The sequence below is a fragment of the Maylandia zebra genome, linkage group LG11 (genome assembly GCF_041146795.1).
Source record: "Maylandia zebra isolate NMK-2024a linkage group LG11, Mzebra_GT3a, whole genome shotgun sequence".
Taxonomy (NCBI): domain Eukaryota; kingdom Metazoa; phylum Chordata; class Actinopteri; order Cichliformes; family Cichlidae; genus Maylandia; species Maylandia zebra.
Window position 1 is genome coordinate 23,185,117 of NC_135177.1, and position 272,853 is coordinate 23,457,969.

General features: G+C 42.0%; 18 protein-coding genes across 37 annotated transcripts; 11 read left to right on the top strand and 7 right to left on the bottom strand.

Moving 5' to 3' along the window:
• Positions 1 to 24,770: 24,770 nt before the first annotated feature.
• rps9 (ribosomal protein S9) lies at positions 24,771 to 27,162 on the bottom strand. 2 transcript variants are annotated; one of them, XR_013100835.1, is made up of 6 exons: positions 27,017 to 27,162; positions 26,178 to 26,290; positions 25,954 to 26,076; positions 25,580 to 25,766; positions 25,320 to 25,474; positions 24,908 to 25,033 (listed from the first exon to the last, which is right to left on the bottom strand). XR_013100835.1 is itself a non-coding variant. In XM_004541171.3 (5 exons), exons 2-5 carry the CDS (start codon positions 26,272 to 26,274, stop codon positions 24,856 to 24,858), a joined length of 585 nt encoding a protein of 194 aa, XP_004541228.1. In that variant the 5' UTR covers positions 26,275 to 26,290; positions 27,017 to 27,161; the 3' UTR covers positions 24,771 to 24,855. The 2 variants fall into 2 exon arrangements, 1 of the variants encoding a protein (XP_004541228.1); XM_004541171.3 differs by lacking the exon at positions 25,320 to 25,474 and having other exon boundaries at positions 24,771 to 25,033; positions 27,017 to 27,161.
• A 303-nt stretch (positions 27,163 to 27,465) lies between these two features.
• Positions 27,466 to 41,721, top strand: rbfox1l (RNA binding fox-1 homolog 1, like). The gene is made up of 12 exons (XM_004541167.5): positions 27,466 to 27,895; positions 32,445 to 32,681; positions 36,962 to 37,141; positions 37,247 to 37,300; positions 37,386 to 37,478; positions 37,717 to 37,786; positions 37,864 to 37,923; positions 38,029 to 38,164; positions 38,242 to 38,281; positions 38,372 to 38,439; positions 39,347 to 39,419; positions 39,508 to 41,721. The coding sequence occupies exons 1-12, from the start codon at positions 27,809 to 27,811 to the stop codon at positions 39,550 to 39,552; spliced, it is 1,143 nt and encodes a 380-aa protein (XP_004541224.1). The 5' UTR covers positions 27,466 to 27,808; the 3' UTR covers positions 39,553 to 41,721.
• A 161-nt stretch (positions 41,722 to 41,882) lies between these two features.
• On the bottom strand, positions 41,883 to 52,491 carry leng8 (leukocyte receptor cluster (LRC) member 8). Its single transcript, XM_004541679.6, has 15 exons — positions 52,122 to 52,491; positions 51,342 to 51,474; positions 49,345 to 49,479; positions 49,148 to 49,225; positions 48,452 to 48,887; positions 47,957 to 48,122; positions 47,706 to 47,876; positions 47,348 to 47,596; positions 47,097 to 47,258; positions 46,699 to 46,987; positions 46,300 to 46,401; positions 46,130 to 46,198; positions 45,895 to 46,024; positions 45,541 to 45,748; positions 41,883 to 45,445 (listed from the first exon to the last, which is right to left on the bottom strand). Exons 1-15 carry the CDS (start codon positions 52,160 to 52,162, stop codon positions 45,283 to 45,285), a joined length of 2,532 nt encoding a protein of 843 aa, XP_004541736.3. The 5' UTR covers positions 52,163 to 52,491; the 3' UTR covers positions 41,883 to 45,282.
• A 3,795-nt stretch (positions 52,492 to 56,286) lies between these two features.
• Positions 56,287 to 59,285, top strand: cdc42ep5 (CDC42 effector protein (Rho GTPase binding) 5). Its single transcript, XM_004541166.4, has 2 exons — positions 56,287 to 56,506; positions 57,317 to 59,285. The coding sequence occupies exon 2, from the start codon at positions 57,319 to 57,321 to the stop codon at positions 58,204 to 58,206; it is 888 nt and encodes a 295-aa protein (XP_004541223.1). The 5' UTR covers positions 56,287 to 56,506; positions 57,317 to 57,318; the 3' UTR covers positions 58,207 to 59,285.
• Positions 59,286 to 59,513: 228 nt separating this feature from the next.
• On the bottom strand, positions 59,514 to 66,253 carry grwd1 (glutamate-rich WD repeat containing 1). The gene is made up of 7 exons (XM_004541165.4): positions 65,865 to 66,253; positions 65,657 to 65,774; positions 62,510 to 62,672; positions 62,202 to 62,412; positions 61,515 to 61,660; positions 60,675 to 60,866; positions 59,514 to 60,069 (listed from the first exon to the last, which is right to left on the bottom strand). The coding sequence occupies exons 1-7, from the start codon at positions 66,079 to 66,081 to the stop codon at positions 59,761 to 59,763; spliced, it is 1,356 nt and encodes a 451-aa protein (XP_004541222.2). The 5' UTR covers positions 66,082 to 66,253; the 3' UTR covers positions 59,514 to 59,760.
• Positions 66,254 to 67,610: 1,357 nt separating this feature from the next.
• On the bottom strand, positions 67,611 to 70,054 carry zgc:174888 (uncharacterized). Its single transcript, XM_004541164.2, has 5 exons — positions 69,523 to 70,054; positions 69,034 to 69,140; positions 68,846 to 68,917; positions 68,403 to 68,549; positions 67,611 to 68,272 (listed from the first exon to the last, which is right to left on the bottom strand). The coding sequence occupies exons 1-5, from the start codon at positions 69,533 to 69,535 to the stop codon at positions 67,937 to 67,939; spliced, it is 675 nt and encodes a 224-aa protein (XP_004541221.1). The 5' UTR covers positions 69,536 to 70,054; the 3' UTR covers positions 67,611 to 67,936.
• Positions 70,055 to 71,514: 1,460 nt separating this feature from the next.
• flcn (folliculin) lies at positions 71,515 to 79,976 on the bottom strand. Of its 2 annotated transcripts, XM_004541163.6 has the most exons (12): positions 79,603 to 79,976; positions 79,245 to 79,448; positions 78,982 to 79,128; positions 78,664 to 78,885; positions 78,418 to 78,584; positions 78,241 to 78,332; positions 75,280 to 75,443; positions 74,966 to 75,079; positions 74,426 to 74,549; positions 74,189 to 74,314; positions 72,566 to 72,668; positions 71,515 to 72,153 (listed from the first exon to the last, which is right to left on the bottom strand). In XM_004541163.6, the coding sequence occupies exons 2-12, from the start codon at positions 79,446 to 79,448 to the stop codon at positions 71,946 to 71,948; spliced, it is 1,671 nt and encodes a 556-aa protein (XP_004541220.1). In that variant the 5' UTR covers positions 79,603 to 79,976; the 3' UTR covers positions 71,515 to 71,945. The 2 variants fall into 2 exon arrangements, with proteins under 2 accessions (XP_004541220.1, XP_023010265.1); XM_023154497.3 differs by having other exon boundaries at positions 78,664 to 79,128.
• An 87-nt stretch (positions 79,977 to 80,063) lies between these two features.
• On the top strand, positions 80,064 to 86,898 carry leng9 (leukocyte receptor cluster (LRC) member 9). 3 transcript variants are annotated; one of them, XM_004541160.4, is made up of 8 exons: positions 80,064 to 80,158; positions 80,381 to 80,503; positions 82,781 to 82,874; positions 83,226 to 83,353; positions 83,464 to 83,793; positions 83,880 to 84,063; positions 84,827 to 84,950; positions 85,031 to 86,898. In XM_004541160.4, the coding sequence occupies exons 2-8, from the start codon at positions 80,389 to 80,391 to the stop codon at positions 85,691 to 85,693; spliced, it is 1,638 nt and encodes a 545-aa protein (XP_004541217.3). In that variant the 5' UTR covers positions 80,064 to 80,158; positions 80,381 to 80,388; the 3' UTR covers positions 85,694 to 86,898. The 3 variants fall into 3 exon arrangements, with proteins under 3 accessions (XP_004541217.3, XP_004541219.3, XP_004541218.3); XM_004541162.5 differs by having other exon boundaries at positions 83,883 to 84,063; XM_004541161.5 differs by having other exon boundaries at positions 83,467 to 83,793.
• A 542-nt stretch (positions 86,899 to 87,440) lies between these two features.
• Positions 87,441 to 109,489, top strand: ttyh1 (tweety family member 1). Of its 4 annotated transcripts, XM_012915937.5 has the most exons (16): positions 87,441 to 87,713; positions 88,284 to 88,427; positions 92,426 to 92,590; positions 93,925 to 94,154; positions 96,854 to 96,965; positions 98,956 to 99,293; positions 100,910 to 101,005; positions 101,114 to 101,186; positions 102,525 to 102,600; positions 102,794 to 102,849; positions 103,142 to 103,234; positions 103,334 to 103,426; positions 103,514 to 103,653; positions 104,818 to 104,985; positions 106,815 to 106,893; positions 108,426 to 109,489. In XM_012915937.5, exons 3-16 carry the CDS (start codon positions 92,456 to 92,458, stop codon positions 108,507 to 108,509), a joined length of 1,773 nt encoding a protein of 590 aa, XP_012771391.3. In that variant the 5' UTR covers positions 87,441 to 87,713; positions 88,284 to 88,427; positions 92,426 to 92,455; the 3' UTR covers positions 108,510 to 109,489. The 4 variants fall into 4 exon arrangements, with proteins under 4 accessions (XP_012771391.3, XP_076746151.1, XP_076746152.1 ...); XM_076890036.1 differs by lacking the exon at positions 87,441 to 87,713 and having other exon boundaries at positions 87,750 to 88,427; positions 108,421 to 109,489; XM_076890037.1 differs by lacking the exon at positions 87,441 to 87,713 and having other exon boundaries at positions 87,753 to 88,427; positions 104,818 to 104,878; positions 108,421 to 109,489.
• Positions 109,490 to 109,546: 57 nt separating this feature from the next.
• On the bottom strand, positions 109,547 to 118,042 carry josd2 (Josephin domain containing 2). The gene is made up of 5 exons (XM_004541154.6): positions 117,775 to 118,042; positions 117,437 to 117,565; positions 116,509 to 116,634; positions 115,324 to 115,518; positions 109,547 to 115,060 (listed from the first exon to the last, which is right to left on the bottom strand). Exons 2-5 carry the CDS (start codon positions 117,556 to 117,558, stop codon positions 114,952 to 114,954), a joined length of 552 nt encoding a protein of 183 aa, XP_004541211.1. The 5' UTR covers positions 117,559 to 117,565; positions 117,775 to 118,042; the 3' UTR covers positions 109,547 to 114,951.
• A 6,118-nt stretch (positions 118,043 to 124,160) lies between these two features.
• ube2s (ubiquitin-conjugating enzyme E2S) lies at positions 124,161 to 129,997 on the top strand. Its single transcript, XM_004541153.6, has 4 exons — positions 124,161 to 124,370; positions 126,008 to 126,155; positions 128,102 to 128,292; positions 128,379 to 129,997. Exons 1-4 carry the CDS (start codon positions 124,368 to 124,370, stop codon positions 128,736 to 128,738), a joined length of 702 nt encoding a protein of 233 aa, XP_004541210.1. The 5' UTR covers positions 124,161 to 124,367; the 3' UTR covers positions 128,739 to 129,997.
• A 9,768-nt stretch (positions 129,998 to 139,765) lies between these two features.
• shisa7a (shisa family member 7a) lies at positions 139,766 to 151,693 on the top strand. The gene is made up of 6 exons (XM_004541152.5): positions 139,766 to 140,721; positions 142,813 to 145,276; positions 145,930 to 146,084; positions 146,561 to 146,626; positions 146,915 to 147,100; positions 147,306 to 151,693. Exons 2-6 carry the CDS (start codon positions 144,525 to 144,527, stop codon positions 148,292 to 148,294), a joined length of 2,148 nt encoding a protein of 715 aa, XP_004541209.3. The 5' UTR covers positions 139,766 to 140,721; positions 142,813 to 144,524; the 3' UTR covers positions 148,295 to 151,693.
• A 4,525-nt stretch (positions 151,694 to 156,218) lies between these two features.
• On the top strand, positions 156,219 to 166,748 carry si:dkeyp-69b9.6 (uncharacterized). Of its 6 annotated transcripts, none has more exons than XM_076890039.1 (4): positions 156,219 to 156,629; positions 157,060 to 157,174; positions 157,463 to 157,541; positions 159,855 to 166,748. In XM_076890039.1, the coding sequence occupies exon 4, from the start codon at positions 160,782 to 160,784 to the stop codon at positions 165,471 to 165,473; it is 4,692 nt and encodes a 1,563-aa protein (XP_076746154.1). In that variant the 5' UTR covers positions 156,219 to 156,629; positions 157,060 to 157,174; positions 157,463 to 157,541; positions 159,855 to 160,781; the 3' UTR covers positions 165,474 to 166,748. The 6 variants fall into 6 exon arrangements, with proteins under 6 accessions (XP_076746154.1, XP_012780493.1, XP_012780492.1 ...); XM_012925039.5 differs by having other exon boundaries at positions 160,334 to 166,748; XM_012925042.3 differs by lacking the exon at positions 157,463 to 157,541 and having other exon boundaries at positions 156,220 to 156,629; positions 160,334 to 162,810; positions 163,099 to 166,748.
• A 1,181-nt stretch (positions 166,749 to 167,929) lies between these two features.
• dbpb (D site albumin promoter binding protein b) lies at positions 167,930 to 177,532 on the top strand. 2 transcript variants are annotated; one of them, XM_012915854.5, is made up of 5 exons: positions 167,930 to 169,120; positions 169,311 to 169,569; positions 170,272 to 170,727; positions 173,931 to 174,190; positions 175,166 to 177,532. In XM_012915854.5, the coding sequence occupies exons 2-5, from the start codon at positions 169,380 to 169,382 to the stop codon at positions 175,379 to 175,381; spliced, it is 1,122 nt and encodes a 373-aa protein (XP_012771308.1). In that variant the 5' UTR covers positions 167,930 to 169,120; positions 169,311 to 169,379; the 3' UTR covers positions 175,382 to 177,532. The 2 variants fall into 2 exon arrangements, with proteins under 2 accessions (XP_012771308.1, XP_012771304.1); XM_012915850.5 differs by having other exon boundaries at positions 167,932 to 169,120; positions 169,277 to 169,569.
• A 733-nt stretch (positions 177,533 to 178,265) lies between these two features.
• ntd5 (ntl-dependent gene 5) lies at positions 178,266 to 189,086 on the top strand. Its single transcript, XM_004550699.6, has 8 exons — positions 178,266 to 178,417; positions 179,412 to 179,546; positions 179,918 to 180,109; positions 186,542 to 186,659; positions 187,115 to 187,191; positions 187,800 to 187,982; positions 188,169 to 188,366; positions 188,471 to 189,086. The coding sequence occupies exons 1-8, from the start codon at positions 178,351 to 178,353 to the stop codon at positions 188,551 to 188,553; spliced, it is 1,053 nt and encodes a 350-aa protein (XP_004550756.1). The 5' UTR covers positions 178,266 to 178,350; the 3' UTR covers positions 188,554 to 189,086.
• Positions 189,087 to 189,281: 195 nt separating this feature from the next.
• Positions 189,282 to 196,113, top strand: LOC101479716 (uncharacterized). Of its 5 annotated transcripts, XM_012919048.5 has the most exons (4): positions 189,375 to 189,615; positions 190,212 to 190,249; positions 190,345 to 192,771; positions 195,018 to 196,113. In XM_012919048.5, exons 3-4 carry the CDS (start codon positions 190,369 to 190,371, stop codon positions 195,378 to 195,380), a joined length of 2,766 nt encoding a protein of 921 aa, XP_012774502.1. In that variant the 5' UTR covers positions 189,375 to 189,615; positions 190,212 to 190,249; positions 190,345 to 190,368; the 3' UTR covers positions 195,381 to 196,113. The 5 variants fall into 5 exon arrangements, with proteins under 5 accessions (XP_004550758.1, XP_012774502.1, XP_076746156.1 ...); XM_004550701.4 differs by lacking the exons at positions 189,375 to 189,615; positions 190,212 to 190,249 and adding an exon at positions 189,282 to 189,368; XM_076890041.1 differs by lacking the exon at positions 190,212 to 190,249 and having other exon boundaries at positions 189,375 to 189,619.
• Positions 196,114 to 202,153: 6,040 nt separating this feature from the next.
• On the top strand, positions 202,154 to 216,352 carry si:dkeyp-69b9.3 (myocardin). Of its 2 annotated transcripts, none has more exons than XM_004550703.6 (16): positions 202,154 to 202,471; positions 203,406 to 203,577; positions 205,673 to 205,726; positions 207,641 to 207,696; positions 208,058 to 208,124; positions 208,885 to 209,010; positions 209,106 to 209,296; positions 209,476 to 209,616; positions 211,310 to 211,475; positions 211,583 to 211,748; positions 211,848 to 211,989; positions 212,134 to 212,739; positions 212,839 to 212,937; positions 213,097 to 213,234; positions 213,322 to 213,376; positions 213,466 to 216,352. In XM_004550703.6, exons 2-16 carry the CDS (start codon positions 203,523 to 203,525, stop codon positions 213,882 to 213,884), a joined length of 2,481 nt encoding a protein of 826 aa, XP_004550760.2. In that variant the 5' UTR covers positions 202,154 to 202,471; positions 203,406 to 203,522; the 3' UTR covers positions 213,885 to 216,352. The 2 variants fall into 2 exon arrangements, with proteins under 2 accessions (XP_004550760.2, XP_004550761.2); XM_004550704.6 differs by having other exon boundaries at positions 212,839 to 212,922.
• Positions 216,353 to 236,104: 19,752 nt separating this feature from the next.
• Positions 236,105 to 257,686, bottom strand: pitpnc1b (phosphatidylinositol transfer protein cytoplasmic 1b). 2 transcript variants are annotated; one of them, XM_076890043.1, is made up of 10 exons: positions 257,041 to 257,686; positions 251,791 to 251,934; positions 248,347 to 248,435; positions 248,103 to 248,110; positions 247,882 to 247,953; positions 244,340 to 244,432; positions 240,711 to 240,866; positions 239,091 to 239,154; positions 238,816 to 238,902; positions 236,105 to 237,486 (listed from the first exon to the last, which is right to left on the bottom strand). In XM_076890043.1, exons 1-10 carry the CDS (start codon positions 257,043 to 257,045, stop codon positions 237,335 to 237,337), a joined length of 870 nt encoding a protein of 289 aa, XP_076746158.1. In that variant the 5' UTR covers positions 257,046 to 257,686; the 3' UTR covers positions 236,105 to 237,334. The 2 variants fall into 2 exon arrangements, with proteins under 2 accessions (XP_076746158.1, XP_004550762.1); XM_004550705.4 differs by having other exon boundaries at positions 251,791 to 251,939; positions 257,041 to 257,685.
• Between the last annotated feature and the right edge of the window lie 15,167 nt (positions 257,687 to 272,853).

Consider the following 272,853-nt stretch of genomic DNA (forward strand, 5'->3'; position numbering starts at 1 on the left):
CAGGGAGGTCCATGAACCAATGAACATGCTCCGTTTGCTGTGCATGTTGAATAGTCCATTCTTGAATGCTACGAAGCATGTCAAGAGTGATGAAACACAGGAAGCTCTGAAGGCGACTTGAGATACTTCTCCTGGCCTTAGCCGTTGGCTCTCCATCTGCAGCGTACGCTTCTATTGGGGTGAAAGGGAGACAGGTCCCCACCTGTTCTTCGCGCCACACTGTGCCATCTTTCGCTGTCTCAGTCCCCAAACAAGCTCTCTTTTTAGGTGGAGAAGCAGTCTCCTCATCTGCAGTGTGAACAAATTCAAATTGTGAGCAATGGGAAGGTCAAACAAAATCACAAATGCATGCATAGATACTAATTATAATTCCAGTATCTCCTCATCTGTATCAGAATAATGTCTGAAATATCTTACTTACTACATCCATTTACTTGTTTGAAATGAAATAGGAAATGATATGAAATGTCTTCCTAAATAAAAAGAAACAACTAGAGTTAGGGTTACTAGCTAACCCTAATCCTGCTCTGCTTTTTTAGTATTTTTCACTTACTTGTTTGAAATGAAATAGGAAATAATATGAAATGAAACCTAACCTGAAGACTGATCAGACAGCTCCGAGTCCGAATCCGGCTGAAGTTGTAGGTCTTCTCCATCCGAGTCACAAGGGTTGACTTCACTCAGGATCATTTCCAAGGCCTGCTGCATTTTCTTTCCTTGGAGAGGAGGTTCGTACACCACAGGATTCTTCAGGGCAATGAAGGATTAGGCTAAATGCAGTGAGATTATATCCACCTCAACACAAAAGGAAGTCCCCCACCCCCCATACACACACACACACACACACACACACACACACACACACACACACACACAAAGAGGCAGTTGGCAGTTAGACATCAGCAATCATTCACACACACCCACTCCCCTCCAGAATTCTCAGGTAACGACCTAATTTACATATGAATTGATGCTAAAAGACTAGCAAAGTTCGCTTCCACTTGGCTAACAGAGGGTTAGAAAAGTCTGGGACTTCTACTGTTAAAAATCTCAGTTTTCAGTTGATGAAAACGCAGTTTACGTGTGGACAAAAGGTGCAAACGCAAGGTAGGTGAGCGTGCAGCGTAGAGTTTGAATTGAGTGCGAATCGAAGTGGGTGCTCTCCAATCATTAAAAGTAACAAAGTCATTGAACACATTTATACAGTTACTTTTACGTTTATCAATCATATATCACAGATTTACAATTTTTTGTAGTACTATGCTAAAAGCAACTACAGAGCGAAAGTCTGGGTCAAGCGCCGAGGCGACGGCAAGAACAAAGGAACCCTCGAAGCGTTAAAGCTAGCTTTGTAAGGGAATATAACGGAAAAGTATGAAACGAAAATGTTTTCTTTGTTGATAGACTTTGTTTGCAGTGCAATTTATTTGTTGCCGGATTGTAAGATGAAAGTAGACAAAATTTCGGGCTCCCACATTTTATCCGAAACTTTACATTAACAAGTTTTTTTTAGTTTTTTTTTTACTGTTATTCAAATGCAACCATGGAAATAACGAATAGAACAAAAGTCATTCATTCTTACCTTATACTAATCGTGGTGCAGGCCAGTGCAGTGCATGAACTGATGCCTTCTCCGGTCAATTCCGCTGAGAGTAAATCTAATGTCCCGCTCTACTGTACAAGACAATGGTTACCTGGAGGGACGTACCAATGTGATAGGGGTGCTGCGGAATAGTCCAAGTGGTAGCAGTTTTAATTTCCCGCTCAACCATAAATTGATGATTTTTCAACGTGATTGTTGTCACCTTGTCAACTATAACTTGATCAACAATCAACGATGACAGAACAACAGTGAATCAATGTTATTTCAATGTCAGTGTCAGGTTTCATCAGTATTTCAAATCAAATCAAATCACTTTTATTGTCACATCACATGTGCAGGCACACTGGCACAGCACATGCGAGTGAAATTCTTGTGTGCGAGCCCCACAAGCAACAGAGATGTGCAAACACAACAACACAAACGAGCAAAATACAAGAATGGCTAATCTGAAACTAATAAATATATGTACAATATATAATAGTGTATGCATTTCTGGATGTGTATACTAAATATTTTCCTACGTGTGTGTGTGTGTGTGTGTGTGTGTGTGTGTATACACATTTTTACAAATTAAATAGTAAAAAAATATATATATATATATATATATATATATAAAATATACAGAGGTTTGTAGTTGGATATTGTGCAAAACAAGTGGCATTTATATACAGTATGTAGTGCATAATGTTGAAGTTCCAGTAGTGAAGCTGAGGTGTCTATGACGTGTTCAGCAGTCTGATGGCCTGATGGAAGAAGCTGTCTCTCAGTCTGCTGGTACGGGACCGGATGCTGCAGAACCTCCTTCCTGATGGAAGCAGTCTGAACAGTTTATGGCTGGGGTGACTGGAGTCCTTGATGATCTTCCCCGCTTTCCTCAGGCAGCGCTTCCTGTAGATGTCTTGGAGGGAGGGAAGCTCACCTCCAATTATCCGTTCAGAGCACCGCACTACTCGCTGGAGAGCTTTGCAGTTGTAGGCGGTGCTGTTGCCATACCAGGTGGTGATGCATCCAGTGAGGATGCTCTCAATGGCACAGTGATAGAAGGTCCTGAGGATGCGGGGGCTCATGCCAAATCTTTTCAGTCTCCTGAGAAAGAAGAGGCGCTGCTGCGCCTTCTTCACTGTTTTGTTTATGTGTACTGACCACGTAAGATCCTCAGCCAGATGTACTCCAAGGAACCGGAAGCTGCTCACTCTCTCCACAGCAGCTCCGTTGATGGTGATGGGGGTGTGTACTTCTCTGCACCTCCGGAAGTCCACTATCAACTCCTTTGTCTTTGCGACGTTGAGGGTGAGATGGTTGTCTTGACACCAGTGGGTCAGGGCGCTGACCTCCTCCCTGTAAGCCGTCTCATCACCATTGGTGATAAGACCCACAACTGTAGTGTCGTCCGCAAACTTCACAATGATGTTGGAGTTGCTAGTGGCTGTGCAGTCGTAGGTGTAGAGTGAGTACAGGAGAGGGCTCAGTACACACCCCTGTGGAGCACCAGTGTTCAGTGTGATGGGGGATGAGGTGATGCTGCCCAGTCTGACCACCTGGCGTCTGTCAGACAGGAAGTTAAGGATCCAGCTGCAGAGGGAGCTGCTCAGTCCTAGATCCAGCAGTTTCCTGTCCAGCTTCGAGGGAACAATGGTGTTGAATGCTGAGCTGTAATCTACAAACAGCATTCTCACATACGTGTCTCTCTTCTCCCGGTGTGACAGGGCAGTATGTAGTGTCAGGGCTATGGCATCATCAGTGGACCTGTTGTGGCGGTATGCGAACTGTAGAGGGTCCAGTGAGTCTGGTAGTGCAGAGCAGATGAAGTCCCTGACCAGCTTCTCGAAGCATTTGCTCACGATGGGGGTCAGGGCTACAGGTCGCCAGTCGTTCAATGAGGAGATGGTGGAGGATTTGGGTACAGGGACGATGGTGGCCATTTTGAAGCAGGCTGGGACTACAGACAGAGAGAGGGAAAGGTTGAAGATGTGTGTGAACACTCCAGCCAGCTGAGCCGCGCATGACTTGAGGACGCGGCCGGGAATCCCGTCCGGACCAGTAGCTTTGCGCGCGTTCACCTTCCTGAAGCACTTCCGCACATCCTCCTCAGACACAGTGTGCACACTGACGTCATCCGCGGTGCGCACACTGTCCGGTCTCATGGTGTTCGCTGTGTCGAATCTAGCGTAGAATACGTTTTCAATGTTGTTTCAACATTGGTTTTGTGTTGATATTTCAATCCTGACGATTCTGATGGTTCAGATGGAAAATCAACATCTGTTCAATGTCTCCTTGCTATCTGGGTAGTGACTCAGTTTGAAAACGACCACAAACGTCACTATGCACTAATTGCAACTTGCGTTTTGTTCGTATTTCTCCCACTGATTTGTAAGGTTTTCTTGATAATTTGCCCTCAACACAAGCTTCACAAAAAATGTCCTCCTCTTCATTTGTAAGGCTAACTCCTTTTACCAAGTTTTTTACTCTTTTCAGATTTGTAGTGTGACCTAGGCGCTGATGCCACATACTTGCTGGAACTGAAGCAGTTGACGCTCCATGACAGGTTGTGCAGTTTCCCTCAATATCCAGCTGATACAAGCCGTCAGATCTTTGTGTTCCCATTCTATGGAGAGCTCCATTCTTTCCTCTTATGTAGCAATGAGTCCTTTTGAAATTCACTGTGTTTCCCTTCTTGGCAGCAGCTCCCACTGAGAAAAGGTTCATTGATAACTTGGGAACATACAGCACATCATACATTGTGGCATCTTTTCCATTACTAACTCTGAATGACATTTTCATTGTTATGTTGCCCAGACCTAAAGCCTCAACTACTCTGCCATCACTGAGTTTTACTGTTTGTGGTTCTGAAAACTCTTGGTAGTTCTGTAGAGCTTCTTTATTCCATGTCATGTGTTTTGACACTCCTGAATCAATTAACCATTCTTCTTGTTGTGCATCACTTTTACATGACTCATTTACAACAAAAGCTCCCTCAAATGCGTCCTCTTTGTCCTTATACACCACGCTTTTAGCCTTGTGGGCCTTGTATTTCTTTTTAATGCTTGGACAATCACGCTTGATATGTCCTTCCTTCCCATATTTGTAACATCTCCATGAGTCGGAGCTGTTTGCTCCCACTGTTTTTGATCCACTCTGTTCATTTCTATGCATCTGAGATGACATCGCTGATACACTACTGGACACAGTGGTGTTGTCAGTAAGCACTCGCTTTTGTTCCTCATTTATCAAGGCTTGTTGAACAAACTGTAGTGTCAGACTGTCCATCTTTGTCTCCAAAGCAGTAACAACAGTTGCATAGCTGGGTGGCAAACTACCTAGAAGGGTGTAGTGATGGGTCGTTCGCGAACGAAATGGCTCTTAGAGCCGGTTCTTTGACGTGAACGACGCGAGCCGGCTCCTTATCGCGAGCCGTCACGTGGGTTTTTTGTTTTTTTTTCTTTCTCTCAGCCTCTCTCTCGCACTTTTTTCCCGCTTCACTCTGCACGCGGGCCTTGTGCTTTACGCTGGGCAGAGGGGGGAGGGGCGGTAGTTACACTCAGTAGCACAGGAACAGAGCCAGAGAGAGAGAAAGAGAGGCAGGGACAACAACATTAGAAAGGTATAGTAATCATCCACAACTATTTTCGGTTGCAGATGATAAAGGATTGAGAAAGTTTATTCATGCAGGTCCATATGACAGAGAATATGCATGTTCTTTTAGTTTTCATATTATAATTTATATTTAATTGTGTTGTGGTTTGCAGTGTTTTGTGTTCTTTTCACTTTAAATTTGTGAAAGGAAAAAGCTGAAAATTTAAATAGTTAAAACTTGAAATGTGAATAGTTGATTTTTGTACTATATGATTTATTTATTACATTTTATGTGGAGTGAATAAATAAAAGTATATTTACGGTGGCCCCTAGAGACAAAGCACATACAAACTTCAAATCACGTACGAACTCTGAAGCATGTACAAACTCCAAAACACGTAAAAACACGTACAAACTCCAAAACACGTAAAAACTCCAAAACATGTAAAAACACGTACAAACTCCGAAGCACGTAAAAACTCAGAAGCATATAAAAACTCAGAAGCACATAAAAACTCAAAACACGTACAAAAGACAACAGAAGTGCTCCAGGATGCTGGGCGCAGTGTTGAGCCTTTGTTATCTTGTGGCTACACAAGCCAGCAAGTACCAACGACCGGATTTGGTGTGTGGTAATAACAGGTAAATGAACTTTTTTTTAAATTATTTGAATATATATATGAGTGCCTGTGTATAAATACACAAACAATACACACATGCTTTCAATTGTGTAATTTAAGTGATCTAGTAGCTCTGCTTTGGAAGTTCAGTTCATGCTAGAAATGTGTTTTGGAGTTTGTACGTGTTTTGTCTCTAGGGGCCACCGCATATATTTATATATAAACATATATAAATAAAACCACTTGTTTTTACGTTAGTAATTCCTTTTGTGCATAATTTTATATTATTGTTAATAATAAATTAATTAAAGCAACAAAACAACCTGAAGAGCCGGTTTGGAGCCGAAAGAGCCGGCTCTTTTTAGTGAGCCGAACCGAAAGAGCCGGATCTCTAAAAAGAGCCGGAAATCCCATCACTAGAAGGGTGACAATTAGGGCTGGGACAACGCGTCGACGTAATCGATTACGTCGACGCAAAAAATACGTTGACGTAAAAAAATCTGCGTCGATGCGTCGTCACTTTCAAAAAAAGACATGGCGGCAGCGAGTAGCGGAATCATGAGTGAGGCAGTTGCAGTCAACTTAAATCACTCCACCCGAACACGCAGTTCTACAGTATGGGGATATTTTAACAGAAAAGGAAGTGATTCAGTCGTTTGCCGGCTTTGTGAGGTGGAAATGGCCTATCATAAAAGCATGACGGCTATGCACCAGCACCTCGAACGACGGCATCCAGGAGCAGCTTCTGCAAAGGACAAACCACCGTAAGTTTTCAACTTTTTTACTAACGCTAGTTTTTACCCGTTAATTCATCCAGACCGCCCCCCCCCCGTAGACGTACACTCACTCATAGACACAGATAAACACCCAACCTCCGTAAATGCAAAACTCATTTAAGCTGCTGAGCAGTAACATATAGCAGCTGCTGTTGTTATTGTTTGTTTTTTTGTGGCCCATGCTGGCAAAATGAGTCTGAATGCACGCAGGCTGATTATCAGAATCGGCGAAAGACAAAAATGTGAGACAGCGAATTGGCCGCAGGAGAAATGTTAACAAGGATAATGCACCACCTGCTAAACGTAGCCGTCGTGGACACTGTTACAACATTGTTAAAGTGCTTGCAAAAGCAAAATGACAATGAACTCTTGATTTGTCAAATTTAATGTGTTTCATCCTATTTGAATGCTGTTTTTATACATTATGCTTCTCCAGCTTGATCTTATAAGTCAAAGTTATGCCATCTAATGACTAGAAAGCAGTGCACCAGTAAAGGTGCCATCAGCTATGGCTGTTTAAACATTATCTTTTCCAGCCATCATGATTACTGCATATCATATGTTCAACATTGGGGATTATTATTAACCTCTTACTGTTATGCTATGAAAGCACATGGCATAACAGTGTGTGTGTATCTATCTATCTAGCTCAACCAGATCCTTATCAAATTATTTTGATATTATGCTTTCCATATAATTATTTTGTAATTATTTGAATTCATCTGTGCGCTGTGTGTGATTTATGATTTCAGGAATAAACAGAAAAGTCTGGAGGACTACTGTCAGAGAAGAAGTACACCATGCACCCCCCAGGAGGTGGCTGTACTTACTGAGAGCGTCTTAGCTATGATTTTAAAAGACAAGAGACCACTTGCTGTGGGTGAGGGATTCAAAGAAATGCTGACCACTTTCCAACCAGGTTACACTCTGCCGTCTAGGCGTCATTTTACAAGCATGATGGAGAGAAAGTATGAAACTTCAGTGGAGAAACTAAGGAATGAACTAAAAAAAGCCACATCCAAAATCTCCCTTACCACTGATGCTTGGACAAGTCTGGTCACAGAGTCCTACTTAGGGGAAACTTGTCATTTCATTATTTGTTCAAAGACGCCATTGCTGCTGTTTGTATATTATTAATTTTTTGCTATGATTTCCTTTGTTATATTTGTTTTGCAAAACATTTAATTTTTTGTTAAAAACAGAAGATTGTAGTACAATGTTATTGTGGATTTTGTTTTGTGAAGGAAGAGCACTTTTTGGCAGAAAGCAAAGTGAATATTACATTTTGTTTGTTTAAAGACACCATTGTTGCTATTTATTTGAAATGTTTTGTTAACTTTTCCTTAATTTTATATATGTTTGCACATTTCATTTCTTGTTAAATGCTATCTCTATTGTATTGATTGTACGACCTCTACAACTTTATTTTGCAATTTTTTTATTTTTTATTAAAAGGTCTTCAAATGAATAGATTTGTGTTTTTCATTTATATACATAAATTAATAAATGTGAAATTGCTATACAAGTCAAATAATGGGGAAAAAAATCGTTAATCGAATCGAAATCGAATCGGATTGAAAAATGAATCGTTAGATTAATCGATGCATCGAAAAATTAATCGCTAGATTCATCGATTAGGAAAATAATCGTTTTGCCCAGCCCTAGTGACAATTTGATCTTCCTCTTCAATTACAGAACCTATTGCCCCTAGCTGATCAGTAAGTTCCTTCATCCTCTTTAAATGATCATTGAGATGTTCTCCTTCCTTCATTTCACACCGGAAGTACTTCTTCAGAAATAGCTTGTTAGCAACAGTATCTCTTTCAAACTGTGCTTTTAGCATCTCCCATGCTTCTTTGGGGGTCTTACAGTTTGTTATCAAGTACAATTGGGGTGTACTTACATTCAGTACCAGCACTGAAAATGCCTTTTCTTTCTTCCGTTCAAATTCAGCTCGTGCTTGGGCATTAGCATCCGCAGCTAACTGCTCCGTCTCCTGTACCATACCCCACAGTCCTTTTGCCTTCAACAGGTGCTCCAGTTGAAATTTCCACGTTGCCCAATTCTCCGGTCCGCTCAGCTTGTCAATAAACAGTCTATCTTCCATTGTGAATCCCACAATTCTGTTTATGACTCCCAAAAGAAACGTGTTAGCAGCTTCCCTTGGCGACCTCTGGGCCCATAACCTGATGTTTTTAACGAACACCTTTTGAGTGTAATGCACAGACACACCAACAGAGGGCAGTAATATCCCTTCAACATACATTGTAAAATTACTATTACAACACATTTATCTTGTGGTAGATCCTTGGCTTCATCCTTGCTTACGCTAACTTTCTGTCGAGCTGCAGAGGCCCCACTGGTGCTTTGAGAGCAGCCCGGCTGAGGGGGTAAGGCTGCAGGGTTGCCATCTTGCCCAGAAGAAGAATGAGCGGAAGCAGATTCTTTAGCTGCAACAGAAGGGGTAGTTGTAGCAGTAGCTGAGGGTGAAGCGCTAACGGCGGAGGATTCTGTACAGTGAGGCAGGGGTTCAGATGGAGTTTTACCCCTTGTGACAGGAGTGGAGAAATCCTGGCTTTCATTAGCAGCAGGATGAATGCTCTGAGAAGAACTAGCCTGGGATGAGGCATCTTTGCTGGAAAAATAAAATACAAAAGCAATATGAGCAATGCTTTGTCACACTGGCAGAGAGGAAAGTCTGCACAGTTTTAAGATCACTCCTCTAAACTTAAAAATTTAAATGCATAAAATGGACAGCAGAGCAATAATTTTTTTTTAGTTCAGTGTTAAGCTTACTTTGGTTGGCTATGGTCATTGCCTATTCCATTAGCAACAGGAGCCGTAGACGTCAAACTGCCATGATTACTGCCAGAGATCTGATGTGGCCAAAATAAATAAAAGAAATATTAATATAATATAATATTAACCATGACAAAGCATCAACATTATAACATTAGGTTATAATAATACATTTTCTACAAGAAAAGTGGGAATAAACATGTCTACATTATTAAATAATGATGGGAAAAGTTCTACTGAAGGAATAAGCCTAGAATGTTTAAAAATACCGATGTTTACTCACTTGATGTAGAAGAGGACATATGCCTGCTGGTTGAGAACGGTCCTAATGTCACTGACTGACACGGACGAGTCATTCATCTGAAACCACTGCAAATTGCTGGCCTGTGAGACAGAATGAGAGAGATGTGACACAGCAGATTCAGTTTCTGAATTGAATTTGAGCTAAAAAGAAGAATCTTATGGTTATATAGGGGTCTTTTTTTTTTTTCTTTCTTTCAATGCATACAAAGTATTTTTCTCTGTTTGCATTCAGTTTTCTGCTTAAATGTGTTGTTTATGGTGTGTGTTTGTTTGTACTAAGCAACAGCAGCATTCAAACAGATTCGGGCACAGCCAGTACCTTAATATAGCAGAAATAGTGTCCAGCATGACAACTCAATCCAGAGTGAACCAGCACAGCATACAGCCTGTAGAGCTGGGGCTCCCCGTGGGACTGAGACATGAAGGGCCGCAGATCCAGATGCTCCAAATACTTCACATCCTGATGACCACCACACAAAGAATTTCAAACATTACATGCAAATATCCTGTTTTATAATAAAACAAAGCATCTGTCATGTATCTTTATGACTTAAGCAGACACTATTGGCCATTTGACTTTGTGATTTTGCCTCCACTGAAGTCTGCAAAGCGTTTGAGTGAGAGGGTGAGCACATTGGCGCTGCGATGGATTGTGAATCTTTTTGAGTCCGTTACCATTTTTTTGCACCTGAAGGAAACAAACATTCATCATGGTTTGGCATCTCTTTGACTTACTTGGTGCATTTGTAAGCATTTTCGCCATCCAGCTGTTCTGGCTTGACAAACTGCTTCAGAGCTTTGGAGACATTTGGAGCAGTCTATATGAGCAGAGAGAGAGAGGAAAAACCTCACACTCCATAATGCAGAGAATACATAGTAGCAACGTCACTTTGAATGTTGTCCAATTACCTTAATTTCCAGAGTGATATCCAGAAAAGGGTCAAATGTATCTGAGACAGCTTTGCAGTTTAAACGTTTAACAGAAACAGAAATCAGTGCTATGAGTATCACACAAGCTGTAAGACATAAAAAGACAAATAAAAGAAAAATAAATCAAACCTTAAAAAACAGTGACTTACCTCTGGATCTTAGGTACCCGCCAAACACTTGATGGATGAAAGAGGTTGCCTGCGTTTGCCTGTCCAATCTATAATAAAAAGATAAAGCACAAAAGTTAACTAATAAGGACAGTGCAACAATTAACTGATTGACCATTTATTTTTTAGCATTTTGGAACCAGACGATCACTTTACAGTATTCAAGTAGCAGAAAAGACAATAGGAGGAATTGGAGCACGATTAATTACTTAAGAGGCCATCTGCTGCTACACGGGAAGAATTGATTTGATGAGAATTGACACTTTAGGTTCTTAAAAAAATAAATTAATTAATAAATTATTTTTAGGAGTCTAACAAGAAGCACAACACTCAGCCCAGTGCATCTGTTAAACGTGTAGTTTTGGTTAAATGTGCACATAGACTTCGAAGCTCTATCCACAGTATTTCTGATTTCGCGCCATTACCCCGATTCATAGCGGAAGCCGGTTTTTTACTTCCGCTTGCGCTGTTGTTGACAGTTGCGGGGTTACACCTTCACTGTTGATAAAGATTTCTCTCACTGCAGTTTGTTTTACCTGGAGTAAATGGCAACACATCGAAGGTGGATACACAGTAAAGATGTTTTAAAAAGCAGCGAGGACAGTTCAGTTGCAGTGCCTCACCCGTCACTTCTCACGGAGTGGGTAGATGACATGAAACTATGGCCCGATGTTAGCTACATCGACATTATTAATTACCTTGTATTTTCCGAAGGCGTTGATGGCGAGGAATTACGTAATTACAAGAGCACCGAGGCGTATAATTACCTGCACAGCAACAAAATTGATAAAGTACTGCTCAACAAACAAGGCGACTTTATTTTTCTTAAAGCAGCTGTAGAGCCGAGCCAGAGTATTAATCAAGCGAAACACTTAGCATGGGCAATGCTAAGAGAAAGTGGAGTAGTGGAGACAGTCGGCTGTTCCTGTATCGCCGGATTAGGGAGATCATGTAGCCATGCGGCTGCTATTCTGTGGAAGGTATATCACTTATCTGGATATCACAATGTTTAAATCACTGAAACAAACACTGGACTGGTCAAAGGCTGTGATTAAGGAGTCACGCTACTGCCATCTAGCCAAGTATTACGTGGAGCACTGTTTACATGTGAAAGCCACTCGTTAACTTTGTGTGGGCTGTATGCTGTACAATCACATGAAGATAAAATATAAAAAAAATAAAAGACTGAACATTAAGGTCAAATTTACAAGACAAGAAAAACTATAGTTATAAGAAGTGACACAGAGTAGTATAATACATGTTTGTTTATATGTATATTTGTACACACACACTACTTTGAAAAAAATTAGACTGTGGATGTATATTTCTGCATCAAAAAGTAACTGACTATTAATATGAAATGGATAATATGGGTGACTTTGCCAGTGTTTATATCTGTTTTGGATATGATTCAGGTGTATTGACCCAGGGTCATATCTATAACATGCAGGACACCAACCGTGTACTGCTTTTGTTAGTGTAAACTTCCTCGTTATGTTAAATCTTGAGTATTGACAGTGAGAAAAAACTATTAATATTTGTTACAGGTGCAGAATGCTGCGATCAGTGGAAAGACAGGGCTTGCGTGTACAGACGAGCAGCGCAGGTGGAATGCAGGGACAGCAAAGAACCTTGAACCTAAATGTCTAAGCCAGATAAACTTCAGACATCACAGGGCAGAGCAGCAGTACGATGTGAACTCCCGGACTGCAGTGACACAATCTCTCCCTAACACACCATATCACCTTACACATCAAGACTTTATTGACAGTGTTAGCAAAGCACCAGTGAAGCCACTTTTCCTCCTCAAGAACACATTAATTGGAAAGTGTTACAATGCCTCACCATCTGCAGGTCCTCACCGCAACAGTAAAGTTGATGAGCAATTTTTTCAGCCACACCAAGCACACAGTTACAAACTAAGCTGTAATCCATGCAGGGCATTCTACCAGGCATACATTCAAGTTTCTGAAGAGCAAGCAGAACAATTACAAGAAGAAACAAAAGAGCAAAGTGCATCTGATTTGTGGCACAACTGCAGGAAAATCAGACTTACAGCAAGCTCTGCTAAAAAAGTTCCAGTACGTGCCACCACAAAAAATGACAAATTTTTATCTGAGCACATGTACCCTTCCTTTCGTGGGAATTATGAAACAAACTATGGTAAAGAAAATGAAGTTAAAGCTTGTCATCAGCTGAAAGAACAGGGTATGAACATCCTTCACATGGGTAGTGTTATCAGCATCCAGGAGCCATGGCTCTCTGCGAGTCCTGACGGGGTCATTGACTCAGATGTGCTTCTAGAAATAAAATGTCCTGTGCAGACTTATCCTTCACTCACGGAGCAGCTTACCCAGAAATGCAGCGATATCAAACTGGTAGATGGAGAACTGCAGCTGCAGAAAACTGGCAGCAGAGGCTATTACATGCAAGTGCAACTTACAATGTTTTGCACAGGGCTCAAGACTGCCACACTTGTGATCTGGACACCTACTGAGCATGTTTCATTTACAGTGCAATATGATGAAGCATTTGTAAAGGAACAAGTAAAACGCTTGAGAGGGTTTTACTTCTCATATTTCTTACCTCGACTTGTAGAGGAGTATGCAGCAGGACGGTTTCAGTTAAATGAGAGATACTTGAAGATAATGGGCAAGCTTTAATACATGTTACAACTATAAATGGGACAGTCAGACACCAACATGTCTGCAGAGTTTGGTCTCTGTCTTGTGAATGAAAGGAGACATTCAATATGAAATCTGTTAAATATTTCAATACAACTAAAATGTACGTAGTTGTAACATATGGTGGGAAATGAATGACAAACTGACAACATTAAATGTTGTGAATAGTTCTGTATTTCTGTAATCTTCCAACACAAAAAAATGTCAAGAATGCACAACTAATTATTGTAGATTTGAGAAAAACATTTTTTTTTCATTTAAGAAATTTATCACATTGTGGTTGAATAAAAAAGTAATAATTGTTCAATTGATTGATTGCAATTGTTTTATATATACACATACATACATACATACATACATACGCACACACACACTGTATCACATAACCTTTCATCTAGAACACAAGATAAAAAAGTGAGACCTGGAATTATTTACTCTCTACATATATGTACATCAAATTTTAAAATAATTACATTACACTATGCAACTTTATGTCCTGAGTAACCATCTTAATATCCCCGAGTCCACAATTGTTCATAACATACACAATTATTGTGTATCACGAATGAGATCCTCTCTTAAGTTCACTAGAGCAGCACATATTCTCAGTATCTTGTCTACTTTAGGAGCCATGCTTATAGGAACAATTTGTGAAAGTATTTTGTAGACTTTCAAGCGTCTGATTGCTCTTTCAACATGGATTCTTACATTTGCAATCCGACGTGTGTATGTTACCTGTTCCTCAGTTAGCTGTCTACGTTTTTTTGTGAAAGCGGGTATTACTAATCTAACTTTTCTCTCAAAGAGTAAGTCTTTAATTGTAAAACCTCTATCTGCCATGACTTCATCACCAGGTTTTAGGTATGTTAATATTCCAGAGTCCATTGTGATAAATTTGTCACTACATCGGCCGCCATATGCCGCAGACACAAACATGATTAGTCCACATGGTGCAACAGCAACCAAATATTTGACTGTGTTGTGTGAATAATAATGGCTGTATGATTCCCCTCTTGAGCCCAGATTTCTGGGTTTCTGTAAAAGGGTCTCACTGCAGTCTATAATGCATGTACTATTTGGAAAGTTCTTCTTGAAGGCTTCAGGCATAGTTGCTTGAATAGTTTCTTTTGGCAGCCATGGAATTAATGGTCGGAGAACTTCCTCCAGCTTGTCTAACCAGTGTGAGATGATCTTGCTGGCCATGCTTTGTGATATATGAAACTGGCGGCTTAGGTCACCTATTACACGGTTACTCTTTAATTTCATAAGTGTCATGAGGACTTGATCTCGGACAGGCATGGTAAATTCATTGTTGTCATATCCTTCCAGTGTCGACACAAGTGTGTTAAATGTTTCTAAGGCTATCCCAGTGTACAGCAAAGCGTCTGCATCATTTTGAAGAATGAAATATGCAACTTCATCACACTGAGTCATCTTATCCTGCACATCTTTTCTGCGAGACCTGTTGCAGTATTGATGGTCTTGTTGCGAAGGATCCTCCCACTGTGTGTGGACTGAGTGCAGATGTGGCTCAGGGGGTTGTGTGGAGATGCTGGCCTGGTCTAATTCCACTGAACGTAACACTGTGGAGTCTGAATAAGACAAAAATATGATCAGATGTACAGTCAAACTGTTAGCATAAGAGAAACTGTAAAGTGTCACTTAGCTTATTATATTTGAGTGAAATTTCTCATTCTACATTTTTTCACACAAATGCAAAATCATAAATGTCAACATAAAATGTTCCTAAGTCCCCTAAAAATTTGTCACAATTTTATTCAATTAATGTGATTAGATTTTATTTTACATTCTAAAAAAAGTCACAACTGTTGGTATTTTGCAAAGGTTGCCTTTAACTTTTTTACTTGAGTTTTCTCGACTTGAAAAAACATGTTCTTTATAAACACAAACCTAAGACTTTTACAGCCCTTGGAGCTAATCTTTTGGCATTATTATTATTATTATTATTATTATAAACTTTCGTTAAAATTTAGACTTTGCTGCTAATAACCAGCTAGTGCTGATACTAACGCCATTCACCATAGGCTATTATTTAGTAAAAGTAAAGAATTGCGTGTTTAAAATGCGAAACGGTGGCAAACCACATTTACACTTTCACTTACCGGGTACAGATTCTGTGTTTTTGTTCGTATTACTGGAAGCTGTCACACTCAAAGTGGTCCGAGTGAGCCTTCTTCTTTTCTTCGGTGGGGGTCGGTCATAGCCCAGATAAAGCTCCGGGTCGGGGTGTAGCTCTGTGGGCTTTTTATCGATAAAATGAAAGGAGCAAACATAAACTCTCTTTGGAGGGTGTTTGAGTCTTAAAGCTGCCAGCCACGCCAGTTTCCGATCCTCCTTCCGCGGCATAGAGTGCAGTGCGTAGGGCGGTGGGCACGGACAGGCCTTTCTAAGTTGTTGATGCTCAAGACAAAATGTTTCTAATGCGTTTTTCAGTTTTCTTGAATTATTGTGGCAGCCGACGACAGCACACGTTGAACCCGAGCTCATCTTCGAACAGGTAAAGCCACTTATTACCGCACAAAGTAACTGATTTTGTTGTTAGCAACGACTGAACGCTGGGTCTCGCTTTGAGTAACCGGAAGTATAAAACCGGACAACGGAAGTAGTGGTCTGTCATGGCAGCCTACGTACGCTCTTACAGAAACCTGTGGATAGTAACACATAGAAAAACCTGGATTTTCTGAATTTTGCTGCTGCAATAATAGCACGAATGCCATTAGGGTGAATAAGAGATGACCTGAGGGGTTGAGTGCTCCTGCTCAAACTGCTTACCCTGTTGGCTCAGAAGAAATCTATCTGATTGTTAAGTGATGACGTGACGAATCCTACTTCCGGGCCTAAAGTAGTCTGCGTTTAATATGGCTTTTGTGTTGTTAACATGTTTAATGTTTTGTATTTTCTTCTATTTGATCTCAAAAAGCTCCTAAAACAGTCAGTGATCCCCGTTGACCTCCCTCGGCTTTTATTACCGCTAATCATTTATTTAAGCTCAGTTTTTAAAACCTTAGGATGTAACTACAGCCCAGCCCATGCAGCAGTATATGAATGACTAACCTCGTATTGTGGATGGATTATCTCAGTTGTTCTCCTGGCTGAAGTTTGGTCCTTTTACAGCATCCTGCCATGCGATTACATTTGTTCCTGACCACCGAGAAAACTCACGTTAACTTTTATCGAGTGGAAAAAAAGTTAGCTTGTTTATATTATGCTAACATAGCTGTGTCGCTAGCGGTCACGTAGCACATCATTATATACCAGCTAGCCCAACTTCAGTAACCCTACAAACGTCACTGCTGTTTAGTTTTCTGTCTTCATTTATGTTGGAAGTGATAGCAGAGCTGTACGTTTTAATTTGTTTCCAAAACCAAATTTGTGTTTTGGAATTTGCATGTGTTTTTTAGTTTGCAAGTGTTTTGGATTTTGCAAGTGTTTTGGAATTTGTACGTGTTTTGGATTTTGCAAGTGTTTTGGAATTTGTGCGTGTTTTGGATTTTGCAAGTGTTTTGGAATTTGTACGTGTTTTGGAATTTGTACGTGTTTTGGAGTTTGCATGTGTTTTTTAGTTTGCAAGTGTTTTGGAGTTTGCATGTGTTTTGGAATTTGCAAGTGTTTTGGAGTTTGCAAGTGTTTTGGAGTTTGTACGTGCTTTGTCTCTAGGGGCCACCGTACTTTCTAGTATCAGCTGATGTTTGAAACATGAAGATGAAACCAGGAGATGTCCTTACTGAATCATCAGAGCTGAACAGATGATGGAGAAACAGGTTTACCTTTTAGGTGACATGAATGAGTTGAAGGGAAGTTATGAACTGTTTCTGAGAGACAAATAACACCAGGATCCTTTTCTACAGCTGACAGCTGGCAACTGTGCAGGGGCGGGTCTAGCAAAACTTTGTCAGGGGGGCCAGGTAGGGCATTAACAGGGAATCTTACAACCAAAGTTTTCATCTGATGTAAAATGTATAGAAATCATACATATACTAACAAGACAGTGTACATCACTGTTACAACAGCGTTTGTTTTCATTCAAAGGCTTTATGGCTTTTCCTATAATACCTGGCCAATTTTATGTTTCTTTAAGCAAGTTCTTCATGACTGAGCCAAGTGTCCTCTTTTTTGGAAATCAAAATATGGTCACCCTACTTTAGATGCCACTAAAAGCGAAAACATTTAAAGCAGGGGTCCCCAATCCCAGTCCACAAGGGCCGGTGTCCCTGCAGGTTTTAGATCTCACCCTGGGTCAACACACCTGAATCACATTGATTAGTTCATTACCAGGCCTCTGGAGAACTTCAAGAGGTCATTTAGCCATTTACATCAGCTGTGATGGATCAAGCACACATCTAAAACCTGCAGGGACACCGGCCCTTGCGGACTGGGATTGGGGACCCCGATTTAAAGTGTCGGCTTTTTAAAAATGAAACCTTAATAAAATATATGAGAGACATGGTGCCCGAACATATAGTTTCAACCTCGATAAGCCAGTTTTCTTTATCACAATATCATTCTGTGACATTATTGTGGAGAAATTTTGATCCACTCTTCTACACTCCACAATATTGCTTCAGTTCACCAAGGACCTGTACAGTTTGAGATGTAGACATCAGGTGTTTTGCCGTTTTTTCTGAACATTGCACCATTTGGCGTTGGGATAAATTTGCTGGGAAATCCTCTCCTGAGAGGTGTAGCATTTTGTTAACACACACCTGAGTGCTCTATGCTGACGCTCAGTCATATATCAGGCCCGGGATAAAGACAACATATGTTCTGTTTTTAATTATTAGTCTCTTCTAAGTCTAAAAAGGGAAACCCTTCTTAAACAGGAAGAGTAGTGGAGGTACCAAGGAAATATAAAATATAGGGTTCTAAAATATAATTTATTTCACATAAAAACCGTCGAGCTGCTCAGTCCCTCCCGACATAGTCCTTAAGTCTGTGACGTACCGCCGCTGCCACCTGACGTCTCTCCCCAAAGCGTTTCTCCCCATCCACAAATCCACAAATCAGTGGAAGTGTGGAAGGTGTTCTAACAAAAGTTTTCTGAGACGTGACCAGAGGGAAGAAAACTATTTAGAAATTGTGGAAAAGTTTGAAGTCAGTATGTATGTATGTATGACCCATGGCTATTGAGCGCTGAAAATCAGAAGCCTTTGTCACATAAGCAAGAATGAAAAAGAAACACTGAAAGTAGTAAGAAGGGTGAGGAACAAGTCCACTGTATGTGATCTGTTTCAGCGAGGGAGTTCATGTTAACATTTAACATGTGCCCCGTGTGCGGCAGCCTGTTACAGCAGCTCTGCTCAATCTGAGTTTCTTTCTTTCTTATCTTTTCTTCTCGTAATTTTTTATAACTAACGTATCAGTAATTAGACTCTGCAACCATGTTCTACCGTTTTGTGCTAGTTCTGGTCGTTTTTCTTAGTTTATTTCTACTTTTTTCACGCGTGTCTGGGGACCCAGAGCAGGGATCCTTTGTTTACAGTAAGGATCAGCTGTTAGCGCTGCGTCCCGCAGCGGTACTGCCGGCGGACAGACCCGACATTCCCAGCGAGCTGAGGAGGAAAAGACGGGGGTGTCGTGCTGAGAAGGAGCGCCGTCGCCCGAGAAGGAGACGTTATCGACCATCTCTTCCTTCTGTAATCATTGGAAACGTAAGATCTTTGCCCAATAAGATGAATGAGCTCACGTCGCTAACCTGGTCACAGAGGGAGTACCGGCAATGTAGCATCATGATGCTAACGGAGTCGTGGCTAACACCGCTAACTCCGGACACAAGCGTGACACTACCGGGATTTCAGATGCTGCGAGCGGACAGGACGAGAGAGAGCGGTAAGAGGAAAGGAGGGGGACTGGCAGTTTTTGTGAACGACAGATGGTGTAACCCTGGGCACATCACTGTGAAAGAACAACTCTGCAGCAGAGACATTGAGCTGTTAGCCGTTAGCATGCGTCCGTACTATCTGCCCCGGGAATTCTCGCATGTTATCGCAATAACAGCGTATGTCCCCCCCTCGGCCAACGCGGATGCAGCCTGTGACACTCTCCACTCAGTGGTCAGCAGACTGCAAACACAATCTCCGAGAGCCCTTCTCATAATATCAGGGGACTTCAATCATGCCTCTTTGGACTCCACACTGCCCACCTTCACCCAGTATGTGACCTGCTCAACCAGAGACAATAAAACACTGGACTTACTGTATGCCAATGCTGAAGAGGCATACAGTTCATCACCTCTCCCTCCACTGGGCAAATCTGACCACAACCTGGTGCACCTTGTCCCTGTGTATGAGCCCTTAGTGCGCAGGGTGCCACCAGCCACCCGCACAGTGCAGAGATGGTCAGAGGAGAGCGAGGAGGCTCTTAAGGACTGTTTTGAGTCGACTGTGTGGGAGGTGATCTGTGACGACCATGGAGAGGACATCGACAGCCTTACTACATGCATTACTGACTATATTAATTTCTGTGTGGATAACACCGTACCTACCAGGACTGTACGGTGTTTCTCCAACAACAAACCTTGGATTACCCCAGAAATTAAAGCTGTCCTCAAGCAGAAGAGGAGGGCCTTCAAATCCAAAGACAAAGAGGAGTTGAAAAGGGTGCAGAGAGAGTTGAGGGGACTGATAAGGAATGGGAAGGACAGCTACAGGCAGAAGATGGAGAACCAGCTTCAGCAAAACAACGTTGGTGAAGTCTGGAGAGGCCTCAGAACCATCTCAGGCCACAAACAGCAGAACTCTCTGCCTGGGAGGGATGTGAGGTGGGCAAATGAACTGAATCATTTCTTCAACAGATTTGATTCAACCATGAGACAGTCTACAACATCGGCTGCAGACTCACCCACCCCCACTGCTGCTGTTCCACCTCTGACACCTCAGACACTTCACACCTCCTCTATTCACCCTGCTCACTCCCCCCCACCCCCAACAACAGCATCCAATACACACTCAACACAAGGCTCCAGCCTGTCTCTCTCAACCACCCAGGTTAGGAGGGAACTGAGGAGGATTAATGGCAAGAAGGCAGCGGGCCCAGATGGCATCAGCTCGAGGGTCGTCAGGTCCTGCGCGGACCAACTGTGTGGGGTGATGGAGCACCTCTTCAACCTGAGCCTGAGGTTGGGAAGAGTCCCACAGCTCTGGAAAACCTCCTGTGTTGTACCAGTGCCAAAGACTTCACGCCCCAAGGACCTCAACAGCTACAGGCCGGTGGCTCTGACATCCCACCTGATGAAGACCCTGGAGCGGTTGGTCCTGGCTCAGCTTCGGCGCCTAACAAGCTCATCACTGGACCCACTTCAGTTTGCCTACCAGCCTGGCATTGGCGCGGATGATGCCGTCATTCACCTCCTACATCGTTCCCTCGCTCACCTGGAGACCGCTGGAAGCACTGTGAGAATCATGTTCTTTGATTTCTCCAGTGCCTTCAACACTATTCTTCCCTCGGTTCTGAAGGACAAGCTGGAGAACTCTGGAGTGGACCATCACCTCACTACCTGGATTTTGGACTACCTCACCGACCGACCACAGTATGTGAGGACTCAGGGCTGTGTGTCGGACAGGGTCGTCTGCAGTACGGGGGCCCCACAGGGAACGGTTCTGGCTCCGTTCCTCTTCACCATCTACACTGCAGACTTCTCCCACAATTCCACCCAGTGCTTCCTGCAGAAGTTCTCTGATGACTCTGCAATAGTCGGCCTCATCACTGATGGCGACAACAAGGAGTACAGAGGACTGACTCAAGACTTTGTGGACTGGTGCCAGCTGAACTACCTCCAGATCAACGCCAGTAAAACCAAGGAGCTGGTGGTAGACTTCCGCAGGCACAAGCATTCTCCACTGCAACCACTGAACATCCAGGGTATGGACATTGAGGCTGTGGACAGCTACAGGTACCTTGGTGTTCATCTGAACAACAGACTGGACTGGACTCATAACTCAGACGCCCTCTACAGGAAAGGGCAGAGCAGGCTGTACCTGCTGCGGAGACTCAGGTCGTTTGGGGTGGAGGGCCCACTCCTGAAGACCTTCTATGACTCTGTGGTGGCTTCTGCTATCTTTTATGGTGTGGTCTGCTGGGGCGGCAGCATCTCTGCTGGGGACAGGAAGAGACTGAACAGGGTGATCCGAAGGGCCAGCTCTGTTCTAGGATGCCCTCTGGACCCAGTGGAGGTGGTGAGTGACAGGAGAATGGCAGCTAAGCTGTCATCCCTGTTGGACAACGTCTCCCACCCCATGCAGCAGACTGTGACAGCACTGAGCAGCTCCTTCAGTGGGAGACTGCGGCACCCACGGTGTGGGACGGAGAGATTTCACAGGTCTTTCCTCCCCACTGCTGTCAGACTCCACAACAAAGACTTTAACTGAACAAACACACACATCCACACATGTGCAATAACACTAATTGCAATAATCTTTTCTGGCATCGTTGTATTTTTACTCAGTTGTATATAGCATTCGTATTCTATTTTTATCTTATTGTATATTTTTATTCTATTTTATTCTACTGTATATAGTATATTATTTTATTCTATTCTGTACAGCTGTGTACTGTATTTATTCTTATTGTATTCTAATTTTTGCGTCATAACTTTTGCACTGTCCACTTCCTGCTGTGACAAAACAAATTTCCCACGTGTGGGACTAATAAAGGTTATCTTATCTTATCTTATCTTATGCTAACTGAGCAAGAGGAACTGACCTGAAAGATAGGATCATCGCCAACCTGGAAACTTGGACCCTCGGTAGCCGGTTACCAAGATTATGTGAAGTAATCTTGTAGAAGTAACCACCACCCTCTGAGGGTCTACTAGAGGAAGTCAATACAGCACTACAGACAATCGAGGAATCCAGTATGGAGGCACTAATCATGGCAACACAGAAACAAGCTCTAAGGACAAGATCCACAGAGGCTGGGGTCTATCACACCAGGCAAGACCCCAGGTGCAGGCTGTGTTAAGATGCCTCTGAGACAATCCAGCACATAACAGGAGGGTGTAAGATGCTAGCAGGCAGGGCATACATGTAAAGCTATAACCAAGTGGTCAGCGTAGTACACAGGACCATCTGTGGAGTGTATGGCCTGGAAGTCCTGAGGTCAAAATGGTTGGTCAAGAATGACTGAGCTAAGATTCTGTGGGACTCCTAGATACAGACGGACAAAATGTTGGTGGCTAACCAATCGGACATAGTGGTGGTAGACAAGCGAAGAAGAGCCCAGGAACAACACCTGAGATCTCTGTCCAGAAGACTGCAGTCCTAGGAACAGCTAAGATTCTGTGCAGGACCCGTAAGCTCCTGAGCTTGAAGGATAGATCGAATATATATTTAAAACTTGCTATATAAGGCTTTGATAGATGTCTTATTAAGACGTTGGATGTCTACAAGACTGAGTCAACTGCTTTTAAAATAAAGTTGTGTTTTTACTGTATTACCTGTACTGTGTTTCTGAAATCTGGCCCCTGACATATTCCCTTCATGAAATAATAATTAATAAAAACTAAAACTAATAGAAACTGAACTAAAACGAAACATTTTCAAAAAAAAAGAAAAAAGAAGCTAAACTGAAATGAGAAAACTCACTCTAAAAACTAACTGAAACTAAACTCAATAAAAGCGAGTCTAGAGAAAATAAAAACAAATTTATTACAAATACAGACGTCCTGTATAAGAAGGGCCAGAGTCGACCCCACCTGCTGAGGAGACTGAGGTCCTTCGGAGTCTGCTGGACTCTGTTAAGACCATTCTATGATACTCTGGTAGCATCTGCCTTTTTCTTTGCAGTGGCCTGCTGAGGGAGCGGATGCACGGACAGGGACAGGAGCAGGATTGACAAACTGGTGCAGAGGTCTAGCTCTGTGCTGGGATGTGCTCTGGAGTCTGTGGAGGTGGCGAGAGGAGGATGTTAGTAAAGCTGACATCCATCATGAACAACCCACATCACCCTCTGCATGAATCTGTGAGTGTGCTGAGCAGTTCCTTTAGTGAGAGACTGAAATACCCTTGCTGCAGGAAGGAGCGCTTTCACAGATCATTCATCCCAACAGCAACTCCTCAATCACAATGTCATGAGTCACTGGACATTGTTGACATCCACGGTCACACTTCATGCATGTGTATCATCCATATGTATATTTATTGTGTACATGTGTGTGTGCGTGTACATATTTATACTTTTAGATATCTATTACTTACATAGTAATAGTAACAACTCTCTATCCATAATCACGTACAGTGTATGCTACTGTTGGATATAGTGTTTACTTATTTTGTATTTTTTGTACTTTTCTTCTTCCATCTGTACCTGAGCTGAGGTAACACAAATTTCCTCACCGTAGGATCATTAAAGTCTTATGTTAAGATTACAAAACTATAAGACCTAAGACCTTGAGCTTGTCATCCACAGGCCTAGTTTGAGTTTTCAATCCTATGGAGATGACACAAGCTTTACAGCTCTTTAACCTCAGTAACAATCTTAAACTCAACTTCCTGTGTTTCTATGTTGCTAAATATGAATAAGAGTGACGTAATAGTTGTCAGCTTAATCTGGCATCTAGCACACTCACAGCTACATACCTGAGCTCTATGTCTATAAAGCTGTATAGTTTTAAAAACCTCAGTATAAATAAGCATGTCAGTTCAGGTGTCAAGTTTTGTTTCACACAGTTAAAGAGACTTAGTAAAATTAACTCAAACGAAAAGAAATCTAGAGTCAGTACATACTATTGAATCTCATACACCATCTTGATTGAAAAATCCAGCAGCCACACATAGTAACATTGTGTGGTTTTTCTAAAATGTTTTGTTATATTAATTATGTTTCTCTCTAATTATGTTGCCCCTCTTTTAACCACTGGTTAAATAACTTAACATCAAGTTTAGCTCTTGAGAAATTGACCTATATTGTTAGAAAGAAGGCTTCTGAATTTTACATCTGGAAGATATTTTTGGATCTACTGAGGAGTGGGGATGTGGGGGGGGGGGCGGTGGTGAGTGAATAAGACAACTAATTAATGGATAATGTCTGACTTGCTGTTGGGAATATACTATGTAACCTATATTATGATTTTTTTTTTTTTTTAAATTGTATTTATTTGTATGGTTTAATTTATTTAACTATGCATTTATTTGGAACCTTTTAGGATTAACACTTCAATTATCGTTATTACTATTATTATTAGTGTTGTTATTATTATTTTAATGACTGCCATACGTTCATTTTATGTTGGTGTTGATACTGTTGAAAAAACAAATAAACATACGTTTAAAAAAAAAAAAAAAAAACTGCATAGAGTCAGCTACTTTTTTTTTGGATAAACCAAACATTTTATTGAGAATTGTCACAACAGGAAGTATCAAGAAACACTCCTGTACAACATCCTTCTTAATCCTCCTCCTCATCGTCAGCTCCTCCAGCTCCACCCTGGCCCTTCTTGGCGTTCTTTCTCTTGACGCGGCCTGGGCGTCCACCGCCGTACGGAGACCTAAGGGAAAAGTCGATGTGCTTCTGGCTGTCCAGGCGAACCACAAAAGAGGGGATATTCACCACCTGCTTGCGCACACTGCCAAGACAAACAATAAAGGGAGGACTTTAGAAAATGTTGATGCATCTTCCAGCTGCACTTAAGAGTTGTCTTTGCAGTTTAAAAGCTGAAAAAGCTTTCAGGGTGGAAAAAGTGTGAATCTTTAATATTTTACATGTATAATTTACTGCAGGCTTCATTGACGAGGAATTCTTGACACCACAGGAAATCTGAACTTATGACTTAAATCATCAGCCTGAGTACTTCATATCCAATGCTGTAGTGAATACTACAATTGCCCGAGGTGCAATCCCCCATACCTTACCTGACGGCCACAACACCGTGGCACTGTCTGCGCCCTCGGCGGCAGGATTGGCTCTGGGCAATGTCTACTGACAAGGTATACGGTTTTGATACCGAATTGACCTTGATGAAAATCTTAACTGTTGTCAACAGGGTGTGTTACAGGTTGGTGGTCCTCTGATGGAAGAGGAAGCATCGACAGGTTCTCATGAGTCCATCAAAAAAACCAAAACAAAACAAAAAAAACCCCACTGAGCCCGTTATGTGTTGCTTTGAGCTTACCGAATGTGCCTCTGGCGGATAAGGACACGAGCGTGGTGGATGCTCTTGGCAAGTCCAAGCTTGAAGACCTGTGTCTGAAGCCTCCTCTCCAAGAAATCCTCGACCTTCAGGCCCAGGATATAATCGAGCTTCATCTTACCCTCATCGAGCACACCGATTCTCACCAGACGCCTGAGCAAAGCGTTACCTGGAAAACCACACGTATACACAAAACGTCATTTAAACATACAACCACAGAGACGTGCTCAAAAATCTATGCAGAGCAGAAATATTGGCCTCATTGACGAGGAATTCGTGACACCATGGTGAAGTCTGACACTTTATATATTTAAATCATCGGCCAACACAAACCAGCTTCAACTCATCCTACCCACCTTCAAACAGACGCTTTGGGTCCTTCTCATCCAGAGTGAGCAGCTCTCTGGCAGCCTTGCGGATCTTGGCAAGGGTGAACTTGACCCTCCACACCTCACGCTTGTTCCTCAGCCCATACTCACCTTAAAGGGAGATGAAACGCCGTAATCAGTTTAGTATACCTCATTAAAGGGTATGCCTTGAAATATATATATGGACGGAAGTTATGAAAATGAAAACATACCAATGAGTTTCAACTCCTGGTCGAGACGGGACTTCTCGAAGGGGCGGCGGGGGGTGACATATGTCTTACGACAAACCCAGCTTCTGGCAACGGGCATGATGGCTTATAAGTGCCTGCAAAACCAAGAAATTACAATGAGGGGGACGCTACATATAAGATTTATACCATTTTACACTTTTAATAGGTTATTCAAGGTTGACATGTTATTTGAATCTTGTGCACAGAAGACATTTTAAAGGCAAACATTATGCACGTTCAGCAATAACTCATGTTACAATTTACAACTAAGACAATCAAGTCAACCTCAAAAAGTAGAGTCAGTTTAATTAAGCCAAATAGGCTCTCCATCTGTCAGTCTAGTTCCGTTTTTCAAAGCGTTTACTGAATAATATAAAAAAGACATTAACTTTTTACCAGGCTAAAGGGACCTACAACCGTCACTATTACTTCCATGCTTCAACTGTATCGGTCAGATTTGCCACACGATCGTACGGTTTATGAAGACAAGGGTAATGTGTAAGGACCGAATTGACTAGAAACACTGATACATCGGATGCGCTTCATTAAATGTTTCTGAAACTACAATAAATCGCGTATAAACGTTTAACAGACCGGGCATCCGTAAGACTAGGCCGCAGCTACACCGCACCACGTTGTTTAATGTTAGCAGCTAGCATTAGCTTAAGCGCTTTTCGTTTAAAAACGCTTTAAAAAAAACATGCAGGTCTTCAATCGGCACAGGCATAAGTTTAGTTTCATGTCCTATGACTGTTTTTCAACGTGGAAGTCCACATACACTCGGTTTGTATTGCTGGTAAGGATGAGGATGGTAACCGTACCTGTCTCGCTCAGGCTCGCGCAGTAAAGAGGAAGTTAAAGGAAGTCCATAATCATTTATAGGGCCTGCGAGCACACTACATATCCCATGATGCCTCTCACCGCCCAAACGGAAGTCGGGCCCGCTGGGTTTGTCGCTCTCTGTTGGTCAAAGCGAAGAGCACAACCTGAACACATGGAAGAAGTTAAGATGAAGTTTGTTTATGCGCTTGAATCACGAACAGGCCTCATGTTATTACATAGATGGTATAACACGCAGCTTCAATGTGCACAGAGAGGCGGGAAAGGCCTGCTTCTTTCACTCTGCACAGAGGTTTGACTGAGTGGTCACAGATCTCCTCTTACAAAGTGAGAGTGAGGGAGGTAAGGTGGTAAACTCAGAGAGAAGGACATGGGTGACTATTTATATAACTCTGAAATGGGACCCTGACCATGTGTTTCTGTCTGTCAGGCTGCATGATCAACTGATGGACACACAGAAGCTCACTGGCTTTCTCTTTCACTGCTCTAAATCCCATCTTTTCCGGGTGTTTTGGGGGTTTCCCTTGTGTTTTCTTGCTTGACTTCATTTTCGAGGTGAAGCAAAAGTCTTAAGCGTGGTCTTTTTTTCCCACCTCCCTCACTTTCTTGGAGTTTCTGTTTCCTTCATTTGGGATTTTTCCTCCCTTTTTAAAAAAAAATTCCAGCCTGATCGCCTGCTCTTCTGTGTGTACATCAACCCTTCCTTTCCCCCTGCTCTCCTTTTCCTCCCATTTTCCTCCGTTCCTCATCTCCTCGTGTGTCGTTTTTGGGCTATGCTCTCCTCACCCACTGTGATCCTCCAGCCTTATGGACTCCCCGTCTACCCACAGGCAACCACATGCTACCCCAGCATAGTTCAGGTAAACTTCTTGATTTACACTGTGGCCAGACATTATCACATAAATACTGAGATTTTCCCCCCTAGGGAACATCCCTGAAATCATCTACTGGGGAACTATAACTTTATGCAACAAAATAATATTATTTATTATTACAATTCTTAATCTCAATGTCAGTTATTTTGCATTTCTAGAGCTCTGGTTGTTATTTATTCTTTTATTCACCCAAATACTCACATTAAGAAATATAATCAAATAATTGGACATTTAAATCAGCACCTTTGTATGATTTTGCTTAATGATTAAACTAAAAAGATCTTATTCCTATTACCAGACAAAATCCCTGTATTTTGTAAAACTTAAAACATTTTCCAGTGAGCAGAAGAAGCCAAAAGGCCCTAAGTCACAGTTTAATCTAATTCAGTCTATCGATGCATTGCTTAATATGCAACAGGATCTGTGTGAAGTGTGCTAGTTGTGAAATGTCTTATTTATTCACTAGTAAGGACATATTAGTGGTTATCTTTAGTCCACCAGCAAGTGTCCCTGACATGCCACTAATGCCACAGCTCATTTAGTATCTCTCTACCTTGTCTCTGTGCTTCACACCAGCTGTATTTTTAGCCCTCCTCTCCTGAGCAGATAATCACAGGAAGAGGGTCTGTCACCTGTCTTGTGTCCTGTAGTGAGCTGTGCTTAAGATAAATGTGTGAAACCAGCCTGTTGTGCATTTAAATGTTGAATATTAGGCTCCTCCGGGGTAACCTTGACTTATTTCATAAGATTCAGAGAGCTGTTTATGGAAAACAGATGCAGAGAGAATTGTTATTTGAAGGTGACTGGCACTGAAGTAAATAGTCTGAAGCCCCAGCTAGATCTTCCAAGATTCAAGAACTTTATTGTCAGTGCAACAATATACACAGTATACAGCGTACCGAAATGCTCGAATCCTTCACTTCAATCCAGCAATTGTTCCCTTTTTAAAAGTGTCATATTTCCAAGTGCTGGGGAAATTCCTTTATGACTGATGTGGAGCATCTGTTTTAACACAACATTTGGCAGCTTGTAAAACTCCTCTCTCCTCATTATCAGCAATCTTTTCTTCTTTTTTTTTTTTATCAGCAATATAAACAAAAAGCCTGTCGTGTCGCTCAATAGGAGGAACCGGGATGTGCAGAATGTGCAGATGGATGGATGAAAAAAAGGAATATTGTGTTACACTTTAATAAGCTACATGTTGCTAACATTTGTAACTCGGCCAGCACCAAAAGGCCACATCTGCAGTCAGCTTCGTCTTGTGTAAATCCCGTGGCAACTGTCCCAGCAAGCACCTGGCTCCGAGCCGTCGACCTCTGACCGCAAGCCAGCAGCTGCGGAAGGAGACGAGCGAGAGAGGGGGAACAAATGGCAATGATAATAAAAAACAAGCCCGTGAGGAGTCTCGTGTTGAGACTGTGGTGCTGAATCAGGCACAGTGGCTGGTTAGTTAGTTAGTCTGTAAGGTGGGGGGAGAGTTGACAGTGATATCTAACAGATGCATTTTCTTCGCTCAACATCGCTTTTATATCTCGGAGGAGGGTCGGAGCAGCTAGATCGTCGTTTCTTCTGATAAGTAGGACAGAGTGCAGGGGCAAGTTGTGTCAACATATTTGGAAACATGTTCCAGCTCCAGTGCGAGAGTTAAGAACGGCCTCAGAGTTGGACGGCGCCTCAATACCTATCTTTCAGCTCTGGTTCAAACTTAAATATTTCTCTTGAATAACGAGTAAGAGCTGCAGATGAATCATCTCCATCAACTTTTCCTCATTCAGTAATTATCAGGGTGAAGCCTGCTTGAATGTCAAATCTGGTTTGTTGAGAGTGCACACTTTATTAAAAATCCTCCTCCAAACCAACAGAGAGTGGTCAAATGAAATCCTCCAAGCCAACAAGAGTCTGCCTGACAACCATTTCCTTGCTTATACAACCAGTTTAACAGCCAGCAGAGCTATGCCAGCCATTATGAGCTGGCGTGGGATAGAGTTTTTTTTAATCGTGACTCCTTTAAATCCTGAAGGCAGCTGACACACTTGTGGCATTTTGCTTGTAAGGTAACTCAGGGTATCCTCTGATCCAGTGATTAAGTGAAAGTATCAGTGCTCTAATAGAAATATTCCCAGTTACTGTGGGGGAATCCTCACAAATGTGAGGATTTTCCAGGATTGTCTTCCAGAATAAATGTTCTTAGATTTGTGAAGTCGTATCCGGAAGCCAAGACAAAATAATTTCATCTGAACATTGCGCTGCAGCATTATTGTACATCTTTAAATGAGGACTGTCCACCATCAGAATGAACATACGGGCTCTATACATTATCTTCATGATCAGCACAAACCTTCATGTGGTTGAAACATATCATGTCACATGTGTCTGAAGTATTAAGATGGAAAAGTTTAGAGTACGAACAGCTCCAATAGTAAGAATCTGCCACTCAGTGTTACTGTTGCGATGAAGTCCTTGGAAAGTTTTCCCTCCTGTAAGAACTCCCTGTCTCCTGAAAGTCTGAGAAGGCCCGTCACAGATATCTCATCTGTTTATACAAGAACTGTTGTGTTAAATGCTTCAGCTGGAAGTCCTAACACAAGATATAAAGCAATAAATCAGAAAGTTTAAATACACATATAACAGTACAGAAGGCGGCATATATACAACATATATGTAGACAGTCAGTGTGAAGAGGTGAGGCTGCACAGACTGTGTTTCTTAGTCTCCTGGTGTGTGACACGTGGACTCATATCTCCTGCCAGACGTTGTCAGGGAGTGCAGACTGTCATGTTGATGTGGTGGGATCTTTAACACTATTGAATCACTGATGCATCTCGGCCTTCCTGAAGCATGGCTGGGTCCAAAACGAGGCGGCGGTAGGTTTATAGTATAAAGCAAGCTCAACATCAGAAATTCAAGTGTAAGCAGTATAAGTATGCTGTAGTCTGACAGCTGGGTAAATGTGTTCACTTTGTTGTTTTTTCTGTTGTGTGGTCATGTTGTAGTAAGATCAGCGAAGCACTTCACTCGCACCCAACCCAAACATTGATGTCATTATTGTGCTTGTGAAGTCCTCTGTTTCTTAAAAGGCAACTGAGCCACTCCACACAACACAAAGAGAAGTAGATGTTCATGAAAATGTCTCTGAGGTAATAAAACCGTGTCTGTCAGGGCCGATATTCTCTGAGGCGACATTTAGCACGATGCACCCTCAGCAGGAGCACACACATTCATAAATACTTAATCCTGGGGGGGAAGCTCCGTACGCTTTCTGTGCTCATGAGTAGGTTAGAGGGGCCCTCTGGGCTCTTTGTGGGAGCAACAAGGTGACTGAAAGTTACAGATGTCCACAGCTGGTGTGGAACACCTCCCCCACCCACAGCCACCCCCCACCCCCGGTCACTTTTCCTCTAGCAATCATTTGATGATTGGTGGATGGGTAGAACTTATGGTGCGGTGGGCGGGTGGTCAGCTGGCATTAAAAATGCGGCAGTTGTTAGACAATGCATCAGAGATCGAGGAATGCAGTAAGGGGGTAAGACCGCTTTTATTTCTCTGCTTTTTACCTCACTTGAATGGAAACTGCGCAGGAGTTTCCTCCAAACCACTGCTTACACTTGGTTTGGAGGAGGTCCTGTTTTCCTGTTTAATCTTGTTTTTCTCATTAAAGGTAGTTTGTTACGCATTTAAAAAAAAAAAAAAAAGTTTTTAAGTAAACAGTTGTTTAATTAAAATGGATATTAGAGATTCTAAAGTCTATGAGACTTAAAACATACCTGTGGCTGTTGAATCTGATGAGATTCCAATAATTTTACATGACATTGTACTACATAAAGTCAACATTTTGGACATAAATATTGTTTTCAAGTGCCAAATCTGTCATTTGTAATGGGAAAAACAGAAAGAGTTAAATTTAACAATGAGCTCCACGTTTGGCATTAAGAATGAATCAGTTATTACAATTGTGAGAAATGTCTTAATATTAGAGATGTTTTTAATTATATCTATACTTGGATGTTGCTTTGGATAAGCAAAAAGAAATGTAGTGTTTAGGACTGGTCATCAGATGTATTTTTCAAGGATAATTTACTATTTCTTTATTACCACACACAAAAAACAAACTCACAAAAGGCAGTTATTTAAAAAAGAATAGGTAAATATATAAGGTAATTTATAGTGACCTCTTCCAAACACTGCAACCTACCAGTAAGCTTATTTAGCTTTGTATTTTGTCTTACTATTACTGTTAAAAACATCTTTTGCTATGGTTATTATTATCAGATTATTTAAGAGATTTCACAGCATTTTACTCCTTCTGACAGTTAAACTGATGTGTAAAATTGGGTGGAACAATCATTTATTGTGGTATTTGTGTATCTGTCATCTTCATTAAAGATCACAGTGTCACTGCAGCGTGTTTATGCAGTTTGTTTTATTGTAAAAACAGAAGATCAACAACAACATCTTGTGTTTCGTTTGTTTACATCTACGCTGTCATATTCTGGCATGAGTGGCTCATTCGTCTCCCTCTTCCTCTTTTCCTCAGGGGGCCCCCACTCAGGAGGCTGCCCCAGGCAGCGCAGACCCTGCCCTGCCTCAGGTCTATGCCCCGCCTCCCTCTTACCCCCCACCAGGTCAAGGTCCCCCAACATCCGCCAGCAGACTGGCAACTCTCGACTTTAGCTCTGCACATCCGAGCTCAGAGTACCAGGAACATCCCCAGCTCAGAGTCTATCAGGGCCCTCAGCACGATGGGGGCGACTCTCTGACATCTGGCAACACGGTAAGAGCGGTCTGTGACAAATGTTGATGTTCCAGGCCAATAAAACATGATCGTCAGTAAGTCGACAGGTAGCACTTTCACATGTTCTGCAGAGCAACAGGCCCAGATAGGGTTTCCTTCTATATTTAGAGCCCCATGTCCACCGCGGTGTCCTTGTATGGAAATGCCTGTCACCCTCTGTGGAGCAAAATGTCGAGGCAGCTGATAAGGGATTTATTGATGAAAATAAATGCCCACTTTTCCTTTCTCCCTTCCCCAGGTCTCATTTAAGTGTCAATAAAACTGATCACCTTTCCAGATCGCCGCTCGAACTTTGTGCTGATACTTACAGTTTACAGTTTAAGCTATCTGAAGGATGTTTATAAAGTCCATGTCAGGCTTTTGTGATTTGTCTGATGAAATCATTTCTGGTACAGGATAAACAATGATTACATCTTTAAAAATGTATCAACAAATGGTTTTTGAAACTAAAGAGAATTTTTAATAGATAATTTGTGTCTTCATTCTGCTACAGCGATAAGATTATTTCAACCTGTTTACCATCAAATTTGCTTTACATATTCTTTTAAAAACCAAATTAATCTTTTATTAAATCAACGGAAGAAACCTGCATTATAATTTTATCCTCAGTTGAATCTAAAGTCATTGCTCTGCAGCTGTTCCTGGCTGGTTGCGTAGATAACCCTCGTGTTTATTACCTCAAATGTTTCAGTGTAATCTTGCCGGTGGTGTGGCAGCAGTGTCCTTTACTCATACTGGCAGTTACCACACTGATGAATTTCACTGACACCCTGTGGTCTCTGGTTGCTGCTGATCTCTTTCTGTGTGTGGCCTGCACCACTTCAGCATCGGTGCACTGTGGGAGCGTCTTTAATTTCCATTTATATTGTAAGATAAAGACCCTACAATAACAGAGAACACATTAATGCACAAACAGGTCACACTGGCCTCAGTCTTTATGAGCTGCCTGATGTTTCCTCTTGATTTTGAATGAAATAACTTGATAAAACGATGAGGAATTGTTGTTACAACAGGCTACTAATCTGCTGGAATCTTATGGAAATTGTAATAAACTATATTATACAATTACACAGTTCAGAACTTGAGGGACTCTCTAGAATTTCCATCTTGTGCTGCCATCAGGTTAAAATCAAAGTGATTTTTTTGTTAGCCTACTTGCAGAATAATGACCACCAGTAAGCTGTAGGCTACTTGCATTATTCCTAATTAGCAATTTGAATTCAATTTCAAGCTCATTTACAATAACAAATTTACAATAACAGTTGCCTCAAGGGCCTTAATACTGTAAGCTAAAAACCCTGCAATATGAGAGGGAAAAAACCTTTTTAGCAGGAAGAGACAGCCAGCAGAACCAGGCTTTACAGTTTAAAAGCAAAATTTACCATGCCACTCTCACTGAATTGATTAAAAAAACAGCAACACACACGAGAGAAAGTTTGTCTTTTTTAAATAATGTAATATTTTGACTCACACTGCCTGCAGAGACCTATTGTCACTTCCCAGGTCTGTAATTGAAAAAAACGTATTTATTATTTTATTTTGAAAAAACTTATCTTAACCATGTAAAGCCTGAAATAAATATTACCCTTAAAATTAGAAGCCATCTATGTCCACTGTAAGCGACCATCTTTGAACAGGGGCGATGGTTTACGACACCATCTATAATCCAGTTTTGAGTTCCCTCCCCAGAAGCCTTAGCGCCCACTCACACCCTGGGCCATCTGACCTCAGGAAATCGCATGATAAGGTGGGGCCAGGTTTCACAATGAGCTCACCTGAAACTCTGGCTGATTGGGACCCACACCCGTTTTCACACCTTGGCTCATGTGATTAGAGGATCATCAGGGGGTCCTTTTGTCCCTCTTTGGGGGGAAACTCCCACTGGGTTTAAATCTGGGACTCTCCACCATTTGACCTTAGAACTGAAGAAGCTTCTCGGATGAGAGGTGAAACGTCTTCAAGCAACTTAAAGAAGTCCAGACGCTTTTCTTTGCAAGCTCCTTTGACTACCCTTAAAATTCTATTTTCTAAAAACTGGATTGTTTAGTAAACAAAATATTGTTTAGTAGACAAAATATAAAAAATATATTTTATTTTTTTAGTGCATCAGTGTTTGATTCATCGGGCTGTGATTGCAGCCATTCCCCAACTCTGTGAATGGTACTCATGACCATTGATCATTCGTCCTTGATCAGTGGTTGTTGATCAATGACAATTTGCATATTAATGCTCAAGGAACTGACATCACAGCCCACTGTTTATTCAGTGGTGCTAGTTTCAGTCATTATACAAATGTACTGTTTATAAGGTTGAGGAAACCTGCAGTCAGCTGAGACTGAAGAAGTCACCTGGATGAGTGACGAAACGTTTCTCCCACTGAAAACGGTTCATCCAGATGAACAGAACCAACCTTTTGGGACCTTGCAGAAGTGGTTACTTGAAGATGTGATTTCACCTTGGAACAGGTTTAAATATTCTTAACGGATTAGCAGATTTTTTTTTTCTTATTCATGAAGACATGAGTTATGTGGTCAGAGATGTGTGTGACTGTTTTGTTTTTGCAGTGCAGAAGTCTCCTTCAGACATGGAAACATCTACTCTGACACACGCAGAGCCGTCTGATCTGTGTGGCAGGTCAGCTCTGTGTCCTGCTTCTCCCTTCCTCCTCTCATAAATGGTGTTTTATGGCCCCGTTTATATATTTTATCACTAGAGTCCCAGACATACTCGGGTCCGTGATGATTTTCGGGGAAAGTTGAGACGTCGCCACGGAGGGAGGGGGTCAAAAAGGGGGGGGCGGGGTGAGGCTGACCGGATGATTCCCCCCCCTTTCCCCCGTCTGAAATATCGCTCAGGTCCAGAACTCAATCCTGCATCGTGACAATGACACCACCACCCAACTCAACCCTCTGTACCTCTGTCCCCCCCCCCTCCACTCTGGCCTGTATGTGCGTGTGTGTGTGTCTGCTGTCTACAGTTGAAGCCACATCGAGCCAGTGTAGTGTACACCAGTAGTAGCCTGTGTGCATTTATATGTCTGTATGAATGTGTTTCTGTACCTCTCTCTGTCTGTCTCCTTCTTATTAATGATGCCCCCTGACGAACGACTTTAACCTTTGGCAAAAAAGCAGCACCGTGACCCCCCACCCCACCCGTCCCCCACTGACCCTTCAGTTTTAAACTCTGTCCCCTTTCTGTGCACCTTCTTTGCCTTGTTTACTGAAGCCTTTTTCACTCCTTATCTGCCTCGTGGTACTAGACTGCTAATACTCAGGGCTTGGGAGTGTAATCTTATTTCCATTAGAGTAGCACATCTCCCAGTAATTTTTCTTTTTCGCGTTAATTTTTGTGCTCCCTGCTCCTCCTCTTCCTTTTGTTTCTTGCTGCTGAAGCTCACTGGTTTTAGTTTGTTGCCCTTTTTTGCAGATTTTCTTTCAAATCTATATATTTTTAACCACTTTTCTTGCAATGGTTGAACAATGCTGGTTGGCCAACACACCTGCACACACACATATATATATATGCACATACATGCACACACACTAGCATCGTGGTGCATTGTGGGATAGTGAATGTTTTGGTTTTGGCACATTAGTTCTTGAATTTTTCTGCATGGGGCAGTTTATATAAGTTAATCTAGCACAGGTATGTCTTTAATACTAAGGTAAAACAAGTAGTTGTTAGAGCCACTGTGGGAAACTTTGAGTTAGAGTCTGAAAACAGCTTAAAACAACTTCTCACTCTTCACGACGGCTGGAATGAGCAGTTTTAATACCAGACATTTGGCGTTTATTGTTAGCGTCACTGTCCTAATCTCCTACAGGCATGTATTCAACGACGCCTCACTAAACTGGAGCCCCTTCCACGCCTCCTTACATTTGCTTGAGAAGGTTCACTGGTTGCTGAATGCTGGTTGAACTTGGTTTGGTTCACTTGATCTCATGAAAGTGATCTTTGAGCTTTAATGCCATGTGATGCTTACGCAACTGGAGTTTTTACCTAAACATGAAATTCTCTGGAACATGTTGAATTTGTTGAATTTACTTTGTTGTTTGTTTGTTTTTCTCTTTTCCTTCTTTGCTTTTCTACTGATGCCCTCTCCCAATTTTTCTTCACATCTGTCCCACCTCATTCACACCCTCTCCATCTTTTGTTTTCCATCTTTTTTTGTTCTTCCCGTCCATTCTTCCTCTATCCACTTGCTTGCCTCCTCCTCTTCCTCTGCCTCCTTGTCCTGTTTCGTGCTTTCTCACTGTCAGGAGGACTCTTTGGTCCCCGTGACCTCTGACCCCCAGTCTCTCAGTGTGTCCGTGTCATCGGGGGGCGGGGCAGGAAGCGGTAGCGAGGAAGAGGGGTCAGGTAAAACCCAACCGAAACGCCTCCATGTCTCGAACATCCCCTTTCGCTTTAGAGACCCAGACCTCCGCCAGATGTTTGGGGTATGACAGTCACCTCGTTTCTGAGCTTCACACATACACAGAGCCCATGTTTTCATGTTGAATCCAACAATTTCCACTCTGTGAAAATTGCTCTGACACTTTCAGCAATTTGGCAAGATCCTCGATGTAGAGATTATCTTCAATGAGAGGGGGTCAAAGGTGAGCAGCTCAGAAATATGATCAGTGCTTTTAAACCAACGTGGGAATCATTCATCAGTAAACATATAACCGTGCAAACACACAGGGCTTTGGATTCGTCACTTTCGAGAATGCTACCGAGGCTGACAGAGCAAGAGAAAAGCTGAACGGGACAATTGTGGAAGGGAGGAAGATCGAGGTAAAGCGAGATTTCCCCATTTCTTTTTTAAAACTAGAAAACAAACATGCAGTTTTGTTTTACCCAGAGAGAGAAAAAAAATGGCCACCTCACTATGAATGTATTTATGACCCTGTAACTTCCCTTGGACATTATACCTAAGTGATATTTATTGATCACATGGCTGGAAATCACGCAGCTTTTGTGTTGTAGGTTTAACTTTCTGATTCCATGATTATCCTTATTATTTTATCCCCAGGTTAATAATGCCACTGCACGAGTAGTTACCAAGAAACCCCAAGCGCCTCTCGTGAACGGTGAAATCTCAAGTAAGAAACTTCTCATTAATATTTGGGTCCTGACTAATCTTTGGAGCTTGTTTTTAATAGAGGCCTTGTTTTTGCAGCTTCCGGTTGGAAGATCAACCCAGTCATGGGGGCCATGTACGCACCTGAGCTCTATACAGGTAACTAAAGGTTTCCCTCTTTCATGCTGACATATTGCTCTGAAGAGATGATCAGCACTGCCATTTCACTCCTCCTGCTACTTTTTTTCCTCTCCTCTATTTTAGTTGCCAGTTTTCCGTACCCTGTAGCGACTCCTACACTGGCCTACCGCGGTTCAGCGCTGCGTGGTCGGGGTCGAGCTGTCTACAACACAATTCGCTCCACTGCAACCACACCTGCTGCTGTCCCCACCTACCCTGGGTAAGACTCTGAGCACCGGTGTCGGCTTTATATCCAATTACTTTCATTTTGATAATGTTTTATTCTTTTTTTTTCAGGGTTGTGTATCAGGATGGACTGTATGGAGCAGAAGTCTATGTACGCAGCTGAACTCTACTCATATCTTTACTTTTTTAATCAGTCAATCAGTTGCTGCTGCTTTATTGTTGCTTCATCTTTCCCATGCAGGGCGGATACCCTGCAGCATACAGAGTGGCTCAGTCAGCATCTGCTGCCACAGCGACCTACAGTGATGGGTAAACAGACAAACAATGTACACAAAGATGAATGTTCTTGCTCATTCTGATGCTGTGTTTGAGCTTCAGCAGTACCACTGAGCAGCTGTGTGCCTAATAGTATATACCGCTTTTACCTGAGCAGAAACACAAAACCTATTTGGAGCATTTCGGCTATTCCCATGAAAATGTCTTCCTACCTACACAGAGCTCACTCTTTGAACTCAAACTTGGCTTTTGTAACTTTTATCAAGATAAACACAGCTTTTGAAAATATTCTGCCTTGTGCCAGGAAGTAAAGATCTGGATTTTCTCAAACAGTCAGGAATTTATCTTGTAACATTTACTGTGAGTGGACACAGTATGTAAAATAAAAAACCTCATTTTTTTGTTCCTGTGTAGCTCAAAGATCCCACCTGAGATTACGTTCTTGTTTTTATCTCAAGGATTTTATGGGCCTTGTTAAGCAGCTTTAAATTAACCAATAGCACACAAACTGCTAGTAGAAGAAGAAGCTTTCAACTGCTCCCTTAGTCACAAGGGGTCGTCACAGTGGGCAGATCCACATGTTTGTTTTGGCAGATTTTTATGCCGGATGGCCTTCCAAACACAACCTCAAAGGGATGTGTGGCTCTTCCAAGGATAACAATATCATAATAACACCCAAAGTACTGTTTTTGTAAGATACTTCAGATATTATTCAGTACCAAATGTGCTTTTGATTGGTTTCCATCACATAACTTATTACAGTGCTGGATGCTCACATTAATCATGGCAGAATATTCACATAATGTAAAAAAATTCACATATATGCCTGACTTCAGTTGGCTTTCATTAATCATAAAGAATTTGCAGAATTTCATTTGCAGATAAATTAATAAGAAACAAAGTTTAATTGGAGTCGTGATATTATTATTTTTTTAAACAGATATGGACGGGTTTACGCTCCAGAGGCCTATCACCACTCAGTCGGACCAACAACGTATGGGGTCGGTACAATGGTGAGCAGCTATCAGAGTAAACAAAGCTTAATCTGAGAAATACATCACGGTGGTTAACTTGCACCTTTCACCCTACTACTGTCAACAGGCCAGTTTGTACAGAGGAGGATACAACCGCTTCACCCCCTACTGAGGCCCGGTGAAGGGCGGGGTCGTCGGGCATCTCTGTTGAACTTTGGGACACTGCAGGGCAGATTACAATAATCCTTAAAAACAACCTCGGAAATGTGGCACACGTGGTGTCACCTCCTGTCTCCATCACAACCTCTCTTCGGGAGACTAAACAGACTGAAGGTTAAAATACTGTAGGACCCACTTACCATCCGCTCTGCTGGAGAATACGTAGGAGACGCTGTCGCTTGAAACCTTTTAATGCTTTGCTTTTTTTTTTTTTTTTTTGGATAAGTGGTTAAAAAAATACTGTGAGATTCTTGTGTTTAATAATTTGGGATTTTTTTTCAGGGGTCAAACTGTGCAAAAAACATTTTGTACAATTTTAAATGATTTATTTTTGTTGGCATTTATCTACTGAGTGTGTGTGTGTGTGTGTGTGTGTGTGTGTGTGTGTGTGTGTGTGTGTGTGTGTGTGTGTGTGTGTGTGTGCGTGCGTGCGGGAATGTCTGTGAGTTTCAACATCAAGAGAGCGATTTGGCTGCGACACTGATATTGCAACTAAAAGCACAGAAATAATGTTTATCAGCTGGACTTATTTTTATTTCTAACAATCTACCTCTAAATCTACATGTTTAGCTTTTCATACAGCCGTTACATTTAATCCTTGTTTGCAGTTTCTTGAGTCCTTTCCTACCTTTCTGTTCATAAATACTAACACAGTGTAGTTTCTGTTTTCTGGCTTCACTCCTTGCTACCTTGCTTGAGCTTTGATGACCGGAGGGTCACTGTCCTGTATTTTCTCCCTCTTTTCTCCTTCATTACTGCTAAATGACTTCTTTTCTTGTATCAGTTAGTTCTTCTTGGCTTTGTTTTACTCTATTCTGCTTTGTTTGATGTTTACCTCTGAATAAATCAGACTTTTTTCTCCTCTATCTCTTCTGTTCTTTATTCTGCTTCTCCTCACTCCCTGGGTTTCTGGTTTTTCTTCTGTGGCAACGCAACATTACATCGACAAGGCTATAGAAAAAAAAAACCCAAACAAACCCTTCTTTTATTTTCTTTGTGTGATTTCACTGCTTACTGTTTAGTTGCATCATTCTCATATTTTTCCCTCCTCCTTCTAACACTCAGTGCCAGTATTCATGCTCTACATGTATGAAAACCATCCTGGGCCTGTTTTCTATTTTCTGCACATTCTAAACTTCCAGATTATTGGCCTGTGTTTCATTTCCTTTGTAAGTTTCACCTCATGTGATAGATCAGCAATGCATTTTAATCTTTTCTTATTAAGTCTTATAAGTGTTTTATGCAACAACTTCTTTACTCCACGTTTGTTTCCTCGTGTGAATTTCTTCTGTACCGTTTCGCTGCTCTGCTTCTGCCTTTTTTCTTCTTAGTAGTATTTCTTTTAGCGTTTAGTCTTTTTCGTTTGCCAGCTTTCTTGCTATTTTTAAACTGAACTGTCCTTTGCCATTATATGCCTTTTGCTGTTTGCATGACAAAATGATTTTTTTTCCTGCTGCACTTTCTACATCTTTAACCTTCCACACTAACTTTTTTCCAGCTGCTCTCAAGGATTTTTAATCTGTGTTGGTTAAAGTAAAAACTATCACCATATGAAGAACATTAAACCATCGTGCTTCGTCTGCTAGCTGATCTGCTTTATCACAGATGCCATCATTCAACATCTTCATAATAAACTGTTTGCAAGCAACTCTGTGCTCCACTGAACTGCTAGATTTCAATCAACTCCAGCAAAAACAAAAGACAGTATGTGCTCTCTGTACTTTTTTTTTTTTTTATTAGACGTCTTTCCAAAAGATATGTACACAATATTTACAAAATGGCAGTTTATCCTATCAGATCTATGTAGCCATGGGAATGAGGGATAGGGAGGGCGCATTACAGATAGACCTTCAGCTTCAGTTGTTAAAGTGCTGCAACACAAACTATTAAAAGCACTGCAGACAGGATACAATACTTACTAGTGAGAGTTGCACACGGCAGTCACAAACATACCCAACATAAGAGGAAAAAAAAAGGGTAAGAATGACAAAAGAGAAATACTGGTTAGAGAGTCAGGGGAGAGGAGAGAGGTTGAAACATCATGCAGGGAGGAGTGAAGAAGAGAAAGTGAGAAGATTCTACAAAAAACTAGTTAAAAAAAGAAAAAAAAAAGAAAAAGAAATGAACAAAGGTGGAGGGAAAGAGGGAGATGGGAGTTCTTCAAGGGTCAAAAAAAGCAGTTACAAAGACTGATGGAGGTATACACCAACATAGGAGCAAAATACACAAAAATTGGGAGGGGTGGGGTATTAAATGAAAATGTGTACATTAGTTATCTGGATGATGTAAAGACAAACATCCTGGGCTGTTTCAGTGCTGAAAATCTGAGACATCAGATGTATAGAATACAAGCCTGCATTAAATTTAAAAAAAAAAAAAAAAAATTCTTACATCATTTCAGAAGAGTCACTGCTTAGCATGTGAACACAAACCTATAAACTTTATACTTGAAAAAAAAAAGAAAAGGTGTTGGTGAGTTTTAGGTCACTATGTTCTGCATGTCCAGACATATTTTATTCAATGCCAATTCAACTCTCAAGCAGCCTGCCAGTATAACAAACAAAAGCTAAAACATTTCTAATCAGAGGAGAGAAAAAAAATCCAACCTAACTAAATATGAAAAGTCTTATCAGCAAACAACTATGCAAATGCATCTGGACACGCAGAACCCCACAGCACAAGGAAAACACGACTCGAGAGCTTTGTTTTTAAAAACTAGAACAGGTACGATGTTGCACACAAAACCATTTTAAATAAGGGCTAGCAGCAAATCCCATTAGCAGCATTTCAACATTTTCAACTTTTCATTATGCGATGCTCCCCTGTGTTTTATGAGCTGTATGGCTTCAACTCAGGCGGGTCAAACCGAGACAGTGCTCACAATTCACTCTCTCCGGCAGGCATCTGGAGGAGTTTCGCCCACTTATCCCTCCGTGTGCTCCTGCAATGCAGCAGCCTTGCAAGCTGAAGGACGAGAAGTCTGGCGGCATGTGGGAGGAGGGTTTAAGGAGTGAGGGGAGGGGGGGCAGTAAGGAGGATAGGGGAGTAAGGTAAATGAAGGGAGGGGGGGGGGGGGAAGAAAGGAAACATGTTGAGATCTTTGTCATTACAAAACATATGCTGAAATCAAAGGTCAACAACGAACACATCTAAAATATATATATGATCCAGGGTCACACGTGATTCATCGACATGATTGGTCAGGAGGCAAGGTTTTAGCCACATTGGTCTGATTTGTCACTGAATATATACGAAACCAGCAGGAACCAATCAGAGAGCACAAAACAGGAAAATGTGGCACAAAACCTAAAGGGAAAAATTTCAACAACTTATTTTTCCTTCTTTTTTGGACCAATGGAGTCTGAGCATCGAGCCAAAATTGGATTTGACAACCTGTGCAACTGTGTTCAGGCTGCACTCGGAAACAGTGCTAACTGACATTTCTCCGATATAGCCACACTGAGATCACTGCATACAATCAAATTCTACTTTTTTTTTTTTAACATATTCACAAATTTGTTCAATAGTTGTATGAACAAAGAAAAAACAAACAAAAAACATTCACACTTACCCATGTGTGAACAAAAAACAAAAACAAAAAACCTACACGGTGTACTAAAAAGAAATCACATCAATTATCATACAGTATTTACAAAGTATACTCTGTTAATAAGTAAACGTGGAGGTTTTACATTAAGCCTGAATCCATTCCTGTTCTTATCAATCAAAACAGGATTAAATACTCAATGTCAGACTCAATGTTCCTACAGCGGTTAATACTGATATTAATTTAGAAGAAAAAAAAAAGAAAAGAAAAAAAAAAAGGAGGAACAATGTTGACCACCTACACGTTTTCAGCACAACTCAATTAGGACCAGATGCTTTGCTGGTGAAAAGCAACACATGGATTATTTTCCTCACACTTAGGAGCTGATCAATCACCATTTTCAGCGTAACTGAATTTCCCCACTCATTGTCTAAAGGGTTGTTAATATACCATCAATATTACTAAACTGGGTCCTAAAAAGCACAAAGTACAGAGAATCAACTCCACGGCCACTTAGAGAGCTTGTTTTTATCTTGTTTTGTTTTTTTAAATACTAAACTGAGGCTCCCATTTCAAACCTTTTGTTAAAAATTTCATATCTTCTGGGGAAAAAAATGGACATAAAAGCACTTGTCTGGACTCAAACTACTTCTTTATTTCACTGCTGTCTGTACCACTTTAAATTCATGTTTTGATTGCAATACTCAGACAGCAGCTTCCATCTGTGTAGTAAAAATTCTGGGATTTTAGGATATTGTTTAATTTTTTAATGACACGTGGACTGTCCAAAAATCATTACGAAGTATATAATTTAAAAAATAAAATTCTGATTCCACCGCCATAATTTTTTTTCCTTTTGCACAAGAGAATGCCAAATACTGATAAGTGATAAACCCACAAGATGTAAAACAAGTTGGGAAAAAACAAAAAAAACAAACAAAAACTTGAGGCAACATCTCTGTTGTGCGGTCATCCACCTCCTTCCAGAAGAGTCCCTTTCTCTTACCAGCCTTGCGTGTAGTATACAAACCACTTTTTAAGCCTTCCTGAAGAAGCTGCAGGTCTTCCTTTGATGCTCCACCTCAAAAAAAAAAAAAAAAACCCCAACTAACTTTCAGCTACATCCAAGGTGTCAGCTGTGACGTCACCATTATTTTCTGAGGAACAGCTGGTGAGGATACAGAGGTGCACTGCTGCATTTGACAGGGTGAGCTGGACACCAGGTGCTGGTAGGAACTTCTACCTGAGGGTGATGGAAGCAGAACTGCACTCTGCCTGGGGCTACTCTGGAACATGAAGCTCAGCTTCCAGGTCATGGAACTTGATCTTGATGAGGAACACTTATCCGTTACAAAGTCAATGCGTATCCGAGACTTGTTTAAGTGCTGATCGACCAATTCATAAACATGAGCAGTGGATGAATAATACTAAATCAGGAACGGGACTTTAGACTTCAGTTTCTTTCACAGACCTTGTAGAGACAAATGGGAGGAACAGCCAGCTGTAGATTTGAGGAGGAAACTAGATGCGGGAAGGGCATACAAACCACCTCTTCTTTCAGGTAAATTGCTGGCATCTCTGAGTCTGTAAGAATAAAGCTAGACTTGACTTGATTTTGCAGGTCTGACTTCAGACAGTGAAGAGCTGGATGCATGACTTGAAAAGCCGTTTCCCTTTTGGTAAAAGTTGAATCTTCTGGTCTTTGAGCTGCTGACTTGGGAAGGAAAAGACATAACAACACTGTTAGCGTTGAAATCTGAAGGTGGTAACGGAACAGGAACCGTGATCTGGTTCTGTGACTTCTCAGTCACTAAGACTACTTGATCTCAAGTCTAATCTGTTCCCTCACTTATGTGGCATCATAAATGTAATGAGATGGGCTAAACTTAGAATATGTGAGTGACAGTATGTGCAGTTCTGTGCATTTTCAGAACAGTTCTTAGTGTCAGAAAAACAGATCTGCATTTTTTGGCCTGACAGAGTAATACACTAGCCAGCATCTTTCTATATGGGTGTTAGTCTGCCACTGCTCTTATCTGAACTCGCTGTGGTATCTGAAGTGCAGTGCATTGAATATGTAAGGATCCATGATGGTCCCTTAGCCACTCCTTTCACTGTGCTACCCTTCCACCCCTCTCAGGAGGCAGCCAAAGAGGCTGTGCTGGTTTTGCAGTCTATTTTTTGGGGATCAGAAGGCGTGAATGTGACTCCTAGCCCGGTTAAAAAGGCCATACAGGAGTCTAAACAAGAGAAGGCTAAGGTGGACTGCACATACTGCACTGGCAAGTCGGGTCTGAACCTGTGGACAGAGAAAATAGGCAAACGGGTCAGGAAACTGGTCAGCAATGAAGCAGCTAAAATTTACAATTAGCATGTTACTGGAGCATAACTTACGTTTTGACCATGGCCCTAAGTGCTGCCTTTCTTTCACGCTCTACAAACTTGTCAATGAGATATGAAGCCATACGCGGGGCTTCCAGGTAGAGCTTAAAGAACCGGTGATAGTTTCCTAATGCCCAAGCTGCACGAAGTGAGAGGGCATGAGCCACACAATCATCTGCCCGTAGTGCTGGGGTCAAATACACCAACTCAGTGGTTAGATCTGCAGGGGGAAGATGAATAAATGGCCAGTGTCAGAAACTGAGACAGAGAAACTTGTAAATATAGTTAAAACAAAACAACAACAAAAAAAAAAATCCCACAATGTTCAGTGCAGTGGTGAAGACTTCCAAAAAGATCTGAGCATACCTCCAGAGTTTTTAGTAAAGATGTAATACAGCAATCTATATGCTGTAAATTCTCCAATGTTCTCTGAGGGATTGTCCTTATACAGGGCCTTCAGCTGGGTCTGGCACTGGTTGAACTCTTCATGGTCTCCCTAAAATAAATAAATAAACAAACAGATAAGCATTCAACCAGTTTAAAACAAAAACACTTTATTACTTTTAAGTAGTCTGTAATTACTGAGGAACAACAGATTCACCTTTTCTAGAGCTATCCGTGCATGACACTCGTACACTTCCACTGTGAATTCAGTACGAATTCCTTGAACCTAGGTGCAGGTAAGAGGAATAAAATCAATGAATGAACGAATAAAATAACAAAGACATCAATTAACTTTGAAAAAATAAATAGCATTTCAGGACAACCAACCGTTAGGTCCTGTCGTATGGACTTCATCTGCTCACAGGCATATGTATAGTCCTGGTTTGTTTTCCAGTGGGCTTTCACAGCCTGCAAAGATTTTCTCAGCACCTAGAATGACAGTTAAACCATTTAAAGCCTGAATCTTGATGCCCTGTGATGCAGGGATTTAGGAGTATGTACATGTAGTGCACAGATTCAGTTCCCCTTCCTCTGTCCTTGGGAGATTTTCCTTCAATATTGTAAGAAAAAAAATCCTTATTCAAGAATATATTTCAAAAGAATTCCTTGTTCTCTTGACAAAATGATTTTATAATGCAAGTGGACATTGTATCTGAATTTAAAAGCAAAATGCACAAGTAGAATGAGATTTAAAAAAAAAAAAAAAAAAAAAACCTTGACACTTACATGCACTGGGCGCACAGTGGAGGGGTCAGGGGCACAGGTGAGCCTCAGGTAGTGCTTGGTGATGTCCTGACATGTTCCCACAATGGGGCAGTCCTCCCAACTAAGGCCCTCTTGTGTTCCATCAGGCAGGTCCAGGGCATTGATGGAGAGAACCAGAGGCTCTGAGCGAAGCTGTTTTTGGAAACGGGCTGCTCGGCTCTGCTTCTTAGCTTCTCTGTTGGGATCGTGGAAATCCAAACCAGCACTGCCACCTTTCCTCTTCTTTCCAACAGCTGAATCCTCCATGTTTCTGGGGAAAAGGTGGTATACTAACTATCAGCACCATAAAGCAACTTAAAAAGACAAAACAAAAATGTTTTCTTTCTGCTAAACAACGATACAAGACTGTATAAATTTACCGTCTTCCTCTTCCTTTTCCACCTCTTCCTCGTCCTCTCTCCCCACCTCCACGCCCTCTATCCCGATCATTGCCACGACCACGCCCTCCTTTCTGACCTCGCCTTGAAAGCTGAGGTCGGAGGTCACTGCAGATGCTGCTATCTGACTGCGAGTCAGAATCACTGGCAGGAAACAAACAGGAGAACATTTGAGCTGGGAGCATGCAGGAAAACTACAATAACCAAAGAGAGGAGGAGAAATGGTTCCATACCTGCGTCTGTGCCTTTGGTTGCTGCGGTCCCTGTGCCGGCTGTGCGAAGGTGATGGTGAGCGGGAGGAGGAATTGGATGAACTAGAAGTTGGACTCCTTTGAGAAAAGATATTCCTGTAGTTGCCCAATCTGTGTCCAATACCTCTGCCTCTTGAAGCTCCAGCCACTGTGCTTCCACCACAGCCAACTGAGGTATCGGTTGTCCTCTGAGGTGCAATGCTTTCCCAACGAGACTGCTTAACCTTTAACCTAAAAAAGGAGAAGAGAAAGATGAATACAGTTTGAATGCAAAACAAAAAACAAAAGCAGAACTCCAATGCCTAAAGTAGTTACAACCACAACCTACTACTGAACTCACTCTGGCAGTGGCTCACGGGTCCAATCAATGGTGTAAGCAGAGCCATCTTTTAAGCGGTCCTGTAGAACTTCTTTCAGCACCTTCTCCGTACGATCTTTGTCTTCCTCTGTCTCACAAGCTGTGAAACAACGCTGCACATATTCCTTCATGGCTTGCGGCCAGTCCTGCGGTCTGGAGGAGAAGCATTTACATTTAAAGTCATCAAGTCATTCCTACATCAAGAATTACTGTAGACAGAGCAGTTTTCTCACCGTGCCTGAGGACCTCCAGGTGCAGCACTGGCAGTAGCAGGAGATGAAGGTGCTGGATTCAACCCCGGGGGCTGTTCGCCTGGAGGGAAAGCCTGATTGGAAACTGGGGATACCTGATAGGTCCTCTTGGGAATATTGAACTTCACAGAAGTTGTGCCAGGTGCCTCTACAAGATGTAAAAATCATAGAATTGTAACTGAAACTCACTCTCATAATAGCAATAGCAACTTATTCCTTTACATATTTTTGAATTTGGATGAACACTGCTAGACTGATCACCACAAACACTTAGTCTCCTACTCTATTTCTGCATTTAATGGCCTAACAAGTTTTTAACTTGTTTGAATATGGTGCATCTACACACTGCACTTGAATACAATGAAAAGAGGGGGATAGAATGAAAACAAAAGCAGCAACACATCCATTAAACTCTGTAATAAATCAATAAAGTTAACATTAGGAATGTAAGCTTCCCAGCAAGACAATAAACCTTACGTTTCATGCGGTGCCAGAGTTGCTGTCCTTGCTTCTGGTTTTTGTTCTTGTTGGCTTCTCCTCTGCCCAGTCCAGCTGCATACTGAGCAGGCTGTTGTTGCTGCTGGGAATTATTCTGAGATGCCTGATAGGCATTCTGAGCCTGGAAGTTTTGTCCATAGTTAGGCCTTCCCTGTGAATGATTGTAGACTTGCATCTGGTTGGGGTCTCCAGGTGGGTATGTCATACTGTTGTTGGTATTGTAAGAAGTTTGTGATGGGGGAGGGGGGTACTGGGAGTTGGGTGGTGGGGGAATGGGAGGGGGTGGTGGAGGAGGGGGGTTTTCTGAGGTGGTTGGGCTCTGGGGTGGTTGAGGAGTAGCAGGGGGAGGTGGTTGAGGTTGAGTTGGGGAGGTGTAGCTGGGGGACTGATCTTCCATTCCAGGCACTGGGGGAGGCTGCAAAAAGACAGAAAAACCTGTTTCAGCACTACAACAAAAATGAAACTTTGCAAGCATAAGCAAGCTACACATGTATCTGGAGAATAAACGCAATACTTCAAAAAAACCATATAACCTGTAACACTACTACAGCTTCAGTGATGCCTGAATATGTGCTTATTTTTCAGGTTTCTTAATCCCAGATAAGTATCATGAATCATATTAATCATTTCTACATATAAATATTCTGCTTTACTAAGAAAATGTAGATTTTGTACCTGTCCATTAGACGTAGGAGTTCCTGGGTAAGGCCCTGGGGGTACACCATACTGATTTGGAGGATAGGCACCACCATACTGGAAATTCAGAAAAGGACATTTTATAATATTTCTCACTTTAAATTCAGTTTTTGTAAAAAGTGTAACTGTACAAAACTTCTCCAAATGAAAGCAGCAGTGCTCATATCTTTACTTACTGGCCCCATGGGGTAGTAGTAGTTATAAGAGTATGTATATCCAGGATAGTGTTGCTGAGTTTGCTGGTACCACGGATAGTACTGCTGCTGCTGCATAGCAGCAGAGTCAGTTGCTGCTGGTTGGAATTGGCCAGCCTGAAATAACAGACAAACGCAACATAGCTTCAGTGTTACCACCAGGAACTGAGAAAACGTAGTCCAACACAGACAGCAATTATAGTGCAGTGTGAACATAAAACTTCACCTTTGTGAAACCAATAAAACAGTTGATAAGACACTTTAAAAAGGTTAATACCTGGGGTCTGTACTACAAGAAAGCTTCATCATACATAAGACATCTTTATGTTGTCTAGTTTTAATAAGACCATTATTCAAGTAGGATTGTGCTACTGGATGAATACTGTGGCCATTACTGTTTCTAGGGAGCAATATTTTTATTTAATTTTGGGAATTTAACAGCCTGCATCTTTGAGAATTCTTTCTGTAAATAATTAATCCGAAGAGCAATAAAAGAAGGTACTAAAAGGAACTGGCAGCAGGAGTTGAGCCAGCTATGATTTTGTTAGTTGGTGCAGTCAAGCCCCAAGGAAAGCTGTAAAACATCTGCAAATGCAGAAGCCAACAATATATTCTAATATATCATTAACAACACATAAGTCAGACTAGAACTACAATCTAGTATTGCTTATCTCATGTTTTTGCTATGTGTAGAAAGTATTTCTATATATACACACAACATAAACACAAACTCACAGTTAAATCTGATTAGGTCAGTAAGTAGGAGGTTTCAGTGCTTTAACTGCTGTGAACAATATAATTAGGTCATTATCAGTGATCACCACTGTAACCCTAAAAACCTAGGACATCCTTGCTAGTATTCAAGCTAATCCCCCATTCTTCTTCACAGAATCCCCCCCCCTTCAATTGGCACTCTAGACTTACTTTTCAATCATTTTATTTACACAAGGATTGTCCTGCATATGAAGAAAAACCCCCCCAAAAAAAAAAAAAAAAACCATGGAAGGTTTTGGCCTCCCCCCAATGGAGGATCAATAAGACTGACAAAAACTAAAATGCTAAAATGGATTTTACTTTACTCATCCTTACATACATTTCTGGTTTTTGAAACAGCCACAAATTACATGATAATAGTCTCAAGTGACAAACTCATGTTAAGTCTGAATGGTACTTGTGGCCATTGACCAATGATCATGAAACTGAACTCACAGCCTATTGTTAGGCACTAGATTTGGTCATTATGCAAATGTGCTGTTTATAAGGTGGGGGAAACCTGCATTCAGCCGAGACTGAGGAAGTCACTTGGATGAGTGACAAAACATTTGTCCTCATGAAAATGCGACAGAATCAACTTTCCGGATTTTCTTTACATGGATGACTGAGCATGCAACAAGATATAAAATAACTATTAAACACTTTGGTTTAACTAAAATAACAGCCTTGTAACTCTTCAAGAGCTGCACTACACTAAAACTGAAAAATAAAATTGTTTTATTAAGTGAAATCAAGTCACAACAACAGTTGCCTCAAGGCAATTTATATTGCAAGGTGAAGACCATAAAATAATGGGTGTATGGTCCAGCTGCTAGTACATCTTCCTTCGCAGCCTGGTTGAACTCGAACTTGTGATTTTTGTCTAAAGCAATAAAACAAGTTTGTAGCTTTCAAATTCACAAGAAAAAATATCCTTGCATATTTTGCAAATATTAAGCTTGTTGGAGGATGTTCAAGTGGCTCGCTTTGTAGGTGCTAGATCACTGGAGGCTGTCATGCAGCTCAGGCTCTCAAGACGTGCCTGGAGCTTGTCTCACTGATGTTCACTAGGGAATATAACTGCATGAGATTGCTAAGGCAATATCAGAATATGAATATTCTAATATTTTTGTATCATACAGAAATTTATATAGCTATAATGGAGACTATATGATATGGTACAGGTATATTCAGGTGTAACAAACAGACTGCACAAAAAGACAAACCTCTGCAGCGGTCCTGTTAGGTTGTGTAGTCTTAGCAGAGGTCTGACTCTTGCTGATGGATGCTAATGCTTGTCTTGCCTTCTCCCATTCAGGATTTTCATGGACTTGGCCGTCTGCAGCAGCACCATAGGACCTGCCATCAACAAAAGGTCAAGTATCAAGTCTATTCTAGTGATCAGAACACATGATCAAACCCATTTAATCAGCAGAAAAACAGAAGTAAGCCCAATTACCGTCTGCAATAAGATTTATATTCGTTTAGACAACTGCTCGCTTCAGAAAATAGATTGAAGGCCTACTTGACGATTACTATTGTGCTCAAAATGTTGACCATTTAATCATTACCCGTTTACACAACAAGTCTACCCTCCCTCTGTTAACACCGGATATCTATCAGCTAATTAGATCATCTCAAGCAGATGATTAAATCATTACGTTTAAAGCAACAGCTAACAGCCAAAACAGCTGATGAATTAAGGCCTACCCTAAAACTGCAACTGTCGCTTGCTAACATCAACGTACAACATTAGAGTGAGGTGCAACAAACCCTGGCGTTCAATCAAAAATATTACATGTTCACAAATAATGTATAAAAAAACAAGCATCTTAACAAATCACCTTTCTGCTAACTACTCCAACGGCCTGCTAGTACTTGCCAACACCCTGGCCTAAGCTAACATCCTTCCCACGAATTTAAGATTAGGGTATAAATACCTATTTCAGTCATACATTAAAGCAAGTTAACCTAAAATCACAATCTGTTCAAAGAGTGTTGCCTACCAGTTAGTTGTAGGGGCTGCTTGTGTCGTGTTGGCCGCCATTTCGCTATGTTTAGCGTTAGAAAGCTAACGCAGGGAAAGTTGTCTGCCAGCTAAGCTAGCAGGTTGGCTAACGGCGTTAGCGTTAGCTTTTCCGCTGTAGAATGTAAACAAGATGAAGTCCGAGGCGAGGGCCAACGGTCCGGTTAGAAGAAGAACAGCCGGTCGACCTCGAACAACACTGCCTAACTAAATATATCACACTTAAATATACTTCTGCAAGATGTCCCAATTAATAAAATAGCATAAATTTCATCTTATTTCGTCCCTCGTTCGTTGACGACCAACTTCATCTGACCGCACAGTGGAGATACAAAATGGCAGCTAGGCGAAACCTGCCAAGTCACGTGACACCTTGCTGTTTTGTTATTGGTTGAATTTTCCAAGAGTAACGCCTTGCAGTGCTGAGCACACGGAACGTTTTTCTCTATCCTCTATCAACTACACCAATCAAACCTTAAACCGGATTATGGTTAGACTCTCATTTTAATTCTTTACGAAACTGTGAATTTTAGTATCGATCCGCCACCACGTAAATACCAATAACAGATACTTTTAGCCCATAAAGGTAGCTTATGTTGGGACGAGCAGTGTGTCAAATTCTGAATACGTTTTAATAATTCACGTAAGGTAGTTAATGCAGCAAAACATATATTTCAGCTTTTCATGTATTTTAAAACGGTTTGTTTGGGGGGGCTGAAATATAAATGGGCCTATTTTAAAGCACTTTTTATTAACTTCTATTGATTAAATGTATTAGAGGCTATAAATACAATAGATGTAAGCGTCAACACAAGAAGTTGAGACATTTTTCACAGTATCTGTCCATCTCCACTCCACTCCATACACATCAGTCTGTCACCAGAGTCAGTAGGTCTCAGGGGTCCATTACAGTCACTGACTTCAACAATGAGTTATACTTATTCATATAGTTTGGTAATGAAAACATAAACATCCATTTTACCAACTGGATGTTAGTGTGAGCTCAGTATAATTATTCAGTTAACAGTAGTTTAGTCCTTCTGCAACCATCATGCTGAGGGGAAGTACCCCTCGTGTCGCTTTGAAACTATAAATAGGTCATTCATGAGCTTGCACGCAGGTTTTAAAGCATGAGCCTATCGAAAACTGCAAAACAAATGAAATGGAAACCTGTTGAGGACATTGTGGTGACTTCAGTGATCCCACTTTTGCAGAAAAGTCTCTCTTATTTGTCTCTGTAATCTAACAGATATTTCTGCACTACAACTGTGGCAACATTTTTCTGTGAGTGTACTACAGTCAAAGTCGGTTACCCGTCGAGTTCACATGGCCTGCTGCCACCCTGAGTGGGTGAAGTATGTGAGGGTGGTGCAGGGCATGTATGAGGACAGCAGATTACATTTGCTGATTACAACAGGGATCTGCTCCGAGTTATTGTTTGCAGTGGTGATGGTCAAACCTACTGTGATGTGTGGTTTGGAGGTGGTGTCATTAACACAAAGACAGCTGGAGTTGGCAGAGTTAAAGAACAAGCACATCAGAGGGACAGCTCAGGCAAAACTGGACTGGATGTACCGGACAAAGGATGCTGAATACAGAGCTGCCAGGCAGGAGGAAAAGAGGAAGGCCACAGTGAAGACACGTAATGAAGGAGGACATGCAGGGGGTACGTGTGACCGAGGAGGAGGCAGAGGTGGCGACCCCTAAAGGGAGCATCTGAAAGAGCATCTGAAAGAAGTCATCGCTAATATCAATCAACAATTACTTATACAGAGCCCCCAAATTAATCCTATTATCAGCACCAGTGTCAGTTTTTATTCACGACATTCAACAAGTTTCACCACAGTTGAACATGTCTGGCAATGAGTAATGAGGGCAGCTCTTATTTTAATCAATGATGGGCAACAGTAGCTATTTTTTTTTTACAGTTCTCATGATCCATTTTTCCCCTTTGACTTCCCGTGAAGCACACACAGCTGCAGGATGTGTGTTTGTGCTAGTGTGAGTACTACTGAGGGGAGGCGAGTCATTTCCTGCCTTAGTCGTTTCCAGAAATCCCCCCACCACTACACACACACACACACACACACACACACACACACACACACACACACACACACACACACACACACACATTTTTCAGAAATGTTCATTCAAGAGAGTCTTTAGAAGACTCTCTTGAATGAACATTTCTGAAAATCATCATACATGTCAGCATACAATGAAGTCGTGATGTGTGTTAAAGGAGAAATCATGGGGTTAATCTTGGGGGAATGATGCTATCAAACATTAAACTCTGATAAGGAAAGAAAGACATGCTGCTGCGTTGCTTTTATTGTTGACACATTAAGTAAAAAAAACAGAAGTGCTCCTTTTCATCTTAAATGTAAAGTAAAAAGTAGGCCTTCAACGAGTAATCTCATTTTAAGGGTGCAGCTTTTGAAAACAAATACCTCACTTCTCATTTCTCACGGTGAAGGAAAATGTGCCTAAGGCTGAGTGAGCAGCTCGTTGGCTACATCATCACCAAACTATGTTTGGCATTTGTGACGAGAAATCACTCACAATGACTCAGTAACTGGTCCTATTGTATGAATACCTTGCTGTGGTAATGTTTCTGTTTGCTTTTACCCAGGGGAGGAAGTCTGATACTATCCTAAAAAGCATCTCTGCTCTACTCCCGTTGTCGGCCCAAAGTCAGGGTTTGTCTGGCCTTTTTTTTTATTTTAAAAAGATGAATCCTGACTTAGTGCACATGTAAATGATGTGGTTAGCTATGTGAAGTAATTATAAGGTGGAAACCCTTCAAAAATATGAGTGTGTCAACCGGCCTGTGTGACTGCATTCCTTTGGAAACATAATTGCAGGTATTCTGTCCACCCTACATCATTCAGCATGACATCAAAATTGTTTGCTGCTTGTGTAGCTCAACTGAGTTAAAACAGTGTGCAAGATGTCAACACAGCACAGAGAAGGTAAAACTGAGGTGCTGTTTGTCTAGGAATTGAAGCATTTTAGCAATCTTGGACAAGTTTTTTTTGATAAAGTTGTACAATTTTTAATTGGTCAACAGAGCACTACAGCAGCATATGTCACACTTACATTGATAAATAAGAGCTTTTAATCTTAAATCAGGGAATATGAAGACAGCTCTGTCTATTAATTGGATTGTGTTGTGTTCATGAGTAATTTCTGATTTCTCTAGAAAGAACTGCCACATTTTTTATTAATCCTCATCTTAAAATGAAGCCAAACAAGTGCACTACTTAGATGATGCTTTGTTTCTCTGCTTATCAAACCCAATTAATCCCAAATAGCTAGGAGAAATGAAATATGGAAACAACAAATAAGAGCTGGAGTCTGGTGAGGTTGAGATGGTTGGGGTTGAGTGGTAAAGGTTGGAAAGTTGGACAGTAGAGAGTAAGATGAGAAAAGACTTAAGATGTGCCCAAAGTTGGGAAAATACTGTGCTATAACAGCCAAAAATAAAACACAATCCATAACCCAAGAACTGAAATCAGTAAATATAGAGCTAAATTAGAAAAAATTCAATATGACGAAAAGAATCTCAATAAGAGGAAAAAAATAATAAACTGTTAAAAAATAATAAAGAAATAAATAAAACAAATGACCTTAATCAAATAGAAAAAAGTGAAATAAAACAAAATAAACAAGCTAATAACTAAAGATCTTTTGTATACAGTGTATATAGTCTTATATAGCACAAAACACAATAAATGTAAAAAAAAAAAAAAAAGATAAAACGATTATTTCGTTCATATTTTTTATATTATACATTTCTATTTTATTTTAATAGTAAATAAAGCTACAGAAGCAATTTGCTAGCTATTAAAAAGTTAGGTGGTCCTTCAAGTAAAATGAGAAGAAACGAACCCCAATGTGTGGTTAGTGAGCAGGACTCTGTTTTTTTTTTTTTCTTTAGCAGTATTTACATTTTGGCAACATTCCCTTAAAAAGATCAAACACACGCACACCTCGTGACAGGAGCCATTCGTTACATTTGTAACTAAACTCACTCATTCACAGAAACTCTGAATCAGTTTAACTGTGAACACAAACCGGGCAGCAGACAGGTCACGTTCGTGGGTCTGGTTTATATTTAACACTGTGCGATAGAGTCGTCAGCACTTTGATCCAGCTCGCTCCAATAACTGGCGCGTCACTTCCTCAGCCCGTGCCCATCCCTTTGGAGGAAAAAAAAAGAAAAAGAAAACTCACACAGGCGGACGACGGCGAGAAAAAAGAGCGAGGGAAAAGTTGAGAGGGAAGCGAAAGCGAAAAGCCAGATGAAAAAGCTGGAGAGTGGAGAGGGAGCCAACCAAAGACCAGAGTTCACGCTTTAAAGTAAGTTTTTTTCTAAATACTTTACATGTTTTGGTGGCGCCCACACTCAGTTGATAAGCTGAGTTTTACATTGATCCACACGCTTCTCTGATTGGTTTATCAATAGCCGCATCTCCCATTACCAATACTTCTTAGAGCTGTATATTTATCTAAAGAACATTTACTTTGAATTGTTATTGGAAAACTTTGAGGGTTGGGCTTACAGGCCTGCAGCCCCCTCCCCTGCTAAACCCATAACTGCAGCCAAACGTGGAGACTGGCTTCAGTCAGAGTGTATAACATGTTATAAAGGTGACTCGAGAGATTAACAAATATAATGTGCAGTAATGGCTAGCGCTTATTCCATTAATTAGCCCTTCTTTTTAATTAAATAATGTTATAATGATCTCAGCAGGAGCAGGGTTTAATCTAATGTCCACCGGTTGTTTTTAACTTAGAGATCTACTTTTGTAGAAACTGTTTAACCGTGGTTTTGTCTACAAACACCCCTGAGGGCAGAGAAAAGTATGTGCTAACTTTGCATAGTGTTCTTCAAGTACAAGTCTCAGCATGGCCTTCACAGCTGCACCAGTGCCAAAACGCTCACTGGTTTCCCACAATATTGCACAACATGGTGGATTTTCAGACTGGCCTGTCCTATCACTGGAGCCCTCCATTGTACACGTGCTTTTTTAACTTTTTGTTCATTCACTAGTTGTTGTTCTTTTTGTGTCTTCATTCAGGAAGTGCTGTCATAACAAAACAATTGAATAATTCATCCTTCCTTTTAATTTTTGCCTTCTTCCTTCCTTTACCTGCCTTTCTTCACAGTCATGCCACTCCACAAATCATCCCGGGCCTCTCGCCTGGACCCTACCATGATCTCAGCCCCGCTGGGTGATTTTCGTCACACGATGCACATCGGCAGGGGAGGAGACGCCTTTGGCGATACCTCTTTCCTGTCCACTCTTGGCCCGAGTTCACCCAAACCTGACCCGGCGAGTCCTGGGATTGTTTCTTCTTCCTACCACAGTGATCTTAATGCAGATGCACCAGAAAGCCTGCAGAACAATGAGCTTCGGCACTCTGACTCAGTGTCTTCATTAAACCTGGACCTAGACCTGGACCTGGGTCCATCTATGCTTGGAGATGTACTAGGCGTAATGGATGGTTTGGGGCTCCACTCTAATCAGGAGGTAGTGGAAACAAAGCAGGGGAAAGGGGCTGCGGCGATGTCTGTGAACAGGCAGAGAGAGCTGAATGGGAAGAACTTGGCAGAGCATGACGGAATCCAGGTGGAAGACAGCAGGATACCAGATGTGAACGGGATGAAGCTAAAGGGGTTACGACCAAAGGTGAGATTCAGCGATAAACGGGAGGAGATCATTCGTCAGGCATCGGAAGAGGAAGAAAGTCAAGGGTTTGACTTCCAGGAAGAGGATCAGGATCTGGAAGCATGTAATAGCCCAGTGAGGAGTGAGAGCGAGAAAGGCAAAAGTCCAGCTGATGGAGGTGAAATTGAGTTCACCAATCACAATGCAGATTTGCCGCCCAGTCCTGCCTCGTCACAAAGCTCCGAGTATGAAGGGGTCACCCCATTGGACAGGAGGAGGGTTGGCAGCTGCCATTCAGAGACTGATTCAGAGGAGGAGGAGGAGGTGGATGAAGAAGGACGAGGCTACACATTTGAAGATGAGTTTGATGATGAAATCGGTTTATAGGGGATAAACTACACCAACAAATCTTTGCTGTCAAGTAAATCAAATATACTGTATTTTCCTTATTTCATCATTCCTCCACCAAGGACATACCATGTGTGACCAAAGATGTTGATTTGGCCGTGAACCAGATTACGCAAAAAATACAAAGCTGAATGTTATTAAACTTTGCGGAGAGTTGGAACACGAGCAAAGGACATACCAAATGTGGATCCAGATGACCTCGTTTCAAATTACAGAACAGGATGCTGGCCTTGGTGGAGGACTGCGTTCTCAGAGTACCTTTCTTTTTCGGTAGCTTTTGAATGGGAGGTTTAAATACGATATATCTGACTTCAAACTGGATTTTTCAGAACTTAATGAGACGATGTTGCTCAACTGGAAAAGACATTGTTTTTATCTACCAGGGTAACAGATTTGCAGAAGACTTGATATTTGATCAGAAGAAAAAAAAAAAATCAGTGAGCCGTTTTGGTAATGAAAGTGAAAAGTTTGCGACACTTTGATTTCTTTTCATTCTTGGACGTTTTTGCTTTAGAAATCAAAGCTCAGCGGAAAGTTTGATTGAAGCTAAATTAAACTGCATCGTTAATTAATTTCTTTTGTCTTTGATGTCTTTAAAGGGAGCTATACACTTACATTATTGTACCCTGTGATATACGAGTGTCTTACTACATATTCATCATATTGCATGTTTATTAAAGTCTTTGAAAAGGTCTTCAAAGGGTTGCGAGAGACGGCGTCTATAAATAATTACTGTGAATGTGTCACATTCCAAATCTTACAACGGCTCAGACCAAATGCGACTTGATATCAAAGTGCAGTTATTAGCACAGCTGTTCCTTTAAGGCCGTGGGGCTGGGTTAACACTAAAATGCAAAGACAATCATGTGATTTTAAATCAGGAGCAGCAGTGGAATTGCTATTTTTTTGCTTTTTTGTTGTTGTTGTGTTACTTCATAATGCTGTAAAAGGGAAATACCATTCAACTCATGCTGAAAATGCTGGTTAACACATTCGTTAGCCTGTGGTTTCACAAAGATTACAGTGAAAAGAATAAAGCGACTTCAAAAAGATAGAAACCAGCCTCGGCTTTTGTTTCAAGGAAAGTTGCTGAAAAGCTAAATGCCTGAGATCCAACTATACCAGGTAGCTGCTGGTGAGAGTGAAATTTCACACACATTAATACTGAAATAAACCTGTTTCATTTTATCATTTTCATAATGATTCCATTTATATTAAAGGTTAGAGATGTTTGACAGGAAACTCATTTTTTCCTTTAGCAATTCAAAAAGTAAATGACAGAGCAGTCAAGTTATCAAAAATTTATTTTAAGCATGCAAGTGATGCCTTAAAAAGTTCAAAAGTCTGTAAACATACAGGCTGAAAGTTAAACGGGACCATAATGTGGTGCCTTTGTTGGAAAATAAATGTCAAAGAGCTGAATTATTACATACACAGCTTATTTATATACATTACAAGCTTCTTAATGCTTGTTACACATGTATCAGTCATGTAAATGCAAAACTATCCATTTGTCTCTAAAACGCACAAACGCTACACGGATATCGTCCTGAACACGTTGAATCCCGACAGAGCCGTGGAGACCATCATGCCCGGCATCTGCGGGTGCCAGTGGATCTCCTTGATCTCAGACTGACCCTGGTGCAGGAACAGCAGCTGAGGGGGAAGGTCCCTGACCGCCTCCACCCTGGCGCCCACGTCGCACGACTCCACAGACAGATCCCACTGGCTGACGATGTCGTCGGCGCCCGAGGCGGCGAACACGCTCGAGTCCACGGGGTTCCACTCCACCGAGGTGATGGGAGCGCTGTGTTGCTTGAAGTTGGCCACGGGACGCCCGGTCTACAGGAACAGGAGAGCAGTGAGGTGTGACAGCTGTTCATACAGTTTCAGCTCAGTGGGGTTTCACTCTGAAAACATACTAGGAGCAACCACTGAACAGAGCAGTTACTGTCATGCTTCAGGCCTGCTTGAAGAACAAAAGGACTGGGTGTGCATCAGAAGGGTGATCTGTGCTCATGTTTTTACCGATGTACACAGAGGTGTCTAAACTCGTCATTATGGGGGAAAGGGTTAAATATGTCGCTCATACGGTGCAACTAGGACTTTGTGTACTGTGAAAGTCTCATTCAGCTCTCTGTAATAAATCATGTAAATGTTTTTTCACCAAATATATTAAAATAGTTTCCTGATTTAGAAGGGAGGCAACAGCTAAAGCTATTATTGTTACACAACTGTACAACTAATGTTAGGTGGGGCCGGAACACTAAGAGGTGAGACAATCTGACAGCACAAGCCTAAAGATTGTTTTCCATTTAACACTAATCGTGGGTCACAGTGACATGTTGGCACACTGATAATAGCTCTGTTATTGTGAGTGCAATGTGTGTTTAATTAGACTTACATAATTATCTTTAGATGTATTGCCTCCATTTATTCTTTTGTACCTTAAACTGTCGCAGATCCCACACTTTCAGGAGTCCATCGTCCCCTCCTGACAGGAGGAATGGTTCGCTCCTGTTCCAGCTGATTACATTGATGTCCGATGAGTGAGCTTCATTGGCTGAGAGCATTGAATTGGGCGGGGCACGGATGTCCCAGATCCGAATAGACTGATCCACTGAACAAGATGCAAAAACCTGGTGAAAGAGAGTCCAGTTACTTTAAAAGTTTACTTTACAATAACTATTAACACAATAAGATCCAACAGCCTTCACAAACAAGGAACTATTTCCTTTTAAGAATTTACTAGGGGAGGGCTCTGGTGGGCTTTGCATGCTTAATGATCCTTACTGCAGCAAGAAATTTTAGACAAGACTGTACAAGTTGAAAAGCCCTGAGAATCCAAAATAAAAGAATACTTTCATAAATGCAAACACCCAGTCTTATAGGACGAACATCGACATGTCACAAACTGGTTTGGTGACTAACTGCTGCGCTAAGACTCGCGTAATTTACATAGTTTGGGCTGTAATTTGTTATGTCACAACTCTGTGGTGCCACACAGCAAGTGTTACCATATTCTATTTTTACCACGTGCCATTTAACAGCAAGTTTCCATAATTCTGCTCCGTGACCGCACCCAATTTTTTCAACGAATTACCCACACATCACCAGGGACTTAACCTTAGTGGAAGATACCTAGAAATGTATAGACATCACAATTCTTAAGATTCAGAACAGACACTCCTACTAATGTTACCGCTGCGGTTAAGGGTGCAACAAGCCAGCAAGCACAAATCTGCCAAAGTTTGTGCCACTACGTCACCGTTGGTGTACAAACATACTGTAGCTTCTGTAGGCGACCACTGCAGATCTTCCACAGACTTTGTGTGGGAGCTGAAAGGTCGCTGGTCAATCTGCCAGGAAGTCCCCCCCTCCCGCGGCTCCCACACGTGGATGTTTTTCTTGCAGTCCCCGCTGACAAGCCGACCTGTCAACAAAACACAAAACAATTAACATTTTAATCTTTGACAGACATCTATTCAATTCTTTATCTCAGTCAATCGCAGCTTTCAAAGACATTCAAATACATGCAAATAAAAACAACCCGTTTACATGTTTAAGAGGAATTTGTGTTCTTCTTTGTCGGCACTTTAAGGTGGATTTCCTTCCAGCGTTATTCTTATAAAAGCCCACACTGGCATCTTTTCACTAAAACTACTGCACGTTTTTAATCGTAGCTGATCCCTCTCTGACGTATACACCGGTGTCAGCCCTGCAGTGGACAACACTTTTCTGATTCCCGATGACAGGTTTGCACGGGCAGACACAGTTAAGAACATGGGAACAAAAATATCTTGCACAAGGTGGAGACTGTTTTTATCATGTCAATCAGATAACGAAGTAGTCCAGGTGCAATCAGGGACATGGCTGCTTGCACAAAACAATGTTGCCACACAGGGTGAGCTGTTTTGCTTTTCTTTTGTTTTTTCACATCTGTATAGCAGTCTTACAGGATAAGCCTCACATACCAGGTACTTTAGGTGACCAGTCAATTGCAAAGCCTTCAGTCATGTGCCCTGAGAAACTGAAGAGCGCTGCTGCCTCCTTCTGCTGTTTGATGAATGCAGCCATAGCAGCAGAACTGTGGACGGCCTCCAGCTGGGATCGGAGATCAAAGATTTCCACCTGTCCCTTGTCTGACCACACAGCGGCTAATGACTGCTCTCCAACCTGAGTCACCTGGACACCAAGAAGCAAAATTAGTCGAATCATCAGAGAATTAAGAAAAACTGATGCACAAGATACTGATTTTATTTACTTATAAACGTCTACATACCCTGACTCTGTTAATCCCCCCATAGTGGGGCATCATGGCCAGTTCCATCTGTGGTTTCTTTTCTTCATCCTCCTCCTCTTCATCACTTTCGTCATCGCTGCTCTCTTCCTCCTCTTTGTCCTTCTCTGTTCCATGAAGGTTATACATGCGCATGACCAAAAGTCTGCCAAAAAACAAAAAACAATTAATTAACAATTAATTTATTAGCATTGATTTCTGGGACATACCCCAGTCCAAAAAGAAAAATCAAACTATCCTGCATCAGTGTGCTTCATCTTTGAGTGCTTGAGATTTTCCAATAACCTTTAATTGACCACTGAAGTCTCCACCGAAAGGAGACCTTTCAGGGGAACAGTACGAGAGCTGACATCAGAACAAAACTGAAACTGTGCATCACAGGAAAATCCAAACAACAAACAAATAAAAACAACATTGTGGTGTGGTCTATAGTGAAGAGAGTCAATGCTTTAATGTTAGCATCCAAAAGAATCTTCCTTTAGACATTAAAGAGTTTGCTTTTCTCTGCTATAAACGACACATTTGGTAATGATAACAATAAACATGTACAACAGGAAAAATGGGAAAATAAGGGGAATTTAACATTACTACACATGGAAACGTGGCAATAATGCGATGATTTTGGATGAAAGGACACCTCCTGGGGACACCTGCACAAAGCAGCTTTTTAAATAAGGAATGAAGTTGTTGGAGGTCTTAAATTTAAAGAAATTAAAATCATTTTCAAGTTTTAGTCTTGCCCACTACTCCTGCAATACTGGTCTAATGTAAAAACATCCATCCTCTAATCTAATTAGAGGTCTTGAACCTGAACGAATGTGTTTCTCCTCCTGGCATCCAAGCAGGGATCTTTCACAGGTATTACTTATTGTTACTTATTAAGGTTAATTATGGTTATTTTCGTCTTCTTTCAGCTGCTCCCTTTAGGGGTCGCCACAGCACATCTGCCTCCATCTCTGGCTTCCTCCTCTGTCTCATTAGCCGTCTGCATGTCCTCCTTCACTACATCCGTGAACCTTTTTCTGTGGTCTTCCTCTTTTCCTCCTGCCTGGCAGTTTAGCACCCTCGCTTGTACCTTTCCTTCTTTTTCATTGCCTTCAAGCAGACCTTCCTTACTCCTCCTCCTTTTTCTTTGCCCAGCAGTAGCACAATTTCCTCCAGCTGCCTGTCATTAACCCGGACCTTGACCGGGCCAGTACATAAAAAGCTCTCTTGATAATCTGCATATTTGATTTTCTGAATGCCGTTCCTGATGCAACCCTTAGCCTTTATTCGAGCTTGGGATCAGCACTTGCAGTAACCTGGCTTGTGGCCCACCGTGTCTGGCATTGGTATTCTTTTATTGTTGTATGAATGAGAAAGTGTGAGTGAACAGAGTTTCTACAACATCTACACGTTTGTTTTTATCCCACACTGTGATCAAACTATAGTCAGACTATAGATGACCAACTTAATCTGCTACATAAACTCATTGTCTTAGGACAACTTTGCCATGAATTAGGATAAAAATGCAACTACAAATACCTGTGTTCAGCTCTACTGCTCGGCACATGGCTGCAGCAGAGCTGAGCTGCTGTCGCTTCTAAATGTGGTGAAGCTTAATGCCTGCTTTCAGCTTTTTGAACTCTTTAACTCTCCCTACTCAATACTCCAGAGTAAACAGACCAAGTGCTCACTTTGTGCTACTGATTAGCTGCGTTACAGTGATGTGACTTTTAAAATAAGAGTAAGCCAGCCTTTATTCTGTGAACTGTCCTAGTAATAATAGGGAGAAAAATGGAATATTAATTGTGGCCTCACGGCTAGAAGGTTCAGGGATTTGAACTTCCAACAAACTGGGTGGCGCCGCTCTGTGTTTTCTTTTAGCTCACTTTCTCCTACAGTCGAGCGGCTTACAGTTAACTGGTGACTTAAAGCTGGGTGTGAATATGAGCATGAATAGGTGTCTGTCTCTGTAGCTTACACAGCTAAAAAAACAAAACCACGGAAGTGCCAAAAACTACAGGTGCTCAAACAGTCGCTTCAGGCTAGCCAAAGCATTAAAATGCCCAAATCCAGCCATGAAGCTACCGTGGTTACATCCTGGTCTCTGCAGCCAATCTCTCCCATTATAACAGCTGTACAGGAGTGTGTGTTAATTTAATAACTCACCGACTTGGATTTCATTTGGATGTTTTTCATAACTCTGACTCCCAGCTGTGCCAGGATCAAGCAGCTGCAGCCAGCTGCTGTGTGCCAAACTTGTTCGTGCCCTTTGGCATATTTTTAATAGAACAATCCGCTGTGTGGTATTGAGTGTCCAACAACTGTATGCTTCATTTTTAGGGAGAAAAATTCTAGTATTTGGAACAAATTAGTAGTAAACACATTTAAACCCGCAGGTCTCACAATTCCCCAGCTTGGATAAACTGGAAAGTTACCTCAGGACATCCGGGCTAAAAGCTATACCAAATCAGCATGCATACTCAGACCCCTTGGGAAAAAGGGAGCGGCTCAAAGTACCCAATTAGTAATAATATGGAATTATATTTGTCTGGGAGGGTTGCACACAAATGGATGCAGCTTCCTAACCAAGCTTTTTAGAATTAGTGGAAAACAGTCCAGTCCAACCTCTCACGCAAAAATGAATACGTCCCACTGCAAAAGTGCTTCCCTCTGCTTATGGTTTTTGTACTTGCTCTTGTTAAATTTCAAAAATATCCTTTTGTAATCACTTTACTTAATTAGTCTTGCTCTTAAATAATATTTGCAAGCCATTATTTTATCCTCTGGTGCTGTGTTTGCTCATTTTAACTTTGCCTAAATGTTGTTATGCAACTGCCATCTGAATGCGTCTGCTACGAATAAATATGTATTTAAAAACTGGGGGGATGGGGGGAGTTTATGGGTTTAACTTGCCTCTTGCACAATGTCAGCTGGATAAAATTACTCCAGGCCAAACATGACAGATCACTCTAAAATATATTTGTGAAACTAACCACTGACACCAGTTTAAACGACCAAAATAAACACACGGAGGTGCAGGACATCCGGCGTTATTGAGCAGGATCTTTAAAAATGGTGCTTTCGGATTAAATGCTGAGTGCCGACAGTAATGAAGGTGTGGGTTAAAGGTCAGTGGTCCTGTACCTGTTCTTCAGAGCCGTGTCCGCCTGCGTGCCCGCACAGAGCAGCATGGACAGGGGAAACTGCTCCCTGCTGTCTCCATCTCCATCCCTTAAGATGTCGAAGCTCAGGCATGGAGCACCTGAACATAAACAACAAGGTAACTTAAGCCCAGAGATCCCACATGGTGGAAGCGTGAACTTCATTGGGAGTAATGATGACTTTAACTTGCCTGTCTGGCACTCGTGATACATGCGGTACGCGGAGCGGTCCATCTCCAGCTCCTCCCCGGGCTCAAGCGGCTCGATCCCGGGCACGTACACTTTCTTCTCCTCCTCTCCCTCTGCCCCTTCCTCTTCCATTTCCACCCCTTCGTCCTCATCGCTGCCTGCTTCGTCCATCTCCTCCATCTCGTTTTCCTCCACGGCGTGTTCACCGGGCGCAGACATCTTGGCAGAGGCACGGTGTGGCGTACTTCCGGTGCAGGCAGCGGCCACGTGGTTTAAACGCCGCTCACCCTCCTCACCAGCGGCGCCCCTCTCTCCCTGTTTACGGGAATTCAGCTGACCTCTTTGGCAAAAGAGCCCCTGTTGCCAGGAAAGACCAGGCTTGCAATTGTTTGTCTCACACTGTAAGCCCTGAGGATCACGTGAACATTATTAGCGTGGACACTGTTAGCGTTAGCTACATGGCAAATGTTCTGTCTCCTCCCTGGAAGATAATTAGCCTTTTGCTTAAGAACATTTGGGATCGTGTCCATGCACCGATCAGTAAAGAGTCTTCACCTCTGAGTCATGATTGTGTGATTTAATGAGATTTATTTGAATGTGCTGTATTACATCTTACGCAGCACAGCCTGGTACTGGCAGGGGGCTCAGCAGCCCCTGCACCACTAATGGGAAGTCAGGCTTTGACTCACAGCTACTCACTGGCAATAATTTATAGATAGTTTTGCACTGACTGTATCAGGGTGTTGGGAAACTGCCATAAAAGCTGCTATGCTAAATTCATAAGAATACTTGGGCAATTTCTCTTATACACGTTTGTCTAAGCATGTGTTTCTTTCTTTTACATTTGTGTTTGAATTTCATTATTAAAATTGTGCCAGAGATTCTCTTGAAACCTTCTCTGCTCTTTTAACAAACACTCACATTTAAGAGATTGTGAAACTACTCGGGGGGTTCTGTCAGGACGAAGGTGTTTCTTTCACGTGTAGCTGAGTACAAGTAGAGACAAGTGCTCTTTTATCGAGGTCTTTGACAAGAGCCTTAACATCCCGGGCTGTTCTACCACACATTCCTCTGTCATCTGCAACTGATCTCTTAGACTTTTTAGTTATTTAATTTTTTTTTTTAAACTAAAGCTGCAGAATATATTTGAAGAGTTTCCAGACAAAGGCTGCCTCTTTACAAGAGAATCTACGGTTGAGTTCACACGAATGCAGACTCTTGCAGTTGGAATGCAAGATTAAACACAAAACGTAATCTCTTAAAAGCAGCAGGGAGAAAACTGTAAACATATAACTCCGACTGATTAAATACTTTGCTGCTGCAAATAGCAGGACCACACTGCAAAGTTACAAATGCAAATTGGGCAAGACTTGTACCTGTGATTGCTCTGCAACTGTAGTTTTATTAATGTCATAAGTTAGTGCTGATCATAGGCTACAGTATCATTATGCAGGCATTACAGCTGTAATTGGCAGTGCACTGATTTTAACAACTTCATAAACTGTTGAGTTTTTCAGTGTGCCACAGTGCATAATCATTTTTTACAAATGTGGAGAGAAATGACAGTATTTACCTCTAAAATGTGGCGTAAAAGTGTATTTAAATGAAAAAAAAAAGTAAATATGTATATCCCAACACTTAAGCACATTTACTTAAGTAGTCTAACTGTAAATGTACATTCAAAATACTGTAATAAATATAACACAGACTTTGGATACTGGCAAGTTACACCAAAAGCTAACGATGCATATATCTAAATGTCTTTAATTTATTTTTCTGTACAAAAGTAAATACATATACATCCATTTGTAAACAGTGGCAGGCAATGCCCATTAGCAAGAAGAACATAAACCATAGATAGCTTCCTCTAAATAGTGATGCTATTGGATTACATCTGCGATATCACCTCTTACAGAGCGCTGTTGGACGGCGAGACTGGTGGTTTGCTCTAATTTTGTGCATCAGATGTAACACTTGAGTTTCACAAAGCTTACCACACCGAAACACAGAGACAAAAACTTAAGAAAACAGTCATCAGTGCCTATAAAGATATATATAAGACCCTTTTTGACAACTATGGTAGCAAACACCAGTAGAGTCTTAATAATAAGGAGCTCCAAACAAATGCAGAATATGATGGGGGAACCCCACTGGACAGTGGCGGTGTGTCTATAATCCTGCCAGATTTCATATTGTCTACCGCTCTAGTGGTTAAAAGTCTGGCCCTTGATGGGCTGTAGTCCTTCCTTTCAACAGACGGTGGCAAGTTGGGCAGGGTGCATGTTTCAATTGAAGGTGGGCACCCAATTTGAATCCACCGGCTAAAAAGTTCTGATGTTAACTTTAGGAGTTCTTCTGGAGAGGAAGACACCAAGGAGAACTGGGATAAGTCTGTCTCCTCCCGAAACATCTGCAGCAAGGAAACAAGGAAGAGAGATCAGTATTATCAAGACAACAAATCTGACTAACAAAGTCATGTTTGAAACAGCTACTTGATACTGAAGCGAGCAATGTCACGACAAGAAAAAGAGAATACGTACTTCCATGTTTCTGTTCTTGCTAATAATTTTATCCAGTGTCCGTGTAAGTTCCACAACAAGAGAGTGATTTAAGTGTTCCTCCCAGAGGTTTGTCAGGAGCACTTGCCAAGAATCATGGAGGACATACGCAGCAGGGAACACGCAACACTGCGAGGAAAAACAGAGCAACACAATAACCCCAAAATTAGGACTAGCATGTAAAACACATGACAAATCACCGCAAGAACCACACAAGTAACCGTGTTACGAGAGAGGCTGGAGGCCACTTGGGACAACAGACTGTTATTAAACAGAGCATGTGACTTGTTATAGTGGAAGACGACCAAAGAAAAAAAGCAAGTAATTATTCTCTTTAAAAAAAAACCCAAGTGGGCTTCAGGAGAAGGTTAAAATGAACAGGATATATAAGATCTATATGAGCACTTCCTATATAAACAACTCACCGGATCGGTGTCACAGAGCATGTGTCTTGTATATCGATGTACCACATAGTAATCCTTAGGAAACACTGTGCGCTGAAGGAGGGAGAAAAGAGGCAAAGATGAGAAGCCAGATACCCAGAAGGACCACACAGGTCTATATGGACATAGAAGTAAATATTTAGAAACGAAGTAAAGAGAGTTTCACTTACAAAGCCTGCTGAACTCGAATCGATGGTCCCTTTGATATTTTTCACACCTTCCAGGTCAAACTCACATCCACCACATGGGGCAGTTAGTAATGACAGCAACAGTAGAACTGTTGGAGACATGATAAGAGCGAAAGCCACAGAAAACAAGTCACATAATTGCTGGAAACTTTCTGTGGTTTGTAGCTTGTTCAAAGTGCATAGCTACTAAAAAGAACATGACATCATTTCCTGTGTAAATTAGCCATTTCTTTCTTTTTAAAAAAAAAGAAAACAGCAGGAGACACTGGGCTACGATTGCAACATCTCTAATTTAATTAGGGCACCAGAAATGGCTGTGATGTTTCAAAGTGGCGCAAAAAAACCAACTTTGATTCACCATTTAAATCTCACTATGCATTAACCAGGACTGCTGTTTCACTATAATCCCACAGACATTTAAAAAGGGTGAAAAACAGACAAAAATTTAACATGAAAATAATAGTTTCTCACCTCGCAGTGTCATCGTTTTATCTTGACTGCATGTCCATTTCTCTTGTTGACAGCAGTGACTCTGCAGGCAAGCTTCACTGTCACTCTGTAAAAGGCGAAGCTTCCTCCTGTGGTTTTTTTACAGGTCTTTGAAAGAGCAGGCTTCTGTCTCTTCTTCTTCACTGCTTGATATTTAGTCTTCCTGTTCACATCCCTCAGATCATCCCCTTCTCTTTACTTAGGGTCCTTTGGTACTTTCCATGCACATGCCCCACTTGTCACCTCACATCGACATGCTCTCTCACTTTGGGTTTTCCCACTTGAAGCCAGGGTGGCTGCAGCCTTTCACTTTGAAAGCCTTGTTTTTCTATTTCCCTTTCTAAATCTTTTCTCCTTTCCCTTTCTCACTACTGACCTAGAATTTTCCTGGCCACTCTGTCTCTGTCCCTTAAAAGTGGTTAATGAATAAAGTGCCAGAGCTGACCTCTTCCCCTGAATTTCTCCCTATCCCTCTGTATCCTACTCAGACACAGGCACAGCTCAAAGTGAAAGTGCTCCGCTCAATTCTCCCTTTATGCGTCGGCCACTCCCACAGGCACACGTTTTACCTCACTATTGACTGACCCGTCTCCCTCCCTTCTGCTTCCCACATTCCCCAACACCCCCCCACCCCCATCCTCCCGCTCCCACCCCCATCCTCCCGCTCCCAACCAGGGCCGAAGAGGCTTAGTTATGCAGTCAGAGCATATGTTTTTCATTTGGATTCTTCCCCACACCTCTCTGCCTGTTGATTCTATCAGTCGCTGTCCCGTAAGTCAGTGCGCAGTATCATCCCATTAAGTCATTCATTAACAGTCAGTTTCTTTTAGAAATAAGGATCACATTCATTACATTCCTCGAAGAGCTAACGAGAAAGATTGCAACACTGAATTGCCAGAAGATGCAAGTCATCCCAACATGACTGCTTTCTTTAGTCATTAATGTTAAAATTGGCTTTACAGAGTTGTATGGTATGATTGTGATGATAGCTGTGCACAGCTGTCATCATCCTGTCTGTAAAGTGTTGTTTTGTGGCCTCAGGTTACGCAAAGCATCACGTTGGTTTGGGATATCAGTCAGATGTCAACAGGAGTTGATTAATGATGAAAGGAAGGAAGTCGTTATTCTTCATGTTTGTTGGATCATAAGCCAAACGACAGAGGAAAATTTCCCAGAGAGGTATCTCTACTGACAGGAAAAGGAAACCAGACAGCCGCAGCAAGCGAGGGCTCCATATGCCCCAAGGCATGACTAAATCAAAACCTCTTTACTTATGCTACGTTTATAATGATTGATATAAATATCTAGTCAGAGTGCCGTCTTCCTGGTTCATACTGCATTTAAAATTCAGAGGGAAGTAAATACGCAGAAAATTTGTGAAGCTGCTGCAGATGAAATCCACACATGTCGGAGCCTAACTCAACAAATGAAATCCAGATTTAATAAAAACAAAAGAAGTGCATTCCTTTAAATAGGAAAAAAAAACCTAGTCACTCCAATATATGCAAACTCACTTTTTCCTTCATAATTAGGACTAAAACACAAGTTTGAAACTTAAAATTTTGGGGTCATGAAATTTTTTTTCAAAAACATCCTCCAACTTAAATAAAGCCACATTTTACTGAGTAAAGTCTGCGAGCTTCAGCACATCAACAGGCTCATATAACTGGCATGGAAAAAACAAAAGCAGATCAGAGTGACTGGTTCATTAAAAACCCCAAATCCTGCCGATGTGGTCATCTGTCCCGGGTCCTTGTTAGGCAACACTTTTTGTATGTTTCAGGACTTGGGGGAAAATTTTTTCTTTAAAAGTGCTGTCTTACACCACTTAAAGCTTGCTCGCAGGAAGACCTTCAAACGAGTGGGAGGTGATGGAGAAACAAAAGGTCTCCACCTCCGCTTCACTTTCCCTCCCATTTTCTTTCTATTCACCACAAGGTGGAGCCAACCATGGGTCGAGAAAGGATGTCAGGCTCAAAGTTTACATTGGTTTTATTTTATTTTAAAACATCAGCAGGAGTAAACAAAGTGCAAAGTCTTTTTTTGTAATAAGCTAAGCTTTACATATCTGTATAAAAAGGTCTCCTATAAGAGTTCCCTTTGACAAATAAAAGCCCTCATGCATTATCCAAACTGATTCTACTTGTTTAGTGAGCAAGATAATCATCATCGTTAGATACACAACAGTTACTGAAAACAACCATAATTGACGAGCGAAACCCTTTGTGTCATCCGTTCACAGTCCTGTCATTAAATGACAAGAATGTGGGTAAGAAAACCCCCCAAAACTAAACAAATTAATAAAAGAAAACAAAACAAAACAAGGGGAACGTCAAAGAAATGGCATTCCCCCTCATTTCAGCTCCCCTTTCTTTATCCTAATCTCCTCCTCCTCCTCTTCTTTGTCACTGGCTGGGGCTCCTCTCCCCTCCTCGGACAGCTGTCATTAAATGGCTCTTGTATGTTTTGCTAAGTCCAGTCATCCAGTACTTGAGCAGCCTGACGTTGTCCTCTTCCCCGGGCCCCGTAGCACCGAGGAGTGCCAGAACCTTCTGCGTGTCCTCTCTTCCTCGACCGTCCACTTTGGAGAACTTGAACAGCACTTTGACTTTACTGAAAAAACAAATAGATCACACTTAAGACTAATTATGCCTTCCTGAAGAAGACAGAATTCGGAAACACCAAGTTTCCGGTGGGAATCTTTGTGTGGAACGCCCTCTCAATAAGACTTCCCACTTGGAAATATCCTAAGTTAGCAATCCAAGATGGCAGTACTGAATGTAAACAACAGTAAAATTATAAACTTTTAATCTGTACTGCAAATGTTGTGTGTTTTTGACTCATTAAATAGTGAGCAGTGATCGAGCTCTATCCATTAATGTGTTTTTCCCTGTTTCTCCCTGAATGGCTCTACCTTAATGAGAACCTAAACAAATTCTGTTTTTGCTGGCTTTTTGTAAAATGCGCTGTTCCGACATCCGAGTTCTGAAGTATCTGGAACGTGGCATAAAGGAGCTTTACTCACTTCATCCACTCCTCCTTCAAACACAGCAGGCAGTGAGACACAACATCCACCGACAGGTTCTCATTGCACAGAGCGACCTCCAGCTTGTTCAGTAATGCTGGACCTGGAGAAAGAGGACAAAGATTTAGTCAGTGGAAGAACCATGTGGGAAAGTTGAGGGAAAAAAAAAAAAAAAAAAAGAGTCAAGCAAAAAAAATTAAAAACTCTTAGTAGGTGATTGGTTGAACTATTTGTGTATAACCGTCTGCTGTGAGAAAACGTCAACAAATCAGACTGACGAACCACAGGATGCAGAGAGCGCGAAAAGGAAAAACAGGCCGTGGTCTGAGTAGCTTTATGAGCTTGCAAGCAGTCGCTGCAACCAGCTACGCAGCAAATGTTTTGCTGTTTACTCGAACGGTTACTCATTCTCATGTTTTAGGTTTCTGTAGCTTTGAAGTTTATAATTTGGATTTAGTTTTTGACCCTTTCTCAGGTATGCTGGTATGTTTGTTGCTTTTGTGTATTCTGCTGTGTGTGTGTGTGTTCCTATATAGTCAGAACCCTTTAAAGGAGGGGTGTCAAACTCGTTTCACAATGCGGGCGACATACAGCCTACTTTGATCTTAAACTCCCCTCTCTGTCAGCGCGAAGAAGTTTAACTTCACGTTTAATCCTGGTATATGTTGGTATAAGTTTTATGACATGATCAAGTAATGGGGCCCTATTTTTGTAAAGGAATCGAGTGTTAAGAAAAAAAGGCTAGAAATTTCTATAATAGATAGTGATTAATGGGAACTTTTTTCATTTACGTTTTACTGAATTAATAGGAATTTATTAGTAGGAATTGCTGTAAAAAACGATGTTCGGTGCACCTGTAAAACCTAAAACACACCTGTAGCCGTGACCTTCTGACTCTAAGTTCATCACAGAGCTCTGATTTGCCCAGAACCAGTTTGGTTTGTCTGCTGGCACAAAGTCTGAAGACGTGTGAGATGGATTCTCTGATATATATTCTGTGGGAAACAACTAGTTTCTGTTTTCGATGCAAATTCTTCATTTTTTTTAATGGATTCCTTAATGCTCTTGCTGTGCTTGAGCATTTTTCTACTTTCACTTTAACAGCTGCTCTGACTTAAACAAGGGTTAATGAATCAGGAGGGGAAAAAAATCTGTCCTTTTCACTGATACAGAGTCAGATGATGATAAATGTAAATTTGTAATCTCTATAAATAGATTCTACATATAAAGACGTCTATTTGTAATCTGCTTTTAGTCCATGTGGTATCGATCAATTAGGCTAGAGCAGGCTGGGGTTACATGGCTGTAAGCTTTCTGTGTGAAGAGCAAAGGAAGGATGGCATTTGTCAAGATGGAAACCTGAAAACATCGGCTGCCGTAGAAAATGAAGCTTTTTATTATCGGTCTTTTAATTTACCTGACTTTTTGTAAAGAATGAGCAAAAAGCACAGAAAGAAAGCAACGAACAGAAAAACGCCGACTACACAGGAAGCCGTGAAAAAAAACCTTTGGCCTCAGAGGATTAATCAGCAGACAAGCCGATGGGTTCCCAGACTGTAAATTGTGTAACGCTAACAGAGGCAACAAACATGCAGCAAATTAAATCAAGACTGATGTACTCACCCCTGTCTATAGGTTGTGTGTTGGCACTGGTGATGGTGAACTGATAAAGCGAGCTGATGTCGTCTTCTCTTACAGCTGGGATGTGACAGCTTCTCTCTGAGGTGACGTCCACGAGCACTGTAAACTCTGAAGAGAAAATCGAAGCAAAATTATTACAGTTTAATCTGCAAATACACATCTACAGTTTTTGACAGAATCTCACACAGCGATCTACAAATCTCAAAGAGCTTCTTGCACCTGAGGAGCTGACGTGAGCTGGAATAGGCACATCGGGGCAGAGACCCAGAAAGTTGCACTTGTAGGCCTCCTCGTACTGAGAGCTGTATGGCACGGAGCGCACACAGCCTACCGGGAGCAAAGACTAATGGGAAAATAGAGAAGTGAGTTAATGGCCGTGATGATACACTGTTTGATCTGGCTAACATTCACACAGCCTCGCTGTCTCTGCTTACTCATTAATGCTATAAGTGATGCTTTTCTGACAACTACTAAAGAACTGTGGTAAAGTAACACAAACATTACAGTATGAACTTGTCTTAAAATTATATACTGATAACATTAAAAATGTATCTTTCAAGTATTCAAATGAAAAATAACCACAAAGAAAACCCCAGGAGAGCATGTAGTCGCAAAAGAAAAGGTCAAAACTGTGCAATAACAACAGCATTACACCCTCACACAAATAGTAGGTGCGCTCCCCTGCCCCAAAAGTTCATGTTTACCCATATTATAATACAACGCTCTATCTACAAAGGCCACACCACTGGAGCAGAGTACCTTTAGCACTGTAAAAGCTGACTGGATGAGAACTGGATCTGCACCTCTCCATATGACCTGATTTCCCATGAGCACGTGCCAGGCTAGCTGTCGAAAGTCAGGAGCCCCGAGGACCTGCCGAACGAACCACAATGTTTACCAAGCAACAGCTCACAGACATAGTGTATGAGCTATTTTTTTAACCAATATGCATCACTTTACCATATAAATGATTGTAAAAACACGTATTTTTCTTTATTCAATCTCAGTTTTCTATCGCTGTTCATGATTAAGTTGGGTATACATTAGCAAACTACAAATGTGCTTAAGTTCACCTGTCTCAAATGCCTCAGTGACCTAAATTTTGGACCAGGTAATTCATCCAGTTTTGTATCATCGCTCAGGAAGTTGTGGGCCAGCTCGGTCTCTGACAGGTGTCTCTGCGTCTTTGAAGCACCTCCTTCTGCTCCCTCCCAGCAGCTCATTTCCTCCTCTTGCTCTTTAAAACACATGACATTAAAAAACAGAAAAAGCAAATGCTTTCAAGCAAAGGTTCATTACAAATGTGGGGAATTTCCGTAGGAAACTGATAAACGGCGGTTCATACACCACACGAGTCATACCTACACAACTATCATCATAGTGCACACATGAGGATAGCTACCCACTGTTTCCAAAACAAAAAAAACAGACTCTGTTAGTAACACCTATGACCTGCACTGCATAGCGACCACATTACTAAGTACAGTGTTTCAACTACTTGGTAACACAAATATCCGGCCAACTCACATGATAGCAACCCTGTTCATTTATTCATGTAGTCATGGTCAACATGACCTGCTGACGTTTAAAGTGATCATCATAATGGGGAAGAAAGGTGATTTATGAGACTTTCAATGTTGCATGGTGGGCTGTGGCCTGATCTTAGCAGTTCAGAAACTGCTGATGTTCCCACACAACCACACAGAGTTTACAGAGAATGGAAAAAAAAGAAGAAAATACCCAGTAAAGAAAAAAGAAAAAAAAAGAGAAAAGAAAATATACAGTAAGGAGCAGTTCTCTAGGTGAAAATGCCTTGTTGACATCAGAGGAGAATCACCAAAACTGGACAACTTCCAATTGGAAACTTGGAAAAATACTGCCTAGTGATGAGTCTCACTTTCCGCTGCAATATTCAGATAGTAGGGTCAGAATAAATAACATGAACCCATCCTGTCCTTCATCAACAGTTCAGGCAGCTGCTTGTGGTTTGGCCCACATTTTTTGGATTCTTAGTACCAATAAAGAACCATTTAATTGCCACAGCTAAGATCGGTATTGTTTACTTATTGTTATAAATGCATTGTCATAAATCTGAAGATACTGTGTGATGTTGTCATGTCATTATGAACCAAAATCTCTGAGGAATGATTCCAGCACCTTGATGAATCTTTGTCACAAATAATTAAAGCACTTCTAAAGGTAAAACAGGACTCAACCATCTCCTAGCAAAGTCTATGTAATGAGTGTCCATTTGGTGTATAAATGAACAGATTCTTGGTCAAATGACCCAGAATAGGATTTAAAATTACAGAGCTAATACTGTCAGAGAAAGTTTCACTGTAAATGTTGGGTTTCTTTTTTTGTACATGATATTACTGAACACTGACTGGAATTGTGTAAACTCTCTGGAAAGTTGGGATGCTTTAGTGAATCACTGTTTTTCTGGCGTCTCTCCACAGACTTGTCTGGTGATTCACACTTTCACCAGAGCTTTCTCAGTCAGATGATAACAACCATAAGCATGTTGTTCAAACTAATGACATGATGTCATGAGTTTAGGTTAATTTAGGAACAAAATGAACCTTACCACATCTAAAAGAAGTGGTTTTTAAACTTTTTCACACACGTTCCACTTCAGAAGCTGAGTCAAGGTGACACTGCACATTTTTTTAAACCAATCATCAACAAGAAAAAAAGATGCACGTTGAATTTTGTTTAAAAGCTTCAGCAATTTACATCAGAAATCTCCTTTTCGCCTATTTTACTTTTAAATGCATTTTTTTCAACTTCATATTTTTCAACTGGTTTTCTGAGCCCCACCTGTGGGACCTCAGAGAACCACAAGAATTTGCTGGTTAGATTATCCTTCTGCACTGGAACACAGTTCATGTTCCAGGGTAGAATAATTGCACAGCCAACATCTTTAATGACTTTAAAAAATAAGAATTGGGTGCACCAGTTTGGCTATAGCTGGTGCACCCAATTCTTATTTGGCTATTCACTGTTGCGCTGAAGGTTCTACAAAGTCTTTACTTGCCAAGCCCTATTAATTTTCTCTCGTTGCCAGCATAAAGAGATTTGTTTGACAGCACTCATTGGATGAACCACTACTCAGAACAATGGGAAAGTCAAAGGAACTCAGGGAAGATCTAAGAAGAAGAACTGCAGATTTACACAAGCTGGGACGGTCTCTTGGATCCATTCTAACCAACAGATCAGAAAATACACAGATTCGAAGGTTATCAGTTAAAACCATTGTACGCAAGTACAAATTATTCAGATATGTCACCACTTTACCAGGTTCTGTAAGAAGACCCATACTGTCACCGTCAGTTGATACTGGAAGACTTGAGCCAGGAAGCACCAAGGCTCAAGTCTGCCTTGAAATGTCAAGCATTGTGCTGTAAGACCTTTTGACTGACAGTCAAATAATAAGTTGTACAAAGTGGATAGGATAATGAAGAAGGATGACTAACTCCACACAGTTGGTATTCCCACAGGATAAACACATCAAACCTGGTTTTGGAAGGGATAAAGCAGGCTAACACTAAGCATCTGAAATGACCTTCCCAAAGCCCTGACCTCACTCAGAAAATCTGTGGACTATGCTTATAAGCTGAGCTGATTCAACAAACCAACAAATCTAAATGAACTCTGCCAAGAAGATGGGTCAACTACCCAGCCCCCAAAATATGCCAGATACTTATTGAGCAATTAAGGTGCAACTTCCTAAGGAACATTAAACCAAATTTTAGAGGGAGTGTATGTATATATTTGAGTCTGTATGTATACTTTTGACACTGTGTGGATTCGAGAAAATCCCAAATAAATTCAATCTTGTACATTCAGTTCTTGCTTTTTAAAGTCATTAAAGATGTCATTCCACTGTGGAAAAAATAACAGTTCAAACGAATCATTTAAAGCCCAAAATTACTATGAGATTCATGTTCATGATGAGTGTATGCAAACTTCTGATCACAACTGTATATGCATAAATAAATATCACGCCTCTTAATCGAGGTCAATGCATCTACCCGTTTGTCTCTCTATGAGCACCAGAGTGTCCTCGGTGGGGGCTCCTTCCAGGAGCTTCTCCGTCAGACGGCTACCACAAGCTTTAAGTAACCTGGAAGTGAGGTGAGACCACTCATTAGCCGGGTGAGAGACTGACTGGAAAAAGAAGAACAGTTTCTTTGAACCTAATGACTCACCAGCTAAAGGAGGAGTGCAGGCTGGCCCAGAGGTTAGGATGCTGGGTGAGCGAAGTCAGCGATCGGGCTGCATTGCCGCTCCTTTGGTGTGGAAAAACTGCAGGTGAAAATGCACTGTTCATCCTCACAGCTCGCTGGGGACAAACTCCCTGTTCATTGTCAAACACCTAATGGAAAGGACAGTCCAAAGACATCAGAAGCACTAATAAGTCTGCTGAGTTTATTATGTTTATATACGTGCTCTACCTTTAGAGCTGTGCTCTGCAGACTCTGTATAGTAAGCTTCAGGTGACGCAGCAGGAAAGGCCAGGAGTTTATAAGGTAGATTCTGTCCATGGCTACCATAACAATACTGTACCAACGCTGGAAGCCTCTAGCGAGACTGTCTTTGATAAAGAAGGTGTGTGAGAACACAAATCCATGTTGCTCGTCTCCAAAAAAAATGGGCCCTTCACGTCCGGGACACACCTGACACCAAAACAAACAGAAAACACAACGAAGTATATCAGTAATCAGCCGATTAAAGCCCACAGACAACACCCACATAAACATGTCACTAATTACCTCACAGCTGAGACTGCGTACGCAAGCCTGTCGGACCACGCTGAAAAGCTGGGGCTGTCTGGGGTGCTGGTGACTAAGGAAGCGGATGCCTGTTTCATCATCAATGCTAACAAAGCCCGGGTGAGATGCAGGCAAGGATCGGCAACCCTACGAGACAAAGAAAAAAGGAAATCAGTACTTTAAGGCTGAAAATTAATGAAGGAACAAATAAAGCGAGGGATCCAAGCATCTGATAAAGTCACAGTCAGGCCCCTTCTACTCACCTCACACATTTCTTTCTGTGTGGCTGAGCTGTTGGCCTTCATGGTTAGACCTTCACCATCACGGTCACCATCTCGGTCCCCTGGCATTTGGGCACCTACCTGGGATGAAGGGGATGGGGAAGGCGGGTGTAGTGCCTCAGTGCAGAACAGGGTTCGAGGGCCATGGAGCTCACAGAAGTGACAGAGAGCCACCAGAGCATTCATCTGAAAGAACAAGACAAGTTTTCATATGTTTACTGTGCTAAAGATGTCTGATTTAGATCAGGACACCTACATCTAGTTCTGGTTAATCACTGACGTTACCAGATTACACTGGGGTTAAAATACGGGTACAAGTGGCAGTATGAGACGGTCTTACCTTCAGTGCAGAACCACGTTCAACAAATGACTGGTGACACTTCACAAAGAGGTATTCATTGGACGTAGTGTTCAAAAAGCCGTGCCGTTAAAAAAATAACAGCGCCGTGAAACAAAATTAAATCTTCATCGAGCCTGTATTTTAAAAAGCCATCGTTCCTAACATTTTAATTGAGGCTTTCTACACTTTTTTGTCCTTTGTGTAGCTGTCAGCAGGCAACAAAAACAGACCTCGTCACATGATGCAGAGTCACGCGCTCCGGCACAAGTGACGCGTGGCTGCCAACTGCTGCTCATTTTCTCAGTTTTATCCGTCGAATCAAAAACATCTTTAATGCTTTACCAGTGACGCGAAAGCACGCGAACATATTTAAGAGTTTTTCGACTTTTCTGTGTTCCAATATCAGGCTTTATGTACGACAAACGAGCCATTCCTCGGCAAACGAAAAAGTGGAACTACATTACCCATAACCCAATCTGGTATAACAAACATGGGGTTAAAGGGCAATAAAAAAAAAAGTCGGAACTGTTTTCATTGAAGGTTTGTGTACTACAAGGTATGTTCCGGTTGATTTATAAGCGTATATATGGTTTGATTATGCTATCTTAGCAGACTAGCTGGTTTATTAGCTTTTCTTTTAACACTGTACAACGTTAATCCGTCACTTCCGCATTAAAACATGAAATTTTTATAGGTGTGTCACTCTTAAGTAGTCAACAAAGAGATAACTTGCACACAGTGAGTGACACGGCAGATTTTTCTGACTTTTAAATCTCAGATCTTAGGATGGCTTCAGGTGGATCAGGAGTTCCCCCCACCGACCCGACTGACACACCGAGTCCACAGGCAGGGGTCCCCGCTGACTCTCAGAGTGGCAAAGACACCCCAAAAGCCAAAGGAGGTAAATCAGTTTCGCACATTTACTATATGTAATCTAAAGTGAGTCTGTGAAAGCTTCTAAGGTGGTTTGAAACACATCTTGTTATTAGACATGTACAGTAAAACCCTGCTGGTTGACTCATATGATTACACCAGCTTATTATTTTCCTAGTAATCCACTTGTAAATCATATTGTTCAGCCTGTGGTGTGAGTTCTGGCCAGGTCTTAGTTTTGTAATCGCGTGGCCGGATCCTCTTATCATCAGAAGGGGGGCTGAAGGATGGAGTCCAGTACTGTATTGAACTGTTTCCTACATTTTTCACGTCCTGCTGGGCCACTCTGCTTACCTGGAAATGTTTCCGGATTGACTGACTCTGATCTGCCCGCTTCTGCTCCCACTCGGAACTCAGCGGACTAATCTGTGGATTAACTTTATTTATACTAAAGAATTTCAAAGTTGTAATGTTTAATTTTATGCTTAGACATTTACTTATAGGCATTCAATTTAAGAGAGTTGAAAACTCTCCCAAAACTTGTGGCTGATCCAGACAACCATCTCCCTTTCTAATAAATAACTCAGAGCTAATAAGTAAAGTATTTGTGTCATGAGTCACGTCCATTTCTCCTGTCTCTAAATAGTATTGCAGGATGCGTGTTATTTGGGTGTAAAGGCAACTTCGTCATGTACAGCATACTTGGCTGACATTTGAGTCCTCTGAGTTGAGTCACTGCCACCTGTCATATGATAATACTCAGTGGAAGTGGACTGGAGATGGACTGTACACATCATTTTCTCCATGCCTCTTTCTCACTCATTTATTTATGACACAGCATGGTAACGGGAATGATAAGAGGGTTTTCTAATAAATGGACAGACGATAAGGAATCCTTTTTCCAGATGTCTGTGTGAGTGACACAGATTGATGCGGAAGCTCATATAAGGCATCAGCCAAAATGTAAACACACGCAGAAGCAAACGGTGAAAATCTACATGAACAAAAATCAGAAAGAAAAGTACTGCACAGCTCTCATGGCTGATCTGACAGGTGCTCATCGGTGGTAGCAGTAGAAAAAACAAAATCCAAGAGAACTTGCTCAGTATTATGTGGTGCAAGGATAATCATATACAGTAAAAGCCCTGTGGTACTTCATCAGGATCTCAGATTTCTTTCTTCCATTTTACTTTAAGAATGAACTTAAAACTTGTAATTTTACCAGAGGCCAAAGTGGCTCATTTGTTTTCTATGGTTACAATTACACCACATAATTTTACAAATTTTTCATGGATTTTGTTCTAAGTAGAAACATACTACATCTTCTGAAAGTATGGTATAAGTAGCACATGTGTGATCTGATATTGTTCATTTATCAATCATATCGCTTTGCTGAACACTTTAACTTAACAGCGACTACAGTCTAATAGATGAAGATAGTTTCACTGATAGTGAAAACTACTATAAACTAACAGGGTGTAAATTTCCTCTGTTTTACAGCTGGGATCAATGTGAAGAAATACAATCTTAGAACTCGCAGTTTTTGGAAGTTGGACTTTTTGTAGGATTCAGCGTAGCCCATGACCCAGTCACACAGGGTCAGCAAGGAAGTACATTTGGGTAGTGATGTTGTTTCTTATGAAACTCACTTGTTTTAACTTTAAAACACCATCACCTCTGTGGATCGGCTTGTTTTGCAAAGAGAAAGCACAACTGAATCAGGAAGAAACTAAAATGAAAGGTGTCTGTCTAAATTTGGCAGAATTCTTGTGAACTTGCAGACTGACACCAGCCACACTCTTTTTTTTTTTTTAGAGATCTAAAGAGGGGCACAGCATTTTTACAGCTACAATTTAAAAATAACATAAATAAATAAATAAAATAGATTCATAATATAAATCTAAGTCAGTTATGCTAATAAATTATGCAGCAATCTTAGCAGAAGATTACAAGTTTCTCACATTGACTTTTTTGGCCTGTGAAAATGAACAAGGGGCCTGGGTAAAAGTCAGCTCTACGGTTCTAGTGGTCCAATGGCGAAAAACATTATTTTGAGTACTGCCTTATTGTAGCAAAGACGGGTACCTAAAATTACGAGTGACCATAAAAGATGTAACATGCCTTGGGACTGCTTTAAACAAAACCTGTTGATCTCTGCTGCCATTACATTGTTTTTTTCTGACATAGTTTGAATGCAGAAGAAAGGATGAAATGCTGCATGACTTCTGTTCAGTGTTATTAAACGTTGGCTCTTTTTATTTTTAACCTTTTGTTCTGTCTCTCCCTCTGGTGCCCTGTCTTTCAGAGTCAGCAGAATGTTGCAAGGATGGAGCCAAAGTGTGCCAGTTTTTCCGGATAGGAAAATGTCATTTTGGCCTCAGATGCCGTTTAGCTCACAGGTTTGCTCTCCTTACTTTATTCAGAAAAGTCATCAGAAGCATAAATGAGGATTTATAGTTTTTTCCAGATCATTTCTTGGCATCTTGTGGATTTATTTTCAAAATTAACACAAAAGACTTTGGAAATTATTGTAGAATAGCTGCTGTTTATCTTCAGATCACAGATGTTAGAAGCTTGGTTTGGAGACAGAGAGACATGGATGTAAATATCTTTGGAATGACCTTTTGTCTGCATTTTTTTTTTTTTATCTGCAGGACAGTTGGCTAGATATGATGAATACTCTCACTGATGAAATTTCTGTCTCAATCTCCTTGTCTCTGCATTTTTTCCACTGCCGCTCTCTTTCTTAGTGACCCATTACAGGATGATTCAGGGGCTCTGTGTCCTGGTGTGGATGAAAAACAGGAAGAAGAAAAACACAAGAACAAGAAGGGCAGTGTGAATAAAGTGCCAAAGCCAAAACACAACGAGAGAAGAGGTGACTCCGCATTTATTTAACTTTCTGTGAGATCATACTTCCATGAGACCAATTACGCTTTATACTCTTGGAACTTGTCCGTTCACTTTTTTTTAACTGTTTCTCTTCAGCAGAGGTGAACAAAAAGCCTCGTATGCGCACAGCAGATGAAGTGATCTCCCGGATCCTGTGGGACCCATCGGTGGACGCATCAGAATTTGTAGTGGGCTATGTGGATCGATTCCTTGGCGTGCTGGAGCGCCCCTTCTGTGACTTCAACTGGGAGACCAACCCATGTGACTGTGATTACACTGTTGAGCTGGCCCTGCCCAGACACAGGATCCAGTACTTCACTTACAGAGGGCACCGTGTCTGGGACCGCCACACCAGGACTGACCGAGTTTTCGGTTCCACAGGTCAATCTCTGGCTCCCCCCTTTGGAGGGGAAGAGGAAGTAAGAGGTAGGAGAAGCAGCTTTGGTGGTGCCAGACCTTACATGTGACCACATGCATTCTGCAAGATGACTGAATGTTACGTTTTGTTTTAGAAGAAAATACAGCAGCGCTTGAAACAACTAACGAGCAGCCACCTGCAGAGGAAGAGAAGCCGAATGAGACAAATATTCACACCCCTGAGTCTGCACCACCACCACCACCAGAGTGTACAGGAAACACTTCTCAGGAACAACAGGAGTCACGAGGACCATGTGTTGTGGAGGAGGCTGCAGATAGGTCTGGTGTTCGTGTTGCTCGTTTAAATATAACTCAGAACAGATCTTAAGTAAAAGAACCCCCACCCCCACCCCCCAAATCATTGTTAGCATCTACACATTGTTTTCCCAAATCACTTTGTGCTAAATGTTAAAACACTTAAAATGAGAAAGATGCTTGAGGATCTTCAGCATCAGTGATTTGAGGCAGAATATAAGGGTGGGGGTATATTATAGTAAGAAATTTAAATCAGACCGTTTCTGATTGGAGCATTCAAATGGCATGTTACTATCTAGAGGTCTGAGGACCTCCACCCACATCTCTTTCACTCACACCTCTGCATCAGGAAGACGAGAATAAGAGAAAAGCTGTGTGTGTGTGTATGTGTTAGTCCCCATAGGGAAATAGTTCCTCTGCATTTAACCCATTCACCCAGTGAAGCAGTGGGCAGCCACCAGTGTAGCGCCCGGGGAGCAGTGTGTAGGGACGGTACCTTGCTCAGGGGTACCTCAGGGTAGCCGTTCAGTGGAGTCGAACCCCCGACCTTCCGATCATGGGGCCACCACTCTACCTACTGAGCTATCCCTGCTGAGAAATGCACTCCAGTTATAGCTTGCCTTCCTCAAATAACAACCTCATTCAGGCTTTTGTGACACATGTTAGGTATGTAACAAGCTGTAAGAGAATGAAAAGAACTTGCAATTAGAAGTTAGAGAATGGATTTTTCAAAATGTGTGTTTACAGCTGGCTCTTTATTGATTTTGCTCACCTGCTTTGATTCCAGACATCAGGTTTCAGCAGATCAGAGTTCCTCAACCGAAGAGGAGGCACCGGGTGTAAAAGAGGAGGGTGAGGGGGAGATTCTGCCAGAATGGGAGGAAAGCTGGGAAGGCCATGAAGACTGTATAGTGAGTACAGCACATCTCACCGTGAAATCTTGCTTTTACACTGTATGTTATGTTATTTGAATGTTCCCTTTCTGCTACAGAGTTATCCTGCAGCCCAACAAGTTAGCAAGAATCCATCTGTACCTCTGGAGCAGAGAGAAGAGAAGCGTGGTGGTCGCCCCCCTAAGAAGAGACCCACACACTTCATCACCTTCCGGGCCAACACTCCTGCCATCCTCTCCTGTTTCCAGCAGTTGCAGAAGGAGCTCACCTCCCTCATACCTTCCTCTGCTCCTCACTGGCAAACCGCCTCCAGCCTTCACGTCACCCTGTGCCTCCTGGTGCTGCACAGCCCCGCTGAGGTGGCGGCTGCTGGGGAGATCCTCCAACGGTTTGCACAACTGGACCGAAACCCGCCGGTAGCTGTGACCTTTCCTGTGAAGCTGAAACATTTCAATGGGAAGGTGCTGTACGTGAGTCCTCAGCCTCAGCTCCACCTACAGCAGCTCAACAGCGGTCTGCAGGAGGCCTACAGGAAAGAGGGTTTTCTTCACAGGGACTCCTACAACCCACGCTACCACCTCAGCCTGGCCAGGGTACTGGACAGGGAGGCCGAGAGGATATTTGAAGGTGTGGGGGACCTGAGGGTGGGGAAGGGCTTAAACTTTGGGCGTCTGCCAGTTAACACCTTACACCTTTGTGCCATGGGCGGCTCTAAAGTAGACGGTTTTTATGAGAGGGTGTGCACGGTAACACTTCGATGATAAAGAAGTCTGATTTGCAGACATTACTGGGTGCAATAAGCCACGCCTTTAAGGTGTCGCGGATAAATACAACAAAATAAAACTAGTACCGGTACCGAAAAAAAGAAGATTTATTCATAACACACGTGAAAAGACCCAGGAAAACCGAGTTAACGATAAAAACGATAACAAAATAACGCTGAAAACCGATTAAAAACCCTCAAAACCATACATTTCATACCTGAGCCTCAACTCTCGCGGCCCGGTACCAAACGACTCACGGACCGGTACCGGTCCGAGGCCCGGGGGTTGGGGACCGCTGTGTTAAGGTACTAAATCTCATGTTTCATATTTCTAGATGAGATATAGAGGAAAGAAAAGGGCGGGGATGGGCTGTAAACATCACTAAAGCTTAAAACAACATCCTGGCTACAATACAACATATAAATAATTAATCCACAATTTAAAAAAAAAACTGCTTAAGGTGCTGAAGTTTTTAGAGCAGCAGTCCATTTTAAAAATGTTAGCTCCGGTTCTTTTAGCCATGGATCTTTACTGCACAGTTTTCATGTTATAGTGTCCTCAGTGTCATCAGCCTGCTTAAATTCTGGTTCACTGGTGAATTCAGTGGTTGTGATGTTTTATTTGTTACAGCTAATCATATTTGGGGGAAAATCCAGAAACGAATCCATAATTGTTTAATAATCAATAAGCCAAATAATGTTTTGCTTGGAGAGCCTTTTTTATGTAGAGACAGTAAAAACCATGAAGAACTGTTTGTGCAAACATGAGCTGGAGCTCAATAATATTTATGTCTAATTGACTCGGGACCATGAGTTTGATAATATCAATATTGTTTTTATTTCTATGAAGAACTTTAAGAATGTTTTAATTGGTCATCTGTTTTTCTTGGTGCAGAAATGCTTGTTATACTTTATATCTGATGGGCCTAATGATTGGGGTTAACTTTGACCTGTAAGCATGCTTAATTTACACTGTTTTACTACTGCACAGACAATAAATTTGAAGCTGATTATGGACACATAAAGTGTTCTTTTTATAGGCCTGAATAATTGCTGTTCATAATTCAGGGACTTGTACAATGGGTTTTATATGAATGTTGCATGGACTGCGCTCCAACAGAATGATCCCTTTGTACTCTTTTTACAAATGATTATGACCACTAGATTATCATGTGGATTAAATAATGAATTGGTTATTTTAAAGTCGTGTGAGTGGTGATGTGCCAGCGCCGTTATAAATGCCTTCATTGTGGTGCCGAGGATGTGGAAACGCTCCCTGAGCTGAAATCTTACATGCATCCCTTTCTGCTCCCCCTTCTTCTTCCTCCCAGATACATAAACACTATACATAGACTATATGAGTCAGTGAGTATGCTCTCTGGCTCTCAATCGTGTCTGCACTCCCTCCCTTGCATTATCTCCCTTCCCCCACTCTTTTTCAGTGACACAGAAAAACTAACGCCGCCCCCTCCCTCTTTGCTCGCCTGCTTCTGCCCCCCTTACTCCAGTGGCAGACAACACCGTACTCTTTTTTTTTTTTTTTTTTTTTTTTTTTTAAACTCGTTCTCGCTGCAACATTATGTCGTCAATTTGCATTTTCTCAGTCCAATCCCCCCCACCCGCGACCCAACTGAACATCTCTATCCGTGCACTCCCATCACTTGTGTCACGTTGTTGCACATTCTCCGCTGCCTCCCAGTCTCTGAATCACTGTTGATGTTGTCCTGCAGCCTCCGCTGAAAACTGGTTTTGCCTACAAATCCATTGCATGCTGCTTTGCCCCTCTCTGTTCATTGTTCACTCCATCTCTGGCTCCCTCCCTCTTTCTCTCAGCATCACTCCCTGGGAACCCACTTTTTTTTTTTCTTCTACTCAGTATTTCATGTTGCCTTTCTCTGCATCTCCCACTCCCCGTTTTCTTCTCAGTGTGCCTCTCTTCCCCCATTTTTCTGTGCATCTCTTCCTCTCATTAGCCCTCATCAGACTGAGAGAGGAGTTCACTATTGTGTATCCAGCGTGTGAGTGGATTTCTAAAAATCTCTTTTTCCTGATTTGTTTAGTGCACACAGTTGGCCGGCAGCTTTGCATTTTTACTCTTTCTCTTGTTAATCTGGTCAGGGTTCAGTCTGGTGCTCTGGAGAGAGATTGGTCAGGTTGATGTTGGTGGTGGTCGGCATTAGAAGTGCGCCCCAGCTATGAAGTCAGCGAGGGGTTAGACTCCGCTAATCCGCGTTAACAGATTAATTATCTTTGGGTAATATCGTGTCACTGCGGTGTTGTGAAGTCGCTCGGGTGTTAGGCTATGAAGGGCTACAGTGCAACGATAAAGAGTCCCTTAGGGGTGTCTCCTCAATCTTAATCCCCCTTTCTCTCTCTCCCCCTCTCTCTCTCTCTCTCCCTCTTTCTCACTCTCTCCCACTCTCACTCACTCGCGCTCACTCAGAGATCCTCTCCCATCCATCAACACAAGCACCTCTCTACTGTCATCAGACGACCAGACACTTATCGGCCATTTAATATTTAAATAACTACCAGAATTGCCGTCTTCATTTTTGTGCTTTTTGTCATATTTTTGGCATGTCTCCAAGCCATTTTTTCAGGATGATGTTTTCTCAAGAGCATCAGGCGGTGATGGCTGGCAGTATACCTCTCTGAGTGGTTAAATATTTCACGGACGCCGGCAAAGAGAAGAGACCGAAGGAGAGAGAAACCTCCCAACACAACCGACAGAGGTAAGAGACTGACCCCTCTCTTTGCCGATTACTGGCTTAATTGCTGATGTACATGCAGACATTGGCCAATTAAAAATGTACATTATGCCAAATCACAGTGTTTTCCCAATTTGGGCTCACGCTTATCTTGGCAAATATGATTAATGGATGATCATGACACCATTAGACTGTGTTGCCAAAGGAGATCCATGCTTATCTTTTCCAACCATGACACTTAATATGGGTCTGCTGCCTATCAGAGTAATGTGAAAATGCTGTAATGAGTTTTATTGCAGTTTCTCAGGGAAATCCAATGTTTTTTCCACCTAATTGGAGTTTCATATGACTTGGAGCTTATCTTTTTTCATGATTTTCACCATCTGCAGGATGATTTATTGTCATCAGTGGGAACAAACTGTCTCACCCTCAACTTCATGCCATGCTGGACCCCTCGCACACATCACAGCTTTGATTTGCACTGACTTTCTGAGTACGAGCTGCACTCGCTTACCTTCGGTCAGCTGACTTTGAAGGTTCATTGTTGCAGCTGAACATTAATTTTGAACATAGATGTGAGGTAGAAATTTATTTTGAGGTTTGACTGTCCCTCGGCTTTTACATGGGCGAGAGATTCAACTATACAGAGATGTTACTGAATTTCTTCTGGCTGATGAAGTGTCAAGAGGGTTTTTTTTTAATGTTGTCTCATAAATTCTGGTTATCAAGGTTGGTTTTAAGAAGCTCCACGCACAGGCTGTTATGTGAACGATAACAGGTTTTATGAGCCCAGACTGCAAACGAGCATAGTTCCAGCAGCAAGCCAACAGCATTATTTATATCTTGTGATTCAAAGAGATGTAGCCTCATAAAAAAAAGAAAAGGTGCAGAATGATTTTCCTCGTGCTAAAGATGATCCTAAATTCAGCTGACAGAAGATGCTTCAGCCTTATTCCCATTAGCTGCCTCACAAAATGGCCCTTTTTTAAAAAAATTCAGACATCATGGAGTCTTGTATAAACCAACTGACTACATCATCTGTGTTTTCTGAGCTCTGCACAGACAGAAGACAACACATTTGTTCTCCTGCTTTGTTTTCTTTTTATTTATTTATTTATTTAGTTAGTTAGTTAGTTAGTTATCTCTCAGAGCTCAGAGCCATGGTGAGAATCTGTGGTTTTCCTCCATCTCTTTCATTGTCTTTCGTGTTCTTTCCTTCTCCTTTTTTCATCTTTTCTCTCCACCAACTGTGCCTAAAATCACATTTATTTGCCTTCAGTTACGCAATGGTAGCTGGCATAATAACAAGCTGGCAGGAAACATCATGTCAACTTGAGGGTTTTTATCTATGACAACTGCTGAGTAACTGGAGCTCCTCCTGGACTGTAACCACCCCCCACCCCTTCCCGTTAAACTTCCATCAGCGCCTCGTTAGGTGTTCCTCTACTTTTTGGGTTGCAGCAGAATCCTACCTGAACTTTGACCAGACATCTATCATAACTGTGCATTTCCTCTTTCTCTCACCCTGACCGGCTTAATTTTGTGCATGAATTGATCCAGATAGCTGCGCTCTCAGGCTATTGACTCATATCTCTTTACCATTAACTATTCAGCAATGGCATTTATGTGAGGTTTTCTGCTTCTGTTACCACTGATGGGCCTCACAGTGACATTCACTGCATTGTTGTTCGTCAAAGGAAGTGCTTTTCCACGCTGACCCACTTCTCATCAGGTTCTCCTTTGATGTTGAATTAGTCCTTTACTTGTTATGGATCTCAAAGAGCTTTTACCCTCAAAGTCTGATAAATGCATCTCATAGACATGCTTCAATATAGATAACCTAATAAACACACTTAAGATAAATGGTACAGTAGGAAACGTAATACTGGATGACTTACTACAGAAGTCTGTTTACACTGCTGATTTGTGTTGGATGGATGTAGTTCTCACAGTGTGTGAACCATTATGTTCAGCACAGTTTTAATAAGGGAAATGGAGTGTTGGCTGTGATTTGATTTGTGACAGTTGGGCTGCTGGAACCATTAAGGTGAACAGGCTTATTGTAATGGGCTTAGAGAAGCCCTGTCTGCCCCGTGGGTGAGCCGTTAACTCGTTCTGGGCCGCAAAAATCTGAATGGCCAAACTGTTCGGGCTTTGAATGTGACATGTGGCAAAATCCAAACTTTTATCACGCACAGTATTTAGTACAGTTATGTGCAGTGGCTTGTAAGAACCAGAGCCACTGTGTGGGTGACTCAATAGGGAGAGTGAAAAAAGTCTCTCTTAAGTAGAACATTGTGCTAGCTGAAGCTACTGGACAAATCACAGTGGCTTTAAAACATAGAAATCCAACACAGGCCATCAGTTCAGGGTCTCTTTTGTTATTGAATAGTGATTAGAGGCAGAGTTGTATCGGTCTGTGATATCAGCATTGAGCTGCTCTGTATAGCCTCTATATTTAAGTGACAGTGCTGTTGTTGTGAATGGTTGTCTCTCCTGCCGCCTAAAAATGCTCCTTTGTCGAACAGTAAAGCTCTGACGGTCTCTTAATCTGGGCAGCCGGTATCAGAAGCCTACCAGACTCTGTCTTGCCCTCTGTTCCATCTCTGCTCCTTTATTGTAATGAGTATTCCAGTGTGTGTTTTAGCTAACCGGATTTGCCCTTTGTATTTACCCTACTTTCACCCCCTCCCCTTGACCAGCTTTAGTAAGATGCGCTGAACAGTGGGGGAGATGGTCAAGAATTGTGCAGCCTTTTCTCTTTCATAGCCTTCACTGTACCTTGTCTGCGGTTTTTCTTTACTTTGTACTCCAGAAAACACACTTTAGAGACCCCGAACTATACGTTCCCTGCATGCAGAGGCTTGTCACATACTACTATTCATTATATTACAGAAAGGAATGGCATAAATAACAATGTTATCTATATTTCTTTAAGTCAGTGCATTTAAATCTAATTGTATTTGCTTTTTGATCGTATTTTATACTTTATTCAATATTACAAGTGGAGAGAGACAAAATAAATGTGAGGAAAGAGAGTCAGTATGCATGAAAGTCTAGTCTGCCAGATATTGAACCAGGGAGTCAGCGCTGACCGAATTTATGCCCATGTGGTCTGTGGCTAACCAAACAACTGCCAGTTGGCCCTATGAAAGATCTCTTTTTTTGCAACTAGGCAAAAAAATTAAGAAAATTTGATTTCATCTCTAAATATTTTTGTCACAAAACTCCACATATTTTAAGTTTTTTTTTTTTCTTAATTTATTTCGATCATGTAAACAATATTCAAAGTTTATTTAGCAAAGAAAAGAAGAGAAAAAATGCTATACATATTAAAGCTAATGCATTTCAATATTGCTTCAACTGTTACAGATCAAAAAAACTAGTGGGAGGAAGTACACATTTATTTAATCCCACCAGTTTAAGATGTTATAAAACACAAAGATCTCCTGATCATGTATTAATGGAATTATTTAACATTTAATTTGATCAATAGACCAGTGAAACTAACAAAACAATGTTTTAAACTTAAAGATAAAAGGTAAAAAAGGGAAAGTTGCCAACAAAATAGTAACCTTTTAAAAATCTTTAGCAAAGCTTAAAAACTAATCAACAAAATTATAAAAGTGTAATAAAACTGCAACAATTAAAAACCAATAAGAGCAATGGTTAGGAGGTAATTAAGAGCAACACAAACGATGAGGCACCTTAAGCAAAAGCAACACCAGAAACATACGTTTCTTTAAAAAAAGTAGAATATCTCGGATGCTGAGACTGATTGTGTCACAGCTTGGAATCACAGCTGCTTTGGACTGATCGAGTTTTCTACTCATCTCAGGCAATTGTTTGTCATGAAGTCTAGTTATCACCTGCAAATGATGCTTGAAGACATTAATAGTAACCTCTCTTTCCTCTCAGCTTCACCTTGTGCTCAGGAAGACCTTCATCCCTCCTGAACCTCTTTCCTCTCTTCCATTCTTCACATCCTGGTTATTCTGACCCCTCTTTCTTGCCTCCTATAGGGTGGAGGAGGGGACTGGTGGCAGCAGAAAATGGCTACCATGACTACGGTACCCAGCTATAACCCTTCGCTGTGGGTGAGAATATGTCACGCCCTGCCCCGGCTGGACTTCTCCATGCAGATGAGGGACAACGTCTTTGTCCCTGTCAGCTGGGAGTACCAGCAGGTAACCGACACCTGCCACTCGTGCCACACTGTAACCACATGCTGTGCTGTGGCTGTCCAGCCTGAGGTGCCAGATCGCATAATAATTACAGCCCTGTTACTCAATTTGCAGTTGCAGATACAATTGATATTTTACTACAACTTGTGGCACATTGGGCTATAAATTGTTCCACAAATTTCTACATGTCAGAGCAACCTGTAGCAATATGATAATGGCATTTACAGGCCTTTAAAAGCATAATTATTGGTGCAGTATGTCAGATCTTGTCATTCCTCATTTCTATACCTTGATTTTGATGCTTTAATCCTCCTTTTGAACCATACCGATTGGAGCTATTTTATGCAATTTGGTATCAGGTAGTGCAAGATATTCAACATGGCGGGAACCCGCTGGAAGGTTTCCACAGCTGCTATTGTGCTCATGGTCCTGTTTGTGCTGTAAAATGCAAGGTTCATCCCTCTCTTCCAGCAAGCGCTCATGCAAGCGCTCCAGCTAGCCATGTCTCACAGTGTTTGTGACTTCTCTGCGGTACAAAGAGGAGGTGGAGGGGGGGACTCAAATTATCCTGCAGAACAGAAAGACAAAAGAAACTGAAAGTGCTCAGAGAGAGGGAATGAGTAATGCAAGGTTGTTTTCCGAATAGAAAGCCGGGCAGAGAGAGAGAGCGAGAGAGACAGAGAGAGGGAAGGCAAAGTGAGTGAGTGAGAGTGGGAACGAGAGAGACTGGCAGTGAATGTATTTAAGTAGGTCACAGATTATTAATAGAGATTCAGTGGTGTGGATAGAAAGAAAGAGAGGGGGGAGAGAAAGAGAGTGGGAACGAGTGAGAACGTGGGGAAAGAGGGATTGGGGGAGTGGAGCGAAGGGGACGGGCTTCAGAGGACATGAGGTGAGAATGGAGGGAAGGTGGAGGAATGGGGCAGATGGATGGAGGATAATACTGTAGATATGTGGCTGATATGTGGCTTCAGCTGTGTTGATTTCATGACGTGAAGCCTGATGAAAAGCAAAAGGCTGAAATGGCTCAGTGACATTAGAATCCAGCAGGGTGCACAGACTGATGGGCATTCAGGGGTAAAAATCTTTGAAACAAGTTGCATTAATCCTGTGGGGTATGCATTATATGTGTCTGTATCCTTGATTTATATCCTCACACCTTTTTTATAACCATCTCCTGCTGTTAGTGGAGGCAGGACAATCTGACAAGCACTGAAATTTAACAGGATTAGTCAGTATTCTTGTAAAAATGGAATCAAAGTGCCATTTTTCTTTTCTTTTTTTTATATTCACTGACTCATCCTCTGATATTTTCCCCCTCCTCTTCCTTTTTTCAGACTTTGCTGGTTTTGTCCAGTTTATCAGCCATCGCTCTTGTTATCTCCCTATTGGTGGTTCTCTCCTTCCTCATACACTACTGCTGCTGTCACCGTGGTGACCGGAACGAAGGATCAGAAGAAGAGGAGGAGGATGAGGATGGCAGCACGGGTCACGGTTACAGTGGGAAGAAGGGGCGGGGAATCTGCTGTGTCACGTGGGTGGCGGTGGCGGCTGTCACGCTCTGCTGGTGAGAAAGAGTTTTTAGACGTTACTGTACTTCCTGGCAAATGTACACACGACGCCTTTTGGCAGTAGTTGAAGAAGTATTCAGATGTTTTTCTCAAACAGAACCAATCACACTCATTTCTGGCTCATTATTTTTTATCTATAGACTCCTCTAGAGTCAGTTTGCATCAGTCACAGCTCAAACCAATATCTATCAAAAACTGGGCCTTGGTGCAGCCCTCCAGTTCATCCTCTCATTGAAAAAGTAATTTTATCTCAGGGCACCTTCCCTTTAGCTCTTTACCTCCTGAATGCTTCAGAGTAACCCTTGAAGCTCTTTTCGAACTAAACAGTTTCTGTCAGAGTGAGGGTGGTCTCTGCCTTTGCAGCTACCTTTGAAAAACCCAGAAACTATTTTAATGGATATCAAACCACATCTTTATTGATATGGGTTAGTCATCATCCATGCACCTGTCTGCCTATCCCTCTTCTTTCATCGATACCCATCCATCCATCCATCCATCCAATATTTAATTTACATCAAATAATTGCACAGAGCCAAGTTGCATACCTACATAGTCATTCATTCATTTTTGATGCATCATAATTTTTCATTAACTACATTTTAGAGAGAAATAATTCACAACAGTTAACTCTACTTTTTAATTATAATTGGAGATAAAAACACATAACTGCTTTGTACGTTTCATCGATACGTTTATGGAGTCTAAAACATGTTTTTCAACCATCTAAAAATACAGCAGGATGGAAATTATACTTGAAGTTAAATCTGTGTTGATAGTATATAGATCAGCACACTTGGGTCAAACCAGAATTAATCTGTAATATTTCTTTTGGTTTTTAAACCATAATGTTTTAACCATCATGAACCCAAAGCTTTTTAAGACTAAAGAATGCAAAAAACAATTTCACAGCTATTTAATTATAAACACACGCTAGGATATCCTATCAGCCACTCCAACAGTAAACCACTCTCTGATTCATTGCCTATTTAACTGTGAATTTGACCATAATTTGTAATCATGCTCTATTAAAGAAGACTTGAAAATATCTATTGAGACCATAAAGTTGTCAGGAAAGTTCCTGAGGTGTTAAATTAATTTAGAATTAGGGTAATATTCTCACAGTCTTAAATAATATTGGGCTGCTGCCACGTAGATCGCCTCCTGCAGGCCATCAGAAACAATGCAGATTTATAGTGCTTGTGCATTGGCCTCAATTTGTAGGGAAAACATCCACTTCTATGCAGTATATCAAATTGCCTTAAATATGATAAAATAAACTAGAAAACTGCAATGAAGCTCCCCGTGGAATTAAACTTATTGTATTAAATGTACTTTGCTTTCCAACAGCAGTGAAGCTGTGAATCACAAGCTGTCACCTCCATCATCTCCATCGTCATGTGTTCTTTCCGTCTCTCACTCAGTCACTGATGTGTTTATAATAAAGACTGGCCCAGACAGCAGCTGACAGTCATGTGACGTTGCTGTTTCCCAACCACAGGGCAACAATTGCACTGTTAGCTGTGTGTGTTTTGGCATTAAAGTGTGTTTGTGGATGATCTCAGCTCTCCCACCTACGGTACAGCAGTCATTTACCCACCGGTGTTCCCTGCAGCTCCGGTGACCATGCAGTCATCAAGTCAGTACATTGTGTTCACTGTATATTGCACAAAATTGCTGCCTGACATCTGTCCAAAGCACTGCAGTTTAACGGAAGTGTGAGTCACTCAGAGTAAGCTCTGCTCCCCATCAGACATTTTAAGTCTGAAGCTCCATCCCAGCTGCATAAGAAAATTATAGTGCCATTTAAAGCTTCAGCAGCACTTGTTATTATATTCCAGTCCATTGCCTGCCTAGTTATATACACTGAGACTACATCACAGGAAATAATGTGCTGCCGATTTGATTTCGGCTGCTTTAATGATTTCAGCACATGCAGACTGTAGGTGTTTGAGTTGGTTCGTGTCTCCCCCTTATGGAGCATAATGTGATGTCATAGTCATCGTCTCCTCTGATGCTCAATAAGGCTCTCTGTGCTGGACTGAATGAAGAAATTGTGCTGCGGTTTACTGTTAACAAATATTTATTGTCCTCCTGTTTTCTCCAGATGGTAACCTTTAGCCTCCAGTATGAAACAAGCGTGTGTCATTTTTAAAATGCAGCTGCATTAGACAGCATTTAGGTTTGACAGTTTGAAATGCAAAGCACACACAGACGCAGGCGCACATTCCTTCTTCCCCCCCCCCCCCCCCCCCTCCGCTTTCTAATCTGGGTCACATACTTTGTGGGAGATTGGGTCATACCATTCCTCTTGGGTTTGAGGGGATTTGATGAACATCTGGCCTGGGCCTTAATCTGAATATTTGAATAACAGAGAAATGTGTAAACACGTCGCTATGTTTTACATTTTGAATATTTTCCTTGCCGATGCTGTGAGTCATCTTTTTTCTCCCATCAACTGTTTATTCCATCCCCTGCTCACCACTGATGGTATGCTCACCCAGAGCGCACATATGACATCCTCACCAGCTCTATCTCCTCCTGTCACATTCATTTAAAATGTACATCCACGCTGAATTAAACATTACATTTATGCCTCTGCTATCTGTTCTCCTGTCCCCCTCTTTCTCTCTCCCTGTCACCCTCCCACAATGTTTTCATGTTCCCCCCCCCCCCCCCCCCCCCCTCTCTCACGCAGTGTTGCCATAGGCATCGGTTTCTATGGCAACAGTGAGGCTAATGATGGGATGTATCAGTTGACCTCGTCTCTTCTCACAGCCAATTATACGCTAGCTTCCATCGATTTGCTGGTGAGTGGTGCTCTCTGCAAGTAAAATGTCATGCAAAGTATCTACCCTGTATGACTGTGTGTGTGTGTGAGAGAGAGAGACAGAGTGTGAGAGAGAGGAAGACAGATGGGCTGAATTTGTTCATCAGGTCTGCAGAGAGGGAAAGAAAATCAGATACAAACTTCTGCTTCATTGATCTCTGTGGTCAGACAGTGGTTTATGTGTCAAACTACTAAATGGCACAGGCCAGCAAATCTGTGCATATTACACATGAATTAGAGAAGATATACTCTATTCATTGTAAATGTTGGCTCAATTGAAAGCCTATAACAAAATTACTTTAATAAGTACATTAAATTGCATTTTATAGTTCAATACAACACAGCATGGCTAACTGCATAAAAGAAAGAAACTCAACAAAGCTGAAAAAATAAGGTCAATTGAAACAAGGAGTTAAATACTTAAATAAACTATTACATTAAAAAAAGCAATCCATTTAAATGAATAGTGTAGTGCACAGTGCAATAACGTGGTGTGAGAGTGCAGATTTATGTTTACATGAGAGAACAGATTACTCTCTGTAAAGCAGATTTGCTGCATTGCATGAGAAATACCACTGCATGATGCAAAGAATATACATGAAGAGTTACATCAGCTCTTAAACTAACACCTGAGAAACTGTAGGAAGATATGGAAAAAATATACATACAATATGTGGTACAAAAAATGAGACAATCGACCACACTTCTAATAATTACACACTTGAAATTGTTTAGAGAAGTAGTGAAAAAAGTTAAGAGAAAGATACTTTATTCAATCTACTCCTAACCTTCAACGAATTATTCTTTATAAGCAGTGTTTCTAGTGATGATTGATATGATCAGTGGAATAATATTTGGCCATATTTTACTACTGAAAAAAAGAAACCCTGAATTGAACCTCAAAATTAAAACGTTTTGCAAAAGTGAAGCGAAGTTTCAAGGCTTACAAAATCTGTTGATTTTGGTTAAAAAATAAAACTGAGTTTTCCTCAAATTGGAGAATTCAGGTTTGTTTATGAATTCAGGTTTGTTTCCCAAATTACCTCCAGGCTCAGAATCACTGCATGATCAGAGAAACTACAACACCCCCAAAGAGCTATATCTCAGACTCTACAGGCATCAGATAGCATGTTAAATGTTGAAGTTGGTGGTAGTACAATTAGAAAAAGACTGCACAGGTGTGGCTTGTTTGGAGGGTTGCAGTAGAAAGTCTTTTCATGAGGTTAGGTTTGCAAAGTTGAATCTCAACAAACCACAAGACTCGTGGAACAATGTCCTTTGGATGAGACCAAAGTGGGGATGTTAGAGAATACAAAGTAATTGATTCAATAATTAATAAAAAAAAAAAATCAAATTTCTGCAGTAACTTTAAAAACTCTTTTTTGCGAATCACTAATCGTTTTACATGACAGCTTTCCTCCACCACTAGAAACATAATGCAAACTATTCCTACAGTTGCCTCAACCTTTGCACAAAGACTTTTAGGGATAAACTATGTTGATGTGATGTTTCATTCTTTATTAGGGCAGTACTGTACTGCAGGAAGTAGTGCTTTTGTAAAGTAAGGCTGGGGCATCAGTTCACCCTACAGCAAGATGACATCCCAAAAACATTAGGTAAGGATAAGGATGATGAAAGAGCAGCACGGTCTCCAAATTAAACTCCAACTTCTGCAGCGTATCACTGCTAACGGGATGAAAACCACAACCGTCCCGAAAAGACCTTAAAATATGGAGACAGAGACATAAAGATAGCAAACACATATGAGAAGTAGTGAAGTATTCAGAAGTTTGATAAGTGTAAATTTGCATTATAGACTATGAGAGCCATTCTGAGGCGCCGAGGATGTCCAACATCTTTAGCTCTCTGTTTCCTACACCAGGATTTTATGACCCTATGAGCATCATCAAGCTCACTTTGTGGTTTCAGTCCTACTTTACTCCCCTCACATTCCTCCTTCCTCCCTCAAGATTTCAGACACAATTACTGGACTTCAGCTGTCTATCTCTGGACCACTGGCCTCGATGGAGGAGTTATTTACTGGCAGCAAACCCTTCCTGGTTTCGACGCGGAACTGCCGGAGGTTATCTGAGAACGTCATCAACCTCCTCTCCTCCATCTCCCTGGCTCGGTCCAGCATTGACACTGGGCTGGGGAATGACAGCGGTATCAGCGGGGCGTCCATCACGCCTCTGACCCCGGTACCGCCCTCTGTGGCGCCTACAGTGGTGCCTAACAGCGGCTTAATGGCCAGCCCCTTCTCACCTGGCTGGGCGGCCAACACACTGATGGTCAATGAGGACTACAGGTAAGGCTGGACAGTTCAGGATAATATAAATTAATAATACAGTTTATCAGTTTGAATGACTGATCTATTATTCATGCAGCATTTTCACGGGGTGAAAAGAAGCAGTTCTTACACCAGTTCAAATACCAAACTAGTGCTTTTACAGCCTGAGATAATGTGACAATGTGAGCTTTTGGTTTTTTTTTTTTACTTGTTTATGAGAGAATTATTTGTTACAGTTAGAAAAGCCCATGAGATTTATACCCAGTGCTTTAAAAATAGAAATTAACAGCTACCTTTCAGGTTACCTTGTCAGGGTCGGAAGGTGTTTATGTATTTCTGCAAAAACCTCTTTGCCTTACAAACTTCCACATGTACAAGCTGTCTGCAAACACAGCCACACTCTTATTCCTACGATGCTGTGAGAGGCTGCCAGACGTCCTGCCCCAGCCCCTCATAAATGTTGCATGTTTATTAAGATGTGCTTGTTGATGTAATGCCATTTCCCCCCCAGTTATGTTATGTTGACGGGCTGCTTTTATATTCCATATTGGAAACATTTCAGTTGATAAATAAAAGCTAACAAGTATATCCTAGCTTAGATAAATAACGTCAGTCAAGTAATAATAATGTCCTCATAAACAAAGCAGATTGTTCCCTTGTTGCAGGGAGAGGGGAAGGAAAGTTCAAGCTCCTCCTGACTCATTTTACACAGGCAGCAGTTTTGATTCTGGGAACAATTGCTGGTGACTGAATGTTTATCCAAGATCAGGCGGAAGAATCAAAATGTGATCAGATCTGCCCGTTGGTGATTTGGGGAAAAGACACATACATTGGTTAAATTATTATATTTTATTTTTCAAAGAGCATTTTTCTTTCGCCCTCAAAAATTGGTCAAATAAAAGTGAAAATCACTTTTATTTATTTCTTGATCAACTTATAATTCATGTCCCCAGTAAAACCAGGACTTTTAAATTAAAAACTAGATATTAAATGCAACTAGCTCCATCGCAAGTAAACAAGTTCATAAAGCATAATTACTTTACCAGGAAGATAAAAAAACATTTCCACATGGTTTTTTCTAGTTGTAAACACTATTGTAAACACTGCTGCCGCATTTATCCCCCCATTGTTGAGGCAAACTCATCATGGCCAGAGGATTCAAAATCCATAAAAACATTGCAATTGCTACTAAAAAAAAAACCTAAGAAAACAGAAATTTGCTTTCAGAAACTGTGGGATTAATGGGCACAACATAGCAGTTGTGCTATGATAGTAAGATGTGATGTTTTCTATTAAGTAGCTTGTATGCAAGTATGGATTGATGATAAATGGTGATGGATATGTACAGACATGTAGAAAGGTATATAGATGGATAGAAAATAGATGGGTGGATCATGGGTAGATAGGTAGGGTGTGAATCTATGGATGGATGGATGGAAAGATGATAGATTGATATATAAATAGACAGATGTAGGTACATGAATGTATAAATGGGTAGATATGGGTGGATGGATAGATGGATATCCCATATTAGAAAAATGTTGATTGGACTTTAAGTAAAATTTTGGTCAAGTTGCTGTTAAGCAAGGATTGATATTGTAATTAACACACAGTAATATGTGTGTGTGTTGTAGGTGGCTGTCTTATGTGTTGCTGCTGCTCCTTGACCTCATAGTTTGTCTGTTCATCCTGCTGGGACTCGCCAAACAAGCCCGTTGGCTGCTCATCCTGTGAGTACACACACATTTGTATCTTTAGACACATACCACACAAAAACTGGATTGATGGCAATGGGTGTCCTCTTGGTTGAAGAGTTTCTGTCCCCCCCCCATCCACAGGATGACAGTGCTGGCTTGGCTGGCCCTCTTCCTAAGCTGGGGCTCCCTGGGTTTGGAGACAGCCACTGTGGTGGTGAGTAGACTCAGTAAAACTGCGATACAGGCTGGCTATAGCGGAGAGAAGAGAGCTTTAGGAGGCCGACCCCTGATGGCAAGCCAAAGTAATGTGCATATATGTGCTTATGTGTGAATTCTGTGCCTATTGTGCTAAACTGTGAAAAGACCTGCCTCCTAGGGAACGCTGCAGTCATTGCAGAGGACCAAGGAGGCAGGAAAATGGGGCAGAGATTAAAGATTCAATGTGCGTGTGCACAAGTGCGTTTGCGAACAAAGTGTGTTTATGCAGCAAAGTGCGTGTTTTACATGCAAGTGTGTTTGCAAGTGTGTGGGTTGTTGGCTTCAAGAAGTAAAGATAGAGAAGTGCTTTCAACAAGAGTGAGGAGGGGAGAGGAGGAGCAGGAGAGTGCATCTTGAGATCACTTTTAGAGCGAGAGCAAGCCGAAGTAAGTGATAGAGAGAGACAGAGAGTGGGGAAACCGTCAACTTGCGAAGGCATTTGGCTCCACAAGTCTTTACAGTGAGCATACAAAAAAATTTGTACTGTAAAATAAAGTTTTAAATGGACAGTGTTTGCCTGAAGGTCTACTTTCCACTTGTATAGAAAATGCATCAATGTGCCATTTGTTATCATCAGCAGTCGAGCCAGTTTTAGATGGTGACATTTACCAGCAACAAAGAGCATAAAGAGCATTTTTATGTCCAAAACAGAGGGCTGTCCATATGAACTATTTCTCTTTTAAAAGCGCCCATTCTCTTTGAAGAGGAGACTTTGTTGGTGTGCGTGTGAAAAAAGAGTAAAGGGTGGGTGTTTTTCTGCATGGCTGCTCAGTTTAAGAGTCTCAGTGTCATGTGGGGCTGCCGGGAGATGTCCCAAGGCCTGTGGGTCCACACAGGGCTGCTCTGTCCCTGGTCACTGACAGGGAAACAATAGGCCAGCTGTGGGCCTCTCAACCTTATTCTGGCCAACATCGTCGCTTTCTCATTCCGTCAGCAGACTCCCTGTGTGGCTCTTGCACCCTCTTCTGGTCGGGCGATCTCAGGCTGAGAGAGTTTGTGGGAGTACACTCTCTGAACCGAAGTGCGCCAACCTCAAAAACACAGATGATATTAAAAAAGAAGCTAAATGAAAGAGCGATCTAACAGCAGAAGAGGAGCGCGTGGGAGGAGGGGGGTGTCGATATTTGCTGCTGTGTTGTCCAATGCTGTCAGTTATCTGTAGAGACAAGTATGTCAGTTGGTCACTGTGTCTACAAATGTTTTCCTATCTGATCATTTCTCTTCCACCTCACCTCTTCCTCACTCTCGCTATCCTCCTGTCATCCTCTCTCACTCTCCCCGTCACTCTCGCCAGGCTCTCAGTGACTTCTGCTCAGATCCAAACGCGTTTGTCCTTAACTCCACCCACTTCAACAGTGGGACCAGCTCAGGTACAGATTCCCTCTCTGAGCAACACTTTCTGGAAAATCTAGTTGTTTTCCATGCCTGCCATGCACTTGATTTACCCCCTGCCCCAAATGTGCTTTTGCTAGCAGAATCCAATATAATGACAGATGACTGTTTCCGCATTTTTTCCTATTGTGCATTGATCTTTTGTACACTGCTGTTTTGTTGGCCACCCAGACGTGTTGGATTATTACCTGACCTGCAACAGGCGCATGAACAGTCCATTCCAGCAGGTAATGCCACCTCTGCCAGTCAGCGTATTACATTTGCAGGCATTTGCTGATTCTCTTACCCAGAGTGATTCAAAGGGAGTGAGCAGATAGTATGTCAAAGTTTCTGAAGGGCAGTTGGAGGGGAAAAATAAAACTGAGGACAGGATGCACAGCTGTTGCTACGTGTCCTGTCCTTAAATTATTTAGTCCCTCGACAAGTAGCTACACTCTCAGCACATTAATGTTATGTTTGAGAAACAATGCCAAATAAAACCTCTGATTTCCACTGACTATATTGACTTGTTGGCTTTAGCTGCTGACCCAGTCACAGAGGGCACTCTCAAACATTCACACACATCTCTCCAGTCTGGACAGAAATGCTCTCACACAGTTCCCCAAAGCTGAGGTATGTGCACTACTTACTTTTATGAAATACTACATTTTCTGCACGTGGACCGCCTCCTCGGTGGTTTTCTCACATTCTGGAATTTCTATGTCGTTGCAGAAATCACTCAGGGATGTTCAACAGATACTCAACTCAACAGAGGGCAACTTTCATCAGCTGGTGGCACTACTGAACTGCCGGGGTCTGAATAAGGTGATCAGAAGAACTCGGCACTGCTCGCTACTGTGCTGCTCTGTTCTCATTTATTCATTTCTGTATTTTTCTGCCATTTTATTTTAGGACTACATTGACTCACTGAAAGGCCTGTGCTATGATGGGATGGAGGGATTGCTCTACCTCTCCCTTTACTCTTTTCTCTCTGCTCTGGCCTTCACTGCCATCCTCTGCTCTCTACCTGGTGCCTGGAGGAGCTTCCCCAGGTGAGAAAAAAAATCAGTAAAGTGCACGTCTCCAGTGTAACACAATAGAAATGTGGGGTATAAATACTGACACTGAAAGCACAAGTAAAAGTAGGACATTGTTGTTATGTCTTTAAGAACTGGTCTTTAGTAGAAGTTATTTACATTTGTCTGATTCACAGTGTTGTCATTCAGTTTTGCCTATTTTGCCTAGTAATGCATTTCCTCTAGAAGTGTTTCTCTGTAGCAGATATTGCTGTTTAATATTTGAAGCATGAAACATCTTGCAGTTTATTCTCCTGCTAAATAAAACCTGATTTTTATTTATTTACTTTTGTGCAGATAGGTTCAGTTTAGTATTTTTGTGCTTAGCAAGCCTACAGGAGCAGGGGTGGGTGGATGGTGGAAGTGGTAGCTGGTTTTCTCTGAATACATGAAATCCATTTGGAGCATTACCTATTACAATTCCATTCAGTTCAGTTTTATTTATATAGCACCGAATCACAGCATCAGTTGCCTCGAGGTGCTTTATAATGTAAGGTAAAGAACAATGATACAGAGAAAACCCCAGCAGTCACACAACCCCCTGCTAGAAAGGACTTGGCGACAGTGGGAAGGAAAAACTCCCTTTTAAGAACCATAAAAGTAGACAGGGTCTGTCTCCTGAATCCCAACTGGGAGCTGGTTCCACAGAACAAGGGTCTGAAAGCTGAAGGCTCTGCCTCCCATTGAACTTTTAAATACTCCAGGAACCACAAGTAAACCTGCATGCTGAGAGCGAAGTGCTCTAATAGAGTGACACGGTACTATGAAGTCTTTAAGATGAGATGGGGCCTGATTATTCAAGATCTTGTATGTGAGAGAAATATTTTAAATTCCTTTCTAGATTTAACAGAGAGTCAATGAGGAGAAGCCAATATGGGAGAAATATGCTCTCTCTTTCTAGTCCCTGTCAGTACTGTCGCTGCAGCATTTTTGGATCAACTAAAGGCTTTTCAGGGAGTTTGTAGGACATCCTGCTAATAACGAATCACAGTAGTCCAGCCTAGAAGACATAAATGCTTCTAAAGTTCTTCAGGATCGCAAGATGAGAGAATTAGATGTCTTTTTAAATTCAAAACAGAATCCAGTAGCTTGGTATCGTCATATTTTTGCTCTTTTTCTCTCTTTCATGGTCGCCGACAGTGAATCAGAGGAGTACGAAGACTCAGACAGCGAGAGTGAGGACCCCTTCACTTCCCATCAGGCACGTAGACAGACGTCCTCGGGGTCTCAGCGAGGGGCCATGGCCCCCTTCTATAATTACCCAGGGGCAGGGTGGACACCCCCCTTTTCTAGCGCGCCGCCCCTCCCGTGAGTAACACAGACACACAGACACACAGACAGACAGACAGAGAGAACGCACACGCGCACACACACACACCCTAAAATTATTATTTTTTAAATACAAGAGGAGGAAGTTGCTGAAACAGATGTTTCTGTTTCAACATCTGGATCCATGAAAAGCTTTTTACACTGGTGTCTCCCCCCGAGCCCCAGACTGTAAAAGTCCAAGAAAATATAAAACAAAAGAGTAAATTCAGAGACTGGCGGAGCACTGTTTTTGTTTTTGTGCAGACACATAGTCTTTTTGCTGAAGTGTGAAATCCTTCAGAACATTATTACAGCACAGTTATAGCTATACTGATGAGTGCAGGACAGTCAGCCAGGTTCAAACTCTCCTGCCTTACACACATGCACACACAGGATTAGGCTGAATCCACAGAGCTGTCAGGTTAAGCACATGCATTGCAGACAGACACACAGACAGGTCATTATGGACTACAGCGTAGGCAGAGAAACAGACACAACTCCAGAGGTCTGTCTGTCTGTGTGTCTGTCTATTCGTCTGTCGAGTGTTTCGGGACAGACGACGTAGGCCACTCGGTCATTTCACAGATCTCGTCTCAAATGGCGTCCTGTCTCCTAAACAGCAGTGCGCTGCTGCTGTGTTGGGTGGGGGGCAGGGTGTCATTGACGAGGATGCGCTCGTAAAAACTCCGGCGGTGTGAGGCTCAGGTTGACTATAGGTAACCCCTCCCACACACACCCTCCTGCATCACTCTCATCTCTCACCTCATTGTGGTGTCCAAACCCCTCAGATTATTATCTCTCTCTCTCTGTCCTGCTCCTTTTTTTTCTTCATAATTCCTCCTGCTTCCCGATTAGTTCTCTCTATATGGAGGACCAAAGCAGCCAAAATAAAATAAGCATAAAGAAGTAAATAAACTACTCGGAAAATCAATGATTATACAAAAGGAATATTTAAGAGAAATGTAGGCATGAACAAATGTATAAATGCAAGAGAAATTCATGTTTTTTTAAATTGGTTAAATAAATGAAAAGTACATAATAGAAATATGAACATCAATTTGTGTCGCATTTTGTAAATTAATCGGTGTCTACATTTCTTTTTCTTTTTTTTTTATTATTATACTCATATATTTACTTCCTTATTTATATTTGTTTTTGGCTGTTTTAGTCCTCTGCATATCTTCAATTTTCTCATCTTACTTTGTTTTGACCCCCCTCCCTTTACTCCTTTATGCAAAAATCAAAGTATAGTTAGTGCTACTAATTTTACTTACTATCCTAATGCAGTGGATCGTCTTGACTCCATATGTGATATTAACGCACAAATACAAAGATACATAGAAACTCAGAAACTCAGCTAAATACAGTCCACTCCTCTTAAATGGAAGCTCAGGACTGCTTTAAAAGCTTTCTGGGTTTTATCGTGCAGATAAACAAATTCATTAGCAAAGCAACATAACGGCTGAAATGCAGCTGGCGATTCATACCCAGTCCTAAATGCCTGTAATTGCAGATTATTGTGCAAATCCTGTTGTGCACCAGTCATCAGGAGTGGACTGTACAGCTGCTGCTGGTGCTCACAGTGTCCTGCCTGAGTGCCAGTAGTACTAATAGCTCTGCTGAGTGCTGTGTTGTCTGCACTATTTCTCTAATCGTTCTTTCTCCTTTTTTCCTTTTACCTGTCCGTGGGTCTCGTCATCCTGCGGTCCTCTCCCCACCCCCCTTCTGTCTGTCTCAATGTGTCTCACCCCTTCTTTCCCTCTCTTCTTTATCCTCTATTCGTCTTCTCCCGCTCTCTTCTGTCCTTGTCTCTTTCTATCTCTATACAGGACTCCAAACGTTTCCTCCAATGGCAACCCTGGCTATGAGAGCCTACCCTTGACTGACAGGCAGTCCCCACCCCCCTCTGTGAGTTCCTCTGTACCTGTGACACCATCGCACTCTGTGCCATTTTTTTCATTGCTGTTAGTGCTCACGCTCGCTTTGATAACGAGTAGCAAACGGACTAACGTGATTCACTTTTACTTCAACAGTTTAAAACCTTTAAAAAGTGCAAAGCATATCAGGAAGAACATTTGTCCATTTTGACAACAAAAACTATCAACACTGGGAAAGGAAATGAACTAAAACCAATTTACAAGTTTTTTCTGGTTATTTTAAAGCACATAGGAAAGTTTCAGGTTATGATACTGTCAGAGACACTGCATGACTTTAATAGCGTCTCCCCCTCATATGTGACCTCCTGAACACCTTTATCTGTCAAGGAAGACCAGGAGATGCAGATCAAGGTGCCACAAAAATCTACTAAGTGACCTTGATCACGACAAGTTAGTCATGCTCAGCAGTTTTACAATGTTTTAACAAGGTTTCAGCTTAAGTTATAGAGCGCACAGAGTACAGACTTGCAATCTCTACCATCATATAACCTTGCTCTAACAGGTGAACAGACTTTCAATTTTATGACAGCAAAAGTAATTCTTTGAAAATTCAAATCAGACTCCATCTTCCTGGCAAAAGCTGTAAGATAGGGTTGAAAGTCCAGGTGGCATGATACGGGCTTATTTTGCAGCTACAGGACCTGGACACCTTCCAAACACAGAGTCAACCATTGAACTCTGTGTAACAATGTACTCCAGAGTCAAATGTGAGGCCATCTGTCAGGCAGCTAAAGCTTGGCCCAAATTCTGTCATGCAACAGGACAATGATCCCAAGCACAGCAGCACATCTGAATGAACAGAAAAAAACGAAAGAATCTGGGTGGTGCATGGTCAAAATCCAGACCTAGGCCTGACTGAAATTATGTGGAGAAGAGTGGGGCAAAATGGCTCCATAATGATGTGAGGGAACAATAAAGTCATGCAGAAAGAGCTGTTAAAAGTGCTTCTACAAGCTGCTTTATTATTACTTGACTGACGTTTATCATGGTACTTGAACGCTTTCCTTTGTACATGACTGTATGACTCGATTTCAACAAGTGAGCAAGCTTTCACTTTCATAATGACAGCTTGAGCAATTCTTTGATGTTTCGGCAGACTTCAGCTTCTGAGAAATGCTGTAAAATGCACCGGGAACAATGCCAGTCAAGATTTTGCTAAATAAAAAAGAACATATTTGGATTTATAGTCTAGTTTGCTTCTGAGGAAAGAATGAAGTAAAACAGCAACATTTACTTTAGACCATCAGTTTGAGGGCCAGCCAATCTGCCACACGTATATATACCAGAGGACAAAATCAGCTGCCTAAAGGCTAAAAGAGCTGAAAATAAAACGGTGATGCTTTAAATGAGCGTAATAGGTGCCGTGTTCTGCTTTGGATGAGCCAATGTTCACATGAATGAATAACAAACTATTTTTTTTTCTCTTTTACTTTCTCTCCCTGAAACTTCGGACCATCTTGACCTCTCGTCTGTTGAACCCCGTCCTGTTCTCTGGAAGCGCAGTACTCTCCCAGCATGCTGACTGGTTACGGGGGAAATCAATCACACCCCAACCCCGCCCATTCGAGGAACCTGTATTCACGTTGATTATTATTATTTTTTGTTAGGAAATGTATAGAAAAAAAATGTTTAGTTTTCTTATGAATGGACACTTTAATGAAATGAAAAAGAAACTAATCTAAATAAAATGAATGCTAGGTGTCAAAGTGCGTAACGTCAGTACCACTGAGTATTATCATTATTACTAGTATTATTATTATTAAAAGCAAAAGATACAACCGACAGTGATTCTGCTGCTTGGTTATGCTTTAAACCAAGTGTGCTTGGCCTAAATTCCTCCCTCCCTTTTGTCCAAACTGTGTAAACTGTGGTGAGCCAAGTCAGAATGGTATTGACGTTACTACGTTGTAGTTTTATATTCTTAAATGTATCTGTACCACCACTTTATTTTCGAGTTTTTATATAAATATTGTTGTAGAAAAGCACTGGCACGTAGCAACAAGACACATTTTTTTCTGTGAATGGTTATGCAGTTCCTTCACTTGGTATGATTTTTTTATTTTTTTTTAATTACTTTTTATAGGTGGCGATTCTGTATTTTCCTCGTATTACCTTATGGTACTCTGTATATCTCTCACTGTCTGTAATATCTGAATAATCATGAATCTTTGCTCTTTAAAAAAAAACAAAAAAAATCAAAAAAACTTGAGGGCTGCCGTGACTCTGTTTTAATGACGGAACGGAGAACCGCCACTCAATCGCTGAGGGTGGAGAACTAGAAATCCCATGCCATGACAGCAGGTACATAGCAATATGATTCTTGCTACTGGTGCTGCAGTAGCCCTACCATAACTAGCAATAATAACTATGTATAGCGTTGGATTTCTGAGATCTCTCCAAGAAGTTTTTGTGTATATATGGTACCGGTGTGAGATTTCATCGAATCCCTCCCTCTCTGACCCCGTTAACCCTTGAATTGAGTTTGTATGGTTATCAATGCTCCTTTTGAATGGCATCCTTTTACACTCGAGAGTCTAATATAAATAAAAATAACTTCAATAACCCGACACTGGTCCTCATCTTCATGTCAACACAATGCCAAGAAAACACACACACACACAGACTTGTACTTAAAACAAAAGGTCAATGTTTAATATAAATTTAAATATTATTCACCTCTGAGCTTAGGTTTATGTGTAAGTTATTCACTAGTGTGTATCAGAGACAGCGCTCCTATTCTTTCAGATATGCATAGATCACTAGGGGAGACAAAACACAAGTGTAGCGCCTACATACAGTCATGTGTCCAGTGTTTTTGCAGGTTTTCAAGATTAGTGAACTTAACACTGCTCTGTACCCCAAACCTGGATTCACTCACTAACTCTTCGTGATATCAGCTACTTTACTCTTCGCATCATCTCCCTGGGTCCTGTGGCTTCCTCACAAAGTCCAAAAACATGCATAGGGTTAAGTTATTTGACTCTAAATGTACTGTCAGTGTAAATGGTCGTGTTTCTCTGTCTTGGCCATGCAACATACTGGCAACATGACCAAGGTGTACCCTGCCTCTCACCCTGTGACAGTTGGGATTGGCTCCAGCCCCCCGACCACCCTAACTACCCCAACCTTGAACTGGATAAACAGAAGAAAAATGGACTGATGGAGCTTCTTCAGCGTGTGGCTTGTACAACTTTACCACACAACTATAACACAGCTGTGGTCAGAGGTTTACATCCACTAATGGAAAGGCCTTCCCAAAACCTACTGAAAATTTATGGACTATGCTTAAACACTGTCTCTGTGCCTGATTTAAATTAACTCCATATCTGCCAGGATGAGTGGTCAACTATTCAGCCAGAAGCTTCCAAAAGAGTCTGGCTGAGGTGCAAAATGCCAGGAGAAATTTAACCAAATATTAGTGTGGGTGTATGCAGATATTTAACCCTGTGTGGTTTAGAGAAAATCCAGTTTCAAACCTGCACAGCCAATTCTTGTTTTTAAAAAAAGTCATTAAAGACGTATGCTGTACAATCATTCCACCCTGGAAAAAAAATGTTCAAAGAAAGCATTAAAAGCCCCAAATTGTCATAACATTCGTGCCCACGAAGAGTGTGTGTAAACTTCTGATCACAACTGTGTAACTAGACTAAAAAGAACGCAAGAAGTCAAGTAAATGGATGAACACATGCAAAGACACTGGCGCAGTCTTCTGGTGCCTCTTTAAGGCGATGCATTCAAGGCTCCTGTGCCTGCATGAGTGCTAACAAAGACAAACAGTGCAAATAACTCAAACGCTGCAGTGCATAGAAGGTTAATAACAAGGGTGAAGGAAGAGATGGCGCTCCTTCACAATCAACGCATTCTGGCATAACCATAACGCATGAAGGACATAACAAACTGGATCTAAGACAACAGTATCCTAAGTGGCGAATTCATCCTGATAGCATTTTAAGTAATCAAATTTTTCCAGTTACCAAAAACACAGTAACATTTCACAATCAGGGCCGTTTCAGAAAGCCGGTTTAGTGCAAACTCTGAGTAAGTATACCCTGAGTTAACGAAAACTCTGGGTTTTCGGTTTCACAAAGCGAGTTTAGATTAATTCTGAGTGAGTTACTATGACGACACACTCCGTGAAGCTAACCTGCCCCCTAGCAGGTTTACTTCAACTAACCCTGACTTTCTCCGCCTCTTTGTCGGAAACCTGACTGTAGGAAGTGTCAGACATGGCGTGCCCCTTCCTTGAAGAGCCAGTAGATGTTGAAGCCCAAATTCTCCGCAGAGCTCTCCACCGGGAGAGAGTGATTAGAGCGCATTCGGACATTTTATCATTTCCTGATGATTTTCTGTGTGAACGTTACCGTTTTTCAGCACAATCTATAATTTATTTGAATAACATCCTCAGGCCTAATATTGCTCATGTGACACATCGCGGACATTCTCTCAGTTCTGTACATATTATTTGTATTGCACTTCGGTTTTTTGCAAACGGGAGCTTTCTGTATAATATTGGTGACGCTGAGCACGTTTCCAAGGCTACCGTCTGTCGGGCAGTCAGGAATGTTACAGTTGCACTGAAACGTCTCCTGTACTCGTCTGTGGTGTTCCCCGGTCATAGACCCACAAGATTTATCAAAGAGGGATGCCACAAAATTGCAGGTAGCAGGATGAACAAAACTTAATACATGATGTGGTGATACTTGAACTACTACTTAAATTTTACATTTATTTTCAGGGTTCCCAGGCGTGATTGGCTGTATAGATGGCACTCACATTCCAATCATTGCTCCTTCAGTAAATGAAGGAGACTATGTGAACAGGAAGTCTTTCCACAGCATTAATGTACAGGTACATAGTTCCCTGTAGCATTTCAAACTAACAAATGATTTCATTATAGTAGGGGAGACCGGGGATAGTTGTAACGTGGGTCAGTTGTAACACTTCCAATTTCTCCAATCAGGGCTAAGTTTCAAATGATGTGACTCATCCTGTGCATGCCCAACTCAGTTCTGCTATCACATGTGAAAAGTCAGCACATTTTGTCAAACACAGACAATTTAACATGAAAAAAAGTAATTTGTATGCCAAAAAGTAAGTTTTTCTACTTTATTTCAATGTTTAATAGCATTATCTGCTTTGCAGTTAAACTCATCAAATTTAAATTGTATGTCTATGGGGATATATTCTGTGTAGGTCTTTAGAGCTAGTGTTTTAGCCGTTGGCTGTAATGTTAGCTAGTTCATGGCTATAGGAGTCTGGGTCAGTTGTAACAATAATGCAGATGTTACAACTTACCACACTATTACTTTAACTTATATTAAACAAGTTGGGGCAGCGACATCAGCAGAGAGGTTCACTGGTCACATTTGTATATGCGGTTAATGCCATTGGCAACACAATTACTTCACTGTTTGTGTTCCCCACACATACTGTACATTATGCAGACCACTGTGTCAGAGATGGACAAGTAGGAAGTACTGGTAGTGGAAAGTCAGGATGGATGCACGAAACAGATTTCCTCATCTTTCTGAAGCACTTTGCAAACCACACCAAGGTAAGCCATGATAAAAAGTAATGGAATTGCGATGCTGGTGAATAACTACATTTTTTCAGCTTCATTGTTATGTTTAAAATTGGTGCAAGAGTTGTAGGTTATAATGCCCACTGAGCCAATGAGGCCAAACTCAAGTCCAATAAATGGCTCTAAGTGCATTCATGTGTTGAATAAACAAAGATTACATGTTAATGTTTTGTTAGTACCCTTATTTCATTGTGTTACATTTTACCCCAGGATATGTTACAACTAACCCAGACTATGGGGTTAATTGTAACATTTCACTCCTTGTGTTTGAGGCCATACCATGCAATGGGTAATTGTGCTGCAGAGAAAATAGCTGCACTATTTAATAGCCGACACATGTAAATACTTTGCATTAAATTTTGAATCCACTACCTTAAAAGAGCTCCAATTTACAGACAGAAATGTCAAAAATGTTACAACTATCCCCGGTCTCCCCTAATGGATGCTAATTTGTGTTCTCTGCACTGTGAAGATCATATGTGATGCTTCCAACATTATCACAAATGTGGAAGCCAACTGCTCAGCCTCTGTGAGTGGTGGTGGTGGAGGACCCCCACCTGTTTTTCGGGCCTCTGCTTTTTTTTCTGTTGGCTATAACGGGTCACATTTGAGCATACAGAGTAAGCAAATATGTACTTGTAATGTGCTCAGATAATTTCAATAAGTGCTTACAGAAGGGAAATTAATGTAGCCTCTAACTGCAATTGATTTACATCGGACAAACAGACCAAGCACTATGGCTCATAATACAATTCCAAGCATGACATCCCAGTGTATTTCAGACCCAGCAACACGCTCAGAAACTGGTTCACCCGAAAGACAAAACGCCAAAACACAAACTTAACAATGTGGTGTATGCTGTACAGTGCAGCGAGGAATGCTCAGACCTCTACATTGGAGAAACCAAACAGCCACTTCACAAGCGCATGGCACAACACAGAAGAGCCACCTCCACAGGACAAGACTCAGCAGTCCATCTGCATCTTAAGGATAAAGGACACTCTTTCAAGGATGCCAATGTTCACATTTTGGACAGAGAGGACAGATGGTTTGAAAGAGGAGTGAAAGAAGCCATCTTTGTCCACTGTGAGCGACCATCTTTGAACAGAGGCGGGGGTTTACGACACCAACTCTCTGCCATCTATAATCCAGTTTTGAGATCCCTTCCCAGACGCCTTAACGCCCACTCACATCCTGGGCCATCTGACCTCAGGAATTCGCATGATAAGGTGGGGCCAGGTTTCACAATGAACACACCCGAAACTCTGGCTGATTGGGACCCACGCCCAGTTTCCCACCTTGGCTCAGGCGATTAGAGGATCATCAGGGGGTCCTTTTGTCCCTCTGTGGGGGGGTCACTCCCACTAGGTTTATATCTGGGACTCTCCACCATTTGACCTTAGAACTGAAGAAGCTTCTCGGATGAGAGGTGAAACGTCTTCAAGCAACTTAAAGAAGTCCAGACGCTTTTCTTTGCAAGCTCCTTTGAATACAATTACACCTTACCTGTTTGGACTATATTTTTATATTTCATTTTTACTTGCTGCCAGGAACGTTTGGGGCCTGTTGGGTTGCACCTGCGCTCAAATCACATCACAAAATAAAATGTATGAAATAAAAAATAAAATGAAATATAATAAAATAACGTGTTAAATGGGTGGAAATCCCTAGATCAATGTTTAAATTAACACTCACGCATTGACTCTGTCGGCTATGTCTTGCCATGCATGCTCCCTTTGTTTTGCAGCTGAGGCTGTGTTACTTTTTTTCCGCGGAATTTGCATGTTATCGGCATATGCTGCCATCAGAATTTCGGCCTCAAGCGCTGTAAAATACATTGACCGCGCCTTCTTTCCTTCCGTCTCCATGGTGACTCGCTTAATCTGTGCTCCACTAATCAGGGCTTTATGTATCCTCGTGCGCGCGCTTAACTTGGGGTTAAAGCAACTCCGCGTTGACTGAACTAATTGTTATCAGCCTTTCTGAAACCGAATATTCCGAGTTGGACAGTTCGGGGTTACTCAACCCTGAGTATCGTTTTTCACTCTGAGTTTTCTAAACCGGCTTCCTGAAATAGGGCCCAGGTCACAACAAAAGTGTCATAAACTAGCACACGTTTGCCTCTAACCTGCAACTTTGTCAACTCAAAGAGTTAAAACAAAAAGTACAAGAGTATAGTTGACGTTGCAGATAGATGGGTCATACCAGAGCAATGGTTTTCTTTTTTAAGCCGTTACAATGAAGCAGTTCTTCATTTCAGGATTAAATACCCACCTATACTTCTCTTTGGAATTTGTATGTTTGTGTAGATATTAAATGTATTTTAGTGCATTCCCTGAAGATATTTTTTAACGAGGTGTTTGCTTCTCTCTTTCAAAATGTCTTTCATTTCCCCAGAGGAGGGTTCCCCCCCCCACGCTTTGCAAAGTTATATTCTGTCCCAAGGCATCACTTCTTGCTGTCAGCGTTCAGCCACGAGCCGTCCTCCTCCACCTCCCGTCGGACAACGAGCAGCATCTCTGCCACGTCCTGAGAAAGCTGTTCAGTGAGAAATGTGCTGAAACAGAAGCGAAGAGAGAGAAGGTTAGAAGAACAGACAGTGGGGATTTTAATAGAGCACAGTGTCCTAACACAAAACAAACAATGAGCTAACCCCCACTCCCATGTGACCAGTCACATGGTATGACTCACTCAATGAGTTCAAACAGCACACCAAAGCCAAGTTTAGATCGAAGTCAGAGCAGAATCACTCACACAGAGATTACGTCTCTGCTCCTGAGAGTCCGGGAAACATTGGACGTATACGTGCGCAATTCTTACCGCAGCTCTGCTTCTCCGCCGATGCAGACCGGACTCTTCAGCTTAGAGTCCAGGTTGTAGTACTGTCCGCTAACTTGCCGAACTGCGAGCCAATGCCGCCGCCGGAGCGGGAGGGACACAATCCCCAAAGATACTCGTGATGGGACATTCAGAATAAAGCCTTGGACCTTTGACATACAGAGGTTCTCAACTTCCCTGCAGTTTGAAAGAGGGGAGAAAGAAATCACTAAATCAGCCACTTTGAGATAGTCTTACTTAACCAGTTATTACGCGCAGTGCATCTCAGGGCATTTTTCATTATGAATGACCTCGACCCGGATAGCCTACTTCTGCAGCACTTACTGAGTCTGTAAATCTATCAAAGCACAAAATTCATTTTCACATGTAGCTGCGGTTTGGTAAGACTGCCAATATGCTTTTTATGTGTAATCCAACAACGCCTCAGGGTTACATCACAAGTGGTTTAAAATTAAGATGTTGTTTTAAGGGAAAAAAAAACCCCACCATCTGTGTCTGAAAATAGTCTCAAGAATTCCCTTTTATTACAACAGCCTGGCACTAAGAGCTGATCTCAATATTCTGGATCCCGTTGCAGTATACAGTCCCAGCCACTTTATTAGGTACACCTTGCTAAAACTAGGTTGGTTGGTTGTAATCTCAGTTCCCTTTGTGGCCCCCGGTCTAGTCTTCTGATACTGTATCCCATCTGCTTCAAGGTTTGACATGTTGCACATTCAGAAATGGTGTTCTGCCCTGGAGATGGTTTCTTGGGAAAATCCCAGAAGATCAGCAGTTTCGGAAATAAACAGACCCGTCCATCTGGCACCAACAACCGTGCTACGTTCAAAATCACTTTAAATCATCTTTCTTCCCCATTCTGATGCCCAGTTTAAACTTTAGCAGGTCATCCTGACTGTGTTTTGATGGCTAAATTCCTAAACGAAATGAGTTGCTTCCATGTAATTGTCTAATTGGATATTTTTATTAACAACCAGCTGTATAGGTATGGCTTAAAAAAAGCGACTGTGAGATTAAGTAAAGGAGAAAGGTAGAACAAACAGCCTGGAGACATAGTGTAAATGAAAAAGTAAATTTCAAATTTAACACCAACATTATGAGCACAGAGGCGGGACCTCTACACAAAATGACTTTCTCATTTCACAGACTTCAGTGTGACTCACTTACCTGCGTTTGTCCCACCACACCGCAGCCAACTCCCGGCTCTGTAGTGCCGCCATGATGACGTTGACATCATAGTTTCCCGTCCCTAACACCGACCGATGTGGGTTCACAACACACTGTGGAGCCAGCCTGCCACAAGAGAAAAAAGGCAGAGTTTTAAAAAACCAAATGTTATACTGCATCTTCTTTACAAAACTGTTTAGATTTGTTTTACTTTCTTGCATATAAATATCATCACAATGCATAACTGTTGTCCCAAAACAACCACACCGATATGAAAAAGCTGTGTTTTTGTGGGGTTGGGGTTGAGCTGCTCTGCATTCAAATAAATGTTGTTTGTCAAAAGCCACAGAGATCATGACTCATCTGGCCTCATGTTCAATTAAGCTAATGGCTGCTGACATACATGCCAGCCTCACTGAAAAACAATGGTTTCTGCTACACGGACAGCACCCACTGCTCTTTCCCCACAAAAACTTAATGTTAAATTTTCCCAACAGTGAATGTAAAAACAACAACAAACACCCACACACTTCTGATCAAATTAAAGCTTTTGTTAAGAATAAATGTTTGGCATTTTTCACTTTTAGGTGGAAGACATGATGGCTGAATGAGGGAATTCAGTAATTTCTGCTTGAGTCTTGGAGTTCCCAGTAAAAGCCTTGCTCGGCACTGCCAAAACTGAAGCTAAACATGAAAACCTGTCATGTTCAGCATCTCACACACGCCTTAGAAGATAAAAGCAGCTGCTGCATTGCAGAAAAATGGTAGTCTGTTCACAGGGTAAACAAATGATGGAGTATTGTCTGGAATGTTGAGGTTATAAACTGGTCAGATCATTGGTGAGTTTAGCAGATGGATCGTTTGAATGCTGTCGCTGGTTTGTGTACAGATTTCCGTACACCGTCACGTCACCCAGAGGCTCCCCTACCTTTTGCATATATCGTCGGCTGTCTCTTTGGTAAACACCCGCTCCTGGAGCACGTTGTTGAGTGCGTGAATTGCGCACAGCTCCAATCGTTGCTTCTCATGAAACACCTCTCCTTCGCTCATACTAAAGCTTCACAGACAAACGAGAAGTCTCGTTAATTAACTGTCATGTTACATCTGCTAGCTAGCAGTTTGTAGCCCATTCAGGCTAGCGGCTGCTCGCTGTAAAAGAAGCTGAAAAATCTGAGTATACACTGTGTTTATGACTGCTGGCAGTTTGGAAAAACATCGCCCCGATAAACTATTATTAATCAACAATAGCTAAACGAAGCTACCAACCTGCTGATAAAGCGATGCCCCGTTTAAATGATGATGGAGCCTGACAGCTACATCCAGAAACCGGAAGCTGAGCCTTTGTTGTTGAGGTGGTGTTGGGGTTTTTTTGTCGTCCGTATGCGTCCCTCACAGCAGGGCTGGAAACCCCGCCAGTTTAACAGTCTAATTATGCTGAATAGAGGAAAGTAATAATAATGGCAGGATTAACTCATCTTTAACTCACCAATGGTGTCACACACACACACTTCTTCCCCGCGTCTAATCACTGAGCTGATGCTGCAGCGCCCCCTAGTGACGAGCCTGATTACTGCTGACTGCGGTGATACAGACTGAAGTTGATGAAGTGAGCTAAGCCTCGAATAAAAATAAAAAACTATATTCTAGGAAAAATATAACTAAACTAAATGAAATTAAGTTGTACAACCACCAAACTGAAATAAACGAAATAAATAAATAAATAAAAATATGTAGGAAATAAGATAAGATAAGATAAGATAAGAAAACATTTTATTAATCCCTCGGGTGGGTTCCTCTGGGAAATTCGGTTTCCAAAAGCACAGCACCGACAGAAGTTACAGTTACAGAATATTATATATATATATATATATATATATATATATATATATATATATATATATATATACACACACACACACACATATATAAATACAGAGACATATATAAATAAAATATACGAAGGGGATAAATAGAATAAATAGGAATAAAAATAGAAATACAAGTGAATTGCACATTTCAAGTATTGAGGTCTATTGAACCATTGACTATTAACAAAAGTATTGCACAAAAGGTATTGCACAGTGAGGTGAAGAGGCACTACAGCTTAGTTGTTCCCCCCTCCTTTGTCCACCTGTTTCCCCTCCCTCTCCCCTCCAGAGAGGAGTTAAACATTTTGATGGCGTGTGGGACAAAGGAAATGTTGTTTTCAAAGCCTGCCCGACTAAGGCTTTGATGCATTGTTTGGTGAGACTTGAGATTTCTACATGACTGCCTTATTCTATTCTGAAATAGTGGACAATGATGTTTGCAGACGACATTGTGATTTGTAGTAAAAACCAGGAGTAGGGCGAAGAGCTGAAGAAAGTCAGTAGAAGCATGACTAAACTAGACTAGACTAGACAGGTGAAAAGGTAAAGTTTCAAGGAGCAGAGGTTGCAACGTTGGATGAGTTTAAATACCTGGAGTCACATCCAAGACAACAAACAGTGCATAAGAGAGGTTAAGAACAGGCAGGGTTAAGTGGTTGGAAACAAGTGTGGGGGGTGATTTGTGACAGAAGGATAGCAGCAAGAGTGAAAAAAATGGCTTACAAGATGGTTGTGACACCTGCTGTGATGTCTAGTTTGGAGACGGTGCCACCGACAAAAAGACAGGAGCCTGAGCTGGAGAGAGAAGGCTCAAATGGTTTGGGGATGTGCTGTGGAAAGATGGTGGATGCATTGGACAAAGGATGTTGAATGTGCAGCTGCCAGGCAGAAGGAAAAGAGGAAGTCCACCAAGAAGATTCATGGATGTCGTGAAGGAGGGCATGCAGGGTTGGTGTGTCACAGGAGGATGTTAGGGGCAGGGTAAAATGGAGGCAGATGATCTGATGTGGCGACCCCTAAAGGAAGGAGTCGAAAAATGTATATATTCTGAAATTATTAGCAAATTATTATTAGCTCTTAATAAATATTCTCCATAGTATAATAATAAAGTTAGAACTTAAAACAATTAAAACAGAAGCAAGTAAATCCATAAACTGAAAACTGTAAATTTTCAAATTTACATTATTACAGAAAAATGTTAAATCTGTCTGTTTTTTTATTGAGATAAATGTAATTATTTGCATTCCTGAACAGGAAAAGATTTAATGGATAGATGTTGCACTTGAATAATTTCTTAAAGAAGTCCAGTGTGGGAAAACTAATTCTGTTTAATGTGTGTCTAATAGATAACAAAATATTTTTTAGTTTTAAACAGATTTTATGACAAGTAATCTAATAGATTTGTTAATTACTGTAACGGTTAGGGTGACAAAGCTTTGTCTTACTGTAGAGGCTAAGCCTACGCTTGAAGCCACTGAGGTATTTGTTGACAGGGATGACGCGCGATTTCACTGGTATGCATGAATATATTAAACTTGATACAGTCCAATAACTCCAGCCTTACTCATCTTGTCCTTTAGATTCTTTATTTCCACAATTTAACATAGCAGCACAGCGGTCACAAACTGTTTGCCTTCTTCCGATCAACAACACACCTGCTGCTAATTACGTGTGTCTACCTTAAATACATTCACCATACCAAAAAACTCAAAAAGTGACCTCTAGCGGCATACATAAGGTATCAACCCCAAAATTTCATAAATTATGGCAGTGTTTTGGAATCACTTAAAAGATCTCTCTAAACTTGATTATAAACAGTGGGACAATTTTGGCAAAAAGGTCAAGATTTGGTCACGATGACCTGTCTGATCGAGCATCAGTATGCGGAAAAATACGGTGGCCCCTAGAGACAAAGCACGTACAAACTCCAAAACACTTGCGAACTCCAAAACACTTGCAAATTCCAAACACTTTGGATTTTGCAAGTGTTTTGGAGTTTGTACGTGTTTTGGAGTTTGCAAGTGTTTTGGAGTTTGCAAGTGTTTTTTCGTTAGCAAGTGTTTTGGAGTTTGCATGTGTTTTGGAGTTTGTACGTGTTTTGGAGTTTGCAAGTTTTTTAGTTTGCAAGTGTTTTGGAGTTTGCATGTGTTTTGGAGTTTGCAAGTGTTTTGGAGTTTGCAAGTGTTTTTTAGTTTGCAAGTGTTTTGGAGTTTGCAAGTGTTTTTTAGTTTGGAAGTGTTTTGGAGTTTGCATGTGTTTTGGAGTTTGCAAGTGCTTTTTAGTTTGCAAGTGTTTTGGATTTTGCAAGTGTTTTGGAGTTTGCAAATGTTTTTTAGTTTGCAAGTGTTTTGGAGTTTGCATGTGTTTTGGAGTTTGCAAGTGTTTTGGAGTTTGCATGTGCTTTGGAGTTTGCATGTGTTTTGGGGTTTGCATGTGTTTTGGAGTTTGCATGTGTTTTGGGGTTTGTATGTGTTTTGGAGTTTGCAAGTGCTTTTTAGTTTGCAAGTGTTTTGGATTTTGCAAGTGTTTTGGAGTTTGCAAATGTTTTTTAGTTTGCAAGTGTTTTGGAGTTTGCAAATGTTTTTTAGTTTGCAAGTGTTTTGGAGTTTGCAAGTGTTTTTTAGTTTGCAAGTGTTTTGGAGTTTGTACGTGCTTTGTCTCTAGGGGCCACCGTAGAAAAAGGGTGATTTAAGTGACTTTGAACATGGTATTGAACATTGATTGGTGGTGTGGTGTCAGACAGACTGGTCTGAGTATTTCAGAAACTGCTGATCTACTGGGATTTTCCCACACAACCATCTGTAGGGTTACAGAGGATCCTAAAAAAGAGAAAATATCTAGTGATCGACACTTCTCAAATGTTCAAATGTCAGGGGTCAGAGGAGAACGGCCAGACTTTTTCAAGCACATGGGAAAGCAATAGCAACTCAACAAAAGCATGCAGAAGAGCATTTCTGAAAGCACAACATGCTTAAAGCTACAGGGCTACAATCATACTGGGTGCCACTCCTGCCAGGTAAGAACGGGAAACCAAGGCTATGTCCACACGTACACGGGTATTTTTGAAAACGGAGATTTTCTGTTTTCGTTTTAAAAAATAATCCCGTCCACACGTAAACGCAGAAATGAAGGAAAATGCTGCTAGGAACATGCCAAAGCAACAGGTGGCGATATATTCCTAACCGTGTAGAAATGTTGGCCAATCAGAAGTCTAGAAGCCTCGGTGGGAAATAGTAAACAAGGATGGGGCATAGAAGCAGAACCCAGTCATATGTGTGGAGGGACAGTAACTGTGTGTGTATATGTAAGCATTTAAACACTGCAGAGAGTACAATTAACAGTAACAGTATGGTAGAAATTAATTTCACCGAAACAATAACGTGGCGCACAGTGTGACGTCAAAAAAGGCGCACACCTTTGACGCTGCGCTTTCTGTCCACACGTAAATGCAAAAACGGAGTTTTCAAAAATATCCACCCTGGCAGGAGTTTTTAAAAATCTCCGTTTTCAGTGACCAAAAACGCCGTTTACGTGTGGAGGAAAGGTGCAAACGCAGAGAAAAATCTGCGTTTTCAAAAATACCCGTGTACGTACGTCCACATGTTCAGTGACTGAAAACGTTTCGGTCACTGAAAACGGAGATTTTTAAAAACTTCTGCCAGGGTGGATATTTTCAAAAACTCAGTTTTTGCATTTACGTGTGGACGGAGAAAACGCAGCGTCAAAGATGTGCGCATTTTTTGACGTCACACTGTGCGCCACGTTATTGTTTCGGTGTAATGAATTTCTATAATAGCGGATGTAGACAAAATACTGTTACTGTTAATTTTACTCTCTGCAGTGTTTAAATGCTTATATATACACATACAGTTACTGTCCCTCCACACATACGACTCAGTTCTGCTTCTATGCGCCATCTTTGTTTACTCTTTCCCACCCAGGCTTATTGACTTCTGATTGGCCAACATTTCTACACGGATAGGAATATAGCGCCACCTGCTGCTTTGGCATGTTCCTAGCAGCGTTTTCCTTCGTTTTTGGCTTTTATGTGTGGACGGAATTTTTTTTATAAACGAAAACGTTTTCAAAAGGAGAGGCTATGCGTTTTCGTTTGAAAACGCATGGTTTTCTCTCCCGTCCACACTGAGACGGCGTTTTCGCTCATGGAAAATGCAGCGTTTTAAAACGCTCTCGAAAACACCTACATTTGAAAACGGTGTTTTGGTGTGGCAGTGCGGACAGCCAAAACTGAGACTTTCTAAAACGATGATGCATGTTAGTCATATGATGCAGTCATGTGACCAATTAAACTAAGATAGGGGAGGGAATTCTACAGCAATTGTTTTGTTTGCTCTCAATTTTGACAGCCCTATTAAAGATTAATATGAGTCTGTATATGCTCCAGATAGCTTTTCTTCAAATTCTTTAACTCTCACTCGCGTTTTGCAACTTTGCACCTTTGTGTTACTTACAGCAACAACTCCACCTCATTGTTAGTCCATTTAAAAAACGCTGTGCTTTTCCTCAACATTTTGCAGCAATGTTTCAAAGAGCTGGAAAGTAAATAAGCAGCAGACAGAAATAAGGCAGGTCAATCTTCTTGCGCTTCACGTATGCGCAGTACTGGAACGTAAGCGTTTTCAGTCGTTTCAATGTGGACGTGCAACGCTGTGAAAACGACTGAAAAACGCATGGACGCAGAGCGTTTTCAGATCTATCCGGCCTAGTGTGGACGTAGCAGGCTCACAATGATTGGACAATCAAATACTGGAAAATGTTGCCCAGTTTGTGAGTCTTGATTTCTGCTATAACATTAAACATGAAAGTACACATCCATCCTGCCTTGTCCCAGTGGTTAGGGCTACTGCTGGTGTTGTAATAGTGTGAGGATATTTTCTTGGCCAATTTTGGGTAACAACTGAGCCTACCTGTGATTATGTCCATCCCCTCATGACCACGGTGTGCATATTTTTTGATGGCTGCTTCCAACAGGATAATACACCATGTCACAAACCTCAAATCATCTCAAACTGGTGTCTTGAACAAGAAAATTAGTTTACTGTCCTCAAATGTCCTCCACAGCCAGTTTACCTCCAGTTTACCTCAGTCTAATAGAGCACCTTTGGGCTGTGGTGGAAAGGCATATTCACATCATGGATGTGCAGCCAACAAATCTGTTTCTACTGTGTGATGCTATCGTGTCAATCTGAACCAAAATTTCTGAGGAATGTTTCCAGCACCTTGTTGAATGTCATAAAGAATTAAAATAGTTCTGAAACCAAAAACGGCTCCAGAGCAGTACTAACAAGGCGTAGGTCACCTAAAAGAGGGTCTGATGAATAAATGTTAATTGTGTTGTTATTTTTGGTGGTGTGTTGCTCAGGCACGTTTCTGTACTACACGAATACGAAAAAAAATGAGTGTAATTTAATCCAGTTATTGTTATTGCCAATTAGAGTGAACTTAATTAACCAACATTAAAATAAATCTATCATACAACGTAACAAAAGTGACCCCGCTTATCAAGTTAAGTATTTATCTATTGAATAAATTAGGCTGGCTGGTTTAAACAGTAGGCGTTTCTTAATTTTGGTGTTCAATGTAGCTAGTGCTGATCTTTCAGTATCGATTAGATTTGTGAGTTTTTCAAATGGACCTATCGCTGGCGTGTATCAGATGTACTTTTCACTCTATGTGGCTGATAGGGCTTTTTGATGTGACGCAGCTCTATCGATGCATTTCGATTGGTCTGTCTCTTCTGACGTTTCACACCACTGTGCCGGTCATTGGTCTGTGCTTTAAGGTTCAATTGAGGATCGTATTTTTGTTCCTGTGTCAACGTAGAGAAGAAAAGAAGAACGGCGATCATCAGCCAGTCGGCTAAGTTTTCATCGAATATAGTTTTTCACTCCTCTAAGCTCTATTAGAAACGGTTCTTTATATCTGACACCAGCCAGACACCCACCACCCAAGCAGAGCTCCTTTTTGAAGATGGTAAGATCAACCTCTTAGCTAACAGCTAATGGGAGACACTGCTAGCTCTAACCGATTTTAGCTGTCGATTTTTTTTCTTTCGATTTTTATGGGCGGTTGTGTCTATTTGTTGAAAGTTAATGCGTTTATTAAAGTCTTCAGATGTATATTGGTGTAATTAATAAGTACCTTTATACACAATAGAAACTATTACCACTAAACCAAAAGCTTCTTTAACACGAAATCTAATCGAGGCATTTGCTAGGCTAGGTATGCTAACGGTAACATAAAGTTAACATTGCCCGTCGACTGTTTAACTGGTATTAATTATCTACTGCTGTGCCTTTAAAGCATACTTCAAGTTGATCAAGTTATAACTCATCTGACTTCTCTGAGGATGCTTAACGTGGTGCGGGGACCGCTGGCTCGATGATGAAACCGTAGCTCCCCCAGAGGAGCTCCAGCTCATGTTCATTACGTAAATACGTGTTAAAATTAGGAAGATAATGACTGGCAAGCGCAGATTACAGAGAAAAGCTTGTGTAAAATGACAGCAGATCCGCAGCGGAAAATGTAGATGGTCTCAGGTGGTGCCGATGATAGATTTTTTTTTTCTTCTGCCATATGGCCGATCGACACATTATTAAAATGTGTGGAACGAAATCATCAAAGCCATACAAAAAAATATGTTTTAGTGTGTAATGAGTCGATACCTACCTACATAATAAACATTTTGATAATATGTTAAATTTACTTCACTCACACTCGCTGTATATTAAAGAAAAGGTGTCCAGTGTGCTAACAGACCAACATGTTGAGGCAGTGTCATATTTATTTGTTAGTCAAAGTTTAGGAAAGTAAACACGTGGTTGTAAAATGTGTACATCTACAGAGACAAAGGTTTTTGCAGCAAGCCAAAAACGAAGTGTGAAATAAATATTTGAGTAGACTGAAATACAAAAAAAAAAGTGAAAATCAGAATGTAGAGGAAATAGCCTTAGGTTTAGCCACTTTGGTTGTCAACATAAACTGCCTAATGCTGAAACTAAATATTTTCAAAGATTAAAAATGAACTAAAATGAGCGAACCCATTCTGGAAATTAAATGAATGCTTAGAAATAAAAAGTCAAAACATGTGAAAAATATAAACTAGTGGGCTTTTTTTTAAAGTCCCAAAGTCAGCTGAAATAACACTGAATAATATGGGACAGTTGTTGCTATAGAAAAGGAAAATAAATTTACATTGTACAAACTATCACATAACAAATGGGGAGGGGGGGGATGTAATGAAATGTGCTTCATTTTTTTTCTGGACTTCTTGATGTCAAAACTGCATAATTTGTTTAAGTCTAGTTCTCAGCATTAGTAACATGTCCCAGTGTCCTACACAAAGATATTCTTTTCTTTTTTTCTGAATCTGGTGATCCTATATTTGTTGATTTTTTTTTTTTTTCTTTTCTTTTTTTTTTTTTTTCTTTTTTTTTTTTTCTTTCTCTTCTCTTTTTCAGCTGCTTTGGCTTACATGCTTTAAATGTAAAACTTTATCTTAACAGTACCTGAGGTGAAGTTACAGCCTTCATTTTTCCTCATTCTTAGTAAGAGTACAGCTTGGTCATTCCTGTTAGCGCTGTGGCTAAACTATTGTTATGTCTCTCCAGAACTCCAATGTGGAGAATTTGCCCCCTCATGTTCTTCGCTTGGTCTACAAAGAAGTTTCAGCTTTAGCAGCAGATCCACCCGAGGGCATTAAGATTTATCCCAGCGAAGAAGACATAACAGAGCTTCACACAGCAATAGAGGGACCAGGTAAGGATTATGATATAGTGTCATCACTTCACACTTAGAGCAGGACCGACACAACTCTTGGGAGTAAACTCACCAAGTGAGTATTTGCAGTATGGTCTTTTCATAATTTAGGGCTTTAGATTTGCAAAAGTTTCTTTAAGATCTCTAGTTTGAACCAGATTTGTTGAGTTTGTCCTGACTCAAAATATTTTATCATAGAAGATCAGTACAGAGCATTTCGTATTTCATTAAATAGACAAATTGTCAGAGACTGATGAGTAAAATAAACTTAATGAAATCCATACTAATTGTATTACTTCTGTCCTTGAATAACTAATGTGGAAATTTATTTTCAAAACCAGCGATAAAATATCCTAGTTTAGTCACCTTGCAGCTTGTATTTTCAAGGGTTTTTTGTGTATTCTTAAATATATTATCTCTCAGGGTTTTTCCTGCATGCAAACATTTCTAGGTTTCTAACAAAAATATTTTAGCCCATTTTCTTTTTAGGCTGTATTTTATTTCCTTCAACATTACATGCATTCTTGTTTTTGAAAATGTCCAGAAATAAATTCAGATTTCTGTTAAGTAAGGTGACAGACACTCGCCGCCTTCACTGTGTGCCAGTCAGTTGTGCCAGTGTGTTATAGTCATTAATCAAAGGGTCACCAGTGTCCAGGAAAAACCCCGAGTTCTGCGTCATGTTCGCAGCAAACTGTGCATTTACAGTGTGTTAGTTACTTCACCACTTCACATCCAGAAAAACAGCTTCAAACAATAATATTTAAAGGCTGAGAGTTTCTTATTGATAGCCAACTTTGTATTATCAGCTCAAGGTAATAACATGACTGGTGATGACTGAGCTGAGTCAGCCGTCTGCTCCATGATTTTTAGGTATTATTGAAGCTTAAATGGAAGCCATCAGCTTTGATGGAATCTTTTACTATCTGTACATAATTTAGTCTTTGTGCTGTTAATTTGTAGAATAATAAATCCTCAAGGCCTGTTTTACATTTCTATTCCCCCCTTCGTGGAGCTTTCAAAATTTATGCTGTTGTGTAATCACTTAAATTATGGGTTTTGTGGGTGTTGTTAATATCATGAGACACATAAGTCACTTTAAACTATCATGATATCTTGCCACTATGCACTCATTGCTTCAGACGTTATTTTTAAGTAGGTCTTGAAGAGCCAGACACTTGTCCACATTTTCTACTCCTCCACAGAGCTCCGTCGCGGCATCAGTTTCATTTATTGGGCACTGACATTTATATCTGATTTCAGATCAGGTAATTCATTATGTTAAAGCAGCAGTACAGTGTGTTTCATAATGTCAAATTTTTGTTGTTGCTACTTGGCATACCTGGTTAAAAGCTGAAGCGTACACAGACAGATGGTGATGATGGTCAAACAAGAAATATCAGATCAAATATCAGATTATTTCATTGGAAACTGATAGAAGTTAAATGCAGGAAATTGACTTAAGAGCAAGTGACAAGGATTTGAAATGGCCTCGTAAACTTCCTTACTCTTCTCTCGCGAAAGAATATTGTGTTTATTTCACTTTGTTACCACTGATGACAGGATAATATTCGATTATTTTTGTACACAAATCTCCTGTTCCCTAAAAAGTCTCCTCGCTTTAAGAAACCTGTCTAACAGATGGTAAGATTAAATCTTCGATGCTGGCACAGTTTTCATTCTGGAACCTTTTTATTTTATTTTTTTTAAAACCAAGACTAGGTGTCAAGGAAAAGTGTCAGGTGGTATTTCTTCGGCTTTGAAATATTTGCCGTTATGTGACAGATTTGAAATGATAGTTAATGTGCTCTGTGACTGACTGACTTGTATGCGCTGAATGTGTTGTCAGAGGACTCGGTTGCAGCTCTGTGACCCTCTTTTTCTGGATGAAGTTTGGCAGAGTCAGGACATAATGTTCATGTGATGAATTCTTTATACTTCAACAGAGGGAACTCCATTTGCTGGTGGCATTTTCCGAATGCGTCTGGTCCTCGGGAAGGACTTCCCTGCGGTTCCACCCAAAGGGTATTTCCTGACCAAGATTTTTCACCCCAACGTGGGTCATAAGGGAGAGATCTGTGTCAACGTGCTGAAGAGGGACTGGAAGGCAGAACTCGGCCTCAAACATGTCTTACTGGTAAGAAGGATGATCTGTGTGTTTGTTTCAGTATCGCTTGTGTTGAGGCCACTAATTTCACATCTCTTTCCTTCACTTTCCTACAGACAATCAAGTGTCTTCTAATCCATCCGAACCCAGAATCGGCTCTGAACGAAGAGGCCGGCCGCTTGCTGTTAGAGGACTATGCTGAGTACGAGTCCCGGGCCCGCCTGCTCACAGAGATCCACGCCATGGGCGGCACTTCTGGGGCACCTCAGGATCCTAATGACGGCCCCCAGCCAAAGAAGCATGCAGGTGACCCGATGAAGAGAGCGGGACCCAGTGCGGCGTCTGTGCCAGCAGCTTTGGGTAATGGAGCCAATGGAGCCAGCACCACCACCAGCAATAGCAACAGTAGTAGTAGCACTAATAATGTAGCAGGGAAGAAGAAAGCAGATAAAAAGCGTGCATTGAGGCGACTTTAATACCTCCATAGAAATTCTCAGTGGGTGTGTGTGTGTGTGTGTGTGTGTGTGCGCGTGTGTTTGTGTGAATGTGGGAGAGTAAATTTAAATATTGAAGTATACTGATGATGTTTTTGTTCCCTTTGACTCTTTATACCCTGAAAATCCAGACTTCTCACTTTGTACTTATACCTTATTCTTTGTCTTTCCATCACTCTGTCTTGTCCAGTTGGTGTCACGGGTTTAATTCTTCCCATACCTGAAGACGGTGACAAATTGTTGCTTTTCTGAAATGAAAGAATACACTTTCAGTCTAAAAAAAAAAACCAAAAAAAACCATCATGCCATCAGTTGTGATTTTCCTTTGGCCTACTGTGAATGAATGATACTTAATGCGATTCACTGTGCAAACCACGGCCTCTGATGTCTGTCCATTAATGAGATATAGCTCCTGTCGTCTCAGACTTAATAGCAGCCATTTTTTTTTTTTTTTAAAGCATTTCTTGGTAAAAGCAACTGTGATGGTACTGTGTACTGCACAGCCTGACTCATTGTCGAGTCTGAACCACGATGCTACCTTAAAGTCAGGTTTTTAAATTCAGCTCAAAGGAAATGATGGAAGAAGGCGCTAAAATTATGCAACGTCCAAATTGTATTCTTCGTTTTGTGATCCAATTTAGGTAAAGGTGTAAAGGTATGGATTGTTTCAAGTAAAGGAAGTCTGCTGTTTTTTGTTTTGTTTTTCTGACTTTTTAAAACTGTTTCACTGACCAGTATTTTCAAAAGCTGTTTTTAATCGACACGTCCATATTCAGCTGTCTTGTGGTTGTGTGTGAAGATGTAGCTCAGTGGCTGTAAGGGAACAGGGTAGATGGCATGCGCATGCCACCTCAACTGTTCTCTGTATTTAGGCATACTGTGGTGTGACTCGCTTCAACTACCCCTGCCTCCTAACAAAAGCAGCATGTCCTCTCAGATGCACCGCACGCCGACCAGCCGCGTGGAGTACCAGAGATGACAAGTGCCTAGTTTGAACCAACTTGCCCCTCCATCCGTGGCAACTGCAGGGTTTCTCGGGCAAATTTTCTTTCCGTTCTTAAATGCATGCGGGGCCTACATTTCCCAAGGAAACACACTGAAGCGCTGTTTTAATTTGGATGGAAAAGGTGCCTCTGAAACTCCTGTTACTGTGCACACTGTCTGGCTGGATATCTTGTGTCCATTTTAAATTATTTAAATTAATAAAATGTTGAAATACCAGAAGTGAAATGGAAAATCAACTCCTGTTTGTGTTTTTTCTTTGGTCCTCTTCTGTCAAGCGATGTTGAAATTAATGCTAAGAACAAATGCAAATGAGGCTTTTCTAGTGACGCGTATTAGCACATTTTGTTTAGTGGTCTCCTGTTCTGCAGTGATGGAATAACCATTATGAGGAAAAACGAGTAATTGCATCCACCCCAGCAAACCAGTGAGTTGAAGTGCACCCGATAGAGCGTCTTTGGGCCATCTAATGAAGGGCTCCACTGGCCTCTGCTGCCAACATGCAGCAGCCCACCCACCTGTGTAGAAATAGCAGCCTGCCATGCAGGTAATTATCAGACCCTTCTTAGACACCTGGGGCTCCGTGTAACCCTTTACACCTTCCTCAAGACCCGTTTTGGAAGTGCTTACCTCCTTCAACACCTGGTATAAACATCCATGCAGTGAAAACCCACACCGTGCTATTAAACATAAACACAGTTTCACTGAAGATTTTGACGTGTGTGAGATATAAGATAAGATAGAACTTTATTAATCCCTCGGGTGGGTTCCTCTGGGAAATTCGACTTCCAAAAAAAAAGCACAGCAACAACCGAAGTTACAGTTACAGAATTGTTATATATATATATATATATATATATATACACACACACACACACACACACACACACATATAAATACAGAGACAAATATAAATAAAATATACAAAGGGGATAAATAGAATAAATAGGAATAAAAAATAAAAATACAAGTGAATTGCACATTTCAAGTATTGAGGTTGTTAAAGGTTCAACATTGAGGAGGGAGAGTACAAACCACCCTTGGTCCAGAAGCTCTTGGTCAAACAATGATTTTAATGACTACACACGTGTGGGAAGAACACTCTGTGCACAGACAGCAAGTGATCTTCGACTTAATCAAAGCACAAACAATTATTTTATAACATCAGGGTTTGTTTACTGACGCCCCTTCATGCGTCACAGATACATTTTATACATACGTCAAATCAACACCACAATGACTTTTAAGACAGAACATCATCTTCTATTTTCATGGCCGGCACTTCCTTTCTACCTTTCAGTTCCTCTTTCTTGCCGAGACGACAAGGACGGTTCCTCTTTTACCGAGACACTTTCGCAGTTCCAATCCAGACATGACTAATCTCTCTCTCCTCTAAATAAATCTAACTCATGTGTGTGTGTCACGACCTCACATGCTCTCTGTGTCACCTCTTCACCTGTTGCACTTCTGACCTTTCACTAGACCAGAGGCTCACTGAGACTATGTGTATGTCTTCTACTAAATAAATGTTTTAACCAAGAACCTCTACTAAAACCTTAATATGAAATGACCTGATATATAAGTGTTTTGTAAGCATGTATTGCAATTCCTTCTATGTTCTAGTTTTCCCTCAGCATGTATCACCTGAACAGTCACGTCAGTGAAGCTTAAGACCTTTAAAGAACCTGAACATCAACTCAAATAAGCACAGATATGCATTGTGTACACAATAGTTATAACTGCATCTGAAATACAAAATTAACATCATCATAAACATCTTAAAGCTATCTGTTACATTGTCAAAGCAATGATCATTTTGAATAACCTAGTAATTCAAATGGCCTCGTCTGGCCTGCTCCTCAAAATAACTGTCTGCTTTCACTTCTGCAAACAACTTCCTGTCAGCCTGCAACTCAGTCTTTCTGAAAGAGACACTGTTTAAACCTCTGTGTTCCTCTGACTGTGAGGTGTCCACACTTGAAAAAGACCAGACTTTGAATTTCACTCAACTTTATTTAGACCAACTAGTTTGATAGCTGGTAGGTAGCAGCAGGTAAAAAACCGATAGCCTGTCTTGTTCAAAGTCTTCCTCACAGTGGAAAAGTGCTTTGTTTGCCGTCCTCTCAGTATGTTGCACCCGGGTCAAATGACTGCTGCATGCATTTAAAGGTTTACTCGGCACGCCCACCCTTGATTGCTCTAATGTGGCTCACCTGGCAGGGCGGCGCACACCAGGCCGTGCTTAGTTGTTGATTGCACCCAAGGTCTAATCAGCGGCCATGGGTAAGCAGCAGCACCGAACAGGTAGAGGGCAGGAGGAGGAAAAGAGGAATAACAGCCACACCTACTAGGTCAGCGCGACACCTCCCACTCGATCTTTGCTCAGCACTGTCTGGAAAGATCGCACTCAGGTGGGCTGGTCCCTCGCTTGATCTTCCACCGGTAAAAGGACCACAAGACGCCGGATGTCCCGATGTAAGGTGGTGCCCAGCTCAGGACTTGTGGTAGCGGGTTTTGGACTCTTGATCGCAATGCTGGAACTTGGAGTGACCCTCACATGCACATCTCGAACGATCCCTTTAGAATCAGGATTCACGCTGATGACTTTTGCGAGTCTGAACTGCCCTCTAAGGGCATTTTGGTCGCAGAGCCAAACTATGTCTCCAACAGCAATGTTTCTCTCTGAAGTATGCCATTTACTGCGGATGAACAGGTTTGGTCCAGCGAGTTGGCTCTAGGACCTCCAGAAGTTGTTGACTATGGTTTGTATTTCCTTCAGCCTTTTGAAAGGATAATTTGTGAAGTCAACAGTTTTGAAGTCCCCACTTTGTGTGGCTCGACCAAGCAACAGATTATTCGGCGTGATGTAGTCAATGCGATCTTCTCGGCTCTGAAATCTGGCATCAATGGGTCTCTCATTTGCAAGGTTGGCGGCTAGCTGGAGTGCTGTCAGAAACTCACTAAAGGTAAGAGCCTCTGTATTGCCGAGAGTATGGAGGGCTCTCTTGGTAACTCTGACAGCAGCTTCGGCGGCCCCATTTCGGTGAGGTGAGTCAGCGGGAAGAATCTTCCATGCCCAGATGGTCTCATTTTTGGCAGAGTATTCTTCAAGCGACTCCTTGTTTTGTCGTCTCAGGTAAGCATACATTTCTTCCAAGACAGGTTTGGCGCCGACAAAGTTTGTGCCAGGATCTGACCAGATTTTCCGGGGATGGCCTCGGACAGAAGTGAACCTCTGGTAGGCAAGCAGGAAGCTCTCTGTTGATAGTGTGCTCGCTAGTTCGACATGAATGGCTCGGCTTGCCATACAGCAAAACACAACTCCCCAAACTTTCATGGTCACTCTTCTCTTGACATCATCCCTCACATGATAGGGTCCAAACAGGTCAACAGATGTAAATTCGAATGGTGCAGCAGGATTTGACCTCTCTTCAGGTAAGTCCCCCATTACTTGCTTGCAGGTTCTTGCCTTTGCCTTCTTGCAGATGATGCACTGGTCAACGACCTTTTGGGCAATAATTCTTCCTCTGACAACCCAAGCCTTCATTCTCATCCGCAGTAAGGTTTCTGCCACTCCGCCATGTCCCTCGCTGTGTGCTTCTCTGGCAAGGAGGGTGGATAGCCAGGCTTGGAATGGTAGAAGGGGAACGGCTTTGCGGTCTTTTTTGAAGGTTTGGATTCTGCCACCACAAACTAGAAGTCCACTTGTTTGGTCTCTGTAAACGACTAGTCTGTCTGTTGTGGTGCTTGGGAAGTTGACGCCCTCTTGTGCTGCTAGGCAAAGGTCTCGAAAAGCATCTTGTCTCTCGCAGACTGTGAGGACACCCGAAGATGGTACTACCTCCCACTTTTCTTGGTCTCTGGTCTTTGATCTCATGAACTTTTTGGCAACCCTCCAGACCCACGCCACGGTCCCAATCAGCCTTCTCAGGTTGCTGAATCGCCTTTCGTCGATTAGCTGTTGGGTTGCTACTCCTCGTGGTCTTCTCGACTCTACGTGTACTGAGTCCTGAGCCGCCTTGATGTGCATTCTGGTAAGGACCGCAACAAAAGTCTTTTTCTGTAGCTTTGTGACCGTTTCTTGAGCTTGGGCAGCGACTTCTCCGGCGGATTTCTTCAGCCACTCATCTTCAGGAAGTTGGAGAAACTTTGGACCCGACTGCCACTCAGAGTCCTCGGTTAGGGCATTCGGACTGGCCCCTCTGGTGAGGATGTCTGCAATGTTGGCTGACCCAGGAATCCACCACCAATCTTGGACATCAGTGATACTCTGGATTTCACCAACGCGGTTTGCAAAGAAGGTCTGGAAACCGTAGCTCTCACGCTGGATTGCACCCAAGACGGTCTGGCTGTCGACGAGGTGGTACCATTTTTTGACCTGGATTCTGCAGTGTCTCTGGAAGTAGGTCTTCAGACGGGCAGCAAAGACTGCGCCACACATCTCTGCTTTAACAGGATCGCCTTTGTGATTGAGAGGCGTCAGTTTGGCTTTGGACTCTACTAGTCTCACAATGACACTATGGCTGCAGCTCCAGCGAAGGTACATCACTGCACCATATGCATGTTCACTGCCATCAGAGAACGTGATGGCACTGGGCTCTGCACAAGGATCTGGTGGAGTCAGGGCTCTAGTGAAATGCAGTTTCTTCAGGTCAGCATACTCTTCCAGAAGCTTTATAGCGTCTTCTCGGAGACCTTTAGACAAGGCTGCGTCCCATGTGTCTTCGAGGCAGTGCTTTACTTTTGCTTCTTGGAAAGCTCTCCTTACCAGGATGGCACCCTTTTGTTTGACGGGAGTCACTAGACCGAGTGGGTCGTATAGGCCGGAGACTTGGCTTAGCAGTTCTCGCCTGGTGAGTGGATCAGGTGTTTGCTCTCTGACTTCTTCTCTGAGCAGGTCTTGACCAAGGCGCATTTTCCTCCTTTTCTTTGAGAAGTTCACTGCGACCATGACATGAAGCTTGTCATCATTGATGGTGTAGCCAAGGCCAAGGGCTTTGTTGTCATCTTCCGTCAGCTGGTTTGGCAGGATCATAGTCTTTGGCTCTGATCGAGGCAACTCTGTCTTTGACTCCTCCCTCCCACTTTGACTGGAGTAGACCCAAGGCTTCATGTAGAATCCTCCAGCTCTCAGGATGTGCTCGATGTTGGCTGTTAGGCGTCTCAAATGGTCGAGGTCATTGTGTGATGTCAGGATGTCATCGACATAAGCATCTTCTTCCAGCACACGTTTCTCCTCTGTGAAGTGACTGAATGAAGGTAGGTTTGCAGTTTCTCTCATGGCGACTTGGGCTATGCAACCAGCAGGTTTGTCTCCAATGTTGACTCTTGTTATGGCATAGTCTTCTATGTCTGCATCTTCTGTGTCACGCCACAAGAATCTGTGCAAGTGGACTTCTCGATCTTCCAGCCAGACGGAGTTGTACATCTTGCGGACGTCACCAAGGGCGGCGTAGACACCAGCTCGGAACCTCAGCAGGACAGCTCTTATCGGGTTCAGGACATCAGGACCTTTGATGAGGATGTCATTCAGGCTGAGGCCTCTGTACTTCTGGCTGCTGTTCCACACCAACCTCACTGGGGTAGAGACAGAGTGTGGATTTGGCGCGATGAGGTGGCTTATATACCATACTGGCCCAGTCCAACTCTGCAGGACTTCTTTGGACAGCTTCACTGCAGCTCTGCGGTTTACCATCTCATGAACTTGTGCAGCATAGGCCTTCTTCCATTCAGGTTCTTTAGATAGCTTCATCTCGGTTCTGATGAATGTTGCTTCTACTGCTTTCCTGTTATTTGGCAAGGTTGGTGGATCTTCTACCCATGGGTATTTAGCATGCCAATGCGGTTCACTGTTGTGGGCATCTCCAGTTGAGTAAGTCAGGCCATTCCTCACGATCTCCATCTCCCTCTCTTGTGCAAGCGTCATTTCTTTACCCCCTGGCTGGCAGCTCCCACAACGACACCCTCCACATCTCGGCTGGCAAGCGGCTCCGATGCTTTCCCACCTCCACCACTTCAGAAAGTCTCTGCTGCTGGTAGCTGTGGTGGATGGAGTCTCAGGGTGATCAGGGTGCTGACAGGAAGCCAGGTCTTTAGTAAATTCTTGGTACTTGAATGCAGCAACTCTCATTGATCTTGCGAAGTGAGTTTTGGAGGTGTGGGCCATCAAAGTGACTTCCTCAAAGAGGTCTGGATGTGTGCCCCCAATTGTCTTGCCAAGTGGACCGTCCCAGAGAACCAGGTCACCGATGGAACGGATCTTTTGGGGCACCAGCTGGCCTTCTTTATGGCTGATTAGAAGCTGGATCTCTCTGGGTCTGATGAGGTCTTGGAGAGGGATGTCAGGGAAGATCTTTTGTAGCTTCTGAGGTGGAACATGTCTTTCCACTTCAGCAATCTTGTCAAGACCATAGCAGACTAACTGGTGAGGCTTTAAAGTTCCTTTTGAGGTGTTGACACGGATCTTGAGAAGGTAGCGCTTGGTTGCCACAGACACCTTCATACCTCCGATACCCTGGATGACGAGCATGACGTCTTCACTGCGAAGGTTGAGCTTACTTGCAGCTTTATGGGTTATGTAGTTTGTGTCAGATGCTAGATCAATTAATGTCCCAATTCTCTGCCCATCATTGGCGATGACGTCCAGGAGCATCAGGATCACAGGGTACTCTTTTAGACCAGTCCCCTCCAGTAGACCTCTCTCTGCTGCCATGGAGTTGAAGGCTCGTGATGAGACGTTGCAGAAAGCTTTCCGACACTCCTGCGCTAGCTCTGGTGATAGTTTAGAGATGAACTCTTCTTGAACCTCTGTATACCTCCTCCCCTCAGCTCTCGCCGGACCAGACTTGGGCCTTTGTGATAAGGGTCGTGGCAAGGGACAAAGAAGGTAATGATGCTGGTCTTTGCACTCTGGTTTTCCACACAGGTAAGTAGTCTTTCTGCAGGGTTCATCGTGGATCTCGAGGCATCTCTTGCAGGCTCCAAGTTGCTGCACTGCATCCTCTTTCTCCTGTAACTTTGTGTTGGTTCGAAACCGTCTGCAGATGTAGAGCTTTCTCTTGTGCTTCGGGTCCCCACAGATGATGCAGCCTGCTGGATCAGTACTAGATTTAACTGACTTGGTACGGGCGTACTTCACTGGGAACTTTATTCTCTCCTTGGCAGGGTCGATGTCTCTCAGCTGGTCTAACTGCTCGTAGATGGACTCTTGGGATTGGAGGTATGCGAGCAGCTTGTCAAACCGGTTCTGATGAGTCACAGCATTCTTTGGATCAGCAGCGTGTGTGAGCCAGTCTTTCTTTAGGGACTCAGGCAGCTTGCTTTCGATAGACTTTATTACCAAGAGGTTCTTTATGGCATTTGCTTCATCCAGCTCACTCAAATCATAGAGGGCCTTTTCAACTGCGTGGATAAGCTCTATAATTCTTCTAGGCTGGTTGCTACGAACAGGAGGGATAGCTTGAAGCTCCTCAATGATTTCAATGGCGATGGTGGCTTGATTTCCATAGCGGTTCTCGAGGACTCTGAAGATCTCATCGGCTGAGGTGTATGTGGACAGGCGCAGATCTTTGGCCACTTTATCATCGAGGCTATCGAGAAGTTGGAATTTCTTTACTTCCACGGACCCGGTTGGTTCACCTTGCTTTTGCAGAGCCTCCCATTCCTTCCGCCATCTGTAGAACTCACGCTGGCTGCCGGTGAACTTTGGTAAAGCTGTGGCTTTCAGTTTTATGGCTGCGACCGAGGCTGCGTTGCGGACTGTGACAACTGCTTGGTCGGCATCTCTTTTAATCCTCTCTGCTTTGATCAGGACTGCCTTCCCTGACACCAGCTTTGGAAGGCAGGTTTGGAGCTCCATCAGTCGACGATCACAATCTCGCCTCTCAGCAGGTGGAGCCCAGCGGTTCCATGTCTGGTGTGCCTGCTTAGCTTTCTTCACCAGTTCTTCTAGATGGTGGAGCATAAAATCATATGCCTCCAGCGGTGTATCAGGCTGAGTGGATGTGACGTTCTCACACGCCATTTCTGCTGATTTTAGAGCAAGGGTCAGTTCTTTTTCACCATATGATGTCCACAGTGTCTCTCTGATCAGGTGCTTCACCTCCTTCAACTTCTGCTCACATTCTTTCTCCGTTTTTTCGACGTCTGCTCTCTGTTGGCCCATCAGCTCCGGTGTGCCCTCTGCTTCACACTGCGTGATGTAGGCGGCCTCAAGCTCCTCGTTCGCGTCAATCACTTTGGAGCCCTCTACTGTGAGTCTCTTGAAGGTATCCTGCAGCTCCTCTACAGACATATCCATGTGGGTCCTTATTATATGGTTGGTGAGTCTGGAAAACAGTCTCTTTGCAGTGGTTCGCTCTATTTTCAGCTCTTCGAGTGACTTGGACTCAGCCATTCTGTTTTCTCGGTTGTTGATTGGACAGGCAAACGGTGTGAAATTTCCTCCAGGCCCCCAGGTGGAGTCTTCTCCGTCTTTGTGGTGAGCTTTTGTGGAGTCTTCACTGGTCAAGGCCGGTTTCTCTACTGGCCAGGCCGGTTTTTTACTGTCAAGTGTTCCTCTGACTGTGAGGTGTCCACACTTGAAAAAGACCAGACTTTGAATTTCACTCAACTTTATTTAGACCAACTAGTTTGATAGCTGGTAGGTAGCAGCAGGTAAAAAACCGATAGCCTGTCTTGTTCAAAGTCTTCCTCACAGTGGAAAAGTGCTTTGTTTGCCGTCCTCTCAGTATGTTGCACCCGAGTCAAATGACTGCTGCATGCATTTAAAGGTTTACTCGGCACGCCCACCCTTGATTGCTCTAATGTGGCTCACCTGGCAGGGCGGCGCACACCAGGCCGTGCTTAGTTGTTGATTGCACCCAAGGTCTAATCAGCGGCCATGGGTAAGCAGCAGCACCGAACAGGTAGAGGGCAGGAGGAGGAAAAGAGGAATAACAGCTACACCTACTAGGTCAGCGCGACAATATCCATGCTGCAGATTATATTCTTAATGCAATGGTACTGTTGATAATTATTTAACAATAGCAGTAAAATAATTTCCCTGCTCCACAAGGTCTATTGAACCATTGACTATTAACAAAAGTATTGCACAAAAGGTATTGCACAGTGAGGTGAAGAGGCACTACAGCTTAGTTGTTCCCCCCTCCTTTGTCCTCCTGTTTCCCCTCCCTCTCCCCTCCAGAGAGGAGTTAAACAGTCTGATGGCGTGTGGGACAAAGGAGTTTTTAAGTCTGTTAGTTCTTGTCTTGGGGAGAAGCAACCTGTCACTGAACAGACTCTTCTGATTGTTTATGGCCGTGTGCAGAGGATGCCTGGCATTGTCCATAATGTCCAGCAGTTTCTTTAATGTCCTTTTCTCTGCCACTGTCACCAGAGTGTCCAGCTTCATGCCGACCACAGAGCCAGCCTTCCTGATCAGTTTCTCCAGCCTGGATGAGTCCTCCTTTGCTGTGCTGCTCCCCCAGCACACCACAGCATAGAAAAGTACTCCAGCAACCACCATATGTAGTCTGGGTCAGATGTAATATGAATGCATGCTGGTGTTTCTGTCACATAAGTGCGTGACTCATCCTGTAGGCCTGATGTGCAGTCAGTGATTTCATTTATTTGGAGGATAATCGTCGGGGGATCAACCCTAAACCCGGTTTCATTCATGCGTGGTGGTGATCTCAGAGGATCGCGAGGTTTGTAAGACGGCGCAAACACTTGCAAACCTACCGTTACCTCTCATCCAACTATCCTCTTTTTCTTCTCTGGATTTCCACCTGCCCGGCTCGTCCTACACTCACAGAAATCAAGACTTGTCAGTGTAGGTTTGAGTCTAATTGACAGTTTCGTTCACGCTTCAGTGTTAAGGCTTTTGCGCCAATCCTCTCCCCTTCCCCGTTTTCATCGCTTTCATAATTGCCACCAACATAATGACACAGTTGCTGTGGCAACCATGTCTGTGTCTCTCTTCTCTCTCTCTCTCTTTCTCTCTCACACACGTACACAAACACACTTTGGATCTTCCCCTCACTTTACCGGCTGCTTTAAATTTTGCAAGTTTTCTTCCGTTTTTTCGGAGAAGCTTTTATACATTCTTATTTTCATTCGTTATATTTTTTTTTTTACTTCTTCGGGAAGAACATCAGTCAAATCCCTGGTCGACATTTTTTTCCCCGTTTATGTTTATTTATTATTTTTATCAGAGCCAGTAAAACGTATGCAGGCCTTCAGGGGCGCGCAACTAAAGATGGAAATTAAATGGAGGAGAGTAAAGATGAACGCCACCAGTTGAATGGGCCTATTGACCATCAGCGCCGAGCGGAGCGCGGAGTCTCATCAGCGCCTGTCTGATCGGCCAATCACAGCGTCCCCCCCCCCCCCCCACTGGTGGACCTCCGTGAGGCCAGTCGCAGTTTAGGCGGTGTAACCTATAGGCTATCGCGTGGAGACGATTAACTGAACCAGTCTTAGTCAGTTTCTAGATGGAGAAAGTGAGCCTGGCGGATATTTTGTTGGTGAAAAGCTTCACATTTTTGCGCACCTGACATGCGAATCCGGCTACTTTGCGTGCTGTCCGGGATAGTTACTCTGCAGGCTAACTTGTGCCGCACACCAGGCGGAAATTTCCGACGTAGTGTGTAGATGAAGTGCTTTGTCACATGTATCAGAAAATCTCAGAACATCTCGTTGTTCACCGACTCTCTCTCCCCTCCTCTCCCGCTCGCGTCCCCCCCCCCTTCGTCTTTCCGCCGTCATGATGGATTATCAATAGCCTGATGGAGACACAACAAGCGCGATCGAGATTTGCTGCACTTCTAAAACACACGGGCAATTAAAATAAGTGGCGCATCCAGCAACAGTTCACCATCTTCTGCTACAATAACAGGCTGCCATCTGAGAAACCGCTGAGATACAGTGCGCAGGCTCTTCCAGCGCTCCTCTTCAGCATCAAACCCCCCAGAGCAGCGCACAGGTAAGGCACGACATTATGCACCTTTTATTAATGCAACGCCAATTACGGAATTGCAATCAAAGCTGATTGATAAGTGCTCTGTGTGTTTGTGCGTGCATGAAAATTGAGTTTGGCATCAGTTTAGACGCATCCGCTGACCTGGAGGCTGTCAAACAAAAACATTTGAATGAAATCTGCGCCACACAAAACATCTGCGGGCTTTATTCCGCGAACACCTCTTTTCCCCCACCTCTTAATCACTTTAATCGACAAGTGGCAGCAAACTGCGACATTATAACCATATTGGTATTAAGAACACTGATATCACACGCACACACCGACTCATCCAGCCGGACTACACACACACCGGCACGGATACACCCACGCACTCTTAGCCTACTGATAGATGCAAGTCATGTCCATAACCCGCATGCTTGTTTGTTGCAAGTTGCAACTTATTAACACAATGAAGGATGTAGTGTAGTCTGAGGAGTCTGTCCACATCCGTTCGTCTGATGCAAAGTAAATGCGCAGCATATATTCGCCGGTGAGACCAAAAGCAGCCGCTGCTCCGCGCGGCTTTCGCTGCAATTAGACGTCTTTTTGCGCACACGCAACACACGACTTGTTTGCGCGATTTCTCCCCCCTCCCCCTAAAGGATTCACACCACAGTGCGTTTTGCAACAGCACGTCTAGAGGAAAAAAAAGGGGCCATTTTGTTTGATTTTTTTCAACAAACACCTGTTGAAATGATTGCATGCCCAGCCGTTTGCACAGCTCCTGCAGTGAAAGAGGCCCCAAGGTTCGTTTGCTTTGACACACTGACAAATCTAGGAATTTGGAGTTGTAAGTGATTGAGTTGTCCTCCCTCCTGTGGCCATGCAAGTCAGGGCTGCTTCCTCACACATGTGAATGTGTGCCTTTCACCCCTTTGGTACAGTTCTTCCTCTCTCCCTCCCTCTCTGCTGCATTGCTTCAGCACCACACTATACAGACATCTAGAGGACCAGATTTATGAATAATAGCAGGGGGGATTGTTTTTGTTTTTTTGCCATGGATCAGTCTTCTGTAGTTTAAATACATTCAGGGTGAAAATTTCAATGTTGGGCATCTGCATATGCACGTTTAGCAGGAGCGGTTTAAGGATTTGGTCAAAAAATCCTCATGAAGTGGAATGATTGAGAGCAGAGCACAGACATTACGGTGACGGGAGAGTTGGGCAGCGTTGGCGGATGACGGTGCGAGGCATCAAGTGTCATCGTGTTGAGAAGGAGACGTGCAGATGTGACTTTGAAATCTGGTTTGGCTAATGGGTGTAGATTGGATTCTACCTCCCTTCTCTTTCACTGCCTCTTTCACTCACACACAGACAGAGCTGCAGTGCTATTCTGAGAGAGTTAGCTGCCTCAACCCACGCACAGAATCTGAGAAAGAGAGAAAGGCAGAAAGAGGAAAAGGAGGGGAGCAAGAGGAATAAAGGAGAGAGGCAGAGACCGACTACGAGGGGGTTTACAGAATGCCAGCTTTATTCTCTCACATGCATGCATGTACACACTCGCACAGTAAAGGGTTTCTTTACTGTTTCACATTCTTTCCCTCTTACTCTTCCAACAGCGGTTGATTTGCAGTTCTGATTAGCACTTCTCTTCTCCTCTTGCGTGTGGCATGGACTGTGTTTGCAGATCTGTTTGGTGGTGCTGTTTGTGTGATGTGTTGTATTGGTAAGTGCTGGGAGAAATGTACTTGATTCTGTGCCACCCACACACCGCCCTCCCACTCATGGTCGTCTCTGCATCTATACCTCTGGCTCTTCCCGCTCGCCACAGTCTCTTTGCTCATTTAAATCCCTACCCAGCATTTATCCCTCTGCTCCCGTTCTCTATCACTGGCTTTTCAGGAGAGTGTTCCTCCTGCAACCAAACAGGCACACTAAAACACACGCACACACACTTGCAGCTTTCCACGATGCACATAGCGCATTTAATAAAAATAACTGTGGTGTGCGTGTGTGTACCCAAAATGATCACACACACTCACAAAGAGGGTCAGTAAGTGTGGAGAAGAGGTTGCAGAGCTGCTTTCTAATCTAATGTCTCTCATTTGTATTGCAGTGGACATTTGGCCAACGATTTTCCAGATTTGTCCGTACGTAAACCCGAAGACAGTTGTGGAAATCAAGCAGAACGCTTAGAAACGACAAGAAGGGGGGGGAAAAAAATCACCCGGAGAACTCCTTTGGAACATTAGTCAGTGGGAGAGCTGCTGTGCTTCGTGTTTCTCATTTTTCCTCCACTGAACTCTCCTCACAAGGTTAGAGGAGCATGTAACTGAAACAAGTGGAGCCCTCGGTGATTTCAGCATTCTGTCTCCCCCATCTGTGCCTACATTCTCTGCTACAGATAGGGACATTTTGATAATTACATATAATTATAATTTCTGTGGGAGACAGATCTGCCTCTGTCTATTATTGCCAACACCTCCAACACAATAACTTCACACATTTACATATTTCTCCACAAAAGTGATATTCTTTCAACATCGGAGACAAATCAGGAATAATTTTACTTAGAGAGACATGTCACACGGAGAAGCAATGTGCCATTCACTTCATATCTAATTAGCGACACAGTTGAGTGACACGGGCAACATTTTGTGCCTACAAGCTGAAGGCAGAGCACTTAAAATCATGACATTTGCCTCATTTGTGCAATGTATTTTACAGGCTGGGAGTCGTTTCTTTGCTTTATGATTACTCCCAATTTTCAGTGCTTGCGGTCTTCTAGCACTTAACCAGAGCCATTCTCATTATCACCCACAGCCCAGTCACAGTAACGGTCCGTGCCAGGCGAGTACTGAGCACAATAATCCAGCCATAGAAAAGACTGAGATAAAGTACACAGTGTATCTATAGATGTGATGGGTGCCGAGAACAGGCTAACGTGGAGATAATGCGGTACTCTATAGAAACTAGGCCACACTAATGGACAGTATTTATCAGTGGTGCAGTCATTTATTTCCATTTAATTGTTTACTATGGCAAAAAGTGCCGAATATATAAAAACAAAATAGATTTAATATCTTTTTCCTTTTTTTCCCCCCCCAGAAAGGATTTGCTTACAGGTTAAACAAGTGCCATTTCTGAATGTACGTAGTGCCAGGCTGTAAAAGGAATGAAGAGAACAGATAAACTTGTTTACATTTAACAAAAAACTGGCCATAGTCTATTCTTTAAGTGCCATCAGCGCAGGAATGTACAGGAATGCCATATTCTATTAAAAATACTTGCTCCTAACTTTGTGGTTGCAAAGCGTAATTTCACCCCTGGTAGTAAATGAGATGTTTGTTCTTTTGTTCAGTAGGGCATGTAGGATGAGGCATTAAGGACTAAAAGCATGAAGATTGTTTTCAATCTGTGCTTTTTACAAAACTGCATCCATTTGAGTGTTCTCGAATCGAGAGGGGTTTTTAGAGGGCAAGAGATGAAGTCATTACACTTTCAGAGCTCCCTTCTAACAGGAAATTAAAAACATTTTAATACCATTATCACCAATTATTGAAACTTACAAAAACATTTTGATACTGTTTGTACAGTTTTTTTATTTTTATTGTTCCCGACCTTTTCTATTATTATAACACCTTATAAATACGAACAACACAAAAAATTTCAGATTTCATCAGCCAGCATTAGTGAATGAAACTCCAGTACCCAGTACATGCTGAATGCATCACATGCCAATTTAGTGGGTTAAACTGCAGAAGTGGATACACCGTTGCAACTGCATTGACTCAATAAAAAAAAAATAGATGTCTTAGTCATGTAAAAATGCCGCCCACCACCAATCTCCGAGTCCTCGCTGTCTCCCTCCTCTCCCTCCTCACTGCCCCTCTTGCTACCGTCGTGGAGGCCTCTCCGTCCCCACCTCCTCAGCACCTAGACCGATCAGGGAGACCGTTCACGGAGGAGCCCGACACTGGTTCCAGCTCCTCGCTCATACTCCTCGCCATCCAGGCCAACCTCAGGCCAGCTGCTCTCCAAGGAAGGACAAAAACTCCAGAAACGCTCCCAGAAACCGCAGAGGAAGTTCTAGAGACTCCTCCGAGACCCCTGCCCCAGGTAATGTTCCCCAAGAATGTAACTTCAGCAGAGGCCCTCGCACCTCCTCTAGGTGCAGCCCAGGTGGCACCTGTAATGGATGTATGGGTGGATGGATGCAGAGGATATTACGATGTAATGGGACACTTTGACAGCGCTTTCAACTGTTCCAAGGACACATTCATCTATTGCTGCGGAACCTGCCACTACCGCTTCTGCTGTCCAGACCGAAGTCGCCAACTGGACCAGGACAACTGTAACAACTACGACTCTCCGGACTGGGCCAAGCCACAGACGGAGCCCATGATTACACCAGATGACTTAGGTGACCCAGACTTTGATCCACTGAAGCAGCAGAGCCACAACACGGGCTTTGTCATCGGTGGCGTGGTTGTGTTTATGGTGGCTGTCGCAGTAGGCATCAAGGTGGTCTTCAACAAGGTGCAACAGGAAGCCAACCAAAGGGACCTGAACATGCCCAGGTGAGGCTTACACGTTTTTGTTTTTTTTTTTAATTTCATCACACCTCATTGCTGAATTCAGTACTTCATTTTGATGTATGAATATTGTAATGAAATTAGGTTTTCAGGACTCCATAAATGGCCTACATTCATCATTCTGGGCCCAGAAAAATGTTATTAGTCATCAGCTGAAACATATTTGATCTTCATCGAGTGACTGCTGCGGAAATCGTGGCTGTTTTGATTTCCTCTTGGCTTTCTTATCTCATATATGGGCCGTCGTCTTGGCAATAAAGATGGGTCTTTTGGTGTTTTTACTAGTTGCATCAGTCATGGAAGATGACAGTTGTAGACCAAAACGAAGTGTTGGTTGATCCCCTCAGGGAAGCCCTGCATGTTATTTTGGTTTCACATTTTCCATATTTATTCATCATTGTACTTAAATTAACCGCACAGTTAACTGGTGATTATAACCGGTGTAAACCCTAATGTCCGACCACAAGATTAACATTCACATTTATTTATATTTAAGCATTCATCCTCACATAGATGGCTGATATGTTGCTTATTTGCAATCCAAAAACAGCATTCATGGGAGGAAGAATTTAGTGCCTATACCCTGTTGCCATTTTTATCTCATGTTTCCTTTATTGCTTTTTTTATGGCATCTTTAGAGCTCTGGTGGACATGTTGCGGCACCAGTCGAGCCCAGTCCAGCAGGATGAGAGAAACAACAGCGTGGCTCTGGCTGTAGGAGATGGCCAGGGGACACTGGGGAGACCGCCGAAAAATCTCTACGCCCCCGGGCTGCCCAGCAAAGACAACAGATGTGAGAGTCTAGGGCTCGTAGCGCGTTAGTGAATAGCACGATCAGAGGTGCACTTTTGTAACAGCATCCTCTCTTTATGCAGAGGCACTTTGTGCTCGTCACGTCTGTAAATGGATGCAGCTTTTTTTTTCTGTGTTCCTCCATCAAGATGTCTTTATGAGAGAGAATAAATTAAGAATTTTCAGTAGTGATGTGCTAAAAAATGAATCTTTAACCTCGGTAATTTCTCTGCGAGGGCCATGGTCATTTATAAATGATTCTTTTGGGGTCCTCTGTGTCTCTAATTCTCCACTTCAATATTAAAGTAGTTAATTGCACAAGAATGTGGAGATGGGTGCTTATGTGATCATGTGAAAATGAATTGATTTAGGTAGATACGCACGTAAAGTTTCCTTATTCCTTTTAGTTGAAGACACCGCTCAACTGCCTGACATCCATTTTGTGAGCTGATTACTTCATGTTCTTTTCACTTACAGTGGGCAATTTGCAACACAATTTCATCCACTCATCAGGCTCCAGTCCCAAGCACACTGCAACTATCGGTAAGGCAGCTGATGAAAGCCGGGCTCCCATGTAAATTGCATGTAATCACTTGGATGCTTCATTTACTTCATTCAGCTTCGTTTGGAGCTCAAAAGTAGACTCATTCATTTCAACAATAATAATGATTATCATATTTTTGGTTGCTTGTGTTAGTGCTGAAAGCAAGTTCAAATCTGTCGCTTTCAGTGAATGTTAGAAGATTCACACTCTGCTATGTGCATCGCGCTATATCCAGAGGAGCAAATCTCATTTAACACACCGTCGTCTTCTCCCTTTGGTCTCTGCAGAACGCACACCTCGGATGAACAATGCTCAGCTGGCAGCTGGAGGCACCCTGCTCTCCAGTAAGCACAACAACACCAAATCGCAGCCTTCCTTCCACCACTCCCTGCACAACCTGGCCCAGCTGCCGCCCTCGTACGAGAGCGCCACCAAGCCTGAGCTCAACAGATACTCCTCACTCAAACGGCTCGGTGAGTATCGCGCTTTTCCAGGAATGAGACATGTTCCGTCTAAGCTGCGCTCCCCTTATGCTGCTTTTTCTGCAGCTGTTTCGTAAGTGCTGAAGCAGAGCGACACTCTTGACACGGGTGCTGTGAAATGCACGATGCATCATTATGTGCTCATGCTATTTACTGTGGTGATAAACAATTCAGAGAACTTTTGTTTGGCTTGCAGAGAAAGGTCTTGACGAGTACTCATCTGGGTACTGCACCACCAAGCGCCGGCCTCACACAGCCCAGCCGGCCCTGCAGTCGTCTCAGCACCACCTCCACTGGGGTGGAGACTACACCCTCAGCGGGCGAGGGACCCTCCCCAGACATGCGGCTCGGCCCTGGATCCCACCGCCACCTTCTGGCATGCCTGCTTCACCCACTCCCAATCCTTACCCTTTGGATCCCCCAGAGCCCCAGCACAACCCCAACTACGACACTCTCTCCAAGCCTCCGAGAAAAGTTAAGTCCACCGACCAGCTGCTCAACATGGGTGATGTCCCTGGAAACACCGGGACTCTGTCCCGGCTCTCCAAGAACCAGCAACACCAGTACTACAAAGCCATGGCTGCCTCCAATAAGAACTCCAACACGCAGACGCTCACCAGGAAGACCCAGGACAGACAGGACAGACAGGACAGGCAGGACAGGCAGGAGAGACAGGACAGGCAGGACAGGCAGGAGAGACAGGAGAGACAGGAACGGCTGCTCATGTCCCCAGACCATTTGGAGGAGAGGATGGGCGTTGGTGGGATGGGTGTTGTAGATCCGTACGCCCACACGGGAAGCGGGATCGTCCCCACCCTGCCTCGCCAGCAGAAGGCCCAGTCCCAGCAGAACGTCTGTGCAACGCCTTCCCTCGACCGGCACCACATGATCAAGATGAACTCTCATCCCACGTCCGGACGGGAGCAGGAGAGGACCACGCCTATGACGGGGCACATGAGCGGGGGCATGGGCTGGGCTGGGGAGGGGCCCGGAACCGGAGTAGTCATGGGAACGGGAACACTAGGAGGCCACAGCGCCCGGAGGATGGCTTTCGCAGCAAAACGGCAGAACACAATTGAGCAGCTACATTTCATTCCCGGAGGGGGCGGTGGGGGGTCAGCAGGGAGCGGGGGAGGAGGCAGTCAGGGGATCAGGACGGGGAGTAAAAATGAGGTGACGGTGTGAGGTCAGTGCCTAATGTAGAGTTTAGATTAAAGGGACAGGAATATATCACCCTTCTGCATTTAACTATTAGACATTCAGCTACAAGAAATACAACTAGAAGTATAAAGTATTGTAACAGTATAATGTGTTTAGGCTATTCAAATTAGTGTTATCTTGTAATTAAATAGCTTAAATATGACTTACTTATAAAAACTAAAAATTAGGTAGGGGACATCTGTTCCAGTTATGTGATAGCCTACATCAGCCATATTTTGTATCTGAATTTGCCGCATTGCCATATACAGAGGTGCCATTACTTGTAGAAGGACTGACTGGGAGGGTGAAATAAAACCAACAGAAATGCCGTTCATACTTTAGTTTTTATATATTTTTTTCAAAAAGTACTCAGGAGCCATATTAGATAGGAAACCAGATGATATTAATGAAAAAACAGGGTAAAGGAAGCGGAGGCCTGTGTGGAATATCCTGTCACAGAATTTCAAAGAACTGAGCCAACTACCTGGACTGCCACTCCGCTCGGTCCTCACCGACGAAAATTTATTAAACTGACTCTCAGATGAGGAGCCCGGTGGACCGGACGAGGCTGAATGATGAACTGTGCGCCTGTTGAACTCTTCTGCACCGACCTCGTGCTGACTTAGTGAGACAGAACTGATTTTTTCTTTCTTGCTTCCTGTATAACCTAGAGGACAAGACGGGCTCTGTTTCTGAGCGACACGCAGCAGTCTGACACAACGCCACCACCCGACAGGAACTGAGGACGTATCCACATTACTGATCTGATTCCATGGGTTGCCTACTTTTCCATGTGACCTTAGATTAAACCTCCAGAGGAACTCACAATCTCATTACTGTTACACTACGGGAGCGTAAGCTGATATAAGATTATGGGTGAGTTTTTCTCAATGTTTTCATCTATAGATCAGGACCTACCTGTTTGAAAAAAATAAAAACAACGGGCTACCAAATATTATAGAGCCATCAGTCACGGCGTTCCAAAAATTCTTGACATACACATACAAAATCAAGAGATAAAAGAACAGACGTATGTGTTCAGTTTACCAATAAAGAGGCAACTCGCTCTAACGAAGAGCAGAGGCTTCTCCACAGAGCACAAACGATAGACCATGACGCAGAGGTTGCACTTACACAACTGTCCTTACAAGCCATTTATGGAGATACAAAGAAAATCCCACACAGGAAGCTGGTCTGACAATCACCATTTAATTATTATCACCAGGTGACAAGTTATTAAAAAGTCAGCAACATTTTGTACAGACAGAAGGATTGGCTTCAGAGCAAGCCGAAACCCTCAGAGTCAAGAGCGAGGGCGACCTGAGGTCCTCTCCTGAGCGGCTCCAGTGTGCCATACAAGAGACTCGGATGGTTAGGAAGCCCTTCCCATCTTCAAGACAAAGACCTTGCTGTATCATAACGCACTTCAGCCAGTATGAAAAAAAAAAAACAGAAACGGAAAAAAAAAAATCTTCATCAATAACAACGCTTTTCAATACTAAGGGCTATCCTATATACTGTAGTATGTGATATCTGTGGTCCATATAAAATGCTATCTCTTTCTATTGATTTTGTGTTGATATTGTCATGATGTATTAAGTATTAATGTGTACAAAAAAACAAGAGAAATTTAAGCACAGTTCAACGAGAATCAGAGACTAAACTTTGCACAAATCTAGCCCCTGATATTTGCACCAGATACAAGCACACTTTGTATCGTGTCCTCAAGGTTTACATTCTGTACAAGCACGGCTGAACGTGTGACCAATCAATGGAAGGTATTATACTGAGAGAGGATTTTCTTTTTTCTTTTGCTTTTTTTAAACAGAAATCGTCGGTAATAACGCCGATCAAAGAACGAACTTGCACCGGCTTTCTTTTCTTTTTTCTTTTTCTTTGTGTTCAGTCATGTGGAAAAGCTACAGAGATGAAATGCTGATAAACAGAAACACATTTGGACAATCTTCCTACACACAGTGCTAAATGTAGTTGTTATGAATATGATGGAGTGTTATTATTAATAATTATTATAACTGTTATGGTTATTATTAACAATTATCTTACGATGTGATGTTCTTTTACTTGGTGGGATTTAAGTGTTTATTGTTTTTAGATAACTAGCATTCTCGCGACTAGTTGGTTTTTCATACATCTGGTCATAAACTCGAGTTTTTAAGACATTCCAAATCTTGATGCATGCCAGCTCCATTTCATTGAGAGGCATTTTTACAGGATGCCTGGATTTTAGGGTCATTGATGCCTTTATGGCCATTTTTCCAGCTGTATGTACTGTGCCTAGACATCGGCCTTATGACTTCTTGATCTTAAGTGATTACTTAGGTTTCCACTCTGGTATTGAATAATCTGCAGCCTTCTAAACGTACGCGTAGATGACGGCGAGGGATAGATGAGTTTGGGATCGGCCAGAAGTGATTTTAACATCACACACAGTCTGCTATCTCCTCTGCGGCAGCCTGCCCCAGTAACTTAAAAATGGGTTGTACACGCTGAACCCATGATGCCATAATGTATGTATGTATCGAATGAATGTTTATTACACAGGTTGGAGACAAAACAGGCGTCTAATGGAAACCTGATTGCTTTGAGTGCAGTGTCTTTTTCAGGGAAATAGGACAGGTGACATACAGTAGTGTTAGACTTTTTTAATAGAGCCACAAAAGGTCTGTAGCAAAGTCTGTAATATCTCACAAGCCATATCCATCGAAGCTCATTATCACAATTTTATAAATGGTTAATCTAATTTGTGCAAGTATTGTATTTTGTATAGCTAGTACAATCAGAATATTTTAAGTGATCTCTTCGGCATTAATTTGAAGATTCAGAAAAATTCTGTGTTAGTATTTAATGATCTGTACAGTGCCAAACTCATAACATTTTGTTGTCTTTTTATCGTCACACCCTCCTAGATGGCCACAGGGGTTATTTACTTTTTTCACAGAGGAGAGCGAATAGACAGCCGAGTGAAGCTGAAAAGCTCCTTTTCAGAAGGAAATGAATGAATATGATGTGTGTTTTTAGCCATTATGAATTCATTTAGAGTGCGGATTCTTTAATGGCCATCTGAAGCGGACAGGGACAGTGTCCAGTATTGGGGGAAAAAAAACAATTCATGGATTAATTTTGACGCCTATAAATTTCGAAACGGCCCTTTTGTTATTGTTTAATGCATTGATCCCCTTGGATACGACAGTGACTTACAAAGAATTTGTATAATAAAGTTGGTGGGAAAAAAAACTGTGATTCTTTTCTTGCGTTAATGCTCGTCTTTTCAACTCTTCTGTCTGGGTGAATTCAGGACTTCACCTGCACCATACTTTAAAGTGCTTCCCAACTTTTTCTTTTGTCATTAAATCATAAGAAAAAAAAAAACTCCATTCCCAGTCATCTCAGCATGGGACATGTTAAAGATGAGCAGCATTCAGTTTCCTTGTAAATACATTAACACCGTAAACCGAGTTATCAGCATCGCACTTGGGTTTCAAATGATACTTTATTAATCCCCGAGGTAAACATTGTTCCTCTGCATTTCAAAGCACTTCATAATACCTACAAACACCCTCGAGTGCCTGTTTTCTCAAACCTATTTAAGACTTAGCAATATATCACATTGACGTGTGTGCTCACTGGGTGCACAATGAAATCATATCTAAGCCAAGGTGTGAATAATGAGCTCTGTAGTTTAGATAAACGAGCTACTTTTCAGTTGTTTTCAGAGCTCTTACCTGCACGAACGTCTTAATAGTGCAATATAAAAACAGTCTCCGACGATGAAAATGTCAAGTGTGTTATTATCATAAACAATATCTGCTCTGACATATTTACAGTATAATATTGGACTATATATTATATAACTGCGACAGATTATTGTTTCTCACGTAAAATCTGCATGTAACTAGTAACCTGATCAAATCTAGTGGAGTAGAAATAAAACACTGCTATGGAAGCTTGCTTCTGTCACTGAAGTGTATTTATTTATTGATTTGTAACAATCTGTGAGTCAAACTTTTAGGATAATAACCAGATCTGACACCAGTGGCTTGCTCAGCATCAGTATGTTAATAAATATGGGTTATCATAACAGTAATCATAAGGCAAACTGGTGTTTTATAAGGAGTCAAACTAAAAGCGCCTCCTATATTTGGAAAAAAAAGGCCCTTTTAGTGTTCAGTAGGTTAGTGAGCACACAGACTGGTTGTATAATAAAATCCCATATCATCTGCCTGTGAGATGTTATATAAGTTGCAGTATGGCTATGCAGTGCTACTGGGAGCGGACAACTGCACTTTTAAATAAAATGAAAAAGGTGGAATTGTTTTCGTATAATTTACAGCTCGAGATCGTCTGGGCTGCAAAGTTATATCACTGCTGGACGTGCTGGATTCCTATGGTGAAACAAGGGCTCCGCAGCTCATATTTAAAACCTCCTGTGAATACATTTATTGCACTGAGATGTATGAAGGGGCAGATAACAGCCACCGTGCTGACACAGAAATAATTCTTGCAGGGGCTACACAAGAGGGCACAAAAATGATTATGTTTGATTTAAGCACTATCTGCCTCTGATGCGTCAGAGTCGTAGTTTGCACATTTCACCACCAGGAGGTTCAGTGGCTCCAGGATGAGCTGTGCAAGAAGGCTTTGCTCAGACTGTAACTCACCCTTAAAGCTATTTCTGTTGCTTTACACGGGACTGACAAAAACAAAACACAGAACATAATATCATCTGACTGTTTGTAGATATCAGTAAATGCACTGCCCAAACTGTCCAACGCCTCTCAAAACTCATATTAACACACCATAAACAAGTACCTGTGAAAAGGTTTGAACACTGTGACTCACTCATTTTTCTTCCTTTATTTTTACTGTTTCCAAAAACAGTTACATGTGCATATTAGGTATGCAGGAATGAAAAGAAACAAAAATATGTTTCATATTTTGTTTACATCTTCAAAGTTTCAAAGTCACTACTGTTTGTCTTTATCAGTTTTTTCACATTTGGCTATGTCTGCTTCAGATCATCACCTGGAGGCTTTGCAGGTGTTGAAAGCATTCCCACTGGTGGCTTTTCAGGTGCCATTCAATTAATTCCAAAGCATCTCAGCTAGTTTTAGGTCACATGACTGTAGAGGTCATCTCATGGGCCACCCAATCACTGTTCATGGTCAAACAGACCTTGTAGAGCCTGCACGTGTGATCTGAATCACTCTATTTAAAAGATATTTAAATTATAGTTCCACTCCTTCAAAATTTAGTGAGAAAACTACTCATACAGATATTTTCTGTTTCCATTGTTCTTTATGTCCAGTCCTCTTGTTGCTTGTCCCAAGCAATTCTCTTAATTGCTCTCCTTCAGCAGTAGTTTCTGTGGAGCAATTTATCTCTAATTCACGCAAAGAGTTGATGCTGATGTGGTTTTCCTACTTCAGCACTGGGAACCATTGATGTGGGATCTAATCTGAGGTGGTGTTAATTGGTGACTTCTCAGGTTGGTAACTCTAATGAGCTTTGCTGCTCCAACAGACTCAACAGCTCTTGCTCTTCTTCCTCTTTGATGGGGAGATTCACATAAAAGACAGTTTCTTCACAGCGGTTGATGGTTTTTGCAACTGCGATCGAAACTTGCAGAGTTAAAAAATAGATTCTCTTTACTAAGCTGAGTCATAATACGGACTTCTACAGTACTCACATGACGACATTTGCTGTATATGAGCTCTATCTCAGCACAGCACACCTGATGATCTCGAATACACAAAGATGGCAAGAAAAAGATAACCTGAAAACACATCCAATAATGTCTGAAGCTAACTACAGTGCATTTTGTAGCACTATGTACTGTAGTGTATTCTGTGACATATGTCAACCTGAGTCATTTCAGTTTTAATCTGCACTGCAACAGCAAACATTGTAAAAACAGTAAAAAATATATATTGTTTCCTATAAATGATGAGAAGTTAACGAGGAGCTAGATAAATTTACATTAATATCTAAACTGCAAACACTGATCATAAGAGATTCTTTGCTCAGTTTTAACCACACTGGTTAAAACTGTTAAAACCCAGAGAGGCGTGAAATTACTCACCCCTCTTGTGACTTGGATAACTGAATCAATTGAAAAGAATAATAAAATGATTATTTAGTCTGAGGATGTGCTTCCTAAGTCACTGTTTTGCACAGATTTGGTAACTACTAAACATTATTAAATAGCTTAGTTACCCCCGACCTATTGTTGGCAATCAAACACTGAACTGTGTTGTGCAGATTTGTTGTTGAGATAGAGGGAAAAAATGCCTTTAAGACGTATTTACTCAGTATACAGTCAGTTATTTGACTCTGCCAAGCTTACAGCTGCAGATCTATTAAACTGCAAGCTGACTGTATTGAATTACATTACATTTTAATTATATAGTGCCAAATCACAACAACAATTAACTCAAAATGCTTTATATTTTTAAGGTAAAGATGGTACAATAATACAATAAAATACAGAGACAACCCCAACAATCACATAATTCCTTATGAGCAAGTGCTTTGGCGACAATGGGATGGAAAAACTCACTTTTAACAGGAAGAAACCTCCAGCAGAGGAGTGTGTAAACACATAGTGAGTGAAGAAAGTGACTGAAGGAGAAACACTCATGGTGCATCATGGAAATCCCCCAGCAGCCTAGACCTATTTCAGCGTAACTAATGGAGGATTCAGGATCTAGCCCTAAATATATGCTTCATTAAAGAGGAAAGCTTTAAGCCTGATCTTAATAGTAGCAATAGTGTGGGGCCTGAAAGCTGAAGCTGAGTTCTACTTTTAAACACCCTAAGAATCACAAATAAGCCTGGAATCTGAGAGCAAAGTATTTAAAGAACCACCTCTTGCAGGTATTAATCATCAGCAGCAGTACAGCTTTTATACACCTTAATACACATCCAGACAAATTAGGTAAAACACTGGACTGCTCCTGTTAGGGGTCACCACTTCAGTTCACCTCCCTCCATCTTACCCTAACCCTAGCATCCCCTTCTGTCACCCTCTACATTTGTATAGAAATATAGAAAATTAAAAGCATTTCTAAATCCTGACAAATGATTTTAAATACAGCTTAGTCCAAAAAACTAAATGTGTGAATGTTTAGCGTTTCTGTAGAGTCACTCTAATCTGTAATCCACATGTTTTTGAGACTGCACTTAAGTTTTCTATATATTTGTGTGTTTTTTTTAATGGTTCATTAATGTGAATGTGCACTCGTTTTAAAAAATTTTTTCAAAAAAGATACATGCCAAGATTTATACCGTTAACAAAAAGTAAGCAGAAAAATAAAATGATGTGGGAACAAACGTTTTAGTTTCATCCATCCACCTGTGGCTGTAGATCTTGAGATGGAGTACATCATCTACCAATCAGAGGGCTGTTGGTTTGACAGCTCTCCCACTCTGCAGGTTAGTTGATGTTAAAAGTGCTTTGGTGTAGAAAAAGCCTGTGTGTGAATGAGGCTTGCAGTAAGATAATGCTTTGAGTGCTCAAATAGAGCAGAAAAGCATTACATAAGTACCGGCTCATTTACCATCTTCTTAACCGCTCATCCAATTTTAAGGTTGCAGGACAGCTGGAGAAAAATCCACAAAATCATAGCAGCTTAAATCACCAGTGGGAAAATATTTTTTTTAATTTCACTTAATTTTATATATTTTCAATGCCCTGTGTAGCATAACATAATAACTATTTCTAGGCCTCCAAGGCATGCATATTGGAGCTTGGGGGGGGGGGGGGGGGGTAAAGTGCTTCACGGATACTGATAACTTGTAATACAATGACACAGGGTCTGTACCCTGATGTAGCAGGCAATGTGAAAATGCTCATCTTTTAGCCCAGCATGCAACCAAAGGTGCTGAATCCGCTGTGAGCCCTAAACCGCCGTCTGTGAGCCCCGCTGCTGCTACCCGGAAATATTACAAGGGCCGGAAAGGACCAATGTTAAGGGAGCACACGTCACTCACTTTTACCCAAAAATATTATCACCGAGCATCCTAATTTTTCTCGGCCGCCGAAACATCAAGCAAAAGCTCACTGACAGCGCAACATGTCGTAATCAAATGGCGAGGAGGCGGCTGCGGTACCCGTCGGCGTCGATTTCTTGGGGGGAACTGTGCAAGCGTTCACCCAGCTCAGCATCAGTGAAAATGGCTCTGGCTAACGACTGGAAAACAGCACGCAGAAATGGAAGCGGACGATAGCTAGCTAGGCGGTTAGAAGAAGGCGTGACAGGCCTCATCCGTCTGCAACTGTGCCCTGCAACTGGATGCGTAGGTAAACATTTGCCGATTATAGGTTACGCAGATGTATATGCTAACGCTAGCATCACAGTGTTAACGGCAGTCGGCGTGCCTGTATTTTTGTGGTTTAAAATGACGGCTAACATTAGCGGTCGGTCGGTTATGTGGTTTTGTAGACTGCGTGTGTGTGGCAGCAAACAGCTAAACACGCCGAGCCAGTGTAAAATACGATGCTAAGGAGAACCGTGAAGTTTTGCATGCAAGCGCTTCCAATGTTTTCTCTGTGTGTGTGTGTGTGTGTTTTTTTTCTTCTTCCCCGCACTTTCCTCCAAATGTTAGCCAATACTATTTCAGGATGCCACCTCAAGTGCATCCGTTATAACTGGCGCCTGTAACGGACTGCTAATGTTTACACTGTACAGCGTCACTGTGTTAATTTGAGCATTTTCTGCCCTTCTTTACAGGATTGCCGAGGTGCATTATAAAATGAGAGGCAGTCAAATGTGCGATAGATTATCTTCCTCATCTGCCCGGGGAGCTCACTCCCCTCTAGCTTCATCGCATCAATTAGAGGAAACGGTAAGATTTTTTTAAGAGGTGAGCAAAGTGAGTGAATCTGCCGTAGACAGTTCATGTTAAGCCATCCAAGTATTCGAATAAATTGGAACAACTTCATACTATTTTTTTATTGCAACGTCCATTTATGCCTACTTGTTTTAATAAGCCATGCAGATTGTGCCCATGCTTGTTGGTAGTGGAGGTTAGATTGGTTTAAGTTTATTGCTGCCCGAGGCACAAGAAAATCACAGAAAGCGTAAAGAAGTAAAAATAAAAGTGCTAATAAGAAATATATGTATGTATCTGCAGATCAGCCACCCTGTTGATCTGTATTAAGGTACTATACACCTACTGTTGCTGTGTAATTACATCCATCATACCTGCTCAGGTAATTGATCATTACTATTAATCTTTTTAAAAACATTCCTTATGTATATTATAACCTGCTCATGGACCTTTAAGATTAAAACTAACATTTGAATTGTGTGATAATTGACACAATAACATTAAAATATCTAAGTCAGCATTGTTGGTTTTGTACATTTTGGGGCTAAAACGTGCATGACTTATTGCCAAATTTGAATGAAAATTTTATTTTTTTGCAAGGCAGTTTTATTTGCATTTAAATGATGGAATAGTTTAATGTTGGAAAGTGAAGTCTTGATAATTGGCTAACAGGCTCCCATGTGTCTAATGATTCAAGTTATACAGAAACTTATCTTTAAAAGGATTCTTAAGAGTGAATAACCTCATTAAATTAATTTGTATCTAATTTGCATCTTTGAAGTTTCTCTTATCACAAGGATTGAGTTCTACTGAAAACCCTGAAACCTTCTGAAATGCAGCCATGAGAACAAGAGCGATTTAATGAGTCGTACTAGTCCTGTGAAAAACTAAGTACACCCTTACTGTATCCATAGGAATTAAGAGGGTAAGAAGCTGTAAAAGCAGACATTTTGGCAGTTTTCTGGTCTGTCATTCAGGTGTGTGTTTACACATTGCCTGGTGGAAAACAAACACAGAGTATCAGCACAGACACCTCATACCAGCTGTCACGCACAGTGGTGAAGGGTTGAAGATTTGGGTTTGTTTTTCATGTACAAAACTTGGAGACCTTGCAGCCATTCAGTTGATGAACTCCTCCTCTGTATACCAAAGTATTCTAGAGTCACACGTGAGGCCACCTGTCCTTGGCTGAAATTGGGTCTTGCAGCACGATGATGATCCCAAGCACACCAGCTTAAAAAGGAAGGAATCAAGGCGTTGCAATTAGGGCTGCCACAAACGATTATTTTGATAGTCGACTAGTCACCGATTATTTTTGCGATTAGTCGACTATTAAACATTTATTTTGTGACCCAGAAAGAATAATAAGAGTAATATTAAAACTAACTAGCTGCCGCCATTGATGGAAACTGAGCAAGGCCACGCTATGAATTCTGGGATAGGTTGGGCTACGAAGTATACACCGACCCATCCTTCAAATCTGGGGAAATGAAGGGCGCATTTGTCAGCCGCATTTGTTGGAGTCTTCGAATTTGTACAGTCTTCGTCGTGTCGCTGTAACGTAATTGGCCTACAAATGCGGGCACAGGAGGATGCAGTTCCTAAATTTGGACACAGCTACGTTACCGGACACTGCGTCTTCTTCTTCGGGGTTTAATGGCAGCTGGCATCCTAGTACATGCAGTGCTGCCATCTTCTGTTTCAGTCTGTTATTACACTCTTAAATCCTACTACTCATTCCTGCGTCTTTTGGAATCTTACAAAGCTTCAAACGACGCGTCAGTGATTTTGATAGCCGACATAATCGTGACTAGTCGACTAATCGTGGCAGCCCTAGTTGCAATTGCCCAAAGTCCAGAGCTCAACATGATTGAAATGCTGTGGCACAACTTCAAGAGAGCTGTGCTTAAATGAATGCCCACAAACCTTAAATAAACCGAAGCCATATTGTAATAAAGATTGTGCTGAAATTTCTCCACAATAATGTGAGAGACTGATGAGCGCATACTGATGATTACTTAAAGTTATTACTGTTAAAGGTGGCACCACAAGCTACTGAATCATGTTGTGTACTCAGTTTTACATTTGACTGTACGTTTACAATAAACGCCGTCTCGTGTTTTCTTGCACTATGTAAAAGAGATTGCAATGCGAAAACTGTTACTGAAGTTGTAAATTCTTACAGAACACATGGTAAAATATAGCAAGAAGTGGCTAGTGTCTAAGTAGTGTAGGTTAAAAGTAATGCAAAATGTCTTTCTTGTTTCACCACTGGTGGAGAGAAGTCACTTTACTCAAGTAGTCAGTAAAAATAACATATAATCCGTGTCATGTAAGGCTTTAAGAAGTCAAAACAACCAGTTTTTACACACAGACACACCTGCTCTTAACCAGAACCAAGAAATCTGCTGTGTGATGTGGTTTTTCGTGGAACACTGCCACATGTCTCTCTCTCTCTCTACATCTTCCTGAGTAACTGTTGTTATTAGAGAGACGCAAATGCTGCATTCATAATGTAAAACACACGAGATTCTTCACAAACTGCTGCAGCATGTTAGGGTTAAAGGGTTAGATAAAAATCTGCCTAGTTTCATACCGTGCACCTGTAAGCATAGACACTAAAAATGCTTAAAAAATAACTTTGTCTTCTGTAGCAATTATGAGTCTAATAATAAAGGAATTGGCCTTTATGCAGCAATTCTAGTTGTGCTGCAGTCCACAAGAACTACATACCGGTAAGTCATTACAAATTGTAAAATGTTTAATGTATTTAATAGTTTGCTCAGTAGCTGTGAAATGCTAAGCTTGATTTGTTAATTGATTCTTTTCCTAATACCAGTAGAAACCTTCACTTTTCCAGCCTAACAGCAGTAGTTGTATATTGGTCACAGCTCAACTAAATGTTTCCATTTATAAGAAGTATTCACTTTAGGTATAAATGCCATATTTATTAAAAGTAAAGGCTACTTAAAAGTCAGGTTGGTGGGTTGTGTCATCCTCACTATAGTCTGTGTATTGCTGCAGTTTAATTTGAGGCTGAGATTTAAGCATGTACAAATTCACCTCAATAAATTAAAGGACTGTTATAGAAGGGGCATAAGTGAATTTTAAATATATTTATAGACTGTGTAGTAATGCTATGACTTTCACTCCTGTTTGATTTTGTGTTTTCAGCTGTAGGAACTTCTTGGCTGAACACCGATGAGGAATCTTGCTTAGGTGAAGGAGCGCAGTAAAGGAAACAAGAAGTCGTCATTTGAACTGCTTCTCAATAAAAACTATTCTAAGCAAGTTTTAAAATTAGGTGGATCTTATCTACCTGCCAAAAGACACGTTTTACCGTCTGATCATCAGATTGTCGTCTCGGCTACCCCTCTCAGTTTGGAAGTAGTGCATGGGCAGTGGATGATCAACAGAGAGTAGCAGCACCAGACCTAAACAATCTGGAGAGACGAACTTTTAGTTTTAAGCTATCATTTAAGTATTTCTTGAAAAAGAAGTCGTAGGTTAGTTTCACCCTTAGGGTTAAGTTTGTCTTTCACCAGTCAGTGGTGGGATCATTTTCGCCGCCCCTAGTGCTGGAGGTTTGGCACCTGCATCCCCATGTGCCAGTGAGTGGGAAATGTTCCAATTTGGAAAATACAATCTGGACATTATAGAGATGTTAAGTGGGCACCAGGCCCACCAATTCAAAGGCCTTGGTTTAGATCGGCAACTACAGCATCAGCAGCAAGTGCAGCTTCACCAGCATCAACTCCAGCAGCAGCAGCAGCAGCAGGCTGAGTCCCCTGGAGCTCTTCTGTCTGGACTTGGCTTGGGCCCCCTGCAGGGGTCTAGAGGTAACGCCTTTTCTGATTCTGCCTCCATTTTTGCCAAGATGAGTGCCCCTCCTCCCCCACCTTTACAACAACAGCCTTCCTCATCTCAGAGCTCTCGTTCAAAGTCAAGCAAGATGAGCAGCAGCAGCTCAAGCCATTCTTCAGGCTATCCACAGTTCCTGCGCTCTTTCCACCCGTCTGAGGCAGCACTAGCACAGGAGCAGTTACACCCAGGTGTAGGCCGCTTTGAGCACTTTGCTGGGGGAAGTAGCAGTAGTGGGAGCGCTGGGGGATTAGGAGGATTAGTAACATCAGCACCTCCACCCCCCCCTCCTCTGCATCCCGGCCTCTCTGTCCCCCAGGCATCACCTGGCCCCTCCTCTTCTTCTCCTTCCCCTTCAACCTCTGTGGCAACCTCTAATAACCCTTCTAGCAGCAGTGCAGTCAGCTCATTGGGACACCAGTTGGTTGGGGCCCAGTCTGATGCACGGAGCCTTCATCAACAGTTTAGTTGCATGTTAGCCGCTAATCAGTATTTTCTTTCTGGGGTGCCTGCTAATGCTAGTTTAGAACAGTTTCTTGTTCAACAGGGAACTCATAACCATTTAGGCATTGGCTTAAGTCAGACAGGCGGGGAGCCTAGTACTAGCCTTGCTCCGCCTCCTGCTTTGCACTCTTCTCACACTCATGGCCACTCTACTCCCCAGCCACAGCAGACTCCACAGCAACCACCCCAGCAGCACCAGCTTCCACCGCACACCCTTTCTCATCCTCACTCTCATTCTCATCCTCATCACCCTCTCCACCCAGGCTCTCAGCCCTCATCGCTGGGCGGCTTTGACTTCCAGGGCATTCCTGTACTATCGTCAAATCAGATAGCTTCTCTGATGCAGCAGGAAGCAGGTTTGCCCCTACCTTTGCCGCTTCATTTATCTTTGTCTAAGGATGACGGTAAAGGGGAAAGCAGCGGAGGTGGAAGTAGTAATAGCAGCAGCAGTAGCAGTAGGAGGAAGAAAGCTATGGCCGGCTATTTGCCACAGAGAAAATCTGACAACAGTAGTAGCAGTAGCAACCATGGGCACAGTAGCCACAGTGGTAATCCCAGCACTAGTAGTAACGGGGGGCTAAATCATGGTCAGCCGCCAGCTTTAATTGGGAGCGGGGTGGGTATGTCAAACATGGGTGGAGAACCGTCATCCCTGCTTGCCTCATCATCTTCATCCTCATCAGTAGTTTCTTCTTCCTCCTCCTCTGCTCCGTCTTCCACTGCTGCCTCAGTACTGGTTACTAATGATTCTCACCTTTCTAAATCTGATAACCAGAGCTCAATGCAACCCAACACCACAGAGTCTGACACAGAGCCAGTTTATAGCTGTGGAGAGTGTGGCAAAAGCTTCCCTCAACTTTCAAGCCTTCGCAGGCATATGCGCATGCATGAGCCAACCGCAGCAGGTACTAGCAATACTGCCACTACTGGCCCAAACCCTGTTCACATAAAAACACAGTCTGATCCAAGCCTTCCCCATTCGACCCAAGAACCTCCCCAACCCTCTTCCAATTCTTGTTCTAGCCCAAACAAAATATTTCATTGCCCTGATTGTGGCAAAGGCTTTAAGAAAAAAGGGCATCTCCTGCAACATGGTGTTATACACTCGTCAGCCCGCCCATATGGCTGCTCCACCTGCTCTCGGGCTTTTAATCGTAGAGAGTCACTGACACGGCATGAGAAGATACATGAGGAAAAGCCATTCCGATGTCCCGCCTGTGGTCGTGCCTTCCGTGAGAGCACCTCTCTACTCAACCATGCTGCCTCAGGCACCTGCGGCAAGCCAGGTAGGGGACCCAAACAACGGGGCAGCAAGACAGGAACTGATGGTGAGGACAGAGTCGAGGGAGGGGGTGGAGGAGGTAATGGAGGAGGGGGAACTTATCAAAGCAATAGAGGGGTTATTTATGGGAAAACTGAGGAAGAGGATGGTGTAATCATTGTGAGGGAAGGAGAACCAAAATCAGGTTTAGGATGTGATGGTCTGTTTCATTCTGGAAGGGGAGGGAATTCAAATGACAGGGACAGAGCAGATGGTAAATACCCCACTGACTACTCTCGGAATCGTTACACAGGCTACCATGATGACCACCGTTCTCAAGGTAATCCATCTCCATGCTACTCTGGTGCCTCCCCATGTGGAAGTGGGATGGCGGGCCCAGCTCTGAGAAAGGCACCCCTGGCGCCAACACTGCATCCACATTCACAGACCCACAACCAGCACCACCATCCGCAGCAACAGCCCCACCTGCCCCTCTCTTCTCTACTGGATGACTCAGAAGATGATGTCACTAGCTCTGTGAATAATGCAATCTCTGCTATAACAGCAGCTAGTAACAGTGGAAATAGAGGGGATGACAGGGGAGACATCATAGGAGGTCTGCTAGGTGGTCTTGGTTTAGGACCTCTGGGCTCACCTTCATCCACATCTGGTATGGATAAGAATTTCAGAGGTGGTGGGAGTCAAGAGGCTATGACCAGCAACCCGCAGAATCCTACTGCCAAACCAAAACGTCCCCGCAAACCAAGAGCTAAGAAAGATCCTGCAGCTGGCGGACAGCCCCCCAAACGTAGGCAGTACACCCCCAGAATGGGCCCCAGTGGGCTCCCACGCACTCACCTCTGTAGTGTCTGTGGTAAGGGATTTGCACGCCGCGAGACCCTGCGCAGGCACGATCGCATCCACACAGGAGAGAAGCCCCATCACTGCACTGTTTGTGGGAAGTATTTCAGAGAAGCTTTCCACCTCAGCAAGCATCAAACAGTCCACTCCGGGGCAAAGAATTACAAATGCAGCATCTGTGGGAAAGAGTTTGGTTACTCCCAGAGCCTCAGGAGGCACAGTAAACTCCACCAGAAAGGGGAGATGGAAGAGGTGCCCACCACACCGGCTCCAGAGAACCTTAACAGCTTTAACCCAAATCCTCAATGTAGCGTGGCCCAAGACCGGAGCCAGAACCAAGCACCAAGCACCTCCTCCTATTATCCCTACTCCCAAGACGTCAAGCCTCAAGACACCAACCCCCAGCCGCAGCCTCCTCCCCCACCCCAACCACAGCCCCCGCCGCCACCTCGACTCTACACCTGCGCTATATGCTGGAAGTCGTTCCGTCACCACTTTCACTTGACTGCCCATCACCAGACGGTCCATGAAGGTGGGGGTGAAAAGCTCTTCTGCTGTGAGGTGTGTGGGAAGGCGTTTGCTTACTCTAACAGCCTCACTCGACACAAGCAGTCTCAGCATGGCATGACCCGCCCTGAACAGTCTAACCCACAAGAAAGCAACAGTGGGTCTGGAGACAACCGAGGTGGGAGTGATGTTAATCAGTCAACCTCTGAGAGTGAGGCTGCCACGAATGCACTGCTTCAGATGGCACCTTCCAACGAAGGCCACGGAGGGCAAAGTCTAAGTGTTGTCACTCATAGCCACCAACAAGCACCCCCACAGCCACCAGTTGGTTATTCTCCCCTCTTTTATGATGCTGCAGCTACTCAGTCTTCTGCCTCTGCGGCACCAGCTTACTCTCAGCCACTTCCTCCCAACTCTACAGTCATGCCCCCGCAACACCCGCATTCTCCAGCCGGAGTTAAAGGAGAACACATATATCCAGCTGGATCCCGTAGCCGAACTCTTCACACCACGGCCCCGTTCCAGCCCCTCACGGAACTGCCCTCCACTGAACATCATCATCTGCATCACCATCATCATCACTCCCACCATCATCCCCATCATCAGTCAGGCACCCAGCCCCACCAAACCCTCGACTGCGACGTCCAGTCGTCACACGATGACATGAGACGACACAAGAAGAAGAAAAAAAAGTCCAACAGGAGAGATTGGAAGGGAAATAAATGGGAATCTCAAGATTTAGTAAGATTTGATGAAATCAAACGAAAGAGAAAGATCAGTTGTACAATAAGAGGGCAGTTGAATAAAAAACAAGGCTCTCTTCGTTTGACAATTAGGCGAGGAGGAGGATCAGGTGGTGGTGGGTATAAGCTTGTCAACACTGGTGGAATGAAAGTGCAGATCCTGTCATCTCTCAAAGTTCCTGTGAAACGTTTTGGCTGTCCAATATGCCCCAATTCTGTGTTTTCCCGTAAAGCGGGGCTGCTTGTCCACATGGCAGTTAAACACCCACAAAAAGCCTTGAGCACTCAGGAGCGACTTAGGTGCAGTGTGTGTGGGAAGCAGTCTTACAGGCCTTTGGCAGTCTTCATTCATCGGGCTTCCCACCGTGCCAGAGGGACTTTCTCCTGCCGACGCTGCTCAGCTCGCTTTTGGAACGCTACCCTTCTTCACAGGCACAAAGTGTCCTGCCGCCGCAGGGCTAAAGGACTGCAGAGGGGAGATGCTAAGAGGCTGAAGCTTTCAAAAAGACCGGGAGAAAGACAGACCCGTGAGGGTCATGAGGAGATGCCATTCCTACAGGGACCATACAGATACTGAGCTTCCTGGTTTCTGAAGAGAGTGGCATACAAGAGGGATGTTTCAGTTCTAAAATAGGAAGTGAGAGAAAAAAAAGGGACTTGAAAAGGCATCTGCTGCCTTAAGGAAAATTTGCCTCGTGTCTCTGTTGCATCTACTCTGCTGACTATTAGAATGAGTGTGTTAACAACTACTGTAGAGTGTCCTATAAAATATCTCCAGAAATTCTTCCAGATTATGTTGGAAGGTGTTTTCAAAGACGTGACTGTTTCCATAGGATCATTAATTAACCCCTTAAGTGCATTGACACTATGCTTGGCTGACACTGTGCAGTTACTAGAGCAGTTTAGGTGAAATGACCTGCTAATGTATCTCTTACCCATAACTAGAAGCCCCGCTACACCTCTTGCTGTATGATAAACGTCTCTGCTGTGTATTTTGTCTTGTTGTTGTTCAATTAGAGGCTCTGAGGATTTTTTAAAAATGTAAAGTGCATTTATTAGGAGTAGGGACACGGGGACAAAGACCTTTGTTGATAGTTTGTCAGTGCATGTTTGTTCTCTGGTCAAGTTTTTTGCTGAGGTTGTGAAATCACTCCTACAGTATGTGATGGTTTATTCAGTATATCCCCAGAAGTTTGTAGTGTAAACCTGATTTGAAAGTTGCTCTATATTCCCTAGTGATTTAATCACACATAGATAAAATGTCAACGTTGCTGGTAATTAGCATTACAAGGACCCCTCTCCTGCCAAAATGACGAAAAACTTACAAGAAGCCTTGCTTATGATGTTCACTTTACTTCATTTATTTGAGATCTTCCTAGCTTTTATACCAAGAGATTGAAAACAGGTTAAACAAGTGGACTGTAACACATGTTTATCTCATGTTATTTGTATGCTCTTTTTAGCAGTGATTATTTCTACAGTACTTCACGGTGTGTTAAAACAAGGACCTATCATGATAGAAACAAATGTAATATTCCATGTATTTATGTGTGTAACCCAATCAGTCTTCATGCCAATCTTATACTTACCCCTTCTACCTTTTTACTTTTTGCTGAGCTGCAATCATATTCTTACTGTTAAGCCTTGTTTTTTTTTCTTTTAAAGAAAAATAAGTTCAAAATACATCTTGTCACTTTATTCACACATATGAAATGTTCATACCCCTGTCAAGCCTTGTTTTTTTTCTTCTTCTAAAGAAAAATAATAGTTTTAGTAGATTTCTATCACATTATTTACTGAGAAGTCAGTAGTTGATTATATTTCAGCAATGAATAAACCTTAAGTGTAATTATTTGTTTTCCTTTCATTTCTGATTCAGAGTTACTCACTGCAATATCCAGGAAATGGTAAAAACTGCTAGTTATCGAACATGAGCGAGTTGTTTCTGAAAGGGCATGTAAAGTGCATTTATGACTTGATGTGAAAGTCAAGGATGACGTTCACATGAATCTTTGGATTAAGTGGTTATCAGCATGTAGGTACACTAATAAAGCTCATTGAAGTGCTTAGACTTACTAATGTTATCAGCCAAGTTCCTCCAGGATGAAGAATGTTTTTTACTGATCAAAGCTTGCACATATGACTGTTGTGGGGAGAAAAAAACAAAAAGAAAACTCACTTCTGGCTCCACAAGATGGCAGTAAGCAACTCATTTATGGTGTGCTCTTGGCCTGGTGGGGATGAGTGTGGCAGTCACATGGATTTTACAGCGATAGGGGGTGGACTGGAGACGCTGGTGCTGTGTGGCTGTCTGCTCCAGATTAATGAAACAAAAAAGATTGTTGTAGCGACCAGATTCAGTAACCCATAGTTAATTTAAAAGCACCTTTTCCCCTCTGGAAATTAATGTGGTTTATAAGCAGATTTCTGTGCATTTAATTTTGCATAAATTGTCCGCAGATATATATATATATTTTTAATTTAAGAACTCTTTAAGTGTTGTGAGGTTTAATTCATGCTGATGATCTGGCTTGCTTGCAGACACAAAAAATGATGATTCATCCACTCTGATATTTTTTATGTGGGGGTGACACGTGGTTATAATCTTGGGAGAACACAGCTGGACAAGACTGGAGTCTGATAGGTTAATTCGGAAAAATAATCATTAAAAAAAAGGGACTCTCGGGACAGGGCTGAACACAGGGCTGCCTCCTCCTCCTCCAGTGCTCCTGCCTCCAGTTGCATTCACTTATTTATTTTCAGGGCATATTGTTCAAATGCAATTACTCAATGCGTCTTTTGTATGCTGGTCTGTCTGTAATCTATTTACGTCAACTTCTGCATGTCTAACTCTGGAGGAAAAAAATCAAAGGGGATGAATTCCTGCTGCACGCATTGTTTTGCATGTGCTTTTCAACTTGTACAGTAGACAAGACAACCCTCGCGCTTTTTTTGTATTTCGAGCTGCTCGGTCTCACGCGGCAGTAGCATGCACCGGGAGGGAATCCGAGCGGGCGGGCTTGTCCGACCTATTTCTGCCCAATCGGCTCCGGCGCAAGGGCGGAGCAGCAGCTCTCCGCGGGCCTATCAGTGCCCGAGCTGTGAGCAGACGGGCCTCGTCTCCGCGTGCCTCATACACGTGAGCCTGAGCTGCTATTGTACGCCGGCAGGCAACGTGCAGAAGCGTTCCTCTCGCCTGAAAAAACGGCGCACTCACGTTTTCCGTGGATTACAAGGAAACTGGAAAAGTCATGCAGCAGTGCCTGAATATTAGAGAAAGCCAAATTATGCTCCAACGGAGAGCGCGAGCCTAAGCGCCATTAACCCCCAGCTTACAGCACAGTTAGCTGTTTCTCATGGTTTCTTTCCCATCACCATGGTGACGCTGAGACTAATTTACATATTTCCTGCTTCTTGTTTGATTTTTATTTTTTTTACAAAAATAATTGTGGTTGTACCTGTCGGGAAAAACAACACAACCTGCTGCTCCCCTCGAGGTGTGGCACGAGGGGTAGGTGTGTCCTCATAAATAATTTAGGCGAAAATTGAGAGATCTGTTAAAGCCAGGCCCCGCCCCTCTCTCGAGGTGTGACGTCACGTGAACTGCCCGTGTCCATTCCAGCTGAGAGAAAGAGAAACGGGAGGAGGAGGAGTACGTCGCGCGGCCCAAACACAGATCCGAGCCCGTGCGCCCGTGACTGGATCCACCGGATGGAAAAAAAAAAGTACAGACAGAAAGAGGAAACGACCCCCTCCAGCCTCTCCAACCACCCCCTCCCCACCGAGGGACAGCAGAGCGCGACAGCAGAGAAGCAGCAATACAACTTGTCATCTGACCACGTACAGCTCGCGTCGCTGGCTGTTTTTTTTTAATGCTCCTCTTTCTCCACGACAGTTTTGTTTTGACGGAGGAAGTCTCTCTCTGCGATCTTCTTTCATTATTATAAGTATTTCTTTTTAAATTACCGCACCACTAACTCGGGATATCGCTCTTCAAGTTTTTACTGTAATATTTTTTCTTGTGCGTGCAAAGTGTGTGTGCGGAATTTTCACGCCTTTGCAGTTTTATTATGGACAGTATTCCTAATCAGATGGTCTGACTGTCCCTCCCACACTGTTCTCCGAGAATAACAGCTTCATCTACAACATCCAAAGGCAATGGAGTACTTCGAGGAAAATATTTTTGCAGGGAAATAAAGAACTCTTTATATCTACAAGTGAAAGGTAAGAGTTTGCGTGTGTAATTTAAACTTTCTGACATAATGCCATGCCAATGTCATGACTGTAATTACAATATAACAGATGCTCTATTCTGCATAGATAAGTCTCAAAACTACCTTTTTGTATTTGCCCACCACCCCACCCCTCCTGTGCTCACAGCCACAGTCATCCAGCCTGCTTGTCCCATTGGTAGGTACTCCTGTCAGCTCGCCTAGCCCTTTCAAGTGCCCCAGGTGTGTTTCTGCGACCCGTCTGGTCCAGGATGTCCAGGCAACTCTCCCAGCTTCCGACCCCAGACCTCCCAGCTGGGGCAAGCCCACAGTTTGGAAGCTGTACTCAACCTGGAGGCTCCCTGACAGGGGGGCACCTCAACTCTATGGCAGGTCTGAAATCCCTCCTGCAGCACCCCATGAAAGGAGACCAGCGTTTAAAGAACTCATGCGATTCGAAAGGTGAGACCCTTCTGTGAATTTAATTAATAAAAGGTCAAAGTGTTGCTTTATCAGCATAATCTGCCTTCTTCTCTACGCAGTGGAAAAGCATGGATAAATCTTTTCCATCCACTATTACTGTTGTATAAAAATATGTACCACTATTAGTAATTTTTCATATGTAAAGGCCACAAAGGTTTCATGCCCCAGGACATGTGCTCAGGATGACTCCTCAGTGACCATGGCCAGATGAGCTGAATTATAATCCCTGATGCAACTTCAAATTAGGATCTAGATTACACTGGGTGATAACATGCTTTGGTTTAGCTGTAAATCTAAACCCATACAAGCATGCGTTCTGGGTGCGTTTTCTCTGCCAAATGTATCCCTGGCTATTGTGAGATTTGTTCTGGAGTTTGTGTATACGTTATGACAGCAAATCGGTTTTGGCTGTTGGTTAATGCTGCAATTCAGCTACCATCTGGGCCCATCTGTGTTTCTGTGTGTGATTGTATGAGAGATAGGCGGAGAAGGGGATTTTGTAGAAGTGCCATTTAGTTCTGTGCAAATATGAAGAGCTGATTTTTAGCATAAAGCAGGAGAAGCGTGAACTATCCCAAGGCCACCTTCTTGTCCACTGAAACCTGTTAAAGTGACACCAAAAGTAAGCATCGTCATTTTTATATTCCACTAATAAGTCTGCTTTTTATTCCCATCTGGCAGACAAAGACAGACTGGACCTCGATGAGGACTCCTTGGGAGTGTGCCCAATGAGGAATGGAAGTGGAATAGTCAACAGTAATAGCAGTAATGGCTGTGGAGGAGGTGGAAATGGAGGAGGAAACTTCAACCAGTTCCTGGGGCCTCTTTTGTGGGATCGCACTGTGCCTGCGGATGGGGGCCTCTTCCAGCTTCAGTATATGGACTTGGAGGAGTTTCTAACTGAAAATGGAATGGGCAGCATGCACAACAACAATAACAACAACAGCTCCTGTTCAGCCCAGATTCCCTCACAGAGCCCGCAGTCAGCTGTGCCCAACCAGAGCTCCCAGTGCCTACCACCCTCATCCCCACCTGGATCTTCATCCTCACCACCTTCTACCTCTTCTTCTCCATCTCTCATCGGTCTGGAGGTGGCTCAGCCACAGAATCTTCCAGGAGGAACTGACTGCCTGCATGGTGAGTTGACTAATATCGACTAGTTTGTTATGGCCAGTGCAGAGACTGGTTATTATCTAGGGATTGTCAAGATCACCTCACAGCAACAGTCGTGGAAAATGGTTTCCAAGCTTTTCAGAGTTGACAAAGTTTCACCTGCTGCTGGTCGACTAGCAGGCCTTTCGGTTTAATAACAATAGTTGTGATGTAAACAGGGTTATGTGGAGTGTGGGCTAATGATTCAGGACTTCAACTGTTCTTGCTTCACAGTGACTATCATGGCAATCAAACATTTCGCTGTCCTGTGGGGTCAAGCTGAGGCCGTGAGATCACATGGTTATGTAAACAAAGTAAGCTTTAAAAAGAAAACAGAGTTTAAAATTTGCACCTTAACCATGAAACCATGACCATTTGGTTGCATGGCTGCAAGGTAAAAACTGATTGGGAGAAAAACAAAAAGCTGAAGAGCAGTGAAGAACTTGAAAAAAAATAGGTAAAGCAAAATAAGGAGTCCTGAGCTATTTGATGAATCAACTTCATAGCTATGACAAGAGAGTTTGGTGTAGTTTGGCATGTGATCTGTGCACTGCAGTGTACAACACAATCAGCATTCACTCCCGGCCAATAATGATTGTGCAGCAGGGTCAAAACAGTACACAGAGAGAGAGAGAGAGAGAGAGAGAGAGAGAGAGACAGCAGTGTGTGTGGAGTGTTTGCGGTTGCGTGTCTTTAAATCTCTCCCCACTTCACACGCCACAGCCATGTGCACGCGTCATTACACGTGCAGAGGCTGGGAGTACTGGAGTGAGAGAACTAGAGGCAGGGCCAGCAGACGTGTAGGAGGAGTCCACAGAGGAGAAGGAGGGGGGGGGGGGACAACAGGAAGAGTTTCCCTGTGCCTGCTGGACTTCACACCGAACATATGATCACCAATGAATGACAATAAGTGCACTGATATCAAGAGGGGAGCTTTATACTTTATGGGATCTTGACTGAAGACCTTTAATTCACTCCTTCAGTTACAAAGCACTCGTTCATAAACTCCGATAAGACATTTATACTGCATGATAAAGGCTTGTGCATTTTGATCAATGTCCCTTTGTTTAAAGTCTTATAATTACGTCTAGATGCTATTTGCCTCCTTTTAATGCTAAACTGCAACATCACAAATGTACTCACAAAATATCAGACGGCCTAACGATGAACAATTATTAGGTAACCAAGGAGAATGACCCCTGTTTACCTTCGCAACGGTTTTGGGCTTTCTTGGAATGCTGTTGTACAAGTTCTGGAAAGTGTGAGGGCACATGTCGGGCCATGTAATCAAAAATGAAATCCTGCTGTTATTTAACGGTGGAAACATGTGAACGAAAAATGCACCAAATCTCCTTGGCAAATCTGCGTTCCAGAGCTGCCCGAAAGTCAGAGGTGAGAGGTAGCAGTAAACTGCAGGGTCTTTAGGTTTTCACTCCAACAAAGCACCACAACAGGTGGTGGCACTACCTAGTTCCTGCTGTTGGGTTTAAGCAGCACGACACTCGGTTAACCATATCCACAAGAGCTTTCAGCAATACGTAGATCTGACTGCTGATTGTGCCCCGGTGCATCTACCACTTTAAATAGTTTTATTATAGTACGGAGGCATTGCCAAGGGAGTGTGAGTGAACAGTGTTCACCTGGTGTCAAAATATGGCCTCACATTACCTGTCTATTATATAGCCATTACTCATGCTGTAGGTTCTGTTATACTACAGATCCACAGGTAATATAGTTAGCAGCTGGCAGCACATACAGACCAACAACCTGCTGGCTTGTTTTTTTTATTAAACTACATTAAATATTCATTATATTCACCCTGGGTTTGATATTTGTCCATATTTGGGAGGCTGCAGTGCTGTGTTAAGTAGATACCTTGTTAGGTATCCAGCTAACACATAGAGGAGCTTTGAGTCAAGTTGACATCTCTGTTAAATTGCCTCACTTGCATGTGGACAGGCTTATACATTCACAACAAGGATGATGACTGAGCTGTCTGGATTCACATAGAAGTTTAATGGAGGCTTGTGCTCTTTGAAAGAAAAGCCAGACGAGTAAGGTGCATTGGCCCTACAGGGGGGTGGGCTGGCACATCACCCTATACCGGCCCCACTTAAAGAAACTGGATTGGAGAGGAGGGAGAACACATTATATAACATTTCCGCTTATAGATTTTTCTATCTGCATTTGTTCTGGTTGTGAGCTTTGGTCCACAAGTACATTTTCAGCAGTTCATGTGATAAAACTTGTCAAGGTTATGCTTTGGGCCAAGAGGTTTTGTGTAGTGGTGATTGTGTGTTATATATTCTTAAAGCCTGTGGACCAGAGGATTCACATCAAGACTGTGGTTATGTTTTTATTTTATCAGTAGCACACTCAGTGGGACATATAAAGAACTAATTTGATGTTAGTTTCCCATTATCAACAGATGCATAATAAATTATACAGATGGGTAAGAAATGAAGAGGAAATCTGCACCCATTTCTGACATGGCACAGCTTTTCTGAGAGGTTACCTTTATCTCATGATGAAGTCTTTCCACCCTGATAAAAAGATAGATAGTACCTCCATCCATAGAGGTTAAAAGATCAGTAATCAGATCTCAACAAAGTGAACACTTGTTTAAAAATAATGAAATGCTTTCCTCCATTACTGACAAAACAAATAAGGGTAAATATTGAAGAAAAAAAAGTTTCCACTCCCCCATTAGTGTATTAGAGATGTGGGTAATCTGTGCCAAGGTGCATTGAAGCTATGTTTTTGGCACAAGATGGCTAAAATCTTACTGAGACAGCTAGCATTGGCTTTCAATTAATTAATTTAGGTATTGCTTTAAACAGCTTGTTGCTTAGTTACATCCACAAATCTGTGCACTAAATATTTGTAGATTACATGATTGAATTATATTGCATTTGCTATTGTAGTATACTTTAAACATTACCTTGACTATGAAATCTTTTATCTGCCAGTGAAAGCTCACTGAATACCAGCCAACTCTTGGTTAAGGCCAAAGCAATGTTTGTTTTTATTAACAATGTAGCTCTCTGCTGCCATCTGGTGGTTATCATGGAGTGCTGCATATTGTTTTTTTATTTTTGTGGCTGATCTGTCAAAAAGTGTCAAAACGTCTTCCACTAAAACTGTCAAAGTGTTTAGTGTACTTAGGTTTATCTTCTTTTTAATTCTAGGGAGTCAAAGGAGAATGAATGACTCCTGTGAGTCACCCTCTTCTTCCTCTTCATCCTCCTGTCCGCCTCTGCTCACACCCACTGGGAATGGGCCAGATGTGATTGGAATGTTTGACATGGATTCTTCAGACATGGCTATGTCCAACACGTCGGAAGAGCAGAACTTTGATCCGCGAAGGCACTCCTTCAGCGAGGATGAGCTCAAGCCCCAGCCAATGATCAAGAAGGCACGCAAGATCCTGGTACCCGATAACATGAAGGTGAGGCTGCTGAGGTATTCACAGCATTGATGCAAGTGGCTTACATGCAGTTTATGCCCTGAGACTGAAGTAGTTTGAAAGCAGATAAATAGTAATTAAATCGGTTATTTTAAAAATTTGTATCGAATGATTTTAATGTCATAAAATAGTGAAAATGCCATCTAGATTTACCAGAGATAAAGCCTTGAGAGGCTCAAATGGTTAATACACTGTCCACATTGTTTGAGATTCATTTATCCGATGACTAATGGGGCAATTATCCAGCTATGATCATGGAAAATGATCAGTTGAGGAAAATACTGGCAAGAGCTAAGCTGTTTACCTGATATATTTATTTTTATCAGAAATGAGCACACGCCTGGGTCTGCATTTATATTTTACATTGTTAGCGCTTCAGTTTAATGAAAACAGTGTAAAAGGCAGAACAGTTTCACAATGAGGGCATCCGATAATGGACAAGCAACAAACACAGGAGCTGCAAAATAAAAACAGAGATTACATAAACAAAAAGCCCAGTATAAGTTATAAGATTGATGACTTGTAACTGAGTATAAAGAATCATAAACTGTGCAAATCCTCACTCTGTAGTTTATGGAAGTCCATAAAATATTCTACAGCCAGAAAAAAGACAGCAATTCAGTTTTTAGCAGCTGTGTGTGGCACATGCAGGTTGTTTGCTTACTTTATTTGCTGTCAGACAGTAACCAGTAACCAAATTCTGAGGATGTGGTATGCAAATAAACAACAACGACAAAGAAGTGTCTTTTCATTGCCAAACACCCACATAGCTGTAGAAGTTAAGCTAGAAAAAACACTACACACTTCTTAAGAAACAAATCAGAACACTCACTGATTCTTTTCTTTATACATTTTATACCTAATAATCGTGAAATTCCCCAATAAAAATAAGTGGATTGCATTGGTGGATGCTGAATAATCCATATGTGCTGTTTTTTTTCTTCGGTCCTTTTGTAGGATGAGAAGTACTGGAGCAGGAGGCACAAAAACAATGAAGCGGCAAAGCGCTCCCGGGACGCCCGCCGTCTCAAGGAGAACCAGATATCAGTGCGCGCCGCCTACCTGGAGCGAGAGAACGCCGCCCTCCGACAGGAAGTGGCCGAGATGAGGAAGGAACTGGGCCGGTGTCGTAACATACTTAGTAAATACGAAAACCGTCTCGCTGACCAGTGATGGCAGCGCGGAGAAGAATTAGGACGAGGAGAAATATAAGCTGGATTCAATCTAAGACTCTGAATTTCTGGGGTAACCTGATGGACATAAAGGGGGTCAAGCTGATTATGATTATAATGATGATGATGATGATGTTGATGATGAATGTATAAGACGAGGAGAAGGTTTGTGCATTGAAGCTCAGGTGTCTTGTTTCGTTGAGGTGTCGGCTCTTAAAAGTGGCGGACAGAGAGAATAATTTAACAGATGAAAGATGTGACTTTTAAGAGTTTTGTTATTGGAGAATTGTATATTTTTATAATACTTCAGAAAAATTAGAGGGAGAGCAAATTACAGAATAATTTTGTATATTTTCTACATGATGGGGACACAGAGATGGGGGAAAGCTGCGGTAAATATCTTTTTATCATAGTTGAGTCAGGAGATGCTTAACAGGTTGTCAGCCATCGATGGTTTTGTTTTTGTTTTTTTGTGTTTATAATTATAGCCAGGATGCAGCAGCAGGGTTGAGAAGGCATGTAACAATTGTAATATAGAGAGCAAAATTATCTTAAAGACGTGTAGTTCGACATTTTGTGGATTTTATTCAAGCACTTAATTTGTTTCCTTTTATGTTTCTGTCACTGGGGATGCTTGAGGGAGACAGAATGAGAGACACTATGTATACAGCCCAGCTCTATCCTCTTGGCCAGTCTCGTATATTATTTTCTATTAGAACAACGTCACCCCCCCTTCCCCCTTCTAACAATATTAGCTCTTTTTACCTTGGTTTTAACTTTATGAGACTGGTACATCTTCCTCTAGCCCATATTTCTGTGTATTGCTCTTTTACTTTTTCACTATCCCAGTGGAAGTGCTTTCAATCTGCTCTGGTGTTTTTCGATATTTCCCGAGCCTGTGGAAGCCTGTTGTGATGCCCTGGGTAACTCTGCTCCTCTTCATCCTCTCTTTGAATTGCTCCCCTGTTTCTATATCCGATGTCTCTATTTCTGTCTGCTCCCACTTGCAGGCAGTCCTTTGACAGTTATGTGCAAACTCTTCCCAATGCATTTTGTCTTTGTGACTCTCTTGCACCTGAAAGGTGCACAGAGCAGTTCAATCTCAGTGTTGTAACATATTCTGCAGTAGTAATCAATCGTCCCTGTAAAAACACACGTTGTTACTTTACTGAACACACTTTAATTAGCATTATTACAGGGGTGTGGTGGGGGGAAGGGAGGGGAATTGTTGTGTATATTGGATAGGCCTCTACTATTTTGTGTATTTGATGTATTCCAGGAGATGGGTTGAGTACCCCCATTGAGTGGAATGTGTTAATTTCTCAGATTTCTGGGAGAAATAAAAGCCAAAATGTTGATCCTATGTCGATCCACGAAACTTGTTGCTATTTAGTGCTTTTTCAATCCTGTTATTGCTCCTTCCTTTTTACTGTATCTATGAACTTCTCTGTGTACCCAACAACACCTACACAGGGGCATGGTACACTATGTTATGTTCCCTGGGGGAGGGACGACTAGTAATAGTGTGATTTTAATCCTCCAATGACCATGATGAGTAGTTACCATTACAACTATTATTATTGTTATGATTATTATGATTATCCCTCTTATTGTTGTTGTTCTGTATTATTGAATGTTTTTTTTTTCTTTCTTTGGATGATCTGTTGCACCTTGAAACATCTTTGATCTTCAGTGTTCCTCAGAAAGACTTTTCAAATGGAAAAACAAAACAAAACAACCCCAGTCTCGGCTATTTGCACCTGTCTTCGGACCCACATCTATCCACTTCTTCTACAGAGACTTCTGTTTTCTTTGACCGGGGATTTCACAAACGTGGCTCAGTAACTTGAACATGATGTTCACTCAGACCAACTTGACCTTTCATCATGACCGTTTTCTCACCTGTGCATGGACTGTGCACACTACTGATACGCTCCTTGTTGGTTTATCTGCCTTTATCACCTCATTCAGTGATTGTTTGCTCTCCTAACAGGATTTTAGTCTCCTGTATCTTCACCGATGTGGTTGATAACTCTTATAGTGACTCTTAACTGATCAACTGCCCTGCTGCATCAGTAGTGTCGATGATGTGCCCAGCCCACCAGTCAGTGCTGGTTGTTTGGATGTAGTATGAGATTTCCTCCCCCCCCCCCCCAAAAAAAAAAAAAACACAAATAAAAGATTGTTCTCATTAATCACTGCGCTGTTTGTGGTTGCTTCCAAGTAATCCAGAATTGAATCAAAGCCCAGTTTTGAAGGCAAGACGAAAAAGGTTAAAAATTCAGGGTTTTTTTTACTTAAGCTGATAACCAGACTGTGATACGTGGTGAAATGCACCATGTTGTTTTGATATCCTCCCTGTTTGTTCACATTGTGTACATTCCTTAATTGGCAAAACAGTTCAAATACCAAGTCTTGCCCAACTGAGGCAGTTCTGGTTCCTGTAAATAAATTTAAAGAGTGTTTTATGCATTTTATAATTAAATGCACACTACGTTTAAGAGACTGAGTTAGAGTATATAAGGTAAGATAATGTAAAAAAGTTTATATGATGGGCTATGCGTAAGATAAAGCATTAAAAAAGCCACACTGACCTACTTTGGTGCTCACACACACACACACATATATATTGCATTCAATATATAAAGTCAAATCTATCAGTTTCTTCCTTTTATAGCATTTCCTGTTTGTTAATTCTCTGTGTGGACAGTAGTTATGCATATGTCACCCCCTTTATCTGTTGTCTCAACAGAAATGGGTGAAAGGTCCTTCAGAGTGGAATTTTCCTCACTTTTCTCCTCCTCAACACAAACCAGATGTGTGCTCCTGGGCTGTACCCTCTCTCTCTCCACTTCTCCCTCTCTTTCTCTTTGGACCTCTCCCTCTTTCTCCCCCTCTCCCACCCTTTGTTCCCCCCTTCCTTAAAAATGCTGCATCTGCGTGTCCCTTGCTCATATCCTCGCTCCAAAGATGGACCGTGCACTGCTGCTGCTGTCCATGTGGGCTCTGACTGGAACCGTATCCCTGCAGGATTCAGGTAAGCCCTCCATCACTTTCACCTGGAAGAGCACTGATCCCTGCATACACAGTTAACGCAGCTGGACTGAATGCTCTTTAGTGATGCCATTAGGATTTTCCCTGAAATGCTTCATCTTTCTCTAAGTTGTAGTTTGAAATTTAGGTGAGCACATAGCTCGGATACAGACGTACGCAATTAGTCAGTTGGAAAGTGGCAAATGTTGGTCATAGTGTACTAATTAAGAAACTAAGATTTTATTTTAATGTTTATTTTGTATGTATATTTTGCACGTAGCCTACATCATAAATGTATGGCTTTCTAGTCAGTAGTTAATGATTGCAAAGCTGTTTTGGATCATTGTTTACCTTCACATGAACAGTTCCAAGTCTTCCATAATACTGGCCTGCATTTCATAGTGACTAATTAGTTATATAATATCATAGGTGCTAAATATGTATGCCATGTCTGGAACGATCATGTGCTGCGCATTCATGTTTTTTGTGTGCACATGTGCTTTTGAGCAGAGTGAATACAGCAGCGCACACATTTTCATTCTGAGAATCGAAAAATGGGGCACCGAGTTTGTTTCCCCCACATCCCCTCCCCTTTCCGTCTCAAATGACAAGGTCATGTTGATGTTTATGTACAGTAATTCACTGTGGTTTTTATGATGTATGACTCAGAATTGCATGAATTGCATTTTAGATAAAGTTTCTCACACAAACACACTCACTTTTCAGTGAAGAACAAGATTGATAGCTGAAAGGCACAGAGCAGCAAAGCCCGCCATCGAAAAACCTCTTCGTTCTGCAACCTGGGTGGCAAGTGTTTGCCCGGCCACCCACACTGAATTTGATTTCCTTCACAGAGAAAACAGAGCAGAATTGGCAAACAAAATCTCTTTACGACACAGCGTTTGTCTTTTTTTCCCTTTTTTTATGGGGGGCCATGAATGAAATAGGAGTAAACAAAGGGGCAATTACTGTGTAACAGTGTGTGGGTATCACAACAGGGTCATGTCCGGAGAGGCTTGTGGGAGAGGAGGGAAGGAGGATGTGTCCACGACCCTGCAAAGCTGACAGTGACTGTGGCAGCAAACGCCAGTGTCTGTGTGACGGCCAGTGTGGTCTCAGCTGTGTGGCTCCAGGTAACTATTTGTATGCATGTGTGCTGTCAGTTCTCACTTTGAAAAGCATTGTGGGCTCAGCTATTAAAAGGGTGTGTGTGTGTGTGTGTGTGTGTGTGCGTGCAAATGCGTACGCATACGCAGCTGTGCCAACATACATCAGTGTGTGTGTGTTTCTTGATGGAAAATAAAATAAAAGCCTTATGCCAGTGCTGAACAGAAGCTTTTTATTATGCTTCTGTGCTGTAAAAGGGAGCACTGTGCGTGTATCCAGACTCATTATACAGCCTCATTTGTGCTCTTTTCATTTGTCTCCTGCACATTCTCTGAATTGTTTTGTTCCCTGCCTCTTGTTTTCTCTCCTCTCTCTGGACCATCTCTTTCATCCTCAGGTCGTACTTGTCCCTGGCCTCTACCCCACAGCGAAAACGCAGAAGCTCGCCTCCTCTCTCCCACTCACTCCTTTTCTGCCCTGCTTGAAGTGCGCTGCAAGCCAGGATTCACATTGCCCAGCGGCATGGATGCCACTATTCGCCGTTGTCAGGGTGACCGACAGTGGAGTGGCGATGAGCCCATCTGCACAGGTAGGTTTGAGGTCACGGGAAAATGTTCTTTGGTTCGGGTTTCTTCCTGACAGGTAGTGGTCAGCTGGAGGTCTATGCAGTGAACACACACAGCTGTTTGTGGGTGTATATGTGAGACGAGAAATCCAGAAACCCCTCTGTGATTTGTGTCAACGTAGACATTACACAACTGGGACCTATTCTCCCCATCACCATAGCAACCAGAGCCTCGGTTATTCAGAGTGGGTCTGAAGATTTTACCATTGAACTGTCGAGAACTTTTAAAAGGAGACAAAAGCTGAATACACAGCTGTGTCTGTGCATGCATACAGTATGTCTTACATGTTTCTTATCTTAAATACAAAGAATATGCATTTCAAAAAATATGTGTGCAAGAACATATACGTGTGCAACATTTAGAGGTAAACAAGTTCAACACAAAGATACACAAGCATGTTTTATTTGTTTTTTAGAAAACAAAAATGTAGAACGTCCCAGAGCATCGCAAGCTGCCTTTTTTACTTCATGGGTCATGTTGAATAATCCCAACATTTGGATTCTTTCGTAAGATTCATAAATGCCACGTTACATGTAAGGGCAAATAATCTGGAATTTATGGACCAACTCAGAAAGTGGAAGAATTACAACTGTTTACTTACTGACATTTGAATTAGTGGCAAAACATAGTGTTACAGAAAAACAGTGTGAGCGAGTCATTAAAGCAGATGAGAAAACACCAGAGAAAGAATTCAAGCTAGATAGAGATAATATTGCTAATCAGCTAGTGAGCCTTCTAGATGGATCATACATTTCTTATCACTCATTAGTTATTGTGTTACTGTGTTAGATGATGGTACAAAACACACCCGCATGTTCTGCAGGGTTCTCTGGCTTCCTCCCACAGTCCAAAGACACACAGTTCGTGGGGTTAGGTTAATGGAAAAACTCTAAATTGCCCAACGTGAGTGCAAATGGTTGTCTGTGTCTATGTGTTAGCCCTGCAACAGACTGGCAACCTGTCTAGGTTGTACCCTGCCTTTTGCCCTAAGACAGCTGGGATAGGCTCCAGCCCCCCACGACCCTGAAAAGGATAAGTGGAAGATAATGGATGGATAAATAAAACTAATGGCAGCCTCTGTAGGAATCTTGCATTTATATAGCCTTCTAAACTAAATCAGAAACACTTAATGTCAAAATATTACATCAGCAATGTTGAACTGCCATGACAGAAATGGAGAAGCACACAACTGCCAACAAAGAAACATTTTATTTTTAATAAAAGAAACATAAAGAAAGAATAAAAACTAGCTATGGTGTATGAAGTCAGTCCTGTTGGGGGTGGAGGCAACATTATTTAGTGCAAGAAAACAAACTAAGGAGCAATTACAACCAAAAACAGCCTCTTACAAAGGAGAGACACAGTAATTGAGCTCTGAGGGCTTTTACAGATCATTGGCACACTGGGCTCAGGTGTTTCCAGTGATGCTAATTGGGAACAAACCACACCTCCTCTCCAGTACCTGCTGGAAGGATCTGCCACACAGAAAGCAGAAAGGTAGGCAGTGTATTTGGTGCTATAAACAGATGATTCCCTGTTTCCTCCGCTGAGATTTATCTTTTATTTATTTATTTTTTTGCCACGCAGAGCTGAGTCAAAATTTAAAGTTATTATCTCAAAAATGTCTATTTCCTCAGTGGTGAGTCAATACGTCACAAATTTGAGATAATAACCTGAAATTTTAACTTATAGATGACAATTTATTTATTACAGTGGCTTCCATAGCAACAGGACTACCATACACAAGAGCTGAGATGAAAATGTGCTCACTATAGCAGACTTGCTTCTTGTCTGCAGCTCATGTGTGTGTTTTTGGAAACTGTGTTTGTAACATTATTTGCTTGTTTCAGTTGTATTTATGCTGCTGCTGAACTAGAGGGCAAGATGCAGTCTACATATGGTCAAAATTATAATGTAAGGCTAGACAAAATAAACCTACCACAAAAACCAACAAGGCAAAAAAGACTAATTACGGCCTGAAAGTGTAATCACGCATAAACACAGGTTCAACTAAAACTTTGCTCATGCTGTGTTTAAAGATATAGGTTGGTACTAGATCTATAATAAACATGTGACCAGCGTATTGGAAACAGAAAGGCATTTATATAGTACTCTTCTGGTCTTACTGACCACTTAAAGCGTTTTAGACTGCAAGCCACATTTAACCATACATTTGAAACCTAACATGCCTGTCTTTGCTCTGTGGGAGGAAGACAGCGTCCTTGGAGGGAACCCACGCAGACACACAGAGAACATGCAAACTCTGCACAGAAAAGCCTCGGGAAGGTTTGAACCCAGAACCTTCTTGTGCTAAGGCGAGCGTGCTAACAACAGAGAAAGAGCGAGAGGGAAGAACAAATGTCAATTCAAAGAGAGCAAGTTCAAAGGCCTTCGATTTGTGTTAATTTACAACCAAAGTGCTTCTCTGCTCCAAGGTAACCGTGTTGTTCGAATCAGGCTTGTGAGCGGCAATGTAAACAGACAACAGACTCCAGAGTTTATAAAAAATACATTGCTTATTCAAATTATTACATATCCAAAGTTAAAACCCAGAAGACAGGGTGTTAAAAAGCAAACCCACTTGAAGACTACTGCACTGCCACTGCAAGCACTGTGGGCTGCAGATATTTTATGTTTCTGTCTCATGAAATATAGAAAAATAAGCGTTGATTCTGAATTGAATTCAAACAAAAGGCATCCTCACTACTTCACCTCTATAAAGTTGCAGCGTGCAACATAAGGTTCTTCTTAGTATCTCCCCAGACCTGATCAGTACTATTGCTTAGGTCAACCTGTCAACGCTCATGATAACAATGTAATTCAGCTTTAAAGGTCTGAGGCCTGTTACATTCATCGCCCACCTGCAGCTACATGCTTTCCTAGAAATCCTCAACCCTGCTGCGTTTCAGTCTCACCCTCAGGATTTTTTCACCAATTCAGAGATGAAATAAGGATACAATTCTCAGCTCGCTCGTAGAGTATCCTCCTTCTGAGAGACAGGCAGAAGGTAGGTGGGTTTAGAGCGTGTGAGAGTGTTTGTATTGTGTGTCCTTTGCATGTGTGTTAGAGTGTGAGCCGAGCTCCTTCGTGCCTGCTGAGAGGCAGTGGGCGGCAGATCACTGTCAAAGTGGCACGGAGCTGCGTGCACGCTGCGCCAGCGAGAGCGAGTGTGAATGCGGGTCTGATGTGAGTGAGGGTGTGCGTTTAACAACACGTAGAGAGGTAGATGTGTGTGTGTGTGTCCAAGCATTACTCATGCTGGGGACATGCCTTCCTTATGGGGACAAAAATCAAATCAATGCATTTGAAATCAATCTAGTTTAACATATAAATGTGAGGGGTAGAGTAAGGTTGGGTTTAGGTCAGGATTAGGCAAATAGTAGTCATAGTTGAGGTTGAAATAAGTCTCCAGGAAATTAATGTGTCAATGCGCTGTGAAGTCAGATACACGACTGTGTTTGTGTGTGCTTGTGTGTGTGGGCGACAGATTACAGTCTGAAAGCTCTCTTGCTCACGCTGCTCGAGGCCTTTCTGTTCCCAGTTCTCTTCTCCTCTGCTCTTTCTTCTCATCCTCTTTTCCTCTCATCTCTTTCTCCTCTCATCCGCTTCCATCCGAGGCCTCTGATAAGGTCTCTCTCTACAATAGGAGCCAAGGACAAGTGTGCAGCTCTAGGCTTTTCAGCTTGTGTTGTGTGGTGTGATATTATTCTGTTATTATATGTTACCTTATATATGTAATCAAAGTAGTTGAATTAGAATACTGCTGTAGATCATATTATACCCTTTAAAATAGAGTGTGTGATCTGTATTAGTTTAGTTCTCATTATACTTTTGAGTTAACAGAACATATTCACATATTAGTTCATTAGATAAATGTGCATCACTCTGTATCCTTGATCTGCTGGGAATGTGTTACACTGTTTTCTTGACATGCTTAATTGTTGAATCATGAAGAGAAGGTTGTAAGCAGGAGACTCTGTGTCTAAAGACAGGGGAGATAGACAGACCACATTCCACACCCCCACCTTACAGAAAGCAGAGAAACAACTGCCGAGGTCATAACTTATGTCTCTGTGTATATTTTTATTGGAAAAAAACCCCATAGTATAAAGAGGTCTAAAGTATATGGGAACCGTGGTGTACCGTTACATCTTTCATCTCGGTCTAATTGGTGCATATTTAGCGCTGTTTCGTTGAATAAAAAATAAAAAAAAAACATCACAGTTTTACAGTTTTTAGAAGATGAATTTGGTATACCTGCTTTATAGCACTTTGGTGCTGCAGCCTGTGTGGGTGGCAGCGGTACAAGGTAGGAGCAGGGCGGTATGTGAAAACAGAACTCTGCTTCGGGCTCTCAACTGCAGCCAAACAGAGTCGTAACTCTCCCTCTCCCATAGGTCCCTTTACATTCTCACATTAACGTTTCTCGGTTTCAGATACCAAGATAGCCCTCGGGCGAGCGCTGTCTCTACCTTTCAAAGCCGTGTTCAGTTTTGAAACCCCGCGCTTGATGCAGCTCAGGTCACTCCAGCCTCTCTCCAAGCACCACTCTTGATATTTATATTTCCACAAGCGTGAGGCACTCAAACATCTAGGAATGAACAATGCCAGGTGTTATACAATCACAGTTAGAGCTGTGAGCTCGGGGACGTGCGGGGCGGCGTTTCACCTGCTCGTCGAACTTTGATTTATTATCTAAGAAGGCCTGTTTCAACTTGAATAAAACAAGACACTGTGTCAAACGCCTCTGTGGGTCACAAACTATATGGAAACCTTGGTTAACACAAGTCAAATGAGATGACATGATGGCTGGTCCTGCTCTCTGTTTTTCTTCCTGTTTCATTTCCTTCAGGTTTTTTCTTGATTTTCTTCACACATGGGACGAGTTTGCATTCAGGGCTTTTTGTCACAGCGGCTCCTTAAGACGCAGATATTTTAACCCAAACTACCATCTTTTCCTAAAACTAGCTATTAGGTCGTCATTGCCCAAAACTAACCAAACTATACTCTGATAGCAAACTCTGATAGTAGATTTTACCTTTCTTATCACATCTATGTCACTCAATCGAGGGCTTTTTTGGGGTCATTGTGAGTCATTATTATCATTCACTTAATATACTTAATGTCTTGGAAACAAATGCATGAGGACATGTATGCTATTGAATGCTTTACTCTTGCAATGACTGCAGTTTTGTGCACTTTTGTGCAGTCTGATCTTTAGATGTTTATATGTACTCCTGCAGTCTGTAATGCCTGTGATTATAGTTAGTTAGCAGATGAATGGAGTAGAGTAGACTGGGTCTTTTCTGCCACTGAAAAATCCTGCAACAACAACACAATAATAATATTAATGTTTTTCCTAAAAAGTGCAATATTTGCCAATGAAGTGTAGTTCAGAGTCAGCGTACCAGTAGATACAGAAAAGAAACTGCATTTGGAGAATGACAAAGGTGACTGTGTGTATTTTGACTTTGTACACTGACTTACCATTTTGTGGTTACATCTTGCTAGTACTGAGCTGGACCCCCTTTAACCTTCAAAGCTGCCTTAATCCTTCGTGGCATAGATTTATCAAGGTGCTGGAAAGATTCCTCAGAGATTTTGGTCCATATTGACGTGACAGCATCCCACTGTTGCTGCAGCAATAAAGGGATGGACATGGTTAGCAACAATACTTTGGTATACTTTGGCATTTAAAGGATATCCCTCTGGAACATCATACCCCCACCACCAGCCCGAACTGCTGATACAAGGCAAGAAATGTTGCGGCAAGAATCGAGACTCATCAGATCAGGCAACATTTTTTTTCCAGTCTTCTACAGTCCAGCGTTGGTGAGCCTGAGTGAACTGAAGGCACAGTTTCCTCTTCTTAGGTAACAGGAGCAGTATATGTTATGGCTGCTGTAGCTCAACGCTGTGCGTTGAGAGAGGCTCTTCTGCATATCTTAGTTGTAACACGTGGTTATTTGAGTTACTGTTGTTCTACTATCAGCTTGAACTATTCTCCTCTGACCGTTGGCATCAACAAGACATTTTCACCCAGAGAACTGGCTACGAGTGGATATTTTCTCTTTTTCAGATCATTCTCTGTAAACTCTAGAGATGGTTATGGTGGAAAATCACAGTAGATCAGCAGTTTCTGAAATAAACAGACCAGATACAGAGTCGCTTGAGACACCTTTCATATTCTGATGCTCCATTTCAACTTCAGGAGGTCGACACGATCATGTCTATATGATCAAATGCACTGGCTTACTGCCATGTGATTGGCTGATTACATATTTGCATTATCAAACCGGTGAACTGATGTACCTAATGAAGTGGCCAGTGAGTGTATTTTATAGATAGCATGTTTAACCTGCCATTCACTGCCTCTTGTCTTCTTTGACTATCAGAGTCACCTGAACTTGCTGCTGTCCAGACTTGCCCTCTGCCCGAGGAAGTGACCAACACCTTCAGCATTCAGGGAGACGCTGCTGTAGGAACATCCATCCGCTACAGCTGCCTGTCTGGGTGAGGGCAGGGTTAACGTTGAGTGTGAATGTGCGGGGGTCTCAAAACTTGAAATGCCACAGAGATGGAAATGGAGGAAGTGAGAGAACGGAGACGGAGTGTGAAGAAGAGGGAGGGAGTGAAGGGAAGGCTTGAATACAGCAGAGGTGTGATGAGCAATGAATGGCAGGGAATTCATTTTGATCTCCCAGCTGACAATCTCTCCATTGAGCTAACTAGGTCATTACAGTCTAATCTTGTATTGACTCCCCTTTACGCACTGACTCATCTCACAGGATAAGATGAGCCTGAGTGGATGTGTCAGCCAGAGAACTGTGCACACAAAATTTAGTCACTCTCACAGAGAGACGGTGGAAAAAGGAAACATTTACACCTTTTTCTCCATCACATTTAGTCAGTACTGTACATGTCGCACCACCGTCTGTCTCCATCACTCTTTCCTTTTTCTCCTGCAGGGCGGATATAGTGGGGAGCAGGGAAAATTTCTGCCAGGAGAATCAGACCTGGCAGTATCCTCACCCGATCTGTAAAAGTAAGTGTACAGGGCGTCCTGTGCTGACTAACCATCATGTGTGAACATGCATGTGTGCTACGTTTTCTTCACTCTTAGTGTAACTTCATCCATTTTTTTAGCAGGTTAGCAGAAAATGCTTGGGTAGCGAATGATCAAACTGAGTCTAAATATAACATCAGCTCAGAAATGGTTTGTTTTTCCATCATTTGTAGCATGCATGCATTTCTGAGAGCTGATATTTAAGAAATACTGAATCAGAGAAGCCAGACAGAAACACACAGACACTCTCAGGCATGCATCTTTCAGGAGCTACTGCTCCGTTTTGCAGTGCTTCTCTGCCATCGTGTGGTCAAACCTGGGATTTCATGGCCTGTTTAACAGAAATGGAAAATTCTTTGAGGATAGTTCTCGAATCAGGCCAACGGGAGTACGGCTGGGCCTGTCATTTATTAAAACATGTTAAAGATAAGAGCGAGGTTACTTCAGTGGAGTTTCAAGGTTTTAAACAATGATGAAAAATTGAGCAACTGTGCATTTGTCCTGTGAAATAGTAACTCTGCTCCTGTGTTTTAAATGTCAGCAAACCTTCTGATTAAGTTTACTGATAAACCTGCTTTCTTCAATAGAAGTGTACTGCCAGCCTCCTACAGAGGTGGAGCAGGGCTATGTAGTGGCTGTCCAAAAGACTGAGTATGAAGTGGGCTTTGACATCCACTACCTGTGCAAAAAGAACTTCCTCCTGGATGGACCCCAGATGATCACCTGTCTGTCCAATGGCAGCTGGAGTGCGCCGCCCCCGCACTGTAGAGGTGAGGAACGATCCAATCTAATATCCGGACTATTTAACAAAGCTGAAGTAAAATGTAGAGAGACACCTTTGCATAAAGTCCTAGAAACTCAAATAAATGTGCACCTACACACGGCAATTAATAAACACAGCATTATGTGTCTGATGTTTATATGATACTTTCATACCTTGTTGGTCACCCTCACAGCTCGTTGTCTCATTCCTGCCGAGCGAAGCCGCGTGATGATTGGTGGCGTGAAACGCTGGCCGTTTGATGTTACAGATGCCATGGTTCCCCACGGGGAAAACGTGACGTTCTTCTGCAAACATTCTCGTAAGCAATGCAGCTTCACCGCAACCCAGACCTGCTTTAATGGAAAGCTGCAGACACCAGCCTGCTACCTTGGTAAACCTGCACCAGCCGCCGTGCCCGGTTCTTTGTCACGTGTAACTAACATCTGTAACGCCATGAAGTGTTTCTAATAGTTGTGCAATCTTATCGTTCTTCAGAGCCAACGTGGCTGCAGTATAAACTCTTTCCTCATCGGCTGGTCTCGGAAATTGAAGCATGCGAGCCCGGCGACGTGGAGTAATGACCTGCACGTCTGATCTCGACCCACCCAGCGCTCATGACAGACACTGTGCCACAATTCGAGCACTTCCAAAACACACGCCCTCCGTACACCTCCTCCCTGACCGCTCTGCAGCTTCTCTGTAACCATCAGAGCTACAGTTAGTTAGATGCAGGGACTATTTTTTTTTGATTTCACAGCTTTTGTGGATCAGCAGCCTAAGATGTCTTTCTTTTGGCCTCACGGGGTTTCACCACTGCTCTCAACTTTCCTCTCTTTGCCCTGAATACTATTCAACTGCAGGCATAACTGTGAAGTAATTCAACCAAATTGTGCCATAGATGCAATCTATATGTAATCATGACTGTGTGTGTATAATACAGTAGTACCAGCTATACCCCTGACGATACCTTCATGTAGCCTAATTCATAATGACTCGACTCTGTGATGTTTCACTGTGTGATCTTTTTTCTTCTGTTGAGCCCGACGCATCAAGTCTCAAAGCTTGTAAGTTTTTAACATGAGAGATTTGAAATAAAATATTGTCAAAATGCTTTGCTCTCCAGCTCTTTGATGGCAAATAAAACCCTCCTGTGTGATTCCACTTTACCTCTCCTGCTTTGCCCCCTTCTCTTTGATTCTTGGGAGCACAGAGAGCCTTTCTTTGCAGGCTGCAGGTTCAACAGTACTCATAGGCTGAACATGGCTACTGGTCGGACCCGGTAGGCTGCGACACCATAGCAACTCCCCTTGACCCCTCCCTCCCACAGCATTCGCAGCATCACCCTTTACACTGCACAGTCATATTTGGTCCTCCGGAAATATCCACAGCTTGGGTAAGCCAGTCCCTATGCAGCGAGAGTATGGGTGGAGTATAGTTTAAAATCCAGTTTTTAAATGTATCGAAAGCGTGTCCGGCACAACACCGGCTCTGACAGCACGGCTGGAATAAATGACAGCTCACCGGGAAAGTTTGTCCTAAAGCTGCGCTCGCGGTATCTCGGACCCTCGGCTCTAAAATGGCTGGCTGTGGGTCCGAGGAAGCTCCGGTGCAAGGGGAAGGATCCGCTCCACGCCACGACTGTGTGTAAATATACATGGGGGGGTTTTTCTACTCCGACGCGCGCGTTTGCGACAGCGTTGTCCCAGGTCCGAGAGCCGTCAGGGCGCACACGCGGAATAATAATAACGTTGGCATTTCGGACCTAGGACTGTGCGTAATGGCGTCCTCCGCGGATAGTTCTTCTCGGTTTATAAGCAGAAAGGGGGTAGAACAGGCTGGTTCTTGCGAGCTTAACCGGGTATGAATAATGTTCTGATGCGAATTTTATAATGGAAGGTTTCATCATGTATGATGAATGTGGACGGAAGAAGTGTAAGCCAGGAAATGAAATTTCACTCGCATCATTCGGACCCTTCTGTACTCCGGTGCGTTTTTTTTCATTATCGGTGATCCGTCGTTAGGAATTGTGAGCTAAGATTTGGGATCATGTAAATTGACAGCACGTTTGCTGTTGAGGAAGAGGGTCATACGAGTCGTTCATCGTTTCGGCCCGAGGATTTAGGTTGAATAGTCTGCACGCTGCTTATAATATCACAGCACTAGTGGGTTTGGGCATTTCGCACTAAAGTTGACCCCAATAATCCCCAGACTTTCTTCTTCTTCTTCTCCCATCCAGCCAACTAAGGATATTTATTTAATAATCTTCCTCTTCTGGTATAAGCAAAAGGCTATAATTAAAATGCACATTTTCTTTATTATAATTGTCCTTATTTTAGTGTCTAATCTATTATTTTACTTTTATTTAAAAGAAATATAACTAGGTATGCCCCAAAATGGATTCTCAGTTGGCTTCAGTCCTGACCAGTGGCAGCCTGGATGTCCAAAATGGCAGCCAGTGTGGAGAGGGATCAGGGCCAGTGACAGAGACTTTATTGGACCCAAAGGACGAAACTGCATGCAGTACTGTACCAGGTAACCTCCAGCCATGCCCTGTCACGGCAGCAGTGACCATCAGGCAAGATGCTCTATCAATCAATGGGAAAAAGCCAGAGGTGGGCGGGACTTATGAGCCAGCCTCTCAGGAAACAACTAAGATTGGTGGGCTCAGACAGCCAATTACAGTAAAGTCTGGAGTGCCTGTTTTGCACAGCCAGCCAATAAGAATCAAAATTGTTGTCCCTCCACGGTGCAAGAAGCCAATCACAAACTCTGCTATCAGCCTGACCAAAGACTTTGCTCTCTCAGAATTTCAGGGACCCGTGTTGGTCTCTGCTGAATCACAGAAGAAACGTGAAATCTGTGTGCCAGCTGTTAAAAATGAAGGAGAAATCATGGAAGTTACTTACCAGAAGACTGAAGAAGAAGCCGAAGCATTTCCTGAGACAGAAGCAGAGAAACGGGATAAATTGTGTAAAGACCGAGACATTTTGGATGTTAAAATTGTCCACATTGATGGGTCGGAAACTCCTTTTACTGCTAATACAGTTAAGTTTTTAAGTCAGCCGAGGATTAAAGAGGAAACTACAGAGAAGGAAATTCAGAAAAATGTTCCTTTAATTTTGCGAGAAATGGACTTGAAGTGTTGCAAAACATTCAATGAGGTTGAAACGGAGGAGCAGACAGAACCTCTGGACCTGAGTTTGCCCAAGAAAAGGGAGAGCCGAGAGAGGCGATATGGGCGTTTCTTGGATGATTCGGGCTGTGAGAGCTCTCTGATCATGGAGGTGGATGAATATGAGGGAGAAGGAGACAGAGACATAGTAGAAGAGGACGATGAGGGATGCGGCACAGATACTCTTGAAGATGCTCTTCTGTCTCCCTCTTTCTTTTCTACCTCTGTTTTGACCTCTCTCTCTTCGATAGACTGTGACACTGAAAATCTTCTTCTCATCGATGACCAGGGAATTCCGTATATGCTCAATCCGGATGGACTCAAAGTGCCACAAGTCAATGCTTCCAGGGTGGAGGATTCTCAGTCTGATCATGCTAATTCAGAAGAAGCAGAAGGAAAGGAGTCGTCGCTTTTGGCACCGTTAGCAGGTCCCAGCCAAAGTACAGATAATGCCCTAAATGCACCTTCTGGTGATTTTTACCCCTCGCCACCCCCTATCAGTGATTCTTCATCACTAGGTGATGATCAGGATAAAGCTCCAGAAGTCTTCACAAGTTTGATTACAAACGCAAACCCTTCAGTGGCTGCAGAGCCGAGCGTTAAAGCTGTTCAGGATGCCAGCTCTGTTTTGTCCCCTTCCTCTGGGATATCAGTCCCCACCCAACCCATTCAACTTGTCGCAAATCCTGCAGGCAATGCTCCTGTTCTCCTCCTGTCCTCCTCTTCTCACCTCTCCTCGGCTTCACTCGGTCTCTCTCTTCCCCTTTCAGTTACTCAGACTTCACATGGTGCTTCCACTCCCGTGTTTCTTCTCCTTTCCTCTGTACCTTCTTCCTCTGGTGAGTCCACCGCTACCTCCACCCCTATTGCTGTCCTCGACTCCTCGACCGGCCAGCTGTCCCAGATTACGGCCGCAGCTCCGGTCTCCCTTCCTCTGTCCTCTGGTCAGGTTAGCACATTGGGATCGCCTCTTCCTACACTGTCTCACCCTGTCATCAGACTCAGCCCCAATAACCCCCCTGTCATCCTGTCTGGCGTGAATAACATAAATTCTGGCTCCGTTCTTACGTCTCTCACTGTCCCTTCATCCACTATTGCTCTTCAGGATGACCACAGCTCAGTTCCTCTTATTCAAACTCAGATCACTTACTCTGAATCAAACCCTGGAAATGAAGCCATATCTGCTCAAGAGGTCTCCAATGAAAACAACAAGCCATCAAATTTTACAGCATCGTCTCCGAGACCGCCGTCTGCTAGTTTGACCTATGACTCTTTATCTCAGCCCGCCTCAGAATTAGACGCCCAATCACCTGACTCCAAATCAGACCTTCACTCTGAACATTTACCTCTGGATGACCATCTTTATTTCTCTAACACGGCTGCTCCTACCTCCCCTTCTATCGGACCTATCCTACCCCCTGGTAAACTTGACCCGCTAGATCCACTCTCTCCAGAGCAGTCACCCAACACCGCGGGCTCCCGAAGGGTGCTGTACTGCCAGCTGTGCCCGAGGGTCTTCTTTTACCTCTCCGACCTTGAGCGCCATGCCATTACCCATTCGCAGAAGAAGCCTCATGTTTGCCAGCAATGCGGCAAAGCCTTCAAACGCTCCAGCCATCTGCAGGTCAGCACAAGCTAATCATAACCATCATTTCATCCTAAAGACAAGTAATAACAAATGAATATGTTGGCCACTTGGGAGCAGCAAAAACAAACTTTAATATGTGTGTAAATGTGCAAATATTGTTCATGAACAATTAGCTGATTTATTCGAAAAGTACCAGCCACACTCCTGGAGACAAACCTGACATTGGTGCATTGACCTGCTTGGTACTAAACCACAGATGAAAGCTAGTCAGTTTAATAATATCAATACAGTACACCACAAAACTCTGGAGCCACTCCTCATTTCTTTATGTTATGCTAGGAAAATGGGTACAGAGATTTACTGAAACATGTGCAAACATGCAGCATATAAGCAAAAACAAAAAATTATTTGGTATCACTACCTTTATTCTTCAAAGTTTTCCAGGCTTCTTTAAGGACATTCAAAGCTTTTTGGGGGGATGTTGGCTGCCCTTGTTCTGTTCTCTGTAACAACAACAACAATAACTTTATTTGTATAGAACCTTTTAAAACACACAGTTCCAAAGTGCTTCATAGTTTGAATAAAACCAAGTATACATGTTCCAGCATATGGACACACAGTCAAACACACTCATTCTTACAAAAACACATCAAATGTGAACTATGGCCAAAAATAATGGGACGATAATTAAGGGGAAACTAACTATAATAATGACTTCTCCTGATTGGCTGATGAAGGGCGTTCCAACAACCTTAAAAGCTTGATCTTCTCCGGATTTAACATAAGTGTACGGAACAGGTAAGAAACCCTGATCATGTGATCTGAGAGGCCAACTGCTGTTAAAAGGTCTCAGTAGTTCTGCTGCAGGAGCGCAGCCACGCAGGGCGTTATATGTTACTGATAAACGTTTAGAATTCATTTGATTTTCCGTGAAGGGAAGCAAGAGTAGGGGTGATGTGTGAGTGGCAGCACACTTTTGAAAGCAGAATGCACTCCTTTCATTATGTTTAGTCCCCAGCACCTTCATTACTGTGGGCTGCCCACATTAAGCCAAGGGGGGCCCACAGTGGGGCTTATTGTAGGTCTGCAGCCTACCCACAGTATGCACACACTCCAGATGTGAGATGCCCCACTGGGACATTGCCGCCACCAACTTGTATGGCGTGTCGACCTGAATGCATCTCTCTCACACACATGCACAAAAGCTACAAGCCCACTGTCCGGCTCTTTGAGGTAACATCAGTAAAATCTGCAAACAAAATATCTGACATTCTCACTTAAAAAATAATTAGAAGTTATAGTTAAGTCTCAAAATAGCTGGCAGTCAGTTTTATTGTCCAAGCAGTTGTTTTAGCTCCTCTGTCATCAAACACCTGACATCTTACCCTCTTTCTAGGTGAAATATCAAACTTAGTCAAGCTGCTGCTCATCTACACACTTATGTAGAAGTTAAGCAGTAGCTATGGAGTTGATATTTAGAGATTTCTGCTTCAAATACCAGCGCCTGCTGAGGCAGACATTATCAGATATACTAAAAACTCACACAGTGAGCTAAAAGAGCCAACGAAGCACTACGAAGATGAGAGCAAACACCGAAGGAACAGCTCACCTCTAAATCAAATACACATACGTTCCTCTGGACCTGTACTGCTTTTTATTTATCTAGATCGTTTTGGTGTGACTTACCGAGTTGTATTCCACTGAATATAATGGAACTACAGTAAATAGACTTTGCCTTGTGGGGCTCAAAGCACCAAAGATGTATAAAAACCTCAGCAGTCATGCTTCTTTTTCAAAATTATGGGCTGATTATTCCAAAATGCTTGTTATGAGCATTTTCATGAAGGAACTGTTATAATTCCTGCTCGTGTCAGCATGACAGACTGTAAACATTAATGGCTTCACCCCCCACCAGCTGAGATATAATTTTAGTCAGCTGTTTGCTTCTTTTGGTTGGCAGATGTAGACAGCAGAAAGAAAATAGTTTTACATGAAATTTCTCATGTATTTTTTTTTCAGTTTGATGGTTTGAGAACCACAAGGCCCTTTAGTTCGTTATTGGTAAAAAGAAAGCAAACATCTCTACAGAGGATAGCTCCAGAATACAGCAAAATAAAAATAAACAACATTACAGACCAGAGGAAAAGATTCTTGGGCTATGATAGTTCATTTTTGCTTCACCGCCTCCCACAAGCCCTTTTACTTGCAAATAAATGTCACTTAAAATGTTGTTTATATGCCTTTGAGTAATCATTTGGATGTTCGTCTCTCGTTTTAAACAGAGACACAAGCACATCCACACAGGCCAGAGGAACTTTGTGTGCCCCATCTGTGCCAAGCGCTTCAGGGAGGCAGGTGAGCTCCAGCGCCATCAAAGGGTGCACACCGGAGAGAAGCCCTACCAATGCCAGCTTTGCCACACGCGCTTTGCCGAGCGCAACACCCTCCGGCGGCACACCAAACGCAAGCACCCCTACCACCAAGTAGCCATGGAAATGCTTAACGAGAGAAGAGACAGAGGAGGCAGCCGAGGAGACGGAGGAGGCGGTGGTGTGTCAGGAGTCCAGGAGGAAGAGGAGAGTGCTGAATGGTACAGCTCCACTGTGTCTAATTTGGATAACTCAGAGTCTGAGGTGGAAACGTAACACTTTAAAGTAAAGGGAGTTAGGGGAGAAGTGCTGTTGATGATATCTAACTACAGTTAGACTCTGATCTTTTCTTTTTATTGACTAAGAATCAAAGAAGGGAGCACTTTCATATTTATTGTTTTTAATGTTAATTTATTTATATGAATGTATATTATTCCCATTCCATTTAAAGGGCCAAAACACAGCCTTCAAAGTCAGATGTGACTTTGAATTAAGGGAAAACTCATTCTTGAAGTCATGTTTTCTTTGTGTGTGTGTGTGTGTGTGTGTGTGTGGGAATTCATAACATTAATTAAAACGCTAACAAGTCCTCATGAAGTTGCGTTCCCATGCAATCCACGATGAAACCCTAAAGTGCTCGAAAAAGAAAGATAGCTTATGAACTAAACAATCCTCTGCTCTAGTCGTGTATATAAAGAGTACTACTTGTAAGAGCTGCACTTCTGCACTATCTCATATGAAAGATATAATCTTTCCTACCGTCAGACACACTGTGAGGAATTTGCACTCGTTTTCTTTGAACTCAAAAGTTATTTTTTTTACATTGTGTATGAAAACGCTTACTTTTAATTTCGTTGCCGCTGTTGATCTTCTGTATTTAATCCACATCCTGTAAGAGTTTGACCAAATGTTTTTTGAGTTATTCTAATATAAACTCTATATTCAATTTTGTTTTTGTTTAAATTTTGAATATTGTTAATTTATTGGTATTAAATTTTCACAAAGCTAACTCTCTATTTCTGCTCTTTCTTTTCCTCCACTTTAAATAGTATAAACAGACTGTATTTACATATCGCTCCCACTGTTTTGAGCTGCTGTATAGAGTGTGTTTCTGTGTAAGGACACTGTGACCTGCAGGCTGGAGGAGCTGGAGATCAAACCACTGACCTTCCAGTTAATGAACATAGTTCTGCTTGCTGAGCTCCAGCTGCCCCGTTTTTCAAAAACAAAAAAAAGCAACAACAAAAAAAAAATCCTTTTTATGTGTGAAGCTACAACACAAAACCAAAATACACCCATTAAATTATAATCTGCTAACACAATTTTAATATATAAACTATTACAATTGAGCGTTACATGCAGACTTTTGCCAAAAACGAAACAAAAAAACTCTACATTGTATTAATTTCTCTAATATTTTACTAATTATAATACATTATAGCAGAAAGACATAACCCCATCCTCTCTCTGTGCTTGTTGCGATTTAGATACAAGTTTCAAGCGTCACAGTTTTCATCACAGTGATAATAAAACTGTCGCTTCCAGTTAAACTAAGTCTGGTTGAAGTCGGGTGATAAATGCAATCCATTTTGATCACAGTTCCATGAACTTATCCTGCTGCGCTTTTAGGGAAAAGGAGAATATTCCCATTACGTTTGAACTAATCCTCAGTTCGTGTCTGATCACTTTTTTGTCAGAGAAGAACGGCTTTTACCCTCCTACAGGTAGTACTCTCATTCAGTATTTGCCTTCTTTAGTTTGGATCTTTGTGCCGAGGCGCTTAAATTCACTGTCAGAGCATCAAATGGATTTCACTCTAAAATAGCCTGAGTTTTGAACACTCCCAGAATAAATGGCAATGATTACCCACTGATGAGCCACATATCCTCCAACAATTCCTTCCTACACCTTGGTGCTTTCTCGGGGCAGCGCTAATAAAAAAAATCTTAGAATGTTTTTCCACTCAAATGGCCTCCAGGGATATGAAAAGCATAATTCCCCAATAGTTTCCCATTCTTCTGCAGATACAACTATTTCCACTTCACTTTTCCATTCGTCTGTATGACTTTGGATGCTTACTTCTAAGAATTGCAAAGCCTCGATATTATTTTATATCTGCTTTCTTGTTTGTTTGTTGATAGGAAGACATTCAATATATCGGTTTCTGCTTGTTTCTCAGCCCCTCCTTATGATTTAATTTAACCTCTCCAAACCATAATTTCTCTGTGTATAAAGCAACAGTAGGCTGTTAGGTCTTTACTAGTCCATACTTTAACTGGCATCTTTTGGGGGGTAAAATCTGAGTCATTATGTTTTATTTCTCTCTCTAAGTCACATTTTTGATTACTTTCTGGCAAAATCTAAAGGCCAACTTTATTCTGGTGGTTTTTAAAAAAAAAAAAAAAAAGTTCACTTTTTAGTTTCCTTTCTGCTAGCATAGCTCGTACTAGAGGTCCTAAAGTTTTACTGTTCTCTATCTCCTTCCACCTTGCTTTGTAGGGAGTTATTTTAGCTCAAGAGGTAAAGCTGGTGGTATGAAGGTTGATAGTTCGGTCCTTGGCTGCTTCAGTCTGCATGCTAAATCCAAGTCGCTCTCCGATGCATCCACTGGGGTATGAATGTTAGACAGAAAGCTCTTAAGCATAGAAAAAAGTGCTTGTATGAATGGATGAATGAGGCATGGTGTATAAAATGCTTTGAGTGCTCAGATAGAGTAGAAAAGCACCATATAAGAACCAGACCATTTATCACATTGTGGATTGCACAACACAGCCTCACCTTTCAAGTCTTTACACAGCATGAAGTTATTCTTCTTCTTAATTTGATCCATTTTTGCCAGCTTAATCGCCACAGAGGAGATTTACATGATTTCCTATGATTAAGGAAAAAACACCCTGCTTGGGTGTGCAGGCTGACCACTTGGACAGCCTCCAGGGAGTAATTGAGTTTGGAAGCCGGGCCTCTGTTTTTTGCACTCTCTCAATTTTCTGCTCCATTTAAGCCATGGAGCCTAAGAGAGGTAAGCTGGAGATAAGTTATTAAATACTGTATCGCTCAAATGACCTGACTGGGTCGTCATGGGCGTCCCATTCTTCATTTCTACGCCGGCCATTGTGCTGTTTGAGCAGCGTTGGCCTCCTGAAAGGCTTGTGCTGAGCACCATTGTGTTTTAGTTTAGGAAATTCACTTTCACAGAGGGTCAGTGGAAGGAGAAAGGTGTGCAGAGTGTGAGGATCAAAGGTTAACTGAGGAGTTTATTAAGAGTGGTTAATTTACTCCTGTGAAATGCCCTGTGCTCGCAGATAGCCGAGCATTAAAAAGCAGATATTTTAGCTTTACCTCTTTGAATTTTTTTAATTACAAGGAGACTTTAGGGATGTGTAAAAACTGAATATGGTATTAATTGCTTTGAAAAAAATAATACCACTTTATTACCATATTTTCAGCAGGAATTGCACTGCTATCAGTGCAGCTTCAGTTTACAATTTTCAAGTTTGTCTTAAAACAATGCTAACAAACCCCATTCGCACTGTGGTTTAGGACTGTAAGTAACTGTAATTGCTCCCCTTGTTCATGCCTGTGAGAGGATCCCTCTTAATGGCACTTCAGTGTAGAGATGGGGAACAAAATCCACAATCAGAGCTCGCTGTAAGAGCTCTGACATTAGGCTGAATTTAATACGACTCAGAAATCTAAATTTTAATGAAAGAGGTGGCTTACAGTATCTTCAGGAACCAAATTCTCTCTTTGTATTACTACTTTTCTGCCAAAGGCCAACAAGGACACACTGCCTATGGAAGCTAAAGTGTTAAAACCTTTTAACTAGAGCAAACATCATCTGGATTTGTACAAATTCATGCTGAGGAAGCCTCATATTTTAGAGTTTTAGAGGTCAGTTTTGCACAAAAGAGGACCGTGCTTTGTACTCCATCTCTTCTGCTTGCCTAATATCGAGAAGCAATGACTTCAGTGCCAGTATGGACAGGAAGAATGATTACAGGCAGACAGACAGACTGGAAAAATACGAACCTGTCAAAAAAATTAAGGGAACACTTAAATCACACATCAAATCTTGATGAATGAAGTACTCAAGTTGAAAATTTTTACTTACATACATTTCTCAATAATCAAATAATGATTGTCCTTGGAAACCAAAATTAAAAAACTTTTTTAACACTGGTAAAATTTTTCATGTGTTCATTTATTAGTCATTTCATTAGGCACACCTTGATATTCCCGTTTGCCTGTCGAAATGTCTTCATGACACAGATTCAACAAGGTGCTGGAAACATTCCTCAGATATTTTGCTCCATGTTGACATGACCGCATCACACAGCTGCTTTCCATCACATCTCAAATGTGCTCTATTGGACTGAGATCCGGTGACTGTAGAGGCCATCTGAATATCTGGACATGGTCAGGAACAATACTCAGGTGTTTAAATAGAAAATATCCTCCACACTATTGCACCAGCAGCAGCAGCACTCTGAACTACAAGGCTACAACGCTCTATTCATATCTTTGTGTTGTTTAGATCAAATTCTAATAAATATAACCCCCCCTGTCACCTAACAGCGCCTCACTTTTTTGTTGAAGAAGCCAATTGAAGTACTGCTTACCTACTGTGAAGGTCACTTCGAGCGTTCACTTAAATCGGTGGCCTCCTATCAGAACGAGAAAGAACAACACAAAACAGATTCGAGCCCTTTAATTGACACCACTGGGCTGTTGCGTTGCTGAGCTCACAAGGTCCTCAGCGCGCGATGGAGATGATGAATATTCAACCAGTTGAATGTGTGAGCTCAGCAGTCCAGCTGGAGATGTGTGTGCACTGTACAGTATGCGCGCTTCTCTGTGTGTGCTGGCTGCTAACTATCCAGATTGCACCGAGCTTCAAAGTGCAGTGACTGACAGACAGATGGATGATAGACAGACGGAGGACAGGAATCTGTAGAGTCCGTGTTTGAAATTTCCTTGTGTGTGTGTGGCTGTGTTTGTGCTGCGTGAAGTGGAACGGGCAGCAGGCCTTCTGAGTGGCACAAGGCACATCGCCAAGTGATTGAAGTGATAAAGGTAGAGGAGGAGTGGAGAGACGGACTAGAATAGATCCAATGATGAACGACCAGGGAGAGGCAGCAGATGTAATGAAGTGAGCTCGGCGTGTGTGTCTCAGCTTTTTATTCCCTTTGATACATTTGGCACTTTGATATGTTTGTTGTATATCTGCTCTGTTGCATCACAGACAGCCCATTATTGTCACTGAGAGCCAAAATGATGTAGAGCTAAACAAACCATGAAAGCTTTTTTTCTTTTTAGTCCAATGTATATGACTGTCATTGCACAGTTCAGCCACGCGGGGGCACACTTACACTTAGGATGTGCTGCACGTCTGGCTCGTTCTCTATGTCAAGCCTCTCAAATGGTGGAGAGATACTTACACCAGGGTGAAAGGCAGAAGACAGCGACTCTCTTGAGAGCTGCATCACTCAAGCTCTGCAAATATAACAGACTGAGGAGGCGGTTACGACTAAAGTATGAAATCAGTGAATGAATTTTACAAGCCAAATGATAGACAAAGTGAGTTTTTAGCTCATTAGCCACATAAAAAAGATGGGTAAGCCCAGAATAGCACAGAGAAATATGATATCAAGAGGGAAGGGTTAACAGCGTGCAAGCTAATTCGCTCACCAGACACAGTGTAGGATTAACACTGTGGAGTCTGTCTGTGCATATGTGTGTGTGTGTGACAGAGAAGGAGGGTAACAGGTGTTAATCAGAGAGGGAGTCCCTGCTGCAGAGCAGAGGGTGAAGCTGCGATGGGGGGGAACCAGAGGAAAAAGCAATTACATCACCTTTCCTACAATAACATGGCACGCTGTCAGTGTTTATATATATGTGTATGTGTGTGTCGGAGCAGTGTGTAAAATGCTTTTTGCAGGGCATGAGAGGAAAAGCTGCCAAAGGTGAGATTTTATAATGATGACAAACACAGACGTACTGTGCAAATGGCACCTGAAAGAGCGCTCTGTCTATAACCATCTATTAAATTAAGGTTCCCATTCATTTTGTCTTCCATTAGTTGTTCCATTTTGTTCCATGGCAACCGTAATTGGCCCATGCAGTGCTATCTCTGCTCCGTGTTCTCTGATTAGTGGATCTCCGTGCTGGTGTCTTTCTCTCCTTATCAGATAAAAAGAGCTTTAACCCACTGTCTCCCTGTCACCACACTTCCTGTCCTCACCAGTAAGACTTCCGTCATGTGTGTCGGCCTCCTTTCCTCACCAACTTTTACCCGTCGCCTCCGCCTCTCTACCTCCCCTCTCTGCCTCCCTTCCTCTCCATGACCTGCTGAACCAGCACACACCCGTCTGTCTGTCAAAAGGACTGAACAGGTGTCTCTGCTTCTCCCCCCCTCCCCTCTGCAGCATTAGCCACACATATACATGCATACACACACACGTATGTATACATGTGTAGACATCATGCACGCACTGGCAAACACTGCTTGTTTTTGAGGTAAAACTTGACTGGTTTTGCTGGAACCACACTGTATAGTGTATGCTGACGGTCACTAACTTACTGACCTGTGACTCTCTGTGCTGTGTTTCATACACACACACTCACACACTTGCACACTTGCACATACACAGAACAGTAAATCACTTTAGGGGGGGGTGACCTAAAGGTGTCTTGACAGGAGCATATGAGCCTGCAGCCGTGCACGACTTGAAGAGAGTCCAAAACACTCTTCTTCTAGCTGCTTTATAATAAACTGTCCCCCCTTTCTTAAAGAAATCCTGCTTACACTTTTCTATCATCACATCATGCGACAGTCCAGCTCCTAACATTAAATCGACTGCTCTATCCTCTTCTATGTTAAAGTCAAGTGCAACAAACACAGAAGTACTTATTGTCCTGTAATCTGTTCCTCACTCTTTCAGTCTGCAGATGTCAAGGGGGTAAATTGCTCCAAGCAAAAAGAGAGGGGTGGGGGGGTTGGTGGGGGTGAGGTCACTGCAGGGGAGGGGTGAAGTTTGACAGTCGCTCACAGTTGGCACTGATGATCCAGGATGCTTTGGGGCAGACGGGGGGGGAGAGGGGCAGAGAGAGCGAGGCAGAGGTAGAGACGGTGAACTTCTATCGGAAGGAGGACGAAGGAACCGCAGATCCTTTCCCTCCTTGCGTTTCACCTTCAGGAAAAAACCCCCCAAAAACTAAGGATATGAAAAGAACATGAAAGAAAGAAATCGTCATTAAACGCATTACGAAGTTCTCTCTTTCCCTCTCTTCCTCCATCTCGCACCTCTCTCAATTTAATCTTAAATCCACTCCAATTTCCCCCGAGGGACTCAATTCTCTCTTTTCCTGTAAGTATTCTCTTTCATTCTCTTGCTTTTATTCTCTCTGTGTTTTTTAGTTCCTTCTTGTGACTCAGCACCCTGCTGTGAAACAATGCCTGTGCCAGACGTGAAATCTCAATCAATTGCTTGTTATTTGATTGCATTAATGAACGAGAGGCCTTCTTTTGGACTCTTTAGGCTGTAAATAAGTGAAGTGTGTGCATTTATCGGATTGGGAATAGGAAGAGCTCTGCGGTGATTTAGTATGCATAACCTCAGCTATTCCAGAGTGTGTGTGTGTGTGTGTGTGTTTGTAGAGTCCCTTCAAACAGGCTTCCTTTGGGTGTTTTGTGGCTGGCCAGTTCAAATCAATATTGTTAATAGGTTGTGTGTGTATGTGCACTAATGCAGCTCATGTAGATTCCCAGCTCTCTCTCTATTTCAGAGTCAGCTCATCTTCCTTTTAGTGGAAGGCACATTTTTGGCCTGCCGTCCCCGGCGCCATGCTGTAGGTGTTGCGAGTTCGTGTTTGTCCGTCGCAATCAGTGTCCTCCAGCCCTGACGTCCAAGTATCTGCTGGGGTTTCTGTCTCCCTCACTCACGTGAACTCGACTTTTTCTCCTAGTCTTCCTCGTCTGGCTCCTTGCCCTGTCTCTCTCTAAAAGCCTCCCATCTGTTTAATTCTCTGTGTCGTTAGTTCTGTCTCTGTGGGTGGGCCTTGTGACTCTCTGTGTGATTATGACAGGCTGTCTATAGGGAGGCCTGCTGTTGCCAGAGCGGCTAACCATAAAGTTCAGTCTGCCTGTAGGTCTGAGAAGCTTTTCGTCTCTATTTCCTCCTCAATGTATCTTCGCTATGCTTTGTGTGCCTCTATCAATATTGGTTTGTGTCTATCAGTGGATTAACAAGCATCTGTCTGCCTCTCTCCTCTGCTTCCTCCACTCTTCTGCATTCCCAACAGTGAGAGACAGAAGGAGAGGAGTCCATTCCTCCTGGTAGGGTGACGCCAGGAATTTCCTCTTTCTCTCTGCTCCACTTCCTCTCTCGTGCCCCCATCGTCTCCCCCCCCCCTTCCACCATGACACTGCTGGCCTCCGAGAGGTCGCTTCTCATCCGGAACAAGTTCCGCTCAGGTGAGGATTTGAGCTCATGCCAATTAAAGGAGAGAAGGACTCGTTTTCCCACAACAATGGCTTTTCATCTCAGGCGCACATGCATGATCATCAATATTTTGAGTTGAAATGTCTGCGAAGATTATTGGCAAGTCAGTCACACTGTTGATCATGTGATCAATCCAGTGAAGGTTATTGATCATGGCGAATGGATTTAGTGATCGCTCCCTACAGACAGACATATGGAGATGTCTTGAACAGAAGTAAATCCGCTGACCCCGAGGATAAAGATCTCTGAACGTTACTGTCTGACACTTCAATCAGGAAACGGGCTGGTTTGTTGTGCTTATGGAAAAAAAACTGACTGTGGGTCTTTACCAGAAAAGTCCTCATTATTTGAAGGTTCTGCAAACCAGATTTAAAATCTATGTCTTATTAATAATTCAAACAATCAGACCTCACCTATAACACCCCCCCCCCGAGTTACAATTATTATTATAATTATTATTATGTTAAAAATGTAACAGTGAAAAGCTCAGCTAAGCTGCTTCACCTTGATGGTGAGTGTGGTTTGATCAGATCTGAATGACAACTGTAAAGCAGCAAAAGCAAACGACCCCACAATTATCCTCGGATGTTGGTTCTAATATTGCTAAAGTAGGAAGAGGTGTACCAAACCTTTTGTCTGACTCTCGTCCACATCAAATCAGCCATTAAGGGTTTGCACAAAAGCAGAAATCCCAAACATAAAATAGGCACAAATGGCCCGAGTTTAAAGGAGAATGATGTCTTCATGCATTCCTACCAAAATGTAAATATCATTGTCAGTGATAGGTGTGATAATAACCTAACAGTGAACCGTTCAGGAGGCAGCCAGCAGTCTGTGACAAACAGCATTAGGCAACCCTTCCCAAGCTACACGATGCTAGTTTCCCCAACAAGTTGCAGCGGCTGCTGCTGAGTTCCCACGCAGCTGTCATAAACGGCTGGCAAAATAGAACGGCGAGAAAATGACACAGACAGTCCCCTAGGTGTGCAAACACCTGCTGGAAAACGTGATTCTATAAGCAGCTGCTCTGTCAGAAAGCGTATATGCACATAGCTGAGCTGGAGGAATATATTTTATCTACCACTATATCCAACTTGTTGATCCCTTTGTCAGCTAGCATTATGATTGCACTTAATTCGAACTTGGACGTGCACGTATTAGATGATGACATCCAACTGAATAGAATAACAGCGATTATTTATAGCTTGTAGCCACTTGAAACAAAGCATCTGATAACTCTTTGTCTTTGTTTTTCACAGCTTTAAAGCTGTCGGCTCTTCATCTGGAGCGTCCCTGCAGAAATTTTTAAAGATTTTAAGACAATTACTGACTTTTTGGTGCAAAAAGGGAAAATGTATTATATTATATTTATTTGGCCCTTCAGGAACAGTTAAACTACCTTAACACTGCTTCCCTATCCTGTTTTAAACCCAGGGGACTGATACGTAAGGCTGCTTTAAATACAGATCTTGAAACCTTTTAAATTTTAGAGTTAGAAAGGCAGGAAAGAGCAGGAAGAGTATAGTTAGCAGCACATATGAGAGTGATGTGAGGGGGAGGGCATGCATGAGAGGCTTGTGGAGAGAACGGGACAGCTGAAGGGGGGGATGGGACCAACAGAAATAGACATACTGAGAGATAAATAGTTATTGCCCTCCACCCCCCCCTCGAGCAGTCCTCTCCTACCCTCCCCTTGTCAGGTCTCTCAGGTCTCAATGCTTGCTGAAATGTAGCATGCGAGGTGGGGGGTGGGGACTTTGTGTCACGGGCACAGCCCTTCCGTGCTTCACCTGTTTGTGTGTGTATGTTAATATGTGCGTGCCAGCATTCAAGGAGATATATAATCTACAAGCACTGCAAAGTCATGGGGTAACATGAGTTTGAAGGCCATATCATTTAACAGTGAGCGTGCTGTCTAGCATTGCTTAACTCCGAGCTTCCTACGTCAGTCTGATTTCTTATTCCAGATATGTAATTTTGCCTTCAATGAAATGAAACTAATGTACTGTTCCATCAGTGTAATACTTAATCATTTTCTTGGTAACACAGCTCAATCTTGTCTTTCAGTCCTGCAGCTGAGGATTCAGAACCGAAGGCTGAGTGAAATCAATGCAGACTCAGGTTAGTCTACGTGTATCATTAACATTGTGATTGATCCATTACACTATGACTGCAGGGTGCATTTCATATTAATGATCTTCAAGTCACTTCTTTTCAGTGGAAGGCGATTGCTCATTGATTTGCCCAGTTTTTTAAATTTTTTTCTTTTTAGATTTTACTATACTGACCTTTTCGTTTTTTGTAACAGCAAAATGGTTGGATTAATGCTGAATTTATTTATTTATATATTAAAAAAAACTTTTTTTGTACATGAATCTACAAAACTCAATAAGGCTCTAGGTTTGATCTGCAGTAATCAGAAATCTAGAAACGTGAATAAGTAAATAAGTAAACAAGTAAACATTGACTTCACATAGGATATGAAACCCACCCTCTTAGGTTAAAGTCCTCGGTTTAACCGTTTGTTTTACCAGATCTTGGTTTCACAGATTTTCTTTATACTACTCGCCTGATTTGTCTAAAAAACAACAACAAAACAAAATAAATAAATCAACACACACACATATATATATATATTTTAGGTATTTCTTAGCCTTTAGACAAACTGGTGACCTGACCTGGCTCTAACCTGCCTTTCACCTCATTATGGTTAGGCTAGGCTCGAGCCCTCCCCTTGGATAAGCAATTAATCAGATGAATGGGTTTGGTTTTCTAAAGCCTGAAAACACAGTTAAAAGGACGTGTGAGCATTTAGTTCCCACTCAGACCTTTTAAATTACAATATATTGAAAGGGTAGTTTTTTGCTACCTTACTTTTAATATTGTTGTATTTTAGATGAATAATCCCAGCATTACCCAAAAAATGGATAAAGTATTTTTTATACCATAAACAAAATAAAAATAAAATATACTAGCTACTTTACTAAATACACCTTGCTAGTACTGGGTTGAAATGGTCAGCAACAATACTCAGGTAGTCTGTGGGATTTAAACAATGCTCTGTTGCTATTTAGCTCAAAAGTGGGCCAAGAAAACATCCTCCACACCATTACACGACCACCAGCAGTCTGAACCACTGAGACGTGTCAGGATGGATCCATACTTTCATGTTGTTTATGCCAAATTCTGATCCTATCATCTGAATGTGGCAGCAGAAATTGAGACCCAGAGAACTGCCACTCACAGGATAGTTTCTGCTTTTCAGACCAGTATCTGTAAACTATAGAGATGGTTGTGCAGTAAAATCCCAGCAGATCAGCAGTTTCTGAAAGACTCACACCAGCTCATCACAGACTTCCTCATTCTGATGGTCAGTTTGAACTTACAAAGGAAGCTCATACGCATTTAGTTGCTGCCATGCCATTAGATCATTAAATATTTGCATTAGCATGCAGCTGAGTATGTGTACCTAAAAAGTAGCTGGTGAATGTAGATATTACTCCATATGTAAAAGCACATTTTTATTTTTACTTTAAAAAGTCTATTGCTGTCAGTAGATATGCACTTTATTAGAAAGGGGAAAAGTTCACACGCTGAAGACATGAGGATAAATATATAAAGCTGGAACAATCAACAATCATTATCTGAAGATGTGAGCATAAATAAATTGTGTCATGCACAGAATTCAAAGTGCCGAGTGCAGAAATGTATTAAAAAGCAGACAAAAACAATCCCCATCCGACAGGCAGGCACCTTGCTTCACTTCCCTCCTGGCTGCAGGTTACTCCGTTTTTGATGCCTGCCAACACAAAAGAGTGTCTGAGATGCTTCATGCTGTAACTTGGAAGGATCATTTGAAAGCTGACGCTGCTTTGTTGATGCACCCCATCACCTGAGTTTCTATTCTTCTAGGCTACTGTTCTCTGAAATAGTCTAATATGAGAGTTTGGATTAAGAAAAACAAATTATCTTTTTTTTTTAAACTCTGCTTTTCCACATTTCATCTTTAACTGCATGTCTGTCTGATTGGAACAGGGCTGAAATCCACGTGCCCGCCTCAAAAAGCTGAGAAAGACCAGAGTGAAGCTCTGGTGAGTTGAATACTGTCTCTTTTTATAAAAAATTAATTTCTCACACTTCACACCAAACTGATTTTGAAGCATCCAACACATTTGAACCCTCTAAATATCTTTATGAATCTTGGTTGGTGATTATATTAGTAAGAGTCCAAATGTCAGGTTACTGCTGTGAGTTCATAAGAAATATAATTCATGATTAAGTCTCTTCTCAACTAAAGAAAACTAATTTGCACTAGTTTCAATAGAAAGTCTCCCAAAACCTTGCAATAATCCTGGTGTAATAATATGTCATTAGGCTGCACTGACAATAAAGTTTTATTCAACTTTCCTCTGGGCCTTGGCTGTTGGTTTGACCCTCTGTTTCCTGATGCAGCGTCTAACTGATGACGGTGCCACTCAGAAGTTGCCTCCTGGTGGTCTGAATGCTGAAACTGCACAAGGTGATACCATGCCCACAGTAACGTTGCTGTCTCCTCCTTGCTTTGCTCTGTATGCTCCCAGCGTAGCTCACTGTAACACACTTCCCCTCCTGTCCATTTCTCTCGGTCTGCGTTATATCATATCTGTGCTGTTCTCCGCTCCCCGTCGTACAGTAGTAGTAGTAGTGCAAAGATGTGAAGTGTGTAAATCTCACAAAGGGCTTTGTGTTTCATCAGCTGTCAGCGAGACTGAAATGTGACCTTGTAGCACACTTTAACGCTGCTCCACATGCAGCCGGCAGGACATATCAGGGATTGACAGCACGTGATAAACCTGTCAATCCAGGAATCAGAGTCATCATTTTCGGCTATTACTGAGATCTCCCTCTCTCATCATGCCACTCACCTCCTTCTCCTCTAATCTGCCTTTTAATTTTAAAACACTATGATTATAGCATCTGGCTTTTCAAAATGTATAATTTCCTTAATAGTCCTTCTGTGACATTTTAAAAATGTGTGATTGCGTGCGTGTGTGTGTTGCCTTCATTTCCAAGGGAATACATTTCCCCATGGGCAGGCGTGTTTACTTGTTTTTGATGCCTCTGCTGCTTTGAATCGGGACTGATCGCCTGTGGCAAAGCTGTTGCGCACGCTCACGTTGCATATGTTCTGAAATCCTGTTGCTTCTCTTTCTCCTATCTTGCCTCTTTCCACTGATCTCCCATCTGTCCCGTTCTCCTCATTTATCTGCACCATCCCTCCCACTTTCTCCCACCCGTAGAGCGGACTGCGTGTGGGGCCCACAGGCAGAAGAAAGCTCGCCAGGCGCAGGACCTCACTGAGAGGATCCAGCGCCCGCCTGGACCTGTGGAGCAGCAGCTCGAACGCACGCCGCCTCCGGAGAACGGTGAGTCAACGCGCATCTGCATGAACCACCACACACTTCCCCCCCCCCCAGCCTTGTCTTTTGACCTTACTTCCATTTGCTTTTCATTTCCTCAGGTCCTGCCTCCTTCCCTCTGACTGCTGATGTCTTCGAAGATGACATCTCCTCCTCATCCTCACCCACGGAGCAGCACAGCACTCACCAATCACCAGCTTTTTCTTCATTGCCGAGGCTCTCAGGTGACCAATTACTGAGCGACTGCTCGGCTCTGGTCCCGACCCTTAACCACGGTCCCTGTCATGCTCAGGTGAAGGAATGGCACTAAGTATATAGTTTTAATAAAAACACACATATTTTGGAAAAAATGTCTAATATGAGCTCTCAGTTATAACCACGGACAAACATATTAAAGCATATATTCAGTAGCTGTTGAGTTTATAAATAGCTTCATATGTCAGCTCTAATAATCTGATACTCTGCCTTCAGTCTGGTTTGGCAGTGCTCCCGGGAACCGAGGGCATCAGACAACCTATGAGCGTAAAGCTGAGTGACTCAAACTCCATGGCAACGACTGGGAGGCCGACTGGGATGTATCTGACCTCTCAGACCACACCCCTGCTGCCAAAGGTAAGCTGGGGTTAATGCATGCTCCTCCACATACAAACCCCGCTGCTTTAAGCTACATGAAAACAAAAGAAGAAAAGCCGTGCACATCTTGGCGCTGAAAAAGGACGGTTTGTGGAAAAGTCACATTTCTGAACTTCCGAGTTGCTGTCTTAAATTCTTAAATTATCACAAGCCACAAAACAAAATGCATGACATAGCATGAGAAAAAAGCTCATTTTAAAAATACTCTAAACCTTATGCAATTCATGCATCTCCAACAGTTTGTACTCCATAAAGGACACATGCTGAGCAGCTGTCATGGACGCTTTCCTTTTTTCTTCTATGTTCTGTTTTCGGTTGCTCTCATTCACAGCAGATCATCTGTTTCCATTTCTTCCAATCTTCTGCATCTTTGTCTGCATCTCCTTCTGTCACGCCAACCACCTGCGTGTCCTCTCATCCATAAACCTCTCTGCCTCCGCCTTTCTCCTACTAACCCAGCTCCTCCAGCTTTCCCAATATTCCTCCGACGGTGTACCCAGTATCTCCCCTCTGAAAGTGTCCAGACCAACTTAATCTCACCTCTCTTGCTTTGTCCTTGAACCATTCAAACTAAGCTGTCCCTCTGATGTACTCACTTTTTAAAATCCTGTCCATCTTTGTCACTCCAAATGCAAATCTCAGCACTTTTAATTCACCCGCCTCTGGCTACGCCTCACATGTAACAGCTGGTCTCACGAGCATCTTGTAAACTTTCACCCTTGCTGGTACACTTCTAGCTGTCATATATACCACAGATCTTTACTGTATGTGGGAATGGATGTAATAAAACATCCACAGAGAGGGGGAGACATAAACTGCATCATTGTTAAAACATTAACCCTTCTCTACGCTTTGACCCTAAAAGTCTAAATCATGGACTTTGACCTCAGACCAATTTCATAATTGAATAACCTGGATCATGTCGCTAATATTGCTACTTTTCATGTAATACTCTCTGGTTATATTGTTTCTCTTTTGTGTTCTTTAGTTTTTACCACTTTCAAAATTTCTAACAATGATACATAAGTGTAAAAAACACTTACCTTCTGCATGCTCTGAAAAGATAAGTGTAAAAATGTGCATTTTGCTACATAGAGCTAACAAAAATCCTACGTGGGTGCTATTTGGTGAGTTGATTATTTTCTGTGTATGTAAAATTTTCATCCAGGAAACAGTGTTTACGTCTTACGCCTGTGTGTATGTGCTTGCTGTAGTTGTACTCACAGCAGGTGTACAACGTGAGAGATAAAAGACAAATGTAGAGGTCTTTCACCTAACAGGATGGTCACTCCTGTGAAACAATGCTCTGCTGTAAACTGCTCTGCATTCATTAATGTCAATTTGCACTTCTGGAGGACCTCAGTGTTTGCCCCAGAGGTTAACGCATTCACACATGAGCAGCTTGGTTATATGTCGGAGCCTGCGCATGCTGTCATCTGGGGGGATTTCATGTAGCTTTTCTTAACTGCTATCTCTGTTTTATTATTGGAAAGCACTTTGGTTAACTTTGTTGTTTTTAAAAGTGCTATATAAATAAAGTTGGATTGGATTGTAGCGTGCAGCTAATGATGTCATATGTCAAATGACTCATTTGTTTTTGTTTTTTTTTACTCTTATATGGTTTAAAGTGTTCTTGAAATAACTCACAAGTTTTCTAAATGTGTCTTTATAGACAGCTCGGCCTCCCAACAACCCCTGCACCTCAACTCTGCCTCACTCCCTTAACTTCACCCATCTCCCCCGTCCACGGAAACCGCGGGACACCAAGCCCAAAATGAGGAAACTCAAATATCATCAGTACATTCCTCCAGACCAGAGAGGAGGGGCTGGGACCGGAGGTACCAATATAATTGGTTTACTTAAACAGCAACACTCATTCATCAGATCAAGGTTTGCTCAGGTGATAAAGTGATTGAGTTTAGCCAGAATATTTACGTATTTTCAGGGGTGGGAGCCAAACAGAAGAGCCCTAACCCTACCCAGTCTTTAGACCCAGCCTATTCTGATCTTCTGAAACAGCAGCAGGTCTTCCTTCAGCTTCAAATCCTCCAGAACCAGCAGCAGCAGCAGCAGCAGCAACAACCACAAGAACAGATCACTGTTGTACCCAGGTACACAAACAGATTAGTGGGTGACACAGTGTTGGGTATTTTATTATGATCCTACTTAGCTGATCTTTACTTGAGTTCATGCTCCTGTCGTTCTTTTAGTGGGGAATCTGGTGATCTGAAGTCTTCGGGAGCCATACCACAGAATCCCCAACCTGTTCCTGCTACAACCAATCACACCCCTACGGACACAAACCCTCCATCAAAGCCTGAGCTTCTCCCTGCTAATCTGGTTGATTTAACAGTAAGAAAATCATGTTTATCAGAGAACAGAGACGCTAAAATGGCTTAAAATGTTTGAGAAATGATCCACAATTAAAGGAAACCAAGTACCTACACTAGTATCTTTCCAATAGTCCAATAATTGCCTCCATTTCTTCTTCCTCAGGTGTCAGAGTTACGGCAGCAGCTGCGTAAGCGCGGCCTTCCTGTCTCCGGCACAAAGCCTGCCCTATTGCAGCGACTTCGTCCTTTCCAGCTTCCCAGTGCTTGCCTCACCCCGGCTCCCCTCTGTCAGCTGGGTACCAGCCCGGAGCCACTCACCCCCTGCCCCTCATTGCCATCCAGCCAGAGCCCTGGCTCCAGCTCCAGCTCTGGGCTAGACTCGCCCAGCAGCAGCCCGAACCAGCAGCTTTACATCCAGGATAGGGCAATTCCTAATGGGATTCTCAGCAGCGCTCCAAATAGAGTTCCAAATGGAATTCTAAACACTGTCCCAAACGGTTTCACAAATGCTGCATCAGTCAGTTTGGCGGGGGAACCGTGCAGTCTCACCAACACGGTCTTCTTAGCTCCTGCCAGCACTGCCTCGGGAACTCCAAGTCCCAGTCTTCCCATGTCATCCTCCTCACCCCTACAGTGTGGGACTCCCTGGGGAACTGAGAAGGAGCAGCAGCGGCAGCAGCAACAGCAGCAGGAGCTGAGTGTGGAGCTGGAGATGAGGGAGAGAATGAGGAGCAGGCCAAGAGACCGCTCCACATGTTCCGGCAATGAGGTGAGGACAGACAGACTCAGATTTCTGGTGTGACAGATGTTGATACGAGAAATGATCATTTAATGATGTGACTGCTTTATAAAAATCTTTTTCCACTAGTCTTGTGGAGGATCCCTCCATCCGTTCCTGCAACAGGACCTGGGATGCTCTAGAGGGAAGCAAGAAACAGATGCACACGCAGAGGTGTTGTTTACACGGGTAAACATACAAAACAGAGCACACATGTCCTGGATAAATGGGTATAAATTATTCTGCACAGTGGCACACTAAACAGCCTTCCATCTAGGAGCATTTCTCAAACATGCAAACATGCGCATACGCCACCTGTCAAACAATTTATCTCTTCTTTCTAATCAGGTGTTTTGCTGCCAGCCCTGTGATGCAATTGGCAATGACTTTGAACTGCCAGTGCAGATTACAGCAAGTCCTATTCAGACCTTACCCTCTGTTCGCAGCTTGGAGGAAGAGCTACAGGAGGCTATCCAGAAAGCACAGGTCAGGAGTCTTTGGATGAACAGGAGATCACAAGGAGTATCTTTTGTTCTGTAAAATGAAGTATTTCTCCTTTTCTTTGGCTAACAGATGGACCCTCGGCAGTCCATTGATGACATTCTAGATGAGCCTATTGCTTCTGTCGGTCAGTCTCACACAATTAATAAAGAATTCCTTTTCACTAACACTCGGATTGCTTTCATCGTCTAATTCCTTGTACTGGCTCTCTTTCAGACTCCGTCAATGTGTCTGACCATAAATCTCCTGCCCACTCAGCCCGTTCTCCTTCTCCTCTTCAAAATGATCAGTCCCAGGCTTCCCAGCAGCACCACAAGGACGACAACTCCCTGCTTTCACCTCTTTGCTCCTCTCTCTTGTTGGAGCTTCCTCCATCCCCTGCTGTAATAAACCCGAGCCAGGTAGTCCCACTTCCTCCTCCACCGCCCATCTGTACCTCCCCATTGCCATCCACCAGGAGGTCCCGGAAACGACGGGCTCCAACACCGTTCGACGCTGCTGACTGGCTTGAAACGCTGTCGTCCGGCCTCCGCCCTCTGACCCCCCCAGCAGCCCCCTTTGTCGAGCCAGACTTGAGCCTGGATTCAGATCTAAATGTCAATCGAGTGCTGGACCTGATGATAGAGCAGTGGTGAGGACTTGCGAGGGGTGATCGCTCGTTATTTGTCAGTTCAGCTGTAAAAGTCACCAGCTCCACGCAATGTCGAGAGCTGGATCCATTGCAGCGATCGGATCCAGCAGCTTTGACGGGACAATGAGAACACAAACACATGCGCACACTTTCACCCTATGCACACTCGTAGTGTTTTTTAAAAGCACTTGGGCTCAGCCAGAAATGGCAAACAAGCCACACATCTGTGATTGACACACTCCACAGCACAATGTTTGCAGTGCAAAACAAAAGAAAACCTGGTGGCATATTAATTTAAACATGCTTCCTGGCTGTGCTGGGAGAATGTCATTTCTGACTTATCTCCAAAACCCGTTGTCGGATTGGGTTGAGTATGGCCCCTGGTGTTGACTCAGTCATTGAGTCCTAGCCATTCATAAAGCCCATTCAGAGTGTGTAAAAGCCAGGCAGAGCGCACAGCTTGTGTGTGGCTCCAGACCTTGACCCCGATGCCAGACACACAGTCGGCATGCAGAGGGAGAAAGCTGGCAGAAGCCACACACAGGAAGTGTGAGTACATGCTTGTGTGAAAGTGTGATCTGTGTGTGTGTGTATATGTGCGCTTTCCATATGACTGACTGTGCGAGTGCACACATGGCTGCTCTTGGCTGTATGTGTCCACATACAATGCTTCCAGGTGTATTTATCAGGATCCGAGCCAAAGCACTTGTAGTTATTTGTTTGTTTGCGATTAAGTGTGCCTGCTTGTGTGTGGCATGACAGATCTGTGAGAGGATACACGTGAAGAACACAGAAGAGAGGCCGCGGATTTACAGTAAGTGTCCACTTCCTAAAGCAGACATTTAATTGTGGTCCCTCTGCCAGCGGGCAGTAACTCCAGTGTAGTTATCCTGTGTAATCATCAGAACAACCACATTACCTTGTTTAAGCCGCCATCCTCCAGGAGAGCAATCAGGAAGCCACCCCAAAAATAGTCCCCGTACAAATGCACCAATCAGCCGAGTGAGACTTTCCTCATCACTTTGCAAAAACAGGTGGTCATTTTGTTCCCTGATTAACCCCCAACAGTGTCTGGCCTGCTCCTCGGTGATTATCCTGCTACTAGCAAAAGCCAGATTTAGCACAATTTATAACCCAACACCAAGGCCACACCTGTTCACTTACTGCAAATGAATTCCTCCAATTTATTGCTAAGAATATTAAATGTTTGGTGCATATTTCAATATACAAATGGACCATTAATATTAAGAGAAAATGTATTGTAGCGTTAGCACAAAATACTGTGTTTTAGGGATGAAACATATCACGCGACCAGGTGAGCCTGTCAGTCGGAGCCAATACGCACATTTTCTTACGGGTGACAGTAATCTTAGCTCAAACTTCTACACGATTTACTGGTCGTGCAGTAGTGGGTACATTATTTGTTTGCATAATACACTTTCAGTGAGTTACGTCCATTCTCAACCCCACTTACCATAATGATATTAATGAAAAAAAAATCTGACAGAGGTTATCTGCCATTAACCTCTGCTGTACCAGATGAATGTAATTCAGATACACGATCCCATCTACATAAATTTATTCTAGGCCCTTAATTGGCTGCATGTCCCATCAATCACTTTGGAGAGCTCTGATTGTCTAATTCCTGTCTAGAGCATTTCGATTATTTGATAAATGACGCAGAGTTCTTCTTTTATGTTATCATTATATCTAAAAAACGCATTTGTTCCCTTCAATGAAAGTGAAGCAGTGAGTGCAATTTGATTCATGTAGAGGGCACAGAAACTCGAAGTCTAACTTCATACTACTGTACGTTCTTGTCTTGTTGTTTCTATGTAGGCAATGTGTTGTTGTGGCTTGTCTTCCTCTTATTGTAGTGATAAAGCCAGCCACAGTGAGTTATTGGGATAAGATAATCTGTGCATTGGCAAACCTTCAGCTCAGTGCAACAGCTTTATGCTGAAGCAGTTCTTGTACAGCTTTCAGCAAAGAGACTATGAAAATGCAGCTAAATGTGGATGGATGGCTATGATAATCATAGCGATCAATAAGCATTGCCTGCTGCAAAGAAAAAAAAAGAAAAAAGAAACGAAAAAATAGATTGGCAGGAGAGTAAGATGCTACCTCCTGTGACTTCCTCCGCTTTAGGGCTGACAACAGTCTTTTCCCTGTTTCTTATTTACTTCCGATCGTTGGTGCAGACTTTCCTGAAACACCCCAGAGACTGTTGACTAATTTAATTAAGCCAAAGTTTAATAATTCTGTTTTAAACTGAGTTAAAAACGTTGACTGAAAGCACTGGAGTGTTTCAGGTAACTGTGGTTTAGTTGCTGCTATAAATACCTTATTCTGAAAATGTGAGACAAAACAAAATGTTTTTGCTTGTACGTCTATTTGTAACTTATTTGTGCAAATGTTTCTCTCCACAATGTATTTAAAAGCATTACAAAAATTAAAGTCTTAATAGATTTACTATGTGCCTCCTCTTTCTTTCATCCCTGGACAGGAAGTTAAGTGATGTAGCACACTGAGAGAATTAACAAATGGATGAAGAAAGAACTACTGATCACTGTCCCAAATTACGTCTTATCAAATATTGATGACCACAAAGTAAATTAAATATTCATTTGTGCCAATATGCATCTTAAATATCCATGAAACCTCACTAACACCCACATAGTTCCATAGTTAATCTTCAAAATGGCACAGTATTATAATCCTGAAGAACAATAATATGCTTTCAAATGAAAAGCTGCAGAAGTGATAACGTATGATCTCCGATTACTGATCAGCACGACAGCGATATTATATCGAAAGTATTAAAATGAGGATCAGTCTCTTCATTCATAGACAGACAGGAATACAACACACAATTTCTTTGGCCCAGCTCTTTAAAGCTGCATATGTTGATAAGTTTAACCCTACCGCAGACATGCCACAAAGAGAAGAAAGAAGACGAGACAATCTACTCTCTGTTTGACTTATCCACCCAGGGGTGAGAGTGTGTTTTCACAGGGGTAATACTCCAAAGCTGTGACCAGGGTGTAATGAGGGATTCGCTGTAATGGCCCCTCTAGCCGTTCCACATCACTTCCTCCTCGTTCCTCCCTTGCAATAACTGCTTCCTGCATGATTTCATGGAAATTAAAGGGAGAAAGGTGTGTTTCATATGTAAAGCAGGTAGCTCTTGCCGAGACGTGTGGATTCTCTCGCTCCCACCATCTCTCACTCTCACTTCCTTACCCCCTTATTTCTCGTCTCCTGGGTCGGGGCTGGGTAGGCTTTGATCACTGGCAGAGGGTCGCTATGGTTTGATTTCTGTTGTGCTCCTCTGAGAGTTTTGCTCTGCTATTATAAACCATGTGAGAGAAGACAGGGGGCAGCTACTTTAGCCTGTGTATCACTGAGCGAATCATAATCATGCATACAATATAAGGCAGAACGAGGGCATGCTACCAGATAAAGCAATACATGAGATGTAAAATCAATCAAATCTTTTTACTGAGTGAGCTGTGTGGTTACAAGAGACTTATTAAAGCTGTGCAACAACATAAAGTCCTTCTTCCAATCCCTGGCATCATGTAGATGCCATAAACAAATCCCCTTAACCTACAGTAACTGCCACAAGGTAGCAGAAATAAAATAACACTGATATGTTATCACCTTTATAGGCTATCTAAACTTGCCAATTTATACATCCAATAAATTTCTGGTGAATGTAAGCCTAATATTTACATGCATATTAGCTGATAAAGGATGCACAGTGCTCTGTACAATGGTCACAGCGTATGTTTGCAGCAGGTAGTGTGCATGGTATATACCTCAATAAAAACCACTACATGAACTCAAGTAATTTTAGAACGTCTCAGAAGGTTACTGGGTTTAAATCTGATGGCTGGTCAGGATGTATTTGGACTTTACATGATCTCTCAGGGTTCTCCAAATAGATGCATGTAGGGAAACTGGTGATTGTAAACTGGACGTAGGTATGAGTGTGCCTGTCTCTCTGTGACCCCACCCTGTTCTCACCATGACCCTGAACTGGTTGAGAAAATGGATTAGATGTCTGACACAACCAAAAGCACGACAGCAAGATCTCGCATTAGATCAGCGCACGCAACAGACGGGATGCATATTTTATTGGTGCAGTCCTTTCAACAAATTAAAGACATGGTACAACAGTATGATTACATTAAATCTCTAAACATTGTGGCTTTGAAACACATGATTTACAACAATTAAAACAGGCTGACCCAACTAAAGGAACAGAAACAGATTCCTGGTTTTAGGCTTTGATGTACAGCTTCATCTAAGCCGCCTGGTGTAAAGCATGTTTTCTTTTTCTCTCTCAGACTGCTTCTACAAGTGCATGAACAAAAATAAAAACATCTGAATGTATAATTTCCTCATGGGATGAAAAAAAAAAACACGGGAATTTGGTGAAACCACTACAGAAATCTTGTTTTCTGTTGCAAAAACCAGTGAATTATTACTGCTGCTCTGCCCTGAGGAGGAAATATTTGAAAAATTCAGATGTTGTGCTCTTGTGCTGTTCTCTCTGTCATTAGAAGGTACACATAATGGTTGAGGGAGGGGATGACCAGATATCACTATCTTGCCACATAATTACAATATTTGTCTAAATTGCAATTGTATAATTAGTATTATTCATAAAAGAGGAAGGACCGAGAGAAGATGTGGGTCGATTCGTGACGATAAACTGCCTCTACGAACAGGCTGCTGTTGAGGAATGATTGTTCTTCTTGTGTTCAGAATAACTAATTTCCTTGTAGTTCTCTGTTGAACTGTATCTAACTGGTTCATTTACACCTCCTCATGAAATTTGTTATCTCACAGTACAGCCGACCAATATGGAACATGCCCTTCAGCATTGCTAATCATAAAATTACGGCTGTGGGAATTTTACTTTCACACTGCTGCCTGACTGCTAATGCATACGACCGTGTTTCTGTGCTAAAATACTGCTAAAGGGACATGCATATGATATTTCAAAAGACATGGCAGGATGCGGCGTTATCCTCTGAAGGAAGGATGCCCCGAAACTGTTTAAAGTAGCCTGCATCTGTGTCTGTAACCAGGGGCTTCTGCAGCTTTCCAGCACTACCACACATCAAACTGCAGGGCTGGTTAAGCCGAGCAGAGCTACCGCTCGTCTTTGTTTAAAACTGTGTGAGATGGGGAAGGCTAATTGGACTAATTAGCACCAAAACAAGGCTTGACGGAACAGTCTTTCTGTACCACAGATGTTGTGCCTCTTTTTAGTTTAAAAAAAGATGCAGGAAGAAAAGAGGCTCACTTTCAAGGCTAAGCCGGTGTGCCATTTTTAAGCCCTGTGCCGTTACAACAACGCTGGGAAGGCAGTTTTTGATGTACCGATGCTTAAAACTGACCCTTGCCACGATAGCGGGAGCCTTGGGAACTCCAGCCGAGTTTCTTGACAGACCGGGTTGAGCCTCTCTAACCCCTGTGGAATGCAAGCTTTGCCAAATTTACACCTTTCTTGTGTGAACTGTCTGGTTTTACGGTTACCCTAAAAATGTTTGAAGTTCCCAACTGCAGTCCCAACACCCCGAGGCTTCATGAAGACTCAGAAAACTGCAGCGCTCTGCCTCAACATAGAGACAAAAACAGTGAAGTCTTGCAACACCTTGAATTCCATAAACAGTCAGTGTGTTTTGCAGAACTGTGCTCAGGATCAGATGAAGAACATGAGAAACATCTGAAGACTTTGTGCCTCATTTGCATCATTCGACACTGCAGAGTTTCACATTATCCTCATGAAGTGACTCCACGGTGCAGCTTATGTCGTCTTTACCAACACAAAAGTAACCCAGAGGCTTTTTTTTTTTTTTTTTGCCTGTCCCGTTTGGCTCTTTTGCCATCAGAATTATTGTCTAAAGGCGAAGAAAGATGCCCAACGGATTTACTTTACCAGAGGCTTTTTTGCTAAATCTCCCTATCTTGAAAGTCTTACGAGATTGCTGGAAGGTTTATGGGATAGTCTATTTTTAATTATAGTAGTTTGTACTAGTATTAAGACTTAGAAGCTTTTGTAGATTTAAATATGTTCATCTGTTTAAAAAAAAAGAAAAAGAAAAAAGAGGCTCATTTCAGTGTTTACAGGGTCATAAAATACTACATTTACAGAATAACCAGTTCAATCTGATAAAAATGCATAAAAAGTTTGCTCCAAAATAAGCTTTTCAAAAGCTTCTTCTCCTTGAAAGTCCAACCAAATTGCTTTTGCAGAGTTCTCCCAGAGATTTCAAGGTTTTAAAAGTCTTTGAGTGCCACAACTTTCTTGTATAATGTGCAGTATCTGGTATAACAACCTACAGTAGGAGTACTTTGTTAAATAGAGTTTAATGCATCAGTTTACAGGTTTAACACAACATGTCAATATCTGTGCCTTTTTATTTCACCAAAATATCTTTATCTTTGTGCCACTGATTCAACAATATGGGAAACATTTACCAGATTTTGGTCCACACTGACATTACACCATCACACAGTTGCTGCAGAATTCCCTCACACTGGGTGTTTAGTTCTTAACAGATGTTATTTTAATGATTCACTATATTAGGGACAAGTCCTTCCAAAGTAAGGCCTTCTGTAAAGCAGCAATGCAGTGCTAAATTCACTAATCACACTACAGTAACTAATCTAACTCTCCAATCATTTGCACTGTGCGGGAGAACAATAAATAAAGGCAAAAAATTAAATAATCAAACTTGCTCTTTTTCTGTGCTTGTTGAAAAATACGAATATTATGCCTGCTTGCTGTTTTCCTGCACCAAAGGACGAGAAGGTGACGGTAAAGGGCAAACTGCACCTTACCCACATACAACTGCTGCTAACACATCGGCTCTCTGCAATCAACCGCAAAGATAACGTGCTAACACAAGGCTAGCAGCTAGCAAACCTGAACCCAGTGTAAATGAGTTTGAATATTGACCACAGCCGAGGCAAGCATCCAGAACTTGAGCTTCAACAGGTAAGAAAGAAAAAGCACTGAGGCGTGGGAGCGTTGTGGCCTCCATTTCTACCTGTTTGTCCAGCAGAATCATCGCTGTGACCTTTTTTTGTGCAGTGTTTATTAGGATAGAGATATGCTTACACTGTTAGCTGGTTATTATGTAACAAAGCATCTCAGGTCATGTGGCCAAGTAGCACAAGTAGTCTAATATAGTGTAATTAATTACTTTCTCCAGGGAGTAATTAAATGACGTAATTCATTGCGGCAACAATGAGTAATACATCACTTTTCTGAGTAATGATCCCAACACTATTTATAATACGCAGTATTTAGTTAATGGCATGTTTCTTTTGCCTGAAAGCAATGCCTGACTATAGATGGTGTAACATTTGAGGCAGCATTCAAGCACAGTTGGTTAATCAAGTCTTCTTATTTTCTGTGTTTTTGGTTTTTAAAAAGGTCATTAAAGAACTTTTTTTGGATACATAAACTAATTACTGTAGCAAAAACCAAAGCCTGATAGACATTCTCATTTGAAAGCACTCACATGCACCACCTTTTTAAATGCTGTGAAGGTAATTGTTACTTAAAATTACTTACACCGGTCACTTAAACTACAAGTATAACTTTTAACCACCAATTGTTACACCTGTTTTACTGTACCTAAATATTAAATATCATTAGGAACTGAAAATTATATCCTAAATTCTGAAAATCTACACGGTGAATGTGATAAATGGCACACCACCGGTGCAGTAATGCCTTTTAAATCTTGCCAAGAGGCCCACATCTCTTCAGTGAAGACTGAATACCATACTGTATTGTGGTTCTGGGACAGTGTTAAGCTCAGGAGAAGAAAGGCTTCACAGCTCGGCTGTGTTTGTGTCAATGGCCATCTTTAGCATCCAGGTATGAAGCAAGTTCTGTAAAACAAGAAGAAACTACAGGTGATTTTGTTTCCTAAGCAAAAGCTAAAGCATGCAAACAGGTTCTGACATTTTAAAAAAATCTTATTTTAGCAGCTTTGACATGAAAAAAAAAATTATTATCTCTGCACAAATTACCTTAGTACTGCATCTCATCACAAGTGATTTCCAGCTTCACTTCAGTGTTAAGGTCCTTCCTGTCAAGTTGCTCTGCATAACAATTATGCTAATTTTAGAAACCTGGTCATGAGTGTCAGTTTTGTCCAAATTAAAATCCAAATTTAATCGTGCACTTTTTTAAAAACCTTCATAATGAAGAGCAAAGAAATATCTGTAAAGTCAGATAAAAAGAAATCACATCAAGGAGCATTCAGAACCAATTTTTCCTTGTCAGTGTGTATGTGACTGAGTTTAACTGTGTGTGATGAGCTAGATCTCAGTGAATCTGAGAAGGTGTGACACTTGCCAAGTAATGCAGTCATTAAAATCTCTTCCAGCTGTTCATGAAAATGTGCACTGACTGGACACTTTATTACAACTTGATAGTCTTGGACCCCGTTTTGCCTTTAGAGCTGCCTTAACTCTTCGTGGCACAGATTCAACAATGAGCTGGAAACATTCCTTCGAGATTTTGGTCCATGTTGACATGATAGGATCATGCATGCTGCAGATTTGTAAGCTGCACATCCATGATTGTGATTTTTCCATTTCACCATACTAAGGGAGGCTGTGGAGTTTGAACAATGTTTAGTTGAATCTGTGTGGATGTTAGCCTCAGTTTCCTGTTCTTAGCTGAAATGAGTGGCATCAAGTTTTTATGTATCTGCATACCTTGGTTGTAATGAGTAGTTATTTGAGTTACTTCCTATCAGCTCACAACAATCTGGAAATTCTCCTGACCTCTGACATCAAGAAGGCATTTTCACCCAGAACTGCTGCTCACTGGATATTTTCTCTTTTTCGGACCATTCTCTGTAACCCTACAGATGGTTGTGTGGGAAAATCCCAGTAGATGAGCAGTTTCTGAAATACTCAGACTACCCCGCCTGACACAAACAATCATGCCCTGTTCGGTTTGAACTTCAGCGAGCTGCTTTGGCCATGCCTAAATGCCAGTCATTGCATAGAGTTGCCATGTGGCTGATTATATATTTGTGTTAACGGTTGAACTAGTATACCTAATAAAGTGGCTGGTGAGTGTGTGTAATAATCCTTCTGCTTTTTGCTTTGTGGGTTTGCAAGAACTCGGCTTTCTGCATTCTATCAGAGGATTAGATCATTTTTTTTGTCCTGTCCGCTCTAATTTATTGTGTTGTCCAGCGTGCTAATGAATGTCTAGCACCATTGGGGGCTGTAACTATTGTTTTGACAGTCTTGACATGTCACATCTGTGTGTAAATTTATAGCACAACCAGGCTTTTCTCAGCCATTTATCCCGTGAAATCAGATCACTTTCAAGGCATCTGTTTTCCCGGAGGAATCATTCCAGTAGTGCAAATATGTATAGATACAGAGTAGCACCACAAAACTGTCTGTGTAAATCAGACGTATAGTTGGGCTACATGACAGGACATAAAGGACACATTGCACCACGGTGTCGAATAATATACAAACCTCTTTTTGCAGGACATGGGGTGAAATTACAAAAGGCAGGACTGACACAAAATGATCCAAACCCTTCTGTGCACTTTGTTAAACTGCCTGCACCTGAACTGTAGATTCATCCTCTTGAGAGTTATTGCCTTGTTGAAGCAAGATTACAGCCAAATCAGATAAAACAAAGCCTGTGCCACGAGCGGCCCTGTGTGTTGAGCGAGTGTGTATTTATCTGTGAGTATTTGTACCTGCAAAGGACACAGCTGAGTTCCAGAGCAGGATGTGTACTACACCTCACCGATTCGTGTTTGAGGCCGAGTGTCAATGACAAGCTCACCTCACACACTCAGCCTCTGTGCAGCTGCAGAGTAACGCAGCCCAACCTTGCCTTATTTGCCAGCATTGTTATAATGAAAAATACATGCCGTGGTGGGGGGTCGTGCATGTTTGTGCGCTCGTTTGAGTGCGAGTGCATGTATGCGTGCGTCTGTTTGCGTGCTGGTAGGTGTGTTATACCTGTGGCCACGCGTCGTCCATGTTAATGAGGATATAAGGGCTCCTGTTCCTCAAGGTTACCCACACCACAGGGATTTCATACCTCCTGCTTCCTCATTCCATATGCTATGAATACATCAGTGGACACCCACAGATTAAATTGATCTAAATACATATGGGTTTCTATTTGTGCGAATAGATACATGTATACCCACATGTGTGTTTGACACACTCTAATTTTATTATATCTATAAAAAAATTTCAGACATTCGGACTCTCGGATGAAGTGGTTAAAGTTTGGTGGTCAAATGTCAAAGGTTATGATCACAGTAAGCTCAAAAAATATTTTTATGGATATACATTTATTAGTGCTGGGGGAATAAATCCATACAGTGTAGTATCGTAATACTTTGCACTGTTACACCCACCGGAAATATTGATATTTTATTAGATATTAGATACAGAGAAAACTTACATTAAATCGTCTCAAATGAAAAAGCGTCCAACACTGGAAACACTTAGCTTGCTAATTAGCAAGCTAATGCTAATTAGCAAGCTAATGGCTCAACAATTAGGACTGCAACATCCTTCCATCTAAAAAAACTAAAATAAAATCATTGACTGCCTGGTGATTGTAATAGATGATTTTACGTTATGCAGCCGATTTCAGCTTGTGGTGACTAAATGGTTGCCCAGAACTTGAGGGTGTTGCACACTCACTGCCACATTTGAGCTCGCCGGGTAGAAAGTTGCAATCACTCTCAGAGAGACGGTTGAAGCTTTGCAATAATTGCTGCTAATTTATAAATGCAGGAGTTTGAATGAGTCTTTGTAATTGGACGAAACATGAGAGGACTCGACCAAACTGGCTGTCTGCTGGTTGTCTGTCAAGAGTGTATATCCCCAAATATGAAACTATTCTTTAGCACCAGGTTACATAGCATGCAGAAACAATTATGTGACAGTGTTGCTATGAAGTGTTCAGTTGCCAACTGGGACTTAGAAAACATCCTGGCATTGCTTCGTCCATTCCACAGTCGCTGCTCTATGGCTGCCTCTTTAAGCCCTGCAGAACGCTTCCAAGGAGAGATTGCCATGCTTGAGCTAATCTCAGAACCCAGAACCAAATCTTTTGCTGTGGCAAGCTACTGGTTGTCTGTCAGGAGAGATTCTGCTCCCTCTACCTTCACATCCGAACTGACCAGGCATGACCTCCTCCCCTTCAACCGAAGACCCATCTAAAGCCAAGAGTCTCTCCTGCCTTTGTCACTGTGTCTCTTCAAAACGCTGTAATCCAAATTGATAGGAGGGATGAGGAAGGCCTTAAATGGATGCCGAAAAAACCTTTTCCAACTTTTGAATTGTTTTTCCACTCAGCTCTCTCAGTTTCTTGTGGACATAACTGGAGCAGAGGGTGCTCAACAAGACAGTTTCCAGTGGTGCTGCTGTCAAAGTTGTATAATGTACAGAGCAGCAGCAAGTGAGTGTGTTACATTGTGCTCTCTGTTTGATTGCCCTCTTTCTACAGGTATGGTAGACTGCAGGTTCAGTTCGGGAACTGTCTGTTTTGGGGATTCGTTTTATTGGTCAAGCACACTTGAGCTGAACAGGCTGTGTCTCGCAGCTCATGTATCTGTGGTGTGTATTTGAAGGGAGTTTTTCCCTCGTGACTGTGACAGTCTGATTAGGAAGTACTGGATACATTTGTTCAGGAGCTGTTCTGCGTTGGTTTATCATGTTAAGAGGATGCGAGCGGGATTGATAGCGGCGAGGTAACCAGTGGACACCAGGTTACTCTCCCGCATATGGAGCTATTTTCTCAGCTTAAGAATTTTGTTGTGTGAAGATTGAACAAGAAATTTGGTCCAAGAATGAGGATGATGTGTCCATATTGCTGATGCACAAGAAATGCTGGAGCAAAGAAATATTGAGTTTTTAGCTTCCAGCTGCATTCATTCAAATGTATCCATCATTCAGTCAGCGGGAGGGGGAGGACTGCATGCAGAGACATTATATGGGAGGCATTATTTCTCACTACTGGATAACAGAGTCTGTTTCACAAAAGCAGATCTTAGGTGGTGAGTAACCGGCCCTACAGAGACATGGATTATGTGAACTGCGGACTTTGACGCATCTCTACCCCCTAGTCTCTTCACATACTAACATGATGCACACGCTGCCCGCTGTCCTTAAACTTTGCAGCATTTATTTTTCTGTCCGTCCCACACAACTCAAGCAGGGCTCACTTTTTCACACCTCTCTCCAATCGCCCGTTCATCAGTGTAAAATACCTCACCCCTGCAGACAGAGACAGATGGAGGGAGCAGCACCAGCCCCCTGCTCAGCTCCAGTGATTTATGCCACAGTAGCAAAGACACACATGCACGCACACACACACCTATGCATCCACACATACTGTATGCATGTGATCATACATCAGCAGATGAGGTCGAATGCATGAATATACACACACACACACTCAGAGCTGAATGCATGACGGCACCTGTCTTGTGTTAATGCTAAATGCCACAACTCGAGGGCTTTTTAAAAGGACATGTGCATCTTTGAAGCAGTGGCAACAGAGTCTGACATCATTTGTCCCTTTCTATGACAGTTAAAGAGGAACAGGCTGCAAGCACATTCTTCCTCCTTATTCCTCCTGACTGAGGTGTCAGACCATAAAAAGCTATGTTATACTCGGCGGCAACACTTCACTGCTAGATGGAATATCGGGCTCTCTTTCTATTAAATGCCAAGCGAGCAAACAGAGTGAATTTTTAAGGGCAGATAATGAGCATATAACGCTGCAGCAGAAAAAGAGTGAGAGGAAGCAGTCAGCTGTTTGTGTGTTTGTTTATGCTGTGTTGTGGTCTGGGGCTCGGAGCTGTTATGCTGTTGCAACAAGGACATGGTTGCTGTACATGAGGCAACGATTTGCGAGTAAGGTCATTGCAGTCCTCTTCTCATCACCCCTCCCTCCAACCATGCACACGCACATATGCAGACGCGCACACAGGCACCTTTATATTATTAATTCTGTTTTGTCGAGGGGTGGAGAGGTAAGAGGGAGCGTGGAGTGCAGAGATGGGCTTGGGATGATGAGGAGAAGGGTTGTGGAGGATGTGCAGGGAAGGGGACAGAGGTTGGAAAGTAGCAGTCGGCAGACAAGTAGAATAGAGGAGATGTGAGCTGATGGTGGAGTGAAGTGAGGTAAAATGGCAAGAAGCGAGGTCGAGCAGTGGTAGAGGGGAAATCGTTTATACTGCAGCCCAGGTAAGGGTGACCTGTTTGTCTCTGTCGACCTCCGCTACTCCCCTGATGTCTCTATAATAGACCCGTGAAGCACGCAAGCACGACAACACAATGCAACCGCCCATAGTAACAGAGGCCCAGAGGCACACTTAAGCGCCGTTCCACCATGATAACTTTGGGGAATTCAGAGAAATTTCAGCTAATGAATTTAAAATCACCATTTGCAAAATACCAAACTCTCTGGGGTTGCTTTGACTGATACAGCATGCATTTCAAAGTAGCTAATGGCATGGCTTTACTGGTTATAATATCAGCCTGTTAGTTGGTTATTTACTTTGTTTGGTTAGTTGGTCGACCACTTTGGTTTGGAAATAACTAAAAATAGATACCATGCTTAGACTACCGTGACATTTGCTGTCTCCAGATGATGTGTGTATTTTTCTCCAACTCAGTGTGACAACAAGCTATTGGCTGGACCAGGCTGAACTTTGACTTTGTTGATTCTGTGACCTTTAATCTGGCACCAACGTGAGGTTGACATTTAGAGTATTTAGTTAAATGTCTTATGCACTAACAACCAAAGACATGCATGTTAGGTTGATTGGTTATTCTAAATTGGTAGTAAGGTGTGGATGTTGGCGTGGTTTGCTGTCTCTCTGTGTTAGTCCTGTGATGGGCTAGTAATGATAAAGTCACACTAAGGAAAATAGTGGTTGGCGACTACTGCACAATGAACATGAATTCTTGTTGCCTTTGAAATGGTTGCTTCAATGACAGGAGCATGACTTGTCTTAACTTCCTGTTAGTTGCCATCTTCAAAGTGTCTTTGGAGTGTCAAAATGGCAACAAAACAGAGTCAGTTTGCAGTTTGCATAGGGTTAAGTTGGGAGTTATACACAATATGTTTGTGATAACTTTTAAAATGCACATCAGTTGCAAATCTGTTACAACACAAATATTAACCAGAAATACGAAAATTCCTCCACAGATGGCGACATAGTTGCTGCAGGATGGTGATTTAACTACAAAATGACATAGACGGTCAACAACCGTGTTTGCATTTAGCAATACAACCCGAAAAGCTTTATGTCCCCCCGTTGCTCTCAGTCCCTAAATCACGACTCACATCATGCAATCTACTTCATTGGTGGTCTTTAAATCCAGGTTAAAAACTCATTTTTATTCGCTGGCTTTTGACTGAGTGGGTAACTGGCACTGTTGTTTTATTGTTATGTATTTATTGTATTTATTGTTCTTATTCTACTGTTTATAGTTCTACCGTACGGCACTTTGGACAGCCTTGTGTTGTTTTTAAGGTGCTGTATAAATAAATTATGGTACTTTATGGTATGGAATACCATAAACCAGTTTGCAACAAATTGCAATGTTTCCCATTTCACAAAGTGACACGTTGCAGAAAAGTTGCACCCACTGGTGCAGCTGCCTGCGATTGGTCTCAGTTGACAGTAAATTGAAGGAAATCCCCAGACAGCCCCAGATTTTTTTTTGTTGTTGTCGCAAGGAGGTTTCCATTTAACTCTAATATGACTGAGCCATAACCAGGTTCCACTAATAATTTGATGCAGGTTAAGTGGAGTTAGTTTTTGGACTAGATTAGATCAATGGTAATATGTGACTCTTCACCAGATTAACACTTGAACTGGATTAATACTTTTTTATTTATGACCACAAAAGCTGCCAACAGTCCCCTCAGCTGTATTTTGTTTAGAACCTACAAGTAACAGCTAGCATGCTGACAAGCTAAGCAGAAATGGTGAACATGTCAGAACTGTCACATTATTTGCGCGAAACAACAGCATGTCAGCGTGAATACAGTGTAAATACAGCATCACGGAGTTGCTAGTAGAGCTGCACACTCGAAGTCTTGTTTCCCATTAATGGCTGTCCAAACACAGATGTTGCTACATCCTGTCAAAAATATGTCTATTTAGCCAAACAGCAGAATTTTTTTTTTTTTGCAAAAAACATCACTGACATGTTTGTCAACCATCAAAGAGCAGAAGCTTTTGCACCATTGTTCAGTGACTGCAAAGAGGGGAATGCACCGTAGAGTAAAAATGCCGACACTCTATGACAAACAAACGCCACAGACTGTTGACTTATAACTATCTAAGAGTATCCAGCAGTGGGTTTTTCCTTAAGGCAGTAGCTATAGATCTAGCTGGAACTTGAAATCAAAGTAAGCCAGGCAGCCAGGTGTTTTTGATTTGTTTCTCTGCCCACTTCCTCCTCCCGTTTCTCATTTTTATCATTGTCCTCTCCACATGATACCCACCCCACACCCCCCCGCAATGAAATCATCTCAGTGAAGATCCATTTTATTACTTTGATTCTGAAATAACACAGAGCGCAGTGGCAAAGTTGAAAATGAGCACAGATGACAAGTAGAAAAAGACAGAGGGTGAGAAGCAAGAAAGGCGAGGAGGAAAGCTTGGCCTGGAGCTATGGAAAGTTGTAATAGATGTTATGTGAGCAGTAGGAGAATAAAAAGCATGTGGGCGTTTATATGGAATTAAGATTTGGGTAGTCATTACCATATTGTCTAAGACTTTGGTGCTTTTTATAAGCCTGCATTAGTTTTTCTCAAATTACATCTACAAATAACACACCCAGGTATACAGTTACACACTTCAAAGAACAATAGGCAATAGGGGGAAGTAATCATAAGAAATATATATCTATATATAAAATGTAGTGTGGCTAAAATACAGTGTGTGAGAGAAGAACTCTGCCAGCCTTTTACAGAGAAATGAAAAAAGTTAGTCCACCCTTTAGCTCCAGACAAAACCAGGTCAAAAGCTTAACCCTGCAGATCCACAACAAAAGAAAGAAGGTCTCTGTTTATCAGCCGGCGAGTTCAGCTAGAAACAGCAAGTAAAGACACTGACCCTACAAAAGTGCAGCTGCAGTGTTATACTAATCCTGGTGGTAATCGAGACTGAAGTGACAGCTGGCCTGGAAAAATGAAAGGTTTCTTCTACACTGGTGTTCAGGTCGAGTAGCGCCTCACTGTCACCCGGAGCTGTCACCTGAAAACTAATGAGCTGCCGCCACGAATCTGCCCATGTCCCACTTTACTGTCAGTTACGAGCAACATGTCACCCTGATGTGTAAGTCAGACACACAAGACAAAGAACACAAATACAAAAAAGATAAACGCAGTATAATTCAGTACATTGTTGATAGATGTTTGCTTTCACATGCAAATCTTTTTGGAAATGTGCTTGTTTTTGTTTTTTTGGGTGACAGAAACAGATATGGTTCCTCCGGTTTTCCCTCTTTGTGCTCAGCTAAGCCGGTGCTGGTCGTAGTTTCATATTTATTGCAGAAAGTCAACTGTAAATCTCTCAGAAAGAAAAATAAAAGTTTAACAAAACTTTTAAGTGAGGGGACATGAAAGGTTGGATTGGACTGAAATTTATTTACTGCTGTTTTGTGCTTGTTGCTCTTAGTGATAAATTACCTTTGTAAGGTCACCGAGTAGCAAACTGCGTGCTACCTACAATCATAGACTGTATTTAAAAGATGGATGTTTCCACTCTGACATCACTCTTTGATTTGTCAAGCTCTGAACTGTTGACTTTAATGTCACGGCCCTCTCTGTCATGTTTTTTTATACCAGACACAAGAGAGTGGAGGATTTAACTGAGACACAATTCCAGCGATGTGTTCATGTTGCAGCCCTCAAATTATTTAGTGTCTGTTTTACAAAATAGACATTAGTTCATTTTAATAAGACTTCAAAATGAGCAAAAAATGCAGGTTGAAAGCATTACTGTGTTGGCTCTAGTTTCATTTATTTATTTAAACCTGAGTCCTGTGCCAGTCAGTGGGATTTGAGGTTTAGCACGGTAACTTTTCAGTTGTTAGTTTTACTTCCTTTTATAATGTCTTAATTAGTTTCAGCTGTGTCTTGGTTCACCCTCATTGTGTACTGTGCTCTTCTCTGCATGCAAGGAATTTTTTTTTGTTTTGTTTTTTTAAAGAGCATCCAACGTCTTTGTCTTTCCCAGTAGAGCATTAGTAAGAAAAGTAGATTCTTAACAAGTTTATTCCTGATTCATCTATTTATACCTGTTGACCTTGTGTCGAATTTTTTTTGCCTGAACATGTGTTTACATTTTGATTTGTATATTTTTTTCTTGTTGTCAGACAGTTAAACCCTAATGTAACCTGTCAGATTTTCCTGTGTTAATGACAGAGCTGTGAATACTGATCGGTCTGTTAACGTCCAGAGTCAGCTTCTTTGTCAGCTTCCTGGCTTCGGATAGGCTCGACTTCATGAATATAGGAGGTCTCTTCTAGTCTTACTGACTAAAGCGTACACATATTCAAACAGAGCCTTTAATACTTTTCCTTTGACACAAACTAGTCTCCAGCACCTTTTGCTCCTTTCAGTGTGGATTATGTGTTTAACCCCTTCATATTTTTGTATCAAAATCTGTCTTTCTGCTGCCAGCAGACCAGGCCATGCTTGTTATTGGTCAGATGTTGCCAACACGACCACTCTCATGAAAGCACTCATAGCTGGATTGGGAAACCCTGGATTGACTTATTGAGTTGATAACCACCTCTGTGTGACCACTTACCCTGATTGCGGTCGTTAGCGTAAGTAGAGCCAGATAACGAGAAGACTTCCTGCATATGTTTAACTTGCTTTATCGTACAGGCCACTAGATGAACAAGGCGTCCAATATTATGTGATTCAAACAAGTCGTGTTACTACAAAATGTGTTTGTAATCAACTGCACAGTGACTCTCGGCAGCAATTTCTGATCGATACTGTCACAGCTAAGGTTTCCTTTGATTTAGATACCGAATTAGTTATTTATATGTAGTTAGAACATATTGATGCTGTAAATGGAAAGCAAACCTGTGTTAGACAACAGTATACAATGCAAATGCTTCATTGTGAGTACAGGTAATTATTTAAGACTTTCATGGTACCTGCTAGGGCTGGGCCATATCATACCGTGCATATCACGGTAATACCGGTATAATGTTAGGCAATGATAAGAAAATGAAATATCGCGATGGAATATGAGTAAAACGTGCATGCACAGTACCTTTGTTTACATACGCACATGGCGGAAAAAGCATGGCGGCGACGCAGAATGAGAAGGGCGAAAGTGGATCGTTGAATGAAACAGATGAACCAGGATTGGTTTGTAAAAATGCTGCAACTTCAGTGGTGTGGGACTGGTTTAGCTTTCATCCATCTGATACACAACAAAGCACTATTTTTGGTAGAGCATGCTAGCGGGCCGTCGTTATTACCGTGTTTTTCGGAAAATACGGCACACTTAAAATCAATCCTTTGATTTTTCTGAAAATCGACAGTGCCCCTTATAACCCTGTGTGCCTTATGTATGAATTCTGGTTGTGTTTACTGACCTCGAACAGTTTTTATGTTGTACACGGCGCTCGAAAATCTGTCAGAAATGTTTTAGTACGACTTTCGTAAGCTATGAAGCCGCACCGCTTGATGGATTGTTGGAACATTACAGCTACCGGAGGCAGGCGCCTCGCAGAGTAATACGTACTGTGCTTCAACATAATATTACCGTATTGTGTGTGTATAACCTCTTTTTAAGTTTTGTGGATATTTTACATGGTTATGTTGAGGATATGTCGGCCAATTTCCACTGGAAATGTCTTTTGGTTAAACTGTCAGCAAGGAATTTGCATTTGCACTGTTAAATTTTTATATAACTTTAATGCACATAAAAAAACAGCTGCTTGTTTAAGTGAAAATACATTGATGGGGTTTTTTGCACTAATAAAGTTGTGGAGTTGTAAAGTATTTTGTCTAGTGTCAATTATATTGTCAGTTTATATCGTTATCGCAAATTTTCAAATGTATATGGTGATAAATATTTTTTGGCCATATTGCCCTGCCCTATACAAAAATATAGCTTGGTGCTAATGAGAAATAGCTGCAGATCAAATTTAGTCCATTTCTAAGCCAGATGTTTCGTCTCTATGACAGAAAGCTTCTCAGTTTTAAAACAAAAACGTGTTTTTCCTTGAGCCCACTGTTTGAAGCATCTTTTGTTTCACAGGAGTACAGCACTTTTTCTGTAGTGTCTCTGAAGCATCTCTTGCTTTACATTAATCTTGTCTTCTGGAGTTTCTTTACAGTAATGGTGGTTTATTGTTCTTTCAGCTTATGAAGTGTCTCCTGCCATTTGTTTACAACGTTGTTCTTTGAAAAACCCAAAGAAAAAAAACGTTATTGTTTGTATGTACATGCTGCAGGAAAAATGTAATTCTACCTTTGTAGATCAATAAAAACCATTGTATTCTAATGTATTCCACTCACTATTCTAATCTATCCTTTCCCATTAGCAAACATATGGGCATGCTGACTGCAATGGCTGTTATGTAATTAATAGTCATGGCGGTGCAATTAAAATTGGGAGACTTTATGCGCTTGCTGATTAAGATATTTAAAGCATGAAGTACCCAAGGCTCTTATTTTTGTGCAAGTTTCTGCTGCGTATCTTCTTGTTTATACTCGTTCGTCTTTTGTTTCCTCGAGCAAATGTGTGTTTGTGTGAGAAATGAGTGCTGCCTCTGTGTTTATGAGTGAGGCAAGCGTATGTATGCGGCAGGGAACAGTTTTTAACACTTATCCTTGACTTTTCCTTTACCCGCATGCAATTAATTACTGCCCGGAATAACGGCCCTGGGATCAGCTGCTGCTGCACTAATGAAAACACATCAGTGTAAATGCAAGGCCAGCCGGAGTGTTGTCGTGCGGCGCTTTGAGACCCTGCACCGCCATCCATTTGCAATGACAATCATTATCGCGTGAAAGCAGTGGTCTCCAACTCTATTGCAGAGGGATTGTGTGTGTTCACAGTCCCACAGTAATCCATATTCACTTTCTTAATTGGCTCAATTAGTTCACTCAGATACTGTATGAATTTTACACTCTGCCTATCCCCAGATAAAGTCCAGTTAACGTATTACTGGGCAGAGGTTACAAATTGGGTTCCCAGTGGTAAGGCTTAATACGCGGAGGATTTAAAGTCTTTTAGGTGGTTGAGTGAGCTAAAAACTGTATTGCTTACACTGTAATGAGGGAACGCAAGCATTTTGGCCTCACCGTTTAATCTCATGGGAGTCACATACCCATGGGAATTCACACACAGAAGCACACTCACATGACATATCAAACAATGATAGCAACACAATGGGAGGTAAATATGCTTATGATAACATTGATGGAGACCCTTTGATTCACTTAACATCCATTCTGTGGAGAATATATATCTTTTCAAACCTCGTGCTCACACACACACAACCACAATAAGACTTTATCAAGTCAGTGTTGGTGTGTGGATGAAGTTAGTCATGTTAAACGGTAAAGCTTAATGTTTATTCTCGTTTAATGTCTGAGTAAGTTACTGCACGGTCGGGAAATGGGAAACAAATGAGGTCGTTTATCGATAACTTCAAATCACGGTGATATGCACTCATCTAACCGTAACTGTCGTCCGCCTACCCGAACGTTACCCCAACCTTAAAACATGACATCACAGGGGCTTGCTTTTTGCCCTTCGTGTTGAGTACGCACATTATGTCCCCACAACATGAGTAAAATGTCACGGGGGCTCGTGCACACACCACGACGTCAGACAAATGAGGCAGTTGCATTACTGTCTGTGTAGCGTATGGAGGGCGTGTATCGATCTGGAGCAGAAGCTCGTTCATCAGTGTGGTTAAGCAAAATACCATTAAGGCTCAGGAGAAATTGTGTACACACATGGCCTGCAACCCCACACAAGCTTTTTATGCTTTTCTTTGTCAGAAACAAACCGCTGCTCAAACTGCTTTCCCATTTCCCGTTCCTTTAGCCCTGTTTCAAGGCTCCACAAAACCGAATCTGCGGGACGGCGGTGGTGCGGCTCTGGAGAACGTCGCGTATTTCTTCGACCGTGCTGCTTGTGGGGTCTGACAGGTGAACTGGGAACGGCTGGGTGATTCAGCACTACAGGGTCAGGATCTATGATAATGCACCACAGGGAACATTTCCATAAAATGAGCCCAGTACATCTTCTTTAGAGGCCCTCTTGAGGAATGAAGATGAGGACACACAGATAAAGAGAGGTGAAAGAAATAAGATCAAGGGAGATTTCGAGAATGGGGAAGCAAGCATAAAGGAGTAGGATGGAGGAGAGCTCTGACGATGGTAATAATGAGAGAGAAAATTTAATGGGAAACACAAAGAAGTGAGAGAGACAGAGGTGATGTTAGTGCAGTGCACACAGAAGTTTGTGCTCCCTCTGCAGTGCTTGTGAACCCTCCTAGCTGTGGTGAGCACTTGTGCTTTCATATCAGCCCCCTGCTGCAACTGTAAAAAGAGACAATAGGGAGCAAGATTTTTTTTTTTTTTGTGCGTATGTACTTACGTGTTTGTGTGTATATGTGACAGCACGTCTGCAGCACTTTGTTGGGAATCTAATAACAAATTGTCATGCTGGCTCTTGATTTGTATGGGTAAAAAGAAGCCATAATGAGCCCCATAATGGGAGCTATTTGGCGTGCCATTCAAAGCAAGCTGCCATGTCTGTCAATCAGGGGAACTTTCAAGTCTCTCCATGACAAGCCTGGCTTTTGTCCTGAAGTCTTGAATAATAAAGTGACAATGAAATGACAAGACGTGCGCACACACCCACCTCATCTGTGAAACAATCAGGATTCTGTGGCGTCTTGCAGCGGGGAAAACGTCTGGACTGAGCGCGTGATTATTTTCACGTCCGCTGCTGCTCGAGCTGGTTCCACATGGCACACGCGTGTGAAATTGGTGAGTAGATTACATGCGCGGTCTGTGATATACCAGCGGCTGATCAATACTGATCAAACATGGCTGATAATGTGCGGATTGAGTCCATTATTTTTGTTTAAACATGACACAGCTGAGTCATCACATTAGAGAGAATTTGTATTTATTAATCAGAGCTGTTATAAAAGACTATACAGTGTAACATCTATATGATTTTCCATCTGATTCTATTTAAACATCCAGTAATTTTACAAAAAAAAAGGCAACAGCAGTACGTAACACTTTATCATACAACTTACATCTATTCAGTTTTCATAATTACACCCAGTGACAAGAACCCATTCTCCCTTTAAATGCACATGAGCTAATAATGTTATAAATGCTCACCCCGTTGATACATAATTGAAGTTTAGCTCGCGTTTGGCCCAACACTCAGCTAAGCGATCAAGGAACCAATACAATGCCTCACTACCTTCTGTCAATACACTTGGTCTGACCTATTGGCTGAGGTGGGGAGGGGGAGCTGATCCATTGCATTGACAGCCCACCCTCCTTCTCTCATGCTCTCTCATTAGATCCACTCTATTAAACTCCTTATGCATCTGTCTGTACGCTCCTGGTTGGGGGCTCGGAAACAATCGGAGAGCCCTGCTGGGGGTCCTGCACTCCACTCTAACCGAGGAACTGAGAGAAAGTGCTGAAATGCACCGTGTTTACAATCTGTCGAGGACACTTGAAGGTTATTTGTGGAAAATGTCTGAGTAGACACAAGGCGCTTGTGTGTTCTTGTGCATCTGAGCGGCATTCTGTAACATACTTCATATCAACAAAGTAAAAAGTAATGAATAATTCTTAGGTGGTGCTGGAGGATTAGTTTAGTATTTTGGGAACTGCTCTGTGCTCCTTTTTGGCAGAGAGTTAGATGAAGAGATCGATACTAGAAACTGTAGCCAGCAGCCAGTTAGTTTAGCTTAACACAAAGACAGAAAACAGAAAGAACATCAAGCTCGGCTCTCTCCAAAAGTAACAAAATCTCCCTACCAACATTTCTACAGCTCACAATTTTTTTCTTAAAGTCATACAAAAACAACAGTGAAGTACTTTTTCCCTGAGCTAGAACCGGTAACTTAAGGCAAAAAAGAAGAAGAAGGTATTGATATCATACTCTGCTCCAGAAAGCAACAAAGCATTTTCCCAAAAAACGGTGTCTGTTGGATCATGTTGCTGTTTGCATATGGGTGTGTTCATATTTGAGAGATGACATCACATGACTCTGGTGAATGTTGACACTGTATTTGAGTTGTGTTTGCACTGTGCAAGGTGTGTGTGTGTGTGTGTGTGTGTGTGAGAGCGAGAGAGAGAAAGAGAGAGAGGCGTCATTCGGGGGTTGAGTTCAGGCGAATGGGACTGTGTGTCACGTGGGAGGGGTCAGGTACGGCTGCAGTGGTCACTCCCATCTTCTTAAGGCTGCGCTCATCTGTCACAGAGATGGAGCGAGAAAACGCAGGACGAGGGACGAGCCCTGAATCTGAGACACACAGATACATCCACTTTTACATGTGGCAAGAAAGAAGTTAAAGAGAGGAAAAAAATCAGAAGGAAAAAGGGAAAACTGTGAGCGTATTTAGGATCTTAAATTTCTGCTACTTGATTCTCCCCTGCTGTCATTCAGCTCACAGACTTGCCTTTTCATTCAATTGACTTGAGTAAATGACATCAGTTTACTTTTATTACACCAGATGAATGAAATGAAAACAATTCCTCAGTCTGTGCAGATCTGCATGCAGTGGCAGCTTTCAGCCTGTAGGGGGGCCACGGCAGTGGAGCAGGCTGCAGCAGGTTGAGCAATGACTGCAGATTTGTTGCAGCTTGATGTGTCTCATCATAACGCACAGAGGGAGAGAAGGAGAGAGAGCGCAGGCAGCAAGATGCTACAGGCCATATTGGGAATTTTACCTTTGATATCTCCCACAGCCAACCGAGGTTCACCAGACTAACCAGCAGGTGGCAGGTTGACCCCCCCCCCACACACACACACACACACATACACAATACACACACATTCGCGCGCACACACACGTACCCACACCATATGCCCAGACACATACCCCCACCAGGTCTGACATTTGCAGCTAAGTGCTGCAATGGTCGGTTATTTATGTTGAGAGGGCTCGTGATGGTGAGAGTTCAGCAGGTGGCTGCATTACACTGTTTATCAGACAGACGCAGTGGCATTATCACTTCATGAGCCTTCTTACCCAACCCCCCCCCGCCCCGAACCTCGCACACACACACACACACACACACACACACACACACACACACACACACACACACACACACACACAGGCACGCACTACATCTGTCTTTCTGTCGTCCTTTTCTGGGCATACACCCTCTGTCTCTCCCTCCTCACTGCTCCTTGTGTTGTGAAATGCCTCCTGACTGCTCTTCCTTTCCCATTTTTCTCCCACAGATGTACTCCAGCCATCTGGGTACTTGTAGGGCACAGCGAAGGCACTAGTGGTGCAACCAATATCTGTTCAAGCATGCCAGTATTACATGGTTATTTATTCATAGTGTTTGCAGTTTGTTGACAGCATCTAATACCATACCAGGCTAAAAAAAAATACCTGAAAACAGCCAATGTACATCTCTTGCCTATTACGGTGTGAAATTAATAATTGTAGAGCACAAATATACATTTCAAACTTCCTGTTCCCTTTTTTTTCACTTACATCTATTCCTCCATCTCCACTCCTCTCATATCTACCTCTATTATCCCCCCCCTCCGCCTTCTCGTCTCTCCTCCTCTGTGGTATTTCAGTACAGTGCAGGTCAGATGCTGAGAACTCACCTGTGCTGTTCTGGCTGCATTTGACTTTGCTGTTGGTCTTCTCTTGCATCGTCCGCTCGTACTCTCTCACCTCCTCCAAACAGAGCCCTGTGGGGAAAACAGTGCATAAACACAGGCGTGCATTGAAACAGAGTGGAAGATACATATTTAATTTAACAGGCTGTAGATCGAGGGTAAAACAACAGCAAAGTACAAGTACAAGTGCGCTGCTCAGAATAGATTATCTCGTATCTGTAAAATATAAAATTTAGCAGTTTACTGTAATTTTGACCCACCGTGCCATTCGTCTATCCATGCCACTGCCTGCCGGTGGCCAACCAGGAGAATGTCTCGTATGTTCTGCAATTACACAGAAAACAAAAACCTGTTATGGGAAGGAAATGTAATTAAAAAGCTACAGCTGTTGTGTGTAGTCGTGTGTGAAATGCTGCTTTTAGAATGATTTTACAGCAGATCAGTGTCAAAATCACGACAGTGCCTTTGTGTAATTAATTCAAACATATGAGATTACGGCTGAGATAGATGAGGATTTATTTAATAAGGAGGCTGGGGCAGGTGGATTTGGCTCTGGTTGTAGCGGTTGTTGCTCAATCGTGGTTGGTGGCTCAGTCGCTGGACCTTTTATGTGCCAAAGTGTCCTTGGGCACGACACTGAACCTTAAGTCGCTTCCAGTGGCTGACCATCTTCCACAGCAGATCCCCTGGCATTGTTGTGTGTGAATAAAAGTGGTCCATCATGCCTAGCTAAGGACTCATTTACATATTAGTTGCTCATTGATTGTATTGAATTTATTTGCATTCATCAACAGTTTGCAAGTAGTTGCAGCGACCAACTTCTGCAACCTTTGGGTGACCAAATGCTAGAAGTAGCTGCTTGCAACCACTTTTAGTCACTCAGGTGATTGCTCAGGATCTTGTTTCCAAACAATCGCAGTCCGAATCAGAGCAACTGCGACCTCTCTAATCGTGAAGGTTTGCAAAGGAATGAACACAGATGGATTGCCAACCTCGTTGCAATCAACCTAACTTAGTCCTCTGCAATAAGTGCACCTAGTTTGTGATGCATTTCTTTGCGCCAGGGGACTCAGTTCTGGTTACATTGCTACATAAAAGCGAGGTTTCAGAGCACCTATGTCATTTTGATCTTAAATCACTGTCATCGCAGCAAGTATGCGACCGTTTTTGGAGGAGTTTTTTGCTTTTTCTGTCCCTAAATCTATGAGGCTTTTGCTCTTGATGTAAGTAGTTAATGTTAATGTATGTTATTGGGAATTTCTGTTTATGTAGACAATTAATTTTTGTTTGGTAATGCTGTTCTGCATAGTGTGACTGTAGCATAAGGTTAAAAGACTATGAGTGCAGCGCATTTACTATTAGTTTCATCTGTTTTGCTCGGCTTTGTAAAAAAAATAGAGCCACAATCCAAACACTCTTGCTCCTCACTGACAGCGTTGGGGTGGGTTAAAAGGCATTATTGCTAGTTTAGCTGCTGGTGCTTCTGCTTTCTTTTCACGCTTCATTGCTTTGCCTCATTGCAGAGGATAAATGTTGTGAAAGTGTTTTTTTTTTCTTCCCACCAGCTGTACAACTTCTTCCCCTAACTTGCAACTATGCTTTGTTAAAAGTGGAAAAACAGATGTTTTCTTACCGTTTTGTATAATATAATACAGATCAGAGGTCATTTGACGCCAGCAGCCTTCTTGCCGTTAATGCTGGTAATTATGCTAATGTCTTAAAATGAATGTGGTAGTGATTTATTTGTGTCACAATGCAACACATGGCACATTCATATAATAAATGACCGAATGGCATTGAAGAAGATTGTGATGTCTCCTTGACGCAGTCACGTTACAATAGCAATGGAATGAACATAAAGGGAAAGAGTTCGATCTTACTCGATGTATGAACTCCTCCGTCCTGGTCTGGAAGCCGTAGACCTCAAAGCTGCACTCCACCCTCTTATAGGAGCACATGACAGGTTTGTGGCTGTCCCTCCAGCCCTTCTCCAGAGGTCCTCGGCCAGTTTTACTTGACTGCCACAGACTCAGGTCCTTTACAGAGTAAACAGTGTGTTATAAAAGCTGTGTCTGCAGAAACTGTGACAATATCTGTGTGTGGAGGAGCCAGCAGCATGTTGCACAACACATTGCACAAGAGGAGTGTGATAACACACATTATGAATCTGATGAAAGTATGATGGGCAAGTGTTTGTGTTTGTGATCTTTTATTTCACCTTGTCACTTAATATAATTGATTGGTGTGCTTGTGTAACATGCACATGTAAAGACGTGTTAAACCTTGGAGGAGAGACAATGAAAATAAGCAGTGATGCAGAGGTGTTTGTGTGGGGTGTGTGTAACTGATTTATTTAGAAGCAGAAACAAAAGGCAGTAAAGTAAAAAAAAAAAAAAAGGTATGTGTTTTTGTCTTAGTGGATCATTGTTTGTATATTAAGCACTATGCATTATGAGCCATTATCACTTAAAAGACAATATTTTGAGTTGGATGTGACTTAAATGTCTGTTTGAGTAGTCTTAGCTTAATATAAAGTCAGGAAGTGGGAAAATCAGCACAGGAAAAACAAAACAACAACAAAGCCCCACTAGATTAAGTAATCAACAATCTGATCAATGCAAAATGCAGATAATAAAATGACACATCAAGTTAGAGAAAATTTTAGACTGTTCCACAGCAGGAAACAAGCATATAGATCATTTGCATGAGCTGTTGTTCTGACCTATAGCTGTGGGTTTAAGTGGATCTAGCGGTCATATGAAGAAATGCATGCAGAATGCATTTTTTAGATATGGCATGTCTTGGCACATAGAAACAAAGTTTCATATCACCTCTTTAGTGCTGCTTCAAAGGATTTATCTTTTCCATCACTGTTATCAAGTTTCTTTGTTGCAACATGTGAAAAATTCTCCCCGCCTGAGACTCAAACTTCAGTCACTAAAGTGTTTTATTTGCCTTTTTGCGTAAAGTTTCTTGGCTTTGAGAGTAGAAATGCCCATATATGTTGATTCCCCCAGACAAACTAATATGATTTTTGGGTGGAGTTTTTCAGTTGGTTGCATGCTTGCCATTAATTAAAAATGATGTAATTCATATTTATTGAAAAGGGCATACATAAATGGAAATACAGGATCGACCTGCTTCTTGTTCTGTTTTCTTCAGTAATGTTGAGGTCCGGGCAGGATGCCAATCGATGAACACTAGTGTTTAATTGTTGTTTTTAATTCAGGTAAGCTTCAACTGCATTGGAGCATGTGTGTTTGAGTTCACTGAAGCTGTTGCCAGTCAGACACATTATGGATGGTACTACACAGTGGATTAAGATCTGATAGGACTTATCATCGTTCACAGTTCCATCAGTTTTGATAAGATGCCCAACACCACTGACTGAAATGCAGCCTAAACCATGACAGCGCCTTCACCGTGTTTTACAGATGGCTGACACCAACCTCTCTCCTAATCTGCTTCATACATATCAACGACAGCTTCATCCAAATTTGGATTCATCACTCCACCAGACCTGTTGCCACTGATTTTGGAATACCTCAGCCTTTTCTCTCTGTTTTCACTTCACGCAAAATATTATTTCATGCCTTTCAAACTGTGATGTCTTTGGTATTTTTCATGGATTCAACTAAAGAAATGTGACCAAATTGACAGACTGCTAGTAGAGCTGGGCGATATGAGATTTTTTCATATCACGATATGTTTTTTTCATTTCAGGCGATAACGATATCTATCACGATATAAGCCAAATAACTATATTTGTAAGATTTAAATGTGCCGTTGCTCACAAGTAAAATGTGAAATAATCAGCAGCTTGTTTTTATTTAAATATTTATTTCCCATAATAAGTTCAACAGGGTAGATGTACTTAAGGAACATGAGACTTTTTCAGATAAATAAAGGCAAATATTGCAAACTACACAAAAGGCAGCCGCTAAAGCGTTTAAGTTTCAAAATAGAACAAACGAAACAGACTAAATTGTCAATTCCACTTAGAAACAAAATATTAATTCTAAAAATAAATCTTAGTTTGTTTTACAGAAGAACAGACAAAACTGACTAACTTTTGTCAATATCAAATAAACTGAGAACTAAAAGGAAATTCTCAATCTCTCCTTGTTGTATAGCTGAGCTTTTCAAACAGTTTTAACAGTTACTTTAGTCTGACAAAAGCCGAATGACGAATTAGCGCTTCCAGTCAGAGACTGAGGCTACGTCCACACGTACACGGGTATTTTTGAAAACTGAGATTTTCCGTTTTCGTTTTAAAAAATAATCCCGTCCACACATAAAGGCAGAAATGAAGGAAAACGCTGCTATGAACATGCCAAAGCAGCAGGTGGCGCTAGATTCCTAACCGTGCCGAAATGTTGGCCAATCAGAAGTCTAGAAGCCTCGGTGGGAAAAAGTAAACAAAGCTGGGGCATAGAAGCAGAACCGAGTTGTATGTGTGGAGGGACAGTAACTGTGTGTATATGTAAGCATTTAAACACTGCAGAGAGTAGAATTAACAGTAACAGTATTGTAGAAATTCATTTCACCGAAACAATAACGTGGCGCACAGTGTGACGCATGCTCCAGTTCATTGTATTTCCAGACTTGCTTTCGGCACAATTTACAGTGCACGCTACTCTATTTTTTGTCAGACTTGAAATAGCCGAAATACCTTCACACTACGGAACTTCTATGGCTCTTCCGTTTGACAATCTCTCCGGCATTGAAACCATCATCTTTTTTCTCTTCGGTTGATTTTTCTAGTCGGCACACTCATTTCCTCCATTACCCGCTGGCTACTTCCCAAACAAACACACGTGCGGCTTGGCACTTGTGCTGTACGTAACAAGCCACGCGACGTGACGCTGCGGCTGTGATTGGTTCGGCTCTGCGCTACTTAATTTGGATTGGCTGACCTTTTTTTTTTTTTTTCTTTGAGGACAAGAGCGGCGAGGTCTATCGCGATAGCTTAATTTCTCTATCGAGTAAAAGTTATATCGCGATACATATCGTTATCGTTCTATCGCCCAGCTCTAACTGCTAGTAACAAAGTGCCTAAAGATGCAATTTAAAACCGGTTCTTTGCTAAATTGTCTATTATGTGTAGACACAACACTGATTCATTCCTCGAGGTTGGTGCCTTTTTATGCTTGAATGATTCATAGTTCAGTGTTAAATGGTTGAAGAGAAAAAAAATACCTCTGAAAATGGTCCTGTGCAAGGACTGGACTGAGAATTAGTGAAAAAGCAGCCAAAATCCAAAGCAAAGTTAGTGGGTATATGTTTGAATTAAGTAAGCTTACAGTTTTGGCTACTTGTCATTAAACCAAGTCTCCTATTTATTTTTTCACTAAATGCTGAACTATTCTTGGAAAGCAATCACATAGTTTTCCATTTGGAAGAGAAAGAAAATCAGAAAAAACAACTTTTTTTTGTTCACAGTCATTTGTTTGCACCTCTGTGAAGCATATGTCCATGTTTGTGGGTTTTTTGCCAGTGCAGTGAGTACCTCTGATTCTTTGTAGTGCTTTTCAGGGATGGGGTCACTCAGGATATCCAGGAAAAGCACATTCTCTGCTGGGGTTGGCTTGTCCCCAAACACCTACATCCAAACAGATGGGGGAGGTCACACAGTTAAATGACAGCAGACGCACATACACCCACCCGTAGTGTCACACACGTACAGTCACTCACTCGGCATAGAGCGGGACTAAGAGAAGATGAGTAACAGTGTAGAAAACGGAGGTCACACACCATAACACCCCTCACTATATCCCACCCGGAGGCCCTTGGAGCAAATCACACTGGTGCAAACAGAGGAGTGAACAGATAGAGAGCAGAGGCGGGGGATGAGGGGAAAAAAACAAGGACATATGAGGGGTATTAAAAGAGAGGGGGGGAAAAAGTTATGAGAGCCACGTACACTTTTCCTTGAGAGAATGGAAGAAACCTGGAGAGAGAGGGAGAAAGAGACGAGACTGCACTTTTATCTGACCTTGTTTAAAATTTGCTCTAATGCCGCACTGGAGTTGTTCATTTCACAGCTGAAAACTAACAAATAAGAAAAACCTGGGGTAAAATAATAGCCTGCTACGCTCCTGCGGTGTTGTTGTTAGTCTGTGTCTTCACAAGGTCTTGCTCCCTTTTATGGAATGTGTTGTGTTAGCTGCGTGTTTGTGTTGCCTTCTACAAGTTGCTTGGGGTTTTCTCACGGTGTCGTAACGATTGTCAATTGAATTGTATAAACACCATAACTGTTATAAGGACATGCAAGAAAAAATCTATTCATATATATGAGGCCCTGAAAGCTTAAAATTTGGGGGATTTTTTTAAAAAAAGAGGGGAAAAAAAAACAAGTGTTCAGCATTGATAGTTCAGAGCAAAAAGGTTCTTGCTCCAAAACTCCTGATTGGAGGTCCTTCTGTGTACTACTTGTGCCTCTGTGTATTTTCTTTAGGTGGTCTTTAGGTGGCATGTTAGGCTAAATCAGGTGTGGCTGTTAGCCAAGGTGTTGTCTCCTTTCCTTGTGATTGATTGGCAGCCTGTCCAGGGTGGACCCCGCCTCTTGCTCACTGTCATCTGGAATAGGCTCCAAACTCCAGAAAATGAGCGGATGCGGTCCAAATTGGTATTTTGTTAGCTCAAATTGTATGCACTGCTTTGTAGAAGGATCGTATTTTATAATCTCTCCGCATGCTTTGTATGTAAAGCCTGATTTGTAAAGCATACACTTAGGTGGGTGAATAAGTGCAGCTGAGTAAAAAGTATGATATTTCCCTTGGAAATGTGGAAGTACACTAACAGCAGGGGTTAAAGTGAGCGGGAACGATCTGGAGTAAATAAGTAAATAAGTCTGATTGGCAGTTTCATACATAATAAAGTCCAGCAAGCTCATTTTCCGGGTGCTGCAGCCTGGCGTTCCTTCCAGCTGCGGCCATGGAGCTACTCAGTCAAGAAATAAGAAAGTAATGTCACCCCACGATCCCGCCTCCTCACTCAGCATCCTTTCTTTCCATTCTCATTCCTGCCCTCCCTGCATGCGTGCACATGTTGATAGTGTTAGGTTCACTTAAATCTAAGTGTCTTCAACACCTTGGTAACGCTAGACAAGTGTAGCGTTACCAAGCTAGACAAGTGTAGCAGGCGTAAAAGGAGTTGCTTTTTCCCCCCAAAGCAGCAGATCATTTCAAATGCAGCCTTTCAAATGGGGCTCAACAAATATGACCAAACACACAAGCTGTTTTCAATATGCAGCCTGGCCATCTGTCTTACTCGCTACTGGGAGAGTATCTGTACTTTGCAGTTAGAAAGAGTGGCAGAAAGAGAAAGTGTCAAATTATTTCTAGGATAAAATCTGCTCAGTAAATGAATTTGAACTGGAATAAATTTAATGCTCGCATAAATAGTTCCTTTCATTCAGTTCTTTTAATCAGGCTGTGGGTATTTAGACTACGTGATGTGTAGTTAAAGTTATCTGACTAATGATATTTAGAAATGATACTAAATGAAATGGTAATTGTTTTTGTGTTATTCAGAGGCTGTGTGAGAATACAAACGAGTTCAAGCTCGTGCACTGAGAGCTGTACTGAGTTGGTATGTTTACTGTTACAACAGTTAGGTCAGGTCAGTAGTTCTCAAACTCGAGTTTGCAATAGTGGCGTAGAGGACGAGGAAAAATATGGAGAGAAGCTGACTTAAATAAATAAAATTTAAAATAAATAAACATATTTTTGTTTCTGAAGCTGGGCATGCTAGACAAACTTTCAGAATCAGTGGTTTACGGTGGCATTCGTCTGTTCACATTTCCTTCTAGACAACATATCTAAGAGTTGCTCCACATGTAATGGATTAATCCCAGAGTAACTAGATGAAGCACTATGAAAGGAAGATGCTAAAGTAATGTAAATACTTAAACTTATACTACCATAAACAGCATAAAACGTGGACGTAGCTTCAAGGTCGGAAAAATTAAGCCAACACTTTAAGTGCCTCAACCGTGCGTCCTATCTGAAGGCCACTAGATGATGATAGCTGTGGTTTTAAAAGAGGACTTCCAGTCCTTTTAGAAGTCAATACAAAGACAGCTTCTCTAAACACTTTTCTGCTGAATTCAAGGGTTCGGCCTCTCATTCTGGGTCATATTATGTTAAAAAAAGGATCAGGTGGTTTAACAGGCAGACCCCGCCCCTCCACGTCACATCTGTCTGTTGCAAGATGGCAACAGTGGAAACGCTCATGTTGAGGCTTCAAAGCGAGACACCAGAAAACGGTGGGTGATGTCAGGGTAGCTACATCCGTCTCTTATGCTGTCTGTAGTGGTTTATAAAGGGGAAATATTTCAGTGAGAAGGTGGTAGAGACCAAAAACTGAGCAAAACTGAGTGATTAATTGATCACATACACCAGTTAGCCATGCAGCGACACGACTAATTGGCTGATAGCGTTGCTCTGTAATCTTTGATGTGTAAATAAACAGCTGTTTGCTAACAAATTACCAACTTAAAAGATTAAGGCATCTCAATTTGTTCCCCCTAGTGTATAAAACACATGTCAGTGTGCATGTATGTGGTTGCCACTCAAACAGCAATGGGACTGTTTGGAGTAAACTCGTGTAACCTGAAACTACATGACATAAAACTAGATTCACTGGATGCACAGCCCAAGAAACAACTCTTGGATCTATGCATTTTTTGTTTTGTTTTTTTTGGTTCTCCTGTCTTGACTTTTCTCAATTACACCAGGCAAACACAAGTGCCAGACAGAGCTGCAATTGCTGGTGACTTTCTGTCTGTGTGTGTCTTTGCGTGCCTTGGACAAAATGCATCGTGGCAGCCATGATCAGCACACTGCATGTCTGGTTAATAGATCTGCCAATACTGCATTTCGTGGCTTGCTTGTTTTCCTTGTAATGGGCGCATCAATTTGATGAACATTTTTGTAGTGCTGCAGAGAAAATTGCAATTTCTCTCCAGACCCTTGTCGTTCTCCTCCCCCTCGTCTCTAATCACTCTATTTTTCTCACCTCTCACAACCCCCCTCTTACAATACTCACGTTATCGTTATCACCATTGTTGTTCTCGAATCTTGTCTCAATACGGATGCTGAACTTGGGCAGGAATGATACCTACAGGGTGACAAAGAGGAAAAATGGGGGGTGGAGGGTTGAGGGGCAGAGATAGTGTGAAAGCAGGCTGCAGATTAGATCCTCTGATACTGGAAAGAGATGAGCTCTGTTGCATTCATGTACAGTAAATGATGTGTGAGAATACTTACTGAGTACTCTGCAGCACCGGGGACATTCAATATAGATGGGAAGAAAACAGCATAAGTAACTCGTATGCTTGAACATGAAATTGCGCCCACACACATGCAATTTACCACAAGGGAATACATGCATACATAGTTATGAACATTTGATGTCACTTGAAAAAGCATCTGTTTTCAGTAAACAAGCTTTGTATAATGTATTGAGGTTAAAATAACTCTGTGTTTAACACAAAGAAAGGCAAACACGCACCTGTGATGGTGTATGGGTAGAAGTTCCAGGCCTTCTCCGTAACGTAGAAAAATCGAGGGACAAATGCTTTTACCCAAGATGGCAGTTTACTGAAAGCAAAGAAAGAAGGATCACCGTTGCAGAGTGTAAGAGCAGGAGAGATTATGAAGGGAGAGACGGAGAGATCCTGAGTGGGTCTTGTGCCGTTTATAGCCAGATTACCTGTAGGCTACTCTCACCACAGCATTCATTTGTATGACTCATTCTCAATTACACCTGTGGTGATGAACTGTTACTGTAGCTCCTAGGTCCCATGTCAGAACATGATTGAAGTAGAATACAGTGTGTGCGTGTGTGTGTGTGTGTGTGTGTGTGTGTGCGTGCGTGCGTGTGTGTGTGTGTGAAGAGAGAAAGAGCATGCGTGTGTTCTTACATATCTTTACTAATGAAGACCAAATGTCCCACAAGCACATAAAGATTAGAAAAATCCTCCACAGTGTGAACACGTCTTTACTTCTTTGAGAGTTTATTTTAGGATTAGGCCTTGGGTTTGTAGTGGTGATTGGAATAAGAGCTGAGGTTACATGAGGGTAATGAGTGAGGTTATTTCAGGGTTAGGAAGTGAATTTAGAGTTAGGAGATTTATGTTATATTTGAGACTGGGCTTTCATTATGAGCACAATTAACTGATGGGCTGTCAGCCTGAGCACAGAGAAAAGTACATGGACACAATACTCTCGCAGAGCAGCATTATTAAACCTTTTTACTTGTAGCAGTGCAAACACACTTAATCATGTAGGAAAAATCAACTCCTATTTAAGGTTTATAATCAGTGTGCAGCCTGTGGCTGGTTTAGAACTCTTATCACTCACAGGGTGTGAAATACTCCGTTTTGTAAACAGAGCAACAATTTCACCTCTGACTCATCATTTATGGGACCGCTTGGTTTCACAATGAAGCACACTGATTAACTGTATTTTCAGAATATAGTGTTAATATTAATGTGCTATTATACTGGGTATATTGCAACTGAAATTGCAGTCTCATGGCTCAGACACTCCAAGAGTAAAAGGACAAAACCTCAGTGTGACTAGAAACAAATCGGTTGCCCTTTGATTTGGTGACCAATTGCAAATAGCTGCAGTGAACACTTTGATTGGAGGCAGCTTGTCTCCAACCAACTGCAGTCCAACTCAGATTGCCTGCAGTCTTAGACAAATTGGATTAAGTTTGCAAATAGTTGGAGTTGAGTTTATAGTTGAGCTCTAAATGCAGACATGTTACCGACATGTAGCAATCAGTTTGAGTAAGTCTGCGCTGATGAGTGATCTGTGACAAATTTAGTTGCCGTAAGGGACTTGACTCAAGTGACTGCCGACTGAATGTCCTGCAGCAACGTCACTTTTAGGGAGGAATTTCTGAATCTCTGTTTCACATCCCCAGAGTTGTGCAATATTAAGTACTTAGATGAACTATTTAATCTTAGATGAACTATTTAATCTACGTACTTAATATTAGTTTCTGTTCGACTGGATTTTCTGCGTATGTAGATAGCAGCAGATGCCAACAACTTTGTTTTTTTGGTAATTTATTAGTTATTTGCCGTATTGTAATGAGCAGATTCATTAAAATTAAAATTAATCTAAAATTAAAATGCCAAATAAAATGAGCAGATTCTCTTGGCTGATAAACTTACTAACCGACCTTCTTATTTTTCAAACATGACCATGAATTACATCCCAGTACTTGAAAGCACCGATGCCAGTGGGCACTGCAATGCCAGTAGCTTTGGATAAAATGGCAGCATGTGACACCCTGGGATGTCTGTATAGTTTTAAGTGGAGGAAAAAAACAGGGCAATACCATGCTAATAAATTATGGTATGAAAGTTGTCACAAATACATTGTAGCACTAGCTTGACATTTTGGGAAATGTCAGTTCTGCTTACCAAAAATGGGATGCTGGCAGCGTACATGCCCAGATCCAAGCCAATAGGCCGGGCATTTTACCCATTTAAAGTTTGAGAATATGTTTATATAATTTGACGACCCCTTATCATTCGCTTTACCAGATAAAAATGCAAAGCTTGAATGCCAACTATTCTGGGGGAATCATCATTGGGAGCCAAGTACTTGGTGGTTCAATTAGTTTTTTCCCCATATATCCTGTTAGATGACAGATTTGCATGTGAAGACCACTGCAGGCCTCCGGTGGAGTTTCCTCTGGCTTTAGCCTGACCAATTGTATTTTTATCTGTATTTACTGTACAGCACTTTGGTCAGCCTTGGTTGTTTTTAAATGTGCTCTATAAATAAACTTGACTTGACTTGACTTGACAATCATCAGTTCTTTTGTGGTGAAGAGTTGTATGATAAGAAAAACACTCTCAGTATGTGTATAAAACATGAAGTGACACCCACCTAAAAAGATCAGAGAGGAATAAAAGACTGGATATGGTGGAAACAGTAAGTCTCATTCCATCCACAGGCAATAAATTTCACCTACCAGCACTAATTAACTCACTGTCTGGCTTGCTGAATCAACACTGTTGTATAAAAACAGTAGATTTAGTTTTTATTGGAGGTTTTGCAGTCCAAAGTTTAAAAAAAAACAAAGAACTTGCATAACAGTCAACTGACGTGACTTTATGTTTGAGCTAAACACTGTATCATATAATAATTAAGAGTTTATTTCCCAAAATGTTACATAAATACTTCAAAAAAAAGGTTTACAATGTTCTGTTTTGTACTCAAGACTACACTCTATAAACATTCACATCTATGTCCTGTAAAAATATGCATATAGACAAGTTACATATTAACACCTGCAGTCACAATAGCTATCGATGGCTTTCGCTTTATTCTGTAATTTTCTTTCCTGTTTTTGTCTTTTTTCCCCTACGTGTAAATAATATTTGACTTATGTAAATATTGTCACTTCTTTCTTACAATAACAGAGTTCTGATAGACCACTTAGAAAAGCTTACCAGGGGTTAAACACATCCATTATTTGAGTGTAAGAACTTGGAGGTAATTATCTGTAGTTTTTCTACGTGTGGTTATACTGTGACTAGACTCTGACTGCCAACAAACTTTGTCAACTCTACAAAGAAAATTTAATGAGAGGCTAAATCTTCCCACATACCCTGCAATTACCAGCACCGGGATGATGTGCACGAGTTATGCCCAGCTAGAGAACTTTACTTACGTAATCCAGTGTTTACTGACCTCACAGTACAGTAATATTTCCACTTATACCTCAGCATGTCTAGACAAAGGGTGTTTGGACTTTGTAAACAGGCAGGTCGCAATGCACGCTGGGTGTTACTGTGTGTTTCGTGTAACTTGGATCGCTGAGATGTGAAGCTTTGCAGCGCAGCGATCAGAACACGGCAATCAGTTATTCTAATGGCCCGTCATGTGTACATCATTAGTGCAACAACACAATCAAAGAGTTTAATTGTACCTGCTGAGGTAGATTCGTTTCTCGGTCAGCTGCCCCGCTCCGTACTTGGGGTGATTATCTGGCTCATTCCTCACCACCTCCACCCCCTCTCCCCCACCACTCTGCTCACAGCTGTGCTTACTGATCATGTACAACTGCCCAATCCTGTACTGGAGCCCGAGGAGAGGTTTAGGATGAGGTTTATGGCGGAGAGGACGGGGATGGCGTGAAGAGAAAAGAGAGAGAGAGAGAGAAATGTGGTGAGAAAATGGTAAGCACAAAGCAAAAATCTCCCTCGTCCTCCTCCTGCTAATCCTCAAGATGCCATCCAAAGGGACACATTTAGAGTGCGGCCTTAGTTGAATTAACCAAGTGTTTGTTGACTGTGGTCATCCTTCGTTTAAACACACAGGTCCTCACGTTCATCTACCATAAACATGTAGCCTTTGAAATAACTCACACATTTATGCTTCATTTTTTTGCAAACAAACAAAATAAATATGAATTTGCCGTGAACTCAAAGCCATATCCAAATAACAGGCACTGCTGCTTGAGTCAGTTCTCAGAGGTTTTGCAGCTGTAGCCTCTCTCGTCTCTCGGTCTGGTACTGGAGTAAATTTTAATCCCATTTTTAGTCGCTTTTTTACATTTAAATTACTTCAACATTTATTCTACACATACATTTGAACCATAATAAGGAACTGCATCTTTACTGCTGCATTTAACTAAATCGCAAAGTGCACATTCGATTTTACTCTTCACTCCTCTCTGTGTATCATTATCCAACTGTTGCTCGAGCAGCTGTAGTTGCTCTTCAGAAAAGTTGTATTCTTAATCTGAACTTTTTGGGAATATTTTAAAGACTGGAATTGGCATTTAAGCTGAAGGAGGGCAGACCAAATTTCTCATGGAGCATAATAATGGATATGAGGACTTAAATAAGAAAAAAATTCATCCATAACAAATCAATACAATGCAGGTCCCATTGAAGAAAATGTAATACCCATCTGCCACTAAGAGGAAGTAATGAGAATGATGGCAGAAAATCCTCCTGGCAGCAGGTTCACCCTGGTTGCTGAGTCCGGTTTTGTCTCGACAGGCACTTACTCAGGGCTGCTTAGGCACAGGCTTTGTATTTGCTCTTCATTTTTCAAATCTTAGCCACTTGCTGTGTATAAAGATTTCCCTAAAGTTCCATTTCAGATATCAAAAAATTAATTTGGCTAGTGAGAGTGATTGCCTAGTGTCTAAATTAGGGGAAGGGACTTTGTTCTCTGCTGCAGCCCCAGTTTGTGCACGCTGATGAGGGAGTATTTTGTGTTAGTTAGTCTAAAGAGGACAAGGGCTTTGGGCATCTGGAGTATCTCCTCGTTTAGCTAAGCCTGATACAATCAGTGTATTTAAAAAAAATCTCTCACAATAATTCTTTTCATTTCTTGCAGTGCTGCTGCTGCTGCTGCTGTTGGTCGTTCTCATCTTCTCTCCCTAATCTTGTTTCTATTTGCATTTTTCTGTTTGCTGCAGTTGTAAATCACTTGGTAAACTTTTGTTTATAAAGTTATGAAAAAGCTGAGAAATTGTGCCATAAAGCGCTTCGCTGTTCTGCTGTGACCACCATAATGCAATTCATTTTGTTGCCCTATATTGCTGTGGCACTAAAGCATTATTCTAATTAAAAGCAGAAACAGAAAGATTGGGAGGAAGAGAGAAAGAGGACGGCAGACATCAGATTGCCATCCTTCACTGTGCTTTGCTGACATCATGTGACACTCCTCCTTCTTGTTCCAATTACTGTGGAACGTCAACATTCAATATTTACTTCTTGGATATTCATGGGACTTAATTAATCATAGTGATGGGTGCTTTAACACCATCTTAAAGCCAGCAGACCGCAGGACAGAGAGCTCCTCCCACACAAGTTATGAATCTTTTCCCCCCGTTTTAGGAAAAACAAGGAAGTGGAAAGTATCTTTCTTTCCTTAAATCACTACATACAGGTCAGGAGGGATCGTTGTCAGCTCTGGGAATGTGTTTCCTCTTACTGTTTCGTTTTTACAGCCCAGGATTTGCTTTACAAGAAATGTCGTCAGACTACAAATACAACGCATTATCAGGACAATGCCATGATTCATGATTAAAATATTTACCAGCTTTTGTCTTTGATCGTCAACTAGCAAAACACAATGACAACAATGACAATTAAGGGTGGAAAATTTGTGTTCAACGTTTCCCAGTGGCGATTTACACTTTATGCACTTTATTAGATACACCTGTTTAACTGGTCCTTAAAACAAATATTGAATCAGCCAATCACATAAGAGCAACTCAGTGCATTTAGAAATGTAGAAATTGTCAAGACGAACATCAGAATGAGGAAAATAGTTGAAGCAAGTGACTTTGAATCTTGCACGGTTGTTGGTGCCAGTTTTTCCTGAACTGATGATCTACTGGGACTTTCCCCCATAGTGATCTGTAGGGTTTACAAGAAATGGCCCAGTGAAGAGCATCTCTCCTGCATATGAACGCACAACATGAACCCTCAAGCTGACGGCCTAGTTTCAGAATACCACTATATTGGCATACTATAGGCCCCTTTGTAACAACTGAGCATTGTTTTAATGTGGCAGCATGCCCGACCTTGCTGATCCCTTTATGAGCACAGTTTATCTATCTTCTAATGCCTGCTTCCAGCAGGACAATGCACTATATTATTGTATTAGCCCTTTATTTATCCAGGTAAAAATCTCATTGAGATTAAAAATCTCATTTCCAAGAGAGACCTGGCACCACGGCAGCAAAAATCCAAAACACATGCGGCACATAATAACATAACAACATATCACAGAACTGAGATCATCTCTCAGTGGTTTCTTGAACATGACACTCTACACAAATGACCTTCACAGTCATTGTCATGTGTTGGATGGGGAGATTCTCATCATGAACGTGAGCCGACAAATCTGCAGGAACTGTGTGACGCTGTCATGTCGATATGGACCCAAATCTGTTTTTCTGAGGCTTTTCTGAATCTACGCTATGAAGAATTAAGGTCATAATTCTTGGAGTTAAGGCAAAAATTACCTGAGAAACATCTTGACATATTTTTTTTTTCTTAAAAAAAACCCCAAACATATTACCTCAACATGCACTTTGGTTTATACTGCATATGTGTCTGTATTTATTTGACCCTGACTCTCAGCTCTGCACACAATTTGCTATGTACCCAGACCCAGTGTATGTGTACAAATGTCACATAAAAGATTTTTATCTTATCTTTATCTTTATCTTCAAAGTTAAAAATGTCACATTGATTCATTGCTGTAAAGCAATAAACATACAATCTTCTGAGAAGTCTGAATATTTTTTATGGGGCACTGCATGTTCCTGTGACACTGCCTTTTTCATACACACCTCTGTGAGAGGTGTCTCTCAAATAAGGATACTATTTGTATTATAAGTGCATTAATACGGTACTTCAGTGGAGTATTTGAGTAAACGTGCAAAAAAAGTTACTTTCCACCATGAAGCCTTATTTAGTCTGCACTCTCATACAGTGGTGCTAGGCAGCATAAGATTAACAGTACCCTAGTGTAAGGGCTTTGGTGAGGGAGAGCCAGTGGGGGGGGGGGGGGGCAATCAGTTTTCATACACCCCTAAATGGTTGTAAAACCTCACAGACCCAAATAGCAACAAACAAAATTATGATCGCTGTGAGCGTGAATCCTGTTTCCAACATTTCATGAAACAAGATTTGTGGTTGAAAGCAGCAATGCGGAAAACACAGACAAAGGGCACGCTTGAGTGAGGCCTTCTTTTCTGTAGCGACTGAGAGTCGTTAACAAGTTTGAACACTGCAGTTTCCTCCCTGCCAAGAGAATAACCAAGACCACAGAGACACAAAAGCCCGTGTTCCTCACTTTCAGATGAAGTTTTTTTTTCAGATACAAGTTTGTAATTTATTTAACCACAAACGTGAGTGACAGTTTGCACACTGCAGAACTCCAATTTTCTTATTCATTACATCTCGTAGCGTGTGACGTTTCGTGAACCATCTGCTTTTCATCAGACAGTAGAAACACAGGTCAGCAGGCAGTAATGTAATAATCAGACAGTGTCTTACATAGGACAAGCCTTCATACGTATCGCTTTGGCGTGAATCAGAAAAAAATTGGAAACAATCCCAGCAACAAATAGAAGAAAAAGATATACATCGTGTCTCAAGCAATATCTAACAATAAAATGACTGAAACAAATGGTTAGATTACAATTTGATTTCTTTAATTAACTAAATATAGATGGTGCAGTGCTCTGTGTATCCCTTCTGTTCTACAGCAAGTGTCTGGGTTAATTTGGCTGAATACTTTAATGGGGACATATAATTAAGAAGAGTTTGAGAACCATTGCTCCAAGTTATTTTTAGCATGTGCCTGTGGAAGAAATAGAAAGTGAATCAACAACAGAACCGACACACCTACCTACCACCTGAGCCACTATCACCTGCCGCCTGTTTCTTTTCTTTGGCAAAAGCAACACGGAACATTCTTTGCCACGGTGCGAGTGTGCTGTGCATGTCACACTTGAAAATCTGCTCACTTTAATAGTGGAGCAAAGGTTGCGGTCTGTTGCGTGGTTCCTATTATGATTTGATACCTCCTCAAATAAACTGCAGTTAAACTCACATTACACTTAAGCGAAAGAGGATTTGCTGCAAGCTCGAGTTCTGTGTGCCCTGTCCTGATACTGTAAATCCTATTTTGGACTGCTATTTGTCACTGTCATTGTTGTGGTAACAGGTAGAAGTAAGCCGGTTGGGGGTAGTGGAGACGACAAGGACATTTCTTTTTGAAGGGCACTTTAGCGCATAACAACCTCGTCCGCTCACCTTTTCCCCCTCCAGCAGGATCTCTTTGTTTTTCCACCCGCAGGCCAAATGCCTTTAAGTTGGGATCTTAACCAGTCTGACTAGTTTGAGCTTGGAGCGCTCAAGCAAATGTAGAACGTGTAGTGCTGTCCAGGTGTTGTACGCTTGACTCATCGCTCTATCCCAATGTGGAAAAAGCTCCCACAGGGCAGCTGCGGGGGGGTCTCAGTGCTGTGTTGGCATTTTGTCTTATCAGTACGTGCACACCTTCACGATTACAAGTAAACAATAAGAAAAAAAAGACCAAACAAAACATTGCCGCAGTTAAAATAACCCCCAAATTTTTGCTTTTCACTTTTAAGTGGTGGGAATTGTGTGTGTAAAAGCGTGGGAAAGACAAACACACTTACCTCATCCACGGTCAGTGGCATGCATATGCGGTACTCTTTCATCAACATGGTGCTGATACCGGGAGAAGTTTTTTTGGGGGGAAGTAAACAGTGGGATCGTGCTTGAGTTTGTCTATCTCAGCTGACTCGGTTGCATAGTAGACAAACTCAGGCAGGCAACACACCACCACAGTGACCTCTTTTTTTTTTTTTTTTTTTGGTGACGCTCTTCTTCTTTTGTTTTTGCTGATGTCAGTAAACCGTGGAGTTAAGTCCAGTGTTCTCTGTCAATGAGTGTCTGCAGTTTTCTTACTTTCCCTCCCTCGCTCACTCCTCAGAGCCTCGTCTCTCCCTTCTTGTTTCGCTTCCTCAATTTAATCTCCTGGACTTTTTTTTTTTAAACTGCTGTCTCTCACTTTTTTCTCGCTACTCCCTCCTTTTCTTCCTCTTCTCAGCTGCACCTTCGCTTTGCTGTTTCTCTCTCGCTCTCTCTTTCTTAATTTCTGTTTCTTTTCTTTCTGCTGCAGTGAAAAAGTAGTAATTAGTGCTGAGGTAAGATGTAAACCTACTATCAACAGCTCTGCCTATCCTTTCCCCTCTGTCCCTGTCTGTGCTTTGTTTAATTCCTCCTCGTGTGTAACCTTGCTGTCTGCTCGGTGCTCCTCCCTTTCCACTCAGCCACACTCCGCTGCTTTCAGTTTCTCACAAATTCCTTTGCGGCTCCCCTCCTTATCTTTTCTTTTTCCCTCTCCCTCCCCCTTCTCTCCCTCTCCCATAGTATCCACTCCCCGCCCACTATACTTTACCACCTCTTCACCTGCATCACCCCCATCCTCCCCTCCCTGCCTCAGATCCTTATCTGTTCTTTCTTCTCTGTGGCCAAAACTGCTGTAAGCAATAACACTCGCATCTTTCCATATCTGGCACCTGTGCTAGTCCAAATTTGAAGCACATTTCTTAAACTCTTACCCCCAGCTTCCTCCACTCAGGTTATGACAGCACTCAGGTTATATGAATGGCCAACACTGAGGGGTAGCTAGACAGGGCCATTGGTTTAAGTATTCCCAAAGCCATGAGAGCTTCCATTAAGCTCAGTGGCAGACCCGCTTACATTGTATTACCTCATGACCTTCAGCTGGGTTTAATTGAATCCGTGTTTGGTCACTGAATAGTGAAATCGAAGCAGTCATAATTTTTCGTCCGTGCCCATCCGTGACCCACAGCCTGCTCTCTTTTTAAATGAGCGAGAACTGACGGTGGTTGCCAAGTCCAACCCCAAAAAGAAATAAGAAAAGCAGGTGTTTTGTTTCTCGGGGTCAATCTGACAGGGGGCAAAACCAATAACCGGCTTCTAGATTCCTCCTCTCAGGTGGAATTCGCCTGCTTTTCTTAGTGTGCCCCGAGACAGGGCCGGAGTGGCTCTGTTCTCCACATGTCTTCGCTATCATCCGCTTTGCAGTGAAAGAGCAGTGAAAACAAATTCCTAGTGGGGTTCACTCCTATCTTATCAGATCAGTGTTTAGAGAAGGGAAGCCACTTCAGAGAGCTAAGGTGTGCTTTGCTCATCTCTGCCTTGATTTTTTTTATTTTTTTCCCCCCACATTCCACACAGAGCTCTGACAGCACATGCGTTGCTACAGTTTAAAAGGATGATCGCTGGTGACAGATGTGTGCATTCAGCAGTTGATCCAGTTACTTTACTTTGATTATTTAACCGTTGTTTGGGGGTTGTTGGGGAACTGTGGTGAAGAATGGCGGCGCTTTGAGACGATGGATGACACATGTGTTTACTGTAGTCTAGGCTTCTTTGAAAAATTTGAATCAGAGTTGGATGTGTTTACTGCACAGTTCAGTAAACATCATTTCCTGCCATCTCTCTTAAGAGAGACGACAGGAAATGATGGAAAGACATGCAAAAAAATGCCCAATTTAGACTGTATAAATGATAGATATCGCTCCTGGAGTCTGAAAAGTGAAGCCAGCATGAGTGTTTTAAAACATGTCTTCTTGGCAATGGCCAGCAGGGGGCGACTCCTTTTGTTGCAAAAAGACCTCTCATTTGAAAGAGGTCGACTTTTACAGGCTTAATCAATAGCTTCAGGCTATGGTAAATGCATTTTAAGTTCTTCTTGTTAAAGTTGGAAAGGGAGGCAAATTTATTGGCAAAGGACTTCAACCACAAGCCAACGAGTATCCGATTTAATGACAGGACTTATTTAGAGGAGACAGCGTGGTTCTGTGGTGGTCCTATTCAGAGCGTAGCTGTTTACTGTCACCAGGGGTGGAGTGGCAGAAACAAGCAGTCTGTGGGCTCCTCTTGCTTGTGCTTTTGTTGGTTAGGCAACACACAGTCCCATGAAAAAGTTGTATTCCCTTCTTTATTTTTTTTGCATGTGTGTCACACAAAGCTATCTAAACCTACCTGGCCCTCTGTGAAAAGTAACTGCCCTCCTCACCCCCAATTGCACCCACCTCTGAATGGCCAAGAGAAAATATAATGAAGGCTTTGGAGTGGCCAAGGCAAAGTCCAGACTTAACTCAGATTGAGATGCTTTGGCGTGACCTTAAACAGGCTGTTCATGCTGGAAAACCCCCCAATGTGGCCGAATTAAAACAATTCTGCAAAGAAGAGTGGGCCAACATTTCCCCACAGTGATGCAAAAGACTCATTGTCAGTTAGGCTTGATTGCAGTTCTTGTTGTCAAGGGTGGCACAACCAGTTATTACTTTTCACGTACAGCCAGGCTGGTTTGGACAGCTTTTCCCTTTAACAAATTAAATCATCATTTAAAAACTTTATTTTTTACTCAGGTTATCTTTGTCTAATATTAAAGTTTGTTTGATATGAAACGTGAAAATGTGGCAAATATATTTTAAAAAATCAATTCAGGGCAAATATTTTTCTTGTACTGCACTGTTCACTGGAGCTGACATCTGTGCTTCTCATACTGTATTTTCAAAGTTTTACACACTTTTAACATTCATGGTTTCCAACCAATCGCCATTGTTATCCACATCAAGCTTTGCGCTAGTGGTTTCCACTAGCATGTCCATGTAAGGTTGCATGTGTATGCTTTATGTAGGTAAATACCCAGGCACAGGCACAACTGCGAAACCATAAATTCACCATAATCAGTGGTTTGCTAGTCTTTATTTTATCTCATGTGTGATCATGAAGGATACTTTGACCAGAGAAAACCATCTAATCCATAACAATGTGCATTTATACTTGATATTAATAAACCTGGAATCTGCTTCAACTGTGATAACATCTCTATAAGCAAATTATTTGGACAAGGCTGGTGGAGTCAAAACACAGTAGCTGCTGCCTGAAGTACGATTCATAGTACTGCATTTTTGGCCATTTGCGTAGGTATTTGTCTATGCAGAGTTAAGGATGCAACCTACACAGACTTGCTTTTATACTTTCCTCCCTCCAAAAAACCAAATGTGTTAGCTAGCAGTGATGGTCAAATGATGATTATTTAAAATGTTGGCTGGAACAGGAAGTGAGTAACTACACTTCACTATGAAAAGCACTACGAGAAGTGTAACCAGTCACCTCATTTGACACTTTTTAAAACTCTGCTTCACTGCACTACAAAAAGGTTTCTTGTCTTTTATGACCCTCTGTGTGTTTTTGTTGAAAGCGACCAACAACAGCACAAATATGAACAAGAATAACCCACAGACCAGTATTTTCTGACCTTGCCCCCTTGTGACGGTAAACAACATATAAATGATGTTCTGCAAAGAAGTGTGTAGGACCAGTGCACGAGTGTGCCCCTTGAGTGCATGCAAGAAGCAGCAAATTCAAGAACTGTTGCCACTCATGTAAAAAAAAAAAAAATCACGGCGGTTTACTTACTCCTGGAAACGTTTACTGGAAATCTTAAGCAAACAGGGAGGGGTGAAAGTTAAATAACAGCTCAACCTGGGAGCATGTGGTCCCAGTTTATTACAATCACACCAGATTACAATTTAATTCATTCAACCTCCACCTCTGTGGTTTGACTGAGTCAGTACTGGTTAAATCACAGTGCACTGTGTGTGGATTTATAACTGTTTAAAAGGTTGTTTTTGTGCGAGGTCCATTAAATAAGATGCTTCCAACCCCAAGATAACCTTTATCTAATGTATAACCCTTGAATGTGTTCAGAGAAATTTCCCTACACACTTCCAGCTCCCCTGAGCACATTCACATATTTTTACTTGTTTCCATTTTCACTGCCAGTAGCAATGCTAATGTGACATAACAGTAACTGACAGTTGATATAACAACAAGTGGAAACGTAGGATTTAGGATCTTGTGGTCAGACCTGTGTGTTTGCATGTCTCATGGGTTTCATGATGACTGTGGTATTGGAAAAGCAGAGTTTCCACCAGGAAAGTTGAATATTAAATGTGTATACCATTACACTAATATTTAATAGCAGAGCTGTGTTGGTGCACTTCTCCAATTGTGGTCTTCATTGTTTGCCATTCTGTTTCTTCATTTTCTCTCTGTGATGCTTGACTGTGTGTGGATGCTCAGGGATGCAAGTAGAGAGGAAATGTCAGCGAAAATATCACTTCGATGGGTGACCATCTCGCTATATTTCCCCTCATTGCATATGTGCTGAACACAGGCCAAGCGACCCCTGACAACCTTGGTTGCTAGGGGGAAATAAGTAAAATCCCCAATCGGCTAGTCTGTGAAATCAATTGCTAAAGCCCCAGTCACGCCGGTCAGTGACTCTCTGGCAACCTCTGGTTGCTAGGGAAAAATTTGTACACCCCAACTGGTTGGCGAGTGATTGCTGTTTGCTGGCAGTGAAATTGTTCCAAAGAGGAAGACGGTGCTGCTCCAACATTCTCCGCTCATTTGCCATGGTCGCCACTAGTTTACATGGAAGACGTCACTCGTCTGATTTGTCAGTAGCTTTCTGAGTGGTAGTGAAACTGGCAAGTGTGGCACAAATGTTCACCCATTCGAAGTAAAACTTGTGCTTTTTTGAAATATTGGTTGCGCCAGTGAGGCACCACGTTTATGTTACAGGTAAACATTTGGCTTTGTGTCACTTTTTTTTTCAGGTTTCAGCATCATCTTTGCGAACTATTTCACCAGCTTCTACTTCATCAACCAATCAGGGATGCAGATTTTTTCCTAGTGACCGGAAGTTGCCGCAGGGTTGTCGATTGATCTCTGGCTTGGTGACTGAGGCTTTACACAGTGTTTTTGAATTTTTAAATATATTTTTGAATGTGGTAGTTGGTCATGCTGCGATTATGTCTACACCATACACTTAAAAGGTTCCTCTTCAGGGTTTCTTCTTCTCTGGATTCTGCAGTGTGGACACCCAAAACAGGAAATAACTTCCAAGGGTTAGGAACTGTGGAAATAACTTGTTTTTTTATTTGATTTAATTTAAATGAATTTGTTTTATATTACAGTATTATGCTTGGAAATAGAATAAACAAAATAAAGTATTGTTTGTTGTATGTATGTTAGAGCACAAGGCTAACTCACTTACATCTGTGATAAACTCTAATTTGTCTTTTAGCACTGATTAATGAAGTTCTTTTGAAGCGTCACAGTACTTGACCTGAGTTTCACCTGACTGAAACATTTTAAAAGATTTCTTCTGGTCAGAGCTGCCCGTCTTTATTTCCTGTCCTGCAGCATGAAGGAGCAGGTGCCAATGAAATTGGAAGGGACTTCATCATCGTGCTCTCACCTATCAAGTCCCCTCACGTCATTTCATGAAAAATAAATGGGTGCATTTAAAAACTGGTGAGCCGTTCTTTGACCTCCATGTTTCCTGTTCTGATTGTCTTTGTGTGTGTGTGTGTGTGTGTGTGTGTGTGTGTGTGTGTGTGTGTGTGTGTGTGTGTGTGTGTGCGTGCGCTAGGGAGACAATGTGTGTGTGTGTGTGGCTATGTGAGGACACAATGGTGAGCAGTATGGATCAGTATTAAGCTGAAAAACTGGTGGGCCAGCTGCCATCGCTGCATTACGGGCTCTTCAATCTCTCGGTGTGGTCACAAGACAAGGTCAGAGGTTCTCTGGTGTGTCCCCCACCCCCAGAGCATGTGAATGATGGACCCCTCGTGCCCAGCCAGTTTTAGCAGTGGATTACTGTTTCAAAGAGCTGATACACTGCAGCTTTTTCATCTCAATGTGGGGTGGAAGGTGAGGCTTTAAAATGAAGTTTGACTGGTTTATGAGCTCCGTGTTGTACAGTTACGAAGTGCGGTAAGTACCAGAATCTCTGCATGAGTGTGTCCAGATCCTCTGCCTGCCTTCCTTCTCTCCATTATCACGACAAGCCCGCTGGACGTCTCTGATCTCTGTTTTGGTCCAATCATCAAAAACCTGAAGTATTTAGGTCAGACTTTAGCCTAGCAAAGAGACAAGAGGAGAAAAATAACTGTGAGAAAAATAGAAAGTACACATACCATTAATGCCCTCTGTTCAGAGAGTCTCTCAAAGCAAAAACACCGCCAGATGCAGCCGCACAGCAGACAAAAAGCAGGCTAGTTATTTGTCCTAAAATCTTTGTGCTGTGATGTTATAATGTGTGTTTTTTTTGTGTAGTGCATGTGGGGCCTTTGTATGTTTTTTTTGGTGTCTTGCTCACTCCTCTGTGTTAAGATGTAAGTCTAGTCTTAATCTCCTTGTAGCTGAGTATCAGGCTGGTGCTAAGACATTGATTGGGCTTCCTCCTTAATTGATACCACTGGAGGACCGCCCGCCAGGGAAATGTGGTTTCTGTGTGTGTGTGTGTGTGTGTGTGTGTGTGTGTGTATGTGTGTGTGTGTGTGTGTATGTGGAGTTTCTGGTGTTTTAGAAGCTAGAAGCGAATTCCCCGGTGACCTTGATGAAACAGAGCGCTCACCTATCCTTATCGAATCCTAATCTTGAAATACATGTGCACACCAGTGAGTAAGATGGCTTCTTATCCAACATCGTTAGGGCTCCAGATAGGGTTTCAGGACAAGCCAATGAGTACAGCAGCCCAGCATGATAACTTGGCACAAGAAATTGTATGAGTGTCATCATTAATTCCTCCAAACACTCACACACTTACACATATTGCACCCTTATAACAAGTGGTAAATAAATAGAAAAAACAAGTTTCACAGTAAGGTGTAATGTCCACACATGCCACCAGAATACCTTAACTGGCAGTTAGCACTGATTCTACAAGTACACTATATCCTTGTAATAATAACTTTATTAGTTATTATTACAATGTGATAATAACTGACAATAGAGTTACAAAATGCTTTGCAGTTCAGATTAAAGCTTCACGTTGAAGATAAATGAACATGTAAAAAAAAATACTAACTATTCTAACTATGTGTTTTCTTTTTATTGTTCTTTGTTTTTAATTGCAGTGCTTTTCTTGTAACGTGTATGCTTTTTTGTTTCCAGTTTGGAATGTGGTGCTTTTTGGCTATTGTAAAGACTTTTGAGACTCTAGTGGGTTAAAAGTGTTGTATAAGTAAACAATGCATGCTTGCTTTCTATGGATGGGTACATTCCTATCCCGGAAGACTTCACTCCCATCAGGATAGGAATGTTTCATCAAAGGACGAAGGTGAAACTGTTCCTTCTAAAGGCACGAACACACCACCAAAATGTCCACACAACACGACAAAGATGACCAATCCCCTCCCTGCAGGGGTGAAGTGACTGTTAGCATTCACCTTTAATTTGTAACCCATTTGCATTTATGTTATCACACACAGGCTTCTCCTTTAAAATCAAGTATTGAGTAATTAGATTTATGTGTATAAAAAAAGAATAATTAATTTGCAGCTTTACTCCTTGTCCATGAACTCAGCAGTATAGATTGAATTGCACACATTCAGTCTATACATTGCTGAAAGTATTTTCCCCAATGAATTATGGATGTTATTTGAAAATGTTCAGTGTTCTTAAATGTCATCATTAAGCAGAACAAGGAGCAGCATCGCCAGCTCATATCCACAGAGGAGAGCGAAAATGTGTTTTTGTCTCTGCAGAGTTTGTGTGCGTGTGAAGAAAAAGATAAAAGATCCAGATCTATTCTATAGCTTGCATTATTCCTTTGTGTATTTGTGAGTCAGAGGGAGGAGGGTGGGGGGAGGAGAGACAATTCTTATGTGCATTGGAGGCAGCCAGAAGCTAGTGTGTATCTAAAGGCGTTCAGAGCAGGGATGATCAGAGGTTGCGAGCCCAACACATTCATCAGGGCTCTCCACAGGGACAGAAGTTAAGGCATGCCACTGAGACGAATAAAAATGCTGCGGACCAAAAAGAAATGAAATAATTTATTCCAGGAATGGAGTGGAGGGGATTTGGAGACAAGTGTGTGTAGAAGGGGAAGGGCAAGGGAATGGATTAAGGCTGCGTTCAGTGTCTGCATGAGATAGAGGCTAGCGCTGTGGCCCTGCACTTTTTCCTATTCCACACACTGCTCTGAAAGGAAATTCAATTGCCACTTTCCCTCACTTTCTGCTGGGTTTGTGGGACAGAGAGAAAGGGAGAGAGGGATGGACTCAATGACTGAATGCAAAGTAAAAGCACGCATATAGAGTAATTTGCAAGGTGGGGGAATTTACAGAAAGATGAAAAGGCATCTCGAGCTTTATTAAAGACATGACAATGCTCTATGGCCCTTGCACATTACTCTACCAAACCCCTTCTCCAGTGTTTGTTTATCGCATGTAACCAGCCCCCCATCATGCAATTTTACGCTCAATTTTATAGCATATACTCTCACCAGTACTATACAATTTAGTGGTTTCTTAACAACTGTTGAATGCAGCACTGTGTGGAAATTTCAGCTTATTCCCTGTGGCTCAAGATCTGTTTGTTTAATGACATCTATGCCAGATGGAGGAACTTACCAGTCACACTGAGAGAAAACAACAGAACTGGATATTTAAGAAGAAAGAAAAATAAAGCAACAAAAACAATAAAACTGAATGTGAATTGGTGAACAAGGCAAAGAAAATATTTTACCAGAGGATCAGCCCTCAAATACTGCAAGGTGTTTGAGGGCTGATCCTCTGTCATGTGCCCTGCATGAACATGCCAAATTCAATTTCAGGTAGAGTATACTGCCAGTCTAAACCACTCCTCTGAGACACTAAGCCTTCTCACTACTCCTCAATCTCTCACTGCTTGTGGTATTCCCCCATCTTGGATATACATTATGGCATGCCTATGTTTCAGTAGAAATAACTGTCTTGCTGCAGAACATATCAAAGATATCCAAACCTGTAGTCTATGTAATAAACTGCAGTTTGAATTAGCTGAGGTTAGATTCCAGTCATTTATTTGCCTGTGTGTCTGCAAGTGCTGAAAGGAGGTTGGGTTGTTAACGTCCTCCTTCTGGCATTGATTAAACCCCCAAAAACTCATTACATATTCTTTTCCATAAAATTATCCTTTCACGGGGGTGGTTGTGGCTCAGGTGGTCAAGCACGTTGTCCACTAATACTAGGGTTAGCGTTTTGGTCCCTGACCATTGGGAGGCACTGGCTTGTGTTAGTGTGTGGGGGGGAGTGTGAATGGGTAAATGAGAAATATATTTTAAAGAGCTATAAAAGCATGGCTTATTCACAATTTAAAAAGCTTTAATTGCAACAATAATCTTTTGCTTCATGAAGTATAGTGTGTCTATATTATGGCAGCCTCTGTTTCTGCATTGTAAAGCTCCACGGTTGTGTGGTGTGCAGTTTTAAAGTGCTTTGTAAAACCTAGTTAAGGTTATAAAGAGCTACAGCAGAGCTGAAATTGAAAAAAAAAAAATACATAGACGTTATGAGCTCTGGAGCTGACTAATGGCCACTAATAATACATTGCTTGTGCTGAAAAGTTCATTCTGCAGGTTAATACTGATTCACTAGCTTTGTTACAAGTGAAACCTGAGGCGGACTGAATTGGATGCAAACCCCTGAGACTGAAAAAGGATGCAGTGTGAAAAATTTGCAGTTCCCAGAGTAACCGCTCGAGGCTGGCTCCAAAAGCAGGTGCAGATCTGATATCTCCTCTTCGTGTTGTTCCCACATCATTTTAATAATGTTGGTCCAGGATTAATATTGCAACTGAAAAGTCACATTGTTGTGATGTCATAGCTTTGAAATGTGGAGGACAAAGAAAAAAATGCCTTTGCTTATATAAAACTCAGTTCTGGAACAAATGGTAAGTATTTAGGTGTTTTCTCCATTCTTTTATAAAATATAATAAATATATTATACTAACTTAAGTTTGCTGTTATTATTAGCTAAATTTTGGTTACCCGTGTTGGTTTGCTAGTGATTGTTTTTTATAGCAATAGCTAATTGGCTAATGCTAACTCAATGGTCAGACAATATCACTGGTCAGTAGCAATGCTGATCTTGGACGAGCTTTATTAAGATGATGAGTATATTAGATCAGATTTGTCATTTTGTCCTGCAGTTTTTGGGTTATCCTCGGGGGAAATTTTAGACGCAGTTCTATTTTTTGGTTTTCCTTTAAAATAGTTTTTCACGGGCCAAAATGAGCATTCCACCTAATGTCAACAATATTGCTAGCATTAGCTGATAACGTACCAGCTCTAACCTCTTACTCCTGCTTTCACAAAGAACACAATGGCTGTGGAGAAATACGTCAGCCAATTGTCAGCTTAATATAATGCAATTTCATTAGTGAGAGTTTGGTGATGGCATGTTCACTAAAGCTTTTACTTTTACTTTTGGCTGCTGCCTTCTCACAACAGGTCGCCATAGCAGGTAGTTTCAGCTTACTCAGACATCCTACCCGATGCAACCCATAAGGTGATTTGTGTCACCGGCTGGTATTGAACCAGCAACCTTTTGCTTGCTAAGTAGATGTACATGACTACATGAGTTTACATAATTCTCTAACTGTTCTAAAATTCACGGTTGTGTATCCTAGCTGTCACAGGGTGAAAGAAAGGGTGCTCCCTGGGCAGGTTACAGAACAGGGAGCGAGTCATTCAAACTCACATTTACACCTGCAGACATTTCATCACAACCCCCTGTTAACCTAACGTGCACATCTTTGGACAAGGGGAGGAAGCCGGAGTACCCAAAGAGGCAAACTCCACACAAACGCCAGCCGGATTCCAGATTTGAACCAGGAACGCTCTTGCTGGGAGGCAACAGTACTAACCGTTGCACAACTGGGCTTCCCCGTAACATAACTCACCCCTAATGTTTTTTTATTAAAAATACTAATTGGTAAAAATTATGTTATAATATTCAAACAATTCACCACCTGGCACACACGTGAATTATTTTCTCCAATCCATGTTTCTCCCTGCTTTCACTTGGAACTAGGAAATCAAATTCATTTCCTAGAAATCTTGTAATCCCTAAATGACAAATCTTACAGAACTGGCTTGGCGACAAATTTCTTGCCAGTGGAAAGTAAAAACAACTCTTGTATGAACACGCTCCTTGTGGGTAGGAAGAATCTTAAGTAGAGTTTGTTAGGCTTATTGTGTTGGCTGTTAATCTGCAGGCCAGCCATGTTTGTTTATCACTTGTCTTCTGGGTTGGATTTTCAATAAAACAGCCACAGATGTTGGATCTTCCTAACAGCACATAAATGCAAAACAGTGGTATTCAGATGCAGTGCTTACTTATCTAGTATAATTACCATACTCAAATACTACATTAACAAGTCCTCGATTGAAAATGTTTTAAAAAAGCATCATGACAGTGGCATGTGTGAAATATTAAATGTAAAAGTACTCAGTGAAGGAAATATACAAAAAACAAACAAGCATATTAATGCATAAAAAAATAAAGTGTCAAATGCTGACAGCTGGAGTCATGCACGCGTTCTGGCATGAAAAATGGTGATATGATGACAACATTTCCAATTAATATTTTGCCATTCATTTAAGGAATTAATACCCGAATCTTTTTTTTAACATATGCTATTAGTTTATTAAAAACAGAAGCAAATGTGAGAACATCTTTGGAGAAAATAATCTTAAATGATAACTCTTATTCACCTTTACAATATTTCATCGGGCATTCAGTCACCATTTCTGATGTTACCACTAAATAAACAGTGCAATGCAAAAGTCTTGCAAAAATTGATCCAACCCTCATTTATTTATATCTTGCTAGGAAAATGGAAAACGGATGTTGCAATCTACTGAAATGTGCAAACATCCATGGAAATACAGAATTTAAGGCAAAAACAAATTTTGTACAATACTAACGAGTTGAAAGTCAATATTTGGTGTGACCGTCTTTATTCTCCAACACAGCCTGAACTCCTTCAGGCAGCTTTCTTATAATTTCTTTAATTAGTCTTCAGGAATAGTTTTTCAGGCTTCCTGAAGGACATTCAAAGCTCATTTTTGGATGTTTGCTGCCTTTTCTTCCATTATAGGTCAACATGATGCCTCAATAAGGTTGAGGTCTGGGCTTTGGGGAGACAAGTCCATGACTGATAGTGCTCCACTGTTTGTGTTTGGCATTATTTTCACGTCATTTTCATTACCAATTAGACACTTTCCAGATGGTATTGCCTGATGGGTCAGCATCTGATGCTACTTTTCTGTGTTCATAATTCAATCAGTTTTAACAAGATCTCCAACACCAGTGGCTGAAAAGCAGCTCCAAACCATGACTGAGCCTCCACCGTGTTTCACAGATGGCTGTAGACACTCACTGCTGCACCTCTGTCATGACCTTTGTACATATTGATGACAGTTTGAACCATCACTTTTTGATTTTCAACTCAGTTCTTGTGTAGTTTGGCATACCTCAGTGTTTTCTCCCTGTTTGCCTTCCTTAAAAACGGCTCCTTTACAGCCACCTTTCCCTTCCACTGAGACCATTTGTCATGAGGCTTCAGTGAACAGTAGCTGGATCAACTGAAGGATCAGATGCTTCTCTCAGCTCCTGTGTCAGGTCTTTGCTGGATTTTTTTTACACTATTTCTTAAGGACGTTACTTTGCAGTACTACTACTATAGATACAGGCCTGCTAATTCTTTTGTTCTCTACTCGTCTAATTTCCTGATATTTTCCTAATATTTTAAGGGCATGATATGCCAAGTTCAGCAAATAGCTCTCTTGAAACCACTTTGTTGGTACAAAGTATTATTTTATGCCTGTCAAACAGTCTTATCTTCAGCATTTTCTATAGATTTGACCATTATTAAGTCTAATCTAATCTATGACTGAATGATTCATAGGTTAGTGTTAAGTGGTTTAAAAAACAGGATTGGACTGAAAAGTGACCAAGGTTTGAAAGACCTTCATAAAGCCTGGAGAACTACTCAAGACCACTTTAACTATGTACAGGAAAGTCTGGCTCCTTAGAAGCAAGATAAAAAGAGATAAAGGGGAGCTCGAGACTTTTGCACAGCACTACATTTAGTAAATCTCTAGCTTAGAAGAAAAATTTTTCTAAAAATTTAAAGACTTTTGTGTCATGGTGGAAATATACATTTCAAATAATGTGTTTATGCACATCTATGCACAGCTTGACGTTTGTAGTTATTTCTATCCCATAACAGTTCTGTATATTATTCCGTACTTCGACTTTTTGCAAATGAAAACAGACAGCATACTGATGACTTAATAAAATGCACTGTGTTAAATTAATTACCCAACAGAATATAAAGAAATATATATTAGCTTCTCATTAGCAAACAACAGGAAAATGCTGCTCACACTTTAATTACATAAGTGATGATGTAATGTGTAATACATAGTAAGGCACTTTAAATGCGTTTTTAGCACTGGATCTTTGATATTTTACATCTGTTTTGTCACAATATGTTTTATTTATGCAATAAATACATAAACTAGTATTTTTTATGTTGTATCAGGAAAACTTTGCCTAATTAAGGACCCAAATACTTCCTTCACCACAGATGTTTTTAAACTGATAAACTGTAGACATGGACAGAAACAGAAAGAACACAATACATATAAGGTGGGACAACAAGTAAGAACTGGCTTACTGGGTTGTGTCTGATGTGTGCACGTGAGCATTTCTGTGTGCATGCTTGCGCCCCACAGTATTTGACAAGGAGTCTCATCTGAGGGAGGAGGAAGAAGGGACAAGAAAATAAGTAAGCTGGTACTATTACTGCCATCTTTGTCATCTCCATCATAATTACAAATGACCTTGTCACGTCAGTCGGGGGAGGAAGTACGTCAGCCACCAGCAGAAACGGTTAACCATGCCTGGTGAACAATAGCTCTTGAGTTGTCTTTATCTCTTAAGATAATCACCATTGGTATGTTTCCTGTTCTTTTACTGACATATTTTACATGTATATAGCCTCGCAACTGCTAGATGACCGACAAAAGATATTCTGTTTTTGTGGCTCAGGTGGTAGTTTGATCCCTGGCTCCTTCAGCCTTTGTGTTGTTTTATCCTTGAACAAGATACACTAAATCTAATGAATCTTGAAGGTTTAAAAGTGCTTAGGCAAAGAAAAAAAACACGTTTTTGTTAAGGAGTGAATGAGCCTTGTAGTAAGAAAGCACGTTAAAAGCTTAAATTGAGTAGAAAAGCACTGTGTAAGAGTCCATTTTCTTTATTTTTTACATCAAAGCAGCTGACCCATGGATTCACAATAGTTTGGGTTTCCTAATCGGACAGATTGATAATCAATTGTTGTGGGAAGAGCCTGACCTAGTGGGTTTGATCCATTTCAAACCTCTAAAGAGGTTTGTAAAATGTTTTTACCATTATGAAAGTAAGAAATGTCCATTTTTAAATAGTTTTTGAAGAAAACAAATAGAATTTAAGGAGGAATCTTGTCATGGAGTCCACCATACTGAAGGCAATTTCATCCTTGCGCTTCTCTGCATCTGTACACAAACTATATGTGTATTTGTTTGTGTTTTTGCAAGAGAGAGAGACTGTAAGAGAACGAGGGAGAGAAAACCTTACTGTTTGATTGTTAGCTCAGAGCTAAACAGATGCGTAAATAGAGATAGGAGAACCTAGTCACATCAGATTACAGCAAACAGCAAAAATCAAACTGTCTCTCACACTCTCACTCTCCAGCACACAAACACACATATGCAGTCACAGACAGTAGTCGTACCCTGGAAAACAAACAGACATCAGCAAAGCAATGTGCCTCGATTGTGCATCCAGCCTTTATTCGTCACAAGCGGAGAACGTGTTCCTATACTGTAACTATCCAGTGAACACATTCAGAAAGCGTGGGTCTTTGTTTGCTACAGAAGCATGCCGACGCGCATTGAGGAATAAATACAGTGATGATGCATACCATCACATGCCTCATAAACCCTAATGTTACCACTCGAACATCTCCGTAGACCCCAGGCAAAACGGAGAGCCCACCACAGGGACAGGGGGAAAGAGCGAGAGAGAGAGGAGCGCACGAGCGAGCTGTGATGATGAATTGATTGATGAATGCAAATGAAGATGAATGCATGTGGCAAATACAGATAACAAGAGGAATATGAAGAGCACAGCAGCTGGTTCACCTCCCCCCCCCCCCGTAGCAGAAAATAGGAATAGCTGATATGTATCTAGCCTATTAATACCATGACAGCGACAGTGAACGCACCACTAAACCAGATATGGCTCTCTTATCGCAAATCGTATGGCCTAGGAACAGTGCCCACCAGTCTTTCTATACCATCTGGAGCCTAATCACTGGGATGGGACAAACAGATCAGCTTCATCGCCTAACATCCTAACCTTTATTGCCATATGGAACGTGCCCTTAAACTGACTACACATCAGTGTGCATGTAGATTAACGAGCAGTGGTTTATGTTCCTAATTGTTTGTCCCCAGCGCAGCATCGCTCCATCACAAAACATACCGAGTGGAAACA

What these genes read in the sequence shown, in the direction of transcription:
- zgc:174888 (XM_004541164.2), bottom strand. An exon ending in ATTCGAGTTCAGCAGGCTTT is followed by an intron (nt 68,918 to 69,033) that starts GTAAGTGAAACT and finishes TCCCTCCTTCAG; the next exon opens with CGCACAGTGTTTCCTAAGGA. An exon ending in GCAAGAACAGAAACATGGAA is followed by an intron (nt 68,273 to 68,402) that starts GTACGTATTCTC and finishes TCCTTGCTGCAG; the next exon opens with ATGTTTCGGGAGGAGACAGA.
- grwd1 (XM_004541165.4), bottom strand. Translation starts at nt 66,081, where the DNA reads ATGTCTGCGCCCGGTGAACACGCCGTGGAGGAAAACGAGATGGAGGAG. An exon ending in GGGGGATTAACAGAGTCAGG is followed by an intron (nt 62,413 to 62,509) that starts GTATGTAGACGT and finishes CTTGGTGTCCAG; the next exon opens with GTGACTCAGGTTGGAGAGCA. An exon ending in GGGATCTGCGACAGTTTAAG is followed by an intron (nt 60,070 to 60,674) that starts GTACAAAAGAAT and finishes CTGTTCCTGTAG; the next exon opens with ACCGGGCGTCCCGTGGCCAA.
- leng8 (XM_004541679.6), bottom strand. Translation starts at nt 52,162, where the DNA reads ATGGCGGCCAACACGACACAAGCAGCCCCTACAACTAACTG. An exon ending in CCTGGAGGTCCTCAGGCACG is followed by an intron (nt 47,877 to 47,956) that starts GTGAGAAAACTG and finishes CTTCTCCTCCAG; the next exon opens with ACCGCAGGACTGGCCGCAAG. An exon ending in AACCAAAGGCACAGACGCAG is followed by an intron (nt 47,259 to 47,347) that starts GTATGGAACCAT and finishes GTTTCCTGCCAG; the next exon opens with TGATTCTGACTCGCAGTCAG.
- ttyh1 (XM_012915937.5), top strand. Translation starts at nt 92,456, where the DNA reads ATGGCTACCATGACTACGGTACCCAGCTATAACCCTTCGCTGTGGGTG. An exon ending in CAACAGTGGGACCAGCTCAG is followed by an intron (nt 102,601 to 102,793) that starts GTACAGATTCCC and finishes TTGGCCACCCAG; the next exon opens with ACGTGTTGGATTATTACCTG. An exon ending in GGCAGTCCCCACCCCCCTCT is followed by an intron (nt 106,894 to 108,425) that starts GTGAGTTCCTCT and finishes CTGGAAGCGCAG; the next exon opens with TACTCTCCCAGCATGCTGAC.
- flcn (XM_023154497.3), bottom strand. Translation starts at nt 79,448, where the DNA reads ATGAATGCTCTGGTGGCTCTCTGTCACTTCTGTGAGCTCCATGGCCCT. An exon ending in TGCAGAGCACAGCTCTAAAG is followed by an intron (nt 78,585 to 78,663) that starts GTAGAGCACGTA and finishes CCTTTCCATTAG; the next exon opens with GTGTTTGACAATGAACAGGG. An exon ending in CAGCTTTTACAGTGCTAAAG is followed by an intron (nt 74,550 to 74,965) that starts GTACTCTGCTCC and finishes TTTTCCCATTAG; the next exon opens with TCTTTGCTCCCGGTAGGCTG.
- rps9 (XM_004541171.3), bottom strand. Translation starts at nt 26,274, where the DNA reads ATGCCCGTTGCCAGAAGCTGGGTTTGTCGTAAGACATATGTCACCCCC. An exon ending in CCAGGAGTTGAAACTCATTG is followed by an intron (nt 26,077 to 26,177) that starts GTATGTTTTCAT and finishes TCTCCCTTTAAG; the next exon opens with GTGAGTATGGGCTGAGGAAC. An exon ending in CCCAAAGCGTCTGTTTGAAG is followed by an intron (nt 25,767 to 25,953) that starts GTGGGTAGGATG and finishes GTGGTTTTCCAG; the next exon opens with GTAACGCTTTGCTCAGGCGT.
- si:dkeyp-69b9.6 (XM_076890039.1), top strand. Translation starts at nt 160,782, where the DNA reads ATGTTCCAATTTGGAAAATACAATCTGGACATTATAGAGATGTTAAGT.
- leng9 (XM_004541160.4), top strand. Translation starts at nt 80,389, where the DNA reads ATGGCTTCAGGTGGATCAGGAGTTCCCCCCACCGACCCGACTGACACA. An exon ending in CACCCCAAAAGCCAAAGGAG is followed by an intron (nt 80,504 to 82,780) that starts GTAAATCAGTTT and finishes CCTGTCTTTCAG; the next exon opens with AGTCAGCAGAATGTTGCAAG. An exon ending in AAGGCCATGAAGACTGTATA is followed by an intron (nt 84,951 to 85,030) that starts GTGAGTACAGCA and finishes TTTCTGCTACAG; the next exon opens with AGTTATCCTGCAGCCCAACA.
- ube2s (XM_004541153.6), top strand. An exon ending in CACAGCAATAGAGGGACCAG is followed by an intron (nt 126,156 to 128,101) that starts GTAAGGATTATG and finishes ATACTTCAACAG; the next exon opens with AGGGAACTCCATTTGCTGGT. An exon ending in GCCTCAAACATGTCTTACTG is followed by an intron (nt 128,293 to 128,378) that starts GTAAGAAGGATG and finishes ACTTTCCTACAG; the next exon opens with ACAATCAAGTGTCTTCTAAT.
- ntd5 (XM_004550699.6), top strand. Translation starts at nt 178,351, where the DNA reads ATGGACCGTGCACTGCTGCTGCTGTCCATGTGGGCTCTGACTGGAACC. An exon ending in TCTCAGCTGTGTGGCTCCAG is followed by an intron (nt 179,547 to 179,917) that starts GTAACTATTTGT and finishes TTTCATCCTCAG; the next exon opens with GTCGTACTTGTCCCTGGCCT. An exon ending in GACACCAGCCTGCTACCTTG is followed by an intron (nt 188,367 to 188,470) that starts GTAAACCTGCAC and finishes ATCGTTCTTCAG; the next exon opens with AGCCAACGTGGCTGCAGTAT.
- josd2 (XM_004541154.6), bottom strand. Translation starts at nt 117,558, where the DNA reads ATGAGCGAAGGAGAGGTGTTTCATGAGAAGCAACGATTGGAGCTGTGC. An exon ending in GCCGACGATATATGCAAAAG is followed by an intron (nt 116,635 to 117,436) that starts GTAGGGGAGCCT and finishes CTCTTGTGGCAG; the next exon opens with GCTGGCTCCACAGTGTGTTG. An exon ending in GGCGGAGAAGCAGAGCTGCG is followed by an intron (nt 115,061 to 115,323) that starts GTAAGAATTGCG and finishes CTTCTGTTTCAG; the next exon opens with CACATTTCTCACTGAACAGC.
- cdc42ep5 (XM_004541166.4), top strand. Translation starts at nt 57,319, where the DNA reads ATGCCACTCCACAAATCATCCCGGGCCTCTCGCCTGGACCCTACCATG.
- pitpnc1b (XM_004550705.4), bottom strand. Translation starts at nt 257,088, where the DNA reads ATGTTGATGAAAGAGTACCGCATATGCATGCCACTGACCGTGGATGAG. An exon ending in AAACGAATCTACCTCAGCAG is followed by an intron (nt 248,436 to 251,790) that starts GTACAATTAAAC and finishes CTTTGCTTTCAG; the next exon opens with TAAACTGCCATCTTGGGTAA. An exon ending in CGGAGGAGTTCATACATCGA is followed by an intron (nt 239,155 to 240,710) that starts GTAAGATCGAAC and finishes GTGTAATTGCAG; the next exon opens with AACATACGAGACATTCTCCT.
- si:dkeyp-69b9.3 (XM_004550703.6), top strand. Translation starts at nt 203,523, where the DNA reads ATGACACTGCTGGCCTCCGAGAGGTCGCTTCTCATCCGGAACAAGTTC. An exon ending in GAATGCTGAAACTGCACAAG is followed by an intron (nt 208,125 to 208,884) that starts GTGATACCATGC and finishes TCCCACCCGTAG; the next exon opens with AGCGGACTGCGTGTGGGGCC. An exon ending in CCACATGTTCCGGCAATGAG is followed by an intron (nt 212,740 to 212,838) that starts GTGAGGACAGAC and finishes TTTTTCCACTAG; the next exon opens with TCTTGTGGAGGATCCCTCCA.
- shisa7a (XM_004541152.5), top strand. Translation starts at nt 144,525, where the DNA reads ATGCCGCCCACCACCAATCTCCGAGTCCTCGCTGTCTCCCTCCTCTCC. An exon ending in AGGGACCTGAACATGCCCAG is followed by an intron (nt 145,277 to 145,929) that starts GTGAGGCTTACA and finishes TGGCATCTTTAG; the next exon opens with AGCTCTGGTGGACATGTTGC. An exon ending in CTCCTCACTCAAACGGCTCG is followed by an intron (nt 147,101 to 147,305) that starts GTGAGTATCGCG and finishes TTTGGCTTGCAG; the next exon opens with AGAAAGGTCTTGACGAGTAC.
- rbfox1l (XM_004541167.5), top strand. Translation starts at nt 27,809, where the DNA reads ATGCTCTCCTCACCCACTGTGATCCTCCAGCCTTATGGACTCCCCGTC. An exon ending in CTCTGACATCTGGCAACACG is followed by an intron (nt 32,682 to 36,961) that starts GTAAGAGCGGTC and finishes TCTCACTGTCAG; the next exon opens with GAGGACTCTTTGGTCCCCGT. An exon ending in TGGAAGGGAGGAAGATCGAG is followed by an intron (nt 37,479 to 37,716) that starts GTAAAGCGAGAT and finishes TTTTATCCCCAG; the next exon opens with GTTAATAATGCCACTGCACG.
- dbpb (XM_012915854.5), top strand. Translation starts at nt 169,380, where the DNA reads ATGTCCAGGCAACTCTCCCAGCTTCCGACCCCAGACCTCCCAGCTGGG. An exon ending in GAACTCATGCGATTCGAAAG is followed by an intron (nt 169,570 to 170,271) that starts GTGAGACCCTTC and finishes CCCATCTGGCAG; the next exon opens with ACAAAGACAGACTGGACCTC. An exon ending in AGGAACTGACTGCCTGCATG is followed by an intron (nt 170,728 to 173,930) that starts GTGAGTTGACTA and finishes TTTTAATTCTAG; the next exon opens with GGAGTCAAAGGAGAATGAAT.
- LOC101479716 (XM_004550701.4), top strand. Translation starts at nt 190,369, where the DNA reads ATGGATTCTCAGTTGGCTTCAGTCCTGACCAGTGGCAGCCTGGATGTC. An exon ending in AACGCTCCAGCCATCTGCAG is followed by an intron (nt 192,772 to 195,017) that starts GTCAGCACAAGC and finishes CGTTTTAAACAG; the next exon opens with AGACACAAGCACATCCACAC.